The sequence below is a fragment of the Hypanus sabinus genome, chromosome 16 (assembly GCF_030144855.1).
Source record: "Hypanus sabinus isolate sHypSab1 chromosome 16, sHypSab1.hap1, whole genome shotgun sequence".
Classification (NCBI taxonomy): Eukaryota; Metazoa; Chordata; class Chondrichthyes; order Myliobatiformes; family Dasyatidae; genus Hypanus; species Hypanus sabinus.
Window position 1 is genome coordinate 87,040,676 of NC_082721.1, and position 288,358 is coordinate 87,329,033.

General features: G+C 43.7%; 3 protein-coding genes across 3 annotated transcripts; 2 read left to right on the forward strand and 1 right to left on the reverse strand.

Moving 5' to 3' along the window:
• The first annotated feature begins 42,499 nt into the window (after positions 1 to 42,499).
• On the forward strand, positions 42,500 to 210,852 carry LOC132406553 (proto-oncogene vav-like). Its single transcript, XM_059992375.1, has 27 exons — positions 42,500 to 42,842; positions 88,406 to 88,522; positions 143,663 to 143,721; positions 146,148 to 146,213; positions 148,449 to 148,557; positions 150,848 to 150,940; positions 151,496 to 151,564; positions 157,170 to 157,273; positions 160,695 to 160,794; positions 161,457 to 161,552; positions 162,533 to 162,601; positions 163,323 to 163,409; positions 165,548 to 165,633; positions 169,389 to 169,521; positions 172,402 to 172,511; positions 176,791 to 176,892; positions 186,283 to 186,374; positions 187,598 to 187,623; positions 188,118 to 188,160; positions 192,729 to 192,865; positions 193,604 to 193,669; positions 196,115 to 196,146; positions 198,385 to 198,501; positions 203,217 to 203,304; positions 207,559 to 207,673; positions 209,670 to 209,821; positions 210,495 to 210,852. The coding sequence occupies exons 1-27, from the start codon at positions 42,639 to 42,641 to the stop codon at positions 210,549 to 210,551; spliced, it is 2,529 nt and encodes an 842-aa protein (XP_059848358.1). The 5' UTR covers positions 42,500 to 42,638; the 3' UTR covers positions 210,552 to 210,852.
• Positions 210,853 to 242,978: 32,126 nt separating this feature from the next.
• ubl5 (ubiquitin like 5) lies at positions 242,979 to 255,318 on the reverse strand. Its single transcript, XM_059992377.1, has 5 exons — positions 255,178 to 255,318; positions 247,095 to 247,159; positions 245,139 to 245,222; positions 244,858 to 244,895; positions 242,979 to 243,619 (listed from the first exon to the last, which is right to left on the reverse strand). The coding sequence occupies exons 2-5, from the start codon at positions 247,148 to 247,150 to the stop codon at positions 243,576 to 243,578; spliced, it is 222 nt and encodes a 73-aa protein (XP_059848360.1). The 5' UTR covers positions 247,151 to 247,159; positions 255,178 to 255,318; the 3' UTR covers positions 242,979 to 243,575.
• A 586-nt stretch (positions 255,319 to 255,904) lies between these two features.
• pin1 (peptidylprolyl cis/trans isomerase, NIMA-interacting 1) lies at positions 255,905 to 281,554 on the forward strand. Its single transcript, XM_059992376.1, has 4 exons — positions 255,905 to 256,059; positions 272,883 to 273,083; positions 274,895 to 275,005; positions 280,716 to 281,554. Exons 1-4 carry the CDS (start codon positions 256,002 to 256,004, stop codon positions 280,823 to 280,825), a joined length of 480 nt encoding a protein of 159 aa, XP_059848359.1. The 5' UTR covers positions 255,905 to 256,001; the 3' UTR covers positions 280,826 to 281,554.
• Positions 281,555 to 288,358: the final 6,804 nt, after the last annotated feature.

Sequence of the window (288,358 nt, forward strand, 5' to 3'; positions counted from 1 at the left end):
ACACACTCCACCAGTCCTGGTCTCTCACACACTCCATCAGTCCTGGTCTCTCACACACTCCATCAGTCCTGGTCTCTCACACACTCCATCAGTCCTGGTCTCTCACACACTCCATCAGTCCTGGTCTCTCACACACTCCATCAGTCCTGGGCTCTCACACACTACATCAGTCCTGGTCTCTCACACACTCCACCAGTCCTGGTCTCTCACACACTCCATCAGTCCTGGTCTCTCACACACTCCATCAGTCCTGGTCTCTCACACACTCCATCAGTCCTGGTCTCTCACACACTCCATGAGTCCTGGTCTCTCACACACTCCACCAGTCCTGGTCTCTCACACACTCCATCAGTCCTGGTCTCTCACACACTCCATCAGTCCTGGTCTCTCACACACTCCACCAGTCCTGGTCTCTCACACACTCCATCAGTCCTGGTCTCTCACACACTCCATCAGTCCTGGTCTCTCACACACTCCATCAGTCCTGGACTCTCACACACTCCATCAGTCCTGGTCTCTCACACACTCCACCAGTCCTGGTCTCTCACACACTCCATCAGTCCTGGTCTCTCACACACTCCATCAGTCCTGGTCTCTCACACACTCCATCAGTCCTGGTCTCTCACACACTCCATCAGTCCTGGGCTCTCACACACTACATCAGTCCTGGTCTCTCACACACTCCACCAGTCCTGGTCTCTCACACACTCCATCAGTCCTGGTCTCTCACACACTCCATCAGTCCTGGTCTCTCACACACTCCATCAGTCCTGGTCTCTCACACACTCCATCAGTCCTGGTCTCTCACACACTCCATCAGTCCTGGTCTCTCACACACTCCATCAGTCCTGGTCTCTCACACACTCCACCAGTCCTGGTCACTCACACACTCCATCAGTCCTGGTCTCTCACACACTCCATCAGTCCTGGTCTCTCACACACTCCACCAGTCCTGGTCTCTCACACACTCCATCAATCCTGGTCTCTCACACACTCCATCAGTCCTGGTCTCTCACACACTCCATCAGTCCTGGACTCTCACACACTCCATCAGTCCTGGTCTCTCACACACTCCATCAGTCCTGGTCTCTCACACACTCCATCAGTCCTGGTCTCTCACACTGGCCATCAGTACTGGTCTCTCTCACACTCCATCAGTCCTGGTCTCTCACACACTCCATCACTCCTGGTCTCTCACACACTCCATCAGTCCTGGTCACTCACACACTCCATCAGTCCTGGTCTCTCACACACTCCATCAGTCCTGGTCTCTCACACTGGCCATCAGTCCTGGTCTCTCACACACAGGCCATCAGTCCTGGTCTCTCACACACTCCATCAGTCCTGGTCTCTCACACACTCCACCAGTCCTGGTCTCTCACACACTCTGTATAAAATAACTCAGAGACCCATTCAGTCCTGGTCTTTCACACACTCCACCAGTCCTGGTCTCTCACACACTCCACCAGTCCTGGTCTCTCACACACTCCACCAGTCCTGGTCTCTCACACACTCCATCAGTCCTGGTCTCTCACACACTCCATCAGTCCTGGTCTCTCACACACTCCATCAGTCCTGGTCTCTCACACACTCCACCAGTCCTGGTCTCTCACACACTCCACCAGTCCTGGTCTCTCACACTGGCCATCAGTCCTGGTCTCTCACACACTCCATCAGTCCTGGTCTCTCACACACTCCACCAGTCCTGGTCTCTCACACTGGCCATCAGTCCTGGTCTCTCACACACTCCATCAGTCCTGGTCTCTCACAATGGCCATCAGTCCTGGTCTCTCACACACTCCATCAGTCCTGGTCTCTCACACACTCCATCAGTCCTGGTCTCTCACACACTCCATCAGTCCTGGTCTCTCACACAGTCCATCAGTCCTGGTCTCTCACACACTCCATCAGTCCTAGTCTCTCACACAGTCCATCAGTCCTGGTCTCTCACACAGTCCATCAGTCCTGGTCTCTCACACACTCCATCAGTCCTGGTCTCTCACAGACTCCATCAGTCCTGGTCTCTCACACACTCCATCAGTCCTGGTCTCTCACACACTCCATCAGTCCTGGTCTCTCACACACTCCATCAGTCCTGGTCTCTCACAGACTCCATCAGTCCTGGTCTCTCACACACTCCATCAGTCCTGGTCTCTCACACACTCCATCAGTCCTGGTCTCTCACACTGGCCATCAGTCCTGGTCTCTCACACACTCCATCAGTCCTGGTCTCTCACACACTCCACCAGTCCTGGTCTCTCACACACTCCACCAGTCCTGGTCTCCCACACACTCCATCAGTCCTGGTCTCTCACACACTCCATCAGTCCTGATCTCTCACACACTCCATCAGTCCTGACCTCTCACACTGGCCATCAGTCCTGGTCTCTCACACACTCCATCAGTCCTGATCTCTCATACACTCCACCAGTCCTGGTCTCTCACACACTCCATCAGTCCTGGTCTCTCACACACTCCACCAGTCCTGGTCTCTCACACACTCCACCAGTCCTGGTCTCTCACACACTCCACCAGTCCTGGTCTCTCACACACTCCATCAGTCCTGATTTCTCACACACTCCATCAGTCCTGATCTCTCACACACTCCACCAGTCCTGGTCTCTCACACACTCCACCAGTCCTGGTCTCTCACACTGGCCATCAGTCCTGGTCTCTCACACACTCCACCAGTCCTGGTCTCTCACACACTCCATCAGTCCTGGTCTCTCTCACACTCCATCAGTCCTGGTCTCTCACACACTCCATCAGTCCTGGTCTCTCACACACTCCATCAGTCCTGGTCTCTCACACACTCCACCAGTCCTGGTCTCTCACACACTCCACCAGTCCTGGTCTCTCACACACTCCATCAGTCCTGGTCTCTCACACACTCCATCAGTCCTGGTCTCTCACACACTCCATCAGTCCTGGTCTCTCTCACACTCCATCAGTCCTGGTCTCTCACACACTCCATCAGTCCTGGTCTCTCACACATTCCATCAGTCCTGGTCTCTCACACACTGGCCATCAGTCCTGGTCTCTCACACACTCCATCAGTCCTGGACTCTCACACACTCCATCAGTCCTGGTCTCTCACACACTCCATCAGTCCTGGTCTCTCACACACCCCATCAGTCCTGGTCTCTCACACACTCCATCAGTCCTGGTCTCTCACACACTCCATCAGTCCTGATCTCTCACACACTCCATCAGTCCTGGTCTCTCACACAGTCCATCAGTCCTGGTCTCTCACACACTCCATCTGTCCTGGTCTCTCACACACTGGCCATCAGTCCTGGTCTCTCACACACTCCATCAGTCCTGGTCTCTCACACACTCCATCAGTCCTGGTCTCTCACACACTCCATCAGTCCTGGTCTCTCACACACTCCATCAGTCCTGGTCTCTCACACACTCCATCAGTCCTGGTCTCTCACACACTCAATCAGTCCTGGTCTCTCACACACTCCATCAGTCCTGATCTCTCACACACTCCATCAGTCCTGGTCTCTCACACACTCCATCAGTCCTGATCTCTCACACACTCCATCAGTACTGGTCTCTCACACACTCCATCAGTCCTGGTCTCTCACACACTCCATCAGTCCTGGTCTCTCACACACTCCATCAGTCCTGGTCTCTCACACACTCCATCAGTCCTGGTCTCTCACACTGGCCATCAGTCCTGGTCACTCACACACTGGCCATCAGTCCTGGTCTCTCACACACTCCATCAGTCCTGGTCTCTCACACACTCCACCAGTCCTGGTCTCTCACACATTCTGTATAAAATAACTCAGAGACCCCTTCAGTCCTGGTCTTTCACACACTCCACCAGTCCTGGTCTCTCACACACTCCACCAGTCCTGGTCTCTCACACACTCCACCAGTCCTGGTCTCTCACACACTCCATCAGTCCTGGTCTCTCACACACTCCATCAGTCCTGGTCTCTCACACACTCCATCAGTCCTGGTCTCTCACACACTCCACCAGTCCTGGTCTCTCACACACTCCACCAGTCCTGGTCTCTCACACACTCCACCAGTCCTGGTCTCTCACACTGGCCATCAGTCCTGGTCTCTCACACACTCCATCAGTCCTGGTCTCTCACACACTCCATCAGTCCTGGTCTCTCACACACTCCATCAGTCCTGGTCTCACACTGGCCATCAGTCCTGGTCTCTCACACACTCCATCAGTCCTGGTCTCTCACACACTCCATCAGTCCTGGTCTCTCACACACTCCATCAGTCCTGGTCTCTCACACAGTCCATCAGTCCTGGTCTCTCACACACTCCATCAGTCCTAGTCTCTCACACAGTCCATCAGTCCTGGTCTCTCACACAGTCCATCAGTCCTGGTCTCTCACACACTCCATCAGTCCTGGTCTCTCACAGACTCCATCAGTCCTGGTCTCTCACACACTCCATCAGTCCTGGTCTCTCACACACTCCATCAGTCCTGGTCTCTCACACACTCCATCAGTCCTGGTCTCTCACAGACTCCATCAGTCCTGGTCTCTCACACACTCCATCAGTCCTGGTCTCTCACACTGGCCATCAGTCCTGGTCTCTCACACTGGCCATCAGTCCTGGTCTCTCACACACTCCATCAGTCCTGGTCTCTCTCACACTCCATCAGTCCTGGTCTCTCACACACTCCATCAGTCCTGGTCTCTCACACACTCCATCAGTCCTGGTCTCTCACACACTCCACCAGTCCTGGTCTCTCACACACTCCACCAGTCCTGGTCTCTCACACACTCCATCAGTCCTGGTCTCTCACACACTCCATCAGTCCTGGTCTCTCACACACTCCACCAGTCCTGGTCTCTCACACACTCCATCAGTCCTGGTCTCTCTCACACTCCATCAGTCCTGGTCTCTCACACACTCCACCAGTCCTGGTCTCTCACACACTCCACCAGTCCTGGTCTCTCACACACTCCACCAGTCCTGGTCTCTCACACACTCCACCAGTCCTGGTCTCTCACACACTCCATCAGTCCTGGTCTCTCACACACTCCATCCGTCCTGGTCTCTCACACACTCCATCAGTCCTGGTCTCTCACACACTCCACCAGTCCTGGTCTCTCACACACTCCACCAGTCCTGGTCTCTCACACACTCCATCAGTCCTGGTCTCTCACACTGGCCATCAGTCCTGGTCTCTCACACACTCCATCAGTCCTGGTCTCTCACATACTCCATCAGTCCTGGTCTCTCACACACTCCATCAGTCCTGGTCTCTCACACACTCCATCAGTCCTGGTCTCTCACACACTCCATCTGTCCTGGTCTCTCACACACTCCATCAGTCCTGGTCTCTCACACACTCCATCAGTCCTGGTCTCTCACACACTCCATCAGTCCTGGTCTCTCACACACTCCATCATTCCTGATCTCTCACACACTCCATCATTCCTGATCTCTCACACACTCCATCAGTCCTGGTCTCTCACACACTCCATCAGTCCTGGTCTCTCACACACTCCATCAGTCCTGGTCTCTCACACACTGGCCATCAGTCCTGGTCTCTCACACACTCCAGCAGTCCTGGTCTCTCACACACTCCATCAGTCCTGGTCTCTCACACACTCCATCAGTCCTGGTCTCTCACACACTCCATCAGTCCTGGTCTCTCACACACTCCATCAGTCCTGGTCTCTCACACACTCCATCAGTCCTGGTCACTCACACACTCCATCAGTCCTGGTCTCTCACACACTCCATCAGTCCTGATCTCTCACACACTCCATCAGTCCTGGTCTCTCACACACTCCATCAGTCCTGGTCTCTCACACACTCCATCTGTCCTGGTCTCTCACACACTGGCCATCAGTCCTGGTCTCTCACACACTCCATCAGTCCTGGTCTCTCACACACTCCATCAGTCCTGGTCTCTCACACACTCCATCAGTCCTGGTCTCTCACACACTCCATCAGTCCTGGTCTCTCACACACTCCATCAGTCCTGGTCTCTCACACACTCAATCAGTCCTGGTTTCTCACACACTCCATCAGTCCTGATCTCTCACACACTCCATCAGTCCTGGTCTCTCACACACTCCATCAGTCCTGATCTCTCACACACTCCATCAGTCCTGGTCTCTCACACTGGCCATCAGTCCTGATCTCTCACACACTCCATCAGTCCTGGTCTCTCACACACTCCATCAGTCCTGGTCTCTCACACACTCCATCAGTCCTGGTCTCTCACACACTCCATCAGTCCTGGTCTCTCACACACTCCATCAGTCCTGGTCTCTCACACACTCCATCAGTCCTGGTCTCTCACACACTCCATCAGTCCTGGTCTCTCACACAGTCCATCAGTCCTGGTCTCTCACACACTCCATCAGTCCTGGTCTCTCACACACTCCATCAGTCCTGATCTCTCACACACTCCATCAGTCCTGGTCTCTCACACACACCATCAGTCCTGATCTCTCACACACTCCATCAGTCCTGGTCTCTCACACTGGCCATCAGTCCTGATCTCTCACACACTCCATCAGTCCTGGTCTCTCACACACTCCATCAGTCCTGGTCTCTCACGCACTCCATCAGTCCTGGTCTCTCACACACTCCATCAGTCCTGGTCTCTCACACACTCCATCAGTCCTGGTCTCTCACACACTCCATCAGTCCTGGTCTCTCACACACTCCATCAGTCCTGATCTCTCACACACACTCCATCAGTCCTGGTCTCTCACACACTCCACCAGTCCTGGTCTCTCACACTGGCCATCAGTCCTGGTCTCTCACACTGGCCATCAGTCCTGGTCTCTCACACACTCCATCAGTCCTGGTCTCTCACACACTCCATCAGTCCTGGTCTCTCACACACTCCATCAGTCCTGATCTCTCACACACTCCATCAGTCCTGGTCTCTCACACACTCCATCAGTCCTGGTCTCTCACACACTCCATCAGTCCTGGTCTCTCACACACTCCATCAGTCCTGGTCTCTCACACACTCCATCAGTCCTGGTCTCTCACACACTCCATCAGTCCTGGTCTCTCACACACTCCATCGGTCATGGTCTCTCAAACACTCCATCAGTCCTGGTCTCTCACACACTCCATCAGTCCTGGTCTCTCACGCACTCCATCAGTCCTGGTCTCTCACACACTCCATCAGTCCTGGTCTCTCACACACTCCATCAGTCCTGGTCTCTCACACACTCCATCAGTCCTGGTCTCTCACGCACTCCATCAGTCCTGGTCTCTCACACACTCCATCAGTCCTGGTCTCTCACACACTCCATCAGTCCTGATCTCTCACACACTCCACCATTCCTGGTCTCTCACACACTCCATCAGTCCTGGTCTCTCACACACTCCATCAGTCCTGGTCTCTCACACTGGCCATCAGTCCTGGTCTCTCACACACTCCATCAGTCCTGGTCTCTCACACACTCCATCAGTCCTGGTCTCTCACACACTCCACCAGTCCTGGTCTCTCACACACTCCATCAGTCCTGGTCTCTCACACACTCCATCAGTCCTGGTCTCTCACACACTCCATCAGTCCTGGTCTCTCACACACTCCATCAGCCCTGGTCTCTCACACACTCCATCAGTCCTGGTCTCTCACACACTCCATCAGTCCTGGTCTCTCACACTGGCCACCAGTCCTGGTCTCTCACACACTCCATCAGTCCTGGTCTCTCACACACTCCATCAGTCCTGGTCTCTCACACACTCCATCAGTCCTGGTCTCTCACACACTCCATCAGTCCTGGTCTCTCACACACTCCATCAGTCCTGGTCTCTCACACTGGCCACCAGTCCTGGTCTCTCACACACTGCATCAGTCCTGGTCTCTGACACACTCCATCAGTCCTGGTCTCTCACACTGGCATTCAGTCCTGGTCTCTCACACACTCCATCAGTCCTGGTCTCTCACACACTCCATCAGTCCTGGTCTCTCACACACTCCACCAGTCCTGGTCTCTCACACACTCCATCAGTCCTGGTCTCTCACACACTCCATCAGTCCTGGTCTCTCACACACTCCATCAGTCCTGGTCTCTCACACACTCCATCAGTCCTGGTCTCTCACACAGTCCATCAGTCCTGGTCTCTCACACACTCCATCAGTCCTGGTCTCTCACACACTCCATCAGTCCTGATCTCTCACACACTCCATCAGTCCTGGTCTCTCACACACTCCATCAGTCCTGATCTCTCACACACTCCATCAGTCCTGGTCTCTCACACTGGCCATCAGTCCTGATCTCTCACACACTCCATCAGTCCTGGTCTCTCACACACTCCATCAGTCCTGGTCTCTCACGCACTCCATCAGTCCTGGTCTCTCACACACTCCATCAGTCCTGGTCTCTCACACACTCCATCAGTCCTGGTCTCTCACACACTCCATCAGTCCTGGTCTCTCACACACTCCATCAGTCCTGATCTCTCACACACACTCCATCAGTCCTGGTCTCTCACACACTCCACCAGTCCTGGTCTCTCACACTGGCCATCAGTCCTGGTCTCTCACACTGGCCATCAGTCCTGGTCTCTCACACACTCCATCAGTCCTGGTCTCTCACACACTCCATCAGTCCTGGTCTCTCACACACTCCATCAGTCCTGATCTCTCACACACTCCATCAGTCCTGGTCTCTCACACACTCCATCAGTCCAGGTCTCTCACACACTCCATCAGTCCTGGTCTCTCACACACTCCATCAGTCCTGGTCTCTCACACACTCCATCAGTCCTGGTCTCTCACACACTCCATCAGTCCTGGTCTCTCACACACTCCATCGGTCATGGTCTCTCAAACACTCCATCAGTCCTGGTCTCTCACACACTCCATCAGTCCTGGTCTCTCACGCACTCCATCAGTCCTGGTCTCTCACACACTCCATCAGTCCTGGTCTCTCACACACTCCATCAGTCCTGGTCTCTCACACACTCCATCAGTCCTGGTCTCTCACGCACTCCATCAGTCCTGGTCTCTCACACACTCCATCAGTCCTGGACTCTCACACACTCCATCAGTCCTGATCTCTCACACACTCCACCATTCCTGGTCTCTCACACACTCCATCAGTCCTGGTCTCTCACACACTCCATCAGTCCTGGTCTCTCACACTGGCCATCAGTCCTGGTCTCTCACACACTCCATCAGTCCTGGTCTCTCACACACTCCATCAGTCCTGGTCTCTCACACACTCCACCAGTCCTGGTCTCTCACACACTCCATCAGTCCTGGTCTCTCACACACTCCATCAGTCCTGGTCTCTCACACACTCCATCAGTCCTGGTCTCTCACACACTCCATCAGCCCTGGTCTCTCACACACTCCATCAGTCCTGGTCTCTCACACACTCCATCAGTCCTGGTCTCTCACACTGGCCACCAGTCCTGGTCTCTCACACACTCCATCAGTCCTGGTCTCTCACACACTCCATCAGTCCTGGTCTCTCACACACTCCATCAGTCCTGGTCTCTCACACACTCCATCAGTCCTGGTCTCTCACACACTCCATCAGTCCTGGTCTCTCACACTGGCATTCAGTCCTGGTCTCTCACACACTCCATCAGTCCTGGTCTCTCACACACTCCATCAGTCCTGGTCTCTCACACACTCCATCAGCCCTGGTCTCTCACACACTCCATCAGTCCTGGTCTCTCACACACTCCATCAGTCCTGGTCTCTCACACTGGCCACCAGTCCTGGTCTCTCACACACTCCATCAGTCCTGGTCTCTCACACACTCCATCAGTCCTGGTCTCTCACACTGGCCACCAGTCCTGGTCTCTCACACACTGCATCAGTCCTGGTCTCTCACACACTCCATCAGTCCTGGTCTCTCACACTGGCATTCAGTCCTGGTCTCTCACACACTCCATCAGTCCTGGTCTCTCACACACTCCATCAGTCCTGGTCTCTCACACACTCCACCAGTCCTGGTCTCTCACACACTCCATCAGTCCTGGTCTCTCACACACTCCATCAGTCCTGGTCTCTCACACACTCCATCAGTCCTGGTCTCTCACACACTCCACCAGTCCTGGTCTCTCACACACTCCATCAGTCCTGGTCTCTCACACACTCCAGCAGTCCTGGTCTCTCACACACTCCACCAGTCCTGGTCTCTCACACACTCCATCAGTCCTGGTCTCTCACACACTCCATCAGTCCTGGTCTCTCACACTGGCCATCAGTCCTGGTCTCTCACACACTCCATCAGTCCTGGTCTCTCACACACTCCACCAGTCCTGGTCTCTCACACACTCCATCAGTCCTGGTCTCTCACACACTCCACCAGTCCTGGTCTCTCACACACTCCATCAGTCCTGGTCTCTCACACACTCCACCAGTCCTGGTCTCTCACACACTCCATCAGTCCTGATCTCTCACACACTCCATCAGTCCTGGTCTCTCACACACTCCATCAGTCCTGGTCTCTCACACACTCCACCAGTCCTGGTCTCTCACACACTCCATCAGCCCTGGTCTCTCACACACTCCATCAGTCCTGGTCTCTCACACACTCCTTCAGTCCTGGTCTCTCACACTGGCCACCAGTCCTGGTCTCTCACACTCTCCATCAGTCCTGGTCTCTCACACACTCCATCAGTCCTGGTCTCTCACACACTCCATCAGTCCTGGTCTCTCACACACTCCATCAGTCCTGGTCTCTCACACACTCCATCAGTCCTGTTCTCTCACACTGGCCACCAGTCCTGGTCTCTCACACACTCCATCAGTCCTGGTCTCTCACACACTCCATCAGTCCTGGTCTCTCACACTGGCCACCAGTCCTGGTCTCTCACACACTGCATCAGTCCTGGTCTCTCACACACTCCATCAGTCCTGGTCTCTCACACTGGCATTCAGTCCTGGTCTCTCACACACTCCATCAGTCCTGGTCTCTCACACACTCCATCAGTCCTGGTCTCTCACACACTCCACCAGTCCTGGTCTCTCACACACTCCATCAGTCCTGGTCTCTCACACACTCCATCAGTCCTGGTCTCTCACACACTCCATCAGTCCTGGTCTCTCACACACTCCACCAGTCCTGGTCTCTCACACACTCCATCAGTCCTGGTCTCTCACACACTCCAGCAGTCCTGGTCTCTCACACACTCCACCAGTCCTGGTCTCTCACACACTCCATCAGTCCTGGTCTCTCACACACTCCATCAGTCCTGGTCTCTCACACTGGCCATCAGTCCTGGTCTCTCACACACTCCATCAGTCCTGGTCTCTCACACACTCCACCAGTCCTGGTCTCTCACACACTCCATCAGTCCTGGTCTCTCACACACTCCACCAGTCCTGGTCTCTCACACACTCCATCAGTCCTGGTCTCTCACACACTCCACCAGTCCTGGTCTCTCACACACTCCATCAGTCCTGATCTCTCACACACTCCATCAGTCCTGGTCTCTCACACACTCCATCAGTCCTGGTCTCTCACACACTCCACCAGTCCTGGTCTCTCACACACTCCATCAGCCCTGGTCTCTCACACACTCCATCAGTCCTGGTCTCTCACACACTCCATCAGTCCTGGTCTCTCACACTGGCCACCAGTCCTGGTCTCTCACACTCTCCATCAGTCCTGGTCTCTCACACACTCCATCAGTCCTGGTCTCTCACACACTCCATCAGTCCTGGTCTCTCACACACTCCATCAGTCCTGGTCTCTCACACACTCCATCAGTCCTGGTCTCTCACACTGGCATTCAGTCCTGGTCTCTCACACACTCCATCAGTCCTGGTCTCTCACACACTCCATCAGTCCTGGTCTCTCACACTGGCCACCAGTCCTGGTCTCTCACACACTGCATCAGTCCTGGTCTCTCACACACTCCATCAGTCCTGGTCTCTCACACTGGCATTCAGTCCTGGTCTCTCACACACTCCATCAGCCCTGGTCTCTCAAACACTCCATCAGTCCTGGTCTCTCACACACTCCACCAGTCCTGGTCTCTCACACACTCCATCAGTCCTGGTCTCTCACACACTCCATCAGTCCTGGTCTCTCACACACTCCATCAGTCCTGGTCTCTCACACACTCCACCAGTCCTGGTCTCTCACACACTCCATCAGTCCTGGTCTCTCACACACTCCAGCAGTCCTGGTCTCTCACACACTCCACCAGTCCTGGTCTCTCACACACTCCATCAGTCCTGGTCTCTCACACACTCCATCAGTCCTGGTCTCTCACACTGGCCATCAGTCCTGGTCTCTCACACACTCCATCAGTCCTGGTCTCTCACACACTCCACCAGTCCTGGTCTCTCACACACTCCATCAGTCCTGGTCTCTCACACACTCCACCAGTCCTGGTCTCTCACACACTCCATCAGTCCTGGTCTCTCACACACTCCACCAGTCCTGGTCTCTCACACACTCCATCAGTCCTGATCTCTCACACACTCCATCAGTCCTGGTCTCTCACACACTCCATCAGTCCTGGTCTCTCACACACTCCATCAGTCCTGGTCTCTCACACACTCCATCAGTCCTGGTCTCACACACACTCCATCAGTCCTGGTCTCTCACACACTCCATCAGTCCTGGTCTCTCACACACTCCATCAGTCCTGGTCTCTCACACACTCCACCAGTCCTGGTCTCTCACACACTCCATCAGTCCTGGTCTCTCACACACTCCATCAGTCCTGGTCTCTCACACACTCCATCAGTCCTGGTCTCTCACACACTCCATCAGTCCTGGTCTCTCACACACTCCATCAGTCCTGGTCTCTCACACACTCCATCAGTCCTGGTCTCTCACACTGGCCACCAGTCCTGGTCTCTCACACACTCCATCAGTCCTGGTCTCTCACACAGTCCATCAGTCCTGGTCTCTCACACACTCCATCAGTCCTGGTCTCTCACACACTCCATCAGTCCTGGTCTCTCACACACTCCATCAGTCCTGGTCTCTCACACTGGCCACCAGTCCTGGTCTCTCACACACTCCATCAGTCCTGGTCTCTCACACACTCCATCAGTCCTGGTCTCTCACACTGGCATTCAGTCCTGGTCTCTCACACACTCCATCAGTCCTGGTCTCTCACACACTCCATCAGTCCTGGTCTCTCACACACTCCACCAGTCCTGGTCTCTCACACACTCCATCAGTCCTGGTCTCTCACACACTCCATCAGTCCTGGTCTCTCACACACTCCATCAGTCCTGGTCTCTCACACACTCCACCAGTCCTGGTCTCTCACACACTCCATCAGTCCTGGTCTCTCACACACTCCAGCAGTCCTGGTCTCTCACACACTCCACCAGTCCTGGTCTCTCACACACTCCATCAGTCCTGGTCTCTCACACACTCCATCAGTCCTGGTCTCTCACACTGGCCATCAGTCCTGGTCTCTCACACACTCCATCAGTCCTGGTCTCTCACACACTCCACCAGTCCTGGTCTCTCACACACTCCATCAGTCCTGGTCTCTCACACACTCCACCAGTCCTGGTCTCTCACACACTCCATCAGTCCTGGTCTCTCACACACTCCATCAGTCCTGGTCTCTCACACACTCCATCAGTCCTGGTCTCTCACACACTCCATCAGTCCTGGTCTCTCACACTGGCCACCAGTCCTGGTCTCTCACACACTCCACCAGTCCTGGTCTCTCACACACTCCATCAGTCCTGATCTCTCACACACTCCATCAGTCCTGGTCTCTCACACACTCCACCAGTCCTGGTCTCTCACACACTCCATCAGTCCTGGTCTCTCACACACTCCATCAGTCCTGGTCTCTCACACACTCCATCAGTCCTGGTCTCTCTCACTGGCCATCAGTCCTGGTCTCTCACACACTCCATCAGTCCTGGTCTCTCACACACTCCACCAGTCCTGGTCTCTCACACACTCCACCAGTCCTGGTCTCTCACACACTCCATCAGTCCTGGGCTCTCACACACTACATCAGTCCTGGTCTCTCACACACTCCACCAGTCCTGGTCTCTCACACACTCCATCAGTCCTGGTCTCTCACACACTCCATCAGTCCTGGTCTCTCACACACTCCATCAGTCCTGGTCTCTCACACACTCCATCAGTCCTGGTCTCTCACACACTCCATCAGTCCTGGTCTCTCACACACTCCATCAGTCCTGGTCTCTCACACACTCCATCAGTCCTGGTCTCTCACACACTCCATCAGTCCTGGTCTCTCACACACTCCATCAGTCCTGGTCTCTCACACACTCCATCAGTCCTGGTCTCTCACACACTCCATCAGACCTGGTCTCTCACACACTCCTTCAGTCCTGATCTCTCACACACTCCATCAGTCCTGATCTCTCACACACTCCATCAGTCCTGGTCTCTCACACACTCCATCAGTCCTGGTCTCTCACACACTCCATCAGTCCTGGTCTCTCACACACTCCATCGGTCATGGTCTCTCACACACTCCATCGGTCCTGGTCTCTCACACACTCCATCGGTCCTGGTCTCTCACACACTCCATCAGTCCTGGTCTCTCACACACTCCATCAGTCCAGGTCTCATGCACTCCATCAGTCCTGGTCTCTCACACACTCCATCAGTCCTGGTCTCTCACGCACTCCATCAGTCCTGGTCTCTCACACACTCCATCAGTCCTGGTCTCTCACGCACTCCATCAGTCCTGGTCTCTCACACACTCCATCAGTCCTGGTCTCTCACGCACTCCATCAGTCCTGGTCTCTCACACACTCCATCAGTCCTGGTCTCTCACACACTCCATCAGTCCTGATCTCTCACACACTCCACCATTCCTGGTCTCTCACACACTCCCCAGTCCTGGTCTCTCACACACTCCATCAGTCCTGGTCTCTCACACACTCCATCAGTCCTGGTCTCTCACACTGGCCACCAGTCCTGGTCTCTCACACACTCCATCAGTCCTGGTCTCTCACACACTCCATCAGTCCTGGTCTCTCACACACTCCATCAGTCCTGGTCTCTCACACTGGCCACCAGTCCTGGTCTCTCACACACTCCATCAGTCCTGGTCTCTCACACACTCCATCAGTCCTGGTCTCTCACACTGGCCATCAGTCCTGGTCTCTCACACACTCCACCAGTCCTGGTCTCTCACACACTCCATCAGTCCTGGTCTCTCACACACTCCATCAGTCCTGGTCTCTCACACTGGCCATCAGTCCTGATCTCTCACACACTCCATCAGTCCTGGTCTTTCACACACTCCATCAGTCCTGGTCTCTCACACACTCCATCAGTCCTGGTCTCTCACACACTCCATCAGTCCTGATCTCTCACAGACTCCATCAGTCCTGGTCTCTCACACACTCCATCAGTCCTGGTCTCTCACACACTCCATCAGTCCTGGTCTCTCACACATTCCATCAGTCCTGGTCTCTCACACACTCCATCAGTCCTGGTCTCTCACACACTCCATCAGTCCTGGTCTCTCACACACTCCATCAGTCCTGGTCTCTCACACACTCCACCATTCCTGGTCTCTCACACACTCCATCAGTTCTGGTCTCTCACACACTCCATCAGTCCTGGTCTCTCACACACTCCATCAGTCCTGGTCTCTCACACAGTCCATCAGTCCTGGTCTCTCACACACTCCATCAGTCCTGGTCTCTCACACACTCCATCAGTCCTGGTCTCTCACACACTCCACCATTCCTGGTCTCTCACACACTCCATCAGTCCTGGTCTCTCACACACTCCATCAGTCCTGGTCTCTCACACTGGCCATCAGTCCTGGTCTCTCACACACTCCATCAGTCCTGGTCTCTCACACACTCCATCAGTCCTGGTCTCTCACACACTCCACCAGTCCTGGTCTCTCACACACTCCACCATTCCTGGTCTCTCACACACTCCATCAGTCCTGGTCTCTCACACACTCCATCAGTCCTGGTCTCTTACACTGGCCATCAGTCCTGGTCTCTCACACACTCCATCAGTCCTGGTCTCTCACACACTCCATCAGTCCTGGTCTCTCACACACTCCACCAGTCCTGGTCTCTCACACACTCCACCAGTCCTGGTCTCTCAGACACACTCCACCAGTCCTGGTCTCTCACACACTCCATTAGTCCTGGTGTCTCACACACTCCATCAGTCCTGGTCTCTCACACACTCCATCAGTCCTGATCTCTCACACACTCCATCAGTCCTGGTCTCTCACACACTCCATCAGTCCTGGTCTCTCACACACTCCATCAGTCCTGGTCTCTCACACACTCCATCAGTCCTGGTCTCTCACACACTCCATCAGTCCTGGTCTCTCACACACTCCATCAGTCCTGGTCTCTCACACACTCCATCAGTCCTGGTCTCTCACACACTCCATCAGTCCTGGTCTCTCACACACTCCATCAGTCCTGGTCTCTCACACACTCCACCAGTCCTGGTCTCTCACACTGGCCATCAGTCCTGGTCTCTCACACTGGCCACCAGTCCTGGTCTCTCACACACTCCATCAGTCCTGGTCTCTCACACACTCCACCAGTCCTGGTCTCTCACACACTCCACCAGTCCTGGTCTCTCACGCACTCCATCAGTCCTGGTCTCTCACGCACTCCATCAGTCCTGGTCTCTCACACACTCCATCAGTCCTGGTCTCTCACACACTCCACCAGTCCTGGTCTCTCACACACTCCATCAGTCCTGGTCTCTCACACACTCCACCAGTCCTGGTCTCTCACACACTCCATCAGTCCTGGTCTCTCACACTGGCCACCAGTCCTGGTCTCTCACACACTCCATCAGTCCTGGTCTCTCACACACTCCATCAGTCCTGGTCTCTCACACACTCCATCAGTCCTGGTCTCTCACACACTCCATCAGTCCTGGTCTCATCCAGTCCATTGTTCCTGGTCCTGCATACACTCTATTGGTTCTGGTCTCTCACACACTCCATCATTCCTAGACCCACACACGCTCCTCCACTATTGACTGACCCAGTGCTCTGAAATTCCTGAATGTCCTCAGCTCTCTCCTCTCTTTATCAATTAGATTAGATGTCTATGAGCTTCTTGCGTTGCTTTAATGAAAGGAGAAGCAGGAGAAGGAGTAGGACATTCAACACCTCGATTCCTCACTACCAATTCAATAAACTAATCCTTCATCTGCACTGCCCAGTCTCCTCACTCTTTACTTTCTTCCAGTCTAATAATCCTTCAACAGCCTTTAGTACTGTAGTGCTGCAGTTAATTATTATTCCCAGAGACTCAGGTTCGACCCTCTGGTGCTGTCTGCCTGAAGTTTGCATGCCTTCTCTGTTTTGGCTTCCTCCAGGAGCTTCAGTGTTCTGTCACATCCCAAAGACTTATCGTCGGAGACACGAGAGAGGGCTGATGCTCGACTGTGCAGCAACGAAGGGTTGGTGAGTTAAATGGCCACTGCAATTGTGTAGGTCAATGGTAGAATTTGGGGGATTTAATGGAAAAGTGGAGATTGTAAGTTATAGAAAACATTAGTGTTAGAAGGTGTGTTGGTTGTCATGGTAACTCTTTGAGCTGGCACAGACTTGAGGGACCAAACTTCCTCTTTCTTTGCCATAAGGAAACATGAAATGGGGTGAGTATATCAAGAGAAAAAAATTCCTCTTCATCTCCATCTTAAGTGGGAACTCCTTTAACCTAAGACAATTGTCACTCTGTTTTCCCTGCACAGGTGATGGATCTTCTCAGCTCCAAATTAAGAATCAGAATTAGGTTTATTTTCACAGTCTTATCTGATGTGAAATTTGTAGTTTTGTGGCAATAGCATGTTGTAAAGACATAAAATTGCTATCTTTACAAAATAATAAATAATGCAGTCAAAAGGAATATCAAGAGAGTGTTATGGGTTCATGGACCATTCAGAAATGTGCTGGAGGAGATGAAGAAGCTGCTTTTGAATTTTTGAGTCTAAGCTCCTGTACATCTTCCCTATAATAATAGAGAGAAGAGGGCACAACGTGGTCCTTAAAGATGGAGTTACTACTCTCTGTGACCTCTTGTGACCCTGTGCATAGGAACCTCCTTAGCTGTCGGTAATGCAAGCAGTTAGAATGTTCCCCACACTCCGTCTGTAGAAACTTGCGGGAGTATTTGGTGGCCAGGAGAAATCTCTTCCTAGATAAATAGATCTGCTGCTGTGCCTCCCTCATGATTGGATAAATATGTTCCAAGATGTAATCTGATACTCTTCCAACCTCCCAGAAATATGGGCGTAATTTATTCAACAGGAAAATGATATGTCATTTACAGTAGAAGCTGTCTCTTGTCAAAGTACTCAACATTCAATAAGATTAACACTCACCGGACAAGTTTCAAAGTGTTGCTCATCCAGAGGGAGGTAAAACCAGTAGAAGGTTTTGGTGCACCACAATAGAACAAAAGGAATCATATTTCCATAGCAACAGTCATAAATCCAGGGTATTCCAAAGAGTTTTACAATCAACTAAATACTTCTAAAGTGTAGTCGGTGTACAATATAGGGAAGGAGACAGAGATGTTTCATGCACAATCCCCTGTTACCTGAAATAATCAGAAAATAGTTTCTATTAACTTCAGATTAGAAGGTATCTGAAGAAAATATTTTATATTTTATACAATGTAACAGGAGGACCCATAATCTGTGCTGGCTTTCAAAGTAAACAGAGCCTATGCAGCCTCTCAATACAGAGACTATTCTGCGTCTTATTTCCCTGAACCCTGTTCTTGCTCACATAACCATCACTCCTTTGGGACAGAGATGAGGAGGAATTTCTTTAGCCAGAGGGTGGTGAATCTGTGGAATACATTGTCACAGACTGTTGTGGGAACCAAGTCATTGTGTATATTTAAAGAGGAGGTTGATAGATTTTTGAAGGATATGGAGAGAAAGCAGGAGAAAGAGATAATAACCCATCCAAAATGGAATGTCAGAGGAGACTCAATTGGCCAAATAGACAAATTCTGCTCCTATATCTTATGGTCCTGTGGGCATGGGCAGAGCCGGATTAAGCTAGCGCGGGGCCTGTAGCATATGTTATAAAGGGGCCCTAAATTTTAAAAATTCACATAATTATTAAAACATAAATTATTTACTTCCATAGTAAAGTAATTCAATTGTTTCATTTGCTATCCAGCCAGATAATACAACAAATGTCTGACACTTCATTAATAATATTACTTACATGTAGGCATCAATTTCAAATGTCAGAAGTAACAAAACTACAATTTAGAAGTTAGATTTTGTAGATCTAGCATGAGCAAATTTTTTGATGATACTGAAAGTGTCTATTTCACGCAGAGTTCATGTTCAATGCTCATTAGAGTGAGATTGTTCAATCTGTTTTGATCCATGGTGCTCCTTAGTTCATTTTTAATCCTTTTCAGTTTTGAAAATGAGCGTTCTCCACTGCAGTTGGTAACCATGAGTGACAAATAGATGCGCGAGGCATTTTCTACATTTGGAAAACATGACTCCAAAGAATTGTCAGTTATCAACCAGTACAACTGTAACTGTACAAGCTCTTGTTTGGCGCCAAGATGAGAAGAAAGAGCAGGTTTCAACAGGTCAGTAAACTGCACAAATTCTTCATTAAGACTTTCTTTCAGATCTTCCAAATATGATTGAATAAGAATTGATCAACCCACACAAAATGCTGGTGGAACGCAACAGGCCAGGCAGCATCTATAGGGAGAAGCACTGTCGACGTTTCGGGCCGAGACCCTTCGTCAGGACTAACTGAAAGGAAAGATACTAAGAGATTTTAAAGTGGGAGGGGGAGGGGGAAATCTGAAATGATAGGAGGATACTTGAGGGGGAGGGATGAAGCCAAGAGCTTGAAAATTGATTGGCAAAAGGGATACAGAGCTGGAAAAAGGAAAGGATCATGGGACAGGAGACCTAGGGAGAAAGAAAGGGGGAAGGGAGCACTAGAGCGAGATGGAGAGCAGGCAAGGAGTGATTGGGGCAGAGAGAGAAAAAAGAGAGAGGGAAAAAGGGGGAATAATAAATAAATAAGGGATGGGGTAAGAAGGGGAGGAGAGGCATTAACGGAAGTCAGTGAAATCAATGTTCATGCCATCAGGTTGGAGGATACCCAGACTGAATACAAGGTGTTTCTCCTCCAACCTGAGTGTGGTTTCATCTTGACAGTAGAGGAGGCCATGGATCGACATATCAGAATGGGAATGGGACTTGGAATTAAAATGTGTGGCCACTGGGAGATCCTGCTTTCTATGGCAGACTGAGCGTAGGTGTTCAGCGAAACGTTCTCACAGTCTGCGTCGGGTCTCACCAATATATAGAAGACCGCACCGGGAGCACCAGACTCAGTATACCACTTCAATTATTTCAATTGGGAAATACAGGTTGAAACTCACAATCTAATCCGATCTTGTATATTCCTGAGCAGGTTCGGGCCGCCTAAAATCAGGAAAAAAGGAGGAATCATGAACTGGGTCACATAAACATCCCCTGTCACAGGCTCACTGCGGCGGCGCACCCTTCAGCAGCGTAACAGCGCACGTCGCAGCGGCTTGGGAGCGTGGGAGATAGCACAAAGATCACCACGACACAGCAAGGAGCCAACACACGCCTGCGCACACATACTGTACCGTGCAGCTCCTCCGCCATGAAAACAACAGCGTGTCCAAATCATCGTTGATGTGGCGTGGATGGAATGGTTGCGTTACCAGCGGGTACAAGGCAGTTTCTTTATTCGACAAAACAAGGCTACAGCAGGCAGAGACCCCTGGTAGAACAGGTCTAGCTGCCTTGTGATTGATGCTCGATATCTATTTGCAAAATACAAAGGACAGTTCATAGCTACAAGTATAGAGAATTCTTTGAAGTTTTCACATCTTTTGATAAAATTCATTCTACTGGCGCCAGTATGCCTAAACTGGCATTCTAAAAATGGCCTTTAGGAATGCAAATTAAATTCCATAATACATTATTTGGTATGTTACGTGCTAACACAGAGGACAATTCATATTCAAACAGCATAGATATGGTGTCTTCGCAACTGCCTTGTCTCAGAGGTGCCAGAGATGCATTGTTACAAATGAAACTTGGTTCACAGCTTTTAGGGAAAGCATTGTTATGAACTCAAACCACAGAACTGGAGACTGATGGCTGAAGTAATTTATTTAAGTGTAAGTGAATCGGCTACCCAAAACTCACTCTAACGGTCATGAGAATACAGTGAGATGCCGATTTCACCAGGCTGCAGCTTGTGAGCATTTAGTGCGGGCGGGGCCCTCGGAGATGTGGGGCCTATGCTACTTTTGCTACTAGGTTAATCCAGCCCTGGGCATGGTATGTTGGCATCAGAATCACAGCGACATTTACAGGCCACCCTCAGCACATCCTCAGAACATGTTGATCGTTGATGCCAATCTCTGCTGTAATTTATCTACAGAGACAATCTGCACCAGGATACATACAAAGCATAAATATGAACCAATCAGAATGAAGTATTTGCCTAAATCATACATCCAATCAGAGATGTTGGGCGGAGATCTTGCTGAGTCACTGTTGGTTAATCTGTAAATATAATGACAGTGCAGAATTCTGCTCCCGAATCCACCCAGTATTTATTCACTCTGGGATGATCCACTGTTAGTGACTCGGCAGAATTCTAGAAACCCAGCAGGGCATCCAATCAGAGCTCTGGGGATTTAGTTACACCTCCCAAAACTGAAGCGCCAGATATGTAAACTCCAAATAAAGGTGATTGATCTGATGTTCTTTATCTTGTGGCTGCCACTGTATCCTCAGAAACAAGAGGAAATCCACAGATGTTGGAAATGTGCATGTCGGCCCGAAACATCAACTCTACTCTTTTCCATAGATGCTGCCTGGCCTGCTGAGTTCCTCCAGCATTTTGTGGGTATCCTCAGTGATATTTCTCTCTTGTTCCCCCTCATGAACTGCAACAGCAGAGAAGTGAAATTTCATGCCCAGACTTTACAAGGATGTCAGATTACAGTTGTATGATAGTGAACGGTTTTGGGCCCCGTCTCTAGAAAGGCAGGGAATGGTGTGTTTGGGGTGTTCAGAACCTGAATGAATATGCCTCGTTTATCACAGATTTTATAGAGTCACTCATGGACAAGTGAGTTCCCACAGAATCATTCGTAGTATTCCCAATCAGAAGCCCTATATTGACTATTAGATCTACTGTCTGCTGAGGACGTGATTGGTGCTCAGGACTGGAGATTCAGGAAAGCAGAAGAGGTCCAGGTAGGACATCCAGAAAGTCATTTCACATACAAAGTGCCAGTTCCAGACAAAACTTCAATCACAGAAGAAAGCTTGACAGCTATAACAAAGCTTGAATGCTATCATCTCCTACAAAGCAAAACAAGCAACATAAATGACAACGTGACCTGACAAACCTCAGGTGAAGGTGTTTGGCATCTTCATCCTGGATGCAGGATCTGTTAAACAAGCAGAGAGCCTGGAACACAGAATAGTGCAGCACCTGAACAGACCCTTTGGTCAGCCATGGTGTCAAGTCAAGCTAATCCCATCTGCCCCCACATGATCTGTATCCCGCCCCCCCCCCCATTCCCCACCCTTTCATGTGCCTGTCTTAAAAAGCTACTTTAACATAGCAATCATATCGGCCTCCACCTCTTTCCCTTATATATCATTCCAGAAATCTACCGCACTCTTTAGAACCATAGAACCATAGAACACTACAGCACAGTACAGGCCCTTCAGCCCTCCATGTTGTGCCGACCCATATAATCCTTAAAAAAAAAGTACTAAACCCACACTACCCCATAACCCTCCATTTTTCTTTCATCCATCTGCCTGTCCAAGAGGCTCTTAAATACCCCTAATGTTTTAGCCTCCACCACCATCCCTGGCAAGTCATTCCAGGCACTCACAACCCTCTGTGTAAAAAACTTACCCCTGATGCCTCTCCAAACTTCCCTCCCTTAATTTTGTACATATGCCCTCTGGTGTTTGCTATTGGTGCCCTGGGAAACAGGTACTGACTATCCACCCTATTTGTGCCTCTCATAATCTTGTAGACTTCTATCAAGTCCCTTCTCATTTTTCTACACTCCAAAGAGAAAAGTCCCAGCTCTGCTAACCTTGCTTCATATGACTTGTTCTCCAAACCAGGCGACATCCTGGTAAATCTCCTCTGCATCCTCTCCATAGCTTCCACATCCTTCCTATAATGAGGTGACCAGAATTGAACACAATACTCTAAGTGCGGTCACACCAGAGATTTGTAGAGTTGCAACATGACCTCTCTACTCAATCCCTCTGTTAATGAAGCCTAGCATCCCATAGGATCTTCTTAACTACCCTATTAACCTGTGCAGTGACCTCGAGGGATGTATGGATTTGAACCCCAAGGACCCTTTGTTCATCCACACTCTTAAGTAACTGACCATTAATCCTGTACTCAGTCTTCTGGTTTGTCCTTCCAAAATGCATCACCTCACACTTGTCCGGATTGAACTCCATCTGCCATTTTTCTGCCCAACTCTGCAGCCTGTCTATATCCTCTTGTAACCTTCGACAACCTACACCTCCATCCACAACTCCTCCAATCTTCGTGTCATCCGCAAACTTACTCACCCATCCTTCCGCCCCTATATCCAGGTCATTTATAAAAATCACAAATAGCAGGGGTCCCTGGACAAATCCCTACAGCACTCCACTAGTCACCGACCTCCGTGCAGAGTACTTCCCTTCCACAACTACCCTCTGCTTTCTTCCTTTAAGCCAATTTTTTATCCAAACAGCCAAGGTTCCACTTATCCCATGCCTCATAACTTTCTGGATGAGTCTCTCATGAGGGACCTTGTCAAGTGCTTTGCTAAAGCCCATGTAGACCACATCCACTGCCCTACCCTCATCAATTTTTTTGTTACCTCTTCAAAAAACTCAATCAGGCTCGTGAGGCACAATCTTCCCCTCACAAAGCCATGTTAACTATCCATGAGTAGACTGTACTTCTCCAAATGCTCGTAGATCCTATCCTTAAGAATCCTTTCCAGTAGTTTGCATACCACCAACGTAAGACTCACCGGTCTATAGTTCCCAGGTTTCTCTCTATTAACTTTTTTAAACAGGGGAACTACATTTGCCATTCTCCAGTCCTCTGGCACTTCCCTTGCAGCCAAAGAGGATTCAAAGATCATAGCTAATGTTCCTGCGATTTCTTCTCTCAATTCCCACAACAACCTGGAGTGTATCATATCCGGCCCTGGGGATTTTGATGCACCATCAATAACTCTTTCTGAGACGTAAAGGTGAGATATCGCCTTTTATTGACTGGAAGAAGGAACAAGCAGTGGCTGACCATGATACCTCATACTGGAGACTGAGAGGCCGGGCTCAGGCCTCAATCACCTTTATACCTTCGTCTGTGAGAGGAGCCACAGGAGCAGTCAGCAGGGGGCGTGTCCAGATGTAGTTCACCACAGATTTATCAATCTTAATGTTTTTAAGGAGATCCAGCACTTCTTCTTCCTTAATCTCCACGTTGTCCAGCACACAGGCCCGCTCCACTTTGACCTCATCCTGATCAAGATCCTCTTCACTTGTGAATACTGAAACAGTATAAAATAACTGGCCTCATAAATCTCCTTTTAACTTCCCCCCTCTCTCATTAGAATTCATTAGAACATGAAAACAAAGGTGTGATGCTGAGGTCTTATAAAGCATTGGCCAGACCACATTTGGAGTATTGTCCTGATGAAGGGTCTCGGCCCGAAACATCGACAGCGCTTCTCCTTGTAGATGCTGCCTGGCCTGCTGTGTTCCACCAGCATTTTGTGTGTGTTGTTTGAATTTCCAGCATCTGCAGATTTCCTCGTGTTTGGAGTATTGTGAGCAGTTTTGGTCCCCATATCTAAGTATGGTTCAGAAGAGGTTTAGGAGAATTATCCTGGTAATGAAAGTGTAAATATATGGGGAATGTTTCATGCTCTGGGACTACACTCGCTGCAGATTAGAAGAATAAGGGAGGATCTCATTGAAATCAATCGAATATTGAAAGAACTAGAAGGAGTAGATGTGGAGAGGATGTTTCCCATAGTGGGAGAGGTTGGGGCCAGAGAACACAGTCTCAGAGTAGAGGGATACTCCTTTAGAACAAAGATGAGGAGCAATTTATTTAGTCAGAGTGTGATGACCCTATGAAATTTATTGCCATAAAGTACTGAGGACACAAAGTCACTTGGTATATTTAAAAAGGAAGCTGATAGGTACCGTGGAGAGAGGAAAAGGAATTTTCAATGTTTCAAGTAGAAACCCTGCATCAGGACTGACAGTGGAGAGAAGAGATGGCCGGTATAAAGAGGTGAATGGGATGGAGTGAAACACGAGATCTGTTGGTGATTGCTAGACAGGAGAGTTGAAGGAAATGGGCAGGTGAAGAAGGATGGGGGAGTAGATGGGGGGAGTGAGCTGAAGAAGTGACTGCCCCTTTTTCTTTCCTTTATCTGCCTCCATCTATCACCCACCTGCCTCTGTCTCTCAAAACCGCTCACCTTCTCTCATCAAGAGTCTATCTGTCTACATCATCCTTCACCCCTCCCATGTCCTACATGCCCCTTTATATTTGACTACCTTCTCTCTCCGCTCTCAGCCCTGACCCAAAACACCAACAGCTCCTGTTCCCCTACAGATGCTGCTGAAGCTGCTGACGTCCACCAGGAGATGATAAATGACGAGATTATGCTGCTGCTGGAAACCATGATCAACCCAGACACAAAACTTTGCAGGAACTCAGCAAATCAGGCACCAACAGTTGACATTTTGGGCCGAGACCCTTCTCCAGGACACGTAGGCTCTTATTCCTCTCTGTAGATGCTGCCTGACCTGCTGAGTTCCTCCTGCTATTTCTGTGTGTAACCTGCTGGGTTCTGCATCTGAAAAGTTCCAGCACTTTTCTCTCTCATGCATTCTCACTGATTTGCATCCGCTTATACCTTCTTCGGATAGGTCACATATCACCTCCCTCGGGCAGGCAGTACTGACATTTGTCACCTGCATCCCTGCCCAGCTGCAAACAATCTCCTTGTCCTCTCAACCTCTTCCCTTCTCTGGAATTTAAACAAATAACTTTTCTCCTATTTCCTCATGCCAAAGTAAGGCTGGTTGTGTATTTTCTAAAATTTTGTTCTCCTTATCCCTTCATTCCCTCAACCTTATCAAAAAAAAAAAAAATCATGGACCAGTAGCTAAGGAGAAAAGGACTTAAGTTGATTGTGGAGTGGTTGGGAGCTGGTGAGGATCATTTTCTGACTGATTACATCATTACCCGGTAGGAGAATCGCAATGCACAGGAGCACAACTAGTTGCAGAGGGTAGTGGACACAGGTCAGCCTGTCACGGCACAACCCTCCCACCACTGACTGGAGGTGCTGCCTCAGGAACATGGCATCCATCGTCAAGATTCTCCGTTGTCCTCTTCTCGCTGATACTGTTAGGCAGGAGGTGCAGAAGGCTGAAGTCGCACACTGTCAGGATCAGGAACATCTACTTTCCACAACCATCGGATCCTTGAATCAACCTGCACAACCCTAGTCCTGAGTTAGCCATGAAGTTCTATGAACCGTTTCATGCATTACTATGGACTATGCACCTTTAATGCTGAATTCTATTTACAGTCTTTTAAATCATAATCTTAAGTGTGTGGTGAACATGACTGCCTATACCACTGGACTCAGATTTCCAAGGTCAAGAAAGTGGAATTACCCCAGTGCAATGATTTTTCCACTTTAAAAACTCTCCCACACAGGATTCTGTCACAGTTGAATAAAATGGACTACCAATCAATCTATCAATATCTGTACCTTCGTGCAAGTGGTGCTGCTATAAGCAAGTGTATCATTGTACCTGTATCTTACCGTATTTGTGCAAATGTCTATAAACTCAACTTGATTTGACTTCTTTTTCTTGACAAAAGAGTTTTGGAATTTATGCTTGGGACAGGCAGTAACTCTCTCCACATTTACATAATTCCTGGAACATGGTCTGTGACCTGCAGGGTCTCATATTGAGTGTTGATAAGTGATTCAGCTTCATGGGAACTTCCTGAACTGACAAAGACAGGACCGCGGGGCCAAAGACAAATCTGAATTTATTCTCATATGTACAGGTGAATGCATGCACAGATGAAATGGAAAATGTAAATACAGCAGCATTCATAGTAAAAAGCATAAACATAAATTATGCACAATTTTTTAAGTGATCAAAATGGTCAAAGGGTTGCTATGGTGATTAAAGTTTGCGCAGGTTGGTTGATGGGAAGTAGCTGTTCCCAGGTGCAACGGGGAACTTACTTGCACAGCATTACCAAAACACAGCATCAGATAACAGCATTCACAAGAATAACATAGATTATTTATAACTTTGACAAGGAAGAACACAATTTTAAAACTTGATTGTAGTGTAAAGTGATCAAATGACCATAGTGTTGCTATACATGGCTCTTCTGTAGAGAAAGTTAAATGCACCAACTTCCTGGGAGTTCATATTACGCATAATTTTACCTGATCCCTTAATATCACCTTCCAGAACAAAACAGCACAACGCACCTTCAGTTCCTAAGGAGACTGAGGCAAGAAAGGCTCCCCTACCCACATCTTAAATGAATTTTATAGGAGCACCATTGAAATTATCCTGACAAGCTGCATCTCCATCTGGTATGGCAGCAGCCAAGCATTGAACCAGAAGTCCCTACAAAGGTCTGTGAGAACAGCTGAGAGGATCACAGGTTTTTCCCTACCATCCATCAGGGATATTTATCAGGAGCACTGTGTAAGCGGGACCCTCAGTATCATTAAGGATCCTGCCCGCCCATTCAGCATCCTCTTTGGCTTTCTACCATCAGGCAGGAGACTGTGATGCATAAAGACAAGAAAGGTCAGGATGGGAAACAGCTTCTTCCCTCAGGCTGTTAGGCTTCTGAACTCCCCGCTGCATAGCATTCGAAGTGTCACTGGTTAATTTACATGGCACCCTACAATACTTAATTTATGCACTTTAGTTTATCTATGCATAATTCATTTTGTAGAATTAATTCTTACTTTCCTATGTTATTGTGTGTTATGTGAACTGCTGTGCTTTCCACTCTGAACTGGAGAAACACTGTCTTGTTTGACAGTATACATTTATGACAATAAACTTGACTTAAGCAACACCCACAAAATGCTGGAGGATTTTGGTGGTATGTGTGCGTTACTTGCATTTCCAGCATCTTCAGATTTTCTTGTGTTTGTTTTGACTTGATAACTGGGTAGTGATTCAAGTTTGTGCAGATTATCTGTTCTTGAATCTGGTGCTGTGGGACTTCAGGCTTCCACACCTCCTGCCCAATAGTAGCTGTGAGAAGATGGCTTGGCCCAGACGGCGGGAATCATTGATGGTAGATGTTGCCTTCTTGAGGAAGTGCCTCCTGTAGATACTACCAAAGGTACAGAGGGATGTATTGCATTGGGACCAATACTCTTTGCAGATTATTAGGTTCCACACCTTCAAATTGCCTTACCAGAAGCAACCAATCAACTGTCTTATTCCTGCTTCTCTTCCCTATGTAATCAAAGTCTCTTCCTAACAAATAGAAAATTTGATTTTCTTTGGAGCAAATCGATCAATAAAAAATATTGTCAGAATTTATTTGAGGTCGGTGTTCCAACCACCTCATAGTCAATTCCTTCCAATAGTTAAACTCTCAGAGTTGAAATTTAACTACAACAAAACTAGAAATTCAGCTGCTAACCTTGTTTGGTTTCTATTCTGCATACTAATACACTGTTGCTAGTCAGTGTGATCCTTATCATCTTTATCTTGCCTTCCAGTAACATTCTTTGTACCAATTCCTTCCTTGTGCTGCAACCACTTCAAACCATGTGACATCTAAGAAGGCCATTTGGCCCACTGAGTCGATGATAGCTCACAGAGCAATCCTCCCACTCACATGTCCATTAACCTTCCCCCCCCCCACACACACACACACACACACACACACACACACACACACAAACACACACACACACACACACACACACACACACACACACACACACACACACACACACACACACTCACACACACACACTCCCAGCACATTCTGCAGCAACCTTCTGACATCAGTAGCCATCCAAGTGGAGAATCAATGTTCTGGCCCATCTTTGTGATGTGGGAGGAAACCAGAACACCTGGAGAAAATCTTCAGAGACATAGACAGAACATGCAAAGTCTAAATGGACATCACCTGAGGCTGGGTGTCTGGAGCTGTGGAGCAGCACTTCCCACAGCACCGATGAGCTATTCCACGACTCCACACACACTTCCAGAATTTTCTGTTCGAAGCCTAAAGATCTGGGGTAGTTATTTGTTTCAACTATACTGACCAGCAGAGATGGCCTGTTTCTGTGCTATATGATGCTACAACTCTCCATGCACACCCCTCAGTATCCCTACTATTTACCCCTGGTGCTGGAGAGAAATTAATCAAAGTTCAACTATTTTTAGCAATTTTTAATGTTTATTTATTGAAACATAGAGAAAGGGAGTGCAAAACAAAAATGATGGGACATGTAGATATTTACACACACTTAAATTAATGCTGTTTAAAAACACAAAATACTACATCTAACAGCAAAGGAAATGCAAAGCAGTATATAGTTTATAGTTTAGTAATGTAGTTTAAAAACACTTTGCAGTATATCTAACAAATAATGATCATTAAACTGTTGCATAGTTTATAGTTTGATTAACATAGTTTAAACACACAAGGCTCTATATCTAAACATGATGATCTGTAAACCATCTATTCTTGTAATCTGTAATCACTTTTGCCGTTGTGTTAGTTTATTTTGGTTTTTATTTATTTTGTTTTAGCACTTTGATTAAATCTCCTTTCATTTCTTAAGTTCTAATGAAAACTACCTCAGGTCAGACAATCCCTCTTCATGACTAAAACCAATCAATCCCCAAATCCACAAATCTTTCCTTCAAAGCCCCAACTGTGAAGTAGGATTTGAACCCTGTGACCTGTCAAATCAAAGGTGGATCCCCTGAACCACAGCTCAAGGAGCAAGCTGATTGGCGGGTAGCTTCATTCAAATCAACGAATCAGCAGCAGAAATAGGCCACTCAGCCCCTTAAGCCTTCTCCATCACTTAATAAAATCGTGTGCCTAATTTTTTTTCTGAAAAAAGAACACAGATGAAACAAGAAAAGAACAAACTGGATTAAAAAGCTTATCTGCAGCAAATTCTGGAGCTGTGGGAAGCTCTGATGGAATTCTAAACATACTTCTTCAACCCTATCATTCCCTGCAACCGATCACCCTCAGGTACGGATAACTAGTGTCTCTTTATATACATGCAGTAAGGATATGTACATCAGTCAATATTATGTATTTATATATATTGTTTTTATTGTGGTATTTTCTTTATTGTGTTTTATCATGCTACATCAGATCCAATGTAACAATAATTTCATTCTCCTTTATAGTCATGTACTAACAACTGACAATGAACAGTCTTGAATCTTGAATTTTAGATTTACAGGTGCTTATATATTCTCTTTCTACCAGCCTTTCAGTAAGTGACCAACAAAGGATCTGATGGAGGAGTCCCTCCCAGCTTATTTCTTCACTCCGCCCATCTTCCCCCTCACTTCACCTCTCCTATTGCCTGCCAGCTTGTACTCCTCCCCCTCCACCAAACAACTTAATCTGGAGTGAAGGGGGATAGAGGTGTACAAGATGATAAGAGGCAGAGATAGAGTGGACAGCCAGGCACTTTTCCTCCCCAGGGTGGAAATGGCTAATAGAAGGGGGTAGAATTTTAATTCAATTGAATTGACTTTATTTCCTACATTCTTCATATGCATGAGGAGTACAAATCTTTTATGTTACGTCTCTGTAAATGTGCAAATTATAGTAATTTATAATGAATAGTATGTACAACAGGACAGTCAATATAACATAGAAATACAATTGTATCAGCATGAATTATTCAGTCTGACGGCCTGGTGGAAGAAGCTGTCCCGGAGCCTGTTGGTCCTGGCTTTTATCCTGTGGCACCCTTTCCTGGATAGTAGCAACTGGAACAGTTGGGGTGGGGGTGACTCAGGTCCCTAATGATCCTTCGGGCTCTTTTTACACACGGTCTTTGTAAATGTCCTGAAAATGTTTTCACCAAGATGGCGGTGCGACGCAGCTTGCAGCGGCCACTCCAGAGCTGGTTATTTGTTATTTGTGAAGTGGGGTGCCATGCGCACTCATAATCAGATGAAAAACGGATGTGGGAGCATGGAGGAATGTCTGAAAATCTCCAGGAAGACCTTCATTGCTGCTGCTGCTGTGAGGTCCGGGACTCTGCTGGGAAGAACAGGCCACCAGTCCTTGGGGTCGCGTTGCCGATGGCCATTGGCGGGGGCGTCTTAATACACTCGGCAGAGGATGGTGCTCAGAGAAGCTGTGCCGGAGGGGATGCTTGGAGGCTCAGAGGTTCGACAGATTTGGAGTCCGCTGCGGTTGGTCACTTTCAGTGTGCGCTGTGTTTGCGAGGTTGGGTTCAACAGAGCTTTAATTGTGTGCTGAGTCTGTGAGGCTGAGTCGGGTGGTGCCGTGGAAGTCCATAGCAGGGGTATTCCTTTCTGCCACCGGCGTGGGATGGTGAGTCTGTCGGGACCCTGAGGACTTGTGGAAACTGTGTGGTGGTTTCTTTCGAACTTATAGTCTTTTAACATCTTTGGACTATTTTTACTGTGCCCATGGTCTGTATTTTATCAATTATGCTATTGTTTGCACTGTTGTAACTATGAGGTTTTGTGCAGGTCTTGTAGCTTTAGTTTTTGGTCTTGTTTGGGGGATTTGGAGCTCCTTTCTGGGGAACGCGCTAAGATGGTAACGCGAGATTAATATGCAGCAGCCTTTCCGGACTCTGGATTGGGGATTGCCAAACGTTATGTGGATTTTCTGGTGTAGTCTGTTTTGTCATGTGTTCTTGTAATAATATTCTGGAGGAACATTGTCTCATTTTTTAACTGCATTGCATTTGTGGTTTCTAAATGACGATGAACTGAATCTGAATGTGAATAGTGGGAAGTTCACATCTACTGATGCACTGGGCTATCCGCACCACTCTCTGCAGAGTCCTGTGATTGAGGGAAGCACAGTTCCCATACCAGGCAGTGATACAGTCAGTCAGGATGCTCTCAATTGTGCCCCTGGAGAAAGTTCTTAGGATTTGGGGGCCCATACCAAACTTCTTCAACCATCTGAGGTGAGAGAGGCACTGTTGTGCCTTTTTCACCACACAGCTGTTGTGTACAGACCACGTGAGATCCTTGGTGATGCTTATGCCGAGGAACTTAAAATTCTTCACCCTCTCAACCCCAGCTCCATTGATGTTACTAGGAATTAGCCTGACTCCATTCCTCCTGTGTTGGACATTAAGAGAGAGGTTGTTGGAGTTTGGAGGTAAGTATAGGGTGGATATCAGAGGTAAATTCTTTACACAGAGAGTGGTGGGTGTGTGGAACACCCTGCCAGGGATGGTGGTAGAGGCAACTACACAAAGGGCATTTTGAGAAATCTTAGATAGGCTAATGGATAATAGAAAAATGGAGGGCTATCTCTCCATGATGCTACTAATTCCACAAGAAATTATGGATCATCTTCAAATCATTTTGCTTATGTGAACTTCCTTTGGATGCTATTATAACATTGCATGAAGTCAAAGGGAGAATGGGAAGGAACAGGGAGATTTTAGCACAGAGTATGAGTGATAATGGTCAAATGGACTGTTCCTGCTTGCATTTCTTCTATTTTTATGTTCCTTACTGAGGAGCTGTCTAAACATGAAAAAACTACTACAGACCCTCACAATTCTGTACGTCTCAATGAAATCGCATTAACTACCCTGATATTTATTGCTTATTTATTTATTGTTGTTTTTTCTTCTTTTTGTACTTGTGCACTTTGTTGTCCTCTGCACTCTGGTTAGACATGCTAGTGATGTGTTTTTTTTCATTGATTCTCATACAGTTGCTATTCTATAGACTTATTGAGTATGTCCAGAAGAAAATAAATCTCAGGGTTCTACATGGTGTCATTTATGTGCGTCGATAATAAATTTCCTTTGAAGTTTGATCTGATCAACCATTCTAGTTAGCCCTTCCCGCCCCCTCTGTACCATCATCACTGCACTGCACTGCACTGTAAACACTTTAGACCACTTTTTATGGTGATATTTTCATTGTAAACACATGCTTATGTTTGTGTATTTATGTCCATTTTATTCCATTTTATGCTGATTTTTTGTATAATTCTATATTCTTTAAAATTGTTGAATGCTGTTGTTTTTTTGTTGCATGCTGCACAAATTCCTGATTCATGTAAATGTTTTCTTTGTGGACTGTCATGATGGAGAGGCTTGAATGTTCCTGATATCCCAATAACAACGCTGTCTGGTGTTTAGCTCTTTGTAGCTTCACCCATTGTGGTAAGGTCAAGGGGAAAGGTGATCAAGCCAAGATCTCAGTGGTGGAGCTGGCAGAGGGTGATGATACATCACAATGGCAGTGAAGGTTGATGCACCATCAATAACTCTCGGAGACGTGAGGCGAGATATAGGCTTTTATTGGCTGGAAGAAAGAACAAGCAGCAATTGACCACCACACTACATCCTTGAGACTGAGGCCGGAGCTGTGTCTCCAATCGCCTTTATATCGGGGTCCGTGGGAGGAGCCACAGGAGCAGTCAGCGGGGGGGGGGGGGGGGGTGCATGTCCAGACAGGTATATGTAGTTCACCACAAAGGTGGAGGAGCTCTGAGGCAGTGAAGAATCACCAGCCGTCTTACACTCCATGCCACTGGGCCCTGACCCCCAGCTCTCAAGGACTGTGTGGTGGCTGCCCACGCATTGGCCAGGATGCTTTAAACAAAGTCACACACAGGAGTTCCTCAATAAGGGAATAACCCTTTAAGGGAATATCATACTTAACTCGAGAGGTAGTACTACGGCATGTAAATGGCAAATAAAGTTGACCCCTGATCATTGAGATTATGGGAAATCTGCGACCTTTGTCTTTGTGAAGGTACTGAGTCATGGTATATAGGAAATGACTGGTTATTTACCAAACACTCCTTTAAAAAAACATTTACATTTTAAATATACATAGTGGTTAAATTAAATAAGAGGGCACAAAAAGTAGTGAGGTAGTGTTCACAGGTTCAATATCCATTCAGAAATCAGATGGCAGAGGGGAAGAAGCTGTTCCTGAATCACTGAGTGTGTGCCTTCAGGCTTCTGTACCTCCTTCCGGATCGTAGCAAGGAGAAGAGGGCATAACCTGGGTGATGGGGGTCCTAAATGATGGACACCACCTTTTTGAGGCATCTCTCCTAGGAAATGTCCTGGATACAATGGATGCTCGTGCCCATGAGACCTAAATTTACAACTCTCGACAGCTTATTTTGATCAGTGGCCCACCCCACTCCCCATACCGGATACTGATGCAACCAGATTGAATGCTCTCTGTGGTATCTTTGTAAAAAAATTCAAGTTCTTTCTCAGGCATACCAGATCTTCTCAGCTCGTAATAAAATATAACCACTGTCTATCGATATGCTCAGACCATGATAAACCATCAGAGATATTGGCACCCAGGAACTTGAAATTGATATATTATCATTTCTAAATTTCAAGTGATAGTGTGCATCAGCAAAAGAAAACCTATCAGCATGACATTCTAACCTTAGGTTCGACCAGCTGGAGAGAATTCCAAAGATGTACCATGCTCTTGTGAGCATTTCTACAATAATATTAGACAACCAGCAGTTGTGGGGGAAGAATAGTGATGGCTCATCACTAGTAATCAGGGATGTGGATTGTGTTAAAGTGGTAACAGCAAACCGCAGACAAATCCTGGAAGTAAAGGCATGGAATGCAGAAGCAATATCATCCACGTTTCAGGAACATCACAAGTTGTGTTATAATGTGCACCCATTGTTGCAAAAGAAAACTGGATTTGTTGTTAAACCTGTGGATAATCATTTTACTTTGTAATCAGGACCTAGTCTGTTACTGAATTAAGTCTTCCTGTAGCTACCATTCCAGTATCTAAGTGTAGTTTTACTGTTAATCGTGATAACTGAGAGTGTTAAAGCTGTACCCATTTCAGGGTGGATGGGGTGGAGATACATCTCCACCAAAACAGGTGGAAGATCCTCCTTCCCTCCAGTAGCCTGCAGGTCACCCTTGGACATGGTGAAGGACTTGTTTACCCCTGATCAGGTCATGTGAAGCCATGGGAGCAGGTGGTGGATGGTTGTATGAGCAGGTGGGACATATCACGTCCTGGTTATTTAACCACTGACTCCAGCCAGACAATCTCTGATAATAATTGGTCTGGGATCACCCGCCTTGTAAAGAGACTGCTCAGAAGGAGGCAATGGAAAAGTACTTCTGTAGTAAAATCTGCCAAGAACAATCGTGGTCGTGGAAAGACCATGGTCACCCATGTCACATGATGTGACGCATAATGAATAATCAAATCAAATTCACGCTCGGGTAGATCAGCTTTGACTAGTCTCCTGCTGTGCACAATTCTTTTTATTAAATCATCAGTTATCTCAAACAACCAAATCCATGTGACCTTTCAGTTTGTCCCCACACCAGCTTTTCTTGTTTTATCAGAGCTAGTCATTTCAATGAAAACCATCATCGTTTAATTCAGATTTCCCTCCACAAACGTGCTGACTTTTTCAAGCATTGCCATAGCCTTCAGCAAATGTTACATTTAGTATCTGGGAGTTCCAGGACTTTTTGATATACTGTTGTAAGCACCTGCCTCTAATTTCACTTCCCTCAGACAGATTAAGTTAACCAGTCTTCATCGTCTGCTTTCAATTCTCTCCAGTCAACATCTTTTGTCTGTCTTGGTTTTCATTCTTGATCCCCTTGTTCTCTCCAACACCCTGCTTCACATTGGTGACACAGTAAGCCTGGGAGCACACGTCTCTGATGCACCATCAATAACTCACTCTGAGACGTAAGGCGAGATATCACCTTTTATTGACTGGAAGGAGGAACAAGCAGTGAGTGACCACCATACTACATCCTGGAGACTGAGAGGCCAGGCTCAGGCCTTGATCGCCTTTATACAGGGGTCTGTGGGAGGAGCAACAGGAGCAGTCAGCAGGGGGCGTGTCCAGACAGTTCACCACAGTCTCGTATCGCTTCTCACCCTCCACAATCAGGAACGCTCACAAGTGCCTCTGTTTTCTGAGGAGGCTGAAGAGAGCTGGACTTTGCACATCGATCCTTATGGCCTTTTACAGAGAGAATCCTGACAAACTCCATCGCTGTGTCATTTGGCAGTGGGCAGGAGGGTTCTACGACAGGTCATTAACTGTAAATAAAATGCCCCAGTGCATTACCGGTATCAGCTTACCAAACCCCTGCCCCCCCCCCTATCGTGGTAACATTTCACCCATCCTGCTCATGGACTGTTTGTCACACACCTATCAGGGAAGGGGCTATGCAATATTCACACCAGGACCACTATACACAGAAATAGGTCTTTCTACTTAGGGATTAAAATCACAAAAAACCATAAAGACTTATTTAAGGTTAATTTTGTACCCTTAATTGATCAGATTAAATGCTTGTTTACTAAGTGGTCACCATTATCTTTATCTCTGATAGGTAGGATTAATGCTATTAAGATGGTTATTTTACCTAAATTTTTATATATTTTTCGAGCGGTACCAATTTTTATTCCGAAATCTTTTTTTACTAATGTTGATTCAAAAATTTCCTCATATATATGGCAGAATAAAAATCCCAGGTTAGGTAAAATATACTTAGAAGGCAAAGAAGGAAGGTGGGTTAGCATTGCCTAATTTTAGATTTTATTATTGGGCAGTTAATATTAGATATTTGATATGTTGGTTGAAAGATTGGGATGGATCTTTCTGCCCTCATTGGGTGAGCCTGGAAATTAAATCGGTACCAGGTTATGCACTGGGTTCTATTTTGGGGACTTCTCTCCCTTTTGCTCTTTCTAAATTGCCAAAACGAATTGACAACCCGATAGTTGAACATACTTTACGTATATGATTTCAATTTCGGAAATTTTTTGGGTTGACTCAGTTTGTTTTAAATATTCCTATTGTATCCAATTGTTTTTTCCACCCTTCAATTATAGACCAGGCTTATTCGGCTTGGAAGACTAAGGAATTACTACGATTTTCTGATATATTTTTGGACAATTGTTTTATGTCTTTTGAGCAATTATCTAATAAATATAACTTGCCTAGATTTCATTTTTTTAGATATTTACAGATTAGGCATTTTTTAAATACTGTACTTCCTATTTTTCCAAATTTTGTGGCTTCAGGTATTTTGGAGAGTTTGTTTGAATTAAACCCTTTTGAAAAAGGGCTTACATCAAAACTTTATAATATAATTATGAAGATACGTTCAGAGCCCCTTTATAAGACAAAAAATGATTGGGAAAGAGAGCTTAATCTTATTATTCCTATTGAGAATTGGGATAGAATTCTTCAATTAGTTAATACATCATCTATATGTGCCAAACATTCATTAATACAGTTTAAGGTCATACATTGGGCCCATATGTCCAAGGATAAATTAGCTCATTTTTATTCTTATATAAATCTTATTTGTGATAGATGTCAATCTGAAATAGTGTCTTTAACTCATTTGTTCTGGTCGTGTCCGCTTTTGAAAAAATATTGGAAAGATATTTTTGATATTATCTCTGCGGTATTGAACATCAATTTACAACCTCATCCTATTATCGCAATTTTTGGTTTACCAATGATGGACTCACTTCATTTATCTTCTTCCGCCTGTCGAATGATTGCGTTTCTTACTCTAATGGCTAGAAGATCTATTTTGCTGAATTGGAAGGAAATTAATCCTTCCACTGTATTTCATTGGTTTTCTCAAATTATGTTATGTTTAAATTTAGAAAAAATTAGAAGTGGTGTATTTGATACTTCTATTAAATTTGAAAAGATATGGAGACCATTTATTCAATATTTTCATATGATGTAATATGACCCTGTTTCAAGCCTATTTGATTTTCCAGTTTTGATTCTATAGATGTTGAGAGGATCAGAGTTGACGAAACTGATGATTTTGTATTCTTGTGAGATATTATAAACAACCCTTTTTTTTCTTTTTCCAGTTTTTCTTTTTCTCTTTTTTGTTTTTCATTTTTTTTCTTTATTAGTTATTAGATTATTAGTTTAGTTTTTTTCACATAATTTTTTTTTCTTTTTTCTGTTTTTTATTATATATTATGATATACCTAGATTTGCATTGTTAATTTATATATTGTATCATCCATGATTTGGGAATACTCATTTATACTGTAATCATTGCTTATGTATTCTTTCATGTGCAGTTGAAATGTGTATGTTTGTAATCCCATTATCTATGTATTAATTGTATTTTGTTGTTATCAATAACAATAATAAAAAGATTGAAAAAGAAAAGAGAAACAAACAGTGAAACGTGTCATTTGCTGTAACAAGCAACACACCACAACATACCAGATCCAACGTGGCATGCCACAATATTCAGCAAATCAACACAAGCACCAAAACAAGTCCAATTCCCAGACACTCGTTCACACAAACAGGCAGATCACCAAAACAAGTCCAATTCCCAGACACTCGTTCACACAAACAGGCAGATCACCAAAACAAGTCCAATTCCCAGACACTCGTTCACACAAACAGGCAGATCACCAAAACAAGTCCAATTCCCAGACACTCGTTCACACAAACAGGCAGATCACCAAAACAAGTCCAATTCCCAGACACTCATTCACACAAACAGGCAGATCACCAACCCCTAGAGAAACCACCACTGAGCCTTCAGGACTTGACTCTGGACTCCCAGACTTGTAGAGACTTGAGACTTGAGAGTCACCAATTATAGGACTTTAGCCTTCAGGCCCCGGTCCCAGGACTTAGAGACCACAGGACATTAACCCTTGGGGCTCGATCCCAGGACTCAGAGACCTCAGGACATTAACCCTTGGGGCTCGATCCCAGGACTCGCCAATCACAGGACATTAACCCTTGGGTCTCGATCCCAGGACTCAGAGACCATAGGACATTAACCCTTGGGTCTTGATCCCAGGACTCAGAGACCACAGGACATTAACCTTTCAGTCTCGATCCCAGGACTCACCAATCATGGGACTGTGACCAGGTGACTATTGAAAATTTTCTTTTTGTTAAAGTGCACTTAAGTATTCACCTTGATAATGCTAAAATAGCTGCCTGAGCCTATAAGAGGAAATGGTGACAGCATTTTGCACATGTGGAGCCGAACAAAGAGTTGCCATGTTCTGGAGAGAACGATGCTCGAGTGCTTTTCCCAGGTTGGGTGAGGAAAGATTTTTGCAAGTAAATTGATCAATGCTGGAATAGCGTGGTTGTGCGAATTTCATTATCGGCCTAAAAAGTTCGCCTTTTTAGTAATTGAACTACAAGGCAATATATTGTACAGTACGTTTATCTTTGTCTGTATTGTTTCATGTCCAAATGTGAATGTAATGGAGTAATGTGAATGTGTGTATCTCTGTTCACATGAGGAGAGCTCATTTCAGTGGCTAGCCTTTATGCGTTTTGAGGTTAAGCACGTGTGTGCCAATGTGAATACATCAGATGAGATGTATTTATTCATATTTTTGATGTTATGTAGAAGCTACAGGGTTGGTGGGATTCTAATGTTTGTATTTTTTTAAGAACTGACAACACTGTATAGGTTTTGTATATTTTGTTTTAGTTATTTTCACTCTGCATACGTAACAAGGGTGTGGTCTGAAATTAAACTGAGATTGTAACAGTGGGAATTTATTTAAAAAATATATTTCATTGTTTTTATTTCGATACCTTCTTTCTGCATTAAAACATCTAAAACCGATAAAGAAATTAAAGACCTGAAAAAAGTATTTGTTGTCCTGCGTGTGTACTTTTCCCCAGGCTACAAAAGGACTTTAACCTTTGGGTCTCGACCACAGAGCTCACCCATTATAGGTCACTACTCTTCAAGCCTCAACCCTAGAACTTGCCAATCATGGACCTTTAACCTTCAGGCCTCAAGCCCAGGACTAGCTAATCATGGGACCTCAACCTTTGGGCCTTGGCCACAGGACTCGCCAGTAACGGTATTTTAACCTTCAGGCCTCAATCCCAGAACTCACTGATCATGGGACTCTAACCTTCACGTCTTGACTGCAGGACTCCCAGATCACAGGACTTTACCCTCCAGGCCTCACTCGACCCCACAACACGTTAACCATGGGACTTCAACTTTCAGATATCAAATCCAGGACTCACTGATTGTGAGACTTTAACCTTTGGACCTCAACTCCAAGACTTGCCGATTACGGGACTTTATCCGTCAGGCCTGATTCTGTAATTATCATGCTCTTTTCTGCGTTGTGTTTTTTTCTTTTAACCTTTTTTCTTTTTGTTATTTTTATATACAGATAGTCCAATACTTTATACACACTGTTCTGTAAGATTACCTCTCAGTCTCACTAACTCCAGGGATTAAATTTCTAGTTTACCAAGGTTCCCCTTATAACCCAAGCCCTTGAATCGTGGAAAAATGCTTGTAAGTTTTAGGAGCATGCATTCATTTTGTACCAGTGTTGGGATTAGTTGACATTCTTCTGCCCACCACTAGATGGATGTAGAGTACACGCCATGGCAGAGGGATGAGTATTTCCATGGACACAAACAGAAAATGCTGGAAGTACTCAGTATATCAGGCACCAACTGCATAACGGGAAACAAAGTCAACGTTTCAGGTCCAGAAACCATCTTTCACTCAAAAACGTTCTGCTTCCTTAACCATGGATGCTGCCCACCAGCTGAGTGTTTTTGAGTTCAGACTCCCCTCAACCATTCAGTTCCTGAGTCTGTGGGCACAACGTGATCAGTATAATACTTTGCACTCGAATGGACTTTGTTTCTTATTTGTTCTAATGTTTATTCTTGTAAAATTGGATATAACTTATGCTTTTTTTTTGTGAATGTTGCGCATGGGATGCTCTGTGTCTGGGACGCTGCTGGGATTAAGTTTTTCATTGCAACTGTGCAAACAAGTACTGGTGCAGCCAACAGCAAACTTGACTTTGACTTTGATGGTTAGAGAATGAGGAAAGGGAAGAAGCCAGCGAAGGGGAGTTCAGAAGGTGGTGGTGGTGGTATGGTGGGGTGCAGTTGGGAGGGCAGCGCTGTTAAAAGCCCTTGCGGGCTGCTGCCTGCGCACAAACAACACGTTTCCCTGCGTGTTTGGATATGCATGTGATATGTGATAACTAAATGAACCTGAACTGTGAAATGTGAACTCTGAATTCATGTGAGTTTGCCGAGGGTTTGGGCAGTGAAGGTGCATCAGAGTTGTTGCGCCATAATAACACAGCACCTCTTGGTCCCACTCACCGGGTGACAAGTACTCCCAAAGGCCTTATCAGCTCCTTCAGTGCCAGGAAGTGGTTACTCCATCACCTTCAAACCCCTTGTATCTGTTTGAAACCAAGTACACAGCCATTGCTGAGTTTGATCATTACCGGGCCTCCGGCAATTGTCGCTAAAGATTGGGAAGACAACCTTTAAGGTTTGATAATCGCACCGCAGGTGCCGGCATTCCCAGTGATCCTATGTAGGCCGGAACCTGCAGTGGATTGTCAAGGGAGTGCACATTACCTGAGTTGTTATCTTTTGGGTGAATTATTAAACAAAGTCTCCCATGTGGAATTCAGAACGGGCAGGATGGTCACAGTCATAGAGAGATCCAGTACAGTTACAGGGTCCGGCCATCACCCCCCCATTCTCACTACATTTACCTTGACCTAAGTCTTTTGTTCTCCCCACAATCCCATCAACACCCTGTAGCAATCCACTCCACTTCGGAATGAGGAAAGAAACTGGAGAAGCCCAAAGTGCCCACAGGAAGGTCACGCAATTTCCACACAACATGGAAGACCATATACAGATCGACCATGGTCTTACTGTATGCCGGAGGATGATCGAAGGTTTTAACAAACTACTCTCTTCTTGCAAAACCAGATTTTCTTCCTTTCTTTCTGCACACTCATCTAGTTCCCATGACCTCCTTGGGGCAGAGGCCCCTACTTCAGCAGCAACCTCAGTGGCTGTGCTTTGGCAGGAGTCGAGATTGAGATACAGGGGCACAAGGGGCAGGGAGACATTTTATTGTTAAGGCTGTGGGAAGAGGGAAGTACGTGAGAAGGTCTCAGTGAAACAGAAACACACAAAAGTATCAGTAAGGAGAATACAGTTTTCCTCCATGAGCACAAGTTGTTTGCCCAATGCTGTGTGAAATGGAGTGAATCAGGAATCAACTTCATTCGTTGCAAAGCCTTCTGGAAGTTGAGGTTCAGGCAGTGATTGCTGACTACAAGTCCCAAAATGCTTTGAGGCAGTGTAAGTGAGATCTTTATTCAGGCATTGGAAGAGGAAGGAACTAGTGGTTTAGCAAGCTGTTGCTCGCTGGAGGAAAGAATTAACAACGGAAATATAATGAGCAGGTGACTGGTGTCCCCGGAGCTTGCTTCAGCTGAATTCTCTCGTTCTCCTTTTCTCTTGAACCCACGCACGCATGTTGTTGGGAGATGGAGAATTGGAGACAATGTGCCAACTGGCTGATTGATTGTAAGGTGCTGCCCCCGAATCACCGTGTGACCTGGGAGAACGCTCAAGTTTGTGACCTTGCCTGGGCACTGAGGGATGGCGTCCTCCTGTGCCAGCTTCTTAACAACCTTCAGCCTCATTCTATCAATCTCAAGGAGATCAACCTCCGACCGCAGATGTCCCAGGTAGGTTCAACACCCTGTACCTTCGCCTCAATTTTACTCTCATTCGGGCTGGAAGACTCTCCCACACCACGGAGCGTGTTAGCATCCTTGGCCAGACCATTCCACAGGCCACGGTATTACTGAGCAGATCCCGTCAGAATATGTGAGCTGGTCAACCTAGGGGTGGGGAATACTCTCCCACACCGCGGAGCGTGTTAACATCCTTGGCCAGACCCCATCGCAGGCCACGGTATTACTGAGCAGATCCCGTCAGCAGAGTTGGGTCTGTGGACGATAGCAGAGAGAAGGACATTCCACTGGACTATATCATGGTTGATCTGTAAAATTTCTCTGATTTCTTTCCAGAACATTCCAGGTCAACAGTAAAGATAACAATTATGGTTTAGTTTGTAACTCAGAGAGAGTTGTACCTCTGATATTCTCTGGGCAAATTTACATTTCTGCCTTTAATGTTAGAGGCACGTTCCCTTTCTCTGAACTCTCTTGTGAGGAGAAAAATATTTTTAGCCCTCCTTGGGTTCCTCTGAAATACCCCAATTTGGTCCCCTTTCAACATCCAAGTCAGTCCAAATCCTCTCTTGTTTCCTCTGCTTTGTTCCTTTCCACACTGCTAAAAATATACAGACGTTCCTGTATCTCCGAGGTACACTAGTTCCATTCGACACAGCACTAAGAATGAAATGTTTTTGTTGGATCGAAGTAAGTGGCAGAGTTGTGAAATTAGTCAGCTCCGTCATGGATACTAGCCTCTGTAGTATCCAAGACACCTTCGAGGAGCGGTGCCTCAAGAAGGCAGCATCCATCATTACGGACCTCCATCACCGAGGACATGTCCATTGTTACCTTTAGAAAGGAGGTACAGAAGCCTGAAGACACACACTCAATGATTCAGAACAGCTTCTTCCCCTCTAAGTGGACATTGGTCCCATGAGCACTCTGTTTTTTTTTTAATTTCTGTTTTTGCACTACTTTTTAAAATAACTGTTTATTATACATATATATATATACACATATTCTCACTGCAATTCAGTTTATTTTTCTATATTTATCATGTTTTGCATTGTACTGCCGCTGCAAAGTGAACAAATCCCATGTCACAACGCCGGTGATATTAAACCTGATTCTGATTCTGAATCCGTAAGGACAGTAGTTTTCCCCCTACTCAAAAGAACTGGGGCGGTACAGTACCGAAGCGGTTAGCATAACACTATCGGACCGGCGACCTGGGTTCAATTCCTGCAGCCGTTAACTGTAAGGAATTTGTACATTCTCCCCGTGACCTCGTGGATTTCCTCCAAATGATCCAGTTTCCTCCCACTGTCCAAAGACGTACCTGTTGGTAGGTTAATTGATCATTGTAAATTGTCCTGTGTTTAGGCTAAGAACATAAGAAATAGGAGGAGGAGTAGGCCATTTGGCCCATCGAGCCTGCTCCGCCATTCACTAAGATTATGGCTAATCAGGCGATGGATTCATCTTCACCTACCTGCCTTTTCCCCATAACCCTTAATTCCCCTACTATGCAAAAAGGCTAGGTTTAAATCAGGGGTTTCTGGGCAGTATGGATCAAAGGGCCGGAAGGGGCTATTCTCTGCTGTGTCTCATTAAAATAAAATTAAAATTAAACTGCCTTGCTTCATATGATAAGGGTCACCATTCAGGTTCTCGAGTCTCTGCCAGGTCTCTGAGCAAACCCATCAATCCCGTCAATCCTATACCCTGGAACCTATCCTGTCCCACTGTTCACTCACCAACACCAGGGACAGCTTAGAGAAACTCCTGAAACTATTAACCAGCACAGTTCTGGGAAGTGAGAAGAACTGGGTGGGGGAGCATGTGAAGTCAAAGAGAGAACGTGCATACTCGTATGGACAACACCCTAGGCTGGGATCGAACTAGGGGTCACAGCAGCTGTGAGGTGTCGGCACTGCCCCGCTGCGCTGCCCAGCGAAGTCCACAGTCTCGGGAAATAGAACCACCACAGGACTGAGATGAGGAGATGTTTCTTACTTGTGAATCCATCTCCGAGGCGTCCTCATTGCATGTTTCTGACTGGGATCAGTGTGGGATTTGGGTCTTGCAGGAGTAGATAATATTGGGATAGGATGTGGATGGGGCAGGGACAGCTGTGATGCTGCTTGGAATGAGGGGTCGGCAGGCCAATTCTCTGTTTTCCATTGGTGCCAAAAGCAGCTGGGATTATATTACGGAATGTAAAGTCCTCATGGACATTGGGATTGCTGGCATGGGACAGGATTTAAAATAAGTTCACAAAAATTATTGGATGGCTTGTCATATGCGGAGCGTTTGATGGCTCTGGGCCTGTATTTACTAGAATTCAGAAGAATGAGGGGTGACCTCATTGATTTCTATCGAATGGTGAAAGGCCTCAAAAGAATGGATGTGGAGAGGATGTTTCCTATGGTGGGAGAGTCTAAGACCAGAGGACACAGCCTTAGAATGGAGGAGTGTCCTAGTAGAACAGAGATGAGGAGGAATTTCTTTAGCCAGAGCGTGGTGAATCTGTGAAATTTGTTGCCACATGTGGCTGTGGAGGCCAAGCTTTTATACTTATTTAAGGCAGAGGTTGACAGATTCTTGACTGGCCAGGGTATGAATACAGGGAGAAGGCACAAGATTGGGACTGAGAGGGAAAATGGATCAGACTCAGTGAGCCAAATGGCCTAATTCTGCTCCTATATCTATAGTCTTATGGTCTTAAGGATTAGGAAAAGTTCAGAGGGATATGAGGCCAGTGCAGGCAATGAAATGCACATTTATGAGGTAATGTTGCAGCTCTACGAAGCCTGCTTAGACCACACTTAGAGTATTGAGTTCAGTTCTTGTTTCCTCATTATAGGAGAGATGTGGAAGCTTTAGAGAGGGTACCGAGGAAATTTAGCAGGACGCTGCCTGGACTGGAGAGTGCATCTTATGAGGAGAGGCTGAGCAAGCTAAGGCTTTTTTCTTTGAATGAAGGAGGATGAGAGGTGACACGAGAGAAGTGTATATGATCATCAGCCAGCACATTCCCATCAGAGAGGCAATGGCTAACAATAGAGAACATGTTTTAAAGGTGTTAGGAGGAGAGTATAGAGGAGATGTTAAAGTTATTGCTTGACACACAGAGAGTTGTAAACGCCTGGGAGGCTCTGTCAAAGGTGGTGGCACTGTCAGATGCATCAGAGACAGTTTAGAGACTTATGAGGAAGGCACACGGGTGTATGAAAAATGAGGGGCTACACATTATGTAGCAGGGAAAAGTTAGACTAATCGTGGAGCAGGCGCAAAGGTTTTGTGGTGAACAGCCCGGCCTGTGCTGTACTATTCTGTTTTAAATAGGACTGGCTATGTTCAGCTATGGAAGCTAGGATCGGCTCTGTTCTACGGGTTAAATAGTTTAGATGGAGGAGGAGGCGTGAGGGACCCGTTTCTTTGCCTTAGGACTCCATGACTGCCTGGACTGGTTGTAACGTGTGTTGGCTGCAGCTTTGCTCCCCGGCTGCCAAGGCGTTGGGTCTTTGATTCCCTCCCCAAATCCCTTCCCGCTACCTCTCTCATCCTTGTCACTGCCCTGGTTTCTGCTCCAGTGAGGTCCATAGAGGCACCTCCAGCTGACACCAGGGAACTAACACCAATCATCGTCATTTCACTCAATTGAAGGATACCCTTACTGTCTCATGACTATCCAGGCTTCTGCCCAATGGGAGCTGTGAGATGAAATGGCCACAGAGCTACCTGCTGAATGACCTGAATTGATGAAGTGATCTGTTTAGATGACAAAACAGCTTTTTGCTGTATCTCAGGGCATGTGACAATGATAAACCAATTTACTAACAGTGGAGGATTAATGGAGACTGTTCTACTTGAGCAGGGACCAACCAAGTTGATTGGACAACGATCAGGACATTAGCAAGGTGTGTGAATGATATAGATGCTATACATGGAAGCTCCTTTACAACAGAATTTCTCAAGGCAGAAAGCATTGAATCTGTGGAGCTGTGGAGGTCAAGTCATTGGGTGTATTTCAAGGATAGGTTAATAGACTCCAGATTAGAAAGGGCATCAGAGGTTACTGGGAGAAGGCAGGAGAATTGGGTTGAGAGGGACAATAAATTAGCTATGATTGAATGGCAGAGCAGACTTGATGGGCTGAATGGCCTAATACTGCTCCAATGTTTTATGATCTGATGGTCTGGTGTATAATGATGAGAGGAATTGACCGTGTAGATAGTCAGAGGCTTTTCCCCAGGGCTGAAATGGCTAGCACAAGAGGGCATAGTTTTAAGGTGCTTGGAAGTAGGTACAGAGGAGATGTCAGGGGTAAGTTTTTTACGCAGAGAGTGGTGAATGCGTGGAATGGGCTGTCGGCGACAGTGGTGGAGGCAGATATAATAGGGTCTTTTAAGAGACACTTGGACAGATACAGGGAGGTCAGAAAAAAAGAGGACAATGGGTAACCCTAGGTAATTTCTCAGGTAAGGACGTGTTCGACACAGCTTTGTGGGCTGAAGGGCCTGTATTGTGCTGTAGGTTTTCTATGTTTCTATATCTGTGAATTTCCATGAAACCCAGAAACAGTCCAGGAATGAGTAGGAACAGGACCAGACTGTTGTGTATTTAATATTTCAGTTATATTTGACTAATCTTGTAAATATATTGTTTGATTATGCATTTTTGTTCGTTTAAATAACTTATGACAAGTTATATGCATGAATGTGTGAATTGCATATGTCATCGTGCTACCACATGTTATCTGCACACCTCGCTTAAAGTAAACACAAAGTTAGACCCTGTGTCCTCCTTTGAATTGGTTTAATGTTTTGAAGTTACAAGATGTATGAGAGGCTCACTGAGCTACCCTCTGGAGGGGGGAGTACTGACTGAGTGGCACAATTACTGGGCTCAATTCCCACCATGGCCCGTAAAGGGGTTGTTCATTCTCCCCATGACCATGTGGGCTTCACTCCAGATGCCCCAGTCTCCTCTGGCATTCGGGTTAGTAGTATGATTGGTCACATGGGCGGTACCGGCTCATTGGGCCAGAGGGGCCTGGTGCCATGCCGTCTCTCTAAAGTAAAATTAGAAAGAATGTTTGATGTTCTGAGCATTCCTCTCGATATGTTAAACAAGCTTGGGGACATGGTGCACAGTGACACAGCTCGGAGAGACGACGCCTCACAGTTCCACGTTCAGTCTGATCTCTGGTGCTGTTTGCGTGGAGATTGCTCATGTCTCTCTGACCACATGGGTTTCCTCCAGGTGCTCTGGTTTCCGTCCACATCCCAAAGCACACGGTTACGTGTCTGTCATGCACAACTGAGTGTCAGAATCTGGAGGGGCTCAGGAAACTGGAAGAACAAACGGGATGAGGGTAGGAATACTGTAAAGATTGATCGGAAGATAGTGTAGACTCTGTAGGCCTGTTTCCAGGCTGTAGTGTATCCCTCTGAAGAACAATCATTCTCCTGTCAAAACAGTAGATTGAATCATTTACAAACCAGTTCTGAAACAGAACTGTCTGTCACTTTCAAACAAGGATACAAATTGGGGTGATAGAAGGCCGTGTATCACAGTGAAACAGGATGGTGTAGTAGAGTGAAACAAGGCCGTGTATCACAGTGGACCAGGGCCGTGTATCACAGTGGACCAGGGCTGTGTATCACAGTGGACTAGGGCTGTGTATCACAGTGAAACAGGATGGTGTATCAAAGTGAAACAAGGCCGTGTATCGCAGTAGACCAGGGCCGTGTATCACAGTGGACCAGGGCCGTGTATCGCAGTGGAACAGGACTGTGTAGTAGAGTGGATTATGGCTATTTATCACATTAATCCAGAAGCACAATGTATTGCATTTGTGGGATGCACCATAATAAAACACATAGCCATGTATCAGATTAGACAATGGAAGTATATTACATTAACAACATCACTAAAAAACACAGGGCAGTGTATTGCATTAAAACAGGGGAGATAGAAGTAATTAATGGCTGCGGTCCTGTGTTCTCTGGAATTTAGAAGATTGAACCGATGGATGTGGTCTGGGTGCTTCAGTGAAGATCGGCTCTGCAGTGTGCTCGAAACTGATTTCTCCTGGACTAATCCTAACCTCCCCATCCTCTGCACTAATCCTAAACACTGTCCTCTGCACTAATCCTAACCTCCCCATCCTCTTCACTAATCCTAACCTCCCCATCCTCTGCACTAATCCTAACCTCCCCATCCTCTGCACTAATCCTAACCTCCCCATCCTCTGCACTAATCCTAACCTCCCCATCCTCTGCACTAATCCTAACCTCCCCATCCTCTTCACTAATCCTAACCTCCCCATCCTCTGCACTAATCCTAACCTCCCCATCCTCTGCACTAATCCTAACCTCCCCATCCTCTTCACTAATCCTAACCTCCCCATCCTCTGCACTAATCCTAACCTCCCCATCCTCTGCACTAATCCTAACCTCCCCATCCTCTTCACTAATCCTAACCTCCCCATCCTCTTCACTAATCCTAACCTCCCCATCCTCTGCACTAATCCTAACCTCCCCATCCTCTGCACTAATCCTAACCTCCCCATCCTCTGCACTAATCCTAACCTCCCCATCCTCTTCACTAATCCTAACCTCCCCATCCTCTGCACTAATCCTAACCTCCCCATCCTCTGCACTAATCCTAACCTCCCCATCCTCTTCACTAATCCTAACCTCCCCATCCTCTTCACTAATCCTAACCTCCCCATCCTCTGCACTAATCCTAAACACAGTCCTCTGCGCTAATCCTAAACACTGTCCTCTTCACTAATCCTAACCTCCCCATCCTCTGCACTAATCCTAACCTCCCCATCCTCTGCACTAATCCTAAACACTGTCCTCTTCACTAATCCTAACCTCCCCATCCTCTGCACTAATCCTAACCTCCCCATCCTCTGCACTAATCCTAACCTCCCCATCCTCTTCACTAATCCTAACCTCCCCATCCTCTGCACTATTCCTAAACACAGTCCTCTGCGCTAATCCTAAACACTGTCCTCTTCACTAATCCTAACCTCCCCATCCTCTGCACTTATCCTAACCTCCCCATCCTCTGCACTAATCCTAAACACTGTCCTCTTCACTAATCCTAACCTCCCCATCCTCTGCACTAATCCTAACCTCCCCATCCTCTGCACTAATCCTAAACACTGTCCTCTTCACTAATCCTAACCTCCCCATCCTCTTCACTAATGCTAACCTCCCCATCCTCTTCACTAATCCTAACCTCCCCATCCTCTGCACTAATCCTAACCTCCCCATCCTCTGCACTAATCCTAACCTCCCCATCCTCTTCACTAATCCTAACCTCCCCATCCTCTGCACTAATCCTAACCTCCCCATCCTCTTCACTAATCCTAACCTCCCCATCCTCTGCACTAATCCTAACCTCCCCATCCCCTTCACTAATCCTAACCTCCCCATCCCCTTCACTAATCCTAACCTCCCCATCCTCTGCACTAATCCTAACCTCCCCATCCTCTGCACTAATCCTAAACACTGTCCTCTGCGCTAATCCTAACCTCCCCATCCCCTTCACTAATCCTAACCTCCCCATCCCCTTCACTAATCCTAACCTCCCCATCCTCTTCACTAATCCTAACCTCCCCATCCTCTTCACTAATCCTAACCTCCCCATCCTCTGCACTAATCCTAAACACAGTCCTCTGTGCTAATCCTAAACACAGTCCACTGCGCTAATCCTAAACACAGTCCTCTGTGCTAATCCTAAACACAGTCCTCTGTGCTAATCCTAAACACAGTCCTCTGTGCTAATCCTAAACTGACCATTAAACCCACAGATAAAGTGGGGGGGTGGTGCTGTAGTAGAATGGCAGACTGACCTCTACCTTGCTGAGGCCAGGCAACAGCTGCCAGGCATCGCCTCTTACTTCCCCCTCAGGCAGGATCCTACTGAGGCGATTGATTCCCACACCATCACTGACCTTATTAACTCTGGGGATCTCCCATCCACTGCCATCAACCTCAAGGTTCCCTCACCCTGCACCTGCAATTTATACCCCCTGCCTAAGGCCTGAAACCTGCCTGTCCAGGTAGACCCATTCTTTCTGCATGTTCCTGCCACACATAACTCCTACCTGCATTCCTCCATGGTTCAGTCCTTCTTACCTGTATCCGTGACACTTCAAATGCTCTTAATCTTTTCAATGATTTCAAGTTTCCTGGCCCCTATGATCTTATTTTCACTATGGATGGCCAGTCTCTGGAGACCTCCATTCCCCACCAGGAAGGTCTCAAAGCTCTCCGTTCCTTCCTGGAAACCAAACCCAACCAGTTCCCCTCCACCACCACTCTCCTCCATCTGGCGAACATTCTCACTCCGTATCTGTATAATTTCTTCTTTGGCTCCTCCCATTTTCTTCAAACAAAAGGTGCAGCCACGGGCACTGGCATGGGTCCCCGCTATGCCTGCCTGTTGGTCGGTAACATGGAAGCCTACACTAGTATCACTCCCCAACTTCTCCTGCTCTACATCGGAGATGCTTCCCACATCCACACAGGGCTTGTTGACTTCATCAACTTTGCCTCCAACTTCCACTCTACCCTCAAATTTACCTAATTCATTTCTGACACCCCATCCCTTTTCTCAATCTCTCTGGAGACAACTTAACCATTGATGACATAGCTGCCTGGACAATACCTCTTCCCATGCTGTTACATGTGCAACTCTCAGTTCAACTAGCGGCTTAGTATAGGGGCTGATCGCCCCCTGCCCGGCCAAACGTCAGAAATCTCGTTTGGGTGGATGTTGCGTGATGTGTCCCCTGTTACAAATCAGTACCCCGAAATTACAAACAGTACACAATATGCAATTAAATGACTAAGCTTTATCATTCTTACTTTGACTATATGGTTAGTAAAGAAAACAAAGAGAAAGGGCCCATTCTCATGAAACAGTCTAATGCATTACGTTGGAGCTCACTGATAAGGCCATTCGACCTCCTCCGATCGTCACTGACCTTCTGACCCTTACTGCCAGGCCACTCCGTCCAGCAGTCTACCAACTGTCTCCATTCGCGTCTTCTCTCCTCATCTCTCCCTAGCTGCCAGACACAAGAAAGAACAACATTCCGCTCATTGGCCATCATGCTCTGTTATCTCTAGTCACAACCCAAACATTGCTGCCACAGAGAAACCATTACCTCAGCAGTGGAACATTACAGAGAGGTCATTACTTTAGCGGTGAAACTTTACTGCACATTACACTTGTAAAAATGCTATCCCTTACTCTCAATTTCTCCATCTCTGCCACATCTGCTCTCAGGATGAGATTTTTCATTCCAGAATGGAGATGTCCTCCTTCTTCATAGAAAGGGGCTTCCTTTCCTCTTCCATTAATGCTACCCTCAAATGCATCTCTTCCATTTTGTGCACATCTACCCTCACCTTATACACCCCACAAGGGTTAGGGTTCCTCTTGTCCTCACCTACCACCCCACCAGCCTCCAGGTCCAGCGCATATTTCTCTCTAATTTCTGCCATCTCCAACGGGATCCCACCACCAAGCATATCTCCCCCAACCCCCCACTTTCTGTGGGAATCTCTACCAACATGATTCCCTTGTCCTTTTGTCCCTTCCCACTGATCTCCCTCCTGGCACTTATCCTTGCAAGATGAACAATTCCTCCCTCACCACCATTCAGGACAACAAACGGTCCTTCCAGAAGAGACAACAATTCATCTGTGAGTCTGTTGGGGTCAAACACTGTGCTCAGTGCTCCCAGTGTTGTGTCCTGTACATTGTTGAGACCCAATGTAGATTGGGGACTGCTTTGTCGAGCACCTATGCTCCATCCACCAGAAAAAAACAGGATCTCCCAGTGGCCACCCATTTGAATTTCACTTCCCATTCCCATTCTGACGTGTCAGTCCATGAAAAAGCCACACTGAGGTTGGTTATATTCCCCCTGGGTAGCCTCCAACCTGATGGCATGAACATCATAGAAACATGGAAAACCTACAGCACAGTACAGGCCCTTCAGCCCACAAAGTTGTGCCGAACAAGTCCCTACCTTCGAAATTACTAGGGCTACCTATAGCCCTCTATTTTTCTAAGCTCACTGTACCTATCCAAAAGTCTCTTAAAAGACTCTATCATATCTGCCTCTACCACTGTTGCCGGCAGCCCATTCCACGCAGTCACCACACCCTGAGTAAAAAACTTACCCCTGACATCTCCTCTGTACCTACTCCCCAGCACCTTAGACCTGTGTCCTTTTGCGGCCGCCATTTCAGCCCTGGGAAAAAGCCTCTGACTATCCACATGATCAATGCCTCTCATCATCTTGTACACCTCTATCAGGTCACCTCTCATCCTCCTTCGCTCCAAGGAGAAAAAACAGAGTTCACTCAACCTGTTTTCATAAAGCATGCTCCCTCAAACTGGCAACATCCTTGTAATTCTCCTCTGCACCCTTTCTATGGTTTCCACATCAACTTCTTGAACTTTCAGTAATGCCCCCCTTCACCATTCCCCATCCCCATTTCCCTCTCTCATCTTATCTTCTTACCTGCCAGTCCCCTCCCTCTGGTGCTTCTTCCCCTTTTCTTCTCCCATGGCCTTCAGTCCTCCATTAGATTCCTGCTTTGATGTTTGATATTTGATGTGTTGGCTGCTTGCATTTTGCTGCTTGTGCAATTTGTTCTTTTTTTTTGTATATTGTGTGTTTGATGTTTTCTTGAACAAGTTCCATGGTGTTTCTAAGGGTGGATGAATCTCAGAGTTGTGTTATGTATAATTAATTGATAATAAATGTACTTTGAATCTTTGAATGAAGGAAAATCATGTTGAGACCTAGCAAATATTGAAAAGCCTGCATAGAGTGGATGTGGAGAGAATGTTTCATATAATGGAAGAATCTAGGATTAAAGGCACAGCCTCAGAATAGAAGTACACCTCTGCAGGCAGAGATGAGGAGGAATTTCTTTAGCCAGAGCGTGGTGAGTATGAGGAATCCATTGTCACAGATAGCTGTGGAGGCCGAGTCACTGGGTACAATTAATGCAGAGGTTAGTAGGTTCCTGATTGGCAAGGGCATTGTAGATTACCAGGAGAAGGCAGAAGGATGGAATAATAATCAGCCAGGATAGAATGGCAGAGCAGGTTAGATGGGCCGAATGGTCTAATTCTGCTTCTCTGTCTAGTGGCCTTGGGCATTGCAGTAAAATGCAGAGCAATATTTTTTATTATAACAGGACAATGTAATGTATTTAAACACCAAGTAATATTTCAGACTAAATGTAGAACACTAAAAGAATGAGCAAACTGAAACACTGACAATACAACAGAGCGTTGCACAGGGGAGTTTAACACATTAAAGCAAGCCAATATTTCACAGAAATACAGGGCAATGTATTGTACTGAAGTTATACAATGAAAGCAGGAAACAACGCAGGACGAATGTGGCTCAAAGGTTCACTCAACGTGTACAGTATAAAACCTGAAATTCCTTCTCTTCACCCACATCCACAAAATGAAGAGACCCCACAGAATGAATGATAGGAACATGAAAGCCCCAAAGCCCCCCTCCACCCTCCTTTTGCACAATATCTGCAGAAGCATTGAGTCCCACCTGCACTAGGAGAGGCACCGACACCACCCCCCAACCCGCAGCATGTGTGCAACAGCAGAAGCCCTGTCACCCCCACCCCCACCACCAACACCAGCATGTGTGCAACAGCAGAAACCCCGATACTACCCCCCCCAACCCACCACCAGCGTGTGTGCAACAGCAGAAACCCCGACACTACACCCCCAACCCCAACACCAGCATGTGTGCAACAGCAGAAACCCCGACACTACACCCCCAACCCCAACACCAGCATGTGTGCAACAGCAGAAGCCCTGTCACCCCCACCCCCACCACCAACACCAGCATGTGTGCAACAGCAGAAACCCCGATACTACCCCCCCCAACCCACCACCAGCGTGTGTGCAACAGCAGAAACCCCGACACTACACCCCCAACCCACCACCAGCGTGTGTGCAACAGCAGAAACCCCGACACTACACCCCCAACCCCACCACCAGTGTGTGTGCAACAGCAGAAGCTCCAGAGAATCCTGGATGCAGAGTGCATCAAAACAACAGTCCGTGACCCAGCTCATCGGTATCTCAGACAAGCACAGTCCGTAACCCAGGTCTCTGGTATCTCAGACAAGCACAGTCCGTAACCCAGGTCTCCGGTATCTCAGACAAGCGCAGTCCGTAACCCTGGTCTCCAGTATCTCAGACAAGCGCAGTCCGTAACCCTGGTCTCCAGTATCTCAGACAAGCACAGTCCGTAACCCTGGTCTCCAGTATCTCAGACAAGCACAGTCCGTAACCCAGGTCTCCGGTATCTCAGACAAGCGCAGTCCGTAACCCTGGTCTCCAGTATCTCAGACAAGCGCAGTCCGTAACCCTGGTCTCCAGTATCTCAGACAAGCACAGTCCGTAACCCTGGTCTCCAGTATCTCAGACAAGTGCAGTCCGTAACCCAGGTCTCCGGTATCTCAGACAAGTGCAGTCCGTAACCCTGGTCTCCAGTATCTCAGACAAGCGCAGTCCGTGACCCAGCTCACCGGTATCTCAGACAAGCGCAGTCTGTAACCCAGCTCTCCGGTACCTCAGACAAGCGCAGTCCGTGACCCAGCTCTCCGGTATCTCAGACAAGCGCAGTCCGTAACCCTGGTCTCCGGTATCTCAGACAAGCGCAGTCCGTGACCCAGGTCTCCGGTATCTCAGACAAGCACAGTCCGTAACCCAGCTCTCCGGTATCTCAGACAAGCACAGCCCATAACCCAGCTCTCCGGTATCTCAGACAAGCGCAGTCCATAACTCTGGTCTCCGGTATCTCAGACAAGCGCAGCCCGTGACCCAGGTCTCCGGTATCTCAGACAAGAGCAGTCCGTGACCCTGGTCTCCAGTATCTGAGACAAGCGCAGTCCGTAACCCAGCTCTCTGGTATCTCAGACAAGCGCAGTCCGTAACCCTGGTCTCCGGTATCTCAGACAAGCGCAGCCCGTGACCCAGGTCTCCGGTATCTCAGACAAGCGCAGTCCATGACCCAGGTCTCTGGTATCTCAGACAAGCGCAGTCCGTGACCCAGGTCTCCGGTATCCCAGACAAGCGCAGTCCGTAACCCAGCTCTCTGGTATCTCAGACAAGCACAGTCCGTAACCCTGGTCTCCAGTATCTCAGACAAGCGCAGTCCGTAACCCTGGTCTCCAGTATCTCAGACAAGCGCAGTCCATGACCCAGGTCTCCGGTATCTCAGACAAGCGCAGTCCGTGACCCAGCTCTCTGGTATCTCAGACAAGCACAGTCCGTAACCCTGGTCTCCAGTATCTCAGACAAGCGCAGTCCGTAACCCTGGTCTCCAGTATCTCAGACAAGCGCAGTCCATGACCCAGGTCTCCGGTATCTCAGACAAGCGCAGTCCGTGACCCAGGTCTCCGGTATCTCAGACAAGCACAGTCCGTAACCCTGGTCTCCAGTATCTCAGCCAAGCGCAGTCCGTAACCCATGTCTCCGGTATCTCAGACAAGCGCAGTCCGTGACCCATGTATCTGGTATCTCAGACAAGCACAGTCCGTAACCCTGGTCTCTGGTATCTCAGACAAGCGCAGTCCGTGACCCAGGTCTCCGGTATCTCAGACAAGCACAGTCCGTGACCCATGTATCTGGTATCTGAGACAAGCGCAGTCCGTAACCCTGGTCTCTGGTATCTCAGACAAGCGCAGTCCGTAACCCATGTCTCTGGTATCTGAGACAAGCGCAGTCCGTAACCCTGGTCTCTGGTATCTCAGACAAGCGCAGTCCGTAACCCTGGTCTCTGGTATCTCAGACAAGCGCAGTCCGTAACCCATGTCTCTGGTATCTGAGACAAGCGCAGTCCGTAACCCTGGTCTCTGGTATCTCAGACAAGCGCAGTCCGTAACCCATGTCTCTGGTATCTGAGACAAGCGCAGTCCGTAACCCTGGTCTCCAGTATCTCAGACAAGCGCAGTCCGTAACCCATGTCTCTGGTATCTGAGACAAGCGCAGTCCGTAACCCTGGTCTCCAGTATCTCAGACAAGCGCAGTCCGTAACCCATGTCTCTGGTATCTGAGACAAGCGCAGTACGTAACCCTGGTCTCCAGTATCTCAGACAAGCGCAGTCCGTAACCCATGTCTCTGGTATCTGAGACAAGCGCAGTCCGTAACCCTGGTCTCCAGTATCTCAGACAAGCGCAGTCCGTAACCCTGGTCTCCAGTATCTCAGACAAGCGCAGTCCGTGACCCATGTATCTGGTATCTGAGACAAGCGCAGTCCGTAACCCTGGTCTCCAGTATCTCAGACAAGCGCAGTCCGTGACCCATGTATCTGGTATCTGAGACAAGCGCAGTCCGTAACCCTGGTCTCCGGTATCTCAGACAAGCGCAGTCCGTGACCCATGTATCTGGTATCTGAGACAAGCGCAGTCTGTAACCCTGGTCTCCAGTATCTCAGACAAGCGCAGCCCGTAGCCCTGGTCTCCGGTATCTCAGACAAGCGCAGTCCGTAACCCTGGTCTCCAGTATCTCAGACAAGCGCAGCCCGTAGCCCTGGTCTCCGGTATCTCAGACAAGCGCAGCCCGTAACCCTGGTCTCCGGTATCTCAGACAAGCGCAGTCCGTGACCCAGGTCTCCGGTATCTCAGACAAGCACAGCCCGTAACCCAGCTCACCGGTATCTCAGACAAGCACAGTCCGTAACCCTGGTCTCCAGTATCTCAGACAAGCGCAGTCCGTGACCCTGGTCTCCAGTATCTCAGACAAGCGCAGTCCGTGACCCTGGTCTCCAGTATTTCAGACAAGCGCAGTCTGTGACCCAGGTCTCCGGTATCTCAGACAAGCGCAGTCCGTAACCCAGCTCACCGGTATCTCAGACAAGCGCAGTCCATGACCCATGTCTCTGGTATCTCAGACAAGCACAGTCCGTAACCTTGGTCTCTGGTATCTCAGACAAGCGCAGCCCGTGACCCAGCTCTCCGGTATCTCAGACAAGCGCAGTCCGTAGCCCTGGTCTCCAGTATTTCAGACAAGCGCAGTCCGTAACCCTGGTCTCCAGTATCTCAGACAAGCGCAGCCCGTAACCCTGGTCTCCAGTATTTCAGACAAGCGCAGCCCGTGACCCAGGTCTCCGGTATCTCAGACAAGCGCAGTCCGTGACCCAGGTCTCCGGTATCTCAGACAAGCGCAGCCCGTGACCCAGGTCTCCGGTATCTCAGACAAGCGCAGTCCGTGACCCTGGTCTCCAGTATCTCAGACAAGCGCAGTCCGTGACCCATGTCTCTGGTATCTGAGACAAGCGCAGTCCGTAACCCATGTCTCTGGTATCTGAGACAAGCGCAGTCTGTGACCCAGGTCTCCGGTATCTCAGACAAGCGCAGTCCGTAACCCAGCTCACCGGTATCTCAGACAAGCGCAGTCCATGACCCATGTCTCTGGTATCTCAGACAAGCACAGTCCGTAACCTTGGTCTCTGGTATCTCAGACAAGCGCAGCCCGTGACCCAGGTCTCCGGTATCTCAGACAAGCGCAGCCCGTAACCCAGCTCTCCAGTATCTCAGACAAGCGCAGTCCGTAACCCTGGTCTCCAGTATCTCAGACAAGCGCAGTCCGTAACCCAGGTCTCCGGTATCTCAGACAAGCGCAGTCCGTAACCCTGGTCTCCAGTATCTCAGACAAGCGCAGCCCGTAACCCTGGTCTCCAGTATTTCAGACAAGCGCAGCCCGTGACCCAGGTCTCCGGTATCTCAGACAAGCGCAGTCCGTGACCCAGGTCTCCGGTATCTCAGACAAGCGCAGTCCGTAACCCTGGTCTCCGGTATCTCAGACAAGCACAGTCCGTAACCCTGGTCTCCGGTATCTCAGACAAGCGCAGTCCGTAACCCTGGTCTCCAGTATCTCAGACAAGCACAGCCCGTAACCCAGCTCTCCAGTATCTCAGACAAGCGCAGTCCGTAACCCTGGTCTCCGGTATCTCAGACAAACGCAGTCCGTAACCCTGGTCTCCAGTATCTCAGACAAGCGCAGTCCGTAACCCTGGTCTCCAGTATTTCAGACAAGCGCAGTCCGTAACCCTGGTCTCCAGTATCTCAGACAAGCGCAGTCTGTAACCCTGGTCTCCAGTATCTCAGGCAAGCGCAGCCCATAACCCTGGTCTCCAGTATCTCAGACAAGCGCAGTCCATAACCCTGGTCTCCAGTATCTCAGACAAGCGCAGTCCGTAACCCTGGTCTTCGGTATCTCAGACAAGCACAGTCCGTAACCCTGGTCTCCAGTATCTCAGACAAGCGCAGTCCATAACCCTGGTCTCCAGTATCTCAGGCAAGCTCTCTCTCCCAGCCAAGGGAGAGATAGGTCATTTCTGCAACAACGATATCGGGGACTAGCAGCTCGCTGTTCCAATGTGACCATCTTCTGCACTGCTGCTCCAAGCCACCCCCCGAGCTGGAGGACTGACAGACTCCAGCAGAACCACAACCTGCTCGAAACGAAAGGAAAGAAAAGAGCAAAGGCAGATAAACAGTTTTGTGGCCTCTTGAAAGCAATGGACAATTCACTGAAATACATACCCTCGGTGGCTACTTTAGTAGGTACCTAATAAAGTGGCCACTGAGTGTATGCTTGTGGTCTTCCACTGCTATAGTCCATCTACTTAAAGGGTTGTTGTTTCATAAATTGAACGATGCTCTTCCATTGTAATGCTTGGTTACCTGAGTTACTGATGCCCTGCTGTCAGTCTGAACCTCTTTGGCCATTCTCCTCTGAGCTGTCTTATAAACAAAGTGTTTTCATTTATAGAATGCCATTGGCTGTACGTTTTTTGGTTTTTCTCTGTAATAAATTGCTGTGTGTGTAGAAATCCCAGATCAGCAGTTTCTGAGATACTCAAACCACCCCGTCTGGCATCACAATCATTCCTTGGTCAAGTGACTTAGATCACAATTCTTCCCCATTCTGTTGTTTGGTCTGAACAGTTAAACCTCTTGACCAGGTCTGCGTGCTTTTATGCATTGAGTTGCTGCCACATGATTGGCTGACTGGCTCATTAGCGATCAGGTGTACAGGTCTACTTAATAAAGTGGCCGCTGAGCATAGATTTTAACACTTCTACAGTAATTGATTCTGTATTGTGTTATTCTGAACTATCACCAGCTTCTATGTTTTTACTTATTGAAATACTGCACAGAATAAGTCCAACCAGCCCTTCAAACCATACACCCCGCAGCAATCCTCTGATTAACCTCAGTCTAATAATAGGACAATTTACAATGACCAATTAATGCACCAATTGGTATGTGTCTGGATCCAGAGCACCCAGAGGAAACACACGCAGTCAGGGGAGAACAGACGGAAGTGGGAATTGAACCTGGGTTGCCTGTGCTGTAAAGTGTTCCTCTAACCACTATGCTACCATGTTGTCCTGTGTTGTGATGACTCAGTCTTGGCCACCGATGCGGTATTTGGCCTTTGAGGATAGGACTGGTCATGAACTTATTTCTTGTGGGCGCCTATGGGGCAGACATCAATGGGTTGGCTCCTTTCTGTCACGACTTTACATGGTTTGGTTTATGATATTCTCATGGCGCGGACAGATCACGGACAGTTGAATTACTAGAGTGCTGTGGCGAGATCTTTGACCTCTTGTGCTGTTGGCTGCTGGATGCTTTTCTCTGAAGCTTCAGTGACCTCATTGAAACATACGAGGGCAGTAAAGCTGGGAAGGTTCTTTAGGCTGCAGAACCGAAAAGCGTGAGAGCAATCTCAGGATAAAGGATTGGCCTTTCAGAACCGAGATGAAAAGGAATTTCTCTCCTGCAGAGCTGTGAACGTGAAGTCATTAATCAAATTGAGGATAGAGACAGCCGACATGGGAATCATGGATTATGACAATTGGACTAGAGGAAAGGGGAAAGGACTAATTGTCATCCATATTTTACCTCAAGAGTTCCTGCTACTTTTTATCTTTGTCTTGTAACCTCAAGGTCAGTTTTCTTACCTCAAGACTTCTTACAAAGAGTTTCTAAGATCTTGAGGCTTTAAGCTTGGTTTTGTGAGAATTACTCACAAGGGCCACGTCATCAGTGAAGGCAAAGACATATTATTTGAATCAAGATGGAAACCCAACTCATCTCTATCCAATGAACATAACAAACTATCCATAACGATGTTAATAAAATTAGAGAAAGCATGTCAGCTGCTTAGGACCTTTTAGATGAGGTCAGAGTGTATGGCAAATTTTGCAGGCAATGCTCAGCACACTTTTGGTGTGTAGGTTGTTGATGCAAATGACACATTTCACTGTATTTTTCGATGTACATGTGATAAATAAGCTTGAATCTTGGATTGGGCTGGTCTTGGAATTGCTATTCTCAATAAAAGTGTAGGAGTTGATATAGAAGTTTGACAGGAGGCTCAGGAAATGGGCACCAACCCCCATCTGGCCATTCTTGTTCTCTGGTCACCAGTTCACCCCTCCTAACTCCAAACCTTCTCCCCCCCCACCCCATCAATTCTATGACCTCCCAACATCTCCAGCCTTGTCTAGTCCTCCACATTGTGACATATCAATCAATTTCACTCACTCCACTCTCTAAGTCCCGTGGGTTTGGAATTCGCTTACTGAAGCTCTTACTAACCTAAACTGATATTGCTGGTGACTTATGCATTGAGCTTCATAGACAGATAAAGCAGGGAAGCAGGCCATTTGGCCCATCATGGCTGTGCTAGCAATCAGGTGTCTATTTATGCTCATCTCACTCTATTTTCCTAATATTTCCATCAAACCACCCTGATTCTGACTACCACCCAACACTGGGGGCAATTAACCCACCACCCAGCACGTTTTTGTGCTGTGGGAGGAAACAAGCACATGGGGGAAAGCTGCAAGATCAGTGGGCAGTACATGCAGGATTGAACAGGGGTCTCTGGAGCTGTGATTCAGCAGCTCACTGCTCCCACCACTGACTGACCCATTTGATTTGCTAACGTTCCTGTGAATTACTCTGTAGTTGTTAGAGGTTCTATTGCAGCGGGTGGACGAGATCTACAGTGAGCTCCAACCAGCGGGAACAGGGCACTGCAGCTCACAGAAGACGTCATGTTCATCCACTGCAATCAAGGAAGACCCCAGTTTGTGACGCTTGTTCATACCACTGGGCTCAGCCTTCTGAGGTCAAAAGAGCGGAACTGCCCCAGTGCAACGGGTTTTCCACTTTCAAAAACTCTCCTGCTTAAGTTTCCTGTCATTGTCGGGCACGATGGGCAACCACCTCCACTGTGGTGTCTAGACATGGGGAAATATCACCTAACTACTTCAGTGTGGGGATGGGTTCCAGATTTTCCTCACATTCACCAAAATTTGTAACTTTTTGGAGGTAGGGGATACAATAGTTTAAAAGGGAGCCCAGCTGAGAACAGGGCTAGAGAGGAAAGCAGAACGTCCCTCTCTCTGCAGTTATTTGCAGAAGTTGGGCTATGAACTGAAAGTGAAACATGCAGAGGAGGCATAATGAAGAACAGAGAGCCTGCAGAACTGCCACACACTCAGCAAACAGCTGCATGCTTTACACAAGTGAGAAGCTGTACCTCATCAATTTATCTTAACCTGAACCCCACAAATAGAGACGATTACAACGAGGACTGCTTGGAATATTTAAGTTGAGCAAGAGATTTAATCGGGGAAAGTCAGCAAATGGTTTATTATTGTCGCATAGAACATACAACAGTACAGCACAGTACACGCCCTTCGACCCAAAATTTTGTGCCAACCTTCTAACCTTCTCTAAGATCAATCTAATCCTTCCCTCCCACATAGTCCTCTAATTTTCTGTCATTTGTGTGCCTATTTAATTTCCTCAATGCCCCTAATGAATTTCCCTTTGACACCACCTCGAATGTAAAAACCGTCAGCTTACGCGCCCAACACTTCCTGTGCAAAGAATTTATCTGACACCCCCATATACTTTCTCTAATGATCTTAAAATTATATCCCTTGTATTCAAAGATGCAAAGTACATTTATTATCAAAGTCTGTATGCAGTATACAACCCTGAGATTCATCTTCCCACAGACAGCCATGAAACAAAGACGACCAAGGAACCTGTTTAACGAAAACCATCAAACCCCCAACACGCAAAGAGCAAATCGCGCAAATGACAAGAAAAAAGAAAAGAGTGAATGCGAAACACCAAATCACAAAGGCATCTAAAGAGTCCAGGCATATTCGTTCAGCTCAACTCAGTTCAACCCATTGCTGCATCTCTCGAGATCTGGAAGCTGCAGTGACAGTCCGCCACGATCAAAACTGCACAAAACAGTAAATGAAAGGAGCGACTAGAATCCAGAAACACATCATAACATGAACTACAGAGCCCACTCCACAAACCGCATCAATGACCAAGACCCGTGGATTCCAGCACTGTCCTCCGGCAGCATCAAGTACAAGGGAGAGGGGGAGAGAGAGACCTTTCGTATGTAGGCACTTTCTTCCGGGAGCACCAAACGAGAGAGAGAAAGAGAGAGAAACCATTCCCACACAGGTAGATGGTGCTGAAGACCCACCCACTTTCCGTTCTCAGCCACTTTGATTTCAATCTTCCTTGACACTTTAGCAGGTGGATCTGTGAGAAATGGAGTTGATCATGGGCTCACACCCCATCCCCAGGCTCCTTGGCTTCGAAACCTTGGCAAACTCCTTCAGAGGCAGCAAAGCTCCAGGTCGCTTGATCGGCCTGAAAACACACCACCAAAACGTAGATCACGGGCTCTAGCAATAGCAGAACCACATTTGAAAGGGTAAGAAGATGTAAAGGAAGTATTTTGTGAGCCATCTGGAGTATGTTGCTCTTGGTTGTGTTGTTCACTGATGCCATCTTCTTCCGGAAAAGCCATTTCTGCCCTGAGGAAAATGTTTCTGGTTATCCACTTGATATAATCTTGTGCACCTATATCAATTTACCATGCATCCTTCTTCGCTCCAAAAAGGAAAGCCCTAGCTCACTCATCCTATCCTCATAAGACTTGCTCCCTCATCCAGTCAGCATCCTGGTAAATCTCCTCTGCACCTCCTCTAAAGATCCTACATCCTTCGTATAGTGAGGTGACCAGGCTGAACACATTATTCCAAGGGTGGTTTCACCTGGGTTTTATAGAGTTGCAAGATGCAGTGAACAGCTTTTATTTGTATGCCACACAATTGAGATCCATTTCAAGTTCAAGGTTATTGTCATCTGATTGTGTAAATATACAACTAAATAAAACAATGTTCCTCCATAGCATGGTGCACCCTGAATGCATATATCACATACAGCACGTAAGACAAATATTACCACAAATAAGTAAATAAAGTATATATTAAAATACATGTGAAGTGCGCAGCACAAGTAATTATTAAACAGTATGGTAAACAGTAACCAGCTGGCTGTCCTGGTGATGAGGCCTCGCTGGTGTCATTAGTCTCACAGCCTGAGGGAAGAGCTGTTACCCAGTCTGGCGGTCCTAGTCCTGGTGCTTCTGTGCCTCCTTCCTGATGCCAGTGGGTCAAAGAGATTGTGGGGTGGGTGGTGGGGATCCTCACCAATGCTTCCAGCCCTTTGTCTCCAATGCTCCCGGTAAATGTCACAAGTGGGGTGGAGGGAGACCCCAGTCATCCCCTTGGTGGTTTTTATTCTCCTCTGTTGGGTCCTGCAGTCTCATGCCTTGCAGCTTCCATGCCACAGAATGATGCATTCAGACACTTAGTGCTGCTCCTGCAGAAAGTTGTTAAAATTGAGGAAGGGTACCTAGCACATCTCACTCTCCTCAGAAAGTACAGCCGCTGTTGTGCCTTTTTGACTGATGAGGGGGTGTTGTGGATCCAGATAAGATTGCCCGTTAGGAGCACACCAAGGAACTTCGTGCTCTTCACTTTCTCCATGGCAGAGTCATTGATGTGCAATGGAGAGCGGTCAGCCTGTGCCCTCCTGAAACCTCTTTCATCTTGTCCACATTGAGACGCAAGTTATTGCTCTCACGCCATTTGAGAAGTCTCCTCTACCTCCTCTCTGTACCACTGGGCAGTAATCATTTCGACCAGCTACCGTCACGCTCGTGGACACCAGGATGATGGCGGCTGCCTTGAACAGTAGACTATTGCAAAGAGATGTTAAGGATGTCCATTAAGACCTCTGTTAAATGGCCAGAATGCTCTCCACCGTATATCTGCAAACGTCTCCATACTGTTTGGCTGCCGGTTCTCCGTGTTAACCATTTAGCGAATAACAAATGACAACATTGAAAACGTAGGTATTTTCTTGTTGTCTCTGTGGAGAGATCATGTAAAGCTTAATTAAGATGATCTTAAAGACTATTGGATCAGGGGTTAGAGCAGGGACGTTGCACTGAGGTAAATTATCACCCAGGATCTCTGTGAAATTTGGAGTAAGCACCATGCTTCTGTTTCTGATGTTCACAAGTCCGAGTATTTCCTTTATTCATTCCGGAAAGATACAATGACACGAGTTATCGATAGAGGGATTTTATCAATGGAAGTACTTACAGAGATACAGTGCAGAACAGGCCCTTACGGCTCTTCAAGCCACACCGCCCAGCAACCCCCTGAACTAATCCTCACCTAATCGTCGGACAATTTACAGTGACATATTCTGTGGAACTCGTTGCCACAGGCATCTGTGCAGGGAAGTCATTGAGTATGTTTAAGGCAGAGGCTGATAGATCAGTCAGAGCACGGGGAGAAGGCAGGCGGCTGGGACTGAGAGAGAAATTGACCAGCTGTGATGAAGTGGTGGAGCAGAAGTTAGCCTAATTCTGCTCCTTTTCCCTATGCTCTTTTGGATCAATTAAGCTACTAACCGTTACGCCTTTGGACTGTGAGAGAAAGCTGGGAAACCCAGAGAACAGCCATGCTTTCCTCCGGGAGGGCGTTCAGAATCCTCACAGATGAAGTCAGGATTGAACTCTAAACTCTGACCCCCCAGCCCCCAAGCTGTAATTGTGTTGTGCTAACTGCTACTCTGCCATGGCACCCCAACTCCCAATAATCTTTGGAAGCTTCTTTCACTTGCCACTGTTCTACGCAGACCCCCTCTTGAACAGGGGTTCTCAACCTGGAGTCCACAGATCAGTTGGTTAATAGTGAGGCCTCATGACGTAAGAAAGGTTGGGCACCTCCGCTCTGGAACTTGCTTCACTCGAGTCTGTTGCAACATTAGGTATCTATTAGACATATTAAATGATATTTAAGGCGTTAACATTAAAGAAATAGTAATCTGCCATGGATTAGTTGATCACGTGATGACTATGTTACGTCATCCTCTAGTATTGGAATTAGGAAAGTCAGGAAAGGAAATAAATATCCAACTAAATCTATGCTATTACAGTCAAACTGAACTTTAACAGAGGCCTTGAAATGATGTTTTTGATGGACTGTCCTTCACAATGTGGCTGTAAATGGGCACTGTTTCCAGAGACCTGATGTTCATGTGTTACAGAGTCAATAGTTCACTCTTTCATATCTCTGCCTGCTTCTGTCAAGGAAACTTGTCCAATGGTAAATGCAAACCAAAGAAGTTATTGACAATGGGAAATCTGAAATTTAAAAAAATGCTGGAAATGAATGGGTTTCCCCCAAAACTTTTCATCCCTTCAATGGTTTTCTATCCTCTGATATGGGTTGTCTCGTCCATCATGATCTTGCTTGATCTGGGTTGTGATATGTTTTGAGTCATCTCCATCTTCAGCAATATGGACTTCATCCTCATTAAGTATCCCTGCCTCAGTAGCAACTGCCCTGCAGTAGTTTCCTGTCAACCCCAATTGTGTTCTTTATATGATTCCAGCATCCTCATTAATGTTGGAGTTGGAGCTGAGTGATTTGGAAGTCAACCAGGCAAGCTGCTAGAGGAGAGGAGCCAACTCCAGAGAGAAGGAGACTGATTGACCTGGTGGCACAATAGCACAGTGGTTAGCACGATGGCTTTATTATGCCAGTGGTCAACAGGGGGCACCTCAAATAGCCTCTGACAACCAAGTCCAGCTCCTGGCCTTCATGTGTGGCTTAGTTACGAAGCCTGGTGGAACCATTTCCACTGACAGGAGAATGGGCAAAGGTGGGTTGCTGGTGCCTTAAAACTAGTTTCTTCAGGCAGATAGAGCTCGTTAGCTGTGGTAGGCTGCTCCTCTAGGAGAAGGAAAACTCTGATCTCAAATCTACGCTGCCTTGTGACTGTACCCACTCATGAGAAAGGCTTCAGGAATAAACTCTGAGGGAAAAATCCAGTGCTGGAGTCCCTAAAGTGGTCTTACATTGAGTTCAATTCTGACTGGCAACTCATGTGATGCTGATGCTGCCAAACTGCATTGGTCTCTGCCATTCCTTTGGATTCATCAGATGCATGGAGAGGGGCAGCTTGCTCTCCATATCCCACTGCCCAGACTTGTGTATCTAAACAGCTAGGATGCATTATCCATGGTCAACTCTGACCGACGGAGGCCCTCACCTCATCTCATCTAGTTAGAACAAGTGCTTTGGATTCATGGATCAATCTTGTGGGTCAAGTCCGCAGTGGATATATTCACTCTATGCTCAACCTGTGTCCCTTTCCTCCATATTTACAATGGCTGCACATAGCTGATCTTTCCAACACATCCCAGGGAACTACAATGGTGCTAGAAAGTTTGTGAACCCTGTAGAATTATCTCTATTTCTGCATAAATATGACCTAAAATGTGATCAGATCTTCACATAAGTCCTGAACCTAGATAAAGAGAACCCAATTAAATAAATAACACAAAAAGTATTGGACTTGTTCATTTATTTATTGAAGAAAACGTTCAAATATTACATGTATTTGTTGGAAAAAATATGTGAACCTTTGCTTTCAGTAACTGGTGTGACCCCTTGTACAACAATAACTTCAACCAGACATTTCTGGTAACTGTTGAACAGTCCTGCACATCGGTCTGGAGGCATTTTAGGCCATTCCTCCTTACAAAACTGCTTCAACTTTGTGATGCTGGTGGGCTTCCTTGCATAAACTGCTTGCTTCAGATCCTTCCACAACATTTCTATGGGATTAAGTTCAGGACTTTGACTCGGCCATTCCAAAACACAGATTTCCTTCTTTTTAAACTATTCTGTTGCTGATTTACTGTTGTCTTTCAGATCTTTGCCTTGTTGCATTAAGCTTCAGGTGACAGACTGTGACCCTGACATTCTTCTGTAAAGTGTCTTGAAACAATTTTGAATTTGTTGTCCCAGAAGCACTGTCGAACGTCCAGGTGCTCTTTTGCAAATTTGAGAGGTGCAGCAAAGTTGTTTTGGAGAATAGTGGTTTCCTCCATGGTGTCTTTCCATGAACACCATTCTTGTTCAGTGTTTTTCATATAGTGGACACATAAACAGACTTGCACAAGTTCTAGATATTTCTGCAGGTCCTTTGCTGTTACCCTTGTGTTCTTCTTCGCCTCCTTCAGCATTGCACATTGTGCTCTTGGTGTGATCTTTGCAGGCTGTCCACTCCCAGGGAGAGTAGCAACAGGACTGAATTTCCTCCATTTGTAGACAGTGTCTCTTACTGTAGACCGATAAACACTCATGACTTTAGAAATACATTTTTCTGCTTCATGCTGCTTCTTCTAAAGCCTTCTGAGAGTTGTTCTGATCGAGACATGGTGCACATAAACAGATCTTTCTGGAGAAGAGCAGGCTCTGTCAATAACTTGACTTTGTGTGTATTTGCTGATTCATTACAACCTCTGTGTGGTTACTTAAGTTACCATCGCCTTCCTGTCAGCTTAAATCAGTCTGGCCATTCTCTTCTGACCTTTCTGACCTTTCTCAATAAAAGTTTTTGCACACAGAACTGCCATTCACTGGATGTTTATTTTGTTTCTTGCAATGCTCTCTGTAAACTCGAGAAACAGTTGGGCATAAAAATCCCAGAAGATCAGCAGTTCTGAGATAGTCAAACCACCCCATCTGACACCAACAATCATTCCATGGGCAAGGTCACTTAGATCATATGTCTTCCTCTTTATGATATTCGGTCTGAATAACAACGTTGACCTTGTCTATACATGCTTTTATGCATTGAGTTGTGCCACATAATTAGCTAATTAGATATTTGTATTAATGAGCAGGCATACAGATATACCTAACAAAGTGCCCACTGAGTGTAATAATTGCCAGTGAAAGGTTATCCATGCCCCCTTTCCTTGAAATGACTCCTGAATGAAGCAAAACAGAAGATGCTGTGGATGTCTAGCAGGTCAGGAGGCATTCATGGAGGGATAAGCAGAGGTAATTTTTCAAGTCAATAATCAAGAAAATAGGAGAAGGACAATAGGCTCCTCATGCCCACCCCATGTAATGTGATCATGTCTGATCTCTACCAGGCCTCCACCCAATGAACTATGACACCTAATTCTCCGGTCTTGCAAATATTGATCTACCTTCCATAATTATGTCTGAAAAGCTGGCCTCCATCACCCCTAGGGACAGAGAATTCCTAAGATTCTCTGTGCATGAAGAGAAGAAATTTCTAAGCACCTAATTTTAAAATAATGAGCTCCTTATCTTGATCCTTTTTCAAAAAAGAGAGCATAAGAACCCAAGAATATAAATGCTGGAGTAGTTCAGGCTGCTACATTATTCAATAATTGATCTAAGAGCTGGACAGAACAGAAAAATATCTGTCAAAAGGGATGAAGGTGTTCTGGATAAGATACGTACTGGCGAAGAGAGGGAATGATTGCTTATTAATCCTGGATGTTCTATCCCAAGAATGTTAGAGTCATAGAGTCAAAGAGTATTACATTACAGAAACAGGCCCTTTGGTCCATCTAGTCTATGTCAATCTGCTCTGCCTTCCCTAGCCCATTAACCTGAACCTCGGCTATATCTCTCCAAACCCCTCTCATCTATGTGCCAAGCCATACTTTTAAGGAGGTTAAAGGTTAAATACAAAAGTATAGAATAGAGCAATAGAGAATGAATCAGGTGTTGATAAAGTATGACGAGTAGCCAGGAGATGAAAGAAGATTTCCTCTGCCCTTCCTTGTGGACCCTCTTCATTCTTCATCCATTCGGAATGTGGTGGTGGTGGGTCCCATCTGGAAGATGGCACCTCTGATGATTCTTTTCTCCTTTGAGCTAGATTTTGCTCTCAAGTCTCAGACACAGGCTTGAGGCTTTAACCCTGGCTAGTTTGCATGAGCCTATTGGCACTGCTGTGTCAGCACCGGAGAGCTGATTTCAGAGCTGACCTCTCACCAGTCTCTGTGGGAGTCTGCACGTTCTATCTCCAGCTGTTCAGGCTTCCTCCCAAACCCTAAAGAAACACAGGTTAACTGCCCCGCTGCAAGCTGTCCCCAGTACGTAGGTGAGTGATAGGTTCTGGGGAGAGATGATGAGAATGCAGGCAGAGTAGAAACTGAGGTTCATTGGGTGGTTGGTGGTTGGCCAGCCAGCTCCATCATGGACACTAGCCTCCCCAACACGGAGGACATCTTCAAAGGCGATGCCTCAAGAAGCAGCGTCCCATCATTCAGGACCCCATTCACCCAGGACACGCTCTCTTCTCATACTGTCACCAGAACGGAAGCACGGGAGTCTGAAGTCACACACTCAGTGTTTTAGGAACACCCTTTTCCCCTCCACCATCATATTTCTGAACTGACAATGAGCCCTATGAACACTACCTCCCTAGTTTGACTCACTTCTTGCACTACTTATTTGGTCTTTTTTTAAGTATATATTTTTATTATAACTCAAGCTATTTTATGGATTGCGATATACTGCTGGTGCAAAGCATAGAATTTCAGGACATATGTCAGTAATAATAAACCTGATTCTGATTCTGATTCATGAACGTGGATGCTGTGCGCTGCATGAATCCAGGAACGCTATCGTTACTCACCCACGGTGCTAGTCATCTATTCTGTAACTGATAGTCATTTTTATGTCTTGCGCTGTGCTGCTGCCCCCGAACAGCAAATTTCATAATGTGTGTCAGTGATAATAAACCTGATCCTGGCACAGACTCAATGGGCTGAAGGGCATTTACTCTGCTGCTTCTCTGCATGACTTTGACCTCTATGTGGAGTTTGCATGTTCTCCCTATTCACCCTCCAGTTGTTCTGGTTTCCTCCCACACCCTAAAGATGTTCAGCATAATAGGTTAATGTGCAGTGACTAATAGGGTATTTGCCCACTGTAAATTGCCCCTTGTACAGTACTGGCCAGTTCTCTCAGGCACATATATATCGCTAGGGTGCTCGAGACTTTTGCACTGTACTATATTCGTCAATGTGGAGTGGACAGTGAGTTTGTGAATTTGGCAGGAGCAAAGGACATTGAGAATGGTGACGGTGGAGACCGATGGGAGGGGTGTTGGTTGGATAGGTTGCAGACAAGGGGTGCCAGGGGCGGGTGCACAGGTACAGATATGCCTCACCCTGAGACACCAAGCAGGGTCATTTGATTCCAAACAAATTGTTCATCCAGAATGTACAGAATGTTTCCCTGCTCACTCCCCTCTCCCTTCCCCTTTCCTCAACCATGATTCCCCTCTCCCTGCCCCCTTCCCAATCTCAGTCCACAATAGAGACCCAGATCAGAATCAGGTTTATCATCACTCACATATGTCATGAAACTTGTTTTTTTTTTGTTGTGGCAGGAGTACAGTGCAATACATGGAATTACTACAGTACCATGCAAAAGTCTTAGGCACCCTAGCTACATATATGTGTCTAAGACTTTTGCACAGTACTATATGTAGTACAGACCAAATCAGGCCACCAAATGTTACTAATAAGGTTAATAATATTGATGTTGATGGACCCACTAGTGTACCAGGTTATAGGTTAAAATATTAAATAACTCTCCTCTTTGTGCTAGTTCAAAGCAGCACAACTTCCTACACTATAAACCTGACAGCCACATAAGCTGAATGATTCAAATCCACTTCCTCTATTTCAGGAGGTTCCTTGCTCAACAAAATACATACAGCATTTGTCCATATACTTTAGTTCCCTTTGAAACTCAGGGCTGGCTGCAGCCCAATTATATGCAGAACACATGTAAACGGCAAAAGAAACTCAGCAGTTCAGGCAAAAGTTGTGGAGAGGAATAAACAGTTGATATTTCAGAACGAGACCCTTCATAGGGACTTTCCTGCACTGACTCTCTCAGTGACTTTGAGTCAAGACTTACACTCGGTGGCCATTTTATTAGGTACCTCCTATACTGAATAAAGTGGCTACTAAGTGTATGCCTGGTCTTCTGCTGTTGTAGTCCATCCACTTCAAGGTTCAACATGTTGTGCTTTCGGAGATTTTCTACTGCACACCACTGTTGTAACCTGCGGTTCTTTGAGATACTGTCGCCTTCCTGTCAGCTTGAACCGTCTGGCTATTCTCCACTGACCTCTCTCATTGGCAAGGCAGATTTCCGCCCACAGAACTGCCAGTCACTGGATTTTTTTAAAAATTTTTTGCACCATTCTCTGTGAACTGTAGAAACTGTTATACATGAAAATCCCAGGAGAGCAGCAGTTTCTGAGATACTCAAACCACCTTATCTGGCACCAACAGTCAATCTATGGTCACAGTTACTTGGATCACATTTCTTCCCCATTCTGATGTCTGGTCTGCATAACAAGTGAACCTCTTGACCATGATTGAATGTCTTCATGCCTTGAGTTGCTGCCATATGATTGGCTGATTAAATGTTTGGATTATCAAGCAGTTGTACAGTTTACTGGGTATATCTGTGTCCAGAACAAAGAAGCTGGCAGGAAAAATCATGGTGGACCCACCTTTCTGGAACGCACATAGGGGTTATTAAAGTAAAACAGCTTTACACCATCTTAAAAGTTAGTTCCCCCAGGTAGTTAATTTGATCAATTATTCTAGTACCTCAGTACTAAAGAGAGGCATCTGTTACCTCAGTCACTGCACTGCACTATAAATACGTTAAACCACTTCTTATAATGCTGTTTACATTGTAAATACAAACCACTATTTATGCATGTATTTCATATCTGTACCTTAACTAGTTTATATTTCTATAATTCTTTGTTCTTTAGAATGTTGCATGTTCCTGTTTTTGTTGCATGTTGCACCCTGACCTACACACCACAGCAAATTCCTGATACATGTCGATGTATTTGGTGAATGAAGTAAATCCTTGACTGATGAAGGGTCTCAGCCCGAAACACCAAATGTTCATTCCCCTCCACGAGACTGCCTGACCTGCTGAGTTCCTCCATCATTTTGGTGTTCTTAATTCTTCTAAATCAGACCTGGAAGGTCTTTTTTTTTTGTTCTGCACTATGCAATCTTTGTCTCCTGAAAACCCCATGACCGCCTGGTTCATGCTCTACATTTAAGCAATATCTCAGTTTGAAATGCACACCCGTGCCTTCACTTCACTGCATGGTTTTCTTGCAGATGTCTCCCTACGCAGATTCCTCCACAAATATTGGCCCTGGGGAGGTCTGGGATGTGAAAGGCAACAATAGAGGAGAGTTGGGGCAAGATTCTCGATGGATGGTTGAGGCATTAAAAAACTAGCTTTATTTGTCACATATAAATTGAAAGAGTGTTTGGAGGGCTAAGCAGGTGCTACACCTTGCTCAAGAGTGACCTGCAGGCTAGTGGAGTGAAGGAGCGGACTAAACCTCCTTTGGTAGAACCATATCTCCAACCCACCGCTCAAAAAAGGAAGACAAAGTGTGTAAATATGAATGTGATAAATAGGTAATACGGAGAGTATGAGTTCTAGATTGAGCCCATAGGCTATGCAATCAATTCAGAGTTGAGGTGAGTGAAGTTATTCATGATGGTTCAGGAGTCTGATGTTTGAAGGGTAATAACGGTCCCTGAGCCTGGTGGTGTGGGATTTGAGGCTCCTGTATCTTCTTCGTGATGTAGCAGTGAGAAGGCAGCATGGCCTGGATGGTGTGGTTTTATGTTGAATGTAACTGTTTTGTGGCAGCACTCCTTGTATGCGCAAGTGGTATTAAGTAGTTCATTGAAGGAAGGATGAGTGGAATTTGAGTGAGTGGAGTATTAAACAGTGAAGTGAGTGTTGGAGGTCGGGTTCAATTGGCTGGAGTATTAATTAGTTCAGAGAGTGAGGGGAGAGTGAAGGGGTTGCAATTAAATTGAGGGGGCATCTATTAAGGGGAAGAGAAATATCCTCACCCTAACAGAAGCTTCCTCAATTATCCTTAACCTTTCTGAGCCATACCACAAGACAAAAACATTAACCATGGTACTGAGGAATTAGCAGGGTCATATACAGGCAAGACTGGGTAAAGGTAACAGACTTCATTCTGAAAAACTTGTAACAGGGCAAGATGGGTTGGTGGGGTTAGACTAGGTTCTGCAGTCTTCTCGTTTACAGGCAAACAAATTAACATTCTGACAAGGGCCAAGGCAGGGAAACAGGAAAAAAAAAGATTTCCCTTAGCAGATCTAACCAATTTGCTGAAGCACCTGTTCTAATTGGGAGAAGAACCAACCATGAGGGATGGGAGGGATGAGGAAACAAGTGGGTTGCAATTTGAACCCTGAAAAGGAGTCAGTAGCTGTCATGTGATTGTTAGGCATTTTAAACGGAGACCCTGCCTCCTAAATGCCTGGAGAGCTTCTGGCAGGAGGTAAGCACTGGTGGTTGGGGGGGAATGCAGTGGCAAAACCTCATTTCTTCTCTCTGCTGTTACAACACTTAAAGAGGACCTGGAGAACCATATGGAGTTGTAACCTGAACAAGCCCAGACCAAGCAGAGCAACACCCAAAAGATGATTTTTTTAAAAACTAGAGATTAGCTTTCTCTGTCACATGTACTGAAACATACAGCAAGAGACATTGATTATGTCAATGGCCTACACAGTCCGAAGATTGTGCTGGGGGCAGCCCGCAAATGTCACGAAGATTCTGACACCAACATAGACACCAACACCAACAGCCAACTCACGAGCCCAAACCCATACATATTTGGAAGGTGGGTGGAAACCAGAGCACCCTGAGGAAGCCCATGAGCTTATAGAGAGATGGTACAAATTCCTTAGAGACAGCAGTGGAAATGGAACTCCTATCAGAGGTCGCTAGCACTGTACAGCGATTGCGCTAACCCCCTACACTACTATGCCTTACCGTGATGGAGTAACTTAGCAGGTTGAGCAACATCCATGGAGGAAAAGGGACAATCGTGTCTCAGGTTGAGATCCTTCATCAGGACTGGAAGATAGATGAGAAGCAGCCAGTATAAACAGATAAAGGGAAAAAAGGTGGGCAAGAGCTGAGAGATGATAGGTGGGCACATCACACAATCGACTGTAGGAATTTAGCAGGTCAGGCAGCATCTGTGAGGAGGAAAGAAATTGTCAGCGTTTCTGGGTTGAAATCCTGCATCAGATTTTGATGGATCCGGGTGAAGTGTGGGTGGACCGTGTGGAATGGGTGATTTTACCAGAAGCTAGGTTGTGATAGCTGGAAGTGATAAAGGACTGTAGAATCTGCTGGGAGTGCAAGGTGGGGCTTGGAGTGAAAGGAGGGCAAAGGGGAGGGATATGTCGGCGAGGGGCTGGAAGAGTGGAAAGAGACGTGATCATGGGGACCTGACGGATCAACAGGCACTGAGGCAGTCACTGGAGATGCAAGAATTCAACATGCAGGCCAGCAGTCTGCCCATATGGAATTTGGGAAGTGGGGTGGGTTTCTGTAGCTTTTTCTGGCTGTAACGTGCTGAATGACTTCCTCCCCTACTGTCAGCTTCTGTGATAAGCAGAAGACACAAAGCTGAGTTAAATTAAGCAATATTTCATTTCCACATTGCTGCTCTAGGTCATGTTTGAAAGTTGATTGAAGATTTTAATTCATGGGTAACTTCCTCTGAGAAAGGCAGCTAACTATTTTGCTTTGAAGGTGTAAGACATGTCAGAATCAGAATTAGAATCAGGTTTATTATCACTGATGGATGTCGTGCAGTTTGTTGTTTAATGGCAACAGTACTGAGCATGGCTTAAACGTTACTGTAAGTTACAATATCTTCGGGCACCTGTGACTGCTCAGCAGTTGAGGTAATGTGAAGAGGACACATAGTGGATGATGTGGTCTTTAATGAAGGATGCTGCCTTCTTGAGGCATTGCCTCTTGAAGATGGTGGGGTCTGTTATGCCCATGACGGGGCTTGTGGAATCTACAGCTCTCTGCACCTGTTCATTAGAGGCTTCAAACCAGACCAGTCAGAATGTGCTCCACGTACAGCTACTGAAATTTGCAAGCATCTTTGGTGTCTTACCAAATCTCCTCAAGCTCCTAGTGAAGTAAAGATGCCAGCTTGCCTTCTTTGTGATTGCATCAATATGTTGGGCCTAGGATAGATCCTCGGAGATATTTACTCCCAGGAACTTCAAACTGCTTCACCCTTTTCACCCCAGCCCCTTCACTGATGACTATTGTGTGGTCTCCTGACTTCCCCTTCCAGAAGTCCACCATCAACTTATTGGTCTTGCTTATGTTGAGTGAATTGTTCTTGCCACACCACTCAACCAGCTGATCCATCTCATGTCAGTACACCTTATCACGTGTTGCCAACAGCAGACGTGCCATCAACAAGTGGAACGGTGGTGTTTGAGTTGTGCCTTGCCACACAGTCATGAGTGTAGAGAGAGCAGTGCAGTGCACATCGTTGAGGTGTGCCTGTGTCGATTGTCAATGATGGCAAAATGTTATGTCTGATCTGTACTGGTTGACCAACCTCTCCAAACACTTCATCACTGTTACAATGTCTTGACACAAGATAAGGCTCTATTTCCAAAACAAAAATGATTAACAATGCAAATTACATTTTCATCCCAATGGACAAAATTCAAAGTTCAAAGTAAATTTGATATCAAAGTATATTTATGTCACCACTTAATACCCTGAGATTCATATTCTTGTGGGCATACTCAATAAATCCACTATGGAATAATTACCATAATAGAATCAGTGAAAGATTTGATTTCAAGACCCCTGAGGAAATGTTGAGCTTTATAAAAAAAACTTTGGTTAGACCGCAGATGAAGTATTGTATTCAGTGCTGGTTGCCTCATTTGTAAGAAGGATGTGGAAACTTTGGAAAGAGTGTCGAGGAGATTTACCAGAATGCTGCCTGAATTGGTAAGCTTGTCTTGTCAGGAAAGTTGAGTGAGCTAGGGCTTTTCTCTTTGGAGAAAAAGAGGGTGAGAGGTGACTTTTAAAAGATATATACAATTATACAAGATGTAGCCAGAGTGGGAAACCACTGCTTTTTACCCAGAACAGCAGTGGCTAACACTTGAGACATGCTTTTAAGTGAGTAGAGGAACGTTTAGTGGAGGTAGGCTTTGTACAGAGAGTGGTGGGGTGGCTGCGTGGAAAGCACCGCCAAGGATGGTGGATGATGGAGTCTGATACATCAGGGACATTGAAGAGATTCTTTGATAGGAACGCCTCCAAGAGGTGTTGCTATAGTTTTATTGCTATGCAACCTTGCTAAGGTTTGGAGGATTGTGTGTCTCCGTGTCCTGGAGATCTATGTTGGCTGGAGTCAGGACTTCAGGGTTTGGCTTTTGATAGAGTCACCCATGCCAAACTTAAGGATCCCCTTCACTCAGGACATGCCCTCTTCTCATTGTGACCATCAGGAAGGAGGTACAGGAGCCTGAAGGCACACAGAAACAGCTTCTTCCTCTCTGTCATCTGATTCCTAAATGGGCATTGAAACCACAAACTTTAAAAAAAATATTGTTTTTGTTTTTGCACTATTTTTAATTTAACTGTTTAATATACACACATATATTTATATATACACTTACTGTAATTGATTTACTTATTTTTTTCTATATTATATATTGCATTGTACTGCTGCAACTAAGTTCACAAATTTCACTATGTAATAGCAGAGTTGGATATCTCTGCCTCTGAAAGGCTTTTCAAATCTATTAACATTGTCCTTGATATTTAAAAACATGCATTAAATACCAAGAAATTATTAAAAACAGTGAAACAAAATGGATGTGACATAGTTGTCAGTCATGCAGTGATTTTAGAATTTCAGTGGTTAACGTTTAAGATTAAAATATACGTGGTTGGGGCAGTATTTTGGCATGGATTCAAAACTGGTTAACAGACCGCTGGGTGTGTGCCTTTGTACACATGTATGAGGGAAATGAATGCAATATTTTTGAGCGTCCATAACTGCATAGGACTATGTTTATTGCCTCAGATTCTGGTGTTAAATAGATACATGAAAGTGTTTGAAAAGATGGAGTATTGATCAGGTATAAGCAAGGGGATTTACTTTAATTCCCTCCATCTGATTTCTAAATGGTCATTGAACCCATAAACACTACCTCACTACTTTTTTAAAATTTATTTCTGCTATTGACTATTTATTTTAACTTAACAATGTAATATACACATATATACTTACTGTAGTTCTGGTTTTAGTTTCTAAATTTATCACGCATTGCATTGCACTGCCGCTGCAAAGTGAACAAATGTCACGGTTTACCGTGTGCTAGTGATACTAAACCTGATCCTGATCCTTACTCTTGAATTCTGCGTCACGTTTGGTGATAGACCTGTTCCTGTGCTGTGCTCTGTGGATCCAAAATCCGGTTCTGGCCTCAACTCTTTTCAATTTTCTTGAGGGGGTCTCAAAGTGATCTTGAGTGAGAGAGGACATAGATGTTGCATCCTGGCTACATTCAGTCAATACGCAAGTCAAGGCAGTACAATATGGAAATAAGCTGTTGCCCATGTAGAAGACTACCCCTCTCCGTGTAGCGAATGAACCCAAAGGACGGCAGAGACCGATACAATTTGGCACTAATGGTGTTGCAGGAGCTGCCAGTCAACTTTAGTGAGACCATACCTGGATATTGTGCAGAACTTCAGTCTCCTTATCTCAGAATTGAATGTTATTTTAAGATTAAGTTAACTTTAATCCTGATCCCCATTGCCCATTCTGACATGTCAGTCCAAGGTCTCCATGATGAGGCCACACTCAGGTTGGAGGAGCAACACCTATCCCAGCTGAGTAGCCTCTAACCTAATGGCATGAACATTAATTTTCTAACTTCCAGTAATTCCTCCCCCTCCCCCTTCTCTCTTCTTCCATTCCCCATTCTGGCTGCCTGCTCACCTTGCCTCTTCTCCTTACCTGCCTGTCACCACTCTCTGGTGCTCCCCCTCTTTCTCTTTTACCCATGGTCTACTCTTGTCTCCTATCAGATTCCTTCCTCTCCAAATCTGAATTGGAATCTGAATCCGAATCCAAATCCGAATCTAAATCTGAATCGGAACCTGAATCCAACTCCAGACTTTACATATCCTACAAAGACATGCGTTAGCATCACCCACTGTAGTGCATGTCGAATAGCTCTGCCGGAAAGTTGTTTGGGAAAACTTAAATTACCATTTTAAAGCAAAACCTGCAATTGCACACTGAACCTTTAAAATGAGATTGCACAGAATAAAGTCAGTATAGTAATGTCAGTGTTGCAGGCAGGTGACATCCTTGCTTGTGAATCAGACACAAGAGATTCTGCAGATGCTGGAAATTCAGTGCACCACAAGCAATCTGCTGCAGCTCAGGCAGCACCTATGGAAATGAATAAAACCTCGACATGTCGGACCAACAACCTTAATCAGGTCCAGGTCTGTTTATTTCTTTCCTTCGACGCTGCCTGACCTGCTGAGCTCCTCCAGCATTTTGTATGTGTATTGAGTCAAACGTCCGTGGGGTTGCCATGGTGCCAAAAATAAATCGATCCAGGCTAACTCTCAGGTGCAGCACCAAGGAAGTGCTGTATTCATCTTTCAATTGAACTTGATAAGCCAAGATTCTCTCTGGGGATTGCAAGTGGATGTAAGAAGTTCCACAGCAGATTTTTGGAGGTTTTTGTTCCAGCCAATACTGAACTCAATCTGCATCATCAAGAAGACACTTGGTGGTTGCTATTTATAATCATTCAAATGGGCCATTCAAATAGAAGGCTTCTCAAAACTTCCTCATAAGTGAAATTTGCATAGATGCTAATAACTGATTAACAGTAAAGAGACAGAATAATTACGTTGCATTTCTAACACATTACAATAATGTAGGCAGCTCGTTACAACGTAAACTGTTCAAAACATGAACCATGGATTTAGAGCAAATATACAATGGAAATTTTATCAGGTACACCAGCTCATTAATGCAGATATCCAATCAGCCAATCGTGTGCCAGCAACTCAATGCTTAAAAGCATGCAGTCATGGTCAAGAGGTTCAGGTGTTGTTTGGGCCAAACATCAGAATGGGGAAGACATGTGATCTAAGTGACTTTGACTGTGGAGTGATTGTCAGTGCTAGACGGGGTGGTTTGAGTATCTCAGAAACTGCTAATTTCCTGAGATTTTCACACGCAACAGGCTCTAAAGTTTACAGAATGGTGCGAAAAATGAAACATCTTTTTAGCAGCTGTTTTGTGGGTGAAGATACCTTTTTAATGGGAGAGGTTAGAGGAGAATTGCCAGACTGATCCAAGCTGACAGGAAGATGACAGTAACTCAAATAACCATACTTTACAACAGAGGTGAATGCACAATATGTCAGACCTTGCAGTGGATAGTATACAGCAGCAGAAGACCACACTGGATTCCAAAACTATATCAAATAAAGTGGCCACTGATTGTATATATGCATCATAAGTATGCTGTACATCTGGCCAGAAGCACAGTTTTATGTTAGGAGCCACAGTATGCCTTTCTGCTTTGGTGCTGTGACTTTTGAAGTATATAGAGACTCTTGACTTTTAATTGAACCTCGCATCTTCATTATAATTAAATATCTCATTCCTCTTCATATCTCTCTCTCTCTCTCTCTCTCTGTCACTCACATACTGTCTTTCAGAATGAAGTTTAATATCACCAACATACGCTGTGAGATTTGTTGTTTTGAGGCAGCGTTACTTGGAATACTTAAAAAAACTATAAATTATAATAAGAAATATTTTAATAATTAAGTTTTAATTAAGGATTGCAAAAATTAAGCAAAAATAGTGAGTTAGTGTTCATGGGTTAGTTCATTGTCCATACAGAAATCTGAGACAGAGTGGAAAAAGAAGTTTGTAAATTGTTGAGTTAGTGTCCCTTTCACTCACACAGAAATACACAGACACACAGAAAGTTTCCTCCCTCTGTTCTATCTGTTTCCTCACAAATGGCAAGGTTAATACATGAGGAACATTTGATGGCTTTGTGCACAGCTGTGTGTGCTGGAGTTTAGAAGAATGAGGAAGGATCTCATTGAAAATGATAGAATATTGAAAGGATGAGATAGAGTGGATGTGGAGATGATATTTCCCATAGTTGGAACCTACACACTAAGGGAAACACTAGGACCAGAGGGCACATAGAGGGATGTCCCTTTTGAACAGAGCTGAGGAGGAATTTCTTTAGCCAGAGAGTGGAGAATCTGTGGAATTCATTGCCACAGACAGCTGTAGAGAGCAAGTGATTGGGTATACTTAAAGCGGAGATTTATAGGTTTTTGTTTAATAAGGACAACCAAAGTGATAGGAAGAAGGCAGGACGAAGGCGTTAGAAACATAAAAAATCTACAACACAATATAGGCCCTTCGGGCCACAAAGCTGTGCCAAGCATGTCCCTACCTTAGCACTACCTAGGCTTTACCCATAGCCCTCTATTTTTCTAAGCTCCATGTACCTATCCAGGAGTCTCTTAAAAGACTCTATCATTTCTGCCTCCACCACCACCGCCAGCAGCCCATTCCACACACCACTCTCTGCGTGCGTACATCTCCTCTGTACCTACTTCCAAGCACCTTAAAACTAAGCCCTCATGTGCTAGCCATTTCAGCCCTGGGTTGAGAGGGAAAATAAGACAGCCATAATTGAATAACAGGGCAGACTCAATGGATCAAATGGCCTAACTCTGCTCCAACATCTGACGACCTGAACCATTGACAATTTGTTTCCTTACTCAGATGCTGCCCGATTCACTGAGTTCCTTCAGCAGAATGTTTGCTATTTCTCCACACTTAGGAAATGCATTTTGGCCTGACAAAGCAGTGGCTCTGCTATTAAAACTGCCACTACAGAGCCCCAGGTTCAATTCTGACCTCCCGTGCTTTCTATGTGGAGTTTGCATGCTCCCCCAGTGACTGTGTGGGTTTCTTAGGGAGCACCAATTTAGTTAGCTCCTCGTGTGTAGGTTAGTGCTGTCTTTGAAGGAACTTGATGGGTCTGTGAGGAAAATAAAATGTGATGAAAGTAAAACGGGATTTTGAGGGCTAACATAGATTCTGAAGGCTGAAGGGCTTGTCTGCAATCTGTATTTCTTCATGAATTAATCTAAACTTGCTTTAGAATCTGGGCCTCTGTACTTCCCTCTGTAACGGTATTCTCAACCTCCTTTCTGGGACCACACAGTCAGTGCAGATTGGTGATAACATCTCCTCCTCGCTGACAATCAACACTGACACACCTCAGGGGTGTGTGCTTTGTCACTGCTTTCCTCTCTCTACACCCATGAATGTGTGGCTAGACACACCTCAAACAGCATTTATAAATTCACCAATGATACCAATGTTGTAGATAAAAAATAAAGGAGCTAGCTGTGGACTACAGGAGGAATGGAGATAGGCTCACCCTTATTGACATCAATGGATCTGGAGTAGAGAGGGGAAACAGATTGAAGTTCCTTGATATATACGTCACAAAAACACAGCAGCGCTCTTTCACCTCAGCTGGTTGAAGAAGTTTCGCATGAGTCCCCAAATCCAAAGGATTTTCTACAGGGGCACAAATGAGAGCATTCTGACTGGCTGCATCACTGCCTGGTATGGGAACTGTACATCCCTCATTTGCAGGACTGCAGAGAGTGGTGTGGACAGCCCAGAGCATTTGTAGATGTGAATTTCCCGCTATTCAGGACGTTTACTGTGACAGGTATGTAAAAGGGCCCAGAGGATCATTGGGGACCCGAGCCACCCCAACCACAAACTGTTCCAGCTGGTACCGCAGCATAAAAGCCAGGACCAACAGGCTCCAGGACAGCTTCTTCCACCAGGCTGTCAGACTGATTAATTCACATTGACATGATTGTATTTCTAAGCTATATTGACTGTCCTGTTGTACATACTATTTATTACAAATTGCTGTAATTGCAGATTTCACATTCAGATGGGAGGTAGCGTAAAGATTTTTACTCCTCACTCATGTGAAGGATATAAAAAATAAAGTCAATTCAATTCAAACTCAGATAAGGTCGAGGAGGAGTACAGGGAGTGAGGTGCTGTTTTCCGGCTGGCCAAGTGGAATTGCAGCTGCAACCTCACTCTCAGTGTCAGCAAGTGCAAGGAATTCATTGCGGACTTTAAGAAGAGGAAGTCAAGAGTGCATACAGCAGGGGCAAGCAGAGAAAACAACGAGCTGCTCCACATTTCTGAGTGTCATCACCTCAGGGATATTGATGCAGTCATGAAAAAGACACACCATTGGCTCTAGTTCATTAGGGGTTTGAGGAGATTTAGTACATCAACAAAGATGCAAATTCCTTTCGCTGTGTGGCACAGAGCTTTCTGACTGGCTGCATCACAGCTCCTACACAAGAGACTGCAGAGGGGTGTGAGTTCAGCCAGCTCCATCACGGGCACACCCCCCCCAAGTCATCTTCTTCAGCTGATGCCTCATGAAGGCAGTATTCCTTACTATGGATCCTCACCATCTGGGCCATAGCCTCTTCTCGTTGCAGCCATTTGGGTGGAGATACAAGAACCTGAAAGCCCACACCCAATGATTCATCAACAGCTTTCCCCCCCTCCCCACCACCAGCAGACTGCTGAGCGGTCCATGAATCCTCTCCTTTTGCACTATTTATTTATGAAGTAACTGAAAGTAATTTTGTCTTTACACTGTATTGTTGCTGCAAAACAACACATTATACAACATTTTATGTTGTATAAAGCAGAGATAATAAATAAAATTTTGATTCTGATTCTGGTTGCCTACTACATATCTAGTGTGTGGAATTTGATCAACACTTCCCCGTTCTTGTGGATGCCTGATTAATTTATTTGTTGCACGCATTTGCTAGGATTAACAATCAAAGCAATTATGATACCTGGAAGATGATAGTGAAGGTTTGTTTCCTTGAGTTTGGACTTCCCCTGTGTTACCAAGGACTCTCACAAAAGTCCAGCCACTACTTGGAAATTTGGCAGCAAGTATGCCATAAACAGGAAGGTGTATGCTATGAATGAAGTTCTTAATTCGCTGGGTTTATAGCTGAATGAGTCCTGCCCTCAGCTCCACCTCTTGCTCCTTATAACCTTTGAGTCCATAAATTCATCCTCTCATTATTGAATATGTTTAGTGATAAAACATTGTCAACTCTCTGGAATTGAAACTAATAATTTAGAGATAAAGACATTAGTTCATCTTCAGTGATTTTAGACCCTGGTTGTTGGGGAAAAGTTGGCAAGGGGCATTTTGGGTAGCAAGATGAACGAGATAAAAATCAATCTTCTGTAATGAGCAGCAGAATCAGAACCAGAATCAGGTTTATTAACACCAAGGGTTTCAGCCCGAAACGCCAGCTGTACTTTTTTCCAAAAACGCTGCCTGCCACAGAGTTCCTCCAGCATTTTGTGTGTGTGCTCCGATTTCCAGCATCTGCAGGTTTTCTCTTGTTTATTATCAACACCAGCATGTGTTGTGAAATTTGACACACCACTAAGGAAAAAATAGTTTAAAGTTCAAAGTAAATTTATTATCAAAGTATGTATATGTCATCATATACTACCTCGAGGTGAATTTTCTTGCAGGTATTTACAGAAGAACAGAGAAATATAACAGGATCAGTGAAAAACAACGTGCAAACAAAGAGTGACAAACAACCAAATTACAGAAGAAGGAAATATGTGTAAAAAAAATAGATAAGTAAATAAATGAAAAGCCAGATCGATAGATAAGTGGATGGATAGATAGATACTGAGAACATGGGCTGTAGAGTGCTTGAAAACAATTCTATAGGTTTGAAATCAGTTCACTTGAGGTGGTTCAGGACCCTGATGGTTGTAGGGCAATAACTGTTCCTGAACCAAGTAGTGTGGGACCTAAGGCTCCTGTACCTCCTGCCCAATGGCACAAGAAGCTGCTGATGCTGGAACCTGGAGCCCATACATAAAATGCTGGAGAAGCTCTGCAGGTCAGACAGTACCTAGGGAAGAGAAATAAACAGTAGGAGTTCTGAGGCAAAATTCTTCACCTGGATTGAAAGATAGATTGGAGTTAGCTAATATGGAGAAGAGCTGGTTGTTCACAGCTGGATCCAGGTGACAAGGGGTGATAGGGAGATGGAGGTTGGAGAAATAGCACTAGAATCTGGGAGTGGTTGGGTGATAGTGATAAAGGGATGATGGAATCTCATTGGAGGGTATATACTCAAATGGTAAAATAGTACAACTGAGGCTGACAAGGGAAGTCAAAGGTATTGTAAAAGCAAAAGAAAGGGCATACAAGAAAGCAAAAATCAGTGGGAAGACAAAGGATTGGCAAGTATTTAAAAACCTACAGAGAGCAACTAAAACAATCATTAAAAGAGAAAAGATGAAATATGAAAGCAAGCTGGTAAATTAAATAGCAAAGTAAAAGTTTTTTCAAGTATGTTAGAAATAAAAAAGAAATGAGAGTGGATATAGGACTGCTAGAAAATGAGGCAAGAGAAATAATAACGGGGGAGCTGTGGAGCCAGGTCGCTGGGTGTTGGGTGCATTTAAGGCAGAGATTGATAGGTTCTTGATTGGACATGACATCAAAGGTTACGGGGAGAAGGCTGGGAACTGGAGTTGAGGAGGAGATTTATAAAAAGGATCAGCCATGATTGAATAGCGGAGCAGACTTGATGGGCCAGATGGACTAATTCTGCACCTATGTCTTCTGGTCCTATGGCAATGTATAGCATGGAGTGAAGTGAACGTAAATGGGGGAGGTGTTGAGGTTACAGGAGTGTTTGAGTGTGGGGGGGGGGAGGGGAAAAGATATGGTAATGAGGGCCAAGTTGATCAGGAGAGGAGAGAGAAGAGAAAAAGGATAGAGAAAGCTTTCCCTTTGTTGTTTGTGGTTTGGAACAGCTTCTCTTAATTGTATTTTTAAATCTCCATTCAAACAGTAATGTTTAAGAGACAGCAAGATAGGCACATGAAGAGGCAGGAAGCTGAAACACTCAGAATGGTCCACGTGTAGTTGAACTTGGTATCATGGTTGGCATAGGAAGTGTGGACTGACTGACCAGTATTTCTGGAAGTGACCACTGTGTGTATATTTGTGATCTTCTGCTGTTGAAGCCCATCCACTCTTTTGCACATCTTCCTGTTCGTTTGAGTTACTGTCACCTTCCTATCAGTTTGAATCAATCTGGACATTCTCCTCTGAACTCTTTCATTAACAAAGCGGTTTTGCCCACAGAACTGCCACTCTCTGGATGTTCCTTTGTGGTTTTCACATCATTCTCTGTAAACTCTAGAAACTGTGTATGTGAGGATTTCCCAAGAGATCTGCAGTCTCTGAGAAAATCAAACCATGGTCAAAGTCACTTAGATCACATTTCTTCCCCATTCTGATGTTTGGTCTGAACAACAACTGAACCTTTTGACCATGTCTGCATGCTTCTCTACATCGAGTTACTGCCACATAATTGGCTGATTAGATGTTTGCATCATTGAGCAAGTGTAGAGATGTACCTAATAAAGTTACCACTGCATGTACATTCCCAGTTGACTCATTTTGTTTCACACAAAATGCTGGAGGGACGTCAGCAGGTCATGCAGCAATTATGGAGAGGAATAAACAGTCGACGTTCAATAAAGAGTCTCAGCTCGAAATGTTGACTGTTTATTCCTCTCTAAAGAGGCTGCGTGACCCTCTGGGTTCCTTTAGCCTTTTGTGTGTGGTGCTCACAGATGTGGTTCTAGCATCTGTAGAATCTCCTGAGTTTGTGGAGGGAACTTCACTTTGTATCTAACCCATACGCTGGGAGTGTGTGATGCAACAGTTTAGAGGGAGTTTCTCTCTGTGTCTAACCTGTACCCTTGGAGCATGTGATGGGATACTGTAGAGAGAGCTTCAACCTCTATCTAACCCAGGCATGGGCAAACTACGGCCCGCGGGCCATATGCAGCCCATTAAGCTTTTTAATCTGGCCTGCAGAACTTGATGAAATTATATTAATAAACCTTGTTAACGTTTTTTCTCCACAATTCTGGCGTTTTCCCAATAGATGACGCACTCTATATACATTGACCTTTGTTGAGGTGCAGCGTATTATTCCACATTTGCGCTTTACTCTTTGTTCAGCTTGACCTATTTGTGTGAACAGGCGTTCAGCGTCATGAACATCAACAAAGTCAGCCACAGATCCAAGTTAACTGACCAACACCTCAGATCCATCCTGAGAATCGCCACAACAAAACTAAATCCAGACTTTGATGCGCTGGCTAAAAAGGGAGACCAACAAAACTGTTCCCACCGAAATTAAAAATAAGTTTCTTCATTGTGTTATGTAAAAAATGCATTTGAAAATAATTTTTTCAATAAGCCTTACATGTTACATGTCATTTCTGTTAAGTGATGGACATGAGTAGTGCGCAGGTGCACGTACGTTCTCAAAATAAAAAATGAGCTCCAGATCAAATAACGCGCTCCGCATACTGGCGCGCTGTCATTGTTCTGTCTTTGTGCTGGTCGTTGTTGAGTTTTGGCACAGGGGGCAATTGAATAAGAAGGAGCAGGACAAGTAGACCTGCATCTCCTACCGTTTTTGAAATAAAGACAGTCAGGAGGAGAGTGATGATGATAATATCTTGAAGGACAACAGAATTTTCAGTGCTTTAAAATAATAACTATTAAAAAAAGCTGTATTTTATTCATTTAATTTTCAGTGTTTTAAAAGTCATTTCAATAAATAGCTAAATACCATGGGACTTCAAAGACAGATATTTTGTTGTAATGCATTTGTTCATTTTCAATTGAAATTAAAGCACATGGTTTCTACATATCCCATGATATTTTATTTTCTCTTATGAGGTGTATTACCAAAACACTCTGTCCATCTGCTCCTGGTCCGGCCCCCCTATCAAATTTTAGAACCCTTTGTGGCCCACAAGTCAAAAAGTTTGCCTACCCCTGCTCTAACCTGTACCCTTGGAGCATGTGATGGGATACTGTAGAGAGAGCTTCAACCTCTATCTAACCTGTACCCTGGAGTGTGTGATGGGACAGTGCAGAGGGAATTTCACACTCCATCAAAATCATATGGTAGTCTCGGCCTGAAATGTTGGCTCTTTATTCCTCATGGTAGATGTTGCCTGATATGCTGAGTTCCTCCAGCATTTTGCGTTTGTTTCTCTGGATTTCCAGCATCTCTTGTGTTTGTTCATTTTTAATATTTCTTGTCTTACAGTTTCTCTGCCTCAAGAACATTAGGACATTTTTAAATGCTTGCTGTGATAAGTTCAACATGAAGAAGAGTGAACTATTTGAAGCCTTCGATCTGTTTGATGTCCGAGATTTTGCTAAGGTATGCTTTCTACTTTCAGTGCCCACTTTGTTTGGCAAAATTCTATCTGGCATGAGTATTGTTGGTGTTAAATTTCAAATTTCTTGGTGCACTTTAGCTATTTGGAAACTGAAAGTGTGTTTATATTGTAATTTGAGGACTGTAGGAATGGTTGAATTATTCTTAACAGGAATATTGTCTGTGTGTTTGTTTGAAATGATCAACTGATTTCTCCTAGAGAGTGACACCATGGATCTTACTTTAGAGAGGAATTGATTGTTCATCTTGGTAGCCTAGATACCAGGTGATTAAAAATAATAATGATTAATTATCTGCAAGGTGCAATTAGCATTGGGTTCCAGTTACAAATGGCTCACGAATAGTGGTATCAGAACAGATTAAGAGAAGGAACAAATAACTTTCTCATGAACCATTGGGTCTCTCCTCCTCTTCTTCTGCTTATATCATCACCCTTCTGGGGCATAGGCCATGAACAAGAGCTCACCAGAATTTTCAGTCCTGGGCAAAAGGTTCCACTTCCACCACACAACTTCATACATCTGAGTGATGATCACTTCATCTCCCAGTGATGAGGTCTTTGGAGCTTCTGTGGGCGTTTCTGTAGCTCTGCGCTTTAATGGGATGGTTGCTAGCCCCATGCCCACCTGGGCTTGGGACTGTCTGTGGCAGTTATTGGGTCTCTCAGCCAACAGAATGCCAAGAGAAGGAAGCCATGCTTCTATTCCTGACGTACGTTGCATAGTACAAGGTTTGGTAAAGCCAATACCAATCACCGAGACAGAGCATATAGATCAAGAGATCTTTATTTGTCATGTATAACAAAACATACAGTGAAATGCGTCACTGGTGTCAAATCAAATCAGTGAGGATTATGCTGGGCTTCTGGAATTGACATATCGTGCCTGCAACTCACTAAAACCTCAGCAAACCTCATTAGATTGTGGTGCTGCCTGGCACATTACAAACTGCAGGACTGCTGGGGTGTGCACTGAAACTTGGTGCAGCCAATGCAAGGGCTTTGTGGTGAAGGACCACAGCCTGGACATTGGGGATCTGAGTTGGGTGGGGAATCCCCTTAAACAATGAAATGGGGGCCACATGAGTGACAATGATGGTGCAGTTTTAAAGTGTTAACCCCACCGAAAGGCCATCAGGATGTGCAGAAGGCTGAACACCCACAGTCAACATTTTAGGAACAGCTTCTTCCCTCTGTCATCAGATCCCTGAATGGACAATGGAAACTACCTCAGTATTTTTTCACTAGTTATCTATCTATTGGAACTTATTGTAACTTTTTACGTCTTACTGCCACAAGACAACCAATTTCACAAGATATGTCAGTGATAATAAACCTAATTCTGATTCTGAAGTGTAAACCTTACAGAAATGGAAGAATGGGCTGGAGTGTATTGATCATGTGACTCGGATAACATAGAAGAGTTTGGCACTGTGTTTTTTTTCAGCATACATATTTTCTTATGAATAAATTTAGTTAAAAAATAACACATGACCAGATTTGAAAATGCCATCAGTGCCAACTGAATCAGTTTTATGTATTTTGTAGGATTCACAGTGTCAGGCATCCACCTCTGGGTGGGACCTTGACAATCTCCAGCCGTATTTTCTGTCCTTTGATGCACTTAAGAAGTGGTGAATCACTAATAATAACGTTGATAGTGAAATTTGGAGGCTCGAGGTTGTGGACGAGGAGTGATGCTGGTCACTCACAGGCCAGCAGAAAGTTCAAATGCAATGATTCTTAAGACATTTATTGATTGAAGATAATTTATTATCTTATATTTATATTCTGATATTTCCTTAACATAAAGAAAGAGGCTATTTGTCCCATCGTGTAAGTGTCAGTTCTCAGAGTACTTCCATTCGCCACTTATTTCTCTCACATGCCCATTACCACTCCCCCTGATATTCCTATCATCCACACTGAGGGGTAATTCACAATGGCTAGGTAATTAGCACATCTTTGAGAGGTGGGTGTATCCAGGTGAAATCCCTGTGGTCTGCTGAGATCCCTCAGCATTTTGTGTGTGTTGTTCTGGATTTCCAGCACCTGCAAAATCTCCTGTGTCTATGATTTGATACTGCATGGTGAAGTCTCTTTGACGTACATCTGCCCTGAAAAAGTTGAAGTGTTCTATTCGGTGGCATTTGCACAGTTTGTTATCTTCTGCACTCTAGTTGATCTTTCGTTGATCCTGTTATAGTTACTGTTCTATACATCTGCTGAGTATGCCAACAAGAAATTGAATCTCTGGGTTGTGTGTGGTGACATATCTGTACTTAAATAATAAAACTTATTTTGAACTTTGACCTTTGAAATACCTCTGATGGGTGGACGGGCAACCCCAAGGATCCTCTTAGCAGTCCTCAGAATCCTTTGTAGGAACTTGCAGTCAGGTGCCTTGCAATTCCCGAACCAGACAGTGATACAGCTGGTCGGGACACTTGATGAGGTTCCTGTAAAAATTAGTTAGAATAGGGGAGGGACGCAGGTGGAGCTTCGCTCCCCTCAGTCTCCTCAGAAAGTGGAGATGCTGCTGTGTTTTCTTGACCAAAGAGGTGGCTGTGGGACCAGGTGAGATCGTCCGTGATGTGCACTCCTAGAAACTTGGTTCTCCCTACTCTCTTTACAGGGGAGTGGTGTATGTGCAATGAGGAGTGGTTAGTCCACACCTTTCCAGAATCCACAATCATCTCTTTAGTCATGTCCACTTTGAGACTCAAGATGCTGTGCTTGCACATCCTACCAGCTGCCTTACCTGTTGATGAGGCCAGCCACTGATGAGTCTTTGGCAAACGTCATGATTCAGCTTGAACTGGATCTAGCACTACAGTCACTTGTCAGCCACGTGAACAGCAGGGGGCTGAACATACAGCCTTGCGGAGCAGAGCACCAGTGCTCAGCGTGATCAAGCTGGAGGTGTTTCTGCCAACACAGACTGACTGTGGCCTTTCTGTCCAGGATTCAGTTACGGAGAGAGGTGCTGAGACCTGGTGAGGATAATTTACCCACCAGCTTCTGAGGGATGATTGTATTAAATATCGAGCTGCAATCGATAAAGAGCATCATTTTCCAGGTGGAACAGGATGGAGTGGAGTGCAGAGGCTATGGCATCATCAGTGGTCTCATTTAAATGATAAGCAAACTGGAAAGGGAGCAACGTAGCAGGAGGATGGGATTTAATGTGATCCAGAACTAATCATTCAAAACGTTTCATTATAGTTGAGGTCAGTGCCACTGGATGGTAGCCATTGAGGCCGGTTACTGCTGCCACCTTGGGCTCTGGGATGATGGTGGCCACCTTGAAACCCGAGCAGACAGTGGACAGTGGACTGTGCCATGGAGATGTTGAAGATGTCTGTTAGAATCTCTGTTAACAAGGCTGCACATTCCCTCAGTACCCGGCCAGGTATATTGACTCCAGCAACTTTCCCTTCCAATGACTGGTTGCTAGTTCCCTGTTTTCTCTCCCTCTTCTTTATTAAATAGATTGCTCCCCTTTAATCCAATAGGGACAATTCACAAATACAAAATGAAATAGGGGCAGGAGCAGGCCATTTGGTCTCTCAAGCCTGCCCTACCACTCAGTATTGTCATGGCTGATTTACCTCAGGTCTTCCCTCCTTTTCTGTGCCACTTTCCCACATCCCTCAGTTCCTCAAGCTTTCAAATATATATCTCTCTCTGCCTTCAATATTCAACTATTCATCTTCACCACCCTCTGGACAGAGAATTGCAGAGTGACACCATCCTCTGAGAGAAGGAATTTCGGTTTTAAATGGCTGGCCCTTTGTTTTGACTTTTCCGACAGTGAGTTCCTGAGTGTTGGGAATCTGAAAGGGGATAACCAATATCTTCACTATGATTGTAGCTGCTTCTGTGGATTCTTCAGCCAGAGGTGTTTGAAACTTCGCAGTGATGTCAACACTGGTACAATATACTTGCAGCCGTTCCAGCTTCCCAGATAGAAGGCAGTCGCGGGGTTCTTGGTGAAGGGGGGGTTCAGCACCCAGCATCTTCTCCACTCAGACTGCACCAGCCCTTCAGAGAGCATGCACCATTTTTTTACAGATAGACCATAGAGAGCGTCCCCATTAGATGTATCATAGTGTGTTATGGTAACAACACGCCCAAGAGTGTCAGGGAATGTGAAACACAGCCCGCTTCTATCGATTCTGTCTACGCTTCCTAGAAGCAGCCTGTATCATCGAGGACCTCTTCCCATCCCTGTTAATCACTTCTCTCCCCACTCCTGAGAGCACGTACAGCGGGCTTGGGTATAAGCCTCTGGCCCACCTTATCAGATTCTTCAATGGATGTCTCTCGTGCTGCAGACGAACTATTGACCTCGTCGTGGCCCTTGCATTTCTGTTGCGTACTTGCGCCGCGACTCCTCTCAGACTGTAATATTCCACATTGCAGTCAAAATTCAAGATTGTTTATTGTCAATACATGGGTGTAAAGGAGAAAGAACCAATTGGATCCCGTGCAGCATAACAAGAATCACAGCAGGCATAAACACACAATGATTTAGATATAAAAACAATCTGATAAAACAAACACTGAGTGGCTGCTTTATTAGGCACAAGAGGTCCCAAATAAACTGAGTGTACTTTGACACTGTGAACTTTGAACATCAATAACATTTCAGAGTTTCTTAGATGGGCACAAGGATGAAAGGAAAATAAGATGGAGGGCTAGGTGTAAAGTGTGTGTGACAAATGGCCTGCACTGTGCTGTACGGTCCAAAGCTTCATGTTTTACATTCTATTTCTGGGGCTTAAATGTCCCACCTCTGCTGATATGTCTTATTGACTAAGCTTACCACGATCTGCAGATAGCTTCAGGCCACTCAGAAGACACGACTTACAGACTGTTGTGTGGCTGTTTATATGTGGATTAGCTTATATACATAGACTGATTGTATCTATATGAAGTGACGCTCGTGCAGGAGTATCTGAATAGAACGAGACTCTAATGCAATGATAAAGTGAGCACGGTAGCGCAGTTACAGTGTACAGGACAGTGCAGGTATCAGGTGTCGAGTGTGTCAGTGTAAAGTGACAGTGAATAGGGGACGAGGGAGGTGGTGAGGGACTGTGGAGAGGAGTGTGTCAGTGTAGGCATGAGGTGTGGAGTGTAAAGTGACAGTGAATAAGGGATGAGGGGGGCAGTGAGGGACTGTGGAGAGGAGTATGTCGGTATAAAGTAGCATAGAAACATAGTAAACCTACAGCACAATACAGGCGCTTTGGCCCACAAAGTTGTGCCAAACATGTCCCTACCCTAGAAAATACTAGGCTTACCTATAGTCCTCTATTTCTCTAAGCTGCATTTATCTATCCAAAAGTCTCTTAAAAGACCCTATCATATCCACCTCCACCACCGTTGCCGGCAGCCCATTCCACACACTCACCACTTTCTGAATAAAAAACTTAACCCTGACATCTCCTCTGTACGTACTCCCCAGCACTTTAAACCTGTGTCCTGTTGTGGCAGCCATTTCAGCCCTGGGAAAAAGCCTCTGACTATCCACATGATCAATGCCTCTCATCAACTTGTACACCTCTATCAGGTCAGCTCTCATCCTCCGTTGCTCCAAGGAGAAAGGGCCAAGTTCACTCAACCTATTCTCATAAGGCATGCTCCCCAATCCAGGCAACATCCTTATAAATCTCCACTGCACCCTTTCTATGGCTTCCTAATCCTTCCTGTAGTGAGACGACCAGAACTTGGCACAGTACTCCAAGTGGGGTCTGACCAGAGTCCTATATAGCTGCAACATGACCTCTCGGCTCCCAAATTCATTTTCACGATTGATGAAGGCCAATACACCGTACATCTTCTCAACCACAGAGTCAACCTGCACAGCTGCTTTGAGCGTCCTATGGACTCGAACCCCAAGATCCCTCTGATCCTCCACACTGCCAAGAGTCTTACCATTAATGCTATATTCTGTCATCATATTTGACCTACCAAAATGAACCACTTCACACTTACACAAAATGCTGGTGGAACGCAGCAGGCCAGGCAGCATCTATAAGGAGAAGCACTGTCGACGTTTCAGGCCAAGACCCTTTGTCAGGACGAATTTCCAACATCTACCGATTTCCTTGTGTTTGCACTTCACACTTATCTGGGTTGAACTCCATCTGCCACTTCTCAGCCCAGTTTTGCATCCTATCAATGTCCACTGTAACCTCTGACAGCTCTCCACAGTATCCACAACACCTCCAATCTTTGTGTCATCAGTAAATTTACTAACCCATCCCTCCAATTCCTCATTCGTCATTTATAAAAGTCACGAAGAGTAAGGGTCCCAGAACAGATCCTTAAGGCACACCATTGGTCACCGACCTCCATGCATAATATGACCCATCTGCAACCACTCTATGCCTTCTGTGGGCAAGCCAGCTCTGAATCCACAAAGCAAAATCCCCTTGGATCCCATGCCTTCTTACTTTCTCAATACGCCTTGCATGGGGTATCTTATCAAATGCCTTGCTGAAATCTGTATACACTACATCTACTGCTCTTCCTTCATCGATGTGTTTAGTCACATCCTCAAAAAACTCAATCAGGTTCGTAAGGCACGACCTGCCCTTGACAAAGCCATGCTGACTATTCCTAAGCATTTTATACCTCTCCAAATGTTCATTTTATACCTCTTATACATTTATACATTTTATACCTCTCCAATAATTTCCTGGGCTATCTCTACTCCCTTTCTTGAATAAAGGAACACCATCCACAACCCTCCAATCCCCTGGAACCTCTCCCGTCCTCATTGCTGATGCAAAGATCATCGCCAGAGGCTCAGCAATCTCCTCCCTCGCCTCCCACAGTAGCCTGGGGTACATGTCATCCAGTCCCGGTGACTTATCCAACTTGATGCTTTCCAAAAGCTCCAGCACATCCTCTTTCTTAATATCTACATGCACAAACTTTTCAGTCTGCTGCAAGTCATCACTACAATCACCAAGACCCTTTTCCATAGTGAATACTGAAGTAAAGTACTCATTAAGTACCTCTGCTATTTCCTCCGGTTCCATACACACTTCCCCACTGTCACACTTGATAGGTCCTATTCTTTCATGTCTTATCAGTGAAACTGACAGTGAACGGGGATTGAAGGGGGTGGTGAGGGACTGTGGAGAGGAGTGTGTCAGTGTGGGTATGAGGTGTGGAGTGTCAGTGAATGGGGGGGGGATGGGGAGGTGGTGAGGAACTGTGGAGAGGAGTGTGTCAGTGATGGGTTGGGATAATGGAAGGAATTTTTGATGGTTTGGGAGAAGTAATTGTTCTGAATTTCCTTTCTGTACTATGTCCATGTACTTATGAAAGTAATTATTTGTCTGGATGTCGAGCAGGCAAAAGCTTTTTCCTGCATATCAGTACACGTGACAGTGATACACCAATCCCAATTCCAATACACTCTCTGTCAGCCGCACCATGGAGCAGGTCTGGCATGGCGGACGCTGCTCCAGATGTGTTGGAATTCTCAGTGAAGAACCACATACTGGATGCTTTCCACGTCTTTGGAAATTGCACCACTGTCTAGGTTCTGCATTTGTGAACCACCAGTGAAAGTTGCCCTTTCCCTCCCGCGAGACAGCAGCCCAACATCACCAGCTGGGTTCCCTCATGAAGCTTGCCCTCTGGTCTGTACCTCCGCTCATGGTGCCTTGCATCTGAGCTGGTGCCCTGTGCTGAAGTGCAATGGTGGTGCTTTTTGACTGCAGTTGCCATGCCTTCACCACCTGCTCTGCCAGATCTGGAGCAGTCTGGGGCTCGAGGCTGCGACTGGGCCTCCCGGATGCACGTTTACACAGTCCTGTAGCAATCCTGGGCCACGGAGACCATATTCTATTGCCAACCACATCACATATCTGCAGCAAGAATGCTTGCAATTCAATGCTGTCTGCAGAGTTCTTCAAGTAGTGACTTCTTGTTGGTCTGAAACTGTCTGTTTATTGTGATAAGCTTAAGATAATAAGAAATATCAGCAGAGGTGGGACATTTGGCCCACAAACTTTTAATCCAGTCTAAAATCAATCTACCCTTTCCCTCCTCCATAACTCTCCTTTTTTTCTTTCATCCAAGGTTCAAAGCTCAAAGTAAAATTTATTATCAGAGTACACACATGTCACCACATACAATCCTGAGATTCTCTTTCTGTGGGCATACTTAGCAAATCTATAGGACAGTAGTTGTAAAACAGGATTTGGAAACTGTAAACAAACTGTGCAAATGCAGATATAAATAAATAGCAATAAATAACAAGCATGAAGTACTGTAACAAGATAAAAGAATCCATAAATGAGTGTAGTTAGCCGCTTTTGTTCAAGAGCCTGACGGTAGTAACTGTTCTTAAACCTGGTGCTGTGAGACCAGTTGAACCTTCTACCTGATGGTAGCAGTGAGAAAAGAACATGGTCTAGGTGGTGAGGATCTTTGTTGATAGAAACGGTTTTTCATGGCAACATTTCATGTAGATGTGTCAATGTTTGGGAGGGTTTTACCTGTGATGCACTGGGCTGAATCCACTACCTTTTGTAGGATTTTCTGCTCAGAGGCATTGGTGTTCCCATCCCAGGCCGTAATGCAGCACACTTTCCACCACACAGCTATAGAAGTTTCCCAAGGTTTTTGATGACATGCTGAACCTCCACAGACTCTTGAGGAAATAAAGGTGCTGTTGTGTTTTCTTCCCAATAATATTTATGTGATTGGTCCAGGACAGGTCCTCTGAGATAGTGACACCTAGGAATTTCAAGTTACTGACCCTCTCTGCCTCTGATCCTGCCTGATGATCACTGGCTCATGGACCTCAGATTTCCCTCTCCTGAAGTCTACTGAAGGTCCCTTGGTCTTATTGACATTGAGTGAGAGGTTGTTGTTACTATGCTGATTTATTATCCCCTTTGATACAGCCCACAACATTGGCATCATCAGCAAACTGAGCCACACAGGGATGGCTGTAAAGCAAGTAAAGCAGGGGGCTAAGTAGATAACACTGTGTTGCTCCCATGCTGATGGAGATTGTGGATGAGATGCTTTTGCCAATTCAAACTGATTGGCGTCTATAAGTGAGGAAATCCAGGATCTAATTGAACAAATGGGTATTGAGGCCCAAGTCTTGGAGTTTACTGATTAGCTTTAAGTGGATGATAGTGTTAAGTGCTGAGCTGTAATCGATGATGAACATCCTGTTAGTTGCATCTTTGTTGTCCAGATGTTCCAGGGTTGTGTGAAAAGCCAACAAGATAACATCTGCTGTAAACGTGTTGCTTTGGAGTGAATCCATGCATCTATCTGAGAGGATCTTAAATGTTCTTAATATTCAAAGTTCAAAGTAAATTTATTATCAGTGGTCATTTTATTAGCCACCTCCTGTACCTAATAAAGTGGCTACTGAGTGTTTGTTCATGGTCCTCTTCGACTGTAGCCCATCCACTTAGAGGTTTGAAATGCTCTGCATTCAATGATGCTTTTCTACACACCACAGTTGTTATTTGAGTTACTGTTGCCTTCCTGTCAGCTTCAACTAGTCTGACTGTTCTCCTCTGACTTCTTTCATTAAGAAGATGTTTTCACCCATAGAACTGTCACTTGTTATTTTTTTTCATTTTTTGCACCATCTCTGTAAATTCCAGAGTTTGTTGTGTGTGAAAGTGCCAGGAGATCAGCAGTTTCTGAGATACGCAAACCACCATGTCTGGTACCAACAATCATTCCACAGCCAAAATGATTTATATCACATTTCTTCCCTATTCTGATGTTTGGTTTGAGCAATAAATGAACCTCATGACCATGTTTACACGCCTTTATGCATTGGGTTGCTGCCACATGATTAGCAGATGAGATCTTTGCATTAACGAGCAGGTGTACAGGTGCACCTAATAAAGTGGCCAGATGTATGTTAGTGATAATAAACCTGATTCTGATTCTGAATTAAAAATTGCTAAGCTGCAAATGCTGGAACTGTGAACTAAAACAGGAAACATCATTGGGTCAGGCAGCATCTGCAGACAGAGTGTAAGGTGTTCTGGCTGAAGACAATTCCCCCTTCTTGATGCTGCTGAATATTTTCATATTTTCTACTTTTATCTCAATGGGCATCTTTGTAATCCAATCCTTTTATATTCAAGGCTGTTTCTTTCTTTATAGTTCGTTGCAATTACATATTCATGTAGAGTTTAAAGTGGACATCAGCACTCATTGTTTAAATAATGCCGTTCGATTGTTCCCTTTCCACCAGTTTCATTCAGCTCACAATGTTGGCGTAAAATTCCATCTGCCCACCATTCTCTTGTTTACCTTGGGTTGCATGCACGTGAAGCTACGTGTTGGCCTAAACCAGGAATGTGGTGAAGTCACCTTATTGTGCTGGGCTGTGGAGGAAACAGAGTTGTTGTAAATGTAAAATGGACGAATCTTTCACTCTGTTGGCATGCTTGCTTCAGCCCAGCCTCATGCATGATAAGAGAGGTTCCTTTTCTCATCATCCTTTGTGTAGAAAAGCTAGGTACTTTCTAAACAAGCTTCATATCAAAGTTCAAAGTAATATAAATTACCAAAGTATGTCCACCATATATACAATCTTGAGATTAGTTTTCTTGCAGGAACCCACAAAATACAATGGAATCCATGAAAAACTATACCTAAGAAATGCAGAGACCCTGGAAGTGAGTCTACAGACTACGGAGTGTGTTCCGCACTGAGAAAAGTGAAGGCATACACGCCAGTCCATGAGCCCAGTGGTTATAGAGCAACAACCACTGGTGGTGTGGGACCCCAGACTCCTGCACCTCCCACCCGATGGTACTAGTGACAGGAGAAGGAGTTGGGTCAAACCCAGGCAGACAGGACAGGCTCAGTTGAGAGATCATGACTGATACTGAGTAGTGGGGCTGAATGCTTTTATCTTCCCTCAGGCCTTGAGCCAGGTCAAACCCTGTGATGACCTATGTCTCCACCCTGTCTCAGCAACACACACACAAACTCAGCAGGCCAGGCAGCATCTATGGAGAAGTGTAAACGGTTGATGTTCTGGGATATGTTGATGAGAAAATGGGAAGAATAAAAAATGGGATTAGTATGTTGTAAATGGGTGGCTGATGGTGGGTACCAACTCAATAGGCTGAAGAGCTTGGTTCCAAACTGTATTTGTCTATGACTCTATGTACATGTGTGTATTATGTGAAGGGGAAAGGTCTATCACTGGCGTGAAGAGTTCAAGTTTACTGGAGAATGCCAGGGTGGGAGAAGTGGGGGATTTAATAGAACTGCTTGAGATAGAGCAGCTGGAGAGTGCCAGTGCTTCTTTCCGCCACAATGTGAATGGCAGGGCTGTGGGGCATGGCCAGTAGGAGAGAGAAAAGCACGATACATCACAAGCACAAATAGCCATAACTTGCAGGTTGAGTCGGTGGTAAGGAAGGCCAATGCATTATTTGCATCCATTTCATGAGGACTAGAACACAAAAGCAAGCATGTAATGCTGAGTCTTTTTAATGCATTAATCAGATTGCACAGAGTATTGTGAGCAGTTTTGGGCTTCTTATCTAAGAAAGAATGTGCCGGCATTGGGGACGGTCCACAAGAGGGTCATGAGAATAATCCTGGGAATGAAAGGGTTAACTCAGGAGGAGCGTCTAATGACTCTGGGCCTGAACTCACTGGAGTTTAGAAGAATGAGGGAGGATATCATTGAAACTTATCAAATATTGAGACCTAAATAGAAAGGATGTTGAGAAGATGTTTCCTATTGTGTAGGACTCCAGGACTAGAGAATGCCATCTCAGAATAGAAGAATGCCCTTTTGGAACAGTAATAAGGAGGAATTGCTTTAGCTGGAGGGTGTGACTTTATGGAATTCATTGTCACAGATGGCTGTCGAGGCCAAGTCATTGCGTATATTGAAAGTGGAGTTTGATGGGTTCTTGATTAGTAAGAGTGTCATAGTTTACAGGGAGATGGCAGGAGAATGGGTTTGAGATATATCAGTCATGATCGAATGTTGTAGGAGACTCGACGGGCCGAATGGTCTACTTCTGCTCCTCTGCCTTGTGCCCTCAAAATTGAGTCTGGAACACTGCACACTAATGTTTTCCCCTGGCTGGATAGAATTAAAAGTTGTCCTAAGCCTGCAGCAAATCTGAGTTGGACTTCACAGAGCACTGCATACAATCCTGATAATCATCTATACAAGGGACGTAGAGGATGGAGAGAAGATTTACAATAAAAGTCCAGCAATACCAAGGATGCCCATACCATAAAGGATGGAATAGGCCATTTAGCCCCTCAAATTTGTTTCACCATTCTACAAGATGACTCCATTTCCCAGCCTAATCATGAAATCCCTGACTCTTTCTATATCTGGAGATCTATTGACTTGATTGCAAGACCTCAATTCAAGATTCAAGGTTGCTTAACATCATTTCCTGTATGTAGGTGTAAAGGAGAACGAGATAATTGTTACTCTGGATCCAATGCAACACAAAAGAGCATAAAATATAAAGAAAACAATAATAATAAAAGCACAATAAATATAAATACGTAAGATAGCTTCTATCCATTGATTGATTTTATTTCCATAAAGTGACACTAGGCTGTAGTACATAAGGTGACTGACAGGAGATCAGTGAGTACGGGTGGTGATCAGTCTTACTGCTTGGAGAAAGCAATTACTTTTGAGCCTGGTGGTCCTGGTGGGGATGCTGTCTCAGCCCCTGCCCCGATGGGAGTGGGACAAACAGTCCATGAGCAGAGTAGGTGGGATCCCTCATGGTGTTACAACCCCTTTTCTGGCACCTTTCTGTGCATGTGCCCTGGTGCCGGTGACGCCGTGGGCAGTAGATCCTTCCTGTCTCCGCGGTGCAGTTTCTGTACCGGGCTGTGTTGCAGCTTGTTAGCATGCTCTGTGCTGTGCTTCTGTAGATTGACACGAGTATGGATGTGCAAAGTCTGGCTGACTGAGGTTGAGATAATAATTCACACCCAGCCCCAGGAAAGAAAACATTTGGTGACTCCTGCCTAACACCACTTTCCTTCTCGCAGAATATTTTCTAGTCCATGGCTGAACAAGTAGTTGGCTTCTTGGGTGAGGTGAGAAGGATGGGACCGGCAAAGTTTTAAAGGAGAAGTCGACTTGTCTGACTGAGAATGACTTAAATTCACTGCCAGGAAATTGTAAGGTCTTTGTTTCAAGTGGTGATTGAAAGGAGTTAAATTTATCAGTTGCTGAGCTAGCGCAGTCCCTTATTTCCCCTTTTACATTGAATAGAATTCCGGCTTTAGGAGAATTCTTCGCTTCTTTATGTCTCCTTCAGCAGAAATGTGACACAATCAGACTCACTACAGTTTAGCAACACCAGGATCACTTTGCACTGAAATGGACTTTTTTATATTTGGATTATATTCTTGTATAAAATGTTTTATTTAAAGTATGTTTTTTCTTGTGAACGTGGTTTATCTGATGCTATGTGCCTATGATGTTGTTGCAAGTAAGTTTTTCACTGCACCTGTGCATGCAAGTACTTGTGCAGATGACAATCAACTCGACTCTGACAAAACTTGGCAGTAATGAAACCTGCCCATTCTTTTCTAAAGTGTCATTCCGTGACGTTTCTAAAGTCTTGTAATATCACAGCCGTTTTGTGCCATTTGTTTTATCTTATTTATGGATACAGTGTGCAACAGGCCCTTCCAGCCCAATGAACCACACCGCCCAGCAGCGCATCGATTGAAATACGAGCCTCATCACAGGACAATGCACAATGACCTATGAACCCACTAATCAGTGTGTATTTGGACTGTAGGAAGGAGACCCATGTGGTTGCAGGGAGAATGGAGAAACTCCTTACAGACGGTACCAGAACCAAACTCTAAAACTCCAAGTTGTGATAGTGTCGTGCTAATTGCCATGCTGCCATGGTACCCCACCGCCTTTAGCTTTGAGGTTCTCTGCTTTGAAACTTTCTGATCATGGAGCTCTTTAGCCTAATTCCAGTAAACCAACCAATTTTTTTCTTTCCTTGGGAGGATCCAGCAGCCAGGTGAGCCCTGAATCCTAGCCTGAGACACCTCGGATTGCTTATGATGTGGAGGAGAACTCCAGGCACTCCGAGTGGGCCTCCCTCCCATTCACATCGGGAGCAGTTCACTCTAGTGTTGAGGGCACCTCTCAGTGGGCTCCAAAAGTCGGGATAACTTCTGATGGAAAGCATGACCGGGACTGAACGCCTTTACCGTGAAGCCATGCGCACCGTGGTGTGGTTGCAAATGCACTTCCTTTTGAGCCGAGACTTGGGACTGTGACAAGTGGGCTTTTGCTTCAGTAAATCATTCAGGGCGATGGCTGGGGTTTGCGTAAAGTGCACAGCCTTTGCTGCCAAATCGTGGTTTCTGTCAGGAAATGGCTCAGAGGCGTTCATGAAGCTGCAGCACAATGCGGTAACCTTTGAACCAATGTAGGAAGATTGCAAAGACCAAATAAGACAACGTCAGTTCATACCTAATATGGTCCTTCCTCCTCACCAGGACCTTCTTTCCTAAAACGTGTTTTGATGCAGCCTCGACTGGATTATTCAAGCTTACAGAGTAGACATTTTTCTGCCTCATTATGTGTGGGTGTAAGCTTAATATCCCTTGTGAATGTCCTTTAGAATAATTAGTAATGAGTCAGTTTTCAATCTTCTCTAAGCTGGGAACTATTGAGAAACTGAGTCCCAATATAGAGAAACATTTATTTTCTCTGAGTCCTGAAGAAGGGTCTTGGCCTGCAACATCAGCTGTTGCTTCCCCTGCATACATACTACTGATCTGATGAGTTCTTTCAACATTTTGTTTGCGTTGCTCTTGCCTTCCAGTATTTACGGAATCTCTTGTATGTACTGAGGTCTTGAACCTTATTTATTGATTGAGATACTTTGCAGAACAGGCCCTTCCAACCCTTTGAGCCACACCACCCAGCACCCCCGATTTAATCTGAGCCTATTCACTGGACAGTTTACAACGACCAATTAACGTACCAACCTACTAACCCACACCACTGGACTGTGGGAGGAAACCGGAGCACGCAGAGAAAACCCACGTGGTCATGGAGAGAACTTATAAACTCCTCTCAGGCAGCTGGGATATAGACCCGGGTCAGCAGTACTGTAAAGTGTTGTACTAAGCACGACACTATTGTGCCACTCGCTCCTTTAATCATCCAGAATATTCGAGGGCGAACAATAGTGAATGTACAAAAAGCAAACTATTCACTCACAAACCCTACAGCACCTGCATGTGTCTCCTCTTTCCTCAATAGCCAATCGTCAATTTTTATGTCCTTTTCTGTGTCAGTTGTTTGGTCAAAAAAGTTGATAAGAAATTTGTTTGAAACTTGCTTAGAGGAATAAATGTTGGTGGAATTGTTAATTTTCAATAGACAATCCAAGTGATATACCTCAGAAATATGTAGGCTACTGTTCCTAATATGGATTAACAATAATAGACTCAGACTGTTAAGGAATATTGTGTTTAATCTGCACTCTTCCTGCTATCTTTTTAATTATTGAATAATACAAATCTCAGGAAATACATCTGTCTGTTACTGATGACAACAATTACAATTTACTTGGTACCTTTAAATAATCCAAGTTACAATGACAGAGAATTTTAAACAAAATCGTCAGAACAGATTACAGTTCTGTAGTTTACACATCGGTGTCCTCATTCCAGATGTTGGTTTCATTAACTTGGCTAATATTTATTATCCTTTCATTATCACTAATGTGAAAGAAGAAAGTTAATGATGCATCTGAAACTTGCTACAACTGGCCATGAATGTTTGATAAGAAGTGCATTTCAAAGAAAAAGATTGTTTATTTATTTTGAGGTACAGCGAGGTCATAGGTCCTTCTGGCCCAAGGCCAGACTACCCAATGTGACCAGTTGTGCGTGTGTGTGTGTGTGTGTGTATATATATGTGTGTGTATGTTTGTATACATGTGTGTTTGTGTCAGCAAGTGAGTCTGTGTGAGTGTATGTGTGTGTGTATTTCTGTATGTCTGTGTGTCAGTGCATGTGTGTTCATATGTGTGTGTTTGTGTATGTGCATCTGTGTGTGTGTGTGTGTGTGTGTGTGTGTGTGTGTGTGTGTGTGTGTGTGTGTGTGTGTGTGTGTGTGTCTGTGCGTGTGTGTGTGTGTGTGTATGTGTGTGTGTGTGTGTGTCTCCTCACTTCAAACACATACTGACCTTTAATCCCAAGACAGGCTGTCTTTGGCCTCCAGCCTCAAAGGGACTCACGAATTTTCACCTGGCCCTCGACTTCCCCACTGGACTCAGAGAGATTCGTAGTCTTGGGGCTCCGGCCATTGGGCCCAACATCTGACTGTGTCCATGTCACTTGCCTTTGAACAGGGAGCAGAATTGGATTATCTTGCACAGGCAGCAAGTTGCTTTTTATAAATAAATATTGTATTATAAATACGTTAAATTTTACACATTTTTTGTATATAGATTACCACTTGTTGAAATAGGAGAAGCACTTTTTGTGTTTTTTTGAGTGTGTGTTGTCTTGTTTGTTGTGTTAATACAGCAACTTATGTATTTTCTGAATAATATAAGAAAGTATAGGAAGGTAAAAGCTGTATTCCGTGGTATTAAAATGCAAATAAATATATTGTGGCAAAAAAATATATTGTCTCAGCAACAAAATGATGGTAACTGGGAATCTGCTTTACAATAAGAGGCCAGTTTGGGTGGCAAGGCAACACAGTGTTTAGTGTAATGCTATTACAGTGCTTGTTCAATTGCTGCTGCTGCCTGGAAGGAGTTTGCACATTCTCACTGTGACCACATGGGTTTCTTCTGGTGCTCTGGTTCCCTCCCACATTCCAAAGATGTATAGGTTAGTAGCTTAATCGGGTGTGCGGGCTCATTGGACAGGAAGGGTCTAGTACAGTGCTGTATCGCCACATTAAATGAAGGGAAATGACCAGACTCTGATCAAGTGACACGTAATTAAGGTGACTGATTTGCTGGTGGGTGGACAAAGTCAACTTCAACCGAAACTGAAGTCTGCTAACTGGAAAACAAGAGGTCAGAAGCGAGACTCGTAACCACAATCGTCAGCTGGCCAATTCCTTCTTACTCCAGGTGGAAATAAATAAGCTCTCGTTCTGCCAAATCTCCTCAAACCAGTTTCTTCCTGACTCGGCACACATCTTTAGACAAATCAGCAGATATAATGAACTAAACAACATCTGAGTTGCTGCACGGGTCCTGCATGCATTGTTGATGGTCAGAGGGACCTTTACGTGCTCTTGCATGGGCTCACTGACAGCCAGCCTGCAAGTACAGCGGGTGATTGTGAGGGCCTTTAGAGTCAGCGAGCACAGAGACAGGCCCTTCTGCCAAACTGAACTAGTCCCATCTGCCCACTGGATTCTCAATCTCCTTACTTATCCAGTCAGTGTAGAGTGAATGGCAACAACATTTCCTTCACAAACACATGATTAGGCAGGAGGTGCAGGAGTCTTGGGTCCCACACCACCAGGTTCAGGAGCAATGATTGTCCTTCAATAATCAGACTCCTGAACCAGTGTGGAAAAGTACCCTCACCTCAACACAGAACTGATTCCTCAACCTACCTACTCACTTTCAAGCACTTTACAACTCATGTTCTCACTTAATTACTAATTTAATTAGTTCGGCACAAATTTTTGTCCAAAGTACCTGTTCCTGTGCTTTAATGTTCTCCGCTCTAGGTTCTATTCTTTATTTATTTACTTATTTGGACTTCTTTGGTATTTGCATAGTTTATCCTCTTTTGCACATTAGTTCTATTGTACTTCTTTGTTCTTCTGTGAATGCCTGCAAGAAAATGAATCTCAGGGTAGAGTATTGTGAAATAGTTACACTTTGATAATACATTTTCCTGGAACTTTGAACTTTGAACGTGCTTCTGAAAAACTGAAAAAAATAGATAAGAGGATAGGTGGGTGGATGGATAAATGAGAAACTGCAAGGTGATAGGTGCACCTCTTTCCTTTTCTCCCATGATCTAACATCCTGTCCTATCATATTCCTTCTTATTCAGCCCTTACCTCTTCCACCTCTCATCTCCAACCTTCTTATTTCTTCCCCCTCATGTGGTCTCCCCTACCTCCTGCCAGCTTGTACTCCTTCCTCTCCCTCCATCTTCCCATTCTGGCTTCTTCCCTCTTCTGTTCTGGTCCTATGACCTAGAAGGTCAACTGTATATTGTCCTCCACAGGTGCTGCCTTGGTAGCTGAGTTCCTTCAGCATTTTCAGTTGTATTTCTCCATAATCAACTTCTCTTTCCTACCAACAAGCCAAATTTGTGTCAAAGTGTTACTAAATATGGAACAATCATAATGTTCACTAGGAACAGACTCAAAGATTCAAAATGCATTCCAGAGTCAATGGCATGGTTGGAGTTCATCAATGTTTCTACGATCCATTGTATCCACAGTGCAGGGATTTGGCCTTGCCAGCTTCACCAGAGCTTTGTTGGCGGGTCTTACACATTTCCACCTCTCACAACGGGGTCGTAGGGTTGAACTTTGAGAGGCTCAGGAATGCTAGGTTAAATCATGCTTCTAAATTCAGTATTACCAATGAGCATCATCACCAATGTACAGTCAAGTTTCGTTATAACTGAGCAGAATCTGAGCACCGGGGGAGGCTATTCTGACTCTCTGGACTCACCAACCATTCAGTTAGATAATAGTGAATACGCCAAGCTCCTTGGTGTCCTTCACCAACAGAAATCGATGGAGCCCAGTTCTCAGTACTTACATTCACTGTGGGGAGTCTGTTCCATCCATCCCATCCTCAAGTTAGATTCACCGTTCAGGCAGAAAGACCCCTCACTCAACCAAGTGATAGAGTCAGAGCGTTATATAGAACAGAAACAGTCTTTTCAGCCCAACTCAGTCATGTTGACCCAGACCTACATTTGGTCCACAACCCTCTACTCCTTTTCCATCCATTAACATGTCTTTTAAGCGTTGTAATTTTACCCACTTCTGTAGCTGCCTCTGGAAGCTGTTCAGAAAATACCTGTTTAAATGATAATTCTTAATAAAATAAGAACATTTTTATAAAATTACTATACAATTGTTCCTGATTATGAAGATTAGATTTATTTGTCACATGAACCTCAAAATGTACAGTGAAGGGTGTCATTTGCATCAAATCAAGCCAGCAAGGATTGTACTGAGCACCCCCCAATTATTGCCACTCTTCCGATGCCAATGCCACATTCTCACCACTCAGTAACCCTAACCATATTGCTTTGGAATGTGGGAGGAAACCGGAGCAAATAGACAAAATGCACACTGTGGAGGGGAGAATGTGCAAACTCCTTACAGACAGCGTCGGAAATCGAACCCCGATGTAATGGTTTGTGCCGTAAGAGAAAATATGAGGTGAGGTATGAATAATTCACCTCGCTGAAATCCCAGAGCCTTCCGACCACAAATCAGCACTGTAGATGGAGTAATCACACCTTGATTTAGCTGAGTACTGTACAAACAGTTTTCAAGGTGGTTAACACCATCAGGTTTTTGAACTGACCCACACAACCCTAATCCTACCTCAACAACATAACAGTATGGACCACACCTCCCATAGTTGAGTCTCACCTTGCAGGGTTTTTTGCACTAGTGTCATGCTCTGTATACTTTGTCTTTTCACAGTTTTTAAAATAATTTATATATATTTTATGAGCAAACACAAGGAAATCTGCAGATGCTGGAAATTCTTTCTTTTTCAATCTTTTTATTGATTTTCACATATACACAAAAAAAATAACATAGTAATAAGTAAATTATAAATACAATAGACTTGAAATCACATTGATAATAAGATAATAATATCCTACTAAACATCAACAAAAGAAAATACCTTAATCAAGTCCACATGATTATATGAAAAAAAAACAAAAATAACCATTAAAAAAGAAAAAAAAATATTAAAAATATGTGAGAAAAAAATATATATTAAAGAAAAGATGCTGGAAATTCAAACAAACACACACACAAAATGCTGGTGGAACACAGCAGGCTAGGCAGCATCTATAGGGAGAAGTGCTGTCGATGTTTCGGGCCGAGACCCTTCGTCAGGACTAACCGAAAGGAAAGATAGTAAGAAATTTGAAAGTAGAGGGGGGAGGGGGAAATGCAAAATGATAGGAGAAGACCAGAGGAAGTGGGATGAAGCTAAGAGCTGGAAAGGTGATTGGCGAAAGTGATACAGAGCTGGAGAAGAGAAAGGATCTTGGGACGGGAGGCCTCAGGAGAAAGAAAAGTGGGGGGGGGTGGAGCAGCAGAGGGAGATGGAGAACAGGCAAACAACTAAATATGTCAGGGATGGGGTAAGAAGGGGAGGAGGGACATTAATGGAAGTTCGAGAAGTCAATGTTCATGCCATCAGGTTGGAGGCTACCCATGAAGAGCTATGGTCCCGGTGCAGGTCAATGGGAATAGGTAGTTTAAATGTCTCAGCACAGACTTGATGGGCTGAAGGTCTTGTTTCCGTGCCAGATTTTTCTATGACTCTATGATTCATGTAGTCAATTTACTGGACAGCAACCAGAGTTAAGGATCAGTAAACACAAAGTACACTGCAGATGCTGTGGTCAAATCAACACGTACAAACAAGCTGGAGGAACTCAGCAGGTCGGGCAGCATCCATTGAAATGAGCAGTCAACGTTTCCGGCCGAGACCCTTCATCAGGACTGAAGCAGGAGGGGGCAGGGACCCCATAAAGAAAGTGGGGGGAGGGTTGAAAACCAATCAGAGGAAAGATCAAGGGGTGGGGGAGGGGAAGCAGGGAGGGGATAGGCAGGAGAGGTGAAGAAGGAATCTAAGGGGAAAGCACTATGGGTAGTAGAAGACAGAATCATGAGAGAGGTGATAGGCAGATAGAAGAGGAGACAGAGTGAAAGTGTGATAGGGAGAGGGAGGGAATTACCGGAAGTTGGAGAATTCGATGTTCATTCCAAGGGGCTGGAGACTACCCAGATCGTATATGAGATGTTGCTCCTCCAACCTGAGTTTGGCCTCATCATGGCAGTAGAGGAGGTCATGTACGGACATATGCGAATGGGAATGTGAAGCAGAGTTGAAGAGGGTGGCAACTGGGAGATCCTGTCGTTGCGGACGGAGCGGAGGTGCTCGACGAAGCGGTCCCCAATCTGCGTCGGGTCTAGCCGAGATGCAATAGATTACCCAACAGACTCACATGTGAGGTGTTGCCTCATCAGGAAGGACTGTTTGGGGCCCTGAATGGTGGTAAGAGAGGAGGTGTAGGGGCAGGTGTAGCACTTACACTTGCACGGTTAAGTACCAGAGTTAAGGATCATTGTTCCTGAGGTAGTTGTGGTGGCTGAGGAATTTAAACTCAAATAATTAAAGAAATCTGAAACTTAAAAAGAAATGAGTCTCAATAATAATTAAACTACTTATTTGTAAAAACCTCTCCTAGCACAATTATCCTGCAGGGGAGAAAATCTAAATCACTACCTAATCTGCACTGTATGTAACATACACAAACTGCTGGGGGATCTCCACAAGCCAGATGGCATCTATGGAGAGGATTAAACTGTGGACACTTTGGGCTGAGACATTTCATCTGATTATTTCTAATTCATACACAAGACCCTCAAACCAGGATCCACTGTACCAAGAACCCCAATTTTTCTGCCTGCTCCTGCTCACAGAATTTATGTCTCCACAACTCGACTCCATTTTACCCCCCTTTGTTCAGCCCCTCCCCACCTACATACATGACATCATATCACTTGCTCTTCATCGTTTTACCAACTTTCAGTTCTCTGTCCTTTGTTGGTTGCATTTCAATAATATTTGAATAATCTTGCAAATACAATGTTCGATTAATCATTCTTGTTCGTTTAAATAACTTAAGAGGAGATCTGAAACAATTTTCTGCTGCCTGCAGGAAGTCCCCAATGATTGCCAGTGCCATCTTGACCAGGCGCATCATCAGGCTTTTGAACAAAAAGGGATAACTACATTCATCTATTGAGATGTTCCCACAATCAATGATCTCACTTTAAGAGATCATTGTCTCATGTTTTCATTATTTATCGCTATTTATTTACGTAACTCTCAGCTTACATAATTATTACGCCAGCTGCGTAAATCCATGGAAGACAATCTTTGGCCTCACCAGACATGTGAGACTGAGGTGCAAAACCTTCTGGTTGTGTGGATGCTGCATGATGTGTCACCCTGTTACAAGTAAGTGCCACGAGATAACAGACAGTGCACCATGTGCAATTAAACGATTTAGCTTTATAATTCTGAATTTGACTAGAGTGTTGGTAAAGTAAAACAAAAAGATGTTCATCTTCCGTCAAACAGAAGACCCAGATCACTCTGGTGTCAGGCACACAACAAGAAAAAACACTGTCTTAATTGGATAGCGCGTATTCCAAGGCTCCGGTTATCTCGGTTATCCCAAATACAGAAAAACCATCACATTAGCAGTGAAACCTTTCCCAGGCTGTTACATTTATAGTTCCATTTTCATTTTGCTGTCTTCTGCACTCTGGTTGGTCTTTCATTGATCTTGTTACAGTTATAATTCTACAGGTTTGCTGAGTATGTCCGCAGGAAAATGAATCTCAGGGTCGTATGTGGTGACATATATGTACCCTGATAATAATTCACTATGGGTTATGCGTTAATTGCATATGTCATCATGCAACCATGTGATATGTGTGTGCGTTGCTTGAGGTAAATTCAAAGTTAGGCTTGCATTTCAGACTCATTAATACTTCACTGAATTAGTTTGCTGTTTTGAAGTTACAAAACATAACGTCCATGACTGTCTTATTTTCACTTTCAAGAAGTCCTGAAGAAGGGCCTCAGCCAGAAACATTGACAGTTAATTCATTTCCATAGACACTGCCCGACCTGCTGAGTGCCTCCAGCACTTCGTGTTGGAGTGTTCAGGACACTCAGCATCTGCAGAATTCTCTTTTGTTTTGAATTTGAGTAACTCCATGCACACCAATCCATTGGAGATAATCAATTTTTAGAGATGTCCGCGTAACAATATAACATTAAGAGTTTATTAAAGATTAGCTTTATTTTTCACAAGCACCCTCAAAACATCGGAGCATGTAGTGAAATGCATAATAAACGCAAAGTACACTGCAGATGCTGTGGTCAAATCAAGATGTACAAAGAAGCTGGATGAACTCAGTGGGTTGGGCAGCATCCGTTGAAAGGTCCTGACGAAGGGTCTCGACCTGAAACATTGACTGCTACTTTCAACGGATGCTGCCCGACCTGCTGAGTTCATCCAGCTTTTTTGTACATCTTAGTGAAATGCATTGTTTGCACCAGCGACAACACAAGTCCAAGGAAGCCCATAAGAGTCCCCATGCTTCCAGTGCTACAGCTTACTAACCCCAACCCGTACGTCTCAGGAATGTGGGAGGAAACCGGAACACTGGGAGGAGGAACAGTGTCAGAGATTGGCCCGATTGCTGATCGCTTGCCTTGTGAAGTGCTGTGCTAATCACTATGCTTCCCTGCAGCCCTATTGTGTTACAGACAGATAGATGATCCAGATAAATTAGTGTCACAGTAACATTACAAGTGCACAGATATAAATATTAGAAGAGGAGTAGAAAGAATAAAAAATAAGTTGTTTCAAACAGTCTAACAGGAGGGGCTCATCACTTCCCCGGCTGTACGTTGACTCATTATAGAGCCTAATGGCCGAGGGTAAGAATGACCTCATTAGCACTCTTTGGAGCAGCGCCGTTTTCTCAGTCTGTTACTGAAAGTGTTCCTCTGTTCAGCCAAGGTGGCACGCAGAGGGTGAGAAACATTGTCCAGAACTGCAGGAATTTCTGTAGGGTCCTTTGTTCTACTGCAGCCTCCTGTGTGTCCAGTTGGACTCCTATAACAGAGACAGCCTTTCTAATCAGTTTATTGAGCCTGTTGGCATCACTCGTGTGGATGTCATTTGCCCAGCACACCACTGTATAGAGGATTGTACTGGTGACACTTGAACTGAGGATTGCCCTGGAGCTGTGGGACAATGTAGCATCCCACAGAGTAAAAGCCCGTCACATCCACCTCCCAGGCCTGTCGGGACAATGACCTCTCAAGCATTTTACAAGATTGGCAGAGGATCCCTATCTGTACTATAATGAAGGATTTTGAGGTTTATTAAGAAGGTGGAATTGAGGCTAAATCCTAGATTAGTCATGTGGAGCAATAGTAAATCAAAGCAATTGTGCTTGCTGTGCTGTGTAAAAGATGTTTCACCACTCATCCGAGAGGCTTCTTCAATTCTTCAGCTGCCTGTTACGACTGCATTGCACTTATCAAAGAAAATGGACATCAAATTATTGAAGCTTACAGGAAACCAACTCACATAGATCAATATCTACAGTTTGACCCTCACCACCCATTAGAACATAAGTTGAGGGTTATCAGAACACTACATCACTGTGCAGGAATGTGCCCACTAACATTACAGCTAAAGACACGGAGCGCAAGTATTTGAGAAATGCCTTCTATCCTTGTTGCTATCCTGACCGGGCAGCAACAAAAACCAGGATCAGCCCAACAGGCAAGGGAAGGAACAAAGCAGACAGAGAAACATGGTCATCCCACACGTAGCGGGAGTTTCAGAGAAACTCAGGAGGATTTTCAACAAACACCAAATCCCTGTGCTTTTCAAACCTACGAACACACTCAGACACGTCCACTCCAACGATCCTACACGTAAAGATAAACAGAGCAATATGGTGTATGCTATCTAGTGCAATGAGAACAGAACAGACCAGTGAGACAAAACAATCACTTCACAAGCAGATGGCCCAACATTGGAGGGCTAACACCTCAGGCTGAGACACATAAAGAACAAGGGACACTCCTTTGATGATAACAATGTGCACATTTTGGACAGAGACGACAGGTACTTTGAAAGAGGGTTAAAGAACCCATCCTTGAACAGAGGGGGTGGGGTATAACACCACCTATCAGCTACTTACAATGTAGTCCTAACATCTCTACCCCGGTGTCTCCACAACAATCCACACCTACCTCCATTCATACAAAGGTGAAACTAATGACCCTTTCATTACCTCTACGACTCTTAATGACCCTTGTGTGATTGCTATACCTTTAAACAACTCACTGAGTTTATACACCAGAAAAATACCCACCACGGATCAGAACTGACGAAGCCTCTCGGACGAGGGGTGAAATGTCTCCTAGACAACGCAGCAAGTCCAGCTGCTTTGATTTACTACTGCTTGATGTACAATGACCTGGATGACTGAGAACATCCATAGATAGATTGGTCATGATTACATTATATGTAAGTAGGTGTGACATTACTGTAAGATATCTGATTGGGTGAGTATCATTGTACACGGTCTATGTATGCCATGTTACATTCAAGGTGCAATATCGGTGATGTTAGTGAGAACATAAGGCCGTAAGGTATAGGAGCAGCATTAGACCATTTGGCCCTTTGAGTCTGCTTCACCTTTCACTGCTGGATGATTTATTATCCCTCTCAACCTCAATTCTCCTGCCTTCTCTCTTAACCTTTGACACCCTGACTAAACAGGATTCTCTCATCCTCCACTTTAAAACTACCCAATGACTTGGCCTCCAGAGCTGTCTATGGCAATGGATTCCACAGATTACCCACCCTGTGGCTGAAGAAATTCCTTCTCATTTCTGTTCTGAAGGGGTGAGAAGAAATAGTTTGTTTCATTGGGATCATTCTTTGCCGCCATCTGGACTATTATGTGAATTGCCATTGCTTCCTTGATCATGGCACAAAGTCACATCACTTCAGTGTGCTCCTGAGGCTTAGAAGGTGTGTGAGTCATTTCAAGTGACCTCCCTCCCAGCACTGAGTCCTGTGGGCTGCCATCTTCTGTCTGAATCAGAAGTCTGCAGCCTCAAGACCACTTCAAAGGTCTGATAGATAGATTGTCTGATGTTTTACTGCAGAGCTGAGGGAGTGTTCTACAAGGTGAGATTGTGCTGTGGGAAAATTAGCATGAAAGCCCTGTTTTTACTTTCAATCAATTGTTTTGTGCAGTGTGGAGAGGGGGTGAACAAGTGCAATCAGTATTAGCAGCAAAGTTCAGAAATACATTTCTTCACCTGAATCTTACAGCACTCAGCTGGCACAAAGCCAAAGTCAAGTTGATTGCATTCTGCACAAATCTATGTATGCACAGGTGCAATAAAAGTCTTAATTGCAGCAGCATTCACAATTAAAAATTAAAGACCATACAGAGTGAATATTCACTTTATTTGTCACATGTACATTAAGTCATTGGGTATATTTAAGGCAGAGGTTGATAGGTTCGTGCTTGGTCAGGGCACGGAAGGGTGTGGGGAGAAAGTCGGAGATTGGGGCTGAGAGGGAAGTGGATCAGCCATGATGAAATGGCAGAGCAGACTCAATGAGCCAAATGGCCTAATCCTGCTCCTGTAACTTATGGTCTTGTGGAAATGCAATGAAATATATTGGTTGCATCAAATCAAAACAGGGAGGATGCACTAAGCAGCCTGCAAGAGTCCGCACATTTCCGGCACCAACTTAGCTTCCCCAACTTCCCAACCCTAACCCGTACGGCTTTGGAATGTGGGGCAAAAAGGGAGCAGCTGGAGAAAAGCCATGGGGTCTCAGGGAAGACAAACAAGCTCCTTACAGACAGCAGTATGAATCAAACCCCACTCGTACAGCTGACGCTGTAAAGTGACTGCGGTAACCACTATGATACCGTCCCGGCCTCATTAATAAGAAAACTTAAATTAAACACACATTTTACTAAAACAACATGAATGAAAAGATGTTCATTGTGTAAAGTAGCAAAGTGGTCACAATGTTGCTTCAGATACTAGGGCAGTGATGAGGGTTGTGCAGGTTAATTGGTTGAAGGGAAGTAGCTTTCCTGAATGTGGTGTTGTGGGACTTTAAGCTTCGGTACCTCCTGCCTGATGGTAGCTGTGAGAAGATGGCATGGCCTAGGTGCTAATCTAGTCTTTTTCTTGAGTTGTCTAGTTTACAACCAGTTACCTACTCGATCTATGCCTCTGCATTGATTTCCCTTCAGACTCTGCTGCTCTGAGTTTGTGCAGTCCAAGTCATAACCAATAGATGGTGTACACAACAAAATGCTGGATTTCCGGAGTCTGGGAATCTCTTGTGACTGTGTGCTGGTGATGGTGTGAGTGAATGGCTGTAGGTGGGATGCCCATCAAGTGGGCTGCTACATCCAGGACAGCGTTGAGCCTCCTGAATGTTGTTGAAGCTGTACCCATCCAGGAAAATGGAGACTGGGCCTTCAAAGTCCTGATTTGAGCCATGGAGATGGTACATCACTGTTGTTCGTGGGAGCTCACTGTACCAAAATCTCTACAGTTTAATAGCCTTCCTGTTCAAATGCATCCTGTCCCTTGATCCAAATGCAAATATGCCCTCTTGAAACAAAAGAAAGCACACACACGAGGAAGTCAGCAGATGTTGGAAATCCATGGAACTCAGCAGGCCAGGTATACTTCAGAACGTCCCAAAGCATTTGACAGAAAAAATAATCCAAAGTTCATAGTAAATTTAATATCAAAGTATCTGTTATGTCACCATATATTACCTTGAGATTTGTTTTCTTGTGGGCATTTTCAGGAAAATAAAGAAATTCAATAGAATTTATGAAAGTCTATAAGTAACAAAGACTGACAATCAGCGTGCAAAACATGAGAATTTATGCAAATAATAAAAAAGTAAATAAATAATACTGATCTGTAGAGTCCTTGAAAGTCAGTGTACAGGTTGTGGAGTCAGTTGAGTGTTGAGGTGAGTGAAGTTATCCGCGCTGGCTCGGGAGTCTATGGAAATATTGTCCCTGCTGTTGTCCAGGAATCCACAAGCTGCGTATAGACTTGAATAAAAGAACAGTCTGGAGAGGCAGTTCGATCGCTCCCTTACAGAATTCATATGCCAACGTACATCACCACTTCCCAGAATGACTGGAAGGAAATTCCAAGGAATAAGAAATATTCTGCTTTCAGATCCCTCTATTTCCATCTCTATAAACCCCAGGAAATCCTCTCGTGTTCTGGTCCTGTCTCCTGAACCATGAGTCTCAGCTGGATCAATCCAATATTCTCGCTTCGGGAAATCCCAACATGACAAAGTTTACATAGACTGGAACTGTCCCAGTGCTTGCCTGATTTCTGTTGATGTTTTCAAGAATCCTTGTTGATGTTCTCAACCTGCACATTACATCTGGGCTGTAAATGACTATAATACATACTAGTCAAACTGTGATGCAGCAAAAAACAGCTCTTCTGGTCCACTTCGTCTACTGTTTATTTAATATTTCAATGATATCTGAGTAATCTTGTGTATGTGTGTGTGTATATATATATATATGTTGTTGGATTAAGCATTCTTGTTAGTTAAGAAATTCATTATGTGTTATATGTAAAAATACTTGACAATTGCATACATCATCATAGTACAATGTGATACATGCACAACTCATTTAAAGTAAGCTCGAATTACACCCGCATTTTCGGACTCCCATGTTTCATTTGAATTAGTGTAACGTTTTGAAGTTACAGAACATCACATGGCCTATGCTCACTTCTTTGCCCATCTATACCAATCCCTTTCCATATAAAGGACCATATTTTTTGATGACTTGTCTATGTAAAAATCTGTCTAAATACCTCTTGAATGTAATAATTGTATCTGATTCCACCTCCTCTGACATTGAGTTCCAGATAGCAATCACTCTCTGTATAAAGAGTAAGAAACAATCTGCTGGAGAAACATCTGCCTGGGGGTGGGGGTGCGTGGGGAGGGATGGGGGAAGGTACTGTCGATGAAAAGGACTGAGATACTGTATTAGGACTGAGAATGGATAAGGGAGAGGGTCTGTATAACAGGAGAGGAGATTCAGGGTTTCAACATAAATTCTCAACAATTGTTTTACCCATACTGCTCGACCTACTGAGTTCCTCCAGCAGATTGTTGGTTCATATTCTAGCCTCTTCTGTATCTTGTGTCTAAATTCTCTGTATAAATACTTGCCCTATTGTCCTGTTAAAATGACTACCTCTCACATTAACACTTCTTGTTTTTGGTACCCTTCATACCAATATACCATGGCACAAAGCCCAAACCATCTCTTTCTATATTATGTTTAGATGCTCTTCTTTGAAATATTTCCTTGAAAACGTTTTATTTACTTGAGAACACGAGCAGGATCTTTGTTAACAGAGGGACCCTCCACCTCTGCAGCATGAAGGAACAGCCAGACTTTTATAGTCCCTGAAATAAACCACAAGGCATTTTTAGATTATATTTTTTAAAACTTCTGCAAAAATATGTGTGTGTGTGTGCATGTGTGTGTGCGTGTGTGTGTGTGTGTGTGTGTGTGTGTTATTAATGGGTGTATTAACACTGACATTTTGTGAAATTTGTTGCCTTGTGATACCAGAACATTGTATTACATAAAAAAAAGTTACAATAAGAAGTATAAAACGAATGCATATAGTGCAAAACCCAAGCAAATTACTGAGGTAATGTTCATGGAGCGTTCAGAAATTGGATGTCAGAGGGGAAGAAGCTGCTCCTAAAACATTGAGTGTGTATCTTCAGGCTCCTGTACCTCTTCCCTGATGGTAGTAATGAGAAGATGGCATTTAAGCCCTTTAAGGACTCTCTATCTCATTATCTCATGTTCTTGTTAACTATTTAATACAATTTATTTGCATTTGCACAGTCTGTTGTCTTCTGTGCTGATCCTGTTATAATTGCTGTTCTATAGATTTGCTGAATGTGCCCACAGGAACATAAATCTGAGGGTTGTATGTGGTGACTTATATGTCCTCTGATAATAAAATTTACTTTGATCTTTGATCTTTGATGTTCTGAGTAGCAGGGTCCTTCAAGATGGGTGCCGGATATTTGTGGTATCACCTTTTGAAGATGTCCCCAGTGGCGGGGAGGCTAGTGGCCGAGTTTACAAACCTCTGCAGCTTTTTCTGATCCAGTGCAGTGCACCTCCATTCCGATCAGTGATGAAGCCTGTCAGAATGTTTTCCACAGGAGTGGAGACAAAGTATTGCTTTGGTATGAATAAGAGGTGCTTTACTAAAATCTCTCATGCCAAGGACAGAGCTGACCAGCTTTGCTCACAGATGGTTGTCTGAGTTAACACAATAGACTGTAGTGTTGAAAGCCAATTTCGGAGTAACTTCAACTAAATAAGCTGAGCTTTGCTCTGCACAATTCAATCCAGTCTTAGTGCATTGGTGCAGAGTGGTTGCTCAATCAGAAAGTAAAGAGTTCCAGTTGCTGGAACTGCAACTTGGAGTGAGAGCAGTAGAAAGGCTTCCTGTTCCTGTAGGTAAAAGCCTCTTCCTGTTTAGATCGCGGCTGTGTTTCCTGCCTCATCGTCTCCACCACATCTCAGCTCGGTTCAGCTCAGCACAGCTCAGATCCGGGTTTCCTGAGTTTCTGCCGGCTGAAGAAGCTTGGCGCCACCATCTCAATCGGCAACAAGTTCTTGCATTTTTTAAATGGCTGTTTAGAGGCTACAAAGACACTAGATACTGTAGATGCTGAGGTCTGAAGCTGAGAACGCACTGCTGAAGGAACTCAGCAGGTCAAGGAGCATTTGTGGGAATAAGGGAATTGTTGAGTTTCAGCTTGAGTCCGCTTCAAGTTCAGAGATTAGTTTCCTCATTATTCTTATTTTGGATAACCACGGAAGAAGAAACTGCAGATAATTAGCGCACTGTTGTCAACATCTGGCCTGCTGCACACCTCCCACTCCCAAATGTTGGGCCGTGCACCTTCTTCCTGCATGGCTTACGGTGTGGGCTCTCATTGGCCAGTTCCCTGCTTGCCAACCAATGCCAGGACAGCTCTGTCCCTACCCGACACATAGAATGGTCTCAGCAGCTGATGAAACTCTGACCCCAAGGCTCACCAGTTGTTGACTGTTGGATATCTTTGACTAACGTTCAACAGCACCTTTGATCCAGTGACAAAGTCAAAATTGCATTCTGACATGTCAATTCATGGTCTCCTCTACTGCCACAATGAGGACAAACTCAGTAGCTCAAACACCTAATATTCCATCTGGACAAGCCTCCAACCTGATGGCATGAACATCGATTTCTCTAAATTCCATTCATATCTCCTCACTCACTCCTTCTCTCTTTTTCCATTCCACATTCTTATTACCCTCCCACACCTGCTCATCATTTTCTAGTTCTCCTCCTCCTTTCCTTCCTCCCATGGTCCACTCTCCTCTCCTATCAGATTCCTTCTTTTCCAGCCCTTCAGCTTTTCCACCTATCACTTCCCAGCTTCTCACTTCATCCCCTTCTCCCACCTTCCCCCTCACCCAGTCTCACCTCTTGCCTGCCAGCTTGATCTCCTCCCTCTCTACCCAAATTCTTATTCTAGCTCCTGTTCCCTTCTTTGCCAGTCCTTATAAAGGGTTTTGGCCCAAATCATTTATCCCCCTCCACAGATGCTGCCTGACCTGCTGAGTTCCTCCAGCATTTTCTGGCATCACTCTGGATTCCCAGCATGAGCAGAATCTCTGGTGTTCACAACATTAATTTAAGTTATTAGAAGTGTAGCAAAGCAAATTCATGTAAACATTTTTAAACTATCTTAATAATTGACATTTGCTCTGTTGACGTGCTTTCTGTGATGGGCTGATCTGACATGGGCTCTGTGATGGGCTGCTCTGACATGGGCTCTGTAGATGAAGTATCTGCTCTGAGAGATTCTGTGGGTTCAAAGTACATTGGTTATCTAAATACTGTATCTATAAAGGATATAACCTGGAGATTTGTCTGCTTACAGGTAGCCACAACACAAGAAACCTGAAAGAACTCAATTTTAAAAAGACCAACACCCAATGCAGACAGAAAGAGAGAAAACCCCCACAAATCATGCAAGCAATAAAAGGATGCCACAGCATTTCGAACCAAATTGAGTCCACAGACCCAGAGCCCAGAACAGCCAAAGTAGGCCCATAGCCCATAGGAAATATTTGAAACTTGACACTCTACCTGGGAATTGGAAGTTCACCCCTATCTTTTGAACAGAATATTGATATTGTTTCACTTGGGTCTGAACTAATGTGTTATGGAATTAAACTGAAGGAAAATTCAGCCCATTCTTCCCCCTCCCCAGGTTTCTCCAACTGTGGGAGACAGTTTACCTCTGTCAATAAACCTACCAAATGTGGTCAATTGACCTGCTAAACTGTAGTCAATAGTCCTACCAAGCCTACACGTATGTCAAAGGAAACCGGTGGTGGTGGGGTGGGTGGGTGCAGTCAATTTGGGCCGCAAGGAGAATGTCAGACTCTGCACAAACAGCACTAAAGGTCAGGGTTGAAACTGCTTCCCTGGAGAACACTCTCTTCTGCCTATTTGTTCTCCTTGTAAGCAAGTCAACGGTTACCCTCACTGTCAGGGTTAGTGCTTAACAAATGCCAGAGTCCCTTTGTACTGTGGCAAATATAAATGCTAGTGACTATTCAATAACATTGTCTGAAGGATTAAAGTTGGATCTGCTCTTTATCAAAATGGAGGCATTTTAGGGCCACAACTAAAGAAAGCAAATGGGATTTCCATTTGATGTCTAGTTTGGAAGCGTATCTTTTTTCATCTCTTCACTTTCTTTCATTCTCTTCTTTCTGATTCTTCATCTGAAGGTCAACAGAAAATTGACATGATGTTAACTACCAACATAGAAGCTCTTGCATAGTGCTTCATCCAAGATGTGAGGGAAATAGGTTAATGTAGAGCCAGGATCTGGTGAGAGAACAAGGGAGCTGTCTCTCTGTGAGTGAAGCCTTGGTCTGGCTCAAGGAATTAGCATCAATGTTACAATCAAAATAACAGCATGAATTTATCTAGTGTCCTTAATACTGTAGGATTCTGTGAGTAAAACATGCGAGAGTCATTTTATGTGCTTAACAAAAGTTGCAGCCTTTTTACTTCCATTACCAGCAAAGCCAAAATCTGTTACCTTGCACAGATGTCATTATGGCAGATGCCATCTCTTAGTGTGAACACAACAACTCAATGGCGGAGTGTGTGAATTATGTAGACAGTTTCTATGTTGAACAATATGTGTCATCTGTCACCCATTCCATTACTATTGTAGGTAATACAATAACCTATCCCAATTCCTACTACTGCCTGTATGGAGTTTGAATGTTATCTTTGTGACCGTGTGGGTTTCCTCAGGTTTTCTGGTTTCCTCCTACACTTCAAAGATGTAGGGCTCATTGGCCTGCTATCTTGCTGCATCTCTAAGTAAATAAATAAAGAATCTTCACAATGGCACCATCAAGCAAAATTTGAGGATGGAGCCCCCATGAAAAGAAAATACAGAAACATGAGAAATTCTACAGGTGCTGAAAATCCAAAGCAACACACACAAAATGCTGGAGGAACTCAGCAGGCCAGGTAGCATCTGTGGAAATTAATAAACAGTCAATGTTTCAGGCCAGGCCCCTCTTCAGGACAGAAAAGGAAGAGGGAAGGTGATAGAATAAGAAGGTGGAAGGACGATAGCTAGAAGGTGATAGATGAAGCCAGGTGGGTAGAAAAGATAAAAGGCTGGAGAAGAAGGAATCTGATAGGAGAGGAGAGTGGACCAGAGGAGAAAGGGAAGGAGGAGGGGACCCAGGGATGGTGATAGGCAGGTGAGAAGTAAGAGGTTAGACAGGACTGGCTGTTGGTTTGTCATTCAATACAATCACACTGCTCTTTTATGTCAGCATCACTTTTCTCCACCAAATCCCACATCACCTGATTCCATTAACATCTTACAAAAAAGATATTCATTCAGGTGAAGAAAAACTTTAACTAAAGAGGTACGTTTTAGGGAAGAAAAAAAACTGAGGCATACGGAGGGTATTCCAGAGCTTTTAGAAGCTCAGCAGCTGATGATATGTCGAATGTAGAACGTAGAGCGTTACCAGCATAGGAATAGGGACAGGGCCCTTGCCCCTTGATACTGAAATAAACTCTTCTGTCTGAAGATGACCCATGTCTTTCCATTTCCTGTATATTCATACGTCAAAAAACAGCCTGAAATGCAACCATCTGACCTGCTTATATATTCCAGGCACTCACCATTCTCCGTGTAAAAATAAAAACCTGCCCCACACATTTCTTTTAAGAATTTCTCATCTTTCCTTAAACATACTTCCAGTATTTGACATTTCTACCCTGGGAAAAGATTCTATTGGCACTACTTAAGCCTCTCATAATTTTATAAATATCTGTTGGCTCTCCCCTCAGCCTCTGACACTGTGAATTACAGTAAATATGCACAGTATATATAATAGTTAAAGTAAATAACTAGTGCAAATATTGAAATCATTATGTGGAGAGGTAGAGTTCATAGGTTCAATGTCCATTCAGTAATCTAATCGGAGAGGGGAAGAAGCTGTTCCTGAAACATTGAGTGTGTGCCTTTGAGTTTCTGTTCCTCCTCCCTGATGGTAGCAATGAGAAGAGGGCATGTCCTGGGTGGTGGGGGACCTTAATGATAGAAGCCGCCTTTTTTGAGGCATTGCTCCTCGAAGATGTTCAGGATACAATGGAGGCTCGTGCTCAGGATGGAGCTGGCTGCGTGTGCAACTCTTTGCAGCATTTTTTGTTCCTGTGCTGTAACCCACCACCCAATACCAGCCAGCCAGTTAGAATGTGTATGATCAGCCATGATCACAGTGAATGGCGGTGCTGGCTAGAAGGGCTGAATGGCCTACCCCTGCACCTACTGTCTATTGTCTATAATGCTCGCCACAGCACATCTGTAGAACTGTGCAAGTGCCTTTGTTGATGTACCAAATCTCCTCAAACTCCTAATGAAACTTAGCCAGTGTCGCGCCTTATTTGTAGCTGCATCGATATATAGACCATCAGAGATACTGACACCCAGGATTTTGAAATTGCTCACTCTCTCCACTTCTCATCCCTCGATGAGTAGTGTTGTGTATTCCCTTGACATACCCTTTCTGAAGTCCTCAGTCAGTTCACATAAGGAGCATTCATAAGAAAAACATAAATATTGATAAATTTTCCACACCTTTACAACATAGAACACCGTTAGAGCATAAATGGAGAAAATCCATTGTAGTGTAAAATGATCAAAATGGTCGTGGTGTTGTTATAATGAAGTAGTGTTTGGGATTGTTCAAAAAACAAAAATTTGAAGGAATATTTCAACCTGAAAAGTGGGACTTGTCTGATGGTACCTGCAAGAAGCTGGCATCTATAGCCTTACCAAAGTATTATAAAGGAACAAAATGACTTCTATACTTTTATACTTAATGCCACAACCAATGAAGCAAGCACGCTATACTCCTTTACCATCCTAGCTACTTGCATGTTGTGTATAGCATAACTGCTACCTCTGTAAGTAGGATGTTGAGTAGCTGACTGCCCTTTGACAGCATTGCTTGCAGAGGCAGCCTTTCAATGATCAGCCCTACTTTTGAAGCTCTTGTGTCAAACTCAAATAGAAAGTCTGGGTTTTGTAGGAGATGAACAAGGAGCCAGGCCTATAATTCCGAGAGGGCTATGGATCTGAAGAACATGACAGAGTTAGGAAGGGATTGGCTCTGGAGAAATGTGGAGACAACTAAGGTGACGATTTTTAATCTGACAAAAAGGAAAGAAAAGCTATCTATTCTTCAAATAACACTTATCGGAAGCTGGTATGCATTAGAGACAACCAGATCTGGAGGTGCTGTGTGCTCTTTGGAGGTAATTTGCAAATTCTATATTGAGGCTTGAGTGGAGTTGAGTGTGCAAGATCAAAGCAAATGTCATTAGCTCCCTAAAGCAGCAATTTTGCAATAAAACACAGTTCGTGCTTGCAGGGCGTTGTGCTTTGCTGGTCTGGTTTAGGAATGTGTAAATAGCGAAGTTGGCAGAGCACCTAGCCACCTTGTGGCAAGCTTTCTGGATCAGCTAGAGATTCTGAGACCCACACGCCATTTTTGATGTTTGAGAAGATTAGCTGTGACTGTATCAGTGATATTTTTCAAGCTGTAAATTGGAAATATTCCCTCAACGAATTCTAGTTTGAGACAATTGTTTGCAGGAGGTCAAGGGGACTGTGTTGGGACAGGGTCACATTATTTTTATGTATCCTGGTTTACTGATTTATCAAAAACTCGGGCAGAAAACGTGTTGACTCAATGTATGTATTTCCAGTGATTGCGAGGTATGGTAAATTAAAACAAAAGTGTCCCACTTCCAAAATTTTACAAACCAAGTATATATTGAGCAGATTTATTTTGGTCATTTCTACAATCAAATAGGTTTTAAAGATATATTTGGTGTCATCTGAAGTGTGGTCTCATAGAGTGTGGCGTTATTAAGCCTCAACATCACATCCCTGTCCTTATATTCTATACCTCTAGAAATGATTGCCAACATTGTATTCACCTTCTTCACCACCGACTCAACCTGGAGATTAACCTTTAGGGTATCCTGCACAAGGACTCCCAAGACCCTTTACATCTCCACATTCTGAATCCTCCCCCCATCTAAATAATAGTCTGCCCCTTTATTTCTTCCACCAAAGTGCATGACCATACACTTTCCAACATTGTATTTCATTTGCAAACACGAGGAAATCTGTAGATGCTGGAAATTCAAACAAGAGCACACACAAAATGCTGGTGGAACACAGCAGGCTAGGCAGCATCTATAGGGAGAAGCGCTATCGACGTTTCGGCCTGATGAAGAGTCTCGGCCCGAAACATCGACATCGCTTCTCCCTATAGATGCTGCCTGGCCTGCTGTGTTCCACCAGCATTTTGTGTATGGTGTTGTTTGTATTTCATTTGCCACTTCTTTGCCCATTCCCTTAAACTATCTAATTCTCTCTGCAGGCTCTCTGTTTCCTGTGATATAAAATGAATCAAGCTTATGACAACAAATCCCTTCTGTCTCCATATAGGTCAGTACAGCACAGGATCAGTATGCCAATATAGATTCAAAGTACATTTCTTATCAAAGTACTTAATCTTGAGATTCGTCTTCCCACAGACAGACACGAAAGAAAGAGACACATGGAACCCATTCAAAGAATAAACATCAGCTTGTCCACATGCAAGAAAAAAACACAAATCACCCAAACAGCAAACATTTTTTAAAATAAAGAATATAAAACACAAAAATCAAAAAGTTCAGTCATGTTCAGTTCAGCTTATTGATCATTATCTGCAGGCCTCCACGGTTCGAAGTTGCTCAAAATAGCAACAAATAAAACAGTGACCAGAAACGAGAAACACATCAAAACATGAACTACAGGCCACCCCAATTCAAAATGAGTGCCCTCTAGTATCTTGACCCTAGAAGAACAGACTCTGACTGTTTTTGTTTCTTCTACAGTCTTGATGAAAGTTCTCAGCCTGAAACGTCGACTATACCCTTTTCCATAGATGCTGTCTGGCCTGCTGCGTTCCTCCAGCATTTTGTCTGTGTTGCTCAGATTTCCAGCATCTGCGGATTTTCTCTTGTTCGTGCTCTGACTGTTTATCTATCTGTGCCTTTCATAACTTTATGAACTTTTCTCAGGTCTCCCCTCAAACCTAGTTTGTAAACAACCCTGGTTTGTTCGACTGCCCTTAGAGCACATGCTCCCTAACTCGGGCAGAACCCTGGCAAACATCTGCATCATTAGCATACCCTCCACATCCTTCCTATAATGATGACCAGAACTGAATGCAATACTCCCGATGTGGCCTAACTGGAGTTTCATAAAGCCTCAGCATTACTTCTGGAGATATACACTCTCCAGGAGGTGGATGAAACCAAAGATGCAACTGTCAGCGGGAGAAAAGAAACATCACTTTAGTGATTCATAGCAGGCCTTTTCTCAGCATTAAACATCTAAACAGGAGTTTGAAATCACTTGGGCAATTCAAGGGGCTATGACAAGAACAGCAGTAAGTCACCTGACTTCCTCCTTTCTAACTTCCTCATTCCTGTCTTGTTCTCTGTGCTTGCTGACCTATGAGATAACAATTCTCATTGCTTCTATTTAGTATTTCACAACACACTGTGATTGCTTACTGCATAACTTTTCAAAAATAGTTCGCAGTCTGCAAAGCACTTTGGCATTTTCAGATGTTGGGTAAGAATGGCAGTTTTGTTCTTATCTGTGATTGATGCCTTACTGATTAAGCAAAACCTAAATCAGGGGTTCCCAACTGTTTTATACCAGTGGACTTCTACTATTAATTAAGGGGTCCATGGACCCCAGGTTGGGAACCCCTGGGAGCTAAACTAATATTCTTGCCCTTGTTCTGCATCCACAGACTTCCCTATCCCTGTAATATCCCCCAACCCAACAATGAGACATTCCATTTCATTATGCATTCTCCAAAGGTTCATTTATTATCAAAGAATGTATGCAGTATACAACTCAGAGCTTCACCTTCGCCAGGTAGCCACGAAACAAAGAAAACCATAGAGGTCATTCAAAGAAAAAGACATCTCAGATCGGGTGCAGGTTATTCTCGAGAGGGAGGGCAAGAACCCAGATGTTGTGGTCCATGTAGGGACCAACGATGTGGGTAGGATGAGTGAGGGGGTCCTGCATAGGGAGTTCAGGGAGTTAGGTGCGAAGCTGAAGGGCAGGACCTCCAGGGTAACAATCTCAGGATTGCTACCTGTGCCACGTGCGAGTGAGGCCAGGAACAGAAGGATTATACAGATTAATACGTGGCTGAGAGGATGGGGCAGGAGGGAGGGCTTCAGGTTTGTAGATAATTGGGCTTTGTTCCAGGGAAGGTGGGATCTGTTCCAAAGGGACGGTTTACACCTGAACTGGAGCGGTACTAACATTCTTGCAGGAAAGTTTGCTGGTGATTCTTGGGGGGGGGGGGGGTTTAAACTAAACTTGCAGGGGGCAGGGATCCAGAATGTGAGAGAGGATAGTGAGAGGAAGAAGAAAGGACAGGTGGGGACTACACGGTTCCGGAATATTAACTGTGTAGTAGAGAAAGGTGAGGCGGAACAAGTGATAAGGAGGACACATGTACAGAGGGATGGTCTGACGGAACATGGAGTTAAATGTGCAGAAAGAATAAGTAAATTTAGGAAAGACAATAAAATTCAAGGGGCATATAGCCCGATGGGAGTTCAGGGAACTGGGTTAAGCACAATAGGCAGCGATTTATCAGAGAGAGGAGAAATGGGCTAAAAATTTTATATCTGAATGCACGAAGTGTCAGAAATAAGGCGGATGAGCTTGAAGCTCAGGTGCGAATGGGTAACTATGATGTCGTTGGGATAACAGAGACATGGCTGCAGGAAGACCAGACCTGGGAAATGAATATACAAGGGTATACATGCTATCGTAGGGACAGAAATGTGGGCAGAGGGGGTGGGGTGGCCCTGTTGGTGAGGAATGAGATTCAGTCCTTTGCAAGGGGGGACATAGGATCAGGAGAAGTAGAGTCTGTGTGGATAGAACTGAGGAACAGAAAAGGCAAAAGGACCCAAATGGGTGTTGTCTACAGGCCACCAAACAATAGCATGGATATTGGGTGCAAGTTGAATAGGGAGTTAACATTGGCATGTGGCAAAGGTAATGTCGTAGTAGTTATGGGGGATTTCAACATGCAGGTGAACTGGGAGAATCAGGTTGGTGCTGGACCACAGGATAGGGAGTTTGTAGAGTGCCTTCGGGATGCATTCTTGGAACAGCTTGTATGAGAGCCGCCAGGTTCAAGGCTATTCTGGATTTAGTGTTGTGTAATGAACAGGATTTGATAAGCGATCTTGAAATAAAGGAGCCATTAGGAGGTAGTGACCATAATATGATTAGTTTTTATCTGCAATTTGAGAAGGATAAGGGCAGATCGGAGGTGTCAGTGTTGCAGTTGAACAGGGGAAACTATGGAGCCATGAGGGAGGAGCTGGCCAAAGTTAACTGGACGGATATCCTAGCAGAAAAGACAGTGGAACAGCAATGGCAGGTATTCTTGGGAACAATGCACAAGGTGCAAAATCAGTTCATCCCCCGGAGAAGTAAGGATTCAAAGGGGGGAAAGGGGCCGCAATGGTTGACAAAGGAGTCAAAGATTGCAAAGCATTAAAAAAAAGGAAGTATGACAGAGCTAAGGTGAGTGGGAGGACAGATGATTGGGAAATTTTTAAGGAACAACAGAACTTAACAAAAAAGGCAATACGGGGAGAAAAAATTAGGTACGAACGCAAGCTAGCCAGGATTATAAAGGAAGATAGCAAAAGCTTTTTTAGGTATGTGAAGAGAAAGAAGATAGTTAAGAACAATGTTGGGCTCTTGAAGAATGAATCGGGTGAAATTGTTATGGGAAACAGAGAAATGGCAGAAGAACTTAATAAGTACTTTAGATCTGTCTTCACTAGGGAAGAGACAAACAATCTCCCAGATGTATGGATGGGCCAAGGACATAGGGTAACAGAGGAAATGAAACAGATTGACATTAGGAAGGAAACGGTGATGAGTAGAATGATGGGACTGAAGGCTGACAAATCCCCAGGTCCAGATGGTCTGCATCCTAGGGTACTAAAGGAGGTGGCCCTGGAAATTGCAGATGCATTGGTAATCATTTTCCAATGTTCCTTAGATTCAGGATCAGTTCCTGAGGATTGGAGAATGGCTAATGTTATCCCACTTGTTAAGAAAGGAGGGAGGGAGAAAACAGAGAACTATCGTCCTGTCAGCCTGACATCAATAGTGGGGAAGATGCTAGAGTCCATTATTAAAGATGAAATAGTGGCATATCTAGATAACAGTAATAGGATTGGGCGGAGCCAGCATGGATTTACCAAGGGCAAATCATGCTTGACTAATCTATTGGAGTTTTTCGAGGATGTAACCAGGAAGTTAGATGGGGGAGATCCAGTGGATGTAGTGTACCTCGATTTTCAGAAGGCATTTGATAAGGTCCGACACAAGAGATTGGTGAGTAAAATCAGAGCTCATGGCATTGGGGCAAAGATATTGACATGGATAGAAAACTAGTTGGCAGATAGACAGCAAAGGGTAACGGTGAATGGGTGTTTCTCGGAATGGCAGGTGGTGACTAGTGGGGTACCACAGGGCTCGGTATTGGGACCACAGCTGTTTACGATTTATATCAACGATTTAGATGACGGCATTGAGAATAACATCAGCAAGTTTGCTGATGATACTAAGCTGGGTGGCAGTGTGACATGTGATGAGGATGTTAGGAGAATTCAGGGTGACTTGGATAGGCTGGGTGAGCGGGCAGATACTTGGCAGATGACGTTTAATGTGAATAAGTGTGAGGTTATCCACTTTGGGAGTAAGAACAGGAAGGCAGATTATTATCTGAACCGTGTAGAGTTGGGTAAGGGAGAAATACAAAGAGATCTCAGAGTCCTTGTTCATCAGTCACTGAAGGTGAATGAGCAAGTGCAGCAGGCAGTGAAGTAGGCTAATGGAATGTTAGCCTTTATTACAAAGGGAATTGACTACAAGAGCAAGGAAATCCTTTTGCATTTGTACGGGGCCCTGGTGAGACCACACCTGGAGTATTGTGTACAGTTTTGGTCTCCAGGGTTAAGGAAGGACATCCTGGCTGTAGAGGAAGTGCAGCATAGATTCACAAGGTTAATTCCTGGGATGTCCGAACTGTCTTACGCAGAGAGACTGGGCTTGTACACGCTGGAATTAAGGAGATTGAGAGGGGATCTGATTGAAACATATAAGATTATTAAGGGATTGGACAAGATAGAGGCAGGAAATATGTTCCAGATGCTGGGAAAGTCCAGTACCAGAGGGCATGGTTTGAGAATAAGGGGTAGGTCATTTAGGACAGAGTTAAGGAAAAACGTCTTCTCCCAGAGCGTTGTGGGGGTCTGGAATGCACTGCCTCAGAAGGTAGTGGAGGCCAATTCTCTGAATGCTTTCAAGAAGGAGTTAGATAGGTATCTTATGGATAGGGGAATCAAGGGATATGGGGACAAGGCAGGAACTGGGTTTTGATAGTAGATGATCAGCCATGATCTCAGAATGACGGTGCAGGCTCGAAGGGCCGAATGATCTACTCCTGCACCTATTGTCTAAAAACATCAAACCAACAACCGACCCCCAACAATCTTGCAAATGGCAGCATGTTTATGAACCAATGAACACTTCATTATTACACTTTTACACTATTTACTTCTCCATGTGATTGCAATTTTTTATGTCTTTATACTACTACTTCAAAACAAAACATTTCGTGTTATATATCAATGGTAATAAATCTGATTTGGGTTCTGATTCTACTGTCACTACCATCAGCAAGTCTGCTCACACCTATCATAATTATAAGACCATTTGACATTGGAGCAAAACTGGACTCTTTGGCCCATCGTGTCTGCTTCACCATTTCCCTCATGCCTGATTTCTGTTCTGTCTCTCAACTCCATTCTCCTGTCTTCTCTCTATAATCTTTGACACGCTGACTAATCAAGAATCTATCAACATCCTCTTTAAATATTCCCAATGACTTGGGCTCCACAGCCACCTGAGGAAATGAATTCCACAGATTCACCACTCTCTAGGTAAAAAAAAAATCCCTCCTCTGCTCTGATCTATAGGGGTATTCTATTTTGAGGCCATGCCCCCTGGTCCTACACCTTCTTCATGACTACTCTGTCTAGGTGTTTCAATATTTTGCAAGTTTCAATGAAATTACCCTGCCCCACATCATTCTTCTAAAACTCCAGTGAGTACAGGTCCAGAGCTATCATTGCCCCTCATACAGTAACCCTTTTATTCCCAGATCATGCTTGTTAACTTCCTCTGGTCCCTTTCCAATGTCAGCACATCCCTTCTTAAATATGGACCCCAAACCCATATGGCTTAGACTCTGCCTTCATGCAAAAACTACCCCACACTTTGGAACAAAACTACTTTGTTCCAAAGTACATGAACCATCATGTACATGAAAGTACATCATGAAGTACATGAAACATGCATTGTACATGAATCTACACACACACACACACACACTCACACACACACTCACACACACACACACACACACACTCACACACACACACACACTCTCACACACACACACACACACACTCTCACACACACACACACACATATACACACGTATACACACACACACACACTCACACACACACACACACACTCACACACACACACACACACTCACACACACACACTCTCACACACACACACACACACACTCACACACACACACACACACACACTCACACACACACACACTCTCACACACATACACACACACACACTCACACACACACACACACTCTCACACACACACACACACACATATACACACGTATACACACACACACACACACTCACACACACACACACACTCACACACACACACTCACACACACACACACACACACTCACACACACACACTCACACACACACACACACACACACACTCACACACACACACACACACTCTCACACACACACACTCACACACACACACACACACACACACACACACACACACTCACACACACACACACTCACACACACACACACACACACTCACACACACACACACACACACACACGTATACACACACACACACACACACACACACACACACACACACACACACACACACACACACACTTTGATTGGGCAAATGGCAAATGTCTGGATGTCATTTGATCTCCCTCACAACCACTTCATCAATCAAAATCAATCAAACAGCATCTCCAGAATTTCAGTAACTAATAAGTTCATGTTTTCCAAAAACAAATTGGAAGATGAGTATTGAGGTTCAAGTTGAAGCATCAATTCTGTGTTCTCTTTCACTCCTGTCCATGGACTCCACCTGCTCTTCTCACTGCCTCGCCACACCCGTGTAATGGCTAGGCTAGTGCGACATTATCACAGCTCAGGGCATCGAAGTTCAATCCATTTTGATATGCACGAAATTCTGCTGGCTGCTCAAGCTTCCTCCCACTGTCCACAGACATACCAGTTGGTAGGTTAATTGGGTCATTGTAAATTATCCTGTGATTATGCTGGGGTTAAATCGAGGGCTGCTGGCAGTGTGGCTTGTAGGGCCGGTAGGGCCTGTTGTGCTCTGTATCTCAGTAAGTAAATAATAAATAAACCCAATCAAAGCACCCCCACTCACACCGGAAACTACCCCCCACCATCAGGCGGAAGATTGAAAACAAGTGCCACCAGGCTCAGGGACAGCTTCTATTACTCTGTTATAAGCCCATTAAGTGGTTCCCTTGTGTGGTAAGATAGACTCTTGACCTGAAAATCTACCTTCTTCTGATCTAGCACCTTATTGTCTATCTGTACTGCACTTTACCTGTAACTATGATACTTTATTCTGCATTCGCTCAGGGTTTTCCCTTCCACTTCTTCAATTCATGATTATTATAATCCATCTGCAATGCATGAGAAACAGATTTTCACTGTACCTCAATACATGTGACAATAATTAACAAATATACCAATTTAATTTAGTACAGTACTCCTCGCTGATTAACTCCAAGTCACATCATTGCTTCCAGTCAGGGAGTACAGAGAACCAATGGGTAATTCTGTTTCATTATGGCTGGATATGGTAATCCAATAGAAGCTCACTTGGGCCCAGTGATTCCCATCCTGGGGACCATGGATCCCCCTTGCTTAATGGTTTTAGTCCATGGCATAATGAAATTTGGGAACCCCTGCTTGGGTCAATACCCATGGAGGTGGTAGAGTTGACTGGATGTAGCCCACACTCTGAAAGGACTGAGTTGCAGGCTCAATCATCTTCCATGATTCCAGTGATGGGTGTAACCAGGAAGAAATGACAGTTTAGAATTTGTTTGCAAGTTTTATTTTTAATATTGGTATTAGGATTGAGTAATAACATACCCTCAAATCAAGAGGTGAAGCTTGTTCAACCCATTGAATATCACCTATAAAGTAATAATATGTCACTTAGTATGATTAATAGGAAGCAGCTTTGTTTAACTTCCTCCTCTCTCTGGTGTCTATTCCACGTTTATAGAGACACGTGACTGCAGGTGCTGGAATCCGGAGCCGTAAGCCATCTGCTGGAGGCACTCCGTGAGTCAGGCAGCATCTGTGGAGGCAAATAGCTGACACCTCTGTTTTCCCCACAGGTGCTGCTTACGTCACTGAGTTCCTCCAGCAATTAGCTTCTTATCTTTGCTTGCAATTCTTACCCTAGCCTGTTGGCTATTTGGTAAAGGTTCAGTAACATTTCTCTCTTGGCATCAAAGGTGATTTCAATGTTTCAATGGCTCCATTTAATATCAGAGAATGTATACAGTACACAACCTGAAATTCTTACTCTTCACAGACATCCACGAAACAGAAAAAACCCCAAAGGATGAGTGACAGAAAAACATTAGAACCCCAAATTCCCTCCTCCCCCTCCCAAACACAAGCAGGACAAAAGCATCAATTGCTTCCCCATTTACTCCAGCAAAAGCTTTAGCCCCACACCACACCTTAAGCCCCCAAAGATGCCACGATCTCGAATCCATCAAAAAAACAACACCGTTCATCTCAACACATCCACATCCAGAGGCTCTGACTCTCACTAATGAGGGCGAGAGAGGTATCTCTTGCCACAGCAAGAAGACCAACAGCCCGCTGCTTCGATGACACAGTCTGCTGAGTTGCTTATTTCAACAGCAGCATTCCAATCTCTCATGAAGATTCGGTCAGTGAGGAATCGAGTCGTCCACAGGGGCTGTAAGGCTGCACTCTGATGGTACACGTCTTCCAGGCCATTCTTAGAAATATTGAAAAACGCTGGGTGGCTCGGCAATCTCCAAGATCAGGAACTCACCGCCATGAGTGCAGCTACAGATGGCAGATTCCAACAGGGCCCCCGCCATCTTGAAAAGAAAAGCAGAGGCATTAGAGAGAAGAATTCAAGCTGTTCACAGATGAACTGGAAAAAGACACACATTCTCTGGAGCCATCTTATCTCCTCTCCAGCTCCGTGACCTGCAGCTTTTCCCAGAGGTGGTGCAGTAAGTGTCTGGCAGTTCGGGAGATGGAACACTGAATGATAGTCAGCTCCTTTGCCCAGCTACACTGCAGTCCTGCTGTGGAAACTCAAGGTTTCAATACCCTCTTGCAGATGCCTTCTCCATCTTTGGGGATTGGACTCTATAGTTCACATTACGATGTGTTGCTGGTTTCTGTCTCCTTTTTTTGTTGCTATTTTGGGTGATTTTGAATCAGGTTGGCCTGTAGGAAACAAACACTGAGCTGAACTGAATATGCCCAGACTCTTTCGTTTTTGTGTTTTATATTCTGCTTTTTTTTAATTGTCGTTTGTGCAATATGTTTTGCATGTGGCGGGTGGGGGGGTGTGGATTGATGATTTTATTTTGGATAGGTTCCATGATTTTCGTTTGTGTTGTGGCTGCCGGGGGGAAGATGAATCTCAGGGTTGTATACTGCCTACGTACTTTGATAAAAAGTGTATATTGAATCTTTAAATCTTTAATCGCTGATGTGCTGGGGATTCCTCGAGTCTGTGAAGAGATTAGTTTTTCAAATATCAGAATCAGATCTATTTATTTACAACAACATACAGGGAAATGCATTGTTTGCATTAACAATCTGGGGGTGTGCTGGGGCCACATTCTGCTGCCAACATAGGAAGGCTGCCATATTTAGCAGAACAGCACAAGCAACAACAACAACGACAGAACAAGCCCCTTTCCCACTCTCCCACCCATTCACTCACACAAACAGTCCTCCAACCCCAGGGCAGGCCATCTCTGGACACATGAACACAGGAACACCAGACCTCGGCCCTGGATTCTCAGAGTGCTGACATCGGGGCTCCAACCTTCAGTCCCTGGCCCAGACTCACAGTCTCGCACACCTCTTCTTCGACCTCTGGTAAGGAGCTTTGTAAACATGCCTGAATGGTCTCCTCAGTCCTACTAGTAACCGCTTTCCCCGAAGCTTCTCAGAGTAGAGTGCCTCCGAATCTGAATCAGGTTTAATATCACCGGCATATGTTATGAAATTTGTTGCTTTGTGGCGGCAGTGCATTGCAATACATAATAATTTTTTAAACTATAAATTACAGTGGCTATACAAAAAACAATTTAAATAAGTAGTGCAAAACAGTGTAGTGCAGTCCAGGATCCATTGAGTTTGAATAGCGATATGTTTTTTAAATGTCATAAATCGATGCTTACTGAAGCACAAATGGCTGCAACTGTGGATTTCAACTGCCGTCACCCTAAACGGGATCAGTTGATCTTTTCCATCTGGAGTCCGCGATGTTTTACCTGCCCAGTGTGGAGATGAGGAGGGATTTCTTTAACCAGAGTGTTAATCTGTGGAATTCTTTGCCACAGGCAACAGCGGAGGCCAAGTTATTGGGAATATTTAAGGCAGAGGTTGATATATTCTTGATTTGTCAGGCCATGAAGGGATATGGGGGAAGGCAGAAGATTGGGACTGAGAGGGAAAGTGAAATAGTGGAGCAGATTCAAAAGCCAAATGGCCAAATTCTGCTCCTATATCTTATGCTTGATTGACTGGTGGAAGTAGAGACCAAGTGCTGGGAACTTTGAAGAGGGCACTGATAACGATTTGCTTATCCTGCAAATACTTTGGTGAATTTTGTGGAATCAGCATTGGTTGGATTTCTTGAGAGCACTGAAGTAACCTGAAATAAGTGGTTCACTTTACTAAGGCATCATTACTTCCTTACAGACCTTGAGTTTTATGTGGCTTATTATTGTTACATTTACTGGGGTCCCAAACTGAACAAAACACTATTGTTGTGAAATCATGCAACTTATTTCACAGTCTTAATCAATATTCCTTCTCAACCAAACCAATGAATGCCTCATTCCCATTGAAAGTAGAACCACTTATTGACAAGAGAAAGGAACCAATAGATGCCTCTGTTGCTTTGTAACTTTGAAACTCATTTGAAGCTTGATCATCGTGGAAACATTATCGTCAGAAGCTCAGATTAAGGAACTATCCCGTGCTCATGCTAAAATCACGCTGTTTACACATTTTCTACACAAAGCTGACTCATTGCTAAAGTATGTTTGGATGAACCAATACCATGACAGGTGCAATATGAATGGAAGGACTTTCGTTATCTGCTGGTCATGACTTTTCACTCTGGCAAATGCTTTTCGATTTGCAACCACTACTGATGAATGTTAGAAGGTACACCTGCTTACAAACTCACAGCATGGGCTGGTCACCAATTCAACATCAAACTTGTGGCTGTTGGCCTACAAAATATTTCCCCATCTAACAGCATTCTGGGTCAGTTCCTTCTGTCTGAATCCCTCTTCTGTCTCCTCCAATCCTATAACATCTGTGATATCTGTTTCATTCTCGGATAATGGACGTGATGGTTTTGTGGCCAAGTTTGCAGATGATACGAAGGTAGGAGGAGGGGTAAGTAGTTTAGAGGAAGTAGAGAGGTTACTGAAGGACTTAGACAGGTTAGGCAAATGCATAAGGGTGTGACAGATGGAATAGAGTGTTGGGAAGTGTATGGTCATGACTTTGATAGTGGAAGTAAAAGGGTCAACTATTTTCTAAATGAAGAGAAAATTCAAAAAGCTGAGGCGCAAAGGTGCAGGATTCCCTAAAGGTTACTTTGCAGGTTGAGCTGGTGGTGAGGAAGGCAAATGTGATGTTAGCATTTATTTCAAGAGGATATTTTTATAAATGTCCTGGATGAGGAAGTAGGGGGGATGGATTAGTAAGTATGCTGATCGTGTGGATAGTCAGAGGCTTTTTCCCAGGGCTGAAATGGCTAACACGAGAGGGCACAGTTTTAAGGTGCTTGGAAGTAGATACAGACGAGATGTTAGGAGTAAGTTTTTTATGCAGAGAGTGGTGAGTGCGTGGAATGGGCTGCCAGCAACAGTGGTGGAGGTGAATACGATAGGCTCTTTTAAGAGACTCCTGGATAGGTACATAGAGCTTAGAAAAATAGAGGCCTATGGGTAACCCTAGGTAATTTCTAAGGTAGGGACATGTTCAGCACATCATTGTGGGCCAAAGGGCTTGTATTGTACTATAGGTTTTCTATGTTTCAATGTTTCTGAAGAAATTTCACTGAATCTCTGTTTTAAATGGATTCCCCTCTATCCTGGGACTGTGCCTTCCTGTCCTAGACTCCCCCACCATGGGAAACATCCTTTCCATATCTACTCTATCTAGATCTTTCTACATTCGAAAGGGTTCATTGAGATCCCTCCTCATCCTTCTAAATTCCAGCAAGTACAGATTCAGAGCTATCTAACGTTCCTTGTATAATAATCCTTTCTTTCCCGGAATCATCCTTGTGAACCTCCTCTGAACCCTCTCCAATGCCAGCTCATCTTTTCTTAGATGAGGAGCGCAAAACTGTTCACAATACTCAAGGTGAGGCCTCACCAGTGCCTTATAAAGCCTCAGCATCACATGCCTGCTTTTGTATTCGAGACCTCTTGAAATGAATGCTAACATCTCATTTGCCTTCCTCAGTGGCCAACTCTACCTGCAAGTTAACCTTTAGGGTGCTCTGTACAAGGACTCCCAAGTTCCTTTGCATCACAACTTTTTGGATTTTTTCCCCATTTATAAAATAATCTGCATTTTTATTTCTTCTATCAAAGTGCATGATCATGCATTTTCCAACATTGTATATTATTTGGCACTCTCTTGCCCATTCTCCCAATCTCCTTCTCAAGTTCTTCTGTAGCCTTCCTGTTTCCTAAACATACCTGCCCCTCCACCAATCTTTGTATCATCTGCAAACTTAGTAACAATGCCATCTATTCCATCATGTAAATCATTAATATGAAAAGAAGCAGTCCCAACACTGACCCCTGTAGAATACCACTAGTCACTGGCAGCCAACCAGAAAGGGATTTTTTCATTCCCACTCACTGCCTCCTATGAAATCAGCCAATGCTCTAACCATGCCAGTAACTTTCCTTTAATACCATGGAGCTTAACTTGGTAAGAGGCTTCATGTGTGGCATAATGTAAAAGGCCTTCTTAAAGTCTAAGTATACAGCATCCACTGCATCTCCTTTATCTATCCTACTTGTAATTTCCTCAAAGAATTCCAACAGGTTCATCAGGCAAGATTTTCCCTCAAGGAAACCATGCTGACTTTGTCCTATCTTGTCCTGTGTCAACAAAATGCTCCATAACCTCATCCTTAAAAATTGACTCTAATTTCTTCCCAACCACTGAGGTCAGGCTATCAGGTCTATAATTTCCTTTCTGTTGCCTTTCTCCTTTCTTAAAGAGTGGAGCAATATTTACAATTTTCCAGTCATCTGACACCATGCCAGAGTCCAATGAGTTTTGAAAGATGATGATTAATGACTCCGTAATCTCTACCACTATCTCTTTCAGAACCCTATCAAGAAGTTCATCTAGTCCAGTTGACTTAGGTCTTTCAGCTCTTTGCGCACCTTCTCCCTTGTGATAGTAACTGTATTCACTTTTCTTCCCTTGCACCTTCAACATCTGGCACACTGCTAGTGTCTTCCTCAGAGCGAACTGATGCAAAATACTCATTCAGTTCCTCTGCCATCTTCTTACACCCCGTTATGATTTCTCTGGCCTCATTTTCTAGTGAACTTATATCCACTCTCATCTGTCTTTTATTTTTTGTATACTTGAAAAAGCTTTTACTAACCACTTTGATATTTTGCTAGCTTGTTTTCGTATTTCACCTTTACCCTCCTATAGATTCTTTCTGTTACTCTCTGTAAGTTTTTAAAGACTTTGCCATCCTCTGTCACTAAGTTTTGCTTTGTTGTATGCCCTCTCCTTTGCTTTTTCATTAGCTTTGACTTCCCTTGTCAGCCACGGTTGTACTATTTTGCCATTTGAGTGTTTCTTTGTTTTTGGAATACATCTATCTTGTACCTTCCTCATTTTTCCCAGTAACTCACTGTTCTGCTGTGACCCTTGCCAGCATCTCCTTCCAATTTACTTTCGTCAACTCCTCTCTCATACCTCTGTAATTTCCCTTACTCCATTGAAATATTGCTACAGCAGACATTACTTACATCCTATCAAATTTCAAGTTGAACTCAGTCATATTGTGATCACTGCCTCCTAATGGTTCTTTTACCTTAAGCTCTCTAATCATTACATAACACCCAGTACAGCTGATCCCCTAGTAGGCTCAATGACAAACTTCTCTAAAAAGCCATTTTATAGGCTTTGAACAAACTCATTCTCTTGAGATCCATTATCAATCTTATTTTCCCAATCGACCTGTATATTGAAATCTCCCATAACAATCATTACATTGCCTTTTTGACTCGCCTTTTCTATCTCCTGTTGTAATCTGGGATCCAAATCCCAGCCACTGTTGGGAGGCCTGTATATAACTGCCTTCAGGGTCCTTTTACCCTTGCACTTTCTCATCTCAACCCACAAGGATTCACCATCTTCTGATCCTCTGTCACATCTTTCTACTGATTTGATGCCATTCTTTACCAGCAGAGCCACACCACCCCCTCTGCCTACCTTCCTATCCCTCCAATACAACGTGTAACCTTGGCCATTCAGCTCCTAACTTCAACCATCCTTCAGCCATGATTCAGTGATGGTCAAAACATCATACCTGACAATCTTTAAAAGTGCAACATGATTATTCACCTTAGTTCTTATACAGCATGCTTTGTGATCTAACACTTTGTGTACTGTATTTGCTGCCATTTTTGATTTGCATCCCTAATCCACTGATACTCCACACTCCTGCTAGCCACAATTTTGTATCGTATCATCTGTCTGTCTTTCCTGACAGTCTGTCTGCACACAATCTTTGCTTTTTTACCATCCACCCTTTTCTGAGTCCCTTCACTCTGGTTCCCACCCCCTGCCAAACTAGTTTAAACCCTCCCCAACAGCTCTAAAAAAACCTGCCCATGAGAATATTGGTCCCCCTCGGGTTCAGATGCAACCCATCACTTTTGTACAGGTCATACCTCCACCAGAGGAGATCTCAGTGATCCAAGAACCTGAAGCCCTGCCCCCTGCACCAGCTTCTCAGCCACACATTTATCTGCTAAATTGTCCTGTTTCTACCCTCATTTGTGCTTGGCACAGACAGCATTCCAGAAGGATTCCCAGAGTTGTTGCTTGTCAAGCTTTCTACCTAGCTCTCTAAATTCTCTCTTCAGTGTCTCTTCATTTTTCTTTCCTATGGTATTGGAACTAATATGTATCAAGACATTTGGCTGCTCTCTTTTCCTCTCCAAAATGCTGTGGACGTGGTCTGAGACGTCCCTGACACCTGGGAGGCAACATACCATCTGGGTGTCCTGTTCACGACCACAGAATCTCCTGTCTGTTCCCCACACTATTGAGTCCCCTATTACTACCACTCCCTCTTTACCTTCTACACTACGAACCCACGCCCAGTGTCAGTAACCTGGTCTACATAGCATTCCCCTGGGAGGTCAGCCCCAACTGTATCCAAAGTTGTACACTTATTTTTGAGGGAGATGGCCACGGGGTGCTCTGTGCTAACTGCCTATATTCACTTTCCCATTTCTCCTGACGATCTCGTAGCTACTCACCTCTTGCAACTTAGGTGTGACTACTTCCCTGTAACTCTGATCGATTATCTCCTCACTCTCCCGTACGAGCCAAAGGTCATTCATCTTCTGCTCTAGATCCCTAACAAAAGGCCTTAAGGAACTGCAGCCAGATGCATCTCACACAGACGTATTTCTTTGGGATACTCTGAGTCTTCAGGACTCCAAAATCTGGCACGAATAACACACAACTGCTATTTACTGCACTAGGTACAGTAAGAGAAAACAAAAAGGGAACCCTACCAGAAACTTACCCAGAGCCAACGCCTATTTTGAGACGAAGCCTCATTTGAGCCAAAGCCTGACATTCCTACTCTCACCACTGGCCTACGCCCAAAAATCGCCTCCCCACTTGTCCGTTCTGTACTTTTAAACAAGTGTATAAGACACATCATGGCTATGGCCTGCTCCTGCCACTGATTGGGCCACACCTCCCACCATGCAACCAATAGCAAGCCCCAGAGACCATGATATCGAGCCCATCAGAAACTGCTGTCCATCCCAACACTTCGAAACTCTCACTAAGAGGGGAGAGAGAGAGAGATGTCACTCCTGCCACAGTAAGATTGAGACCAATGGCTCACTGCGTCAATGTTACAGTCTACAGCGTCACTTCTTCGAGTTCCCCTGACTTGAAGCCCACTTGCCACCAAGAGAGAAAGAAAGATTGCACGAGAACTGGGGCCTCCAATGGCTGTGTACACTGCCGGCTGTCTCGATGTTTCAATGTCCTGCAGTACTACAGTCAGAAACATTGGCGAGGAATCACCTCGCTACAGGAAGGATGCGCAAACTATGGAAAGGGTGCAGAGGGTCCCAAGTACTCATTAATATTGGACTTACAAATCAAACTTGTGCTTTCCACAGTGATTATTCCAGAATACAGCCATTTTCTCCCTGGCATTCATAAATGACAGACTTCCCTGGTATTCCGTATTCCTGGAGATTCCTAAGAATAATTATTTCTGGATAAAACCATATAATCATTACTTTCCAATGAAGCTTGAATTTGAGTGGCACCAGACACTGTAACTCAGTGACACCGAGACTACAAGCAGTCCGCTGATCTCAGTCACTCTCCACCATCGTGGTCCAGGAGAGTATTCCATGTTGCAAGCACAGGTCAGGTCAGAAGGAAGGGTACTGGGAAAGGGGAGGAGATGGGCCACAAGGTCAGCGTGTTCAAAGGGTCACAGAATATTTAACTGTGGAAGCTATTGGACCCATTCTGTTCTAGGAGGTACACAGCTTACATCACCATCCTGCAGGTCACTCCTCTTCATCTACACATCCAGACACTGTTTAAAAATTTACAGCCTCTACCTCTCTTTCAGTCCCTTTCCAAGCCCAAAGCTTCCCTCTAATTTTTCTTCAGCTTCCTTCTAATTTTCCTACCGAACTTGGGAGTTCTGTGAGCAATTTTGAGCTGCTTATCTAAGAGAGGGGTCCACAGGAAGTTCAGGAGAACAATCCAGGGAGTGGAAACGTTAAAATATGCTGAGCACTTGACGACTCGAGGCCCGTACTCGCTGAAATGTAGAAGAATGAAAGGGATCTCTGTGAACCCTATCGAATATTGAAAGGCATGGATAGCATGATGCGGAGAGGCTGTTTCCTATAGTCGGGAAGTCCAAGGCAGAGGACACTGTCTCAGGATGGAGAACAGAGATATGGAGGAATTTCTTTACCCAGAGGGTGGCGAATCTGGTCGTGTTTATCACCTCAGTCAGCTATGGAGGCCAAATCATTGCATATATTTAAAGCAGAGGTTAATAGGTTGCTTGATTAGAAAGGGACCAAAGGTTACAGGGAGAAGGCAGGGAATGGGGTTGAAAGGGATTAGAAATCTACCGTCTTTGAAATATAGAGCAGACTCGACAGGCTGATCTAATTCTGCTCCTGTGTTTTATGGTCTAAATATTGGGAAGAGAAGTAAGTCCATCCAATTCATTTTAATTCATTAACCTCAATTAAATCTCCTTTATGCCCCCCTTCTGTTCAGTAGAAAAAAAGCCCAGTCTATCCGATCCTCCGTCATAACCAGAATTGTCGTTTTGCCAACACCAATCATCCATGATGGAATGGTAGAACAGACTCAATGGGGTGAACAGCCTCATTCTGCTCTTATGTCTTGTATCTTACCTTCATAAGCACCATTGTCAAAGCTTGTTTTCCCTTTCAGAAGCTGACTGGAACTGAAGTATAGCTTTCACACCCTGTTCATGCTGTGCCTCTCACTGTGGTAATTTGTTGGTGTTAATCTAGTAATCTTGGATAACTCAATCTGTCCATAATGTTGAGGTCCCCTGATAGAGTCACTCATAAGATCTTGCACTATATCCTCCACAAAGCTCAAAGCTGATCGTTAATCATTATTGGTGTTCTCTTTCAGGTTATTAACACGCTATCGTTCTTGTCCTACACCCCTGTGGCACAAAGCAGAGGCATCTGGTAAGTGGTACTCTGCTGAGTCGTGATTTTAAAGCAGTTACTTGGGTTGGGTGGAGAACAATGAGAATCAGTAGATTCATTTCTGGGACAGTTGTTTTGTTGTATGAGAACAAAACTATACTTTTTGCAGTTTAGAAAGACCAAGACAATTCTCATTGAAATATAGTTGGTTGGTAAAATTCCATCTTCCCCAGAACATACTGGTGCAATTCTACAGTGCCATCATAGAGAGCATCTTCACATCTGCCATTACTGTCTGGCTTAGTGCAGTCTCCTCTTGCCAGATGTAAAAACTTCAGCTCAACAGAAAAAAAAAATCACTATCTGTAGTCTGCCATCACTTCAGGACCTGTATGTGCCCAGGACAATGAAATGGGCAGGGCAAAACCGCCTTTTCTGAAAACTCCCTTTCGGAAAGTGCTAAAGGTCTGTTAAAATTAAATCTTCACGCCTTCTTTAAAGTTTCTTCGCCCAGGCAGTTAATCTGATCAACTATTCTAGTTCTCCACCCCACATCCCCTCTATCGATTCCTCCTATCACTACACTGCACTGGATCACCTTAAACCACTTTTTATAATAAATGCATTATAAATACATGCTAGTATTTATGTATTCATTCATTTTTTATTTCATGTCCATACTTCAACTCTAACTTTATATAATTCTTTATAACTGGAAGATGTTGATTTTTGTTGCGTGTCGTGCCCCAAACGACACACCACAGCAAATTCCTCATATGTGTACCTGGTAAATGCAAATGGCCAATAAAATGAGAATGATGGCTGTTGTGGACTAAATGAGACAAAGATCCTCTCACCCTGTTGTATGTTTAAATCTAAGTTTTTATTTTACACATATTTATCACTTTTAAAGTACACTGCCCGGGGTGGTGGCTGGGGCTGAAACATCAGGGGCATTTAAGAGACTCTTAGATAGGCACATGAATGAAAGAACAATGGAGGGTTATGGGCTGTGTAGGCGAGAATGGTTAGGTTCATGGTGGAATCAGCATAACATTGAGGGCTGAAAGGCCTGTACTGTGTTGTACTGTTCCATGTTCTGTGTAATAGTTGGATTATATTCTGCGTCCATTGTCTGGGAAATGTTTTTCTATATTAACAAACTCAAAATGCTAGAGGAACTCAACAGGTTAGACAGCATCTACAGAGAGGAATAAAGAGTCACCATTTTGGGCCAAGGCCCTTTACTCTATATCACCATTTGCGACTGTATGGCTTCTTGAAACACTCCGCCATCTTCAAAGCACTTGGGGAGGTAATGGCTATTGTACACTGTATCTTGGAAAGAGACAGCTAGGGAAATCAAGGTGGAGTTAATGCGCATGGGAGAAATACAGGGAAGTAGTGGAGAATCTCTTATACTCCAACTGGAAGGAACATGGATTTAGGAACTGGAATATACCAGCAACAGAGAACAGATAGTTCACTTTGCCTCAGTCGAGGAGGATTCACACAGGACTGTATAACAAAAGATGTGATATGTGCTGAGGATGCTAGGAGAATTCAGGGTGACTTGGATAGGCTGGGTGAGTGGGCAGATACTTGGCAGATGGTGTTTAATGTGAATAAGTGTGAGGTTATCCACTTTGAGAGTAAGAACAGGAAGGCAGATTATTATCTGAACGGTATAGAGTTGGGTAAGGGAGAAATACAAAGAGATCTAGGAGTCCTTGTTCATCAGTCACTGAAGGTGAATGAGCAAGTGCAGCAGGCAGTGAAGAAGGCTAATAGAATGTTGGCCTTTATTACAAAGAGAATTGAGTACAAGAGCAAGGAACTCCTCTTGCATTTGTACAGAGCCCTGGTGAGACCACACCTGGAGTATTGTGTACAGTTTTGGTCTCCAGGGTTAAGGAAGGACATCCTGGCTGTAGAGGAAGTGCAGCATAGATTCACAAGGTTAATTCCTGGGATGTCCGAACTGTCTTACGCAGAGAGGTTAGAGAGACTGGGCTTGTACACGCTGGAATTAAGGAGATTGAGAGGGGATCTGATTGCAACATGTAAGATTATTAAGGGATTGGACAAGATAGAGGCAGGAAATATGTTCCAGATGCTGGGAGAGTCCAGTACCAGAGGGCATGGTTTGAGAATAAGGGGTAGGTCATTTAGGACAGAGTTAAGGAAAAACGTCTTCTCCCAGAGAGTTGTGGGGGTCTGGAATGCACTGCCTCGAAAGGTAGTGGAGGCCAATTCTCTGGATGCTTTCAAGAAGGAGCTAGATAGTTATCTTATGGATAGGGGAATCAAGGGATATGGGACAAGGCAGGAACTGGGTATTGATAGTAGATGATCAGCCATGATCTCAACATGGCAGTGCAGGCTCGAAGAGCCGAATGGTCTACTTCTGCACCTATTGTCTATTGTCTATTTACAGGAGGTTAACTAAATCTGTCTTTTCTCAGCTCCTTCCCGTCTGAGGACAGCTTGCCCGATGATGAGATCTACAGTGGGCTCTCTGACGTTATTGAGTAAGTTGCTGTTTATTTATCTGCACCCTCCACACTAAAGGTCACCCAGATCTCTGCAGCCCTTCACTGCATGGAGACAGATTCAGCCGTCACCTCCTGATCAAATACTCCAGCTCAAGCGTTCACCTTGAATCTCTCACCGGCCTTTCCTGTCTCCTTAATCTCCTCCAGCCCTACAATTTACTAGCAGCAATTCTCAAGGTCCAATTAACCTATCCACCCAAACATTTTTCGAATGTGGAAGGAAACCCATATGATCACAGAATGATGAGGAATGTAGACAGGGTAAATGCATGCAAGCTTTTCCCACTTAAATTGGGTGAGACTAGAATTAGAGGTCATGGGTTATGGGTGAAAAGTGGAATGTTTAAGGGAAGCATGAGGTGGAGCTTCACGCAGAGTGTGGAACAAGTGGAAGTGGTGGATTCGGGTTCGATTTCAGCATTTAAAAGAAGGCTAGATTCAGACAAGGATGGGAAGAGTACAGAGGGCTGTAGTTTAGGAGCAATTTGATAGGAGGAGGTTAACTGATAGCTTGGCATGGACTAGATGGGCTGATGGGCCAGATTCTGTGCTGTATTGCCCCATGACCCCAACACAGCAAGAATATGCAAAGTCCACACTGGCAGCACCAGAGGTCACTGGAGTTGGGGAGCTGTGGCTTTACCGAGTGTAATTGTAATTGGTTTCCGATTGTCACATGTACTGAGGTCTGATGAAAAACTGCATTGCATGCCATTCAATGCATCAGTAATTCACAATGAAAGCAATAACAGAATGCAGAAAATAGTGAACATTATTACTAACTCCAAGTTAACAATTTCAATTTAAAAGAGTAAAATGATTATAAAAGTGATAAACTAATAGATAGTAGATAATAATTTTCAATGTGCCGCCGGAGTTGTAACCTCTTCAATCTCCTTGGATTCCATTAAGATTTCTGGGTTTTTGATCTTTATTATTACTGCTTAAGTTCCTTAAGCTCCCCGCTTCCCACTCTCTCCTCTTCACCAAAGTCCAATGTGTAATTGTTCCCCAAAGAGATCAGTAATATCTCTCGTTGAATTTTGAAGCCTCCCTCTGCATCCCCACCATCAAAATGGGATCATGAACATGAGGAAGTCTGCAGACGCAGGAAATCCAGAACAACTCTTACAAAAAGCTGCTGGAACTCAGCAGCTCAGGCAGCGTCTATGGAAAATGAATAAACTGTCAACGTTTCGGGCTCAGACCCGTCTACAGGACCGAGAAGGAAGAGGGAAGATGCCAGAATAAAATACCGTTGGGGTGTGGAAGGAGGATAGCTAGAAGATGATAGAGGAGGCCAGGTGGGTAGGAAAGCTCAAGGGTTGGTGAAGAAGGACCTGATAGGAAAGGAGAGCAGCCCAGAGTGGAAATGGAAGGAGAGGTTGGTGAAGAATGACCTGATAGGAAAGGAGAGCAGCCCAGAGTGGAAGTGGAAGGAGAGGTTGGTGAAGAAGGACCTGATAGGAAAGGAGAGCAGCCCAGAGTGGAAATGGAAGGAGAGGTTGGTGAAGAAGGACCTGATAGGAAAGGAGAGCAGCCCAGAGTGGAAATGGAAGGAGAGGTTGGTGAAGAAGGACCTGATAGGAAAGGAGAGCAGCCCAGAGTGGAAGTGGAAGGAGAAGGGGACCCAGAGGAGGTGACAGGCAGGTGAGAAGACATAATAGATCAGAATGGGCAATAAAGGAAGAGGGAAGTGGAAGGGGTGAAATGGGATCATTGATCCGATGGGAAAAGGAATTTCTTTTAAAAACATTAATGATTTTAACTGAATTTGAACACTTTTTAAATGTCACTGCGTATCAAAAGCCAGGTGGAAAGTCTGGGAGCAAGATCTCGGAGTAACTCACCCAAGGTCCTCTTCTTCCTCCTTGGGTGCCAAAGGTCAAATTGTTCTCAAGTTTAGATTTTAGATCTATAGACCTACAGCACATAACAGACTCTTCCAGCCAGTGAGCCCGAGCCATTCAATTACACCCATGTGTCCAATTAACTTACTAACACCTTTGGAATGTGGGAGGAAACCAGAATACCTGGAGGAAATCCACACAGTCACAGTGAGAACGTACAAACTCCTTTAAAGCAGCATTTATGCTAGCTGCTGTGCTACCATACCACCATTTTGTTTATGAAGAGTCCCTGCTATGTGTCATTTCACTACATCACGAGTTTCCCTAGCCTGTTATGACTCTTCCTTTTGTACATCCACAGTGATACAGGAGAGGAAGATGATGACCTTTATGATTGCGTGGAGGATGAAGATGATGAAGGTGGTGAAATCTATGAAGACCTGATGAGGACTGAGGTGATGATGGCACCGGTATGTACCACCAACGTTGACATTTCTGACTCTGTTTCCTCTCCAAATGCATCTAAAGCACTGTTCCTCTTACAAGAGGGTGGATCGAGACTGTTGGGTAGGAAAATCAAGCATGGTAGTCATCATGAATACCGGCTTGTCTAAGGTTGAGAAATTCATCTCCCAAGAGGAAGGAACTGGATAGAGATCGGAAACAGGATCTCTTGACGTCTTTTGCAGCCAGGTGCCATTTTCAGACAAGACATTCATTGACAGATTGTCAACGATAACGCGAGACAGTTCAGCTGAAGGATATTGAATCAAAATGTTGACATTTCATTTCCCTCTATAAATGCTGACTGGAGTGAAGGCAGATTAGAGGTAACACAAATAGAGGTGCATAAGATGAAAAGAAGCATTGGATGGAAATGACTAGTAGAAGAGGGCGTAATTTTAAGGTGATTGGAGGAAAGTATAAGGGCAACCTGGTGTTAGAGATAGGTCTTTTGCACGGAGAGTGGTGAGTGCATGAACTGCACGTCAGATACATTAAGGATATCTAAGGACAGAGGTTCCTATACTGGGGTCCACAGACACCTCGGTTAATGGTAGGGATCTATGGCATAAAAATGGTTGGGAACCCATGTCTAAGAGACTCTTAGGTGGTACTTGATGAAAGAGAAATGGAGGGCTACGCAGAATGGCAATGTTAGATTAATCTTGGACTAAGTTAAAATGTCGGCACAACATTGGGAACTGAAGGGCCTGTACTGTGCTGTACTGTTCAATGTTCTATATTCTACGTTTTATGTTCTAGGACTCACTGACTTTCTCCTGCAGTTACTGTGTTGTTCTATATACCAGAATGTCAGTCTCTTGTGCCTTTCCATGAGGCATTGTGTGGTTTTCTTTCTTTTTCTGAAGATGAGGAGATTGAAAGGTGATTTAATATGCATGGGTATAAGTGAGTAGATAGGATAGATGATTATTGGCACATTAGCCTTCATAAGTTTGAGTACAGGAGATGAGATATTATGTTTAAGGTCTATAAAATGTTGATGAGGCCTAATTTGGAGTATTGTGGGCAGTTTTGGTCACCTACCTACAGGAAAGATGTAAATAAAGTTGAAAATGTACAGGGAAAATTTACAAGGATGTTGTTGGGTCTGGAGGACTTGAGTTATAAGGAAAGATTGAATCGGTTAGGACTTTATTCCTTAGAACATAGAAGATTGAGAAAAGATTTGATAGAAATGAAAATTATGAGGGGTATAGATAGGATTAGAATGTTTAAAGGGCCTGTTTCTCTGATGTACTTTTCTAACTATGGCAGAAGCCTTTCTATGTGAGGCTTTGAGGGAATGTGAGGAGAGAATTTGATCCACTCGTGTGCAGTTAGACTGGCGAATGAAAATGGAGAGTAGGGATATGGATCATGCTCCACCAGATTAGTTTAATTTGACGTCCGGGTCAGCACAGACATAGTGGGCCAAAGGGCCTGTCTCTGTTCTATTCTGTTTTCTGGACATGTCACTAAATCTCTTTCTATTTCACAGACACTTAAAAATTACTTCTTTTGGATTGCTTGTTGCTTCAGACTCCAGCATCTTCAGTATCTCGTGTCTCATCATAAGATCGTATTTGACTAGTCATTCTGACTAGTCAAACCATTGACTTCCTCCCCATTTTATAGTTGTACCTGTTCTTTTACAAAGCCCATATTTGCATAAATAAGTTTTGAACTGAACCGCACTCATAAACTGGATTGTATTTCAACCTCAGAGATGGGCAATGAAACTTTTTTTAATATCAGTAATATCAAATCAGTCAATAAATCAAATAATATCAAATAATTCCTCTCTGGAAGAAAACAGAAAGCAAATAATATCAAAGGATCTAGTAGAAGAACTCAATGAATGGAGCAGAGTCTCTGGGAGGAATGGTATTGTCACTATTCAGGTGATAAAAGTAACTATCATCCTCTTGCTTGTACTCCTTCCCATTTTCAACCTTCTGTTCTGGCTTCTTCCCCATTCCTCACAGTCCTGATGAAGGGTCTCGGCCTGAAATGTTGTCTGTTTATTCCTCTCCAAAGACACTGCCTGAGCTGTTGAGTTCCTCCAGCATCCTATGTGTGCAGCTCTGGGTTTCCAGCAGCTGCAGAATGTGTTGTGTTGATTATTGTTCTCTGCAAAGTTTGCAAATCCCAGCTAAACAGTACGTGTGGGTTTGCGTCATTAGTTCTTGCGACAAGGGACAAGAGTATGAAATGATCTGTGGCCCTTAACTGGAACTTGTGTTTCAACCTCAGAGACAGACAGAACTTGACAAACGGGCCTGTTGCCTTCAGGAGATCAAACAGACAGAGGAGAAATACACACAAACGTTAGAATCCATTCACCAGGTAGGATGATGACTAGCTCCGTAAGTATATGTTACTCTGTACTAACCTCTTTGAAAGATAACTAGTTGCACTAGTATTGTCTCAACAGGTCAGGCAGCATCTATGGAAAAGAACAAGCAGTTGACGTTTCAGGTCCTGATGAAGGGTCTCGGCCCGAAACGTCAACTGTTCACTCTTTCCCTGTTTGCTGACCTGCTGAGCTCCCAGCATTGTGTGTGTTGCCTTGGATTTACAGTCTCCTCAGGTTTTCTTGTCTTTGCACCAGCATTGTCTTTTGGTTGTAGGTTCAACCTTCAGGAGGACAAAATCAAACTCCAAAGCTGGGAAAGTTAAATCTGAGTATTTAGTTAACTCTTGAATTTAAAATAAATTAATCTATTGTTGTCACGCTTGCTGAAATGCAAGTAAAGTACATTGTTTTGCACGCCATCCTTACAGATTGCTTCCATTATAGCGTCAGTCAGGATGATCACACTTTAATTTAATGGGTTGTGTAATTGTTTCTTCTGGCCCGCGCTGCTCAGTGTCACAAGAATTTCCATCTTTCTTTTTCAGCATTTTTACAAACCACTGCAACGATTCCTTGAACCCCGAGATCTAGAGGATATATTTCTCAACACTGAGGTAAGCCCTTCCCTGTCTGAGAGTCTCTGACTCCTAATCTGATCTTTATTTTAAACTATATATTTAAAATATACACTCAGTTGTCTCTTTTTTACATACCTTCTGTACTTAATAAAGCGGCCACTGAGTGTATGTTTGTGTTCTTCAGCTGCTGTATCCCATCCACTGCGAGGTTCGATCTGTTGTGCATTCAGAGATATTCTTCTGCACGCCACTGTTGTATTGCGTGATTATTTGAGCTATTGTCACCTTCTTGTCAGCTTGAACCAGTCTGGCCATTCTTCTCCTGCCTCTCTCATTAAAAAGGCATTTTGCCAACAGAATTGTGTGGCACGTGGTCAAATGGTTAAGGTGTTGGACTAGCGATGTGAAGGTCATGAGTTCGAGCCCCAGCCAAGGCAGCATGTTCTGTTCTCGAAGCAGCACACTGCTCCAGTCCACCCAGCTGAAAATGAGTACCGGCAAAATGCTGGGGGTTAACCTCACGATAGACTGGCGTCCTATTTTGGGGGGGGGGGGGGGTCTCATACTCTCAGTCACTTTACGCCACAGAAACCGGCATAAACACCGGCCTGTTGAGCCTATAAGGCTCAGGACAGACTTCAACTTTTTAATTAACCACAGAATTGCCACACACTTGATATATGTGTGTATATATATATTTTGGTTTTTTGCACCATTCTAAGTTTAGAGACTGCTGTGTGTGAAAATCCCAGGAGATTAGTGGTTTCTGAGATACTCAAACCAGCCCGTCCAGTATCAACAATCATTCCACGGTCAGAGTCACTCAGATCACATTTCTTCCCCATTTTGAAATTTGGTCTGAATAACAACTGAACCTCTTGATCATGTCAACATGTTTTTATGCATTGAGTTGCTGCCATATTAACGAGCCGGTGTAGAGGTGTGGCCGCTGAGTGTACATATTCATGACTAAGAAAGTGAAAAGGTGGCACATTTCCAAACACGGGATTCTGTCCTTTCTTTCCCTCCCTTCCTTCAAGATACATGACAAAGCCTGTCCCTTTGACGGAGCTGCCCTGATACATGGCTTGCTGTAAACATTTTTGGAGCACCATACAAAGTTGTTTGGTAGGCCAAAGTCACAGGTGTTGTATGAATGAAAGTTGCTGTAAAGCTTGGTGCTGACTCGATACATCAATGTTCCCTATGCTTTGTAACGAATGAATAAAAAATAATGAATTATAGGAACCGGTACTCTAAATATCATAATCATTAAGATTTGGGAGTGAAATCACTTGCTACCTCTTGGGGCAACAGAAAATGGGACTGCATTTTATACTGCAGCAGCAGACTGGATGTAATTTGAATGAGGCGTCTAGTTCATACCAGGCACTCAGCCCAAGTTCACACCGTTCTTAGTAATCTGTTCGTGGATTGAGAATATCATCATGGGTACAGCTGTCACCATCATTCTGTGACATCTACAAGCAGTGGTCCCTCAGGAAGATTATGTCCATCATTAAGCTCTCCCACCATCCGGTCATGATTTTTCTCAATGCTGCCATTAGGCAGAAGGTACAGGAGCCTCAAGTTCAACAACAAATTCTGCCCCACTGCCAACCTGAAATGCCCATATTCTACCTCGGACCTCAGACTCCATTTCCCTCAACTTGCAAAAATGTTATGTTTATTTTTGTTTAGATTTTCAAGTTATGTGTAATTTACATTAATTAAAGTTTGTATCATTTATGTTAAGCATGTATGTAATGTACTGTGCGGCTGGAGCAATTGGAATTAACATTATACCCTAAATATGTATGCGTCTGACATTAATTTTAAACTTGAAAACTTGCTTTTGTTGTCCATTTCTAGTTACTCCTGACCTGGTAGGCAATGGCCAACAAACACCAGCCATACTAGTAACATTCCCAATTCTCGAGCAACTTAGCTCCCTCAAGCTGTCAGGCTGATCAACCCCACCACCCATATACAGTAATTATATGTGTATATATATACATATACACACACACATGCATATAAATAGCTAGGGTGTGTCAGACTTTTGCACGGTCCTGCAGTAATTTTATGTATTGCACTGTACTGCTGCCACAAAAAAAACAAATTTAATAACATATGTAAGTGATAACAAATCTGATTCTGATATGGGTCTCTGTTGTGGCCAGAGAGTGAAAAGGGGACTCATGGTTGGGAAATGGGAAAAGGAGAGGGGAGGGAGCGGGAAGCACCAGAGAGACATTCTGTAATGATCAATAAACCAATTCTTTGGAATCAAGTGACCTTGCCTGGTGTCCAGGGTTGAATGTGTCTGCACCCGAGCTACCCCCACCCTTCACCACACAGCTGTTCTACTTACCAAGAGAGTTCTTCTCTGTAACCCTGATCGCAAGATACTGAATACAGCCACCACCTTAAAAGAAAACACACATTCTGATGCATTTCGAATTATAGTTGGGGACTTCAAACATGCTTCTTTGAATAAATGTCTGCTCAATTATCATCGACATAGAACCTGCAGCAGCAGGGCTCCCATCACAATAGACCATTGCTATACTACAATTAGGAATGCCTGCCGTTCCATGCTCAGACCACACTTTGGGAAGTCTGATCACCTTGTACCTGCAAACAGGCAGAGGCACAGGGACAAGGCTCGAGAGTTAAGGACAACAAAGGTGATCATGGGAGGAAGTGGAGTAACTATGGAATTGCTTTGAGTCAGTAGACTGGGCCATGTTCAAGGACTCATCAGAGGATCTAAATGAATAATCATGGTTGTCACAGACTTTATTAAATCTGTCATGGATGAGAGTGTCCCCACAAAATCATTCAAAGTTCACCGCAACCGAAAGCCCTAGATGAATCTTGAGGTCCATGATCTGCTGAAGCCCAGGTCAGTGGCATTCAGGTCTGATGACCCAAGAGGTCCAGGTACTGTCTCCAGAAAGTGATCTCATGTGCAAAGTGGCAATACTGGACCAAACCTGAGTCATTGGGGACGCTCGACAACTGTGGCAGACCGTTACCTCTTACAGAGTGAACCAAGCAACATAGGTGACAACAAGGCTTCGCTCCCAGGTGAGCTCAGTGCCTTCTATGCTTACTTTCATGGCAAAACTTAGAGGAACCTTTATGAACTCCCAGAACCCCTGATAACTCTGTGATTTCAGTCCCTGAGGCCAATGTGAGAGCATCGTTCAGGAGGCTGAACCCAGGGAAAGTATCTGAATCAGATGGGGTACCTGTTTGAATTATAAAGACTTATGCTGATCGATTGACTGGAGTGTTCACTGATTTTGTTAATCTCTCATTTCATAAGTTTGAGGTGTTTACCTGCTTCAAGCAGACTTCAACTGTACTGGTGCCTAAGAAGAACATAGTAACCTGCCTCAATAACTATCATACAGAAACACCCACATCCACTGTGATGAAGTGTTTTTGAGGTTGGTTGGTGAAACATATCAACTCATTCCTAAGAGGTGACTTGAGTCCACTCCAATCTGCCTACCAGCACAACAGGTCTACAGCAGATGCCATTTTACTGGCTCTTCACTCAACCTGGAACAGCTGGACAGTAAAGATGTATACATCAGGATGCTCATTATTGACTGCAGCTCACCATTCAGGACTATCATCCCATCAAAACTACTCAATAACCTTCAAGGCCTTAGCCTCAATACCTCCTTAGATCCTCAATTTCTTCTCCACATCTCCCCCACTATCTCCATGAGGCTGTGTGTTTAGCCCCTGCTCTACTTGCTTTATACTTTTGACTGTGCTGCTAAGCCCACCACCAGTGAGCAAATCCACACAGAGCTTTATCTTAGGAAAGCAGCGCCCATCGAGGATGCCCACACGCCCTGGCCATGCTGCTGCCAGCGGGTAGAAGATACAGGAGCCTCAGGTCCCACATCACCAGGTTCAGGAACAGTTATTACCCCTCAGCTATCAGTCTCTTGAACCAAAGGGGATAACTTCACTCGCTTCATCACTGAACTGAAACTGCAACCTATGGGCTCCCTTTCAAGGACTCTTCATCTCATGTTCTCAATATTTATTACTTTTTTCTCTTGTGTACTTGCACAGTTTGTTGTCCTTTGCAAATTGGTTATTAGTCCGTCCTGCTGGGTGTGGCTTTTCATTGATTCTATTGTGTTTCTTGGATTTACTGAGTGAGCCCACAAGAATAAATCTCATTCTTGTATATGGTGACATATATGTAGTTGTTAATACATTTCTTTTGAACATTGAACTAGCTCATCCCCTTCAATTCTCCAGAACAAAACTGCACTAAGGTTAATTAACCAATTAATCAACGTGGATTTGGGATGTGGGAGGAAACCAGAGCACCAGGAGGATGCCCACAGGGTCATGGGGAGGATCTGTAATCTCCATACGATGGTAGTCCAGATTTTTGGAGCTGAGAGACAACAGTGCAGCCAACTGTTATCACAGTGTCACCTAGTTTGAGTTCATACCCATGTCACTGGATCAGTGGCCTGTTCCTACTTGCAGGAGTGACTTCCATTGCGTACTCAAGTAGCCATTATCATGCTCATTGATTGACACCTCATTCCACTTGGGAGGAGATTGGGCAGTGCGGTATCATAGCGGTTAGCACAACACCATTACAGTGCCAGTGACACAGGTTCAATTCCTGCTTCAGTCTGAAAGTGTTTTGTATGTTGACCCTGTGACTGTGTGGATTTCCTCCTGGTGCTCTGGCTTCCTCCCAGAGTCCACAGGCACACGGGTTAGCTGGTTAATTGGTTACATGGATGCAACTGGCGGCTCAGAAAGGCCCACTACCCTGCTGTATCTCTGAAGTAAAACAAAGTTACTATATTGTCTAGATGCCCATCACCACTGACTCCGAACTAAAAGCAGTTAACAGCCAAGCTATCTAGAGAGTCTACAGTCATGTGTACGGTGGGTGAGGAGGCAGAGAATCAATAATATAAATGGTAAACAGACATCCTTCGGTTCTTTGATGCTGTGGTGTCCGCTGAGCTTGGCAATTAGCTTGCAGCCATTTCATCACCATTCGAGGTGGCCACCTCAGTGCGTGGTTGTTGGTGTTTCTCTCTGGGAAGATTCGTGTTTATATCAGCCCCCGTTCCCTTGCCTCGGTCCTGACTGGCTGCCCCTTCAGATGGCCTTTGAATTCTATTGGCTCTTGTATTGTTTGGCTCTTAGGGTTAGTAGATTACGTCTATTTCGATATGTTTGTTTACGGAGTTATTAGAAGAGAATTCAAAGGTCAGCTGAGGGGGTAGCCAATCAGGACCGAGGCGAATGAACGGGGGCCTCTATAAAGGTGAGCACTCCCAGAGAGAGGTATCAACAACTGCTCGCCGAGGATGTCACCTCAGCTGGAGATGGAACACTTGCAAAGTAACTGCCAAGCTCAGCGAACATCAAACGTCTCAACCTGCGCTGCCAATATTCACCTCTATCCTTACATTCTTAATCATAATGGAGGAGACAGGCGGGGCTGTTTATCCAAGTTTGCACTACCTTGTACTTTTTCTGTATTTTGATACTGTGTCAGATTGCTAAGATACCTGGAGCAGGAAACATATGCAGTGAATCATCTCGTAATTTTACATCTGTCTTGACTCTACAGAAATTGTTGAATGTGCACAAGTCTTTATCAGAAGAAATCCAAACCTCTATCAGCTTAAATGATGCCCAAAACCTCTACGAAATCTTCAATAACTACAAGAAAAGGTGAGTGAGCACGTGACAGACCAGTAATGCTGAAGTGAATCTGGTCCTTTCCACATGTGAGGGTTTGAGGAGATGCGAACATTTCAATGCGGGCTTCGTTTGTTCACTGTTGCCTTTGAAGTTTACACTAGTGGCCATTTTATTTGATGCCTTCTGTGTCTCACAAAGAGGCCACGGAGTACATGTTCATGGCCTTCTGCCATGTAGCCGATCCACTTCAAGGCTCAATGTGTTGTGCATTTAGAGATGTTCTTCTACACACCACTGTTGTAACATGTGGTTATTTGATTTACTGTCACCTCCCTGTCAGTTTGACCATTCTTCTCTGACCTCTCTCATGAACAAGATTTTTTCACCCACAGAACATTCTCCTCTGACCTCCCTCATTAACAAGGCATTAACTGCTGCTTTCTGATGTTTTCTCATTTTTGCATCATTCTCTGTAAACTCTAGGGACTGTTGTGCATGAAAATCCCAAGAAATCAGCAGTTTCTGAGAGAATCAAGCCACCAACAATCATTCCACTGCCATAGATACTTGAATCACATTTCTTCCCCATTCTGATGTTTGGTCTGAACAACAACTGAACTTCTTGACCATGTCTGCATGCTTTTATGCATTAAGTTGCTGCCACCTTATTAGCTAATTAGATATTTGCAATAACGAACAGGCGTGCAGGAGTAACTAATAAACTAGTCACTGAGCGTAAGTATCTTTTTTTTTGTCCTGAGTTACCATCCTTTAACCTTTCCCTCCTCACCTCCTGCATCCCAATGATGAAAGCCAGGACTCCAGCATAGTACCACAGAACATTTGCAGTACGTGGCACGTTCAACGTGCTTTACTGGTCTTGAGGTGGAAAATCGAGGTTTCAGAGCCACATTTCTGGATTTAAAATAATGGCCCAGAAATTGAAGTTTGTATCAAATATGGAAATCTATTTTTCCCATTATAGGAAGATGGTTATGGGATTCGGGGAGGACCTGATACAAGTAAACACAAAATGTATTTTTGAAATCCAGGAAGGAGAGATGCCATTCTGCTAGTTGGAGGAAGAACATGGCACTTCTCAACAGGGCTCCTTAGAGCCAGCGCGAAATAACAGCTCGCTTCTGACTGGGATTGGCTTGTTATTGTTATAGGCACCAAGACACAGAGACCAACTTTTGTTCTACACGTCACCCAGACAGATCATGCCATATGTCATTAGAGCATCACTATTGTTGCATTTTGTGGGAATATTATGTGCCTACATTGTCTGCAAAGTTTCTGACACTGGTGAAACTTGGAAAGTACAATGGCTGTAACGTGCTTCAGAATGTTCAAAGGTTAAGGGAGCAGACACGAAACCTGAAAATCCTTGAGATACTCAGCAGGTCAGGTAGCATCCATGGAGAGAGAAACAGAGATAATGTTTCAGGTCAATGATCATTCAGACATCTTAAACTCCATTTAATACTGATAGCGTGAAATATTTCTCTTTCTGCAGATGTTGCCCGACCTACTGAGCATTTCCAGCATTTCATTTTAACCATCCGTGTTTGCATCCTCTCACAATGTACAAAAGCTACAGTGACTGTCAGGACAGCAGGAAAGGCCAGTCTACCATCATACGGGACTTGTATGTGTCCAGGACAAAGAAAAGGACAGGAAATATCATTGTGGACACCCAGCAAACTGCCTTTTCCAGAAGCTCTCTTCTGAAAAGCACTCTAGGGATACTGAAACAAAAATTTAAAAGTTTACTCCCCCAGGTAGTTAGTGTAATCAACATTCAAGTTTGACACCCCACACTCCTGTCTCAGTCACTGCACTAAACTGCAGAAACTTTAAATCACCATTTGTACACTGTTTGGATGGTAAATATATGCTGGCATTCCTTTATCTATATTTTATTCCACATCCATAGTTTAACCTCTAACTTTATTTTATATATGGCACTTTAGCTAGAGTGCCTAAGACTTTTGCACAGTACTAAGTCATTTTATGTATTGCACTGTCCTGCTGCCACCAAAAAAACAAATTTCATGACATATGTGAGTGATGATACCTGATTCTGATCTGGGTCTCTATTGTGGACTGAGAGTGGGAAGGGGGCAGGGAGAGGGGAATCATGGTTGGGAAATGGGGAAGGGAGAGGAGAGGAAGCAGGAAGCAGTAGAGAAATATTCTGTAGTGATCAATAAACCAATTGTTTGGAATTAAATGACCTTGGCTGGTGTCTCAGGGCTGGGTGTGTCTGTACCCGAGCTACCCCCTGCCACTGGCACCCCTACTCTTCCACCTGTCCCACAACACTTCACCCTCGCCATTCCCAGTATCCTTTACTCCTGCCGTATTTACAAACTTACTTTCCATTTCACGTTGACAAATACAGTACTGTGCAAAAGTCTCCGGCTCCCTCGCTATATTTATATGCCTCGGACAGTACTGTCTTTTTTTATTCTTTATAATTTTTAAATGGTGTTTAATTATTGCATGTCGTGCCAGCACACCAGAACAAATTCCTAATATTTGTAACCAGCAAAACCCGAGCCTGTACACTTCAGCAACACAATGACCACTTTGCACTCAAATGGACTTGTTTATGTTCTAACGGTGTCCTTTCATGTATAATTGTGCTTCTGAATACTGCTTTCTGATGCTATGTACCCATTATGCTGCAGCAGGTATGGGAAATAACACTGATAACTGACATGACTGTTTGGCCAGTGGATGTTTGCATTCTTTTGGGTTTCTGCGCAGTGGTTAGCACAACACTTTACAGTGCAGGTGACCCGGGTTCAATTCGCGACGCTGGCTGTGAGGAGTTTGCACGTTCTCCCCTGACTGCGTGAGTGTTCTCCAGTTTCCTCCCAAAGTCCAAAGACGTGCTGGTTAGTAGGTTAATTGGTCTTTGTAAATTGTCCCGTGTTTAGGCTAGGATTAAATCGGGGATTGCCGGGCAGCCCAGTTTGAAGGGCTGGAAGGCCCTTTTCTGTGCTGTAGCTCAATAAATAAATAAAGTGAATTTGTGAAAACAATAAGACTCATTAAAGGAGCAACCCACACAAAATGCTGGAGGAACTCAGCAGGTCAGGCAGCGTCTATGGAGGAGAATTTCAAGCTGAGACTCTGCATCCATTCCCCCCTGTAGATGCTGCTCGAGTTGCTGAGCACCCCCCCCCCCAGCATTTTGTGTGTGTGTGGCTACCATGTGAGCAAGCAAATCTCAAGGTTGCATGATTTATGCATTCTTTGATGATAAATGTACTTGAATCTTAAATGCTTCCAGCATCTGCGGAATCTTGTGTGCCAGTAGCTTGATAAAGGAATCAGTCGGATTACCTGAGTAGTGGCCGTCTCTGCCGTTCGATAGGAGTGAGGACCGGCGCAGGAGCCTTGGCGGCAGGTCTGACCACTCCCCTTTGTTTCTGTGTAGGTTGCTTCTGTATGGAAGATACTGCAGCCAGGTAGAGGCAGCCACAAAGCACCTGGACAAGATTGCAAACACAAGGGAAGACATACGGTTGAAATTGGAGGTGGGAGCCTTCGGAAGTCACTGTTCTTCCACGATAATATTTTCCTTCTCTGACACTTATCTCACCCACGGGCCTTTACCCGGAATTTCCTGGTCTCACGGCTTGGGATTGTGTGGTGGTTCAAGGGGATTGTGACTGGGAATTCTGATGTTCCATGCTGAAGTGTCTCAACCCAAAAAGTTGACTGTTTGTTCCCCTTGCCCGACTTGCTGAGGTCCTCCAGAATTTTGTGTGTTTTACGCAGGATTTTCAGCATCTGCTGAATCTCGTGTGTTTATATTCTGTGATGCTGAGTTCCTTGTAGACTCTGGAAGGAGACGAAGTTCGGTAACCCGGGCGTGCTATAGAGCAGTGGTTATACTAACTGACTGATAGAGAATCACAAAGATAGTCTGCAGTGAAAGAGGCCTCAGCCCATCAAATCTACGCCATCCATCACTTTGTATGTTTTTATGTTCTCCCCATAACCACACTGGTTTTCTTCAGCCACCCTGGCTTCCTCCAAAGACCTATCAGTCGGTCGTCATTATGAATTGTCCCGTGATTAGGCTCAGATTGAATCGGGGGATCGCTGGGCAGTGCTGAGGAGCCACGAGGGCCTGTTCCCTGCTGTATCTCAGTGATTAAAGAAAGAAACAATGACTGACAGAATGTTTTCACAGGAATGCTCCAAAAGGGCTAACAATGGAAGATTCACCCTTCGAGATCTGTTGATGGTGCCTATGCAAAGAGTCCTCAAGTACCATCTCTTGCTGCAGGTGAGGATTGACAAAAAGTTAAACCAGAAACCCTGAGAGTATCTCTCGTGTATAACTCTGACCACCTCTAGTAATAATACAGCCCTTCTCCATTAGTGTTTCCAATCTCCGATAATGGCCAGTGTTAACCCGTCAGATATCTGATCATTTTGATAGATATCTTCATTGGAAAATGGCTAAGAGAATCACAGATAGGATCTTCGAATGGCCACTGTTAATATTTCCCTCCGCTGCTAATACTGACTACTTTAATACATCCCACCTCCCATACTGACCTGTTTTACTACCTCCACCCTCTGGTTCTGCCTAACTTCTCTTTATTTTGTGTATTGTTTGTTCATGAATTCTGATGTGGAGATACTAGAATTTGTCTGGTATACCACAAGCCTACCAACAGTTTAGAAGAATGTTATTCACTAGACTCTCTGCTGACCTGCAGTCAGCTGTCGGAGGCATTAAGAAATCCTTCTGCCTTTTGATGGGATAATCAGCCATTCTGTCATTTCTGGTTCTCTTGTGAACCATTTTTTTGTTTAGAAACCTTACCTGCTAAATCTGCCGGGGCCTATGTTCATGAATGTAGATCCTTTTGGTGAATCTCTCTTGACATAAAACTCTGGGCCAGTACATCAAGCTTTAGGGAGGGAATGTTACTTTTAGAACACTAATTCTCAACAATTGACCCTTGATCTCAAGGCTGACATTTAATGTTCATCCAGTTGAAAAGCTGGTTTTGAAATATTGTGTTGAACTAGTCATTTTCTGTGGTGAAGGTGTTTCCTCTCATTTTGCATGTGGACACATAGAACTGCCCGGTCAGGATGATATCTGACTTGGAAAAACTTTCTGTACTGCTCTAGGATTCTGCCTCTGTGCTGGAGAAGGAAGGGCATATGTGTTTCCATCTTGGGCAAGACTGAGAAACCCAAAAGCAACAAACTAACATTACTGATCGCAATCTCACCAATGTCTCCCTACAGGAATTAGTTAAGCACACCACAGACCCCAGAGATAAGGACAACCTGCGAATGGCTTTGGATTCCATGAGGGTGAGTGGGGGTCACTGCATCGCTTTTTGTCTTTGAGGGGAGACTTAATGGAGGCATATTAGATTATGAGAGGCATAGACAGACAGTATTGTTTTTCCAGGATTGAAATGTCTAATACTAGAGGGCATGCATTTAAGGTGAGCGGGGATAGGTTCAAAGAATCAAAATCAGGTTTAAAAAAAGAAATAAATTTACATATATAGTGTGTGTGTGTGTGTGTGTTCGCACGTGCGTGCGTGTTTGTGTGTGTGTGTGTGTGAGTGAGTGTGTGAGTGTGTGTGTGAGTGTGTGTGTGTGTGTGTGAGTGTGTGTGTGAGTGTATGTGAGTGTGTGTGTGTGTGCGCGTGTGTGTGTGCGTGTGTGTGTGTGTGCGCGCGCGTGCATGTGTGTATGTGTGTGTGTGTGTGTGTGTGAGAGTGTGTGTGTGTGTGTGTGTGTGAGTGTGTGTGTGTGCGTGTGTGCGTGCGTGTGTGTGTGTGTGTGTGTGTGTGTGTGTGTGTGTGTGTGTGTGTGTGTGAGATCCAGAAAAAGACTCTTGTGCCAAAGTCCTTTTTTTGGTCCAGATGAAGGGTCTCGGCCAGGAACGTCGATGGTTTCCTTTTTTCCATAGATGCTGCCTGGCCTGCTGAGTTCCGCTGGCATTTCATGTGTGTTGCTGGATTTCCAGCATCTGCAGATTTTCTCACCTTTGGTTTATCTTCACCCTTTGCCTTTCCTTCAGGATTTAGCGCAGTGTGTGAATGAAGTGAAACGGGACAGTGAGACCCTCAAGCAGATCACCAGCTTCCAGTGTTCAATAGAAAACCTGGTGAGTTTACATGCGCAGGGCTCCCAGTTTCTGGGAAAATGTAATCATGTCACAGACCTCCAGCATCGAGGTGTCTAACCAGGGGTTAATGAGCATTCTGCAATCACACTCTTCATGTGTTTCCTCAGCCCTGACAGTTATAAAACGGGAGAGACCCTGGGAAACCAGCAGGCCAGTGACTGATTGAATGGCCTTTATCTTTGTGGAGTGATTATTTACAGAGAGGGGCAGCGTAGAGTAGGAGTTTCCGGCCCAGGGAGCTGCAACACCCAGCAACACACCTATCCAACACGAGTCCAATCACATCGCCACTACTTCTTAAAAACCTCCACACAACCTCATCAGCTCTCCCCAGATTCTACTACTCACCCTCACACCTATCGAAAACTCACCTACAGACATATCCTCACACTCACCCTCACACACCCTCACACTCACCCACACATTCACCCTCACACTCACCCTCACACCTATCGAAAACTCACCTACAGACATATCCTCACACTCACCCTCACACACCCTCACACTCACCCACACATTCACCCTCACACTCACCCTCACACCTATCGAAAACTCACCTACAGACATATCCTCACACTCACCCTCACACACCCTCACACTCACCCACACATTCACCCTCACACTCACCCTCACACCTATCGAAAACTCACCTACAGACATATCCACACACTCACCCTCACACTTACCCATGCACACTCATCATCATTCTCACACTCACCCATACACTAAACTTCATACGCCCACATGCTCACCTACACACTTCACCAAGCACCCTCACACTCACTCGCACACCCTTAAGCTCACACTCACAATAACCTGCACTCACCCTCACACTCACCCACACACTCAACTTTGCTTTCACTCTTACACACCCACACACACACTCACAATCACCATCACACTCACCTACAGACACAACTATCGCTCTCACCCTCACATTCACCTACCTAACCTCTCCCACACACTGACCCTCACACTCACACACAAACTCACCTACACACATACACAAACAGCCTCACATTTACCCACACTCTCAACCTCACACTAGTCTGCACACTTACCCTCAAACTCATACACGCACTCACCCACACATCCAGCCTTTTTCACCCTCACACTCAGCTACACACTTACCCTCACCTTTCACACACTCTCACTCTCAAACTCACTCACAAACCAACCTACATATTTACCTAAACAACCTCACACTCACCCACACACCCTCACAGTAACCTACACACACACCAAAACGCCTCAGTCACCCAAACACTCACCATCAAACTCATAATCACATTAACCTATATGCTCACCCTAACACAAACCTGCACACTCACCCACACACACACACACCCACCCTCACAATCACCATTACACTCACTCACACACTCATCCTCTCTCTCACCCTCACACTCATAATCACCCTCACACTCACCTGCAGATGCACCCACACACTCTCCCACACTCTCACCCTCATGCTCACCCACACACTAATCCTCACACTCTTTCACACTCACACAAAAACTCACCTACACGCATATTCAACACCCCCACACTCACACTCACGGACGCACACATCAACACTGTCACCCACACACACCCAAGCAATCACCTACGCACTCACGCACATACTCACTTACATACTCATCCAAACACACTCACGCTCACTCTCATACTCACCTACACCTCAGCACACTCACCCTTACACAGCTACACACTCATCCACACTCACCCTCACACTCACCCACACTCACCCTCACACTCACATACCCACTCTCCCTCACACTCATGCTCACTCTTGCCCGCACTTACCTACACACTTCCCTCACACTCAATTTCTTCTGTTTTACTATTTCAACATATCTCATGCCCGTTGTGTCTGAGCTGGGTCTATTTGGAAGGCAAGGGAAGTTCTTGATGAAGCTGGTATGCTGACTGGATCTAATCTCATTAATGGCACTGATAGGCATTTTGGATTGGACCCAAAGAATTGTGCGCGGGACTTGGTGTATCCTCCACGTAGCTGGGAATGCTGGATGTTGGCTCAGTTGAGATATCAATTATGCCTTGTTTTCATAAGACCTCAGAATCTCTTGTTCATTGTTGCTTTAATTCTGATCTAGAACCAATCCTTGGCCAATTATGGACGGCCCAAGATGGACGGAGAGCTCCGGCTAATGACTGTGGACAAACGTTCCAAGCAGGACAGGTAAATGGGGTCCTACAGAATGAAAAACGCTCTGGAAGATTGGTGCAGCCTTTGATTTCCACCCATCAACTCTCAGCTTCTTAATTCATCTCCCCTCCTCAACCCTCCCATCTTCCCCCTCACCTGGTCTCACCTATCACCTGCTAACTGGTACTCCTAACCCTACACCCACCGTCTTGTTCTAGCTTCTGCCCCCTTCCTTCCCAGTCCCAGAGAGCATCAGATCATAAAATATAGAAGCAGAAGTAGTCCAGAGGGCTGGAGGGAAGAGACTCCATGGATTGAAAATCGGTGTAGAGATTTTAAAATGGAGGCATTTGTTGGTGAATAAGTATAGAATCAGGTTTAATATCACTGGCAGGTGTCAGGAAATTTGTTAACTTAGCAGCAGCAGTTCAATGAAATACAGATATACTCAAAATAAATAAATAAGTAGCAATGGATAGCTAGGTAAATAAATAAATTTCAATAAGTTTATATGTATATTGAGTAGTTTAAGTGCAAAAACAGAAATAATATATATTTTTAAAAGTATCAAAAAGTGAGGTGGTATTCCTGGTTCAATGTCCATTTTGGAATCATATGACAGAGGGGAAGAAGCTGTTCCTGAATCACTGAGTGTGTGTCTTGGTAGCAATGAGAAGAAGGCATGTCCTGGGTGATCAGGGTCCGTTATAATGGACGTCACCTTTCTGAGGCACCACTCCTTTAAAACGTGTTGGATGTTCCAGAGACCTGTACCCATGCCAGAGCTGAGTAATTTTACAACTTTCTGCAGCTTCTGTCAGCCCTGTGCAGTAGCCCCCCCCCCCACCCCACCACACACACAGCAGACTGTGATGCAGCCTGTCAGAATGCTCTCCACGGTACATCTATAGTTCTCAGGCATTTTGGGAGAGAAACTGAATCTCTTCAAACTCCTAACAAAATATAGCTGCTGTCTTGCCTTCTTTATAGCTGCATTGATATGTTGGGACCAGGTTAGATCCTCAGAGATCTTGACATCCAAGAACTTGAAATCACTCACTCTCTCCACTTCTAATCCCTCTATGAGGATTGGTTTGTGTTTCTTCATCTTACCCATCCTGAAATCCACCATCAGCTCGTTTGCCTCACTGACATTGAGTGCAAAGTTGTTGCTGTGACACCACTCAACTAGCTGATATACCTCACTCCTATACGCCCTCTCATCACCATCTGAGATTCTACCAACAATGGTTGTATCATCAACAAATTCATAGGTGGTATTTGAGCTTTGCCTGGCCACACAGAGAGCAGAGCAGTGTGCTAAGGACACACCCCAGTGTTGATCGTCAGCGAGAAAGAGATATTATCATCCGAGCTTTGGTGTCTGGAGCTGTAATAGCAACGTGCTAACTGCTACGCCACCATGGCGCCATCCGTGTCACCTGATCCGTTGATGGTCTTGAACACTTTCTATTTCATTCAGCGTCTCCATCCTTGCTTTCAAATCTCTCTGAGACTTTGCACGTCCTCCTTGCACAGTTTCACACTTCCAATAAGACCAGGCCGTGGCATTCCTTGAAATTGTTCCTTTAACACCATCAGTGCTAATAAACAGTTCCATCTTCACAGATGTACAAGAGATAATTAAGAGGAATTTTAGAACAGACAGCGTTCAGTTTTACAGGTGGTGCTTTAATGTTGAAATAAGGAGGAACTGAGTCATGTCGACCTTTTTTTAGCTTTGGCTCGGACTCATTTGGAGTACTGCAATCAGTTCTTCTCACTCCGTTACAAGAAGGATGTGGAGAGTTTGGAAAGGAAGCAAAGATGTTTCTCTAATCAGACTATCGGGTAAAATGACTGTCTGGGCAAATTTGGATTGTTTTCTCTGGAGGCGGAGTGGAAACTCGATAGAAGTTCATAAAATTGTGAGGTGCATAGGTGGAATAGATAGTCAGTCCCTTTCCCATGGTAAAAATGTTAAAGGCCACGGATTTAAGGTGGGGGGGGGGGATTTAGGGGAGATGTGCAAGGTAAGTTTCATAAGGCAGAGAGTGGTGGGCATCAGGAACACATTGCAGAGGGGGAGGTCACAATAGAGGCACCTAAGAGGCATTTAGACAGGCACGTTAACATGAAGGAAATGGAAGGATATGGACCCTGTACAGACAGATGGGAATCGTTTCATTTGGCATCATGGTAGGCACAGGCATTGTGGGCCAAAGGGCCTGTCCCAGTGCTGGACTGTTCCATGTTTTCCCAGTGGCTTGCGAATCTCTGGAATTCTTTATTCTGGGAGCTGTAGATGAAGGGTCACTAGGTGTACCAAATGCTGAAATCCATTAGGTTTTTGAGCTACAAAGAAATTAATGGTGATCAGGATTTGGCAGGAAAATGTAGTTCAGGACAAGTAAGGTTCAGCCATTAACTTAACAACTCGTGGAGGCAAGACGGTTTTGTTGTTCAAAGTGAGGGTTGTGCACATTTGGGATCCAAATTTGACTTGAGGCGACACTGTAGCGTAGTGGCTGGGACAACGCTTTCGAGTACCGACGACCCGGGTACAACTCCCACCGCTGTCTGCAAGGAGATTGTACCTCCACGTGGCTTCCTTTCGCATGCTCTGCTTCCTCCCGCAGTCCAAAGACCTACCAACTGGTCACAGAACATTGTCCCATGGTTAAGCTAGGGGTTTGCTGCTTGGTGCTGGTCGAAGAGCCAGGAGGGTGGATTTGTTCTGCTCTCAGTAAATAAATCGCCATACTTTCATCGTTATTGGTTCTCCCTCCCTAACAGCACTGCGGGAGCTCATCCACCAGAGCGTCTGGAGTGATTCGAAGCGGCTTAGGGTTTGTTCTAGAAGTGTGTACCAGAGCAGAATCCTTAACATGAATATATTTAAATTCTGAGTACACTGATCGTGCGGTGTTTCCAGAACTGGGTAAAGGACAGACAAGGTGCTGGAAGGCCAAGTGAGGTAGCCAATGGTTTTGCCCAGCAGCTTGCTGCATTGAAAGGCGACAAACCCCAACAACCTCCTCACACTTAAAAAGTACTTGGTTCGATACTTAAGGAGTTTTGATCTGCAGGGCTTCAGATTCCATGCTGGAAAGTGGGACTAAGCTTGACAACAAGCTATTTCTGCATGATGAAAGTCAAAGTCAAAGTCAAGCCTATTGCCATATGCACAAGTACATGTATGAACAGGGACAATGAAAAGAATAGCTTTATTTGTAACATGTACATCAAACCACACGGCTTTTGTGTCAAATCAGTGAGTACGTGCTGGACAGCCTGAGAGGGTTCCCACAATTCCAGCGCCAACATAACGTGCTCTCAACTCACTGACCTAGGGGTTCCCAATCTGGGCTCCACAGACCTCTCGATTAATGGCCGGAGTCCATGACATGAAAAAGGTTGGGAACCTCTGCACTGATCCAAACCCTCCCCATACGAATTTGGAATGTGTGAGGAAACCAGAGCACCTGGAGGAAACCCACGTGGCCATGAGAAGAATGTACAAACTCCTTACAGACAGAGACGAAGTTGAACCCTGGTCGCTGGTGCTGCAGTAGTGGTATGTTAACCGCTGTACCAGCATGTTGCCCTAAAAAACTTACCTGCAGCACCATCGCAGGCACGTAGCATCTAATAAGTAGCTTTCACACACAGAACATAACATAAACAATAATTATATGCAAATTTTCAAGAAAAGTGTGGCATCGATGTTTGACAGTTGGTGTACTGCCATCATTAAGTAAGCAGCCCATTGTTCTTCTTCTTCACAGGTATGCGTTCCTGTTTGACAAAGCTGTCATTATCTGCAAACGTAAAGGAGAGAACTACGAAATGAAAGAAATAATTGATCTGGGCTTTTACCAGATAAAAGATGACCCAATGTCCAGCAGAGATAGCAAAAAGGTATGACTGTCGAGTGTGAACGCTTCCTGATGACCTTCCAGTCCTCCCATGATAAACTCAATAGCTCGTTGGCAGGAGAAACTGATACTCTGGGGTGGTAAGTCTAGCTAAGCAGGATTATTGAGAATTGGTGGTTAGTGTCCTTAAGAGTGTGGATCAGGCTGGGAGCTCCCTTTGACATCTCTGGTGTCCAGTGGAAGTCAGATGATAAATGGCAGGTGACTCCTAACGCACGTTGGAATTGAATGCAGACAGTGTAAGGTGTTGCAGTCTGGTAGGACCAGACAGGGCCAGTTTACACTGTGAAAGACAGGGCACTGAGGAGTGTGGTAGAAGAGAGAGATCAGAGAAAACAGATCCATCATTCCTTGCAAGTGGTGTCACAGCTAGGTAGGGTTTTGGCACATTGATTCATAGTTCAATGAATTGAGTACCAGAGTTGGGGTGTTATTGTGAACTTGTATATATTGACGAGTTTGGAGTGCTTTTTGAAGTATTTTGTGTATAATTTGGAGCATTGCTTGCAGTTCTGATCACGTTCATACAGGAAAGATATCAATAAGATTACAAGAGTACAGAGAACACTTACAAGGTTGTTGTTGGGACTTAACGTGTGAACTATAAGGAAAGGTTGAATAGATTAGGTCTTTATTCCCTAGAGCACAGAAGAATGAAGAGAGATCTTATTAGGGGTATATTATGTGGAGTATAGAGAGGGTAAATACGTGCAGACTTTTCCCCCTGGGTTAAGGGTGAAAGACGAAATGTTTAAGGGGAACGTCAGGGGAAACTTCTTCACTCAGAGGGTGGTGAGAATGTGGATTGAGCTGCCAGCAGAAGTGGCAGATGGGAGTTTGATTTCAGCATTAAATAGAAATTTGAATATGTACAAGAGGGGTATGGAGGGCTATGGTCCGGTTTCAGTTCAATGGAACTAGCCAAAATAATAGTTCAGCATGGGTTAGATGGGCTAAAGGGCCTTTTCTACACTGTAGTTCTCTATGACTCTATGACTATCATCAGTCCTATTGCCTTGTAATCTGCACCTTTCGGAGAAAGAGCGAGGAAAGAGGTCAAGGGGCAAGGCAGTGGCTTGGTGCAAACAAATTTACTGTCATAGTAATGGATGTGAATGGCTTTGGGACTGATTCCCCTTGCCATAATGTTGAATGGATCCTCGTTCACCTGCTGGAAGGCAAGGAGGATATGTTATAGAGAGAGTTAGTGGGAGAATGGAATTGCTATGTGTACTGGCATGGAACCTGTGGGTGGAATGGCCTCTGTGTATATCATAAGGAAATAGACATTTTACCACCCTATTTGAACATGGCCGGGGAGTTCCTCCCATCACCTTGACCAATGTCTGTCCCTGATGGAATGCATTATAATCATTCTGTTTCCTGTTCTACCCCAGAGGACTGGAAACATGATTAGAGATTTGGGAAGGGAAGGGATTGTATGTATTGAAAATAAGCTTGGGAATCTAAGAAATTGAGGACTTTTTTAACCTGAGGGTTGGTGTTGGTTAATAGGCACAGTTGATAGATGAGGGGTCTTTGTTTAAACTTGCTCTGGGATTGTGACCTGGAATATTTTGAACAGGTAATTGGTTTGTTGTTGTCACATGTACTGAGATACACTGATAAAACTTTGTTCTACACACCATCCGTATAGATCATTTCAGCACATCAGTAAATTGTGGTAGTACAAAGGAAAAGCAACAACAGAATGCAAAATACAGTGCATTCCAGTTAACTTAGATACAGCAAGACCAGTGCATGTTCACCCAGTTAAGCTACTGCCTCAATTAGCCAAAGTTTCTTGGAAATAGTTTAAAAAGTATAAAAAAAGACAAACTACCATTTAACTGAGTAACAAATTATGTATTTAAATAAAATACAGAACGAAGTTGAACACCACAACTCTACTACAGTACTGTAGAACTGTGTTTTAGTCCCTAATCGTCCCCGATGGAGGAATTCATCCAGTGTACCATGCCACACGCTTTTGATCTCCTTGTGTTTGCATAGTTAGAAACTGTTCGTCTCCTGTCTCAATTAGTCAGTCACAATTAGGTGACATCATGTCCCAAATAAACAAGGAGATTCCAGCTATTTTCTTGATTTGTTTTTGTTCTTTAAGAATTGTCCCAAATAAGTGCTGCCCTGATTAACCAGTTAATGGAATCCACCCTGTAACATTACAGTTACAGAGAATTGTAACAGTTACAGTTACAATGCAGAGAAACAGTAAGGTGCAAAAGTAAATTGTCAGATCACGAGATCATCTTTAATGCATTAGAAGTCCGTTCATCTATCTTATACATCAGCTCAAGATGTCTTCTTTTCTACAATGGAAGTGGCTGAGGATTTGATGTTATCTTTGTTTTTTGTGAGGGAGGGGGCTGGGGATTGGATGCTACCATCATTTTTTTCTCAGGGAGGGGGTTAGGGGTTTCCTTTTTTGTGTTGGGAGGGGAGCGGTGGCTTTTCCTGTTATCCAGTCCCAAGGTTTTTCTCTATTTTACGGCTCTCTGGAGAAGACAAATATCAGAGATGCATTGTACATGCACACTTTGACAACAAAGTGAACCATTGAACCATCCTTCAGCCTGATGCAAGGAAAGCGAGGAGAAGAAAGAATGAGTGAGGTGGGAGGGGTCTTCGATTGGATTGCCTACTTGCCCAAAGCAGTCAGAAGTATAGATAAAACCCATGAATGGGAGACTAGATTTCATGATGCACTAGGCTGTGTCCCTCGCACTCTGCAGTTTCTGTCAGTCGTGGGCAGAGCGGTGACCAGACCGAGCTATGAAATATCCAGGTATGTCTTTCTTCTGGCATAACTGACACTCTGTATGTTCTCTCTGCCTTTGACTAGTGGAGCCATATGTTCCTCCTCATTGACACACACCGGCAACATGGCTATGAGTTCTTCTTCAAGACCCGAGAGCTGAAGAAAAAGTGGCTGGAACAGTTCGAAATGGCTTTGTAAGTTCAACATTACAGTGGGTACAATAACAAAGGTCCAGCAATAGTCACATCTGTGGAGTTGGAAGGAGAGCTAGCATCCTCATTCCCATCCCCATAGAGATTTTATTTGTGTATCTATTTGTTTTACGTGGTGATACAGTACAGAATAGGGCCTTATGGCCCTTTGAGCTATGCCACCCCATAACACTTCAACTCCAATTAACCTTAACCTAATCTGGGAGGAAACTGTAGTACCCAGGGGAAGCACACACATTCCATAAGGAGGATGAACAGAGACCCCATACAGAATGAAGCAGGAATTATACTCCAAACTCTGAATGCCCTGAGCTGTAATAGCATCAGATGAGCACTTGTTCACCAGGATAGTTCCAAGCGCTGGAGAGGTATGCTCCACTAATTTGACCGGGAGACCCTGTGAACAGAAGCCTGAGTTGGCCCACAAACCTAATCAAAAATCTGATTCAGAGACAGGGCAGCATGTGTGAGAATCTAGGACATTGTGGTCCTTAAATTAGAGATAGGATCTTAATCACAGCAAACTCCTTTTTACACAAATGATTGTCAAAATTTCACCAATCAATGAATATCAATAAAAGTAAAGCTGCAGATGCTGGAAATGTGACATGGGAAGACAAGTCGCTCAAGAGGAAACACTTGTCCGGTCGGGCAGAGTATGTGGGGAAGGAAACGGTCAGTCTATTCGGTCTGGGATTCGCCATCAGGCTGAGAAGGGAGCAATATGTCAAGCTGTGATCTAAGGAGACACAGGCACAAATGTAATTAGTGCTTTTAACACAGTGATTAGTGGAATTTTATTAGATGAGGATATGGGTCAGAGGATAAACAGAGTTAAGAGAGAGAATCACAAGATAACTGAAGATCCAGAATTGCAATAAAACTGAAAGGTGAAACAGGGTTAACAAAACCAGTGAACCTCTCCTACAAAGACTGTAACACAGAACATGGACAGAATGAGTCAATGTATGGCCACAGAGGTAAGTGTTTAAGGAAATATAGAAGTGTTTATGGACATAATAATATGTCCATAAACAAATTAATATGTTTTATATATCTTTAATATACTATATAAAACATATATTTTCTATAAATATGTGTGGTGCTGCTTGCAAGGCCTTGTCTATCCGTAATGGTTGTGAGATACCTTCTTGAACCAGTGCAGTGCTTGTGATGAAGATGGTCCCACAGGGAGTGCAAGCGAGAAGGACAGCCAACATATTCTAACGCTGGAATGGTGTGCAGCTTGGAGGGGAATTTTCAAGTGTTACTGATCCCAGAGTTGTAAGCCCTTTCTGGGGAGTATAGGTTTGGGTGATATTGTCAGAGTAGTCATGACATGCAGTTGATGTGCATAGGGTGTAGGACAAGAGCAGAGAAAAGTGCAGCACAGGGACACACTGAAGTTTAGAAGATTAGTAGGGGATCTTACTAAAAACCTATCAAATATTGAAAGGCCTAGATAGAGCGGACATATAACCATATAACAATCACAGCACGGAAACAGGCCATCTCGGCCCTCCTAGTCCGTGCCGAACTCTTAATCTCACCTAGTCCCACCTACCCGCACTCAGCCCATAACCCTCCACTCCTTTCCTGTCCATATACCTATCCAATTTTACCTTAAATGACACAACTGAACTGGCCTCTACTACTTCTACAGGAAGCTCATTCCACACAGCTATCACTCTTTGAGTAAAGAAATACCCCCTCGTGTTTCCCTTAAACTTCTGCCCCCTAACTCTCAAATCATGTCCTCTCATTTGAATCTCCCCTACTCTCAATGGAAACAGCCTATTCACGTCAACTCTATCTATCCCTCTCAAAATTTTAAATACTTCGATCAAATCCCCCCTCAACCTTCTACGCTCCAATGAATAGAGACCTAACTTGTTCAACCTTTCTCTGTAACTTAAGTGCTGAAACCCAGGTAACATCCTAGTAAATCGTCTCTGCACTCTCTCTAATTTATTGATATCTTTCCTATAGTTCGGTGACCAGAACTGCACACAATATTCCAAATTTGGCCTTACCAATGTCTTGTACAATTTTAACATTACATCCCAACTTCTGTACTCAATGCTTTGATTTATAAAGGCCAGCGTTCCAAAAGCCTTCTTCACCACCCTATCTACATGAGACTCCACCTTCAGGGAACTATGCACTGTTATTCCTAGATCTCTCTGTTCCTCTGCATTCCTCAATGCCCTACCATTTACCCTGTATGTTCTATTTGGATTATTCCTGCCAAAATGTAGAACCTCACATTTCTCAGCATTAAACTCCATCTGCCAACATTCAGCCCATTCTTCTAACCGGCATAAATCTCCCTGCAAGCTTTGAAAACCCACCTCATTATCCACAACACCTCCTACCTTAGTATCATCGGCATACTTACTAATCCAATTTACCACCCTATCATCCAGATCATTTATGTATATTACAAACAACATTGGGCCCAAAACAGATCCCTGAGGCACCCCGCTAGTCACCGGCCTCCATCCCGATAAACAATTATCCACCACTACTCTCTGGCATCTCCCATCTAGCCACTGTTGAATCCATTTTATTACTCCAGCATTAATACCTAACGACTGAACCTTCTTAACTAACCTTCCATGTGGAACTTTGTCAAAGGCTTTGCTGAAGTCCATATAGACTACATCCACTGCCTTACCCTCATCAACATTCCTTGTAACTTCTTCAAAAAATTCAATAAGGTTTGTCAAAGATGACCTTCCACGCACAAATCCATGCTGGCTACTCCTAATCAGATCCTGTCTATCCAGATAATTATTAATACTATCTCTAAGAATACTTTCCATTAACTTACCCACCACTGACGTCAAACTGACAGGTCTATAATTGCTAGGCTTACTTCTAGAACCCTTTTTAAACAATGGAACCACATGAGCAATACGCCAATCCTCCAGCACAATCCCCGTTTCTAATGGGGAGGATGGGGAGGATGTTTCATATAGTGGGAAAGCTGAGGACTAGAGGGCACAGCCTCAGTGTACAAGGACATCTCTTTAGAACAGAGATAAGGAGGAATTTCATTAGCCAGAATGTGGTAAATCTGTGGCATTCATTGTCAAGGGTGGCTGTGGGGGCCAAGTCACTGGGTATATTTAAAACACAGGTTGATAGGTTCTTGATTAGTAAGAGTGTCAAAGAGGGGAGGCAGTAGAATGAGGTTGAGAGGGAAAATAAATCAGCCGTGATGGAATGGTGGAGCAGACTTAGTGGGCTGAATGGTCTAATTCTGCTCCTATGTCTTTTGGTCTTTAGGAACAGGCCCATCGGCGCACAATGCCTATCCGAATTTAATGCCGAATTAAGCAAAATTCCTTCTGTCTGTGCATAGACCTATCCCTCCATTTTCTGCGTGTTCATGGGTTTATTGAAATGCCACCATCATGTCTGCTTCCAGCACTATCCTGGCAGCTTATTCCAGGCACCTACTGCTTCCTGTGTGAAACAAAACCCTATGCCACACATCTCCTTTTCCCCTCGCTGTACATGCATGTGCTCTAGTATTTAAGATTTCCAGCCTGGGGAAAACATTCTGATTACCGGCCCTTTCAATGCCTCTCATAATGTTATAAACTTCTATTAACCCTCAGCCTCCGATGCTTCAAGATAAACAACCAAGTTTGCCCAAGCCTTCTTTATAACTCTGAGCCACTAAACTGGGCAGCAAGCCGGTAAACCTCTTCTGTGCCCTCTCTGGAACCTCCTCTTCTTTCCTGCAATGGGAAGAACAAGGAAGGGAGAATAAAATGGGCAATTAATGGGCGATGTAATTTCCGTGCTCTGTGACATCCATGGATGAACTGGTGTAGAGGAGACGGGGTAAAGATGAGGAGCAAGGCCAGTGGGGACTGGACAGAATGCAAGCTGAAGAAGGCAGGTGGAATGGTCTTTCAAGTATTTCAAAGCAAGGGCGGTAGTGGAATAAGGTGTGATAATGAGTGTTAAAGTGTTCCGGTCCAGATCACACTGTGCAGAAGGGCAGAGGAAGCAAACTAGATGGAGGGATCTGGAAAAATATGTGGTTTTAGGAAAGGTTCTTGAGTTAAATGGATGTAAGAGGGCATGATGGAAATAGTTAAAGTTTCACATGGCTTTCTCCATGGTGTGGTTTTCCGAAATAGCAGAGCAGTCGCCATATGGTGGGAGTTGGGGTGATGGGGAGGGAGAGTCACTCTGTGATCCTAATGCATTCCTGACATTGACTTAGAATTGAAATGCATTCCAGGTCGAACATCTTCCCCGATAATGGCTTGGCGAATAACCACGACTTTCTGATGTACTCGTTTGATGATTCAACAACGTGTAAAGCCTGTCGGATGTTGCTCAGGTACAGTTTCTGACTCCTGCCCACATTACTCCCGCTGCAGATGTTGAGAGCATCCACAATGCCAGGGTCCTCCCTTTGCTCAACTTTGGGTCAGTGCGGAGCGTTCTGTCCTAATCATCAAATCTCTGGGTCAGTGAATCTCTCTGGGTCTGCTGGGGACATCGAAGCTCAAATGTCTGTGAATCCATAAGTCTCTGGAGGCTGGAGATGAAGGCAACAGGTCCTGGGGTTAGAAGACTCTATTTTGCGTGGGTGGGAAGGAATGTTGCTTGTTTTGCTGTTGTTGCTTGTTGTGTCTGTGTTGGTCTGCCAAGCATTGGGTGTGCTGGTCGTTAACCCAAATGATGCATTTCACTGTGTGCTTCCATGTACATGTGAAAGATAACTCTATGTCCATATCTGAAGAGTTGGGTTTGGCCATCAATCACACTCCAGTTCAGTGATGACTCAACCTAAGCTTCTCTCTACCCAATGAGAAGGATCTAAAAGATCTTCAGAGTGAATTTTGAGGAAGGGCAAATGGGTTTTTCCTAAATTCCTGTCCTATATTTACCTCTACACTGATATCACTGGAAGCAGATGATCTGCTCACTGCCAGCTTGTAGTTCATGGGAGCTTAGGAAGGACCACAGATGCTCTCGTGCTCAGATTGGGAAGCTCTCAAAGAGGTGGGAGAACTAACTCCTTATTCTCTTTCTTTCACTTCTAACATCCATGTATCCTGAAGGAAGAAAGAACATGAGAGCGACTGGTCTTGTCAATATTCAGCCCCTATTTTTTCTTCCTCAGCTGCGAGTATATTATCTCCAACATGTATCTTGAAATTTGTTGTTTTGTGGCAACAATACAGTGCAGTAGGCAGCATATACTGTAAATTATAATAAGAAGTATTAAAAAATTAAATAAGCAGCATAAAAAGAGAGCTATGGGTCTATCTACAGACACCATCAGCACTTCACTAGTTCCAGACAGATAGAAAGCCCTACAGCTGAAATGTGAGAGTTCAAATTCGCCACTGTTGGTTGTTGGGAGAGAGGCAGAGAAAAGGGTGGTAAATTCAGCAGCTGTAAGTACTGAGCTGGTATTCATGGTTTCATTATCCATTCAGAAATATGATGGCAGAGTTAAGAAGCTGTTTCTAAAATGCTGCCTGTGTGTCTTCAGTCCATCTCCAGAGTGGTGGAATGGATGGGGAGTGTCTGTATTTGACCCTACCGCTAGCATGGGGCTGGAGGGCTGAGGGAATCCCATGCCAGCTTCAGTATTAACTTCTGACTTCTGAGCTGAGGTTGCCTTCAGTCACAGCAGAATTCAAGGGGAAAGTGATACTTGGGGAACAGTCTTGTAAGATAACAGAAGTGAGATTGCTGTGCTCATTTTGCAAAAAAAGAAGTATAAAACTTTTCTAGAAACAAAGATATTTTTATAACTAATGGTAAATCGTTAAATACCCATAAACTGCAGTTGCTGACGCTAAGATTCAATGCACAATTATAGAAAAAGTAGTGACAAACTATAGTCAAAACAGAAGAACTGGCTTGAAATTAGCCCTTGGATATTTGTCTTGTGAACAGCAGGAACTGGGAAATAGGATGTCAAAAGTGATTGTGAAATTTATATTCAAGATTAAGTTACACTTAAACATTGGAATGTCCTTGCTGTTTGCTGCGGTTCACTCCCTTTAAGAAGAATCAGAACCCTGATCTCCATGTACCTATCCAAGATCTCTTAAAAGACCCTATCGTATCCACCTCAACCACCACTGCCGGCAGCCCATCCCAAGCACTCACCACTCTCTACGTAAAAAACTTACCCTTCACATCTCCTCTGTACCTACTTCCAAGCACCTTAAAACTGTGCTCTCTCATGCTAGCCATTCCAGCCATGGGGAAAAGCCTCTGACAATCCACACGATCACTGCCTCTCATCATCTTATACACCTCTCATCCTCTGTCGCTCCAAGGAGAAAAGGCCGAGTTCTCTCAGCCTACTCTCATAAGGCATGCTCCCCAATCCAGGCAACAAACTTGAAAATCTTTACGGCTAACTTTCAGTGAATAGCTACAATGCGACATATAAATGAATTTTATCAGATACCCGTGAGGGTGTAGAAAATGTGGAGAGCTGTCATCATATAGAGAGGTTAGAGAGCTGTCATCGTGTAGAGTGTGTAGAGAGCTGACATCATGTAGAGGTTGTTGAGAGCTGTCGTCATGTTTAAAACCCAGTCCAATCTGACTACAAATCAGGGAAGATGAGTTAAAGATCCAAATAGGGTTTTCGTAGAATTTCAATGGCTCCACAACAACCTCACATGTTTTAGGATTTGAAATCTCCAAGATTAAGACCATCCCACACACTTCTGGTCAATCCTATTTTGATGAACCCCTTGTCCCATCTCCACACATCAGATCTCAATTTTTCAAATTACCTGGACCTCTGGATGCCTGCCCAAAATTACCACCCTTTTCGTCCCGCTGTCTCTCAACAACTACTGGTAGGAATTTTGGACTTCCACACTTTAGGGATAGTGTTCCCAAGGACAAACCTTTCAGGGGCAGTTTTCTATATGTCTGTTACTTGTGTTCCATTCAAGGGCATTGCTGTTTCCATACTAAGCTGTGATGCAGCCAGTCAATATTCTTTCCATCAGATTTCTGTAGATGTGTGGCGGAGAATATGTTGACTGCTGCATCACAAATTGGTCTGGAAACACCATTGCCCTTGAATGGAAAATCCTACAAAAAGTAGTGTATACAGCCCTGTCCGTCACGGGTAAAGCTCTTCCCACCATTGAGCACCCCGGCACAGAGCACTGTCGCAGGAAAGCAGCATCCATCATCAGAGACTCCCACTACCCAGGTCATGCTCTCTTCTCACCTCTACTATCAGCATGAAGGTACAGGAACCTCAGGACTCATACCACCAGAACAGTTATCACCTCAGGCTTTTGAACCAAAGGGGGTAACTTAACACAACTTCTCTTGCCTCATTATTGAAACGTTCCCACAAGCTTTGGACTCACTTTTAAGGACTCTTCATCTCAGGTTCTCTATATTTATTATTTAGTTATTTATTATTAATATTTCTTTCTTTTTGTATTTGCGCAGTTTGCTGTCTTTTGCACACTGGTTGAATGTCCAAATTGGTGTGGCCTTTCTTTGATTCTGTTATGGTTTTTACTCTACTATGGATTTATTGGGTATAGAAAATAAATCTCAGGGTAACATATGGTGAAATATATGTAGTTTGATAATAAGTTAACTTTTACTTTGAATCGCAGGTCTTTTCCTGTAGATGGTGTATGCTCGCCACCTGCAGGAGATGAGTACAACTACAAAAGATGGTTTGCTGCTCTGATTCCAACCCATGTGGTCTTCCTGCTGTGCAGTCAGGGAGTTGTACAGCATAGAACGTATCTGCTGCTATCCCATTAGGTGCACAGAGGCCAACTTTCCGTCGGTCTGTGTGCTGATGTGCGGCCACCCAGCGCCCTGTACAGAGGTCCGATTCACTTTCCTACCCACCTGCTGGCCATCGTGCTTGGCCCTGACAAGAGTATCTCAGAATCAGAATGAGTTTTAATATCATTGACATATGAAGAGAATTTGTCATTTTGCAGCAGCAATACAGTATAATACTATAAATTACAGTCAGAAATATATATTAAAAATTAAATTAAATAAGGAATGCAAAACAAGAGCAAATATACTGAGGTAGTTTTCAAGGGTTGTTTCCTTGTCTGTTCAGAACTCTGATGGTGGAGGGAATTCCTAAAATGTTGAGTGTGTGTCTAAAGGCTCCTGTACGTCCTCCTTGATGGCAGCAAAGAGGAAAGGGTATGTCTTGGGTAACGCGGGTCCTTAATGACGGGCGGTACCATTGTGAGGCATCGGCTTCGGAACATGTCCTCAGAGCCCTTGATGGACTGGCAAGCTGCCGCATCTTTTTCTCAGTCCTGCGCAGTGGCCCCTCCACAGCACACAATGACTCAATCTCTCTCCAACATGCCCTCAGGCAGCACATTCCAGCTTCCAACTACATGCAGTGGGGGAAAAATCCTTCTTGGTTTCTTCCTAGCCTTCCCACCTTTCACCTTATACGTGTGCCTTCTTTGCTCTTAGAAAAGTTAAACGAGTTCTCACAACCTCTTCTTTCCATTACTCCCCCTCATAATATTCAATCCCTCTACCGGAAACCCCGCTGCTTCCGGCTCTCCAAATAAAATTATTCCCATCTATCTACTCACAAGCATGAGAAAATCTGCAGATGCTGGAAATCCAAGTAACACAGACAAAATGCTAGAGAAACCCAAAACATCGACTGTACTCTTTTCCATTGAGGCTGCCTGGCCTGCTGAGCTCCTCACGCACTTTGTGTGTGTCGCCAGTCTACCTGCATGAGTCTCTCCTGAAAGCTTCAATCCCAGCAACATGCAGCTGCATCTCTCTTCACCCTCTCTACCACAATCAGAAGATGATGATGCTCCCAACACAACTTCCCCCGTTCTTCATCTAACCCAAACTCTTATACTCTTCCCTTTAACCATAATAAACAGGAACAAAATTAGGCCATTCAGCCCTTCAAGCCTGTTCCACAATTTCATCATGGCTGAACCATTTCCTTCTTAACCTCATTCTCATATGCTTTCTCCCCTTAACCTTTGGTGCCCTTACTAATCAAACAATTATCAACCTTCACTTTAAATATACCCATAGATTTGCCTCCACAGCCGTCTGTGGCAATGAGTTCTATAGATTCACCACCCTCTGGCTAAACAAATTCATCCTCATCACTGTTCTAAATGAACATCCCTCTATTCTGAGGTTGTGCCTTCTGGTCTTAATCACTATAGGAAACATGGCCTCCATGTCCACTTTGTCTAGGTCTTTCAATATGAGTCATCAAATGTTACCCCTTTCGTTCCTCGGATCATTCTCGTACACCTCCTCTGAACCTTCAATGTCAGCACATCCTTTCTTAGATAAAAGGCCCAGATGTGTTCACAATGTGCAAAGGTATGAGCCCCCTGTGTCCAGCATCTTGTTAGCGAATGTGCAGTTGCTGGAGAACAAAACTGAGGATCTGAGGGCAAGATTGCTGGAGCAGGGGGAAATGAGAGATTGTTGTGTTCCATGTTCCCGGACGGTAAATATAAAGGAGGATATGGTGAGAATGCAAGACTCCCAGAATGTTAGTTCGCAGGTTGAGTCTGTGGTAAAGAAGGCAAATGCAATGTTGGCTTTTGTTTCAAGGGGAGTAGAATATAAAAGCAAGCAGACAATGCTGAGCTTTAATAAGTCACTAGTCATGGCCACACTTGGAGTATTGTCAACAGTTTTAGGCCCCATATCTCAGAAAGGATTTGTTGTCATTGGGGAGAGTCCAGAGAAGGTTCACAAGGATTATTCCTGGAATAAAGGGGTTAACATATGAGGAGCATAGGGTAGCTTTGGGCCTGTACTCACGGAAATATAGAAGAATGCAAGGAAATTTCATTGAAATTTCATTGACCTAACAGGGTGGATGTGGAGAGGACGTTTCCTATGGTGGGGGTATCCAGAACAAGAGGGCACAGTCTCAAAATTGAGGGGTGACCTTTTACAACAGAGCTAAGAAGGAATTTTTTTTAGCCAGAGAGTCGTGAATCTGTGGAATTCTCTGCCACAGAATATGGTGGTAGCCAAGTCCAGGGGTATATTTAAGGCAGAAGTTGATTGTTTCCTGATTGGTCAGGGCATCAAAGGATACAGCGAGAAGGCAGGTGCATGGGGTTGAGTGGGATCTGGGATCAGCCATGATGCAGAGCAACTCAGTGGGATAAATGGCCTAATTCTGCTCCTTTATCTTATGGTCTTATGTTTGAATGAGACATGGCATACTCCCAGAATGCCTGACACATCGATCAGACCTGAGGGTTTCTCGATTCACAGAATGGACCGGACTACTGATATATAAAAGCAAAAAGTTTCATGACAAACTCTAGGTGTGCTCTGATGTTGCAGTTTTCAAGGCTCTGTGCAAGGTTTCGTCTATGGATCTGAATGAACACACCATAGCTATCACAGACTTTATTAAACCAAGTGAAACTCTAGAAAGTCATTCAGAATGTCCCCATGACATCCACAATAGGCCGAAGCCAGATCAGAGACATTCAAGTCTGGTGACCAAGGAAGGTACAAGAGATCCAGGTTGACCTCCGGAAAGCCGCCTCACAGGCAAAGCGGAAATTCTGGACTAAACTTGAATCAGTGAAGGAAGCGCGATAGTTGTGACAGAGCTTGAATGTTGTCACCTCCTATAAAGTTAAATCGGGCGACATAGGTGCTTTGCGTCTGGGTGAGCCCAATGTCACCTATGCTCATTTTGATCATTAAAACATGGGGGATCTTCACAAACTTCCACAGCCCTGATGGTCCTGTGGTTTCAGACTTTGAGTCCGACCTGTGAGCAGCCTTCAGGAACCTATGAATGGGGTACCTGGACAGGTAGTAAAGACCTGTGATGACTGACAGGCTGGAGTGTTCACTGAGATCCTTCACCTCTCACTTCAGCAGTCCAAGGTGCCCTCCTGCTTCGAACAGGCCTCAATTAAATCAGTGCTTAAGAAGAATGTGGTAACCTGTCACAATGACTTAGATCCACTGTGATGATGTGCTTTGAGAGATTGGCAATGAAAGATATCAACACCCGTCTAAGGAGCGACTTGGATCCGCTCTAATTTGCCTACCAACACAACAGGTCAATAGCAGATAGCAGATGCCATCTTATTGGCTCTACTTCACTCAACCCTAGAATATCTGGACAGCAAAGATACACACATCAGGATACTCCTTATCAATTACAGCAGCATTCAGAACCATTTTCCCCTCAAAATTAATCAATAGGCTTCAAGACCATTGCTTAGGTACCACCTTATGCAATTGGATCCTCCAGTTCCTCACTTGCAGACCCCCGTCACTTCGGATTGGCAATGACATCTCCTCCACACTCTCCATCAGTGCAGGTGTAACACAAGGCTGTGCTTAGCACCCTGCTCAAATCGCTTTACACTTATGACTGTATGGCTAAACACAGCTCCAATGCCATGTTGAAGTCTGCTGATGTCATGACGGGCCAAATGAAAGGTGACAAGTCAGCATGTCACAGGAGATGTAACATCGGGCTGAATGGTACCACAACAACAACCCCTTGCTCACTGTCAGCAAGACCAAGGAGTTGATTATTGACCTCAGGAGGAGGACAGCAGAGGTCTGTTGGTCCCCACCGCTGAACACATCTACACGGAGTGATGTCTCAGGAAAACAGTACCCATCATTAGGGTCACCCTCCACCCAGAATATGCACTCTTCCAGCTGCCACCATCAGGAAGAAGGTAGAGGAGCCTCAGGACCCACACCACCAGGTTCAGGAACAGTTATTACCCCTCAACCATCAGGAAGAAGGTAGAGGAGCCTCAGCACTCACCCCACCAGGTTCAGGAACAGTTATTACCCCTCAACCATCAGGAAGAAGGTACAGGAGCCTCAGCACTCACCCCACCAGGTTCAAGTTCAAATTATTACCCTTCATTCATCAGGTTCTTGAACCAAAGGGAATAACTTCACTCAACTTGCCCAATCATTGAAATGTACGCATGACCTAGGGCTCCCTTTCAAGGACTCTTCATCTCACGTTCCCAACATTTATTGCTTATTTATTTATTATAGTTTTTTTTCTTGTTGTGTTTGCACAGCTTGTTGTCTTTTGCACTCTAGTTGAATATCTAATTGGGTATGGTCTTTCATCAATTCATTTATGGTTATTATTGTGTTATAGATTTACTGAGTATGCCCACAAGAACATGAATCCCGGGGTTGCATATGTACTTTGTACTATATGAACTTTGATAATGAATTTACTTTGTACTTTGAAATGCAGTCTGACCAATGCATTATAAAGCCTCTTAATTTCTCTTCAGATTGAATGCTAATTTTCTGGTGACACTAACAACGCTGTACATAATTTTTTATTGTGGCAATCAAGTTTACAGTCATAGAGTCATAGAAAAGCACAGCACAAAAACAGTGCCTTTAGCCCATCTAGTCCCTGCTGAACCATATAATCTACTCCCACTGACCTGCACCGGGACCGTAGCCTTCCATACCCCAACCATCCATGTACCTATGCAAACTTCTCTTAAATGTTGAAATTGAGCTCGCATGCACCACTCATGCTGGCAACTCGTTCCCCACTCTTTTGACCCTCTAAGTGAAAAACTTCCCCTCATGTTTCCTGTAAACCTTTTACCTTTCACCTTTAATCATTGACTTCTAGTTAGAGTCCCACCCAACCTCAATGGAAAAAGCCTGCTTGCATTTACTCTATCTGTACCCCTCAGAATTTTGTATACTTCTACAAAATCTCCTTTTAATCTTCTATGGTCCAAGAAATAAAAGTCCTAACCTATTCAATTTTTTTCACATAACTCAGTTTCTCCATTTCTTTTTGGTGATTCCTAAATTATGGTCTTTTGCACCTGTTTCTGTGTAAGGGGAGGAATCATCTCAAACCCTTTTTAAATTTAATCTTGAGAACTCTACCTCGCCCGTGATCCCCAATGTCCTTATCTGGATGCACTCTTATTGTTGCTGGGCCTAACCCCTGATGCCCACTATAGTATGGGGACATCTTCGCCACACAGACCTCAAAGGTTCAAAAATGAAGTTCACCGTCATCGTCTGTTTCTCAAACCATTGGGAAGATGGTAGAACCACAGTCCCAGCGCTCCAATGACCTGATTTCAATCCTGACCTCTGGTGCTCTGTGTGTGAAATATGCGACTGCATCGATTCCCCTGGATGTTCCAGTTTCCTATATCCGAAAGGCATGCAGAGGGGTATGTAAATTGCTCCTAGTATGCAGCTGGGTCTAGATGGGTATGGGGGTGTGGATGTGAAGGGAATTATTTAGGATAGGTGTTGGATTAGTTTATTGACTTGATGGCCTGACGGACCTGTTTCCCTGACCTTTGACTCTGAGGAACCTCCTCAATCTCCCCCATTGCCCACTTCCTGTAAATGAATAGTTTCCTCTTTCCTTTAAAAAAAACAACACACCAGGTTCTTTCTAACTTTACAACTATTATAATATAAAATAGAACATAGGGCAGGCTCTTTGGCGCATGATGTTGTGCTGACCTTAAAGCCTAGCAAGATCAATTGACAAATAATATTGTTTTTTCACAGTGGCTCAGTCCTTTATTACTCTTCATTTGACATTGTTTGATGTGCTGAGTTCCTTCAGCATTTTGTGTGTTTGTTGCTCTGAACTTACAGTTCTGATCTAACAGAGATTTGGTAGAAAGGACTATCTGCCTAATTCCTTATGTTCTTCTTTACCACTCAACAGGGGTACCTTCTTCCAGGGCTATCGTTGTACCAGGTGCAAGTCTGCAGCTCATAAGGAATGCCTAGGAAGGGTCCCTCCATGTGGCAAGCAAGGTAAGCCTTGTCCCTGTGTCAGTGCAGAAATCAAAGGTCAGGTTGGTTCAAGAACAGGAACATCTCTGTTTAGTCCTGAAGAAGGGCCTCGGCTCAAAATGAGTTTGCTCGAGCCTATTTATATCAGATTTTCCTCTCATCCAGCTTTGGTAGCACAATCAGACAATGGTCCTGTCCCTGAGTCAAGAGTCCATGAGGTCAGCTCACACCCAAGCTCCAGTACCTAAGGAGCGCCGCATTCCTTGTACATGACCATTTGGGAGTAGGAGTAGGTGATCCCTTGATCCTGACAGCTTTGTCAAGCACCTTCACACGATCTGCCACAAGCAGGACTTCCCCGGAGCCAAACGTTTTATTTCTGATTCCCATTCCGATTCTGACATGTCAATCCATGGCCTCCTCTTGTACCATGAGGAGTCCAAACTCAGGGTGGAGGAGCAACACTTTATATTCTGTCTGGATACCCTCCAATCTAATGGCATGTTTATCGATTTCTCCTTCTGATGAACAAATTTCCCCTGCCCCCCCCCACCCTTTCTTCCGTTACCCACTCTGACCTTTTACTTCTTCTCACTTGCCTATTACTTCCCCTGGGCCCCTCCTTCCTCCCTTGCTCTTATTGTCCACTCTCCTCTCCTATCACATTCTTTCTTCTCCAGCCCTTGACCTTTCCTACCTATCTGCCTTTCCCTATTATCTTCCAGTTAGCCTCTTCCCCCTTCCCTCACCTTTTTCTTCTGGCATCTTTCCCCTTCCTTCTCAGTCCTGAAGAAGGGTCTCAGCCAAAAACATTGACTATTTATGCTTTTCCATAGACACTGTCTGAGCTGCTGTTCCTCCAGCATTTTGTGTGTGTTGCTCTGAATTTCCAGCATCTGCAGACCTTCCTGTGTCCTGTCCCTGACTATCTGATCTCCCCCAGACTCGTAAATCCTCTTTGTGACAGTTTCCCACAGCTCTGAGATCAGAGAAGACACTTTCCTGATGGGATGCCACTACCTATATCCAGAATGGATAGAGAGGCTGTAAGAGTAGACACGTCCCCCGAGTGTCCTGGTCAATATTTACCACTTATTTCATCATGGCTGATCCATTTTCCCTCTCAGCTCCAATCACTCACCAGTGTCATTATCAGTCTCAGTTTCCTGAATTCTGCTGAATGAAAGCATCTGTTTCTCTGTGAAAAAATCCTTATCCTAAATCTGATTACCATTTGTTCACAGATACAGGAACTTCAACGCTGACTAAGGTAGATGTGAAATAAATCTTTTCTATTTCTGAAAAAACTCATGTTTTAAAATCAGAACAAAGCCGGGGAAGGGAAGTGGATTAACTAGTTAATTTTGGAAGAATAATCCTTGTGACTAGAGAGGCGACCACATTTGTGTTGGGAGGGTACCTTTAACAGGGAGATATAGACATTAGTAATTGGGAGAGCTGAGGAACGGCATTTTGAAAATGAGAAAGTAGGGAAAGGAGATAGTAAAAGGCTGAAATGTGTGGCTCTGGTAAAAGAAGGTAGGAAATGGTGGAATTGGCAGGGTGGGGCAGCAGTAAATGGTAAAGTTAGGGAAGGCAGCAGAAAGAGGGGGAATTAGGGCAGGACACCTGTAAATGGGAGTATTGTGAGATGGCATTAGGAAATGGGGTAGGCACCAATGAAAAAGAGCACTGGAAATAATTTAATTATTTACCTCTCTGTTACAAATAATCCTAAGCATTGTAAAATATTTTCCCGTGCAGAGTAGAAGCAATCGAACTCCACCTGCCCGACAACATACAACAGGTAAGCAATTTGTTTAAGACTGAGCGAGTTTAAGGCATTAAGTTGGTGTTAATAAGACTCTAGCTTTTATTGCATGGCTTGGTAACATCAGAGGGAAGAACAAAATCACCACTAGTCATGATCCAGAAGTTCTGATAATTCTGCATACTCTGACTTTTACCATACCAGATTGGGAGCAATTTATTTTAATAATTTGACAACTTTTAATTCCATGTACTTAAAATGTTACGCAGTATTACAATAAATCTTCCGGTGAACGTGGAGAATTGAGAAGGAGTGCACAAAATGGACCCTGGGAGTTTCAAGGAAACCTAGTGAATCATTGCTGAAATACAGTGGAGTCCAGTTAATTCAGACACATTTGGACTGGTTCTTTTTGGCCTAATTAGATGGCTGACCCAATTAGCCAAAACTTCATGGAAATAGTTGAAAAGACACAAAAAAGACAAACTACCGTTTAACTGAGTAACAAATTATGTATTTAAATAAAATACAGAATAAATTAGAACAATATCATTACTACTACAGTACTATAAACTGTGTATTTGTTCCTAATTGAAGAAATTTATGCATTGTACGCATACTTTAAATTGTAAATGAACAAAATCAGTGCAGACACCCAGTGCAGATAATGGACTGCCTTCATACAATGCTTTTGATGATTGCATCCTCCAAATCTTCATTCTCATTGTAACAACCTAAATGATTGTTGATACCTTCAAATTCTTCATAGTTTCCAACTTGCTGAAATAGTGAAATTGTTTCATTTTCACTCCTGGCCGTTTCTGACTGATCCTGAATGCTTGAAGCTGCAGTAAGCAAAACAGTTCTGAATTTATCGCCATCTATCAGTGACAAACATCTTTGCTTTCTGAACACAAATGCCCACAACTGATGTCATTTAAAAACTGTTTACTCCAAGCATGGTGTAGTGTCCAACAGTTACACAAGTGTACAGGTCTGACACTAGTTAGAAACTGTTTGGTACAGTCCCCTGTCCCAAATAAGTGGCATAGTGTCCCAAATATATGAAGGGAATCCCATCTATTTTTTGATTAGTTTTCGTTCTTTAAGATTTGTCCCAAATAAACAGCTGCCCCGATTAACCATTGGCCCAATTAAATGTAATCCACTGCATCAGCATTCCCCAGTAGATATCAAATGATCAGAGTTTAAACTGGGCCAAAAATGTGAATGCTTGCAAACCTGGCTGAGTCTTTGACCACCGCTGGCTGGTTTTCCATATCCCTCTGGTCCTGTGTTGTTAATGATTGAGGCCTTTTGCTCTCCAAGGGCATAACCCTTCCCTAAAAACTCGTCTAAATTTTAAAGATCTCAGTGAGAACACCAACATTTCCTCCCAAAGCCCCACACCACCCTGTGTTAGAAACAGCTCTCCATTTCTGCTTTGGTGTTGAGTTTAAATTCTGCTACTTAGTAGTACTATGGGAGTACCTTTACCACATGGACAAGGCTTTCTTCATCAAAAACATTGGTATTGATAGTGTATTGGTTTATTAGTGTCGCTAGTAACAGGATACAGTGAAAGCTTGTCTTGCATTCTACTTATACAGATCAGATCATTACACACTGTGCTGACCATGAGATATAGGAGCAGAATTGGGCTATTTGGCCCATTGAGTCTGCTCCACCATTTCATCATGACTGATCTATTTTCCTTCTTGGCTCCAATCTTCTGTCTTCTCCCTGTATCCCATCATTGCCAATACCAATTAAGAATCTACCATTTTCTGCCTGAAATATATGGCCTCCATAGCCTGTGGCAACCAATTTCATAGATTCACCACTCTCTGACTAAAGAAATTCCTTCTCATCTCTGTTATAAAAGGACACCCTTCTATTCTGAAGCTGTGTCCTCTGGTCCTAGACTCTCCCATCATAGGAAACATCCTCTCCATATCCACTCTATCATGGTCTTTCAACATTGGACAGGTTTCAATGAGGTCACACCTCATTCTTCTGAGTTCCAGTGAGTAGAAGCCCACAGTCATCAAACACTCTTCATATAACAAGCCAGAATTGAGGCAGAACAAGGGAAAACAACAATGCAGAGTAAAGTATAAATGTGACACAGATAGGACAGTGCAGGTAAAATATTTAAAGTGCAAGGTTGCAAAGATATAGTGGAGCATTTAGTAGATCTGTTGCCTCACAATGTAATGACATGGGTTTTGATCAAAGTGGCCTGAGAGAGCTTTGGTCCTGACCTCTGGTACTATGTGATTAGCATATCTGTATTTGGGAAATATGCCCTGGAATTAGAACAAAACTGTAAGGAATCAGCTGAGGACCATTGAGCAAACTAAGTTTGTGTCAGGAAAAGGCTGTTGTTTGAATCACTTACATTTAATTTGTGGCAGTAATACATGGAGTAGACAGAGTTCATAGAACAGTATCAGGAACAACAGAATAGGTGAGGGTACTCAACGGGTCAGAAAGCATCCATGGTAACGAGTGTTGCTTTAGTGGTGCTCAGTGCTAGCAGTACGTGGCAAAGGTTTGCAGAGAACTCAAGCCCCTTTGATCCTGACAACTAAATCCAACTCTTACAATGTTTCCTCTCAGAAGCTACAGCAAGGCCTCTCACCATCTCAGATTGCGCCACCTTGACAACCTTGTGTGCATTTACACTGAAACTCTGTTTATGAAAATCGCAGAAAAGAGGACAGGCAACAATATGTGGAGGGAGAAGCTGTTAGTCCAAAACCCTTCATTGGTCATTAACTCTGTTTCACTCTCCACTTGGGTCCAAGTTATTTGAAAATGCCCTCTTCGGTACCCTATCCTGCATGAGAGGATGGTGAAGAACACTTATTTGAGGATAATAAAGAGGGCTTATGACATGTTTGTCTTCATAGGCCATGGAATATAAACATGGGATGTTATGTAGCAACTTTACATAACAGTGATTGATTATTGTGTGCATTTCTGGCTGCCTCACTACAAGAAGGATGTGATTGCTTTGGAAAAAGTGTAGAGGAGATTCTGTAAGATGTTGCCTAGATTGGAGAAAATTGGAGATTGAGTTGGCTGAGGGGTGACCTAATAAATTTTGGATAAGGCAGATAGTCAAAATCTATTTCCTACAGTAGGGATGTCAAACATGTCAAGGTCAGAGCAAGATGTTTTCGGGAGTAATTTGCTTCTTAGATGGAGAATCTGGATCCAGCTGCCTAAGCAGGTAGTGGAGTCAGGTCGAAGTTAAATGAGTTACTTCTACAGAAGGATAAGGTCCTAATGTGGACAAAACAGAATTTGTGTATCTAGGCAAAAGGTCAGCATGGATGTGATGGGCCGAAGGGCCTATTTCTGTACTGTACTGCTCCATAATTGGGAGTTCCAGGATTGACAACACCAGCTTCAAGGTTAGACTGGAGAAGTCAGGATTGTTCTCATTAGATCAAAGATTTCACAGATCTGTACTGTAGAGAGGTAAAGAGGTTATACAGAGAGAAGTGCTCCAGTTACCAGGTGGTGCGAGGATCAACTGACAGGGTTGCAGAACTTGGCAAAGGATAAAAGGAGGTTGTGAAGAAAATACATTGCATAGGATTCTACGATGGCTGTGTCTGGACTGAGGTTAGGATGAGAACCAACATGTGATGCTTCAGTCCATGAGGATCCTTAGAGTCTAGGACATTGATGGGCTGGGAGGCTCCATCAGAATCGGGTTTGATGTTACTGGCGTACGTTGTGTAATTTGTTGTTTCATGGCAGAAGTACATTGCAAAACATAATAATAAAATCCTGTGAATTACAGCAAGTATGTATAAAAATTAAATTAAATTAAATAAGTATGCACAATGAAAGGGAAAAGAATAGTGCGGAGGTGTTCATGGGTTCAACGTCCATTCAGAAATCAGATAGCAGAGGGGAAGAAGCTGTTCCTGAAACGTTGAATGTGTGCCTTCAGGCTTGTGTACCCCCTCCCTGGTGGTAACAATGTCCTGGGTGACAGGGGTCCTTAGTGATGGGTGCTGCCTTTCTTACAGATGGCATGGATGCTGGGGAGGCTGGTGCCCATGATGGAGCTGACAGAGTTTAAAACTCTCTGCAGCTTACTTTGATCCTGGGCAGTGGCCCCTGCTCCCCATAGCAGATGGTGATGCAGTGAATTAGGTCTGTACATCAGAAGACCTTTGTGAATGTCCTTGCTGACATCCAAAATCTCCGCATACTCCTAATGCAACACAGCTACTGTCATGCCTACTTTATAGCTGCATCAATATGTTGGGCCCAGCCTAGATCCTCAGAGCTGTTGACACCCAGGAACCTGAAATCGCTCACCCTTAACACCTCTGATCCCTCTGTGAGGACTGGTGCATGTTCCTCACCTTACCCTTTCTGAAGTCAGTCAGATCCGGATTGATGTTGCCATGACAATAGCGAACAATTGAGTGAAAAGTCTGGGGGCAGTTGGTGGGGGGTGTGAGGGGGAGGGGAAGATGTGATGACTTTTGCAAAAGTTAAAACAAATCCCATTGCTGATGATCAACTGACTTACAATCTCTTTGTTCTCTGTTTCCTGCGAATTTGGCATCTCCTAGGTCTGCCCAAGACAGAAGTTTGCCAAGAGTATTACGGGATGCCTCCACCGCCTGTGGCCTTTGGACCTGCTTTGAAGCTGCATTTAGGGGATATAATTGAGCTCACGAAAGCGGAAGTAGAACAACAGTGGTGGGAGGTAAGCCCGGTCAATGTCTCCTTGACTTTGCAGTGAACTGAGTTAGCTTTTTCTGTTTTGGACCTTCCAGTTAATTTGCAGTATTTAGCTAGGCCATTCATCAGCTTTACCCATTAATAATCTCATGGACTCAGCCTCTTCCTGGGCTGTAATCTTTCTGTGATTAATCATTGCAACCAGGAGCAGTGAGTTGGGCAAATGTTCCCAGCAGCTGGAATTAAAGATTTAAAGTCTGGCTTTATTTGTCACAAGCACGTCGAAAGATATTACGGAATGTGTCATTTGCGTCAAATCAAATCAGCAAGGGAGCCCGCGTGTTCCCACACTTCTGGTGCCAACGTAGCATGCCCACAAGTCACTGACCCTAACATACATCTTTAGAATGTAGAAGGAACCTTTGGAATTTGGACCACACTGTCCCAGGAAACCTATGGACTACCAGTCTGATGGAGTTTAATTAGAAACTGCAGCAAGAGAAGCAACTGCCCCAATCCTGTATCACTGGGAGGGGGGTATCCAGAGGACGAGGTAGCAGGCAAACACCCACAACATTGCACGTGGCTCATCAAACAAGAGGAGATGATTCGAAGCTGACTCGGCTTCTCTGGGCTGTTTCCGTCAGCTCTCAGTTTTTGTGATATTGAATACAACTGGGAGCGATAGGATTCTTGCCTTCACTTGCCTTTCACAGTAATACATCAACATTGGCACTAACGTTATGTAATTCACTTCTTTCAGGGAAGAAGCACGTCCACAAATGACATTGGTTGGTTTCCATGTAATAAAGTAAAACCCTTTCTTTCTGTAAGTAGAAAATCTAGATATCTATATATTACTGTAATGAAATGATTAACCATTTTATTCCAGATCTCTTTGAGGACCTGAGCAAAGTTCCAGAGGAACTCAGCAGCTCAGGCAGCCTCTGTGGAAGAAAATGAACAGTTGATATTTTGGGCTGATATCCTTCATAAGGGCTGGAAGGGGAGGGGGCAGGAGCCAGAATGAAAAGGAGGAGGAAGGGCTGACAGATTATAGATGAGACTAGGTGGTGTAGGTGGGGGAGGGGAGATGAAGTAAGAAGGTGATAAATGAAAGAGACTGAAGAAGGAATCCTCAATTGGTCTTGCCTATCAGCTGCCAGCTTGTACGACAACCCTCTCCACACCCTCATATCACAAACAAGAGAACATCTGTAGATGCTGGAAATCCAAGCAACACACACAAAATGCTGGAGGAACTCAGCAGGCCAGGCAGCATCTATGGAAAAGAGTACAGTCGACGGTTCGGGCCGAGACCCCACCTTATTCTGACTCTATCCCCTTCCTTTCCAGTGCTGATGACCTGGTGAATTTCTCCAGCATTTAGGATCTCAGATGTCCAGCATCTGCAGAATTTCTTGTGTCTAAGGGACTTGGATTATGTGAGGCACCCCGCCCTCTCACTCTCCTTGGACACAAGATATTACTGTTTCTACCACAAATAATCTGGGTCAACTGCCATCTTCCACCAAATGATTATGGGCAGAAAAGATACCAGGAGGGACTGATGAAGAACCTTACTGGTAAATCGAGGAGTTGATTCCTTCAAGAGGATCTCAACCTTGTCGTGGTTTGCAGGATTGTGTGCCTCAATGACCCAGAGAGCTATGTTGGCTGGAGTCAGGACTTTATGCTTTGGCTCTTGGTACAGTCACCATGCCAAACAGGTCAAAGGGCAGAGGCTAGATTCAGAGTGGTCTAGCAGCCCTCCAGGTTTGAGGGGTCAGCTCAGGGCTAACAACCCTGACTGGTAAAACTAAACTGTTATGGAAACAACAATAAAGAATCCTTCTGCATCTCTGTGTGATGGTGTTTCTGGGTCTTCTTCCGGAACTTGCACGGCTGCCAATACCAGACAGAAATAGAGACCATTCATTGCTGCCCAAAATGCCAGTGGCATCATGGGCAGTAAGTGGGTAAGAAGAGATTAGAAAGGAAAGGATAGAAGCCAAAAATAGTTGGCAGAGTGTGAAGGAAGAAAGCTTTAAAGTTCTGAATGGATGTACTCCTTGCACCTATCTTCACCAAAGAGGGGTTAGTGTAGGCATTGATATTAAAGATGAAGAATGTAAAGCATTGGAAATGATGAACATGTAAAAGGCATTGAGCACATTTAAACATGAGTAAATTTACAGGCCTGGATACAATGTACCCAAAGAAGCAAGGGAGGAAATGGTGCAGTCTTTCTCTCTGTTTTCCAAAGTTCCTTTGGTCTGGTGTCAGAAGACTGAATGGTTACTGATGTGGACTGGGGAAAGAGGAAGGTCAGCAGAGATCTCATTAACCTAGTGGATCAGGAAATCTATAGACAGGATACTGTTGATTTTGTTCATGATCATAATGGAAACCAATTAACTCAAACTTCAAAGTAAATTTTATTATCAAAGTACATATATGTTACCATATATGATCCTGAGATTCATTTTCTAGCAGGCATTCACATTAGAAAGTCAATGAAAAACCACACACAACGTGGTAGTGTGGCAGTTAGCTCAAGGGTGTTGGAGTTAGGGTTCAATCCCAGTGCCCCTGTAATGAGTTTGTACACCCTCCCTACGGAATGTGTGGGGTGCTTTGATTTCCTCCCACAGTCCGAAGATGTACTGGCTAGGTTAATTGGTGATATACATATTTATATTTTCACATGAGAGAAGTTTAAAATGTTAAATAAAAATGCAGAATGCACTAACAGCCAGCTTTACTGACAAAACTCAGCTAGCCACATCCCTCTGCCCAAACCCATGCAGTAAGTAATTTCGGAATTATTGCTGAGAAGACAGCCTAACATTTTTGAGTTTGAATCAGCTGACTATCTATGCATAAAGTTGAAATTGAACAGGTGTCAGGCACCCGCCACTGCCAAATACCCTCTCAGAACTCAGCCCCTGCACTGTCACCCATTCCCTCCTACACCCCCTCAAAGGAAATTAGTGAGGTGAAATTTAACAAAAAAAAACATTCAACTATAAACACTGTTGGTTCTCAACACCAATATACTGACCATCAATGTATCCCACCGTTATCGCATACAGTACCTTGTCAATACTCAACACTGGATGCATTCCCCAGTCCCCAAGCAATATATCTTCACTATACCCTCAAAAGTATTTTTTTTTAAATTCAGACTAAAAACATAATAAGCTACTAGATTTAAAGTATTCAGAAAATAAAAATGGCCCATATAATTTTCAATGCACCTTATATCTTGCAGGCTGTTACAAAAGACTATTCCAGCTATTCATGGTAAGTACAATACCTCAATTCGATTCAAGTTTAAATGTCATTCAACCATACATGAATACAGCCAATTGAGACAGTGTTACTCTGGGGTCAAAGTTCAAAACACAGTATCAGCTGTCACACAGAGCCCGGATAACACCCCCCCCCCCCCCCCGGTGGAGTGGAGTGCTCCAGTCCCAGTGACTACCCAGGCGATCTGCGACTCGAGGGCCAGTCAACACTCAAGCAAGTCAACAAGCACATATAGAGCATCAGTAAAATGCAGTGATGCAGAATGTACATACACATAGCCTGACCTCCCAGCCTGCCAGTCATCAGATGACCACAGTAGAGTGCACTGGCCCCAATGCCCACTAGGTGACACCAAGGTTTAAGAGCCAATCCTCACATTTACAGAATGTTAGTAAAATACAACCATGCAAAATATATATGTATAAATCCAGGCCCTTCAGTCCATTGAATTGTTCAATCGACCACAGCAGAACCACGCCGCACTGGTAGAGTGCACCAGCTCGGATGCCTCTCCCCTGTGGCTATCAAGCAGGCGACCCTGCGGCTTGAGGCCTTAGGTCCATCGATTGTCATCTAAAAATCTGCAGTCACCCACAACTGCAGATCTTGTCTTCTGCCGAGTGAAATCCTGGGCAGGCAGCACCACACTGCCCCCCGGTGGAGTGCACAGGCTTCATCTCCTCACTCTCGGCAGCTGCAAAGAGGCGACGCCATGGCTCGAGGCCACACAGTTCCCCCACCGTATTTGTGCCCCTGCTCTCATCCAATAAACCAGTGAATCGAGCATGCGACTTGCCAGAATAACAACATCCAAAGGAGTCTTACAATCACAAGAAAAGCGACCATGACGGCCACTCGCTATTTGACTGTGAGTCTCCATCAACTCAGTCAGCAGCACATTGTGCTGCTCCTTCATTTTCTCTTCCAAAGGGCAACTTGCTGGTGGGGTAGACCTGCAGTACCCTAAGTTCTTAGTGCATAGCAAGATCTTACAATCATTAGACATGCGTTTAAATTGGGCAGTAGTACATTTGTTGACCCCACAGAAGCTGCTGCAACCAAAAAGCGTGCATCTTTTTATTAAGAACAAACTGTCTTCTACCCGTGGTAGCAGTGTCTAACCTAGACTACATAGGTTTAAGGTGAGAGGAGACAGATTGAAAGGGGACTTGAGAGGCAACGTTTTTCACACGGAGGGTGGTGGACACATCGATGAGCTGCAGAGAGTGTAGTAGATACAAGACAACATGCCATAGGAGCAGGATTTGAGTCCGATTTATTATCCATCTCAACCCCACTCTTTGGCCTTCTCCCCATAACCTTTGACACCCTTACTAATGAAGAACCTATCAACCTTAGCTTTAAACATACTCAATGACTTAACCTCCACTGTAATCTGTGACAATGAATTCTGCAGATTTACCACCCTCTGGCTAGAGAAATTCCTCCTCATCCCTCTTCCAAAGGGATATGCTTGTATTCTGAGATTGTGCCCTCTGGTCCTAGACTCTCCCACTATAAAAACATCCTCTCCATGCCCACTAGGCTTTTCAATATTTGCTAGGTTTCAATGCAGAACGTACAGGTACAATCACAACATTTGAAAGACATTAGACAGTATGTGGTCAAGTAGAGTTTAGAGCAGGGATTCACAGACCCTTTGCTTAATGGTATTGTTTCATGGTGTAAAAAAGTTTGGGAACCCCTGCTTTAGAGCATTATGGGCCAAACTCAGGTGAATAGACTAGTTCATGTTGGAACCATGGTTGTAAAGGACAAGATGGACCAAAGGGCCTGTTTCCTTGTATATCTCTGTGATTCCATGACTCTAATGAACATCTCATAATTAAACCACGTTTTGCACTGCCCAGGCTGGCGGTATACAGTCTGCAACAGGAAGTGTTACTGTTCCACCTCACTCACTCCTTACAGTTGATAAACAGCACACTTCTTACCAGAGAGGACCAAAGACACCTCTAGATTAACCTGCAAACATGAGGAAATCTGCAGATGCTGGAAATTCAAACAACAAGCACAAAATGCTGGTGGAACACAGCAGGCCAGTCAGCATCTATAAGGAGAAGCACTGTCAATGTTTCGGGTCCTGATAAAGGGTCTCAGCCCGAAACGTCGACAGTTCTTCTCCTTATAGATGCTGCCAAGCCTGCTGTGTTCCACCAGCATTTTGTGTATATTGCCTAGATTAACCTTGTACTTTATCTCCTGCAGGTATGCTGGTCCAATGGAACGCTGTCAGGCAGAAGCTATGTTGGGCAGTCGCTCAGACGGCACCTACCTAGTGAGACAGAGAGTGAAGGATGCCGGGGAGTTTGCTATCAGCATCAAGTAATGAGTGATAATTAGCGCTGAGTGCGATTGTAGAAATATAATCTCAGAATTTGCAGTTTGTTTCCTGCTGGGTTTCGAGTCTCAGTCAATTCCCTGGTTACAGAGGGTGTGTGACTGAATTCTCTAACATTCAGTAAAGTCTGCTATTTGGTTTGTTTTTGTCACAGGTACTGAGATAAGGTGAAATTCTTTGTACTCATGCCATCCAAACAGATCATTCCACACATAAATCCGTCAGAATCAGAATCAGATTTATAGTCACAGACGTCTGATGTGAAACCTGTTGTTCTGCAGAAACAGTGCAGTGGAAAGGCATAAGATGACTACAAATGACAGAAGGAATAGAGCAGAGAAAAATGGGTCTCTAGGCTCCTGTGCCTCCTCAATGATGGTAGTAATGAGAAGAGGGCAAGAAGAGTAGTGACAAAGGAAGCATTTTAACAGAATGCAAATACCTGTACGCCTCCTCATTAAAGCAAATAGCTAATTAGCCAATCGTAAAAGCAAGTCGACATGGTCTAGAGGTTCAGTGGCTGTTCAGACCAAACATCAGAATGGGGAAGAAATGTGATATTATGGCTTTGCCTGTGGAGTGATTGTTGGTGCCAGATGGGGTGGTTTGAGTATCTCAGGAACTGCAGATCACCTGGGGTTTTCATGCACAGCAGTCTCCAGAGTTTACATAAGATGGTGTGAGAAACAAAAAGTAGAATCCAGTGAGAAGCAGTTGTGTGGGTGAGAGAGGTCAGAGGAGAATGGCCAGACTGGTTCAAGCTGACAGGAAGACAACATTAGCTCAAGTAACCACGCGTTACAGCTGTGGTGAGCGGAAAAGCATCTGTGAACACACAAGTCAGACTTGAAATCGATGGGTTACAGTAGCAGAAGACCACAAACGTATATGTACTCAGTGGCCACTACATTAGGCACAGGAGGTACCTAAGATAATAGCCGCTGAGTCTATTATTAACAAGCTTCACATAGTGCGTGTGTGTGTGTGTGTGTGTGTGTGTGTAGAGCTAAACTGATGAAGTGCATTTTGTTTATAATAGTGTATTGTTGTGGATAATATTCAGCTAAACGTCCATTAGCCCAGCTAATCATCCAGGATTATAAAGGGGCATCCATCAGTAAGGACCCTCATCATCCAGGTCATGCTCTATTCTCATTGCTACCATCAAGATGGAGATACAGGAGCCTGAAGACACACACTCAATGACTCAGGAACAGCTTCTTCCCCTCTGTCATCCGATTTCTGAATTGACACTGAATTCATGAACACGACCTCACTACTTTTTCATTTCTTACTTGATTTAACTATTTAAGTACTAAAGAAGGGAATTAGGACAGGCAGGAGGGGCCATGAAAAGACCTTGGCAAGTCGCATTAAGATGAATCCCAAGACATTCTATACCTACATCAAGAGCAAGAGGATAACTGAGTAGAGGGTGGGACCACACAAAGATCAAGAGGGGAACATTTGCTTGGATGCAGAGAATGTGAGTGAGGTACTTAATGAGTAACACGTTCAAATAAGCTGGATGATTCATCCAGCTTAATTGTATGTGTTATTTGATTCACAGCATCTGCAGTATACTTTGTGTTTACTTAATGAGTACTTTTCGTCAGTATTTACCGAGAAAAGGGACATGGAGGACCAGGAGATCAGTGCTGAGTATATAATATGTTAGGATATTTAGAGTCAAGGAGGAGGAAGTGTTGGACTTCCTAATGAGTATTTAAGTGGATAAGTCCCCAGTGCCTGCTGGGATCTACTCCAGGTTATTGAAGGACACCAGAGATGACACTACTGGGCCCTTGACCAGTATCTTTGTGTCCTCTTCAGCCATAGGCGAGGTCCTGGAAGACCTACGAGTGGCTAATGTTGTACCTCAACTTAGGAAGGGAACAAGGGAAACTCCTGGTAACAATAGACTGGTGAGTCTCATGTCAGTTGTCAGGAAATTGCTGGAGGATGTTCTTTGGGATAGTGTATATGAGCATTTGGAACACCATGGCCTAATTAGCGAGAGTGCATGGCAGGTCGTGCTTTACCAACCTGCTTGAGTTTTTTGACAAGGTGATGAGAGAGATTGATGATGGTAGGGCAGTGGATAGTGTCTACATGGAGCTTGGTAAGGCATTTGATAATGTTCCTCATGGGAGGCTAAACCACATGATTAATAGGCATTGGGCCTGCTGCAAATTGGCTGTTTGGATTGAGAACTGGCTTGCACATGGAAGACAGAGGGTGGTGGTTAAAGGGGCTTATTGAGCTGGAGGTTTGTTGTTAGTGGTGTTCCACATGGGTCCTCATGACGTATTTAAATAACCCGGATGAAAATGTAGGTGAGTGAGTTAGTAAATTTGTAGATGATATCAAGGTTGTTGGAGTTGTGTATATGTAGAAAACTGGCAAAAAGTACAGCACGATATAGTCCAGTTGCAGATATGGCCGAGAAATGGCAGATGGAGATAAATATGAAGAGTTGCACTGTGGTAGGGCAAAAACAAGGAGCCAATACACTGTAAAGGGCAAGATCCTTAACAGTGTGGCTGAGCAGGAAATTTTGGGATCCAAGTTCGTTGCTCCTCAAAAGTGGCTACACAGATTGATTAGGTAGTGAAGAAGGCTTATGCAATGCTTGCTTTTATTAGTCAAGGAACTGAGTTCAAACGTCAAGAGGTGATGTTGAAACTTTATAAAACTGGGGTTAGCCCACATCTGGGATGTAGTTTACGTTATGCTTGCCCCATTGTAGGAAGGGTGTTGAGGATTTGGAGAGGGTGCAGAAGAGGTTCAGCAAGATGCTGTCTAGTTTAGAGGACATGTGCTATCACGAGAGGCTGGGAAAACTTGTTTTTATTCTCTCTGGAGCACTGGAGGCTGAGGGAAGATCTGACAGACGTTTGTAAGATTATGAGAGGCATAGGTAGAGTAGACAGGAAGTATTTGTTTCCAGGGTTGAAATGTTTAATACCAGAGGGCATGCATTGAAGGTGAGAGGGGGTAGGTTCAAGGGGGATGAATGGAGTATGTTTTTTACTCAGAGAGTGGTGGATGCCTGGAATGAGCTGCCTGGTATGGTGGTAGAGGCAAACACATTAGAGGCTTTTAGAGGCTCAGTTGGGCACATGGATGTGAGGAAGATGGAGGGATATGGACATTGTGTAGGGAGGAGGGATTAGTGTTTTGGTGTTTTAAATTTGCTTCTTAGTTGGTTCGGCATACTACTGCGGGTCAAATTCTGGTCACCTCACTACAGGAAGGATGTGGAAGCCATAGAAAGGGTGCAGTGGAGATTTACAAGGATGTTGCAAGGATTGGGGAGCATGCCTTATGAGAATAGGTTGAGTGAACTCAGCCTTTTCTCCTTGGAACAGAGGAGGATGAGAGGTGACCTGATAGACGTGTATAAGATGATGAGAGGTATTGATCATGTGGATAGTCTGATGCTTTTTCCCAGGGCTGAAATGGCTAACATGAGAGGGCATAGTTTTAAGCTGCTTGGAAGTAGGCCCAGAGGAGATGTCAGGGGTAAGTTTTTTACACAGAGAGTGGTGAGTGCGTGGAATGGGCTGCCGGCAACGGTGGTGGAGGCGGAAACGATAGGGTCTTTTAAGAGACTCCTAGATGGCTACATGGAGCTTAGAAAAATAGAGGGCTACGGGTAAGCCTAGGTAGATCTAAGGTAAGGACATGTTCGGCACAGTTTTATGGGACAAAGGGCCTGTATTGTGCTGTAGGTTTTCTATGTTTCTAAATGGCCTTTTCCTTTCCTGTACTCTTCTATGGTATTTATTGTAATTCTTTTTTTCTATTATTGTGTATTACAATGTACATCAGCCAACAAATTTCACAAAATATGCCAATGATATTAAATCTGATTTTGATTCTGGTTCGGATATTTTTAGCTCATTCCATACTAGAAGTGAAACATTGATTGTTGTTCCTCTTTGAAAGCTCATCATTCACTGAGGCATAGCGATAACTTCACCACAAACCCAGAAGTGACTCAATGATCCCTTAGGATTTATCCGGATTTGAGCAGATATTGGAAACATTCAGCCTCAGAGACAAAAACAGTTGACATCTTAGATTATGCTAATGTTACGTTACTATCTTGGCCCAAAACGTTGATTGCTCATTTCCTGCCATAGATGTTGCCTGACCTGCTGAGTATTGCGGGTGTTGCTTAGCGTTTCAGGTTGATGACATTTGTCAGAGCTCAGAGGAATCTGTCAGAAGGTGACGAATCAGACAAAAGGTCATGGGGAATATTCTGTTAAAGACCTGCTTTGGGAAAAGTTTCACTAAGAATTATTCAGAGACGACTAGGCTACGTGGTGGGTAGTGCCGCTGCCTCACAACCCCAGTGACCCCAATTAGATTTGATCTCGGGTGTTTCCTGTGTGGAGTTTGCACACTCTTCCTGAGGAGTTGATGGCAATCAATCACGGGGAATGGATTTCACAGGAATTACAGGATCACAGAGGAATGGGATTAATGGGCTTGTTCTGAGAGCAGGACTTGATGGGCCGAATGGTCTATTGTATCGTGAGGAAAAGCAAACTAGGAAACTTATTAGCCTACTTTAGCAACTCAATGTAATTGAATCAAAGCATCAACTTCTGCAGCTTTATCACATGATAAATTCAGTGTAATGTGTTGAGATAAATTATCGCTAACATTCTCTATCACTTTGTGACAGGTACAATGTAGAAATAAAGCACATCAAGGTGACAACAGCAGACAGTTTATTCCGTTTGACAGACAAGAGGGCATTCAAGTCATTATTGGTGAGTATGAACTGGTACAACAAGGTTGATACGTGTGCGGAGAGGTGTCCCATCTGCACTATGCCTACATGACCCACAGGCTATAACACTAACTACTCCTCGATGCTAACATTGCAGCTCTGGTTCTGTGCCAGCGTTCACCTGGGGACTTGGAGAAGGTGTGCGGTTCCGGTCATCTGCAGGATTCCCATTTCCATTCTGGCTTGTCAGTCCATGTCCTCCCCTTGTGCCGCGATAAAGCCTAACTCGGGGTGGAGCAGCAACACATTATATTCCGCCTGGGTAGCCTCCAATCTGATGGCGTGAATATCAATTTCTCCTTCCGATAAAAAGATTCTCTCCCACTCTCCCCCTTATTCTATTCCCCACTCTGGCCCCTTAGTGCTTCACATCAGCCTGGCTACCTCTTCCTGGGTCCCCTCCTTCCCTTTCTCCAATGCTCCACTCTCCTCTCCTATCAGATTACTTTCTCTCAGGCCTTTTGCCTTTCCTACCCACTAGGTTTCACCTAGCTATCCTCCTTCTCCTCCCTCCACCCTTTCCTTTCCTGTCCTGAAGAAGGGTCTCAGCCCAAAACATTGACTGATTATTCATTTCCATTGATGCTACCTGACTTGCTGAATACCTCTAGCATTTTTTGTGTATTGCTTTGGATTTCCTACTTCTGCAAACTTTCTCATGTTTATGAAAAATTATTTTCATGTCCTGCACCCTTTTGAAACCTCAAATCTTCTCTCTTTGCAGGTCTAATAGTGTAACTCCAATTGTAAAAAAATACTTAATTTTAAATCCGTGGCTTAAAATTTCAAATGCATAATACTACTCTCATTTTTGTGCAACTAGAATGCATTTCTTTTCCCTTCCAGAGTGAAAAACAACAGCCACTTCCCGGTCACGTCACCATCATTTTGCAGATTTGATATGTCTTTCTAGATGTAATTTGCTTCTGTACGCTTGGGGTCAAGGGGTACAGGGGTACATGACACCTGGAAGCATTTGGTGTTGACATTTTCTATTGTGCATGTGGAGAAACTATTTCCATTGCCAGAGAAACAATGACCACAGCATATATGATGCATCTTCTCCTAACAGTGGAGTCATTTGTCCACATATATTCTGTGTACAGAACTGCAATGGTTAGACTTGTCAGTGTCAGTGACAGTAGGTGGGACTTCTCTTATGAGTGGTAACATGAGGAGACCATAAGACCGAAAGACCTTGGGCCAGAATTCAGTCCATTGAGTCTACTCTGCCATTTGATCATGGCTGAACTATTTGCCTCTCAACCCCGTTCTCCTGCTTTCTCCTGACTTATCACGAATCCATCAAACTCAACTTTAAATACAGCCTATGACCTGGGCTTCACAGCCACTTGTGACAATGAATTCCACAGATTCACCACCCTCTGGCTAAAGAAATTCCTCCTCATCTCCATTCTAAATGCATTTCCCTCCGTTCTGAGGTTGTACCCTCTGGTCTTAGACTCCCCCCTCCATAGAAACACCCTCTCCACATCCGCTCTATTGAGGCCTTTCACTATTTGATAGGTTTCAATGAGATCCGATCCCCTCTTCTGAATTCAGTCTTCAGAAGGAGTAGCATCTTGTACCTTTATGTCCTTTGAAATATGAAACCTGGGGTATTAGAGGGGGTCATACATAAATGCATCATCCAATCTGCGAACAAGAGTGATGAGAGCATCTGTTGTTTGGATTTCAGATTTAGCTGTATTTTTCACATGTACATCAAAACATGCAGTGAAATACGTTGTTTGCATTAACAAACAACACATTTGGGATGTGCTGGAGGCAGCCCGCAGGAGTCTCCACACATTCCAGTGACAACATTGCATGCCCATAATGCCAACAAAACAACACAGAATACATTTAAACAAAACACAACAAACAACAGCAAAATAAACCCTTCTCTCCCTCCCATCCATAACAACTGTCCTCCAACTCTAGAACAGGCCTTGGGGCCTCCAGGCTTCAGGCTTTGGTCACTGGACTTGGAATTCTGATTGACCTTCATGCTCTGCTCTATGGTGTAGACCCCTGGACCAGCCAATGCGGAGGGCTGAACACTTGGCTCAAACCTCAGATGCACCAAATCCCCATCAGTCATGCCTCCTTGTGTCTCCTGCTCACATGGACATTTCACCCATGGCACAGCCCATTGAGCATTGGTCTGATCTGTGCCTGCACCCTAAACCCTAACCTGACCTCAAAATCCCCCACGTCACTGTCCCTGAACATGACCCCCACCTTCCCTATTTGTTCCCAAAACCATTCCTAAAAACTTCAAAGAATAACTAGCCTGAGCCACGATCTTGACAGAGACCGCAACTTAGCACCGTCTTTACCAATCAGCCACAGAATAATAAAGAGAGCACTGTTGTACATCTGAATTTAAACACAACAGGTTAGTAGATGAGTTTAACATTTTACTTTGCAAAGGGAGAAGATTTAGAAGTAACTTTAGAAAGAGCGTTGGCCACGTAGGAGGAAAAGTTTCAGCTGCCATTCAGTTATAGCCCGAGAATAGGAACCATTGGATAATTCTTTCAAACAAGGCACCACGAGCTCGACAGGCCAAATGGTCTCCTCTTGAGATGACAGTAATTTAATGATTTACCAAAAGGGAACATCTAATTGAGCAATATTCAAACAGCTGAGCAAGGTTGACCATAGTTCTCAGCATGGAACTTTGCACCTTTGTCACAACAACACAAAAGCTTTATGGAATATAGATTGGTCCTTTAATGATTAGCTTTATCTGTCATGTGTACATCGAAGCATACAATGAAACACGTTGTGTTAGTATTAATGACCAACACAGTCTGAGAATGTGCTGCCGGCAGCCCACAAATGTTGCCATGCTTCCAGCACCAGCAGAGCATGCCTGCAATCTACTAAACCATGTATTTTTGGAATGTGAGAAGCGCCCAGAGTGAATTCACATGCTGATGTGGAGAACAAGCAAAACTCGTGAGAGACAGTGGGAGAAATTGAACCCAGAGAATTGGTGCTGTCAAGCATTATATTGGCAGCTACACCACCATGCAGCCCAGGAACAGACCACAATATCTGCTGAATTAAACCAATTCATTTCTGCTGCGCATGATCCCTGCATAATCACACATCTAACAGCCTCTTAAACACCACTATCAAATCTACTTGAGCACACCCCCAGCAGCCTGATCTAGCCACCTACCACTTTCTGTTTAAAACAAATTTACCCCCCACCAAATCACACCTATAATGCATGTCTCTAGTAATAGACCTTCCTAACCTGGGAAGGAGATTCTTACAAATTTATAAACTTTGGATAAGCATTGGAGGCAGTCAGGTCTCTCAGCCTCCAATGCTCCAGAATAAATAATCAAAGTTTGCCTAACTTCTCCCGATTATTGATCGCCTCTAATCCTGGAAGCTTCTTCTACACTCTTTCCAAAACCTCCATATCCATCGTACAACGGGGTGACCCAAAACGAACACAACAGCTGTTATAAATTCATTATCATTATAAATTCAATATATCTCCTCTCAGACCCAACTACATTCAACAGCATGATAAAAAATATTAGTAATTCAAAAGATAAACACAGGAAAGACTGCAGACACTGGAAATCCAAAGCAACACACACAAAATGCTGGAGGAACTCAGCAGGTCAGGCAGCATCTGTGGAAATGAATAGATAGTCATGTTTCAGGCCGAGACCCTTCATCAAGACTTCATTAAATCAAGGGACTAGTCCAACAGACTTTATTTGTTGACATCAATAGATTTTTTCTGAGTTTTCTGTGTCTTTTGGTTTATTATGTATCTACTGCTAATGTGGATCATGTCCTGTGATCAGCCCAGGTTAAGATAAGTTGAGCTTTATTTCTCTTCATTCTTCAGACATACAGTGACTTATGTCACATGTATCAACAACCAACACAATCCAAGGATGTGCTGAGAGTAGCCTGTAAGTGTTGCCATGCTCCTGGTGCTAACACAGCCCACCCAAACATACTAGCCCTAATCTTTGTAAACACATATGGTCGTAGGGAGAATAGACCAATGCCTTTCACACAGTGGAGGGAATTGAACAAGTTTACACTAAGCGCTATGCTACCCTGCTGCCCGTTACTTTCACCTTACATCATTTTGGCCGGGTTTATTGGCAGTGTGTGTCTATCTGTTGAATCAATTTCTTGTCCCGTTATCTTCACCAAACATAAATCAATTATGTATTTGTGTCCACTGCAGGATCTGGTGGAATTTTACCAACGTAACTCTCTAAAAGAATGCTTTAAGTCAATGGATACAACTTTACAAAATCCTTTCAAGGAACCTGAGAAAAGAATGGTTCCGAAATTGCCAGGTGAGTTGATGATGCTGAAAATGAAGCAATCCTCTCCTGTTCTCCAGAGAATGGTTGTTCGTGTGTTAAATGTGTTTCCATCCACTATGGATCAATTTGGACACAATAAACACCCACAAAAAACATACTTGGGTCAGGTAATATTTACTCTCATTGACTGTAAGAACTTCCAGGTCTTTCAGGTCTTCCTCAGAATATTTGATAGGACTTTATTTTATAAGAAAACAGGACTAATTTGCTGCTTTTGTCCAAGAAGCCTGGAGGGTCTGGTTTAAATCCCATTGTTATATAAATACAGAATGAAAAGTTAGTAACTATTTAGCTGGTGTATTGTTTTTAAAAAAAATATGTTTTATGAAGCAAAGAACTCCACTGTTATATACCTGTCTCCAAACTGATAGTATTATCATAAAGTTAAAGGGTTCATGCTGGCCCTCACACATGCACTTTCAATGATCCTCCCCACATTCCCAACAACTCCTCCCAGATTTCACCTCGTACCTGCAACGGGAGCTATTTATGGCAGGCAATTAGCCCATCAGCCTGCACGTATCTGGGACGTGGCGGGAAACCTGGGCACCTGGGGGAAAGTGCAGACTCCGCAGAGACAGAACCTGAATCCGGGATGGAAGTCCCTGGAGTCCTGGGTCGGCAGCTGTACAACTGTGATTGATTCTTAATTTGCCCCTGAACTAACTTGTAATGTTCAAAAGTCAAAGGAAATCTGTTATCAAACTGCGTATATGTCAACTCAGGAAATAAACAATTATAATAGAATTTATGAAAACTATAGATAAAGACTGACAAACAAGCAATGTGCAGAAGAAGGCAAATTGTGCAATAAATGATTACATATATAAATAAATAATATATAAATACATAGATAGATGGGTGGGTTAGTAAGTTTGCAGATGATACCAAGATTGGTGGAGTTGTGGATGTTGCAGAAGACTGGCAAAGAATACAGTGTTATATAGACCAGTTGCAGATATGGGCAGAGAAATGTCAAATGGAGTTTAACCCTAATAAATGTGAAATGCTGCACCTTGGTAGGGCAAATACAAGGAAACAGGACACTGTTAAGGGGAAGGTCAATAACTGTTGTTGACCGGAGTGATCTTAGGATCCAAGTTCATTGTTCCATGAAAGTGGCTACACAGGTCGAAAAGGTGGTTAAGAAGTTTTATGGAATGCTTGTTAGTTGAGACATTAAGTTCAAAAGTCAAGAAGTCATGTTACGAATTTATAAAACTGATTTGGCCACATCTGAAGTATTGTATACAGTTCTGGTTGTCCCACTATAAGAAGGATGTTGAGGTTTTAGAGAGGGTGCAGAAGAGGTTTACCAGGATGCGGCTCAGTTTAGAGGCCACGTGCTATCATGAGCGGCTCGATAAACTTGTTGGTTTCTTTTCTCTCTGGAACACTGGAGGCTGAGGGATGAAGAGATAGAGGTTTATAAGATTATGAGAGGCGTAGATAGAGTAAACAGGGAGTATCATTTTCCTAGTGTAGAAATGTCTAATACCAGAGGGCAGAAGGTGTGTGGGGGGGTGGGGGGGTGGGTAGGTTCAAGGAGGGTGTGCAGGGTAAGTTTTTTACTCAGAGAGTGGTGGATGCCTGGTATGGTGGTAGAGGCAAAAACATTAGAGGCTTTTAAGAGATGTTTGTATGGGCACATGGATGTAAGGAAGATGGGGGGATATGGACATTGTGTAGGTAGGAGGGATGAGTGTTTTGGTGTTTTTGAGTTGGTTCAGCACACTATTGTGGGCCAAATAGCCTGTTCCTCTCCTGTACTATTCTATTTTCTATAAATAATTAGATAGATAAACAAGTAAGTAAATAAATAAAGTTATTCTGAGAACATGAATTGAAAGCGAGTCAGTAGGTTGTAGAACTCAAGGGCATTGTAGAAGATTACTGAGCCCAGCCTGAATTCTGGATGCCCCCATCCCGTACAGCAAAATGATTTTTGTAATTCTGGTGGTGCCAGGGGCCAGCTTGAAGTGCTACGGGACAGCAAAGGTTCGGTACGACTTCTCGGCAAGGGACCGCTCGGAGCTAAGTCTGAAGGAAGGAGATGTGGTGAAAATTATTAACAAGAAGGCATCACCTGGATGGTGGAAGGGCGAGGTCTATGGCAAGGTCAGTATGAAAAGCACCCACAAACAAGCTGCCTCATTCTCCCCTTGCTTTCTGCTTGTGGCATGAAGTCAATGTTCAGAATTCAAGTGTACTTGTCACGTGTGCATCGAAACATACATTGATTGCATTAACTACCAACACACTTGAGGTTGTGCTGGGGGCAGCCTGCAAGTCATGGAGTCATGGAAAAGTACAGCACAGAAAACAGGCCTTTTGTCCCATCTAGTCCATGCCAAACCATTTAAACTGCCTGCTCCCATCGATCTGATAGTCCTCCATACCCCTCCCATCCATGTACCTATCCAAACTTCTCTTCAATGTTGAAATTGAGCTCGTGTGTCACTACACACTCCAGCACCAACACAGAGTGCCCATAATGCTCAGCAGAACAACACAGAAAACAACAACAAGCCTCACTCGCCCTCACTCCCAGCAGGCAAATGCACAGGACACCAGGACAGGCACCGAATTGAGCCTGCAGACACCAGAGCTCAACCTCTGGAGCAAAAAGAAATGAGTTGTTATAAAAACTCGGCAAGCCTGTGGTTCCCTCCACAGATACTGGCTGCTTCCTTCAGCACCTTTTTGTTTGAACTTCTGCACACAATATCACCATCTGTAAGCTGGCGATTACAAGTAGCCCTTCTGTAACCTGCTCTGTCTTTGTTTTCAGGTCGGCCTATTCCCTGCCAATTACGTAGAGGAAGATTATTCAGACTACTGCTATTGAAGGACTTCTGTCTTCATCGTTGTTCATGGAAACATTTTCCCTGGATGCAAAGATAATGCTACATCAGGACAAAGATTCTTCTGTGTGGTTGTCCTCATCCAGAATATTTCAATGTCCTAGCCATCTAAAATGTATTAACCTCCAGTCCCATTGTGAAGCTAGAAATAACAAAAAACTAAGAAAATTGGGTTCTGTAAAGTCCCAGAACCACATCTCTGTATTCTTGGACTAAAAAGAAATCCACTATTCTTTCAGATTGAAGAATATTTTGATCTTTCTGTATTTATTAATACAGTTTAAAATATCCTTAAAAAGAGTCTTTGCTTCTTTTCATGGGAAAGCTGGTGAATAGAAGGTGAAAGAACAGGCTGTCTTGGGGAAAAATAATGAATTGGATTTTATTTAACAGCTCAACTATACCAAAGAGGATTACAGATTTCATGAAATGTAGTCACTCTTATGGTAGCCATTGCATATTTAATGGGACTTTAGATATTTGGCCTTGGTGCTTGATAATAATTGAGCCCCATGAATTTAGCAGAGGAGTCAGCAGTCTGCATAGAGACTGGTGGGTTTGGAACCAGAATATTAGTCCAGGACAGTGCCATGATATTCAGGGTAGTCACTTTAAACACAAAAAGCTCCTGGTAAAAAAAAATCAAGGCATTAAAGGACAAATGTCTGCTGAGTGGCCACTTTATTAAGTGCACGAGTGGAACCCAGTGTAGTCTACAGCTGCTGTAGCTCATCCACTTCACACTTCAATGTGTTGTGCCTTCAGAAATGTTCTGCACATCACTGTTATAATGTGTGTTTATTTGAGTTAGTGTCGCCTTCCTGCCAGTTTGAACCAGTCTGGCCATTCTCTTCTGACATCTCTCATTAACAAGACAATTTTGCCCACAGAACTGCCAATCACTGGATGTTTATCTTTTTCTTTCTCTGTAAACCCCAGAAATTGGTGAGCGTGGAAATCCCAGGAGATCACCAGTTTCTGAGATACTCAAACCACCCCGTCTGGCACCAGCAATCATTCCACGGTCAAAGTCACTCAGATCACATTTCTTCCCCATTCGGACATTTAGTCTGAAGAAAAATTGAACCTCTTGACCATGTCTTCATGTTTTTCTGCATTGAGTTGCTGCCACGTGATTGACTGATTAGATATTTGCATTAACAAGCAGGTGTACAGTAGTACCTAATAAAGTGGGCGCTGGGTGTATATTTGTATTGGGTGCAACTTAATGCAGAGAATCCTTACTGACTCACGGTGATACCTTGTTGCTGTTCCATGGTGTGGACCAAGGCCCAACATTGTGGTGTTTACGAATATCCCAGTAAGTCAGTAAATGATGACAAATCAGAATTTCTGATAATTATCCCAGTTTGAGCTAAGAGATGACAATAACTTAATAGAGAGCCCAATCCAACCTCTGACCCTATCTCTGATTGTGAGACAGCCACTCTGGTGGCAATCCGGAGATTTACAACTTCTGTTGATCAACAAGGAAGCCAGTTCTCGACTACAGCCTCGTCTCAGTGGTTAACCTTGCAGCCACATCTGATGGTGACTGAGTTTTATTTAACAGCTTCTTTGCCATCATCTTTCCCAGGGAGGATTACAAACAGTTTCTGAAATGTAGTCACTGTTATGATAGGTCTTACATATTTAAAAGAACTATTGTGGGTGGCTCCCATGGCTTCCTGACTGCTATGTCAATGTGGTTAAGAAGTCGGCACTGCACGCTGAAGATATATAGCCACAGGCAGCACAGCTGCAAGTCAGTACCGCTTTGAATGAAGCCCCCATAATGTGCATAGAATTGCAAAAACAGGAACAGTTCCAAGTTCAAATTTAATTTATTATCAAAGTAAATATACAGTATACAACCTTAGATTCATCTCCTAACAGGCAGCCACAAGACAAACAAAAACACAAAAGAACCCATTAAAAAAAGACCACAATGTGTGTGTGTTGCTTTGAATTTCCAGCATTTGCAGACTTTGTGTATATGGTCTGTTTCTACGTTTGTCATTTGCCTCATCTTGCATTCAGCTTCCTTTTTCCTGATTAGTGTTTTGTTTCCCCTGTGCCGAATTCTGAATTTTCCAAGAGCAGGTTTATTGCCTCTTGGCAACATTATAAACCTTTTTCATCAGCTCCCTCAAGTGCCTCAAATGCTTCCCTGTTATTTTGTCTATTTGCCACAGAGTATAAAGTAACACATACATGAAACAACGGCTGTTTCTTCCTCTCCATAGATGCTTCCTGATCTGCTGAGTTCCTCCAGCATGTGTTAATCTGGATTTTCAGCTTCTCCAGAGTCTCTTGTGTTTAGTATAAAGTATATATTATTTGTAAACTAGTTATTGATTCCTTCTTTGAGTTATTAAAGTTCTTTAATGGCCCAATGAAGGAATCAATACGTGGTTCACCCCAATTCATCCACGCTGATCAAGTTACCTACTTGACATGATCTCAGTTACCTGTAAGCACAAGAAACTCTGCAGATGCTGAAGATTCAAAGCAATACACTCAAAATGCTGGAGGTACTCAGCAGGACAGGCAGCATCCATGGAAATGAATAAACTACATTTTGGGCCGAGACTCTTCTTCAGTGTCAATTACCTGTGTTTTTGTTTATATAAAACCTTTCCTATCAATGAATCTGGCTAAATGCCCTTGAAACTTTGTAATTGCATCCATTTCTACCACTTCCTCTGGCAGCTTATTCCACTTACCCACTGCTCTGTGTGAAAATAGGTCATTTCTGATTCTTTCCCCTTGCATCTTAAACCTTTGCCCTCTTTAGATACCCCTACCTTGGGAGAAAAGACAGTGACATTTACTTTATCTGTGTCCCTCGTGGTTTTATGTGTTTTTATAAGGTCACCTCTCAGCCTCCTACACTCCCAACTCTCCAAACTCAAACCCTCCTATCCTTCCTCTTCTTTTCTGTACTCTCTAGGTTACAGCGGACTACAATGCTTGAACATATTAAGGAAGAGGATGTGCTGGAGCTTTTGAAAAGCATCAAGTTGGATAAGTCACCGTGACTGAATGAGATATACCCCAGGCTACTGTGGGAGGTGAAGGAGGAGATTGCTGAGCCTCTGGCAATGATCTTTGCATCATCAATAGGGAGAGGAGAAGTACCGGAGGATTGGAGGGCTGCAAATGTTGTTCCCTTGTTCAAGAAAGATATTAGAGACCAGATCACACACCTCCGTACCTTCCCATTCTTCTTCCTGGCCTACTGGGGACAGGTAGAGGCCTATTGTCTCAGTGATAATCCCAGCTTCCTTTAACTTACACAAATGCTGCTGAACGTCTTCCACTTCTGCAGGGGCCAGTCGCCGTGGCCTTCCTCTGAACAGGGTGTCCTCAGTCACTCGGATAGTGTGACAAGTGCTCTTGGAACAACCCACATCAAACTCGTCAGTGGAAAAGACACCTTCCAGCTTCAACATCTTCTCTACCAACCTCCTCTTCCCACTCACAGGTACTGGGGAGTCCCCAAAGTTGAATGACTCCGAGGTCAACTTTCCCCCTTTTGCAGATAGTTGCCCCCCTGGCTTGTCTCACAGGAGCACTAGACATTACCGTCATCGGGAAGTGATGTGCCAGGGGCATCCCGCTGTTGAATGTGACCTTCCTCTTCATAGTGTTCCTGATGATCACTGCTATCCTGTTCACCTGTACGACCGAGGGCTTCTGCAGTTCGGGCCTCACCAGTACCCCAGCAGGAAAGCCTGACTCCTCTTTATGGTCTTTTGGAACATCCACCAAGAGGGCCTCGCCCTTGGACATTCCAGGAAATTTGGGGTTTCCCATTACTCTCACTACTTCCCTGGGTTGTAACACAATTGGCTTGGACTGGGTGAACCACACAGTCCCTCCTCTAAGCTCATTATCCGGCGTAGTGCACTGATGCACTTCCTCAAAAGCAGCTCGACACACCGGCTGAATATCTTCCAAAAGCTCTCTCCAGCTTTTGCCTTGCAGCCTCCCATGAGCCTCCTCACAATAGGAGAGTTGGACCCCACAAGAGTTGAAACATCGCCCTTCTCAAAGGGGTCTGGACAAACCAGCACTAATGTATCAAGGATCTCAGCCCCTCCCACGTTGGCCTCCAAAAACTCCAGCTTCACTGACAAATAACCATCATATGGATAATGATCCGCACAAAGACCCCAGATCTCTCGTGCTTTAAGTGGTGTCAATGGTAAATGCGTCAATTACCGTACAGCAAAGTGACCTGCGACCCTGTGTCAAGCATGGCTCTAGCTTAAATACCCTCTATCTGTAGTGATACACTGGAGCTCCGCCCCACTACACCTTCAGGAATATGTTTTTTTGATTTTGGGTGTTCCTTGATATATTGCTGGGAATGTGCTCCCTTCCCCCCTCCCCTGATACACCAGGCCATCCCCTCTCTGGGTCTCTTTTAAGTTTTCCCAACATCTCTCTCCGCTTAGATACTGGGGGGCTCACTCCCCGAGTGGTTTCCCGTCTTTCACACTCCTGCCTGAAGTGTCCCTCTTCACCAGTTATAACAGACAATACCAGCCGCTCCCCTTCTCACGGGACACCGGCTGCTAGAAGCCCTCTACATAGTCCGTCCCCTTAGAGGATCTGTCTGTCTATCAGCTCCACCTTACAGGGGGAGGGGGCAGTGGGGGCACACCCACTGATAACAACCAAGTTCTCAACTGTGCCAAAATCTCCTCTACCACTCTGTGGGGAAGTCTATCCATGGTCACTTCAATGCAGGGGGCCACTACCGAGCACTATACCCTCTGACGGAGGCCTCCTGCGCCTCCGATGTGTTCTCCTCCTCTCATACTTCGCTGATCAGCTCAACAAATGGGGGGGGGGTGTCTTAAGAGACAGTCGGAGAACCAAAGCCACCAGGTTCAGGGACTGGGCACCTTTTTCTATCCAGTCCCTTCTTAACTGATCCACCTCAGCCCTCTGAATGGCCCCTCTGGCCACAAGCAATATAGCTGCCTCTCTAGCCGAAAGATGTAGGCAGAAAGCTCCTCCCCCTTCTCCTGACACGTTCTGAAACCCCATCATGAGCTCCATTGGGCTTCCTGTCACACCAAATATCTACCAACTCACTCCACGCTGGGGGGCTAATTAGACATTCCAAATCAGACCACTCCTTCCCCTCGCTCCGAGAGCACCCTGTCTTTGAAGTCTCCACCCCTCAGTTACGTGAGACTCGACTTGCGAATCAGCCCACTTGCCTACACTCCCCTCCTCCCAGAAAGTCTGGACAGTCCACAGACCCGCTCTCCTGGGGCCCCAGTAGTAACAGGCAGTTCCACTGCTGTTACGTCGGCACTAGTCTGGACTAAAACAAAGTCTTTGCCCGCCATTTCATCAAACCTTCGCCCCACAATCGTAACTTTGCCTACAGCTTAACAATACTTAAAAGTCAAATTAACAATTCATCAGGAGTATGAATATCTACCCCACTGAACAGGCATGCAGTCGTTACCAATAACCCCATGGATTTGCACCATTGCTCGACCCTGGCAGCATCCATAACTATGTATCATAATCACTTTCCTGGACAATAGTTTAGTATAGACTTAAACGCATAACCCACTGGGTCAATGCTCAATCACAAGCAATCACACAGCAGCCAATGAAACCAATCCCAGATGAGCCCCCATAATTGTAACACTCAGGTTCTGTCTAGGGAAGGCAATCTCTAGCCCTGCCAAACGTGTGAGATTGAAATGCGAGTTCACCCCAAACCCCCCCACCCTGATTGTGTGGGTGCTGCGTGATTTGTTACCCTGTTACAAATCAGTACTACAAAATAACAGACAGTACACTACATACAATTAAACGATTTAGCTTTACAACTCTTAATTTGACTACAGGGTTAGTGAAGAAAAAGCAAAAAAACGGAAAGGGCACATTTTTATGGAACAGTCTAATGTGCACAAGTTGGAGCTCACGGTTTCCCCTTCCCCAATCCTCCCGTCCTTCGTCGGGCCATGGCCCTCCCCCTCCGGCACCTTTTCTCTTAATTTCCCACTGGACCAGATACCCAGATCACCCCGGCGTTAGACCCACGGCATGAAAACACACTCCCTTCATTGGACCGCTCACATTCCAAAGCACCCATTATCTCTAACCGTAACCCAAACACTGCTTCTATAGAAAGACCATTGTGTTAGCAGTGAAACCTTTCCGATGCTGTTACATCAGTTTATAGAAATGAATTGGACTGAGTTGCCTATTCCTATGGTGCCTCAATCATCCACGATATTCATATAAATTTTAAAAGCTTAATGCCACAGCACCTGTGGCACCTCACATCTTGGCAACCAGAAAAATGAATCCCAGAATGAGGCCATGCCCAGGTTTGAGAAGAAACGCCTTAAATGTGTAGCCTCTAACTTGATGGCATGAGCATCAATTTCTCTAACTTCAGGTAATTACTCCCATCCCCCCCCACTCTTTTTCTCTTTTTCCTTTCCCTAGTCTACTTCCCTCTTACCTGCCCTCTTCTCACATGCCTATCACCTCCTTCAGGTGCCCTGGCTCTCTCATGACCTACAGCCCTCTCGTATCAGATACCTTCTTCTTTAACCCTTTGCCTCTTCCACCTATCACCTCCCAGTTTCTTCATCATCCCTCCTGCATCCACCTACCTCCCCCCTCACCAGGTCTCATTACTTGCTCACTTGTCATCCTCCCCCTCCCTTCACCTCTTTATTCAGCTCCTTCTGTTCCAGTCCTGATGAAGGGTCTTAGCCCGAAACATCAACTATTTATTCCCCTCCATAGATTCTGCCTGACTTGCTGAGCTCCTCCAGCATTTTCTGGGTGTTGCTTAAAATTTTCAGTATCTGCAGAATCTCTTTTATAGTTGTGTAGTCTTATCATCAATCTCCTGTATTTTATCAATCTCTACACAGTTGGGTCAATTTACACTGGCCAATTAACCTATCAGCTCACATGATTTTTGCAATCTGGAGCTCATAATTTTGTATAGCTCTATCAAATCACCTCTCAATCTTCTACATTCCATGGAATAAAGTGCTAACTTTTTCAATCTCTCCAAGTTGTGAATAACTTAGATGACCAATCTTTCAGCAATCAATACCTGGTTATGAGTAATACTGTCTCTTTTTATACAGCAGGACTATTCTGTTCCTGTTCGTCATGGTTTTAGCACTTTATATTACTTTCCTTCCCACTTAGTCTTTCTATAGGAAAACAAAGTCGTGAGACCATCTCAGAACCAATTCCGCACCCCCCCCCCCAAAAAAAATTTGCTTTATGCTTCTTCTCCTTATTCTTGTCCAGTTCTTTGGGAGTGAAGATGACTTAAACCACTGCATTTCTATGGTTTCTGACATGTTTGATGCAATTAATGTAAAAGACTCCTGATTTTGTCAGGGTAAGCTAAGCAGTGCTTCATGTCCCATTGGGTGGTTTAGGAGGTGATGTATCCCTTATATCACAAACACTGGGCCTCTAGGAGCTTCCAAGGCATGGACTCAATGCACCTTCACCATTGGAAGTGCTTGGGGGCCAAGGTCCCACAAGTTGATGAAAATGCTACCCTTTTATGAAGGAAGGTATCTCTCCATGTGTCTAAAGTGGGTGTTGAGAGTGGACCCAAAGGCAAGACACAGACACTGAAGTACTAGGAACAGGACTAGGTGTGTCAAGAAAACAAGAGAAGTGGGGAAGAAACTACACTGGACAAGACACAGGCCCTGGACGAGACTAGGATACAGAGTCTGGGCCTGGACTAGACCAGGAAAGCAGGACCTGGACGAGGAACTAGGAACTTGGAACCTGGACAAGGACTCTGAGCCGGAGACTGGACAGGGACCCAGAACCTGGGTCTTGACTTGGGCTTGGACTCTGGATCTAGGTGAGGACAAGACATGGCAAGGGAACAGGTCTGGACGTGGGGGTAGGACGCGTGACTCCTGGGCTGGATGAGGACATGAAGCTCGGACTCAGACTTGGGAGACTGGAACACAGAACATAGAGCCGGAACCCCTCCTTGGGAACAGGATGTAGGGCCGGGACTCATACACAGAGAGCTGAACACGACGATACAGTTCCAAACACAAGGTAGCGGCAAACGGCTGGACCTACCTAGCGAAGGTGAGGATACAGAGAGACAGTTCCAAACAATGAAAGATGGTTCCTTATTTAGACACCACAAGGCTCCGGTCTTGCTCCAGCGGTGGAACTTGGCGGCTAGAATAGGCAAGGAAACAGGTGAAGCTCCAGTCGAAAGGTAGTAGGTGAGGCTTCAGCCAAGGGCTACAGAAAGAAGGGGAAGGTAAGGGAACAGTCCAGCCTCAGGGTAACAGCAAAGATGGCCTGGCTTGCCCAATGGAGGCAAGGACAGGAAGGGACAGATCCTACCGCAGGGTAATGGCAAAGGCAGCCTGACTTACCCCACGGAAGTGAGGACAGGATACTGAGGAGACAAACCAGCACCTACACTGGACCCCAGGGCCACTTATATTCCCAGCCCCAAGATGAGTATCAGGTGCCTATGATTAAGCCCAACTGAAACAAGGGTCAGCTGAAAGACCCGGAGTCCGGAGCCCACGGACCAGACCGTGAACCAGAACGTGGACTTCACGGAGTGGACCATGACTCCATCTGATAACATCACAGCTCAGAATCTAGCACCTGTTTCAGGACATTGGTGGGCAATATTGTCTGCCCACTGGAGTGAGTTATTCCATTGTTTTAAAGTGGACATTGTATTTTTTTTACTCCAAACCCATTTTCTGGCTGACTCAGTGGTGTGCGATGAACAAATGCATTGCTCCTCAACTCTGGGATCCAAACTTGTTTCAGCATGGGGTGACAGGATCTAAAGGCCCCTCCCTTTTACAATTATTCCAAGCAAGTAACACTTACCTCATAGCCTGTAACATTTGTCACTTGGGAAACACTGGCAAATCTGCCAGGTTCCCAATCAATGGAGTCCAAGGCACTCACACTCACCATAATGAAAGGTCCAGCTACTATGATGACGCTCTAAGTGATGGACGTGGAAGGTGCAGGAGCTCATAGACCTGTGCTCCTGTCTTTGGGTGTGGAGAATCTCATACCACCACTACTCCAAGCAGAGAATCTTTGAAAGAGTGCAGCAAAGGATTCCATGTGAATCAGGTGGTGATTGCATCTGAAATTCTGATGTTAATCATCTGAAATAATCCAGTGGTTAAACATTAAAGGTGAAAGACGACATATTTAAGGAGAATCTGAGGGGAGCTTATTCACTCAGCGTGTGAAATGAGCTGCCAGCGGAAGTGGTAGAAACAAATTCAATTGCAACATTTAAGGGAGGTACATGGATGAGAGAGATATAGAGAGTTGTGTATAATCCTGGTGCAGGTACAATGACTAGGCAGCACCAGTCTGAAATAGACTGGATGGGTATAGAGATATAGAGAGCTGTGTATAATCCCAGTGTAGGTACAATGACTAGGCAGCAGACCAGTCTGAAATGGACTGAATGGACTAAAGGGCCTGTTTCTGTGTGGTAGTGCTCAAGATTCCTGGATGGTATGTTGCTTCCCTGGCGCCAGGGTCCAGGATATCTTGGATTGAATCCTTGGTATTCTTAAGTGGAAGAGTGAACGGCCGGAAGTTGTGATTCATGTAGGTGCCAGTGACTTGGGTAGAACGAGTGATGAGCTTCTGTATAAGGAGTTCAGGGATTAAGGTGCCAAATAAAAGGGAAAGACCTCCAGGATTCTGATCTCAAGATTGCTATCCATGCCATGTGTATCCATGCCCATAACTAGAAAGATTACACAGTTTAATATGTGGCTAAGGTGTTGGTGTCGGAGTGAGGGCTAAAGATTTTTGGAACCAGGCCATTTAGCCAATCGCGTCTGCTCTGCCATTCAGTCATGGCTTTTCATTCCCACTTCAGCCCCACTCCCTGGTCTTCACCCTGTGACCTTTAATGCCCTGTCCAATCAAGAACCAATCAAACTCTGCCTTGAATACACCAAACAGCTGCCTGTGATATCAAATTTCACAAATTTACCATTCCACATTTCTGTTTTAAGTGGACACTTCTTTCCTGAGACTATGCCCTCTTGTCCTAGACTTCCCCACCATGGGAAATATCCTTCCCACATCTACTCTGTCTAGGCCTTTCAACGTTCAAAAGGTTTCAATGAGATCCCCTTTCATCCTTTTGAATTCCAGCGAGTACAGACCCAAAGCCATCAAACATTCCTCATACGATAACCCTTTCATTTCTAGAATCATCCTTGTGCACCTCCTCTGAACCCTCTCCAATACCAGCACATCTTTTCTTAGATGAGGAGCTCAAAACCATTCACAATACTCAAGGTCAAGCCTCACCAGTGTCTTATAAAGCCTCAGCTTCACATTCCTGCTCTTGTGTTCTAGACCACTTGAAATGAATGCTAACATTGCATTTGCCTTCCTCACCACTGAGTCAACCTGCAAGTTTACCTTTAGAGTATTCTGCACAAGTCTCGTTGCATCTCAGATTTCTGGATTTTCTCCCAGTTTAGAAAATAGTTTGCACTTTTATTTCTATTACCAAAATACATGACTGTGTATGTTCCATCATTGTATTTCATTTGCCACTTTCTTGCCATTCTCTTAATCTTTCTAAGTCCTTCTGCAGCCTACCTGGTTCCTCAATACTAACTACTCCTCCACCAATCTTCATATCATCTGCAAATTTGACAACAAAGGTATCTATTCCATCATCTAAATCATTTATATGCAACATAAAAGAAGTGGTCCCAACACCAACCCCTGTAGAACACCACTAATCACAGGCAGCCAACCAGAAAAGGTTCCTTTTATTCCCACTCGCTGCCTCCTACTAATCAGCCAATGCTCTAACCGTGCTAGTAACTTTTCTGTAAAACCATGGGCTCTTAACTTGGTAAGCGGCCTCGTGTGGCACCTTGTCAAAGGCATTCTAAAAGTCTAAATCTACAAAATCTACCACATCCCCTTTATCCATCCTACAGGTAATCTCCCCAAAGAATTCGAACAAGTTTGTCCAGGCAAGATTTTCCCTTAAGGAAACCATGCTGACTTCATTGCATCTTGTTCTATGTCACCAAGTACTCCATCAGCTCATACTTAACAACTGACTCCAACATCTTCCCAACAACTGTCAGGTTAACAGGTCTATAATTTCCTTTCTGTTGCCTTCCTCCTTTCCTAAAGAGTGGAGTGACATTTGTGATTTTCCAGTCCTCTGGCACAATACCAGAGCCCAATGATATTTGAAAGATCATTACTAATGCCACCACAATCTCTAATGCTACCTCTTTCAGAACCCATGGGTGCAGTTCATCTGGTCTGCGTGACTTACGTACCTTAGGTTTTTCAGCTTTTTGAGCACTTCTTCCCTTGTAATAGTAACTGCACTCACTCTCTTCCCTTCCACTCTTGGACACCTGGCACACTGCTGGTGTCTTCCACAGTGAAGACTGATGCAAAATACTCATTTAGTTCATCTGCCATCTCCTTGTCCCCTGTTATTATTTCTCTGGCCTAATTTTCTAGTGGTCCTATATCCACTTTCATCTCTCTTCTGTCTTACATACTTGAAAAAGCTTTTACTATCCACTTTGATATTGTTTGCAAGCCTTGTTTTCATATTTCAGCTAGTCCTCCTACCAATTCTTTCAGCTGCTCTCTGTAGGGTTTTAAAAGCTTCCCAATCCTCTGTTTTCCCACTAATTTTTGTTTTATTTTATGCCCAATCTTTTGCTTTTACATTAGCTTGACTTCCCTCATCAGCCATGGTTGCACTATTTTGACATTTGAGTATGTCTTCATTTTTGGAATACATCTATGCTGCACCTTCCTAATTTTTCCCAGAGACTCATGACATTGCTGCTCTGCTATCATCCCTGCCTGCATTTCTTTCAATTTACTTTGGCCAATTCCTCTCTCATTCCACTATAATTTCCTTTACTCCACTGAAGTACTACTATGTCACATTTTACTTTCTTCCCATCAAAGGGGTATTTTACCTTAAGCTCCCTAATCACCTCCAGTTCATTGCATAACATCCAATCCAGAATAGCTGATCCCCTAGTAGGCTGTTCTAAAAAAGCCATTTCATAGGCTTTTAACAAACTCACTCTCTTGAGATCCATTACCAATCTGATGTTCGAAATCGGCCTGCATGTTAAAATCTCCCATGACTACCATAACATTGCCCTTTTGACTCACCTTTTCTATTTGCTGTTGTAACCTGTGGTCCACCTCCCAGCCACTGAAATAGGAGGGCTGAAGATGACTGCCATCAATGTCCTTTTACCCTTGCAGTTTATAAACTCAACCCACCAGGATTCAACATCTTCTGACCCTACATCACACCTTTTTACTGATTTGATGCCATTCTTCATCAGTAGGGTCACACCACCCCCTCTGCCTATCTTCCTATCCCTCTGATATAACGTGTAACTTGGGCATTCAACTCCCAAATACAACCATCCTTCAGCCATGATTCAGTGATGGCCACAACATCATACTTGGTAATCAGTAATTGTGCAACAAGGTCATTCACCTTATTTCCTATACTACATCCATTTAGGTACAACACCTTGAGTACTGCATTTGCTATCCTCTCTGATTCTGAATCCCTAATGATTTGATACTCAGCCTGTTGGCTGCAACTAAGTCCCATCACCTGCCTGTCCTTCCTGACAGTCTGACTGCATGCTAACTTTACTGTGCACGCTAACTTTGCTTTTCTTACCATCTGTCCTTTCCTGAGTCCACTCACTCCAGTTCCTACCCCCCTGCCAAGTTAGTTTAAACCCTCCTCAACAGCTCTAACAAATCTGCCCACGAGAATATTGATCCCCCTCAGGTTCAGATGCAAACCATCACTTTTGAACAGGTCATACCTCCCCAGAAGAGATCCCAATTATCCGAAAACCTGAAGCCCTGCCCCCTGAACCAGGTTCTCAGCCACACTTTTATCTGCCAAATCATCCTGTTTCTACTCTCACTGGTGCGTGGCACAGGCAGCAATCCAGAAATTACTGCCCGAGAGGTCTTGCTTTTCAGGTTTCTACCTAGCTCTCTAAATTCTCTTTTCAGGATTTTTCCTTCCTATGTCATTGGTACCAATATGCACCAAGACATCTGACTGCTCCCCCTGCCTTTCCAAAATGTTGTGGATGCATTCTGAGACATCCCTGACCCTGGCACCATGTGGAAGAGGCCCCATGTGCCACCTAGGCACTAAGGGTTCAGGCAACGACTGCACTGTTGAAGACACCAGCAGTATGGTGGATGCTCCAGGTGTCAGGGGTCATAAAATGTGTGAAGTTTCCATAAGTAGAAAAAAAGTTCTTGGGAAACTGAAAGGTCTGAAAGTAGATTAGTCACCTGGACCAGATGGTACACACCCCAGAGTTCTGAAAGAAGTGGCTGAAGAGATCATTGGAAATATTAGATTCTTGGATGGCTCCAGAAGACTGGAAAATTGTAAATGTCACTCCACCCTTCAGAAAGGGAGAGAGGCTGAAGAAAGAAAACTATAGTCTGGCCTTAGTGGTTGGGAAGATGTTGGAGTTAATTATTAAGGATGAAGTCTCAGGGTACTTGGAGGCACTTGATAAAACATGTGGTATTCAACTTTGTTCAGTATAGTTTCCACAAGGGAAAATCTTGACAGACAAATCCATTGGAAGTCTTTGAAAAAAATAACAAGCAGGATAGACAAAAGAGAATGGCTTGATGTTGTGTACTTGAATTTTCAGAAGGTCTTTGACAAATGCCACACATGAGGCTGTATAACAAACTACAAGGTCATGTTATAACAGGGAAGATTCTAGCATGGATAAAGCAGTGACTGATTGGCAGGAGGCAAAGAGTGGGAATGAAAGGAGCCTTTTCTGGCTGGCTGCCGGTGACTAGTGGCGTTCCATAGGGTCTGTGTTGGTATCAACTCTTTTTACATTATATGTTAATGATTTTGATGATGGAATTGATGGCTTCATTGCAAAATTTGCTGTTGGTATGAAGATAGGTGGAGGGACAGGTAGTTTTGAAGAAGTAGGAAGACTACAGTAGGACTTAGATGGATTAGGAGAATGGACAAAGAAATGGCAGATGGAATACAGTGTTAGGAAGTGTATGGTCATGCACTTTGGTAGAAGAAATGAAAGGTTGACAATTTTCTAAATGGAGAGAAAATGCAAAAAAACCGAGGTGCAAATTGACTTGGAAGATTCCCTAAAAGTTAATTTGCAGGTTGAGTCTGTGGTGAGGAAGGCAAATGCAATGTAGCATTCATTTCAAGAGGATTAGAATATAAAAGCAAGGATATAATGTTGAAATTTTATAAAGTACTGGTGAGGCCTCACTTGGAATATTCTGAGCAGGTTTGGGCCCTTATCTTAAAAGAGATGTGCTGAAACTGGAGAGAGTTCAAAGGAGGTTCACAAAAATATTCCCAGGATTGAATGGTGTGTCACATGAAGAGCATTTAATGGCTCTTGACCTGTATTCACTAGAATTCAGAAGAATGAGGGATGGCCTCATTGAAATACATCAAATGGTGAAAGGCCTTGACAGCGTGGAGATGAAAAGGATGTTACCTATGGTGGGAGAGTCTAAGACCAGAGTACTTAACCTCAGAGTATAGGGGCGTCCCTTTAGAAAGGAAATGACGAAGAATTTATTTAGCCAGAGAGTGGTGAATCTGTGCAATTCTTTGCCACAGGCAGCTGTGGAGGCCAAATCTTCATATTTATCTAAGGCACAGGTTGATAGATTCTTGATTGGTCAGGACACGAAGGGATGCGGGGAGAAGGCAGGAGATTGGGGCCGAGAGGAAAATTGGATCAGCTATAGCTTAATTCTGCTTTTATTTCTTATGGTCTTGTGGTCTTATGACTCTTTGACTAAGAGTTCACCAATATGTATGTTTTTAAGAGTTTAACAAAAAGTTGTGGCCAAGTTCAAACTTCTAATGTAAGAGATTTAAAGAGAAATGTTAAATCTGTTCCTCTTTCCACAGATGCTGCCTGACCTACAATGCACAACGCAGTTCCTGCTTCTATTTCAGGTTTTCCACATCTGCAGTTTGATATTTTTCCTCTTTTATTTCATTTAATTAAATTCCCTAGATGCATTTTTATTCAGTACTTTGGGCAAACAATTACATGGGCTCAGCCGTTCACTTACTCCTCAACCGAGCAACAAATCCCCCACTCCCTTCTTCCAACATTATCTTGTGAGCCAGAGACACAGGAACATCCAAAAGTGCAGCCATGTTAATGACCCTCGACGGAGCTGGTCAATTGGCTGCTGGAGTCCAGCAGTTGAAGCGGGTGGGAGATCCCAGAAGACTGAGTACAGGACAAACCAGAAGACTGAGTACAGGATTAATGGTCAGTTACTTAACAGTGTGGATGAACAAAGGGACCTTGAGGTTCAAATCCATACATCCCTCAAGGTCACTGCGCATGTTGATAGGGTAGTTAAGAAGGCCTATGGGATGCTAGGCTTCATTAACGGGGGATTGAGTTCAAGAGTAGAGAGGTCATGTTGCAACTCTACAAATCTCTGGTGAGACCGCACTTAGAGTATTGTGTTCAATTCTGGTCACCTCATTATAGGAAGGATGTGGAAGCTATGGAGAGGGTGCAAAGGAGATTTACCAGGATGTTGCCTGGTTTGGAGAACAAGTCATATGAAGCAAGGGTAGCAGAGCTGGGACCTTTTTTCTTTGGAGTGTAGAAGAATGAGCGGGGACTTGATAGAGGTCTACAAGATTATGAGAGGCTTAGATTGGGTGGATAGTCAGTACCTGTTTTCCAGGGCACCAATACCAAACACCAGAGGGCATATATACAAAATTAAGGGAGGGAACTTTAGGGGAGACATCAGGGGTAAGTTTTTTACATAGAGGGTTGTGAGTGCCTGGAATAACTTGCCAGAGATGGTGGTGGAAGCTAAAACATTAGGGTAATTTAAGAGCCTCTTGAACAGGCAGATGAATGAAAGAAAAATGGAGGGTTATGGGGTAGTGTGGGTTTAGTACATTTTTTAAGGATTATATGGGTCAGCACAACATGGAGGGCTGAAGGGCCTGTACTGTGCTTTAGTGTTCTATGGTTCTATCCCATAGCAAAGGACTGACCTTTAAAGTTCAAAGTAAAGTTTTATCATCAGAGTACATATATGTCACCCCATACAATCCCGAGATTCATTTCCTGCAGGCATATTCAGCAAATCTATGGAATAGTAACTCTAGCAGGATCAATAAAAGATCGACTAGAGTGCAGGGGACAACAAACTGTGCAAATGCAAATACAAATAAACAGCAATAAATAACAAGAACGCAAGATAATGAGATAAAGAGTCCTTGAAGTGAGATCATTGGTTCTGGGAACTTCAGTGATGGGGCAAGTGAGTGTCGTTAGCCTCTTTTGTTCAAGAGTCTGATGGTTGAGGGGTAGTATCTATTCTTGAACCTGCTGGTGTGAGTCCTAAGGCTCTTGTGCTTCCTACCTGTTGGCAGCAGTGAGAGAAGATCACGGGTCGGGTGGTGAGGATCTCTGATGATGGCTGTTACTTTTCTACGTCAGCGATTCATGTAGATGTGCTCAATGGTTGGGAGGGTTTTACCCATGATGTACTAGGCTGAATGAACTACCTTTTGTAGGATTTTCCATCAAAGGCGTTGGAGTTTCTATACCAGGCTATAATACACTCAGTCAATATTCTCTCCACGACACATGGATAGAAGTTTCTCAAAGTTTTAGATGTCATGCTGATTCTCTGCAGACTTCTAAGGAAGTAAAGGTGCTGCTGGGCTTTCTTCGTAATTGCACTTATGTGCTGGATCCAGGACAGGTCCTCTGAAATAGTAACATCCAGCAATTTAAAGTTACTAATCCTCTCCACCTTTGATCCTCCAATGGGGATTGGTTCTTGGACACCTGGTTTCCCTCTACTGAAGTCTACAATCAGTTCCTTGGTCTCGCAGATATTGAGGGAAGTCAGAAGTCACTTATCTGGCAATCTCCATCAGTCCAGCTTTCTGTCATTTGGGAATAAAGGCAAATCTGATGGTTAGTCCAATGACTGCTGATTGGAAGTTATGTAACAGAGTAATTTCTACATAATAATGTGATATTGGTCAAGGGGGCAGATGCCTAATCAAATGCATTGATTGATAGTCCCACAGTATGGAAACAATCCATTCAGTTCAATTAATTCAGCTTGGCTGAAATGTCTATCTAAGCCAATACAATTTACCAGTTTGGTCCAGTTAATCTCATCTGCATCTCATCAAAAGGGGAAAAGCAACATAAAAATAGAGAATACCAGAGACACTCAGCAGGTCAGGTAACATCTATGGAAAATGAAACAGAAATAACATTTCGGGTCTGAGAATCCATTAGTATGTTCTGGTATAAAAATCTAATATTGATAATTGTGACCACGAAGGGTTGACTTTGGGTCAAGACCAATTTGATCAGTTAATAGCTTTTACCTTTAGTTAATTTTGTCCATGCTCTGGTTGATATGTGACTCCAAAGCAAACAACTTAGCAGGCTGCCTTCAGATAACCACTTAGAGATGAGCAATGGATACATGTGATGAAGTTTTAAGGTTATTGGGGACGTAAGAAATTATTCTTGGACTCCTGTAAATAATGGGTTAAAATTAAGTGCTAACTTATGTGTGCTCTGTTCTGGATAGTGTTCAAATTTCTGTTTGTCCTTCACTGAGGAATCGACCTGCCGCTTGTTTAGATTAACGACTCACAGATGTCTCTTGAGAACGATATGGGGGTTGGGTTCACACAGATCGCACACACCATGCCTTACGGTTTCACTCCACTGAGCTAAGTTCCCTCATTTGTTCAGGGAAAAGGGGAGGACTCACTGATAAGGACAAGAACAAATATCTGTAATTAAAACCTTTATTTATTGGACTCTCTTATCAAAATAATTAAGTTTTGCTCTAACTGACTTGGCAGGAATACCTGTTGAACTGAGTGCTCTTTGTCTCGCTGGTTCTATAAATTGTAACATTTCTGCATGTTAGACAGAGGTCCGTTATGAGCTCCTAGAGGGAGAGGAGCACAGTCCCTCTGGTATGCAGCTCCAAGCCTCTTGCCGGCTGAGTTTGAACAAATAAACTGGTAACAAGGATAAAGAACTGCTTGTGGTGTGGTTATTGGCCTGGTGAATTTAAGTTTACACAAGTCTTCCTAGTATTGCCCTACATCCCACAAATAAATTTAAAAGTGAAACATGACTTATGCTGGGATTTGAAAGTTATACTCAGTTGCCACTTTATTAGGTACCTCCTATTATCTAGTGAAGTGACCACTGAGTTTATGTTCATGGTCTTCTTCTGCTGTAGCCCATCTGTCTTGACATATTGTGTGTTTAGAGATGTTCACCTGCCCAACACTGATGCAACACATGGTTATTTGCGTTTCTGTTGCCTTCCTATCAGCTTGAACCAGTTTCGTCATTCTCCTCTAACCTCTTTAACAAGGCACTTTCGCCCATGGAACTGCCGCTCACTGAATGTTTTTTTTTGTTTTTTGCACCATTCTCTGTAATCTCTAGAAACTATTGTGTGTGAAAATTCAAGGAGATCAGCAGTTTCTGAGATACTCAAACCACCCAGCCTGGGCCCAACAATCTTTCCACGGTCAAAGCCACTTGCATCATATTCCTTTCTTATTCTGATATTTGGTTTGAACAATGACTGAATCTCTTGACCAGGTCTGCACACTTTTACTTTTACGCATTGAGGTGCTGCTATTTGATTGTCTGATTACACATTTGCATTAACGAGCAAGTGTACCTAATAAAGTGGCCACTGTGTTTAGATTAGTATTACAGTGTTACCATTTTATGCTCTGGTATGCAGTGTCAGAAGACAATGTATTTTCCTTTAAGGAAACTACTTATAGTTTGGAACAGGAGATACTAAGATGTCTCTATGTTACTGAGTAGCAGTATATGCACTTAACCACTAATACAGTTTATAGGTACATTCTTCCAGGAATAATCCACATATGTTCCCTTAATCTAATGATAAATCAGCTTCATTTTACAGAGAACATCCATGTAAAACAAAGATATCATTACTCATGTTGGCCTCCATGTCAAATAAAAGGTCATGGCAACTCGTGTAATTTTTTGGAATCTATACAGCGCCTGAAGGCTGGAGACCTTGGTGATTTATTCCCATCAACCCCTTCACCTTCTCCATTAGCCTTAAGTAATCCTCAATCAGAAAAATCTCATTCAACACCCTCTAGCTACTCAAGGTTATTTAAACCCACAGAATATGGAGATTAATGACAGTTCCTCTGATGCTTATCTGAAGTTCAAGAATAACACTGGGTCTCTAATCTGTGTATTGCCAGGTTTGACCACATTTCATTGTACTCAAACAGCTGAAGAATTACCCCTGGCTACGTCTTATTGTGATGATGGAAGAACCTTTTCATTTCCATTTACTCAGATGCTGCAAAGCCTCCCGACCATCTCAAATAAAACACTTCAAATTACATTATTAATCTCACTGCTGCCTCATTTAGATGAAGTCTGTTTTATTGAAGAGGTTTCTGTTCTATACTCAAATAATCATCAGACAGCACTCAGCTTTTCCTCTGGGATCCCAAATGCATTACAATGATTCAAGTATTGATGATTTTTTTTTACTCCAGAAATGCCTGGTATGCAGAAGAAACACAGGGTGCCTCTGTAATCATCAATACCAACCTGACATCGATCATTGCTTGGAGCTGGAGGTACGTGATGAGTAAATCTCTCCTGAATGAGAACAAACCTTTCAAGCTTTTTGAGCGTACTCACAAAATTGGCTTTTTAATACATTTTCTGATGAAATACCATCCTAATGAAAGTAGATGACAAATTCAATACAACAAATTATGCAAGAGGACAGTCAGAACACCTGAGTATTTTGCCTAATGGTCAGTAAGTGTAGATTTGTATGAAACTTTGGAAAAGATGAGGGTTGTGGAGAGTGGTCTAATTGGTTAATTCATTTAAATAACCAGCATGGATATATTGGACCAACTAGTGCCTTTCAGTGTTATACGATATACTGTAAATGCAACATCTCACAACTTCACATATTTAAGCAGAGAAAGCCTTTACTTTTGAAATGGACAAGTTTCACAAACAAAGCCATCCATTCTCCAAAATTGTACACTGTGGATTTGTCAGCATTTTCAAATAAAAATGGATTTTCTTCCGTCTTTGGGGACAATTTTATTCCAGCTTATAAAACATCTTTGAACCATATTAAGAAAAAGGAACTTAGCTTTTTTTTTGCCAACAGGGTGCCTACAATTATTAATTTGCTTTCAGTTAAATTACATTCACTATGAATGCAGCTAGTTCAGAGTGAAATCTGTATAGAGAATGCAATTAAACTTAAGTCATAAATCAAACTGAGTTTTGCTAAATTCTGAATTATCCAACGTGCTTTACTTATCCATTGAGATCCTTTAGTTAAAGCTTGTTGCAAATGTAATGAACCAGTTGTAATTAATGTTCCTGTGTATTTTACAACTGGACTTACAATGTGAATAAGACCATACGACACAGGAGCAAAATTAGGCCCTTCAGCTCATCAAATCTGCTCCGCTATTTCATCATGGCTGATCCATTTCCCTCTGAACCCCATTCTTCTGCCCATAGCCTTTCAAGCCTTGATTAATCAAGGACCTATCAACCTCCATCTTAAATATACCCAATGAGCTAGACACCACAGCCACCAGTGGCAATGAATTCCATAGGTTCACCACCCTCTGGCTAAAGAAAGTCCTCCTCACCTCCTTTCTAAATGGACATCCCTCTACTCTGAGGCTGTGCCCTATCCCCACCATAGGAAACATCCTTTCCACATCCACTCTATCTAGGCCTTGTTTGGTTTGTTTGGGTTCAATAAGATCCACCCCCCCCCCCCCATTTCTTCTAAATACCAGTGAATAAAGGCCAAGAGCCATCAATTGCTCTCAGATGATAAGCCTTTCATTACAGGAATCATTCTCATGAACCTTCTCTGAATCTTCCCAACATCAGTACATTCTTTAGAAACATAGAAAACCTACAGCACAACACAGGCCCTTGCCCACAAAGCTGTGCTGAATATGTCCTTACCTTAGACATTACCTATGGTTACCTATAGCCCCCTATTTTTCTAAGTTCCGTGTACATGTTCTAAGCTCCTTCAAATAAGGGGCCCAAAATTGCTCACAATACTTCAAGTGAGGCCTCATCAGTGCTTTATAAAGTCTCAGCATTACATTCTTGTTTTCATATTCTAGTTCTCTCGAAATCAATGCCTTCCTCACCACTGGCTCAACTGGGAATCCTGCATGAGGACTTCCAAGTTGTTTTGCACCTCAGATTTTTGAATTTTCTCCATTTAGAAAATGGCAAATACTTTTATTCCTTCTACCAAAGTGCATTCCACCTGTCACTACTTTGTTTATTTTCCCAATCTAAATCCTTCTGCAGTCTCCCTGCTTCCACTACCTGCCTCATGAGCAAACATGCAAAGATGTAGTGACAGTAAATAAATGCATTTTAAATAATGGAGGCATTAAGATCCAGCTCAGAAATCAGAACATCCTAGATTTAGATGCATTTATCTATAATCTGAACATACGAAATAGGAGTGTAGGCCATTTAGCCTCTCAGTGCCAATCTTGGGCTCATCTCCACTTCCCTTCTTGTCCCACCATAACCCTTGAATCCTCACCCCATTTTTTAGATCCACTTCATGCTTGAAAATCTCAGTTCTCAGTGTCCACAACATTAGGGTTCAGAAAAATCCAAAGAATCATGGATTTTTGAGAGACCTGAGAGAAATCCCTCCTCATTTAGCTTAACTCCTTATTCTGTAACAGCATCCTCCATTCTCTCAGTGTCTGTAGTACCCACGTAAGTTATTATATTTCTATAATAGAAGAGTTATATCCTGAAATACTCAGAAAAATGGAACTTTGTCAAAGGACCTAAGTAGGTTGCAATATTACAAATATTTAGGATCTTGCAATATCATGCCTCAACTACAAAGGGCTGAATTATCTGACCAGCTCCCAGTTCTTGGTCTCTGGTCTCCTTGTTGGATACCCCAGGAATCTTTGAACACCTTTTCATCTACTCCCAGAATTTGACTTATGTGCAACCCGTCCTGGGTTCTTTGGATCATCTGATTCACCTTTAATTAGAACAATATCCTGCAATGCCCGGAATATTAAAATGAATACTTCTTTCTATAAAATTCACCGCACAACATTGGGAGCTTAAAAGGATTAATGGCACCTAATAGCAACTCCTTTGCTTGCATCTTTGGAAACAGCTCTATTTCCATCTTTAACATCTCTTTTTTCCCCTTTCAGGGACCCTTCAAAGACAGTGACCTGGAGTTACACGCTGATTACGGTTCTTTGTGGGAATGGGACCTGCTCTCGGAGTTTCACAAATGGCCATTGTTCGGCACCCCAATGGCTTGGCCCAGGAGCTTCACTTGCCTTCAGAGAACCGTGTTTTTGTGACTCTGTAGATGGGGGGATTGGAGGTCGGTGCCTCTGCAGGAGATTGGTGTGTTGTTGGAGATAGCAGGTCTTTGGCTGTGTGCCCAGAGACTTCAGATTTTTGGGCACAGAGTTTGGAAAAGCGACACAATGGACTTTTAACATCATAAACCAGCGAGTTGTTTGTTATGTCTCCCCTCTCGCTGTGAAACGGAGACACCTCTTTCTCCCTTATTAGAGTCAGAGAGAGCCTGTGGTATGTCAAATACCTGGTGAACACGTAGTCTTTGGAGATCTGTGAGTCTGTGTCTTTGCTGTTGCTTTGCTCATGCTTGAGTGCTCGGGGGTGGGTGCTGATGCTTTTTTTAAAAACCGGTGTGGGGAGGGGGGATTGTTGCTTGCTGCTGCTTATGCGCAGGAGGGAGGGGAGCTGGGGTACTTTGGGATTCTGACGTTTAACTGTCATTCATTCTTTGGGGGCACTCCTCTGTTTGTGTGGATGGTTGCCAAGAAAAAGCATTTCAGGATGCATATTGTATACATTTTTCTTACATTAAATGTACCTTTGAAACTTTGAAACCTGTTGTCACTTGGCAAAAAAATTGCAGAGCACAAGATTTTTGCTCACACTGGTCATTACAAATTAGAGGAAACATTGACAATGACACCTGCAGGCTGCATTCAACACAATTCTCGGTTCTGTTACTTGTTGACACAAATGACACATTTCAATTTATGTCTTGATATATAGGTAACTAATCTTTATATTAAAATTGTCCACAGGTACAACTTATATGATTTTAGTGAAACAGCTTAAAGATTTTCTCCCAGAAACATATGTGCCTAACATATGAAAAATAAGCACAATTATATATTAATTCTTCAAAATTCTGTCAGATCTTATTTGTATTTCAGCTATAATTTTTATGAAGTTCATTTAAGTGGGCTCCTTACTAAATGTTGACCAGCCTCTGTGCTGGTGAAGTGCAAACATTCATATACATAAGTGAAAAAGGCTGGACAACCAAACTCAGAAAATTTTTAAGGGGACTCAGCGGATGGTGAAAGTGTAATGAGAAGGCAGAAGCTGGTTCAATTTCAGCATTTATGAGAAATTTAGATAGGTATGTGGATGGGAGTGCTATGGTCCAAATGCTGGTTGATGGGACTAGACAGAGGGGTCGAATGTCCTGTTTCTATGACTCAAAGCAGCAAAAGCAGGCATTTCAGCCCACTTAGTCTGTGCTGACCACCAAAGGACCCACTTACACTAATGCTAAACTATTTCCTATTTTGTAATTCTCCCCAAATTTCCATCAGCTTCCCACCAGATTGTGTTACTCACCTGCACACTATGCGAAATTTAGTGGCCAATTAACTTACCTATCTGTACATCTTTGGGATGCTTGAAGAAACCAGAGCACCAGAGGAAATTCACATGGCCACAGGGAAAACACGCAAACCTCATACAGGTGTCACTGGAGGTCAGCATCAAACTGTGAGACAACAGCTCCACTAACTGCATCATTGTGCTTCTACAGACAAGGTTAAATTTATTAATTGCCAAATCATTTCTTGGAGAAACTGTTTGAATTTTCCTTTAATAAAACTTTACTTGATTTGCTACAGGGGAGATATTCCTGGAAAACAATTCATTAAACAAAATTAATTGAAAAGGCTGGGCAAAATACATTATAGATATGCACAGCACCAAATGCCTACATACAGTGAACAGGCCACTGTTATGAATGTGCCACAACTCTGAGGGGCCGAAGGGCACAAAGTAGCCCCCTCTTTTGTGAGAATCGCAAGATCGCTATTAATTCGGGTCTGGGACCCAGGAAATGAGAGAGAGAGACGTCCAGAATACACAAGGCTTGGAATGTGTCCTGGCCTCCGCAAGACAAAGCCACGAATAACGGCCTTTGTCTCTTGGAGACGGAATTGTGTATTGAGTACTGTACTATTCATTGAAGCCCTCAGGAGATGACCAGAGTGGGCTGGTTGAGGGATTGCATCATCCCAACCTGATTGACATCTGAGACCCCGTGAGTAAGGATAAAAGAGGGTCTGGGGAACAACCCCTTTAGACGCACCAGGAGAAACGTATGAGACCGGTGGGGACGTGTGTGTGTCCATCCTTGCCCGGATGACAAGTCTTCCATGGAACGGCCTCGCTAAAGGACGAATACGGATCAAGATCGGATAAAGGAAAGCCGGCAAGTTTCTAAAATCTGTCTCTCTACAACCAAAAGGCTGCAGCCTGAATGAACTGAGTGACTTTTATATTTCCATTGGACAATACATTATCCCTTAGACAATGATAGAGCTTATTTCTCATTGATTATTATTATACCCGCACTTTTAGATTTAGTATTGACGATGTATATTATCTGTATGTTTGCATTGATATTATTTTTGTGTATTTTTACCAATAAATACTGTTAAAAATAGTACCATCAGACTTCAACGGACCTCTCTATCTTTGCTGGTAAGTGACCCAGTTACGGGGTTCGTAACACCACTATTACAATAAGAAATAGCTTCACAGATAATACGTACCTACTCCAGTCGATGGCTTTATAATGAAGATTTGCAAACAGATTATCCATTTGTTGAAGAATAATGACGCACAGCAGGTAATGCTGCTGTCTCACAGCTTGGTTTGATCTCAAATTTGGTGCTGCCTGGTGAGTGTACACTTCTTAAAGACATGCTGGCTATGACGTTAATTAGATATGCAAATAGTCCTAAGGTGGAGGAGGGGGAAGTTGGTGGGTACTTTAAAAATAATAGGAGTCCAGAAAATAAGCACTTAGGGACTTTTTGACACAAAAAATGACAGGTATTTCTGGGAATAATGCAGAAGGTGCAGGATCGGTTCATTCCAAAGAGGAAGAAAGATCCCAAGGGGAGTAAGGCGGATGAGGGAAGTAAAGGGCAGTATAAAAATAAAAGAGAAGTATAACATAGCAAAGATGAGCAGGAAACCGGAGGACTGGGAAGCTTTTAAAGAGCAGATAACAAAAAAGGCAATACGCCAAGAAAAAATGAGGTACGAAGGTAAACTAGCCAAGAATATAAAGGAGGATAGTAAAAGCTTTTTTAGGTATGTAAATAGGAAAAAAATAGTTAAGACCAAAATTGGGTCATTGAAGTCAGAAACCGGTGAATTTATTATGGGGTACAAGGAAATGGCAGGTGAGTTGAACAGGTACTTTGGATCTGTCTTCACTAGGGAAGACACAAACAATCTCCCAGATGTAATAGTGGCCAAAGGAACTAGGGTAAAGGATGAACTGAAGGAAATTTATATTAGGCAAGAAATGGTGTTGGATAGACTGTTGAGTCTGAAGGCTGATAAGTCCCCGGGACCTGATGGTCTGCATCCCAGGGTACTTAAAGAGGTGGCTCTAGAAATCGTGGAAGCATTGGTAATCATTTTCCAATGTTCTATAGATTCAGGAACAGTTCCTGCTGATTGGAGGGTAGCTAATGTTGTCCCACTTTTCAAGAAAGGAGGGAGAGAGAAAACAGGGAATTATAGACCGGTTAGCCTGATGTCAGTGTGGGAAAGATGCTGGAGTCAATTATAAAAGAGGAAATTACGACACATTTGGATAGCAGTAGAAGGATCAGTCCAAGTCAGCATGGATTTATGAAGGGAAAATCATGCTTGACTAATCTTCTGAAGTTTTTTGAGGATGTAACTATTAAAATGGACAACGGAGAGCCAGTGGATGTAGTGCACCTGGACTTCCAGAAAGCTTTTGATAAAGTCCCACATAGGAGATTAGTGGGCAAAATTAGGGCACATGGTATTGGGGGCAGAGTACTGACATGGATTGAAAATTGGCTGGCTGACAGGAAACAAAGAGTAATGATTAATGGGTCCCTTTCAAAATGGCAGGCTATGACCAGTGGGGTACCGCAAGGTTCGGTGCTGGGACTGCAGCTGTTTACAATATACATCAATGATTTAGATGAAGGGATTAAAAGTAACATTAGCAAATTTGCTGATGACACAAAGCTGGGTGGCAGTGTGAAATGTCAGGAGGATGTTATGAGAATGCAGGGTGACTTGGACAGGTTGGGTGAGTGGGCAAATGTATGGCAGATGCAGTTTAATGTGGATAAATGTGAGGTTACCACTTTGGTGGCAAGAACAGGAAGGCAGATTACTATCTAAATGGAGTCAAGTTAAGAAAAGGGGACGTACAACGAGATCTAGGTGTTCTTGTACATCAGTCAATGAAAGTAAGCATGCAGGTACAGCAGGCAGTGAAGAAAGCTAATGGCATGCTGGCTTTTATAACAAGAGGAATTGAGTATAGGAGTAAAGAGGTCCTTCTGCAGCTGTACAGGGCCCTGGTGAGACCCCACCTGGAGTATTATGTGCAGTTTTGGTCTCCAAATTTGAGGAAGGACATTCTTGCTATTGAGGGAGTGCAGCGTAGATTCACAAGGTTAATTCCCAGAATGGCGGGACTGTCATATGTTGAAAGATTGGAGCGACTGGGCTCGTATACACTGGAATTTAGAAGGATGAGAGGGGATCTGATTGAAACATATAAGATTATTAAGGGATTGGACACACTGGAGGCAGGAAGCATGTTCCCGCTGATGGGTGAGTCCAGAACTAGAGGCCAAAGTTTAAGAATGAGGGGTAGGCCATTTAGAACAGAGATGCAGAAAAGCTTTTCCACCCAGAGAGTGGTGGATATGTGGAATGCTCTGCTCCAGAAGGCAGTGGAGGCCAAGTCTCTGGATGCATTCAAGAGAGAGTTAGATAGAGCTCTTATAGATAGCGGGGTCAAGGGATATGGGGAGAGGGTAGGAACTGGGTACTGATTGTGTTTGATCAGCCATGATCACAGTGAATGGCGGTGCTGGCTAGAAGGGCCGAATGGCCTACTCCTGCACCTACTGTCTATTGTCAATTTGGATACTTGAGCAGAATTTGCAATAGGTTGGTGCTTTGGGTACTACAGGAGCAGGCCCTTTGGTCCACAACGTTGTGCCAACCACAACATTGGCTATCAAGAAGACAAATGGACTGATTTTAAGAGCAGAGAGGTTATGCTGCAACAATACAGAGCACCAGTGAGGCCACACTGCATTCAGTTCTGGTCTCTTTACTTGAGAAACATTGAGATCGTTAAGAGCACCAAATTTCTTGGTGTTCATCTGGTCCCTCAACAGCGGCTCCATAGCAAAGAAAGCCCAGCAGCATCTTTACTTTCTGCGAAGGCTGAGAAAAGTCCGTCCCCCACCTGCCATCCTCACCACATTCTACAGAGGATGTATCGAGAGTATCCTGAGCAGCTGCATCACTGCCTGGTTCCAGAATTGCACCACCTTAGATTGCAGGACTCTGCAGCAGATAGTGAGGTCAGCTGAAAAGATCATTGGGGTCTCTCTTCCCTCCATTACAGACATTTACACCACACGCTGCACCCACAAAAGCTAACAACATTGTGAAAGACACCACATACCCCTCACACAAACTCTTCTCCCTCCTGCCATCTGGCAAAAGGTACTGAAGCATTCAGGCTCTCACTACCAGACTGTGCAACAGTTTCTTCCCCCCCCCAAGTCATCAGACTCCTCAATACTCAGAGTCGACTGACATCTACATAATTTATTATTATATTGTAATTGTCCTCTAATGTGCCTATTGTCATGTTTATTAATTATTGTACTGCCCTACACTGTTTTGTGGACTTTATGTAGTTCTGTGCAAGTCTGTACTCTAGTGCAGTTTTTATGTTGTTTTACCAAGTCTAGTGTAGCTTTGTGCTGTCTCACATAGTCTACTGTAGTTTTGTGCTGTTTCACGTAGCACCAGGGTCCTGGAGGAACGTTGTTTTGTGTTTACTGTGTACTGTACCAGCAGTCTATGGTCGAAATGACAATAAACTTGACTTGACTTGTACTAGCAGAGGAGGTCACCAGGTTAAGTTAGCCTGAGATTGAATTGCCTTGGACTCAATTTGCAGTTTGCTAGAATGAGAGGGGATCTATGGAAGCATATAACATTACAAAAGGGATAGATAAGATAGAGGCAGAAAAGTTGTTTTCACTGGTGGGTGAAACTGTGGCCCCCAAGAGTTGCAGGTGAGTGGATTTAGCATCGATATGAGGAAAAGCAGTTTTCCTTCCCAGCGAGTGGTGAATTTGTTAAATTTCTCTGCTCATGGAAGCAGTAGAGGCTCCTTCATTAAATATATTTAAGACAAAGTTAGACTTCTTTTTGCATTGTAGGGTAATTATGGGAAAAATACAGGTAGATGCAGCTGAGTTTATGACTAAACTGGTAATGATTTTAATGGTGGAGCCACAGGCCGGATGGACTACTCCGATTTCTTATATGATTGGCACAGCAGCTATATAAACAAGGATGGGCTGAATGGCCTCTAACATGATTAGAAATATGGCAGACACACAAGCTGCAGGGAAGGAAGGATTATATTTCAAATCAGAAGAAGATGAACACTGGAGTAAATAAATATCAATGTAAAGTGAAAAGTAAATGAACAGAAGCCTCTCAGTAATTACGAAGAGCACTGAAGTGAAACACAGAGGATCAGATTGAAATCTTTCGGCTGAGAAATTGGCCAGTAAGAGCAAAATTAAACCTGTATAAGATGATCAGTTAGAGGAATCAGAAGACAAGAATCATGGTGAGGATGTTGGAGAAGTAACATTAATGGTAAAATATTGAATTGCCTGCTAATAGATCAGAGCATCACAGAAAAATCAATATTACATTTCATTTCATATCAACTTCTGCAGCCTTGGCACTGAGAGAAGAACCGTAAATTCACCTGCAAGCAAATCCTATAAGGCTCTGTCATAAAATAATCTTGGGGAATTGAATTAACTGTTTATTCTTTTAGACCAAACTGGTTTGTATTTTATTCCAAGATTGTGGAGGCATATTGCATCTTGTCTGTAATATATTTAATGCAAATCTGAACACACAGATTATAGAATTAATGTATTCATCTTAAACATACTTGTACTGTGAGAGCAAACTGCAATATAAAACTCTAAGATTCTGATGCCTATGTCAACTCCAGAATTCTCTACAATTAACAGTATATTGGCAAATTACAGTACACCAGAGACAAGGTCAGAGACACAGCATTGAAAATTCCCTTAGCCCAGCTTGATGGTGTTGATCATTAACCACTCTAACCCTATTGTAACCCATTTTATTCTGGCTACATTTCCATCACCTGGATTCTACAAATAGGGTGAACAGTAGAATCCGGGTGATTATTAGCCTCCCAGCTGTTGGAGGAAACTGGAACATATGGAAAAAAACAATGTGGTTACAGGGAGTTAAGGCAAACTGTTAACCCAGTGTAATATGCACAAAATGCTGGAGGAACTCAGCAGGTTCAGCAACATCTATCTTTCTGATCTGCTGAGTTCCTCCAGCATTTTGAGAGTATTGCTCTGGATTTCCAGCATTTGTAGAATCTCATGTTTACGTTCATAGAATGTGTTTCAGTGGAGCTATAAGGCAGCTGCCTTACTCAGTACATTAACATTTCCAAGTGGTTGCCCAGTGTGAATTACAGCCTCACCAATGAGGTTCCACTATGGCTTGCTTGCATTCCTACAAAATTTCTATCTTTCACAGGAAGATATAATTCTGAAAGATTTCAGTTCATAGTTTTCAATGACGGGAATGCATTTTAGTTGCTGTCTGCCCCAAAAATTGAAAGGTGATTTCAAAACCCAACTAGATGAAATGCTCCATGTGCAAAGACAGCAAGAGTGTACTTAATCTACCCCTGACCCAACCTAGGTTTTCAACATATTTAAAAAATTGTTTTCCAATTAATGTATATATTTCCAATCAATGTACATATTTTGGCAAGGTCCTTTCTGCAAAAAAAAGTACCAGAGAGAACATGCATTTTACATTGTAGATCAGTGCACTAAATGGCAGTATGTATGTTCAATATTTTGTCACACAATGCTCTTGTCATTTCCTAATGCAAGATAAAAATAGTCATCCAACTGTAGTTAACTGAGCTTTAAGTTGGCAAACACCTTTACACTACCAGCAGCTTAAGTAAATTGCACTTCATATTTCAAGATTGCAGTATCAGCGTAAACACTCAGTATAGATTGGGACAGGATGGTCAACAGTGCAAGACATAATGAGCGAGGTAGTGCTCATGAGTTGCTCAAATATCTGTTGAAGGGGAAGGAGATGTTCTCAAATTGTTGAGTGAAATTCAGGATCCTGTACCACCACCTTGATGGCAGCAATGCAGAGAACATGATTCCATGGCGAGGGTCCTTAATGACGGATGTTGCCTTTTTAAGGCACCACATTTTGAAGATGCCCCTGATGGTGGGAAGGTTCCGCCCATGATGGAACTGGTTGAGTCTAGAACCCTCTGCAGCCTCTTTCAATTCTGTGCATTGGAGCCTCCATACCAGGCAAGGGAAGTATAGCCACTAAAACACTTACAACAATAATCTCACAATGTAATCAGGTTATTCCAAAGAATGGTTAGAAGCATCCACATCATGTTGGTGCATTACGATGAGTTTAATGTAACCAGAGCATGAAAGCCCCACAGTAGGATCTTCAGTATGTTCACACTCAGAGAATAATATCAAATGCTTTCTAAGACTGGTTGCAAAATTATTCTGAAGTGAACCTGCAGCTTTTTAAAAACTGTTGAGCCATGTGGTTCAAATGTTCAGCCATTTACTGTTCTAAGATGAACACAACTTGATAGACACTTCAACTTGTTAGTTGCCACACATCAAGGAAAAAGTTTTAGCAAGATATAGGCCGAATAGGACTAGCTTATGCAGGCCTGTTTTTGTACTGTATTTCTATGAGATTTATTAGATCATTCAAATTCTGCCACTCTTCCAGTTTTTGTCCCAAGATTCCTCTTGCTCCAAGAACATCCAGCTCACTGCCTAGTAAATGGCTTCAATTGCTTTCTGTGGTAGAGACTGTGTGCGTGTGGGGTTGGAGATACATCTCTACCAAAGGAAATGTAAGGCACTCCTTCCCTCTGTTAAGCTGCAGGTCACCCTTGGACAAGGTGCAGCACCTGCTTAGCCCCCCCATGAGGGTCACATGAAGCCATGTAAGCAGGTGGCAGATGTTCATATGAGCAACCAGTGCATATCACAAGTCTTGGTTATGCGACCACTGATGCCAGGCAATCTCTGAAGACTACTGATGATGGATGGAGTCACCCATCTTGTAAAGACACTGCCCAGAGGAAGGCAATGGCAAACCACTTCTGTAGAACAATCATGGTCATACGACACGGGATTCAATGAACAATAGACACATGCACAGGTTCACTACTTAACAGGGAAAAGTTTTTGGATCCAGTGGTACTCTAAGACTTGGCTTTATCTTTCAACTATGAGTCTTGGCCCTGGACTCCCAGCTACTAGGAACATCCTTCCTGCATTCAATTGTCCAGTCCTATTAGAAACTTCTGGATTCTGCACTAATCCTCCTAAAATCCAGAGAATACACCAGTTCTGCTATTCCAGGTTGAAGCCTGGGCAGACTGTGCACCAGGATGGCCACAAGGGCAAAATCAAGTTAGGAATGGTTTTCTAGTGGGGAGAAGAATAAAATGGTTTTTGGCAAGTTCAGGTAAGTGACAATCATTTAAAAATGATATCTCAGTAGTTTAAAAACCAAAGATAAATTACAAAACTAAATCCTTGAATATTGAGCTACAAGATACTTCCAAAATTGGCCAACAAAGTAAATATTTCAGTCAAATTCAGGCTGCATAGGCAAGTAATTTCACATTAAAAATAAAACACACAAATGTAAAGCACATCTCCACTTTAATTCCATTCAAATAAGACACAGAAGTGGTTTTCTGATACCCGGCTAACAATGCAAACTAGTTAATGAACTTGCTTCTGCAGAGATGGGGGGGGGGGGGGTGGATGCACGAGGGGGGAATATGCAATGAGATGGCTTCCTTCAATCTTTGTTAAATCAGACATGAGATTCTAAATTTCAGAAAACATATAAAGCTTCAATTTCTTGAATTAGATTGTTGGCAATTCTTATATTTTAAAATGAATGGAAACAGTAGCAACAGCAAGACTCCCATGTGTAGCAGCATACTCAAGGCAAAATTTAGTCTAATACTGTGTGCTAAGTAGAAGAGATTATGGTCAGGATGGGAAGGAATAGATACGTGTGCAATTACACAGATTGATACTTTTATTTGCTAATAAACACTGGAAATGAAAAGCAACTTGTATTGGACAAAGAAATCAAGTATTCTGAAATAATTTCACAAAACTAAAGAAAAATAAGTACTGTTCAGAAAAGCACAAGTGTTCATTCTGAAGCCATAAGCTTATTTCCCCGCAAGCTGTTATTTGTGGCAAACTTCTCAGGCTGGAATACACTTCATTGATAATAGAGCTCCAAGTTCATTCCATCATGAATCTCATCTGAAGGCAATTTGGTTAAGGCACACACACTTAAAATGCTGTGCAACAAGTATACACTGCAGTCAACTTTCTGGTGACATTTTACAGTGTATAAAAACCTAGAACACAAGATTTGAGGCCCTAGGATCTACCATTCACATATACACTAGAGATAACTTACAATATGGAACGGGGCGGTTGCAGAGGCAGGTACACAAGGGACATTTAAGAGACTCTTAGAAAGGCATTGATGGAAAAATGGAGAACTACATGGAAGGGTTAGATTGATCTTTGATCTTAGTGTAGATTGAAAGGTTGGCCAAAGGGCTTGTACTGTTCTAACACACACTGCTACAGGAAGGAGGAAAATTGGGCATGCAGAGTTATAGTGTGAACATACAAACTTCAATTAGATAGTATCAGTACTCGGGAACCTAGATCTCTGGCACTGAGGCAACAGCTCTACTAACTATACCATTCTGCACCCTGAATAAACTCTAGAACCATAAAGGTAATGTTAGTTATCTGCTTCAGCAATGCTGTTCGTGAAACTACATGCCTATTCAGGAGAAGTTATCTACTATAAACACCAGACCAATGTATTTCCCCAGATTCAGAGTGTTGCGCTTTAGCAATACTGTGTCCAAAATTGTCCCGCAAGTTTTGATGTGCCGGCAATTCCTTGTAATCCTGTTGAAGCATCCACTACATTATATTAAAGATATGACAGCATACCAGTTAATTTATCAGATTGATAACTGGAATCCACTAACTCTACAGGAACTGAGAAACGTAAGTTCAAATAATTAAATATTTTGGAATCAAAAAGATAATACCAAAAATACTACTGAAATTTCAATGTTTCACTGGCACCTTTCAGGGAAGGCAGCTGTTGCCCTGGCCAACTTTAGCCAAGTGACGTTTCTTCTAAACTGCCCTCTAAAATGTCCCAACATGCCACACATTTGAAGGATTAGAGATGGATGATACAATTCAGGCCCAGACACTTTAGATACCTCATGAATGGTTTTTCATTATCAAATAAAAAACATTTTCAAATTATTTCTGTATTTTTGACTTCCCAAGGATAACTTCTGAAATTTTCCCTTCACCAGAGACAGGATTTTGCAAAATTTAAGGACAAATTTGATAATATCTGGTACTGATTTCAAAGATTTGCCCACAACCACCACCTCCTCCCAGCAACACTCAACACCCACATATTCAGAACTGAGCATAATTACAAGAGCAAAGGATACAATCCTCCAATTGAACATGATTCTTGAAAATGGTGTACCTAAAATTAGAAAACAATAACGTTAGAACAAAGAAATTAGATAAATGGTCTTCTTTCACTTGGATCACTCCAGAATGGCAACTGTTTCAAATTCAGCTGGAGGTCAAAAATATTGATGAGAGTTTTATTTGGGGGGGGGGGGGGGGAAGGAAAGAGAAGTCAACAGAACATTTTAGAGCTTAAAATTAAGAAAAAAGATCTTAAAGAAACTAATGCCAATAAAAGTCAAATAAGAATACAAACCATTTCTTCAAGACCAGCTTGTCCCATTTTGTTCCAGTTTGTGCAGCGATCAACTTCTTCAGGTCTTGTATGGTATCATCAGGACTGGGGAATAGAAACATTAAGGAAAGAAAACACGACGTGAAACATTCCATCCTACAGTGCTGCAAGTGGCCTTGGTTTATAATTAAATCCAAAACCAGATGTAGCTCTGTAAACTACAGCTGTCATTTTAATTCTACGGATCAGTGCATCTTGAGATCCAGTGGAACCATTCCCAACTAATGACAAATATATTCATAAAATCAGCAACTTTTGATAAGGGCACTCCAGAGGCTGCATTTCCTGGTTGTAAATGACTGTTAGAATTTGAGCTTAATTACCATAATCATGCTATAACGGATGTTTAAATGATCACCAGACCTATAAGAATCTCATGGTCCTAAAAACATTTTCAACATCCATTTCCCCATGGCAACGAAAGAAAGACAGGACAAGAATTCCAGAGATTCAGCAGTTGATTTGAAATTATGGGCCAAATCCTGATAGGAGAGTACAAGTGTCTACACTAACTATGTTATAGAACAGGCACATTTCTTGGCGACATGGAGAGAGTTCAATGTGACGGATTTCACCACTCTTCTCAAAATGCCACTTGTTGCATTCTAGTCTTCCCACCCAACAACCCTCTCACCCTTGTCTTCCATTTACCCCTTAGCAGCTTACTCAACACTACAACTCTTACTAGTCCTTATTGATCTGCAGTCTTCACACTAAACATTTGCTTCACCCACTAGTGGCAAACAGGAAACTACCAACCTCCCACCTAAATCACCTCCCCCAATGTCTTTTCTGCTTTAAGGTCTACCTTGACCTGCACTCAACAACCATAAGCAGGTTACAGCCACTCACAACTAGATAGCTTTTAGACAAAGATTTTAAATTGATGCCAAGGTTTCTTTAATATCAACAAACAAGAACATTGCATTAAATTACCTTTTCTTTTTAAAAATAAAATTTCTTAAACCCAATTGGAAAGAACTACAGTGAGACAATGCCAATTTCACATGTTTCACCTGCTTCTCAGAATAATGAGAACACCAGTGGACTTTATTCTACTTATTCATTTTTGGGATGTATCCAAGTGAGAAATGTATCGACTTTGAGGGAAACTTGCACCCAGTTATGTTTCATGCAACTCCCACGTTTGTGTTTTAGGTGGTAGAGATTGAACATAGAAGTTGCCCAGGCAAGTAACTGCAACTTTTTTGGAGATGACACACAATTTAGCCACAGTAAACTATTATGAAGAAAATGAATACTTGGAGAAAATTTACCTTGTGGGAAGTTTGCATGACTCCAACTTGAGTATTTCACAAAGAGTGTCTATGAATAGCATGATGTCAGCCAGTGACCTGAACTCTGAGCATGGCTCACAGCAAATTGGCTGCATATACATATGACACAATTTATTCCTAATAAGAAGAGTAACTGAAGATAAAATTCAGCGACTTACTCTAAAAAAGACATTATTTTATTAAAACAAGTGAATTCTAGATACATAGAGATAAAAGAATGATTGAGGGCAGAAAGATCCAACATTTTTACTACGAAAATAATTCAAGCTGCAGACACTGATAAACCATGCATGTTCAGATTTATGCCATGTGAAAGAGATGCAAAGGACAACTCTTCACATTGCAGCACAAAAAACTAAAACAAGTTATTAGGAAGTTAAGCTATATTTCCTTCTGCAACTAGTCACAGCCTTATATAGATGTACAGCACAATAACCTCTATTTCTAACACACATGACTGTTTGCAAGGATACAGAGGTATTCATTATATCTGTGGATGCAGAGGCGTAACCAATAGGGAAAACAGGGCACCAAAGACACCAACTCAACCACCAGCCAAGAACACGAAAGAACGTCAATTTAAAGAATTGTTACACTGATCACCATCTTGAAAGGATACTTGCACTTAACGCGAACCTTCTTTCCCAAACGGTCGTTGCAAATGATCTCAATCATTTTTATTCCCTGGAAAAAGGAAGAAAAGATTTAAGAAAATAATGCAACATGGAATAAAATCAAGTCATAATTCTCATTTCACAATGAAATGTATTCCATGATTCTGCTCTATTTTGATTTTAACCGTTCTAAAGGAACAAGTAGACAAATTTACAAATGGATAGATTTAGGGTATTGACTGCAGTTCAATGCAATTAGTAATGAAATTAAAGTAGGGTAACGAATGCAACACTGAAGCAATACTTCTTCAGTTCTACGTTAGGTACCCTGCATTATCTTTAACTTGTGGAGCAAAGAATTAAACTTGCGTCCAAAATAAAATGACGATGCATCTTGGGTTGCATCGACATAGAATGTTGGCACTCAGTCCCACTGTGCCTGGCTTGGCAAGATTTCTGTAAATAATTCCATTCTTTTACTTTCAGCTGTGACTATCACCTGCTGTGCTGTATTATTGCAAATTTCATAAAATCAAAAATTGCCTTAACTCAGATAACTGCTGTAATTAGTTGTAGATTCATGAAGAAACAGCACCAATTACAGTGAGGGTGTTCATAACACTAAAGACAATATTAATGCTAATGAGGACTTTAATGATAAGAACAATACTCAGATTATACGAAATAATATTGGTTATGTTATTAACAGCAATAGCAATTTAAAAAGCCACAGGTGTTGTAAATCTAAAACATAAAACAAAGGCAGAAACACTCAGCAGGTTAAGTTTCAGTTGCAGAGCAGGTATTTAGGAGGATTAATGAGTCAAATGGAACATCTCAAATGTGGTGAGAGCAAATGAATAAAAAGTGACAGCTGGGGGCACATTGAGCTTTGTAGTTAAGTTTGCTAATCGTAAAGAAAGAGGTACTCAAAGGTGCACAAGTGACTATCAAGTATAGAAGGCTGCACTATGCCAAGTGGAAGTAGTGATCCTCAAGTCTGCATTGGGTCTGTTTGCAACAATGTAGAAGGCTACACTCAGATGTGTGAGATAGGGAGTGGGATGGATAATTAAAACAGAAAGCAAAGGTAGGCTTAGGATTGGCCCTGCAGGCTGAATAAGTGCTCCAGAATATTCTGGCATCATCCCCCTTCCTTCTCAGTCCAGATGAAAAGTCTCTGCCTGGAACATCAGCTGTTTATTCATTTCCATAGATCTGCCTAACATGCTGATTTCCTCCACATTTTGAGTGTGCTGTTTGGGATTTCCAGAATCTGCAGAATCTCATGTTTATGATTTGCTGCTCTATAATATAATGGCTAAATCAATGTTCAATTTTCCCAATGTAAAGCAGGCCATAACAGCAATAGCATTTATGATTAAATCAATGATGTTATCAAAATATTAAAAAACTGACTGATAGCAGCACTGATATAAATGATGACCATTATGGTGATGTAATACTAATTGTATCAAGATACTACAGGTAGGACATAATTGCACAGGAGGGTGTCACAAGCAAATTGCCTTAGGTGGAGTGTTTCAGTTCTGAGAGACTGGGCTTGTTCTCCTTGCAATGATAAAGCACAAACAATGCAGCATTGGAAGAGGCCCTTCAGTGCCAGATCTTGTGCCAAACTAATTAAGCTAAAAATATCTAATATCTTCTCCTATACATGTTCCATATGCCTCCCTCTATTATCTGGAAATAATGGATCCTAACACCAAGCACATCTTTACCTCCATGGCCCCCCTCACTTTCCACAATGATTTCCTTGTCCATTCACCCTTCTCCATAATTTCACTCCCTCCAAATGCTACACCTACCCACTGACCTCCATTCAAGGCCCAAATTGGTCCTTCCAAGTGAGACAACACTTCACCTGCAAATCTGATGGCACCGTCTATTATAACCAGTGCTCCTTATCAAGTCAAGTCACTTTTATTGTCATTTTGACCATAATTGCTGGTACGCAAATCATAGTAAAAATGAGACAACGTTTTTCAGGACACAGTACAAAAACTAGACTGAACTATATTAAAAAAAACACAGAGAAAGCTACACTAGAATACAGACCTACACTGGTCTGCGTAAAGTGCACAAAAACAGTACATGCATTACAATAAATAATAAACAGGACAATAGGGCAAGGTGTCAGTCCAGGCTCTGGGTATTGAGGAGTCTGATAGCTTGAGGGAAGAAACTGTTACATAGTCTGGTCGTGAGAGCCCGAGTGCTTCGGAGCCTTTTCCCAGACGGCAGGAGGAAGAAGAGACTGTATGAGGGGTCCATGGGGTCCTTCATAATGCTGTTTCCTTTGTGGATGTAGCGTGTACTGTAAATGTCTGTGATGGCGCGAAGAGAGACCCCGATGACCTTCTTAGCTGACCTCACTATCCGCTGCAGGGTCCTGCGATCCAAGATGGAGCAATTTCCGAACCAGGCAGTGATGCAGATAGAGGGTGGGAGATGGACTTACATCAGCCTTCACAGAAAGTAGAGACGCTGCTGGGCTTTCTTTGCTATGGAGCTGGTGTTGAGGGACCAGGTGAGATTCTCCGCCAGGTGAACACCAAGAAATTTGGTGCTCTTAACGATCTCTACCGAGGAGCCGTCGATGTTCAGCAGGGAGTGGTCGCTCTGTGTCCCCCTGAAGTCAACATCCATCTCTTTTGTTTTGTTCACATTAAGAGACATGTTGTTGGCTCTGCACCAGTCCTTTAGCTGCTGCACCTCTTCTCTGTAAGCTGACTCATCGTTCTTGCTGATGAGACCCACCACGGTCGTGTCATTGGCGAACTTGATGATGTGGTTCGAGCTGTGTGTTGCAGCATAGTCCTGGGTCAGCAGAGTGAACAGCAGTGGATTGAGCACACAGCCCGGGGGGCCCCCGTGCTCAATGTTGGAGATGCTGCTCCCGATCTGGACTGACTGAGGTCTCCTCTACACTGGTGAGACCCGACGCAAGTGACCGCTTTGTCGAGCAACTCCACTCTATTTGCCAAAAGCAGAATATACCAGTGGCCAACCATCTTAACTCTTATTCCCATTCTAACATGTTAGAATGGGGATCAGGGCAGATGGACCTGATGTTTCATCTATGTAGCCTCCAACCTGATGGCGTGAACATCAATTTCTCTGTCCAATAATTCTTCCCCTCCCCTTTCCTCTTATATTCCCCCTTGCCTCTTCCCCTCACCTGCCCACTTATCCTCCACTACCCCAGGGTACCCAATCCTTCGTCACTTTATCCCATGGTCCACTCTCCTCTCCTATCAGATTCCCATCCACCTGGCCTCACCTATCACTTTCTAGCTAGCCTCCTTCCCCTCCCCTCATCTAATGCTTGCATCTTCCCCCTCCCTTTCCAATTCTGAAGAACAGTCTCAGCTCGAAATGTTGATTGTTTATTCATTTCCAAGATGCTGCTTGACCTGCTGAGGCCCTCCAGCGTTTTGTCTGTGTTGCTCAGGAAATCCATGTGTCTTGTGCCAACCCAAAGGCCTCTTAGATAGCTTCTTTACATTTTTCTCTACTACCATCCTGACAGTACATACCCAACAGCCAGCACCGTATATCTCCATTGAATTTTCCGTCTCTTACCGTAAATACATGCCTTCTAGTATTACACATTTTGAGTCAAAAGAAAAAACACCAGAATCTCTTCTACTTATGTCTCATAGACAGACTTGATAAACAATTAGGTTTTTCCTCAGCCTTCATTACTCTGGAGCAAGGATTCCCTGCGTTAATGGCAGGGGTCCTTGACATAGAAAAGGTTGGGAACTCCTACTCTGAGGAAACAGCCCCAAAACCTCTTCTTACAGCACATGCCCTTTAATACATACAAGATCCTGGTAAATCTCCACATAGCAGAGGCATGTCAAATTATGTGAGGCGTAGAGAGATAGCAAACAACTGCATGACAGAGGTACCTAGGGCCACAGTGCATGGGTTCAAAGTAAGTACAGTCAGCCCTCCTTATCCGCGAGTTCCGCATGTGCAAATTCAACCAACCGCGAATCCAGAAAACCCAGAAGTGCTCTTCCAGCACTTGTTGCTCGAGCATGTACAGACTTTTTTTCTTGTCATTATTTCCTAAACAATGCAGTATAACAACTATTTTACATAGCAATTACATTGTATTAGATATTATATGTAATCTAGAAATGATTTAAAGTATACGGGAGGATGTGCATAGGTTATTGTGGATCGGGATTAAAAAAATTGGAAGTTCCCTTACTAAATAAGTCGGAACAGGTACATCTGGTATTATTTAGCGTCAGTCAAACATTTGTTTTAGTATATAGTATATATTTCACCTTTCTATGCATATAAAACACTTAAGAACGTATGTTTCAGCACCTGGCTCAGGAACTGAAGTTCCCGAGTCGGATCCAGTGATAGATCGCCACCGAGTGCGCTCTCCATCCGTGTCTAGTTGATGTGGAGGATTAAAAACCCAAAAACTCAATAATTAAACCATTGCATTGCTTAGTATTAATTGTAGCTATCATCGAGGCAGGGCCTTTCTCACTTTATCCTTTAAAATTGCTCTGATCGTTGACCGACTTTAGCCTAACGCTTTTCCAAAAACCGATGGCATTTCACCTCTTTCCGATTGCTTGATTATTTCCACTTTATTTTCAATCGTGATCGTCATTATTTTCGTGAACAGCTCCACTGCCGGGTCCCAATGTCCACCTCACTGAGACAGGTTAAATAAGGGCATCTGAGTTTTTTGGTATCCGCACGGGGTCCCGGAACCAATCCCTCGCAGATAAGGAGGGCTGACTGTAATAGATTTAGAGGGGATCCAGAGGCCAGTTAAAACTGGAACACTTCCTAAAAAGGTGATGAAGACAGGTACTTTCAGAACTTTTAAGCATGTGGAGAAACACTTGAATTATCAAAGCATAGGAATAATAGCAAAGAAAGCCCAGCAGTGTCTCTACTTTTTGCGAAGGCTAAGGGCAGTCCACCTCCCACCCCCCATCCTCATCACATTCTACAGGGGTTGTATTGAGAGCATCCTGAGCAGCTGCATCACTGCCTGGTTCGGAAATTGCATCATCTTGGATCGCAAGACCCTGCAGCAGATAGTGAGGTCAGCTGAGATCACCAGGGTCTCTCTTCCCGCCATCATGGCCATTTAACTACACGCTGCATCCACAAATGAAACAGCATTATGAAGGACCCCATACACCCCTCATACAATCTCTTCTCCCTTCTGCCGTCTGGGAAAAGGCTCCAAAGCATTCGGGCTCTCACGACCAGACTATATAACAGTTTCTTCCCCCAAGCTATCAGACTCCTCAATATCCAAAGCCTGGACTGACACCTTGCCCTACTGTCCTGTTTATTATTTACTGTAATGCTTGCACTGTTTTTGTGCACTTTATGCAGTCCAGTGTAGGTCTGTAGTCCAGTATAGCTTTCTCTGTGTTTTTTTTATTACGTAGTTCAATCTAGTTTTTTTGTATTGTGTCATGTAAACCATGGTCCTGAAAAACATTCTCATTTTTACTATGCACTGTACCATAGTTATGGTCGAAGTGACAATAAAAGTTGACTTGACTAGATGATCAGTACATTCAAGTACCTGATTGCTTTAGCATTGCCTCTTTCTGTGCTATATGACTATGATATTAACTGAAGAGGCTTTGCTCTTAAGAAATGGAAGGATTTGCCAGGTTCAGCATATTCACTTCTCCAGTCAATGCATGGTAGTGCCCCAAAAGGGGGAAAAAAATTACTTATGACAAATAAAGCTATGTTGAACCATGCTGTGAAATGCATTGTTTGCGTCAATGACCACAGTTCCAAGAACATGCTGGGGTTAGCGGATCAGTGTCACTGTATTTCTGGCTCCATCATAGCATGCCCATAACTTACTAAGAGGAAACCAGAGCACCTGAAGGAAACGCATGTGGTCATGGGAAGAATGGACAAACTCCTTTCAAAAAGCTGTGGGAAATTGATTACTGGCACTAGAAAGTGTTATGCTAACGGCAACATTACCATGCTGTACCAGAGGCAAATAAGCCACCTTGAAGTACACCTCATTTTCACTGATACAGCATGCCTTCTCTCTGTCATAAATCTTATGAAAAATATTAATGTAATTCCCTAGTTAAGATTTTACTGCTAATGCTGTGGGAAATTTCATTTCATTTCATAGCTTTCTGTAGAAGCAGAGAGTTTTACTGATAGTATTTGGGACACCGTTAAATTAAGAGGTTGTGATGTTCAGCTTAGAAAATTCAGGATGGGAATTGGTTGAAGGTTCTAGATGGAGTCCAAGATGGAAGGTTCTAGTGGTGATCAGTGAATAGCAGTTGGTTCCTTGAGTACAAGGACACCTCCGGCTCTCGGAAGATCCGAGCTCCAACTTTGTGCAGGTTTGACTGTTTTAATAATGCTGGATCCCTTTATTTTCTTTTTCTCCTTTAATAACCGTTTGATTAAATGACATTCATAAATACACCTTTCCTATAAATGTACGCAGTGTAGAATCTGTTATTCCTTGCTGGCGGGTAATAGGAAATGGGCAGCATTTACACAGTATTTGCTCGAATTGGGGTGTGAGTGGTTGAAACATCCTGGCCCTCCCAGTCTGGTGGGAACCAAGTCATATTGATCCTAGACGTATGGAATTCAAGAAAGATGGTTTACTCACTGCTGAGTCCACTGGATTGTTACGAGGGGTTAACCAGCCATGTTTCTAGCAATGCCAGGTAAAAAAGGGTTTCAACAATAATAAAGAATATCATGTAAACCTTTTAGCTCAGGGTGATTTCCACCATGACCACTTTCAACCCATTCTAAGATAACCACTTAACATAATTTCTACAATAGATAAGGAAGTTGATTCTGTGGAAATTAATATTCAATTCAGGTTTATTATCACTTACACATTTCTGCAGCTTCAGTACAGTGCAATACATAAAATAGCATAAGTTATTATGAATCCAAGATTGGTGAAGTTGTGGATAGTGTAGAAGACTGGTAAAGAATACAGCACAATATAGAGCAGTTGCAGTTATGTGCAGAGAAATGGCAGATTGAGTTTAACCCAGATAAATGTGAGCAAATGCAAGGAGACAGTACAATGTTAAGGGCAAGACCCTTAACAGTGTTGCTGAGTAGAGACCTCTGCTGTTCCAAGTCCACAGCTCCTTGAAAGTGGCTACACAGGTCAATAAGGTGGTTAATTAAGAAGGCTCTTGGAATGGTTCCTTTTTCAAAGAGAATAGGCATTGAGTTCAGAAGTCAAGGGGTCATGTTGCACATTTATACAACTCTGCTTGAGCCACATTTGGAGGATTAGATACAGTTCTGGTTGCCCCAGGTTTACCAGGATGCTGCCTGGTTTAGAGGGCATGTGCTGAGCAAAAGTGGGCTGTTTTCTTTAGAGCAGCAAAGGCTGAGGGAAGATCTGATGGAAGTTTATAAGATTATGAGAGGCATCGATGAGTAGATAGGGAGTATCTATTTCCCAGGGTTGCAATGTCTAATACCAGAGGGCACGCGCTGAAGTTGGCAACCTTTGAATGTTCAAAGGTGAAGGGGCAAGTTTTTCCTCCCCCCTGAGAGAGTGGTGGATGCCTGGAATGTGCTGCCTGGTATGCTGGTAAGAGAGAAATACATTGGAGGATTTTAAGAGATGTTTGGATAGGCACATGAATGTGAGAAAGATGGAGGAATATGGACATGGTGTAGGTAGGAGATTAGTTTTTTACTCTCCAGCTTGCTCGGCATAGCAGAGTGGGCCGAAGGACTGTATTGCTCCATGTGAGCTCATTAAGTTGATGAAATATAATATTTTGGTGGATTCAAACCCCCCCCTCTCCTCAGCATCACCACCGAGGCATCTGATAACATAACTAAAATTAAGTTATCTGTACTTAGACCAATGCTAATAACATTCCAACACCGCGAGGCCCATAGGCCACCCTCCCTTCCCCCCCGATGATACAAACCATAGTCAAAGAAGCTTAGGAAGCTGAAGTGTGATCTCTAATTTGATTCAAAACAAACGCTTTCAGCAAAAAAAATGTCACGCTGGACAAAAGCACAACTTACCCGGTGGGATACCAACCACTCAGGCTCGACTTCACGTAGCAACGACAACCAGGCCGCGACCCTCTAGTGACCACGCCTTTGGCTGATGGAATTAGCCAATCAGCGCCCGGGATCAGATGACTGACGTGCTGGTCGCTGCCCCCGAAGGAACGTGACGTTTATTGAGTCTCAGATTCAGAAAAGCACTTTCATAACTATTCTAACACTACTGATCTTATTGACCAAATTCCACTTACATTGTAGAAAGCACTCTGTTTATTTTAGTATCGGAAAATTTGTAAAACAAAAATAAGTACAACGCAGCTTCACTCCTGGTCATTATGTTTCCTCAGAATGTATCAGCTATAAGAAATTGAAATAACGAATTTCAATAAAGTGTATCGAATAAATAAATGTAAAATATATTTTTTCTCATGCTTTGTCAATCCTTACAATGTATTTTAAAATAGAAAGGTAATTATGTTTAATTTCCAATAAACGACACTGGAACACTGAGTAAACGTTTATTGTTGATGCAGTTTCACCAATCGTTGCGTGCCGATTTCTGACAGACAGGGTATTGTCCAATAATATCTCGGATCTGTACAGGTGGGCGGGATGTTCCGTAACAACCCTTCCGGTATTATGCTTGGTTGCATGAGGGGCGGGATCAGATAATGATTGACCGACATGGTGATGTTTCATTTGTCGAATCTTCGATAGACGCCAATCTGACCAATCAGCTTTGAGCCGCCGAAGGCGGGTTGCTGGCTGTCGACTCCCGCAACGTGCAGGTTAGGTTGCGCCTCGTCTTGTCTATTGGTAGCAGCACGACGATTGAAGTGATGGCTGAAGAGGAGCCGCTGCCTCCCGGCTGGGAGAAACGCATGAGTCGAAAATCAGGTAACACACACACACGAGCCAAAAAGCACAGTTTCCAAGTAGCAATGCCATCAAATACTGATGATAGTTGAAACAAAACGTTGGTGGGAAGAGAGAGGCGGGACGTGGGTAGGCCCCTGCTGCATTTCTGGACCGTGTGATGGGGGGAGGTGGAGGGATGGGATGTTCTGGAAAGTAGGGGATTGAAGCGAAGGTGGGTGGAGGGATGGTCAACTATAATTGGGAAAAGCTGTAGGAAATGTGAGTGGTGGAGGAGTAAAGGTATTGGGGGTTGGGGAGTGGTGGCATTGGAGGTAGTGGGTGGAAGGTTGGAGTCCCTGACAGGTGGTGATGTTGAGTGTGGCAACAACCATAGAGGAGATGGTGCAGTAGGAAATTAAGGAGGGTGGGTGTCTGGAGAGGAGCTGAAGTGTGGCTATTGTGCTGGGACTTTTAGGAGTGGAGTGCCTCTTGGTGTTTGCTGATAATGACTGAGAGCTGGGTAATCTGAAGATCTGGGAATTAGGGTTGGCATCTGAGATCTTTCAGACTTGGGCTTCTTTACCCTTGGTATTTGGGGATGGAGTGGAGGGAAAAGTATAGGGACATCACAAATGTACTGCTAATTCTGGGATGCCTATTCGGTAGTTATGGACTTCTCAGAATCAGATTTAATATCAGCTGCATATGTTGTGAAATTTGTAACTTTGTGGGAGCAATACATTGCTAGGTACAATAATAGAGGAAAAAAACTGAATTACAGTAAATAAGGGGGATTTTGGAGATCTACCTTTTTCTGTCATTCTTTGGGTTTTCTGTTTTGTGGATGCCTGTGAACAGGAAGAATTTCAGGTTGTATGCTGTATACATTCTCTGATATTGAATTGAACCATTGAAGTGTGTGTGTGTGTGTATAATTAAATAAGAAGCCCCAAAAATTACAAATAAAAAAGTAGTGAGGTAATGTTCACAGGTTCAATGTCCTTTCAGAAATCTGATGGCAAAGGGGAAGATGCTGTTCCTGAATCATTGAGTGTGTGCCTTCCTAGTGGCCCCAGGTGATGGGGGCCCTTAATAATAGGTGCTGCCTTTCTGAGGCATCTCTCTTTGAAGATGTGCCGAAGACTTTGAGGCCAGTGCCCATGATGGAGCTGACTAATTTTACAACTCATAATCCCTGACTATTTTCTATTGTGCTGGCAGTGCAGACCCAACAGGTGAAGGAAGCACTAAGACATACAGTCCTTGGGTTCCTTAACATTAACACAATCACCTGCGCTCTCTGTCAGCTGATGAGTTGGTGCGTGACCAGTAATAGTCAGTTCTGAAGTCACAGCTGTTAGGCTAAGTTTCTGGTAAGCACAACACCCTGAGAGATGCCTGTGTGATCTTGTCCTTCCAAATTGCCTTTTGCAGACACGTTTCCCCAAGGACCAAGAGTCCTGTTTTCATAAGGGGGAAACCATTCTGCTTTGTGGTAGTGTAGTGCTGAATGCGATACGGTAGATGCAGCAGCTCAAAGCTGGCCAATCTGAAGATACTGTGGACCATTTGTAGTGGAAGGATGCTCCGTCACAATCTGTAACCTTATGACCTACTGCTACAGGATAAACATGTGAGGTGCCGCAACCTGAAAATGAGCAAACCAAGGAGTGGGGAGCAGCAGGGGATTAGATTGTGCTTAACAGCATCACCAGACAAAGGTTGCCTCTGTGCCGACTACATGGTTTTGTCCATCCTATACATGTAATCATGTAATGGTGAAGTGGTGGTATCAGGAACATGACTATGTATACTGTATCACATGGTTATCATGTGCTGTGTCGTAAAGACGTAGGCATTCTTGGTCTTTGACCAGGATTGTTCTTGGCAGATTGTTCCAACAAAGTGGTTTGCCATTGCCTTTTTCTGGGCAGTGTTTTTACAAGATAGCTGACCCTCGCCATTATCAATGCTCTTCAGAGATTGTCTGCCTGGTGTAAGTGGTCACGTAAGCAGGACTTAAGATCTGCACCAGCTGCTTATATGTCCATATACCATTGGCTCCGATGGGTTTGCGTGACTGTGATTTTGTGTGTGAGATGGGGACAAATAAGTAACTGCTACACCTTGCCCAATGGTGATCTGCAAGTTAGCAGAGGGAAGGAATGCCATACATCTTTGATAGAGATGTATCTTCACCCTGCCACCCACAGTGGTGCAGTTCGGTTTCAATTCCCACCACTGTACAAGGAGTTCGTATGTTCTCTCATGACTGTGTGAGCTTCCTCCTGGTGCTTCGGTTTCCTCCTGTATCTGGCTGGGTTAGGGTCAGTGAGTTGTGTGCTTCTATGTTAGTGTGGGACGTGTGGCACCACTTGTGGGCTTCTCCCACCCTAATGCACAGATGTGTTGGTTATTGGTATAAATTATGTATATCAGAGTCAGATTTAATATCACTGGCATATGTTGTGAATTTTGTTTTGCAGCGGCAATACATTGTAATACATAATAAAAGCTGTAAATTACAATAGAAATATTTTAATAATTTTTTTATTTTATTGATGTACATTTTTGCAAATAAAGCCAATCTTTTAAGATCCTTTTATCTTCACTTAGTGATGGGAGGAACCTGTACTTCAGTGCTGTAGTCAAAGCTGTAGAATCCACACTTGTCCAGTCAAAAGTGCCAAGTACAATATCTATTTCATCTTCCACTGGAAATCGCCACTCTCATAGGAGCTAGCCTCCATCTACTTTAATTTTCTTCATGTAATTTACTTCACGTAGCATGGACTGGAATTAGAGAAACCAGCTGCAGTACTGACCCACATTTGAGAACTCTTCTAACCAAATTGTTTCAGTAGGTGCTGCACTGGTATCTATCTACCTGTCATTGTAGAAGATTGCCCTAGTATAACTTCGAAAAGCAAGAGCACAGTCCATCCACTCAAAGTGAAGTGATGGAAGATATAGTTCATACTTGTTTAACTGTCATTTAATCATACATGAATGCTTGTAAATACAGCCAAATAAAACTGTTACTCTGGGGAAAAGGAGTAAAAACACAGTTCTGACAGTCACACACAGTACAAAGCACACATAAAATATCAATAAAATCCACACACAAAAAAATATAGTACAAGATCCTGAGTCCACAAATGTTGCAGAAATCTGCAGCTAACCACAATGCACCTTGTCTTCTGCTGAGTGAATACTGTGTGGCAGGACTGACTCCAGTTTGAATGCCGCACTACACCGTCTCCGGTGGAGCAAACTGACTGTGGTGTCTGCACCTGGTGTAAACGGGCAACATTGCAGCTTGAGACCTAGTCCTTACTGTGACAGGCCATGCAGCTCCCCCGCTGTCCGTCCTTGCTATCGCCAGTGAATCAGGCCTGCATTAACAATGTCCAACAGGGTATTGCAATCACCAGAGAAATTACTAAGATCACTCGCTGTTAGATTGCACACTGACTCCTCTACACAGATGATCCGCATCAGTTCCACTCATAGGGTAGACTTGCAGTACGTTAAGTTCTTAATGTCCAGCAAGGTCTTGCAATAGCAAATGTGTTTAAGAAGGATAATTACAGTTGACTCCATAGGTGATGGTGTGTTCTATTGCAGCAGCTTCTATGGCCTATCAAATCTTGGTACTATCAAATGGCACTTAATTTCCAGTACCCACATGGAAAAATTAACAATAATTCAAGAAGAAGTGAGAATAATTGCCCTTTAGTATCATGCCAGCATTTGACTAAGTGTAGCACTGAAGTAAAACAAGTTAATTGGCATTGACATTGTGGGAGAATCTCCAGTGATGGTAGTTGTGGTCATTAGAGCTCAGTCATGCATTGAATGCAGTACATCAAGTTGGAAAAAGTCCAGTTGGCCCTCCTTATCTGCGAGGGATTGGTTCCGCGTTCGCATTCCAAAAAACACAACTGCTCAAGTCCCTTATTCAACCTGTCTCAATGCAGTGGACCTTAGGACCCAGTAGAACTCCAGACCTTATTTAACCTGTCTCAGTGCGATGGACATTAGGACCCGGCGACGGAGCTCTGAATCTGCAGTGTTTCTGTTCATGAAAATAAATCACGATCACGATTGAAAATAAAGTAGAAATAATAAAACGATCGGAAAGAGGTGAAATGCCATCGGTCATTGGAAAATGTTAGGCTACGTCGGTCAATGGTTGGAACAATTTTAAAGGATAAAGTGAGAAAGGCCCTGCCCTGATTAAAGATACAATTATTACTAAGCAACGCAGTGGTTTAATTATTGGGTTTTGGGTTTGTGATCCTCCACATCAATCTGGCACGGATGGAGAGTGCACTTGGGAGCGGTCTGTCACTGGATCGAACTTGGGAAACATACATTCTTAAGCGTTTTATATGCTTAGAAAGGTAAAATATATATTATACTAAGACAAACGTTTGACTAACTGACGCTAAATAATATCGGATGTACCTGTTCCAACTTACTTAGTAAGGGAACTTGTGATTTTTTTTGATCCTGATCCACGATAACCCATGTACATCCTCCCATATACTTTAAGTCATCTCTAAATTACTTATAATACCTAATACAATGTAAATGCTATGTAAAATAGTTGTTATACTGCATTGTTTAGGGAATAATGACAAGAAAAAAAATCTACATGCTCGAACAACAAGTACTGGAAGAGCACTCCCAGGTTTTCTTGATTTGCGATTGGTTGAATTCGTGCATGCAGAACTCGCAGATATGGAGAGCTGACTGTACAGCTGAGTTGTTGCATCACCTGGGGAGGAGAGTTTGGACTGCTGGATAATGAGAACAGAAGAGATTTTAAAAAGGTGAGTATTATTAAGAGGAAGGTAGTTAGTATAACTTTATAGAGTGGACCAGGATGTCTTTGCAGGAGATCCCCAGGACAGTGTCATCTTGGGTCCAATTATCATTTTCATCAATTGTGTTTTCCATCATAAAATCTGGTAGGGATATTTGATTCTATTTTGCAGAAGTTAAAGCAGTTTATATTGGCATGGAGAAATATCAAGACACACTTTCATATGGCCTTAAAGTGGCAAGTAACATTCATAGTGCCAAACAGTGATGGTGTTGGACAAGCGTTTGCCCAATTGGTATTCATTGGCATTAGTACCATCAATTTCTTAGTCCCCATTGACCTGTAACTCAACTGCAACAATTGTATAGGTGATGTGGCTATAGCAGCAGCTCAAAGGCTATCTACCTTGTGGTGAGTGACTTATCATCTGATGCTCCCAAGTATTATGAAGTACAGACAGTCCCCGGGTTACGTGCGAGTTCCGTTCATGAGTCCGTCTTTTAAGTCGGATTTGTACGCAAGTCGGAACAAGTACATCTGGTATTATTTAGCGTCAGTTAGTCAAACGTTTGTCTTAGTATATAGTATATATTCTACCTTTCTATGCATATAAAACACTTATGAAACGTATGTATTCCAATAATTAAACCACTGCGTTACTTAGTATTAATTGTAGCTTTCATCGGGGCAGGGCCTTTCTCACTTTATCCTTTAAAATTGTTCCGATCGTTGACCGACTGTAGCCTAACACTTTTCCAATGACCAATGGCGTTTCACCTCTTTCCAAACGCTTTATTATTTCCACTTTATTTTGGATCCCAATCGCTTCCCGTCAATGGAACAGAAACACTGCAGGCGGCGGGTCTTGAGCTGTGCCGGCTCCTGAGGTCCGCTGGGTCCTAAGGACCACAGCATTGAATTCCCCGGGGTCGAAAGTCTAGCGCACTGAGACAGGCTAAATGGGACAAGTGGGGGCTGTGCTAGGTTTGGGTATTTGATCCTCCACAATATTCCACATGGGAATTTAAACTGGAGGTGGCAGTTTTTTTTTCCATGAGGTCGAGTTGTGAGCTCGATATCAACCCGGTATAGATGGTACGGGAGTCACTGGATCGACATCAACTCAGCACAGGAGCAATCTGTCAGTAAATCGAACTCGGGAACCTCCGTACTCTTGCCCGGTGCTGATCTGACTGTGCCACCAGCGACCGGAATAGGGGTGGGGTGGCGGGGCCAGGGTGAGTCTTACTAAGAAAAATTTAAGCCAAATACAAAGTTAAACACTCAACACAGTGTCAACGGCAACAACTTAAAATGGCGGACGGCGTTCTCTTTCCTCGGTTTGTAAGTACGAGTTGTCCGAAAGTCGGACGCTCATAACTCGGGGGCTACCTGTACCCTCTACTTTTCCATATGAGTAAATTTTAATCTCATCCAGGGTAAAACAAAACATTGGCATACCAGCTATTGTCACGTTCTTCATTGGTGCGCCTTGGCTATACTGTGTTGCACCTGCAAAGCGCTGGCCAACATACTTGAATAGGAAATTCAAATAGCAACTCCCAAGAACATAAGTTCTCCCACAAAAGTTATGAGTAGTAGATGCATGTAAGCAACACCAGCTACAGATTTCCACTCCAAGTCTCATGCCATCCTGATTTGGAAATGCAACTCCATTCTTCAAAGGTCCATTTATTATCAAAGTTTCCAATTCTGAAATTCTTCAATTCTCTGGGTAGCCATGAAGCCGAGAACGAAAAAGGCAGTACGATCATCAAATCCCCCAAATCCCCCCTCCTGCACAAAAACCAGCTAAAACTGGTCAGGCATATTGACCCCTAAGTTGTTTGAAATCTTGAAACTCTACCAACAAAACTGTGTGTGCATTTCTTCACCAGAAGTACTGTCATAGATTAAGATGTAGAAATCCATTCTGGCAGTTGAGAATTGCTAATAAATGCTATCTTGTATGGTAAGATAGCATTAGTGAACCAAAGTGATATTCTACGAACTGTTTACAAACTTCTAAGTATATCTCTCTCAATCTGCAGTATGTTATATTCCTTTAAGCACCATACTTTTAAACCATCTTGATAAACTACAGATTTCATGATCTGAAGGACTCAGTGGATACTTAAGGTGGTATGGCACCTTTAAGTGGACAAAGTTTCGTCGTCATGGCTAGAAACGAGGTGTGCCAGGCTGAAACACAGAGGAATGAGACCCCCACACCCCCCACCCAGCCTCTTGTTCTCCAGCGACAGTACATTTGCTAACAAGGTTGCTGTGTCAGAGGGAAATGAGGGATTGTTGTGTTCTGTGTTTTACCAAGACATGTCTTCCTCTGAGTATGACAGATTTGGCGATCAGATCAAAAGGCTTGATACACAGGATGGATCAAACTGATTCAGGAAAGGCAAAAGGTGGAGATATATGTTTCCTGACATACTCTGGTGCCCCAATGTGGCAGTTTTCTCATACTCGTGGTCCTCCAACCTGTAAAACCTAATGATCAAGTGCTGACTTTTATTTACCAAGAAAGGCTCCTTCGTGATCCTGACCACAGTTTGCATATTACCATTGGTCAAATGTAATTAGGCATTTGAGATACTACATGCTGCTGTCACCAAACAAGAAACAATCCACTCTGATGTATCTATAATCGGTGATTTCAAACAGATTTGTTTGAATAAATCTCTGACCAATTGCCATCGGCGTGTAACCTGTAGCACCAGAGGTCCCAGCACAGTAGACCACTGCTATAGTATGATAAATGTCTACCATTCCATACCCAAACTGTATTTCAGGAAATCTGATCACTTGGTTGTCCTTCTACCTGCATACAGACTGAGGCTAAAGAGTAAGGCTACAGAGAACCTCGGGTAACAAATAGATGGTCGAGGGAGGACCTCAGACAACAAACAGGTGGTCGTGGGAGGCGAAGGTACTGAGGGGCTGAACAGACGTATTTAGTTCTGGTGACCAATTAAAATACAAGACTCTGGGTATGGTCTCTAGAAAGCCCTTTCATGGGTGAAGTGGCAATTCTGGACTAAACTTAAATCAATGAAGGATGTTTGAGTTGAATGCTGTTACCTCTTAAAGTGAAATCAAGCAACATAAGTGACAAGAGGGCTTCACTTCCAGATGAGCTCCAAGCCTTCTATGCTCACATTGGCCGTTAAAACATGGAAGAACTTTCACAAACTCTCAATAGCCCCTGTAATTTCAATCTCTGAAGCTGACGTGAGAGCATCCGTCATGATGGTGAAGCTACAAAAAGCATCTAGCCCAGATGGGGAACCTGAGCAAATACTAAAGACTTGTGCTGATCAACTGGGTAGCGTGTTCACCAAGATCTTTAACCTCTTGCCTTCACCAATCTGAAGTACCCTTTTGGTTTAAGCACCCTTCATTTATACCAGTGCCTAAGAAGACCATGTTGATCTGCCTCTGATTATTTCTGGTAACATTTGGATCCAATGTAATGAACTGTTTTGAGAGTTTGGTGATGTAACATTTTAAATCCTGCCTGAGAAGCAGCTTGAACTGTTCCAATTTGCCTACCAGCACAGCAGGTCCAGAGCAGATACCATTTCATTGGCTCTTCACTTAACCCTGGAACTAGACAGCAAAGATACATACATCAGAATGCTCTTCATTGATTACAGCTTGACATTCAATGCGATCGTTCCCTCAAAACTAATCAATAAACTTCAAAACCTTGGTCTTAATACCTGCTTGTGCAATTGGGTCCTGGAATTCCTTACTTGCAGGCCCCGGTCAGTTCATTTGGCAACAACATCTCCACAATCTCCATCAGCACAGGTGCACCACAAGGCTGTGCGCTTAGCCCCCTGCTCCACCTGCTTTATACTTATGACAGTGTGGCCAAGCACAGCTCCAATGCCATATTTAAGTTTATTGAAAATCTGGCTGAGTGGTACCATAACAGCAGCCTCTCTCAAATATCAAGGAGCTGATTATTGACTACAGGAGGAGGAAATTGAAGGTCCTTGAGCTGGTTGTCATTGAAGAATCAGAGGTGGAAGAGTGTCAGCAATTTTAAGTTCCTTGGTGTTATTTCAGAGAACTTGTCCTGGGCCCAGTGCGCAAGTGCAATACAACAAAAACACGGCAGCACCTCTACTTCCTGAGAAGTTTACGTAGATTCGGCATGACTTCTAAAATGTTGACAAACTTTTATAGATGTTTGGTGGAGAGTATATTGACTAGTTGCACCACAGCCTGGTTTGGAAATGCTAATGCTATGAATTGAAAATTCTACAAAAAATAGTAGATATTGCCCAATCTATCATGGGTAAAGTATTCCCCAGCACATCAACACAGAATGCTGTCACAGGAAAGCAGCATCCATTATCAGGAACCACCCCCCCCCCCCCCCCACCACCACCACCCAGGTCAAGCTCTCTTCTTGCTGCTGCCATCAGGAATAAGGTACAGGAGCCTCAGGACTAATGCCACCAGGGTCAGGAGCAGTTATTACCCCTCAAATAACAAGATCCTGAACCAGTGGGGACAACTTCATTCATCTTCACACCCCATCATTGAACTGTTCCCATAGCCAATGGACTTGTCTTCAAGGATTCTTCATCTCATGTTCTCAATATTTATTGAGTATTTATTATTATTATTTCTTTCTTCCTTAGTATTTGCACTGTTTGTCATCTTTTGCACGTTGGTTGTTTATCAGACCTGTTGGATGTGGTCTTTCAATGATTATGGTTCTTGGATTTACTGGATATGCCCACAAGCAAATGAATCTCAGGACTGTGTATAATATATATGTACTTTGATAATAAATTTACTTTGATCTTTTGAACTTTGATTGTTGCTAAGGATACTCATATCTCATCAGAAGCTTTATTCCTGAGAGTGAATGAGTCTAGAATTGTATGCAGAATTCTAAGGTCCACCTGGATTTTGTGTTTTAGTAAATCTTCTAAGGTTGCAGTACAAGCCAGTTGTCATTTGACAGTTACAAAAGAAAACACTGAAGATTAACACAGGACGAAGCTATGAAACCCATCATTATGTGTTCAAACCTCTTAATTACACAGCCAAACAGTCATCTTCCAATATGTTGTCTCTTTCAGATAAACTGGAGTAAATGCAGTGTCTGCAGCAGCAGTAAAACAGAGTTCATATTATAGGATGATCTTTCAACAAAATTGCTCAATTTTCATACTGAAAATCTTTCTTGTATGAAATTGTTGAATTCTATATTAAGTAATAAAGGTTATGCCTTATCAGGTAGTTTCTTTGCCTTTTGAGCCTTGTTGGAATAGTGCAAGTTATGTCCGTACATGGCCTCCTCTACTGCCATGATGAGGCCAAACTCAGGTTGGAGGAGCAACAGCTCATATACCATCTGGGTAGTCTCCAGCCCCTTGGTATGAACATCGAATTCTCCAACTTCCAGTAATTCCCTCCCTCTCCCTTCCCCTATCACACTTTCAGACTGCCTCCTCTTCTAGCTGCCTATCACCTCTCATGATTCTGCCTTCTGCTACCCATAGTGCTTTCCCCTTACATTCCTTCTTCACCTCTCCTGCCTATCCCCTCCCTGCTTCCCCTCCCCCACCCCTTGATCCTTCCTCTGATTGGTTTTCCACCCTCCCCCCCACTTCTTTATAGGGCCCCTGCCCCCTCCCTCTTCAGTCCTGACGAAGGGTTTTGGCCTGAAACATTGACTGCTCCTTTCAATGGATGCTGCCTGACCTGCTGAGTTCATCCAGCTTGTTTGTACATGTTAATTATGTGTGCATTCGTTCAAGCAGACAGACATACCAAATGCAAACACGAGGAAATCTGCAGATGCTGGAAATTCAAACAATACACACAAAATACTGGTGGAACACAGCAGGCCAGGCAACATTTATAAGGAGAAGCACTGTCGACGTTTCAGGCTGAGACCCTTCGTCAGGACACCAAGTGGCTTAGATTTTGTTTTCTTGGTATTTTACCACCATCCTTTTTCACCTGGCTGAATACATTTGTTCTCCCTTCCTTTACTGGCTACATATAGTAAATTTTTAACGATTAGCTGTATTTGTCACATGTACATTGAAAAAAAACATACAGTGAAATGCCTTGTTTGTATCGACGACCAACGCGGTCTGAGGATTGTGCTGGGAGCAGCCTGCTCCTGGTTCTAGCGTAGCCTGCCCTCACTAATCCTAACCCTAACAACATGCCTTTGGAACTTGGAAGGAAACTGGAGAACCCGGAGGAAACCCAGTCACAGACCTCTTACATGGCACTGTAAACTGTTGAACTAACCACAAGCTGCTGTGCTGCCCCAGAATGTTTAAATTTGTTAAGCAAGGTACCCTTTACATAAACCCATGCTAACACTTTCTACTTTGTTAATATTTCCATATGTTCTGTCTTTATTCTGTTATATGATTTGTTTATAAGTTATTCAAGATATTCAGAACTAATTTTAGGATTACTAAAATGTTCCTCTTTAATTTTTTTTCTCTTGTTTGAAATATTTGGCACCCTCCAATCAAAAAAAAAGCTACTGAGTAAAGAATTTTGTAAGGTGATTACAAATACATTAATGATTTTTCAGAGTTGCTTCCTCTAGTGTTGTGAAATTACATTATCACATTAGATGTCAGGCTCATGTGCCTTTCGCATATTTAATCAACTCCAGTTACTGAGAGAGAAACACACACACACACACCCCTACCTCCCCCCAAACCTTGTGGAACACAACAGACCAGGCAGCATCTATAGGAAGAAGCACTGTCGACATTTTGGGCCAAGACCCTTTGTCAGCACTAACTGCAAGAAAAGATAGTAAGAGATTTGAAAGCAGGAGGGAGAGGGGGAAATGTGAAATGATAGAAGACAGGAGGGGGTGGGGTGTAGCTAAGAGCTGGAAAGGTGATTGGCAAAAGGGATACACAGCTGGAGAATGGGAAGGATCTTGGGACAGGAGGCCTAGGGAGAAAGTAAGGGGGAGGGGAGCAACAGAGGGAGAGAAAATCCCTTGTTTCTTTCTCTATTGGACTTTGCACAACTGTACCTTAAAATTGGTGAACAGGTCTCATGTTCTATAATCCATTAAATGATTGAAAATATGATTACCTTATGAATTGCATTACTTAACTATTAAAATGTCAAGTCTCCTTGCTCCACTGGTTCTTGAGTCCGTGTGGGTGACCACCATCTTAGATTTTAAATCTTGGAACCTTGACTTTGCGTAATTGTGGCCTGGAGAATGGTAGGAATAACACTTTCCTTCAAACAACTACCAACTACAGCTATATCTCTTGCATTGTGTAACATAATTTTAGTACCTAGTTTTGATTTTGAACTTTATTGGCCACACTTCTTGACTGTAGCAGACTGCTGGTATTAAACACACAATACCTAAATGGAAAAAAAATACAAAGAACTGTCTTGGGACCTGTGTGGGGATGCAGGTAATCAATCAAAAATCAATAATGTATTTGTGGAGGTCTTGAATCACTTAAGTTTAGATCAAATGCTAGAAGTCTAAAGTGAAAGCAGAAAATACCTGTTGTTCAGGTTACTTTTGTGAGAAGAGGAAGGATTACTGTTATAAGTTGAAAACACCCCATCTGAACCAGAAAGGATCTTTGACCAGTAATATTAACTCACTCTCTTCTCGCAGTTGCTGTCTGACATGTTGAGCATTGTATTTGTTTTGAATCTTTTACCTATTAGCACCAAAAGAAATGAATCCAATTAAAATTGTTGGCATATTAAATATCATAATATTTACTTATTAGTTTAATTTAATTATTTAGGGTTTTCAGCTGTTAAAACTGATTGGAATATTCATGATTTGAATACTTGGATCTTCACTTTCTGTTTGTCATTGTTCCTGGAGAGTTGCCAGCAAGTAATTTGTCAGTGACTAGTTTCATTGGGTGCAATGGGATCTTTCATATTAGTTAGCTGTTTGGATAGTAGAGGGCAGTTTGCTCGGGAGAGCAAGCGCAGAGTCGCCAGATACCGGCGCCATCTTAAAACCGGTATATCTACAGTCAATTATTAAAGTCAGTGGTCTTAGGACACCAGAGAAATATTGACTACATATTGTTTTGCTAAGCCATCATGTATAGCTTAAAATTGCTCAGCACGAGTGAAAAGCGGATCAATGCCTTTACGTTCTAAATGCTTTCTCCCTTTATCCTAATGTATCTGCCTCTATCACCACCCCAACCACCTCATCAAAAAATTCAATCAAGTTAATAAGGCACAACTTGCCCCACATAAAGCCATGCTGGCTGTCCTTAATTAGGCCATGATTTTCCAAATGCTCATAAATACTGTTCCTAAAAATTCTCTACAGTAATTTCCATAGCATTGATGTGAGACTCATCGATCTATAGTTTCCAGGACTATCCCTGATTCCCTTCTTGAACAATGAGGCAATATTAAAGGTTCAAATGTTCATTTATTATCAAAGTTTATAACTCTAAAATTCTTCTCCAAGTAGCCATGAAGCCAAGAAAGAAAAGAACGGCAGCAAGATGATCAACCCCCAAATCCCTCCTCCCCACACAAAAAATGAAGAAAAATGGAATAGGCATATCGACCCCTAAATCCCCTCCCCACACTCAAAAAAAACAAGAATGATCAGGAGAGAAACACAGTATATTTAAAAACTATAAGTCTGGGGGGAAGAAATTATGGTTCAAGTCCAAATCTAAAGCGTAGAAAACCGGGGTAACATTCTCCGGGCACAGCAGTATCCCTCTCCATAGCAGAGCAATCCCACCAGTGATCAAAAGGTAGTCTCCCCTCTCTGTAGCAGAGCAATTTCCCCCAGTGATGAAAAGGCAAGTGGGTGGCACTCATCTTCTGCAATCACCTCGATGTTTCAACCTCCCTTATTTCCTTAATTGGTGTACAATGGAAACTTGTCCAAATAGAGTTGAACATGGGCTTGAGTCTCACAGCTGCCTTGCCATGAGATTTGCTCTTCCTGCCTCCCGGCGTCCTCTCGAAGACTGTAGAGCACTGGAACGCCCAGACGATCTTCAAACAGCAAATCACAGGTTCCAACAGTTCCAGTCATGTTCAAGATGAAAAACAAACGTAAAAGAGATTTTAAAAAAGTTTTGTATATAAAGTATATGGTTTCATGATCTATCCAGAAGATGTTGACTGAAGGAGTATTGCACGCAAGTGCCATTTTGACTGGAACATTAGCTACTCTTTCCAATCCTCTAGGATCTCGCCTGTGGTTTAAGAGGACACAAAGATATTGGCCAAGACCCCAGGAATGCCTTCACTTGCCTTTCTCAATAATCTGAGTTGTATCCCATTAAGGGGACTTATCTACCTTAAGGAGGAGACGTAACACTTTACCTTGAAATGTTCTGGCATATTAACACCCTCAGCTCTGATCTCCTTATCCTCCATGTCTTTCTCCTTGGTAAATACTAAGGTGAAGTACTCATTAAGGACCTCACTCACTTCCTTTGCAAATGTTATCCTCTTCCTCCTGATGTGCTTATGGAATACCTTGGGATTCTCTTTAATCCTACTTGCCAAAGATTTTTCATGGCCCCTCCTGGTTTTCCTAGTTCTCTCCTTGAGTTATTTTCTGACTATTTTATAATCCTCCAGGGCTCTGTTTGATGCTAGCTTCCTAAACTTTACATACTTTTCGATCTCGACTAAATTTATCATCTCCATCAGCATCCAAGGTTCTTGTACCTTGCCATCCATGTCCTTACTTCTGACTGGAACATACGTGTCCTGTATTCTCTACTGCTGGTCTTTCAATACCCTCTACATGTTGGATGTGAACTTGCCCAAAAACAGCTGCTCCCAATAGTTTTCTCAAATTTCTTAATTCTTAGATTCCCCTCTCAAGTCCTGGCAATTCATACCAATTAGTCATTTGGGCCATCATTAGGTCCTTTTAGGACATTAGGTCCTTTTTCATCAAGTGGAGATCTGATACTAAATTTAATGAACAAGAATGTTTGAAATGAAAGTAAATTTCTATTTTTTGGTCAGAAGAATTTCAAATATTTTGTGCAGTGGATTAAGAACTGCCCTAATTGATTTATCCATGGATTATGCTGAGCTCCCTGTAGTGTAATAAACTGTAAGTGAGGAATTCACCATTATATTGTCAGTGAATACATTGGAAATAATAAGCAATAGAGCAATTTGTTTGTGATGATTTTAAACTCTATAAAATAATTATAGGCCATATAATCCATGTTTATCTAATTTAAATTATTGCAAGGCCTAAAATTGTGCAGAAGCCAGAATAAATCAGCAGTAAAAATAACACAGTAGTTTATATAACCTGTTCCATAAAAAATTCAAAGTTGTATTCAGTAGTTTTTGTACAAGAGCCTAGGATGAAAAGCTTAGATAATGAACTTCACTGAGGTTTGGATTAGCTCCACGTTGCAGTTTGGAACAGCAAAATAGGCAATTAATGACTGCAGTCTCTACCTGGAAATAATGCAAGACAGAACCACAGTCACTTTGCATGACAGTCAGTAGATAGCATTAGCAAATAGAAATGCCACCAAGCCACAAAAGCAGGTTTTGCAGGATGACTGTAACTAGCTTGATAAAAGGGGGTACCAATTAGCAGGCAGAAAGGAATAGAGTAATCATGAGTGGAAAAGCATGGAAATTTGATAATATTCAAGAGGGTAGAACTGATTAGTGCACATATTTTGGAGAGGTAATAGCAAGAAATTATTTTAGAAATTGGAAGGAATTTTTGTTGCAGAGAGATTTGAACATTTTAAAATTGGGCTGTTGGTTAATGTGAAGATAGTGTAGGCTAACTAGCCTGGTCATTGACACTTAAGTATTCAGATGAAGAATCACAAGTACACTACATAATGTGAGAGGCGTGGTTGATGGATTTAGTGGCACATGGGATGGAACAGAGAACAGAGGGTTTTTGGAGTGCAGATAAGCAGCAGTTGAATCAGGATAAGGTTTATTATCACTGTCATAGGTTAAGAAATTTATTTTGTGGCAGCAGTTCAGTGCAAAGACAAAGGAATATAAATTACAGAAATAAAAGTGTTCAAAAAAGAGAGAAGAAGCTAGCAATCGTGAACCGTTCAGAAATCTGATGGCAGAAGGGAAGAAGCTGTCTCAGGTGGTGAGGGTACTGAAATGGGTGCCACCTTTTTTTTGAGGTACTGTCTTGAAGACGTACTTCATGGTGCAGAGAGTTGTGTCCGTGATGGAACTGACTGAGTATATTACCCTATTCAGCTCTTGTGATCCTGGGCATTGGAGGTTTCATACCAAACAGGCATGCAGCCAGTTCTGTTCTCCATTATAGATCTATTAGAATTTGTAAGAGCCTTTGATGATATACCAGATCTCCTCAATATTATGTCTAAAAGTAATTAGGCTTCGTATATCTGCCACATTTGGAAGTGGTCTTGTATGGTTTCAGAGAACTGCCAAAGAGCAGAATGGAAATCAATCTGAGAGAGCACTGTAGTTGATGACTTTATTTTTCACTTCAATTAGTTGCATTAAATTTCTGCCAGTTCAAAAATTGAATGTTAGTTATTCAGTCCGGAGGTAGTGGTGCATGTAAACTGGATGTCTTGGAAACTCATGCCATATATTTGGAAATAGGAGAAATTGGCAAATCATCAAAGTAGTAACGAAATTAAAAAAAAACAGAATTTGGATATCCTACAGTTGTGGGGAGTGCTACATAAATGTGAAAATAATGCAGCAACTTGAGGTTGATTACATGGAGATTAAATGAAGAAAGTTAATATCATTTGGAATGATCACCAGTCTGATCGAAAGGAATACTACCCAATCAATTCCACTTTGGGGAGGGATGGTGTTATTACTAGACACAGCCTAATTATGAATTGGAGTTATATCTAAAGCTTTTCAAGAAGGAAAAATTATTAGTGAGAAGAGAGAAAAAATAATTTTGGAAGTTTCTGCTTGAGTGTTGTTAGTTTGTGAATATTAATACCTCTGACAGGCAGATACCTTTATTTTGTAGGTCGTATCTACTTCTTCAATCATATAACTAATAAGAGCCAATGGGAACGTCCCAAAGCGAGTGGGAACTGCAGTTCTGTTGAGCCTGACAAAGTCCGGTGCTCACACCTCTTGGTGAAGCACAACCAGTCGCGGCGACCATCCTCCTGGAGACAGGAGGAGATTACACGCAGTAAAGAGGAGGCGCTGGAAACATTGAATGGTAAGTGGATGGTAAAGCCTACCTCACTGAAACCACAAAGTCTCTGACTTGGATTATCAACTGGCTTGGTGATCTATCATAGCTATCCAATGACAGAGTTATTTTAATTGTGGCTTTGTACTTTATATAGGCCTGTTAATGCTACACATTGTCATCTAAATCAACGGAAAGTACTGAAAATGAAAATTACATTTGCAATATGGAATGAAAAATGTTAATTTCAATAAGCAATGTATGAAGAGAAATATTGTTTGAATATTTAAGTTTGAAAAGTTTTTTCAAGAACACAGCAAGAGATCTAGGGCATTGATTTGATTCAACAAGCTTGTTGTTAACAAATATCCCTAAAACATGCCCCCACTTAGTGTGATTCAGAATGTCTGCCTCTGCTCACATCTCCCACTCTCAGGATTCCAACAAGTAAAAGTGAGATGAGGAACACTGCATTAGAGTAATCTAAATTTCTAGTTGTTATGATGATTGTTCTGTTGATAGGGAATAGGCCCGCTGATTTTTGTATATTTCAGAGGACAATTGCATATCTTGTTTCTTCACCATTAGTTTCCCTTTGCATTGTCTTGAGGAGATGGCAGTAATGTTAGCCTCTCTTCAGTGATTGTGAATAGACTTTTAATATTCAATTCACATTCCCTTTAATACATTATTTTCTGTTTACATTATTGAGCAGTGCAGTACAGCAAAGGAACAGGCCATTCAGCCCACAATGTTGCGCCAAACCAACTAAAAAGCAAAATTTACTTCCCAAACATTAATCCTTTCTACCTACACACATGTCCCTCTCCCTCCATCTTCTTTACATCCATGTGCCTATCCAAATGTCTTTTAAAAGTGTGTAATGTACTTGCTTCTACCACCAAACTAGGCAGCACCTTCCAGGCATCCATAACTCTGAGTAAAAAAAAAACTCGCCTCTCCTATATTGACTGATTAAAGTTGTCCTGATATAACCCATAACAGTTGGAAATTGCTTGTAAAAATACATTTTTAATATTTGGATTTTGAGGCAAAAGTCATTTTGTGATGACTGACATAAATTTTTCATAAGCTAAGTATTGGTCTGAGTCATGTTTTCTGAGTAAGCTGAATAACACACTGCACTCTATTCTTGAAAGGGTTCCTTTTTTTTTATTGTTTGGGTTTTGGGAACATAGCCAAGACTACAATAATACAGAGTGTTGTAAGCCAATTAACCTAGAGGCTTTCAATGTCCTCTGAAGTTCTCACGTGGGTCTGTTAATAATGTTGTCTACAAGAGTAATGAGTTCATTCTCAATATCCTGGATATTGGTCTGATTGTTCTATGGCAATCTAAATATTTGGGAGTTGAATTGGAAATTCCATCTAAAGCAGCAGTATGGATATTCTGTCATCAAACGGTAGTGACATTCGACCTTTAATATTTTCAGGCATAATGTTAGCAGGAGGCTATTGATTTTGCTGCAGTAGATAGCAGATTAATTGTGGAGTTTATTGTGTATATGTAGTTTATGTGGTGCACTCTTGGTTTGGGTTAAACGCTTTCTATTCTGTCAGTAAGACTGCTGTGATAATTTATAAATCCAGGTTCCACTTGGGTAATTCCTAAAGTGATATGCCAGGGCCTTTTTTCAGATTTGTTTGGATGTAGTTTCTAATTATCAGCTTCCTAATATGAGTTTTCAGTGCTTTTGTTTGGGTAAGTGTTACACCCATAATGGGATTTTGTGGTTCTGAGGCATATTATACTGTTGGGATATTAATAACAATGCTGAGCCATTGGATATTCCATTAACCTTTGTATCTTTATTCAGAGTACATCCAAATGATCAAATCTGGAGATGCATCATTTGAAAGCTTAGCATCCAAATACAGTGATTGTAGCTCTGCAAGAGAAGGTGGAGATCTAGGCTACTTTGGCAAAGGTAAGATGTGATATCTCAATGATTTGCAGTAACAATGACCAGTCACAGGTTGTCACTGCTTCCAATTCCACTAGTTTGATTGCAGTGATAGCCCAATAGCACAGGCTCCATTTGGTCACTATCCACCATGATACAAATGGGGCTTTGTCATATTTGACTGTGTGGGACTAGCAGCTATCAGCTTCCTATTGTGAATAGCCAGAACCTTTAATGCTCTAATCCCCACCTGTAATATGCTGCACGGGGATTTCATTCGCTGAATCTGTTGCTGAATTTACAAGCTGTTTACTGCCTGTTCTTCTAAGAAAGTAGATCACTTAATTTAGAAATTTTATTGTTAACTTCTCTGATTGCGACTGAGATGGCGCTAATTTGGAACAATGTAATCTGATTTTTCCACTGTTAGTTTCTTTTCCTTTTAAAGTACTGACCTTTCCATTGCTGATTTTGCCCTGTGCTGCATATTGCACCCATATTGTACTATCTCAGTACTTTTATATCTGTATGCTGTAGTACTTCTTATTTGCAGTTATTTTATAAATAACACTATTCTTTTGCACTTCTGGTTAGATGCTAATTGCATTTCATTGGCTTTGCATCTGTACTCGGCACAATGACAATAAAGTTGAATCTAATCTAATAAGCAAGTAACAAAATGTACAGGATTGTGTTTTACCTTTGTCACCCCACCTTCCAGTCCTCCTCTTGTCCTCTCATTTCTGTTGTCTTGTCTATAGTTCACATCTTCCATTGCAATGATCTAGCTGGTCCCATGCTCCCACCGTCTCTCCACAGTCCTGTAGATATTTTTACATTTACAGCAGATAATTATTTAGTTTGCTCTTAAATATGACGATTGAATCTGCTTCACTGCAATGCCAACTATTTTATTTCAGATATTCACTGTTGACTATTGAAAAACTTTCCTGGAACTACCTTTTATTTTTCTAATCCCCTTCATTCTGTTTTCCCTATTTCTTAATGCTGCTGCCAACAGCAACAATTTTTCTGTCTTCTCCACCTTCCTCCTTCATGAATGAAGTATCTCAGTCAGATTCCCTTGCAGCCCCCCCCCCCCCCCCCCCAAAGAGCACAATCCCAGCTTTTCTAATATAAAGTCTGTCATTATTTGGTATTGTAGTCATCAAGCCATGAAGCATGGAAAGCAGGTTCTTCAGCCCAGCTTGTCTATACTGACCAAGTTACCTAACTGAGCTAGTCATATTTGCCAATTGCCCACATCTCTCAACCTTTCCTATCCATGCGCTGATCTAGATGTCTTTTAAAACATTGTAATTATACCCACATCTACCATTTCCTCTGATAGCACATTTCATATACTCACCATTTTCTCAGTGGAAGAAGTTGCCCCTTTGTGTCTCTTAAATTCTCCCCTCCCCCCAATTTTGAGAAAATGCCACTGGTTATGTGCTCTCTTGCCCTCGAGAAAAGACTGTGGCTGTTCAGCTTGCTATTCAGTTGTTCAAGTCCCTTTCAATCCCTTCTTGTTTGGTAAATTGCTCTGTTTTTGCTCCTTGTCGTCTCACTTTGTAGTATAATATAATAATGGCAAACAATTCAAAACGGAGACATGAATTCTGGTTGACAGAAAAAAGCTTCAATGTTATAACTATGGGTTTAGATCTGCTCGGCTCACTTTTTAAAAAGCTAAATTCTCACGTTCCTTTTCAATTAATTATTTATGACTTGAAATTTAGCTTATTATTCAGTTCTGTCCTAAGCATGTTTTTTAGTTTAATTCATGAAAGTGAAGCAGCTTTGTTCAGATATGCATCTGATTTTGGTATCTAAAGTTGGACTAAATTTCTTGATAATCTCATGCTCTCAACTCCAGAGGGATCCCATCAGTAGCCATATCTTCCCTCTCCCCCATCCTCCTGCTTTCTGCATTGACCCCTCTGTTTCTTCCTCGTCCACTCGGTTCACCATTTCAGTTCACCGTTCCCTGTTCTCTAGTAATTTCCTCTTCAACTGCAGGGGATGCAGCACTTGCCTCTGCACCATTTCTCTCATCACTATCCAGGGACCTAAACAGGCTTTCCAGGGTGAGGTGGAGGTTCACGTGCACCCTGTTTGACCTGGTTTATTGTAATGATTGGCTCAAAAAGTGGCTTATGATTTGTTGGTGAGACTAAGCCTAAACTTAGAGTCTTGGATGTGGTGTTCATTCTGTCGCCAGCAGCCACACTGAATTTTCAGTTGCATGTTGTTGATACTCTGTACCTACCCTGACCTGTCTGTTAACAGGCTTCTCCATTGCCAGGATGAGTCCAAAGGCAGACCAGAAGCAAGGCACCTTATTTGCTTTTGGATGGCCAACAGTTTAAAGGCATGAACATTTGAATTTTGCAGATTTGGTTTCCGTTAGTCCACCCAGGGTGCTTGATATTTAGTGGAGATACATCTGTTTAAAAATAATTCTACAGGGCACTTAAGCTTTTTGGAGCATTGTTGAAATAAGACAATGTGGATTGCATCTTCTTCCACTTGGCTGTAAGCCAACTGCTTCCTGTCATGCTAAATAATTTTGGCAAACTGTTCATCTCTATTATAACTTCGAATATTTAAATTTTTTTATTGACATCTATTTGAAAGTGGTGATACGTTTTTATCACTTTCCAATGTCTTTGTAAAGTTAAGTGCTCAGCCACTGCAGGTGTCAAATAAGATGGTGAAGTGTGGATGAAAAATCACTGAGTGCCTAAACATGAATAATCGCCATGTGATATTGGAGTGCCAGCACCTAAGATGGGGTGAAGTTGAAAGTGTCTCTGACCACTCATAGACCAGCTCTTCTTGTAGTCATCCCAAGCCCAAAAATTCTCACTCACATTAAAATCGAGGCCTCAAAAGGAGGTGAAACAAAATTTGGAAGTTTGCAGCTCGTATTAGTATCCTATTGGCATCTGCCAGTGTGAATAACTGGCGGAGGAACGTTATGCGTTTTCCTGGTAGATTGCATTGTTTTATTGTCAGTTTCCCTGTTTCTAAAGCTTGACATGGGTATAGTTACAAAAGCACGAAGTATTTCCTATCTGGTCACCTAATTACAGGAAGGATGTTAATAAGGTTGAAAGAGTGCAGAGACGGTTTACAAGGATGTTGCGGGACTTGAGAAACTGAGTTACAGAGAAAGGTTGAATAGGTTAGGACTTTATTACCTGGAGCATAGAAGAATGAGGGGAGATTTGATAGAGGTGTATAAAATTATGATGGGTATAAACAGAGTGAATGCAAGCAGGCTTTTTCCACTGAGGCCAGGGGAGAAAAAAATCAGAGGACATGGGTTAAGGGTGAAGGGGGAAAAATTTAAAGGGAACATGGGGGGGGGGACTTCTTCACGCAGAGAGTGGTGGGGGTGTGGAATGAGCTGCCAGATGAAGTGGTAAATGCGGGCTCACTTTTAACATTTAAGAAAAACTTGGATAGGTACATGGATGAGAGGTGTATGAAAGGATATGGTCCAGGTGCAAGTCAGCGGGACTAGGCAGAAAAATGGTTTGGCACAGCCAAGAAGGGCCGAAGGGCCTGTTTCTGTGTTGTGATGTTCTATGGTTCTATGGAAACAAGCTAGTGTGGACATAGTCTATTGATTTATTGCAACCATGAATATTGTATGAGCAAAGCATTTTATTGGCGACAGTTGGGAATTCTGATGTTTATTCTGGAAATTGCAAATAAAGCAGTGAAGGTTGGTGGAAGATTTTGGAGGAATTTAGGCTAGATTAGGTAGGGTGCATTGACAGAAATTTCTATCGTTAGCAGATGGTTTAAGGGCTCTGGAGCACCAATTTCAAACATTTTGTACAAAAGAATCACATGAAATGTGGGAGTAATTATGGTCCTGGAATTCATTGACTGTGGCTGTGGAATCGAGCACTGCCTTCTGATGGGAATTGGAAAGCATTGAATAATTGGCAGGACGTGGGAGAAAGAGTAATGGCACTGACCAGTTTTGGAATCAGAATATAATTTGTTGGGCCAATGGTTGTCTACCGAGCATTAAGAACTGATTCTAGTCCTGAAGTATGAATTGTTGATCTTGGATGACTTGACAGGAGCTGATCTGGGAAAGGAAAGGATAACTGTTTGCTTCCCTGGAGGGATACACAGAGCTGCAAAACCTTTATATTTCTCTGGGCATTGGCCCTGAATCAGCACCATGCAGCATAGGTTGGCAGTCAACATGAACATCTTTTCATCAAGTAGCGTTTGAAAGTAGAACCAGGAATGTTCACCTTTTGCTTTTGGTAAGTTGAGCTTCTAAAATTGTAGTGGAAGTTGGTTTGAATCTTGGGCAGCTCTTTTTCTTTGTGTCACAAGGGAACAAAAGTGATACTGCATGGATTTTGTGTCTCAATATCACAGTTTGTGCTGTGGTAAATTCATGAAGAATTTAGCTTGTGAATACGTTTTAAATTTTAAATAGTTGAAAGCAATTCTTAAATTAAAATTAAATATTTATACTGCAATCAATAGTTGTGGCTCTCAGTCAGTCATTCACTTTCCATGTTACGATTGACTGATGTTATTATCCATAATGGATGCTGAGCAAAATACTGCTCAAATAAGATTAAGAAATTCCTGTAAGTTCTCAGCCAGGAAGCATCCATTGAATGAGAATCAGAGTTGACATTTTCAGGTGATGAATCGTTCCACTCCACAAAAACCTGACACATTAATTTTCGCTCTCCACGTACATTTTTAACAATACCTGTAATTAAAGGTCATCTAATTTCTTTTGCCTTAGCAGCTCAACAGCTGTGATAAGGCATCTTCAGGAGATGTGCAACCTCAGGTTAGTAAATTGTGGTGTGCCCGAAACATGCCGATATTTCATGATTGAGGACTCTGGGCTATAATTGGGTGAAACCATTGCAAAGGCTCTTGGGCAGCACCCTGCTGCTATTGCAAACTAATAATTTGGAATCTGTGTAAAACGTCATGGCTGAAAGAATGTATATGGATAATAACTGATGTCAGTACCAGAAATAAAATGATTGGCGATGAAAATACTGAATTGAATTGTCTACATTGTATATTTTTTATGAATGATGTTTATTGTGAAATAAAAATCCCTGCTGAATGCAGATGACTCCAGTGTTGTGACCATTCAGGTTATGAGAATTTGCTCTTGCAGGATTCACAAATCACTACCCAGGAATTTTAGATTTAGTTTTACTGTGTCACATACATTGGAACTTAGTGAAATGCATTGTATTCATTAAATCAAATCTATGAGGATTGTGCTGGGCAGCCTGCAAGTGACTTCGAGATGCTGAATAAGATACACTCTCACAGAATTTGAGCCAGTGGGGTGAAAGTAAATCAGTCAACACAAATGTCTGTCATAAATGGATTTTCGTGACATATGCACAGCTGATGTTGCTTTGCATTACAGGAAATCATAAGTCTATTTTCTAGGAACACAGCCTCCTCAGTAACATGGGGGAGGGGGGCAGTGTTTGCTTATTGATCTGCATGAACACAGCATTTTATGAATGTGATTGTGGAAATGACCATCAATTTGTGGACTTTATGCTATGTCCTTTTCGTTTAATGCTTCCAGTGAGTCTGGACTTTCCTGCCACTCTTCAGATTTTCTGACTTCAAAAAGGATTTTTTTTAAATTCTGTGATTTTTGACATCTGTACACACTGATCTTTTTTTATTTTGCTTTGTGTTGTAGGTCAAATGCAGAGACCATTTGAGGAAGCTTCATATTCGCTGAAGATTGGAGAAATGAGTAATCCAGTTTTTACAGATTCTGGTATTCATATCATACTCCGTACTGCTTAAGGTGCCTCCTTTGGTTTGTCTTTGCAGAGTGAATCACCCAGCCACTACTGAAGACCTTTATGGAAACATTCACCCACTTTGCATCATATATTCTGGTCTCCCTAGTAGTTAACAATTCTGTCTTCAGCCATTTGTCCAGCACGCTTGCAGGCACTCGGGACGGCAGAGGGAGGAATTGTCCTTAACGATTATAGGAAATGAATCTTTACAATAATGCTCTATTCAGCAGTCCAGTCATTGATCCAATATGTAGGGTGAGTGTGAGTTAGTGCCAGTCTGAGCTGTATTACCGTTACATTGTTGTAGCTTCTGCTATACATTGTATTAAAGACAATTTAAATTTTATTGGAGTAATGCAGGCTTAATTTAGACAAAACTAATGTTTATTTTCCCAATACAGAGCGATCGTGAGAAAGTGTGGCACTCGTATTATTATTCAGCATTCCTTTAGTTATCAGAAGTTACGCTAGTGCAAAAGTTTATTAGGTGTACGTGTTTAATCTCTTATTGCTAGTAGTGTCTGTTAAGCTATTGTTTATAGTTACAACAGGATTCTTTACCACTTCCATAGAAATGCTTAAGCATTAATATGTGGAGAGGACTTTAGATCACTCAACCTTTGGCAGCTGTGCTCCTGAAATACTGTAATACAGCTGAGTCTTGGAAAATGATTGTATGGTTGAACCACCCTGTTTCCCTGCACCCCCCCACCCCAGCCCCACCACCAAATTCCTGACCATTCCACAAGATGCCAGTAGAAATGCTGTTCTGAAAAGTTGTTGTGGATATCAGAACTACTGGTAGAGAGCACAGAATAACTTAAGTTTGTTCTTTTCTGTTGTTAAGATCTTCTTAAGCTGGTTAGTTTGCGTGTGCATGCATTTTTTTTGGAACAGTTCAAATTACACCGAAGCTATGGAAAGAAGCTGAGGTTATGGGAAAAGTAAGGTTATATTTGTCTGGCTAAGTCAAAATAAAGAAATTCCACAGAAAAAATACAGCCAGTCTTGGAGTCTGTTGTTTGGTGTAGTTGATTGTCTTTCAGCAACAAACTAATTTCTGGAGGAACTTGGTAAGTCAAGCAGCATCTTTGGTGGGAAATGGAATTATTGATAGTTTGGGTAAAAGCCCTGCACAGTGGAGAGGAGGAAGTCAAGGGCATTTTATTTGTTATACTCATATTTTCTTGCAGGCATTTACAGGAAAACAAAGAAATACAATAGAATTTATGAAAAACTAAATACAAAGACTGACAAGCAACCAATGTTCAAAAGAAGAAAATATGTACTAATAAAAACCTAACACTGAGAGCAGGAGAGATAGAATCCATGAAAGTGGGTCCATAGGTTTGGGAATCAGTTCAGAGCTGAGGTGGTCCACGCTGGTTCAGGTGCCTGATGGTTGTAGGATAATAAGTGTTCCTGAACTTGGTGTGGGATGTAAGGTTTCTCTTTTGTGTAGTGAAAAGAGAGCATGGCCTGGATGGGGGTTGTCAGAGATGGATGCTACTTTCTTATGGCAGTGCTTCTTGTAGATGTGCTCAATGGTGGGACATTCACTGTAAATTACCAGTGTAAAGAAGAGGGGGATAATGAAAGGGGAATAGTACTGTGGATTATGGTGGGGCTATGGAGTGGTGATGAAGAATGATTGGCTTACTAAGCCGATAGGTGCCTCTGATGTATACAAGCAACTGTACCTACAAAAACAACTAGTTTCCCCTCTCCACTTTCAGTAATTATTTTTTTATTAGTCTTGCCTGTTTCTGATGTCTTTTATTACAATACTGAGGTATGATAACCACATTAGGTGTTTTTCATGTATTTTCTGACTTCAGACAAAATTAACTTATAGATGTTTGTGAAATGGACTCTTTAGTTGTCTGAGAAAGGCATGTAATTTTTTCAAATCCCACATTATATAGCCTAAAGCTCTGGAGAGTTTTCAGATGGAGTTATATGCCATAATTGCAGGTTATATGAAGGATAAGTAGTGGATGAATGGTCTTTTTTGCAACAACAGGTATGTTTATCTGTTCAGGGTCCTTTTATAAAAATGAAAGGTTCTGCAGATTGTGGAAGATCTTGAGCAATACACACACAACGTGCAGGAGCAACTCAAAGCCAGAGGGGAATAAACAGTCAACGTATTGCACCTAGACCAGGGGTCGGCAACGTTTACCACTGAAAGAGCCAATATGGACCCATTTCCCACAGAAAAGAAAACACTGGGAGCCACAAAACCCGTTTGACATTTAAAATGAAATAACACTGCATACAACGGTTTTTTTTTTTTGCCTTTATGCTATGTATAAACAAACTATAATGTGTTGCATTTATGAAATTGATGAACTCCTGCAGAGAAAATGAAATTACATTTCTGCATGCAACAAAAACATTTTGAACTCCGAAAAAAAGACGTTGGGTTGAAGGTTACTCCATAGTTAGCCTACCTTGGATCGAAGAATTAAAAGAAAGCGCGCACTGGCGGGTGTCAGGCATTGGCAGTGGTGACGTATGTTAATAGCGATAAAAAACACGTAGCGGTGTGCTACACGCAGCGCTAAAATAAAGACTGCAGTCAAAGGTAACTTTATTCGAACTAAACAGCCTTGATTTAAAGCCTCCCTCAACCCGTCCCCGTGGGCGCGGATGCTCCAAAAAACACGTACTCACAAACCCCCGTAGGCTATCTCCCTTAGCCGGAATGGTGGCTAATTGTGAACCGGTTCGGATGTGCCAGGAAATGGGGTCTCCACAACGTTTTCAGATTGTACAAGATCACCATAATCTTCAAATTTCGAATTACATTTCAAAAACTAACAAACCACGGGGAGCCGCAACACAGAGATGAAAGAGAACGCATGCGGCTCCGGAGCCGCGGGTTGCTGACCCCTGACCTAGACCCTTTGTCAGGTTGTAATAGAATGGAGTTGGGAGACGTTAATACATTCTTCTCTTTCATTTCCAGCCCCACAGATACACCAACCCTAAGTGAAAATACATTAAATGTAATTGGTTTAAAATTCTGCCATTTGAACATCCTTTAAGTTAATTCCTTTAAATGGATTTAAAACTGGATATCCTCCACACAGCTCTATAAGTAGTACTTCTCTCAAAAATTCCAAAATATAATTGATTTTAAAGAATTTTTTAAAATATCTAGTTTACTGAAGTCCTTCAGGGAAGGAAATCTGCTACTCTAGCCCATGCTGCCCTTGTATAGCACCTTGGTGATCTCACCTATTATTCGATAATAGCTCCTCTCCCCTCCCCCCCCACTAGGAAGGTCAGATCACAACCTGGTGCATCTCAAACTCTGCTACGTGCCTCTGGTGAAGAGTAAGCCTGCAACCTCGAGGACAGTGAGGAAATGGTCGGGGGAGGCTTATGAGGCACTCCAGGGTTGTTTGTTTTGAGTTGACAGACTGGCAGGCCCTCTGTGAGCCACATGGAGAGGACATTGATGGGCTCACAGAGTGCATCACTGGTTATATCAAGTGGTAACGAAACCGGGATCAATAAAGTATGTCTGTCTGTCTGTGTGGGCTGCAATGTTCTGGCAAGAACTGTCCTTTGTTATTCAAATAACAAGCCATGGGTAACTAAGGGCATCCTGAATGCTAAAAAGAGGGTTTTAGAGATGGAAATAGGGAGGAGCTGAGGACAATACAGTGGGACCTGAAAGCCAAGATCAGGGAGGCTAAAGACAGGTATAGGAGAAAGCTTGAGTGGAAACTCCAGCAGAACAACATGAGGGAGGTCTGGAGTGGGATGAGGACCATCACTGGGTTCCGGCAAACTGGCAACAGAGGAGCTGAAGGCAGTGTGGACAGGGCCAACGAACTTAACCTGTTCTTCAACAGATTTGACACTGTGGCCCCTGCCCATCCCCCACATGATTCATCTGTTGTCGGCCCCCAACCAACACATACTTCACTCTCCCCTCCTACCCCTCCTCACAGCCCCCCACCCTGCTCTCATGACTACACCCCTCCCCCACCTGAAACCACCACGGTGGGCTTCACAGCTGAACAGGTAAAAAGACAGCTGAAACGTCTCCACCCAAGCAAGGCTGCAGGCCCAGATGGTGTCAGCTCCAGGGTGCTCAAAGCCTGTGCCCCCCCCAGCTATGTGGAGTACTTCACCATGTCTTCAACCTGAGCTTGAGTCTCCAGAGGGTTCCTGTGCTGTGGAAGACGTCCTGCCTTAATCCTGTACTGAAGACGCCGTGCCCCAGTGGCTCCAATGACTACAGACCGGTGGCATTGACCTCCCACATCATGAAGACCCTGGAGAGACTTGTTCTAGAGCAGCTCCGGCCTATGGTTAGGCCACACTTAGACCCCCTCCAGTTTGCCTATCAGCCCTGACTAGGAGTTGAAGATGCCACCTGCTGTACCATGTCTATGCCCATCTGGCCAAGCCAGCGAGCACTGTGAGGGTCATGTTTATTGACTTCTTCAGTGTGTTCAACACCATCTGCCCTGGTCTGCTGGGTGAGAAGCTGACAGTGATGCAGGTGGATGCTTCCCTGATGTCATGGATTATTGATTACCTGACTGGCAGACCACAGTACGTGCACTTGCAACACTGTGTGACAGACAGAGTGGTCAGCAGCACTGGGGCTCCACAGGGGACTGTCCTGTCTCCCTTTCTCTTCACCATCTACACCTCGGACTTCAACTACTGCACAGAGTCTTGTCATCTTCAGAAGTTTTCTGATGACTCTGCCATAGTTGGATGCGTCAGCGAGGGAGATGAGGCAGAGTACAGGGCTACAGTGGGAAACTTTGTCACATGGTGTGAGCAGAATCCTCTGCAGCTTAATGTGAAAAAGGCTAAGGAGCTGGTGGTGGACCTAAGGAGGGCTAAGGCACTGGTGACCCCTGTTTCCGTCCAAGGGGTCAGTGTGGACATGGTGGAGGATTACAAATACCTGGGGATATGAATTGACAATAAACTGAACTGGTCAAAGAACACTGAGAAGGGTCAGAGCCGTCTCTACCTCCTGAGGAGACTGAGGTCCTTTAACATTGCCGAATTATGCTGAGGATGTTCTACGAGTCTGTGGTGGCCAGTGCTATCATGTTTGCTGATGTGTGCTGGGGCAGCAGACTGAGGGTAGCAGACACCAACAGAATCAACAAACTCATTTGTAAGGCCAGTGATGTTGTGGGGGTGGAACTGGACTCTGACGGTGGTGTGTGATAAGAGGATGCTGTCCAAGTTGCATGCCATCTTGGGCAATGTCTCCCATCCACTCCATAATGTACTGGTTAGGCACAGGAGTACATTCAGTCAGAAACTCATTCCACTGAGATGCAACACTGAGTGTCGTAGGAAGCCATTCCTGCCTGTGGCCATCAAACTTTACAACTCCTCCCTCAAATTGTCAGACACCCTGAGCCAATAGACTGGTCCTGGACTTATTTTGACTTGGAATAATTATATTGATCTATTTCTACACTATTCTTGGTTGGTGCGACTGTAACAAAATCCAATTTCCCTCGGGATCAATAAAGTATGTCTGTCTGTACTCCTTTCTCCTGCAGTATTAGTGTAAAAAATTTTATTGATATAATGCTTCCGCACTCACTAGCTGGTTTACCTTATTTTCAAATGTCTTCTCTTCAATGAAGATAGTTCTGAATTTCTCAGTCTTTAAGTTAATCCTCCCAGCAGGGCCAGACTACTTACTAGCAGTTTTATAACATTTTGTATCCTCTGTGACTAAGCTTGCCCTCAAATGTAAAAGGCTATCTGTGTCATATGTTGCACTAAATTGTATAAATAGTTTTAAGCTGTTAGTATTGATGTAGAAAGTGTTAAATTGCTGTCTAGTGCTGATCACTATGTCTTAGACTTTCACTGTTGTGGAAATCACGGACTTCTAGTCTTAAATTTCTGAATCAGAATCAGGTTTAATATCACTGGTCTGTCATGAAATTTGTTGTTTTTTGCAGCAGTACAATGCAATGCAATAATAAAAAAAACAAATTGCAACAAGTGTATATAAATATATATACTACCAGTTTAAAATGCCACTGCTGAAGTTGTGCAACTTAACGGTATTTCAGAAGGCAAAAAATATGAATAAAAACAGCACTAATAACTCCTGTTCTGAAATAAATTGTGGTCAACTATCACTGCAAACAATGAAGAAGCAAGAGGAGGTAGAGTTGTTTCAAAGCATGAGTTGTACCGGTGTGTTACAAAGCCGGAACACAATGTGTTCAAGATGCAGTCGAAAATGGAGTTGGTATCGCTGTTACTGTTGGAGTGTACGATTTGGAGAAGAGTTGATGTGAAAGAGTTTTGATATCTGTCTGTCTAACGTGAGGTTGGATCGCTCCAAGCACCATTCATGCTCCTATACCACCTTCTTGATGGTAGCAATGAGAAGATGGCACGTCCTGGGTAATGGGGGCCCTTAATGATCTGCTACTTCAATTCCCTACTGAATTCCGACACTGGCTTATAGCTGTGGTCTCCTGCACTGTTATCATGAGATCCAATGTAAAAGGAACAATGTCTCATCTGTCATCTGGTCACTATGCAGCTTGCAGGATTCAATATTGGATCTGCCGTCTTTTGATACTTTGCTCATTCTGTTAGAACTGGCTATTTTTGCCTAGCATTCCTTTGTATAATCTGATCTGAATTTGTCTCAGTGGACAAGATTATACAGGATTAGCAACACACACCTCAAAGGAGGGACATCACAGTAGCGTAGCAGTTAGCACAGTTGTTTTACAGTATGAGCTGTAAGATCCAGGATCAATTCCAGCTACTCAGCAAGGAATTTGTACTTTCTCCCGTGAGTGCATGGGTTTCCTCTGGTTGCTCCGATTTCTTCCCACATTCCAAAGACTTGCGGTTAGGATTAGTGAGTATAGGCATGCTAATTGACGCAGGAAACATGGCAAAATGTGGGCTGTCTCCAGGACATCTTGGACTGTTGGACATTGACACAAAACAATGTATTTCACTGCATGTTTTGATGTGACATAACCAATATAGCTCATTGAGTTTTTTCAGCATTTTGTGTGTGTTAATCTGACAAATAAAAGCTAATCTTTTAATGGCCATTATTATTTCACCTTATTGAAAGTAACTGACTTTTTTGCATCCATTGGCTTTCTCGCCTTCTCTGCTACCTAAACTAATTTTTGCCTTTCACGTTCTCCGATTTGAAGCACTCTTTTCTCTTTTTCAGCATTTTGCTTTTCCAGCATTTTCTGTTTTATTTCACGTTGCCTTTTACATTGGTTCTCCTAACGCCACCAGAGGGCAGCATTGGTAAAATAAACTTGTTGCTCCCAAATTGGGAGAAATCTTTTCAAATGTAACAAACCAGAATCGAAGTCCAGCTGATGTTTGCTAGGAATCGTGGTTTGTGGTACATGACTTGAAGCATCAATAGCGGTGGGATTTACTGAGCCAATCATTTAATAGAAAACATTTATCCTGCCCCTTAGAAGCAAGGTAGCAATCAGTAAAAAGAAGAAAAAAATGGGGCTTTAACAAAATG

Bases quoted from the DNA above. Each gene is read 5' to 3' on its own strand.
- LOC132406553 (XM_059992375.1), top strand. From the start codon at position 42,639: ATGGAGAATTGGAGACAATGTGCCAACTGGCTGATTGATTGTAAGGTG. The intron at 150,941-151,495 runs GTAGGATGATGA...TTTCTTTTTCAG, and splicing joins CGTTAGAATCCATTCACCAG to CATTTTTACAAACCACTGCA. The intron at 160,795-161,456 runs GTGGGAGCCTTC...ATGTTTTCACAG, and splicing joins ACATACGGTTGAAATTGGAG to GAATGCTCCAAAAGGGCTAA.
- ubl5 (XM_059992377.1), bottom strand. From the start codon at position 247,150: ATGATTGAGATCATTTGCAACGACCGTTTGGGAAAGAAGGTTCGCGTT. The intron at 244,896-245,138 runs GTTTGTATTCTT...TTCTAATTTTAG, and splicing joins AAGCTGGTCTTGAAGAAATG to GTACACCATTTTCAAGAATC. The intron at 243,620-244,857 runs GTATCCTTTGCT...AATTGCCTTCAG, and splicing joins TCATGTTCAATTGGAGGATT to ATGAGATTCATGATGGAATG.
- pin1 (XM_059992376.1), top strand. From the start codon at position 256,002: ATGGCTGAAGAGGAGCCGCTGCCTCCCGGCTGGGAGAAACGCATGAGT. The intron at 256,060-272,882 runs GTAACACACACA...TTTATTTTGTAG, and splicing joins ACGCATGAGTCGAAAATCAG to GTCGTATCTACTTCTTCAAT. The intron at 275,006-280,715 runs GTAAGATGTGAT...TTTGTGTTGTAG, and splicing joins TCTAGGCTACTTTGGCAAAG to GTCAAATGCAGAGACCATTT.